The 285,212-nt window shown below is 44.2% G+C and overlaps 5 protein-coding genes across 10 annotated transcripts in view; 3 read left to right on the top strand and 2 right to left on the bottom strand.

The window, feature by feature from the left end:
• The window catches only part of CFAP77 (cilia and flagella associated protein 77), a 61,027-nt gene extending 13,385 nt beyond the window's left edge, over positions 1-47,642 (bottom strand). Inside the window, exons 1-3 of the mRNA XM_086475864.1 lie at positions 47,517-47,642; positions 11,266-11,365; positions 10,480-10,708 (exon numbers count right to left, since the gene is read on the bottom strand). Of these exons, the coding sequence (XP_086331990.1) occupies positions 10,480-10,708; positions 11,266-11,365; positions 47,517-47,642 (455 nt within the window). The remainder of the gene's footprint in view (positions 1-10,479; positions 10,709-11,265; positions 11,366-47,516) is intronic.
• Positions 47,643-48,771: 1,129 nt separating this feature from the next.
• Positions 48,772-57,645, top strand: TTF1 (transcription termination factor 1). 2 transcript variants are annotated; one of them, XM_086475753.1, is made up of 11 exons: positions 48,772-48,879; positions 49,018-50,267; positions 51,072-51,322; positions 51,682-51,867; positions 53,381-53,459; positions 53,736-53,866; positions 54,377-54,605; positions 54,918-55,007; positions 55,175-55,240; positions 55,945-56,030; positions 56,440-57,645. In XM_086475753.1, the coding sequence occupies exons 2-11, from the start codon at positions 49,030-49,032 to the stop codon at positions 56,598-56,600; spliced, it is 2,517 nt and encodes an 838-aa protein (XP_086331879.1). In that variant the 5' UTR covers positions 48,772-48,879; positions 49,018-49,029; the 3' UTR covers positions 56,601-57,645. The 2 variants fall into 2 exon arrangements, with proteins under 2 accessions (XP_086331879.1, XP_086331880.1); XM_086475754.1 differs by lacking the exons at positions 55,175-55,240; positions 55,945-56,030; positions 56,440-57,645 and having other exon boundaries at positions 54,837-54,960.
• Positions 57,646-61,675: 4,030 nt separating this feature from the next.
• Positions 61,676-89,859, top strand: SETX (senataxin). Of its 3 annotated transcripts, none has more exons than XM_086475561.1 (25): positions 61,676-61,855; positions 63,201-63,411; positions 63,611-63,720; positions 65,612-65,831; positions 66,139-66,258; positions 67,289-67,460; positions 68,962-69,052; positions 69,918-70,742; positions 71,523-74,489; positions 75,348-75,447; positions 75,962-76,138; positions 76,800-77,029; positions 77,530-77,697; positions 78,247-78,400; positions 79,221-79,322; positions 79,810-79,925; positions 80,625-80,696; positions 81,618-81,767; positions 82,303-82,410; positions 82,726-82,913; positions 83,287-83,379; positions 84,004-84,168; positions 84,643-84,741; positions 87,165-87,252; positions 88,306-89,859. In XM_086475561.1, exons 1-25 carry the CDS (start codon positions 61,676-61,678, stop codon positions 89,089-89,091), a joined length of 7,692 nt encoding a protein of 2,563 aa, XP_086331687.1. In that variant the 3' UTR covers positions 89,092-89,859. The 3 variants fall into 3 exon arrangements, with proteins under 3 accessions (XP_086331687.1, XP_086331686.1, XP_086331685.1); XM_086475560.1 differs by having other exon boundaries at positions 69,918-71,133; positions 71,440-74,489; positions 79,810-79,922; XM_086475559.1 differs by having other exon boundaries at positions 69,918-74,489; positions 79,810-79,922; positions 84,643-84,732.
• Positions 89,860-98,159: 8,300 nt separating this feature from the next.
• Positions 98,160-145,275, bottom strand: NTNG2 (netrin G2). Of its 2 annotated transcripts, XM_086475703.1 has the most exons (12): positions 145,063-145,275; positions 125,104-125,747; positions 112,967-113,139; positions 111,180-111,206; positions 109,090-109,218; positions 106,285-106,353; positions 103,003-103,053; positions 101,647-101,712; positions 101,058-101,132; positions 99,291-99,458; positions 98,725-98,859; positions 98,160-98,383 (listed from the first exon to the last, which is right to left on the bottom strand). In XM_086475703.1, exons 1-12 carry the CDS (start codon positions 145,273-145,275, stop codon positions 98,160-98,162), a joined length of 1,974 nt encoding a protein of 657 aa, XP_086331829.1. The 2 variants fall into 2 exon arrangements, with proteins under 2 accessions (XP_086331829.1, XP_009959632.1); XM_009961330.2 differs by lacking the exons at positions 101,058-101,132; positions 101,647-101,712; positions 103,003-103,053; positions 106,285-106,353; positions 109,090-109,218.
• Positions 145,276-178,472: 33,197 nt separating this feature from the next.
• On the top strand, positions 178,473-271,135 carry MED27 (mediator complex subunit 27). 2 transcript variants are annotated; one of them, XM_009961765.2, is made up of 8 exons: positions 178,473-178,678; positions 181,419-181,563; positions 215,175-215,305; positions 243,556-243,649; positions 253,931-254,038; positions 260,165-260,206; positions 268,448-268,525; positions 270,624-271,135. In XM_009961765.2, exons 1-8 carry the CDS (start codon positions 178,473-178,475, stop codon positions 270,756-270,758), a joined length of 939 nt encoding a protein of 312 aa, XP_009960067.1. In that variant the 3' UTR covers positions 270,759-271,135. The 2 variants fall into 2 exon arrangements, with proteins under 2 accessions (XP_009960067.1, XP_009960068.1); XM_009961766.2 differs by lacking the exon at positions 253,931-254,038.
• The last annotated feature ends 14,077 nt before the right edge of the window (positions 271,136-285,212 follow it).

The raw sequence follows: 285,212 nt of genomic DNA, 5'->3' as shown, positions 1-285,212 counted from the left end.
GAATAGCAGGAAGGGACACAGGAAAACATCGAGATTTTGTGTGTAGTGTTTGATTATTGATTTTTGTGGTAGCTGAATGTGTTTTCACATCTCTATGGAGGTGACTTTTACCATCTCCAGTGGACCAGCCAGTTGGTGACTGATTAGTCCACAGCTGGCTTGTAAGTAAATGCTTGAAAGGACACATTTGGGTTGATGCTCTTCAGAGATCCTTCCCCGCCGTGTGATTAATCGCACCTAAGTCCTGATCCAGCAAAGTATAGAATCATGCCTGGAATGGTACACGCATGAACTGCCTCTTTGAAATCGGTGGGAATGACTCGTGTGCTTAGTTATACACATACGCTCTGGCGGGGCTGTAGACATGAGGCTTTGTCTGGCTTTTCCTGCCTCCTTTGAGAGAAATACTGAGAAAGTAAGGAAGAGCAGGGGATGTCAGGTAACGCACTTTGACTAAGGTTACTGGAGACATTTCAGCGAGGTGGCTTTTTCTTTGTAGGTCAACCGCTGATCTCATCGGAGTGGATGGGGAATTTTGGCCCCGATATCGGTGCTGCTTGGCAGTGTGACAGTAGTTCTCCTTTGCAGCTGGCCTTTGGGAAAATGTCCTCTTGCCTTAGTGTTACTTAAGGATAGGAATGAATGGCTTGTGTGTTCTTTTTCCTTTTGTCACCCTGCCCAGATGTCACTCCTCTAAACTGGGAGGATTTTTGCTGTTACTGCCTGCAAATGCTGTGAGGAGAATGGGGGAAGCATCTGCTGAAAATGCTTATTGTGGATTAAAATCCATCTCGTTCAGAGTAACTCAGATCTCCTTGTTTTGGCACAAGCACCCTGCCACAGACAAGAAAGGGAAAGAAGTTCTGATAGGGTGTACCAAATTATTTATAATTGTGGAAAAAAATAATCAGCTGCTTCCTTTTATAGTCAAATAGTTGGAGTCACTTCTAATGTTGACATTTCCTAAATATTTTAAAATTTATCTGTGCACATTTTCAAAACTATTATCCCTGAAACAGTTCCTGTCTCTTTAATAGACTCTCTCTCTAATTTACTTTCAAGAGTCAGGGTACAGACCTATTTTCAACTGAAATGACAAGCGCCTGCTAACTTGGTTATACCATGTGGTATGCTAGTCTGCCAGAAATCTTCTGGAAAAGATGCTGCAGCCTCCTAATAGGCTATTTTACTGTGAAAACAATGTTAAAAAGTATAATAAAGTATTAACAATATTAAAATAAAACAGTGTAGGCCTTAAATGAGCTACAAACTAGTTAAATCTATTCTATTCAATATGAGCCTTCAGTGCTTTGCAGCTGATACCTCAGAGCTGGGATTTATCTAAAATGAAGGCACCAGGGACATGCAAGAGAAATGGTAATTATAATTTGCAAACATTAGGCTGACACTTTTTTGTGTTTGTGTGTATAAATTCTGACAGCTGTGATTTGTGCCATGCCAAAAAGTGCTCCACCGAGCTGGGAAGGGCTCCCTTTCTGGCAGGCCATCCTCAGAGCAGCAGCTCATTAAAACTTTGGAGAAGGAGAAGTTGCCGAAAACAGGAAGGCATCAGAACCATCTGAGGGACTTTTGGTACACGCTTGTTGAAAGGTGTTTGAGAAGGGAGCCTTGGGTCTGACAAACTGGAATTTTAGTACGCCTCTCCGTTCACAGTGGGGCAAAATAATTGGTCATCAGTGACTACTAATTTGGTTTAGTAGCCAGAGGCAGTTTTTTTCTTCCCAGAAAATCAATGACAGTGCCGAGGTCTGTTCAATCTGATTCAGCTCAAGACGGGTCCTCATTTAGCGCTTGATGCTTCTTCCACCGGAGACAGCTATTTTGTTAAAATGAAATTAAAATCTACCTATAATACTCGGCTCAGGGAGCGGCACCCGTCAATGCCATGCTGCTCTCGAGGTTTCAAGGTTGTCAGTCTCCCCTCAAACTTATTTTCAAAGGTTTGTATATCAACTGGAAAAAAAGGTACTTGGCAAAAGTGGATATAAAGGACTTTGCTCAGGAAGGGGGTTTATACCAGCTTAAAAGGTGCAATCAATTTGATTGCTAAGTTGTGCTGTAAAAGGGTAAAAACTTGTGATGATCTTTTTCTCATGATTGCCTTTTTTTTTTTTTTAATTTTCTGGGTAGCTCTCCAGCCAGCGCAGACGGCTCCTGCAGCACTCCTCCCGCTGCTGGTCAGGATGGGCTCCAGGGGGGAGCTGGGTGAGGGAGCAGAGGACACTTGCACAGGCACCGGCTCCCCAGCGGTTGTGCAGCTGTTTGGGCTGCGCCGCAAACACGGCTCTAATTTCAAAGGCAGCAGGATCTGGCCCTGCACGGGTGCTTATGCAACAGATAAATCATATAATTGATTTTTTTTTACAGTTGTGATATTAAAACTGTGTTGCAACACCACTGCCTGTCCTGAAACTTTAACCCTTTCTTGAAAGGTTGATGAGGTTTCAGGGGGGTTTAGTCCTTGCTGGTGTTCCTCCATCTAAGATGATGTGCTTTTGCTGCACAGCCAGGATCTGTCTTTGGGGTCTTCAATCCACAGGGGGCACCACCTTAGTACTCCTTTCTTATGTACTTCACGATGGGAAGGATTTGCCCTGTGGTAGTAGTGTCCGTATAGATATCTTCCCCTAGCTCGTGGCTGGGTCAGCTGAACTGGCTCCCACCAGCTCAGGTTGGTTTCTTCTTGGGAACCCATTTGATGTCCAGCATCTCTGGAGCACAGGGCTCCTCGGTGCAGCCAGTACGGACTATCTTCAGCAAATAATACACGAGCTGGGGTCTGTGATTCTGCTCAGGACCTTGGGGTACCCACGGGTGCAGGCAGCAGTAAGGCACTAATGCTCAGGTCCCTCTGCCCTGAAAGGGGGCTGATAACACAGGAAAATTCTGATTACACTTCCCTTGTACTGCTATATTGTCTCCCTTCCTCCCTCGTTACTGATGGGCTGCAGCTAGCAATCTATCTACCATTAATTTGTCTCTGTGTAGCCCAGCAGGAATCTGGGGTATGATTACAGCTCTGGCCCTTGTGTGAGAGCCGGCATGGCCCCGGCATCCCCCTGCAAACTGCCTGGCTCTGCCTTGCCTTAATTGTTCCCCTTTGGCCAGTGGACCTGTCTCTTCTAACAAGGGCAGTGAGGAGGGCCGAGGTAATTGAAGCACTTAGCCACACTCCCAAGCATTGCCTCCTGCAGCTAATTAGGAAAGAGGGCCGCTGGGCTCTTCGTTATTTCTTTTAATTGTTTGTGGGTTTTGCATAACAGTGAATGGCAGAAGAGGGATGTGCAGTTAGTGGTGAATTCTTGACTTTGAAATTCGTATAAAAGGTCACTTACAATTTGTTAACGCTTTCACAAGAGTGAATTCAATTAGTGGCTCTGGCAGTCCCTGCACACACGTGTGCGGGTGTGTTTGTAAGGAGGGTGAGGGACAGCAAAACAAGCAGGGCGTGAATGTAAAGGCTCTTCATTTTCCTAAGAAGCTTGTGCACTATACAGTAAAGTTATAGGCCCCTTACAGCTTTATGGTCCTCTAAATAGGTCCTCGCAATAAACCCATGGAGAGGCCTGAAAGATCATTTTTAAATGATCTCCACTTGTCCTCACTTTCCATTAACCACTGAAGAAAATAACAAGAGAAAAATTGGTAGAAAACACTCAGGGACCAATTTTTTTTTGCAGTCTTTGGGCTGGCGAAACTCTCAGTTGAAATAGCGGGTCTTCCACCCATGCAGCAGCTGCAGGATCTGTGCTGTCAAGGCACTGATTACTCTGAATTTCTGAAGCTTTCTTTACAATCCTTGTAATTTGGATGAGGAAATAACAATATAAATTATTTCACTGTGAGGAGCCAATGAGACAGTGGCTGCTTCTAAGTGCAAGAGGATCTGTTATTTTGCTCAGAGGTCTCGTATGTATAGAACAGTAAAAAGAATAAAATCCATTGTAAACACGCACTTTAAAAGATTTATCAGATGCTCATAGCTGTACTTAGGAGTACACATGGTTACAAGAGCACCAATTTGCTTTACTATTCCCTCCCAGGCCAAGAGTGAGATCTATACTTGTAACGGTCCTAAAGGCACACCTGGAAACTTGTGTCTTGCAATGAAGATACCAAGCCAGCTTTTACCATTAACTAACTGTCTTCACAAGCTGGAGTTTGTGCATTAGAATTCTTTTAGGGGTTGGAGATACCCTTTGACTGACTTAATTGAAGATTATTTAAATTTGTCTTCAATACATTTGTCTACTGACTGGTAACTTGCGGTTACCCTCTGAGAAACTCAGGTGGGATGTGATTATGGGACAGGGCTATTCTGCCCGGAGGCCTTGGTCCATGGCTGAGTGAACAGTGCTCAGCCTGCAGCCATCAACAAATGCAAAACATCCTGATGAGTAAAAAAAAAAAAAAAAAAGAAAAAAAAAACCCACAATGCTGAAAAAAATACATCAAAGAGCAAGGTCTTCCCCTTGACCTCCATCCCATGCTTGAATCTCTCTGGCTGGCTGGGAATGCTGCTTCGTTTGAAAAGAAAAGATGTCAATGGGGGCTGAAAAGCTTTGCTTCCATGAAAAGGATTCTGTGGTTATTTCCCCCTGACCCAGGATTTCATTGCTCAGACTGCAAAAGCAGAAGTTTGCAAGGGGAAAAGTCCACTTGTGGCAAGAAGTAGTTTTAGCTGGTAAAAGTTTTGAAAGAAATTTTTCAGCCAGTTGTAATCAATGGAGACAAACCCACAGACGACAGGCAGTCTGTGCGAGAGTGTAAATTACTTTCCTATTCAGTGTAATGCAATTGGTAATAAGGGATCTGTTCTTTAGATCTTTTTTTCCCAGCTCTGTGACTGGCGTGCAGGACCTGAACCTGATGCCAAACTGTGACTTGGCTGTTTATTTTCTCTTAACTGGGAGCCTGTAGTTGTCAGAAACTGTTACAACAGCAGTAAATAACTACACCGAAGGAGACCAGTATCTTCATGGTGAACTCAGGATTTTTTTTTGAAGGGGGTAACAGGTCTTTGCCCAACCAGATGCTGCAGCCACCCGGGCACAAAGCAGCACGACCCAGGCGGATGCAGCTGGGAGCTCTGCGGTAGCAAACGTACACACAGCGATGCAAGCACGTACCCAGCCTGGAACACCTCCAGTAGAAGAAAATTATTCTTGAAATAGAAAATCTTATCTTAGCAATGTGAGAATGGTGGCAGAGACACAAACTGCCTTTTGCTGTGGAACGGCACAGGATATGCAATTATCTGAACTGATGGGAGTCCTATATTTTTTTGAACTTGGTTGCATTTTTCTGGCGCTTTCAGCCTGACAGCGATTCTAGTCACTATGTTACTTTTTTACAATTTTTCTGTCAGTGCTCAGATTTTTTTCTAAAACTTCTGTTTGTGCCAATCTTTTGGATTTTTGTGGCTTTACACACTCTTTTTATGTGTTCGACTTCCAGTGATTGTGGACTGGAAGCGGGTTTGCTGTAATATCCATCTTTCTCGCCTGTCCAGCTTTTCCTGGTGTGTTCCTTCCCTCTGCTCTTCAGTACTGTTTCTTTGACATATCGTTGCACCTGGTCCATAGCTAGATTAGCTTTTTGTTCTCAGGGCCATGTATTAATGACCTGAAATGTTCTTTAAGTGTCTCAAAAATAAACCTACCAGTGCACTCTGTGTGCCAGAGAGATGCTGGAAATATCTCAGCAGCTTTTGGGCAGCTTTCTAGACTTTGTTCTGGCTGCCTGCAAACATCACGGACACTTTGGGTGGAAAGGCCACTTGCAAAGCAGGAGCACTGAAACCTCCCTTCCTGGGGAAGGTGAAGGATGAGGACAGAGCAGTTGGTGAAGCCAGGAAACTGCAGGGATAGCCAAGGTAACAGCTGAGCTGCTAAAGGCCAGTGAGACAATTGTCAACAGCGCATTAGGACAATCGCAAATGATACAAAGAAAAGAGGAGGTACTGGGTAACTGATGCCCTTGGCCAACTGTAACAATTTGAAAAAGAGATCGCAGTGACCAAATGCTTGGAAGAGGTGAGTTTGCTGCAGGAACATGGTGAAAGCAGCTGCCGAAGGATTAAGACCGGTTTTAGAGAATGGGAGGTGGAATGGTAGGAGGAGATGAAGTCAGAAGGAAAATGGGATGTAAAATTCAGGGAAGGGATGGTTGAAGTGAAGGCAGACGGTAGGGGGGACCCGGCAGGAGACATGGGGATGACAGAGTGCCAGGGAAATCCTGCCAGCACACCCAAGGTCAGCCCAACCTACAGGCCAACTGCCAAGAGGATGGCAGCACATCGGAGGCAGGGTTATGGCCGTGCAGGGTTTGAAGGAGGTACAGGTGTAGAATGGCAGAGAACGGCACGTCTGTGCAGTCCCTGTGTCCAGGAATACGTTCTGGGATGTAGTATGCCAAATTAGGAAACTTGCACTACTAAGAGGCAAATGAAAGCTTTTCTCTAAAAGGAGCTCTGGAAATGCTGGACAGTGTGGTGATGCTGAGGATGCACTCTGCGCTGCTAGCTCCTGGGGAGAAAACTTGTGCTTTGAGTACCAACTGTGTGCTGGTGTGTTTTGGCTTCAAACTCCTTGTGTGACCTTGTGCAAATCAATATAATCAAAAATCTAGCTGTAGACAGAATCCATATCTTTGTGCTTCCTTATCGTTCCAAAAATGACCATTTAATGTCTGCTAATTTCAGCGCACAGTTAACTCCAACCAGAAAAGGTGGTTAGGAGGATAGATGTGGGTCTGGATATCTATTGGGATTTCCAAATCCACCTTGAATAACAAGCTATATTGACACCAGTGAAGATTCTGGAGGTCTTCACAGACCTTCTGTGTCTTTAGATCTCCAGTATCATCAAAACCCAGCCCACGTAGTGCCCTGCATCCTCTCTCTTCTAAAACAAGGTCATTATGCAAACAGCATGGGGGTTGAATGCACCTGCCAGTAGCACTCTGTGGTGGGGTTATTTTAAACGAAAGGACCTATGACTTGGGTCCAACGAGGACAGCAACCCTAATCTGCATATGTCTTACAGCTAGGTAATGTGTCATGCACAAAGCATGTGGATGGGGATGGTTTTAGCTTCTGGAGGGGAGGTATTGCAAATGATGGGCATTTTCCTTGAAAGAAAACTCGTAGACCTGTTTGGGGTGGGGATGAGGGCTGGGGCAGGTGAAGCTGAGCCTGCACACATGGTAACATGGTCATTACCCCAGCGCCCGCACTCAGTGGACACATGGTTTCTTGCAAATTGTGGCTTGCACAAGGCAGCTCTTGTAGAAATCAGAAGCTGGAGCATGAATTGGGGGAGCCTGACTGGAGGATGCCCCATGGGGGAGGCTGGGACCCTACCACAGCCTCGTTACCGCTGACCTTGGCACAAGCACTGCCTGCTGATGGATCGGCTACGGAGCTGGACAAGACCCTGGGGAACCACTGTATTATCTGTTATTGTCCCATCAGTGCCTCCCCTGACCCCTCCCAGCTCGAATGCCACAGGCATCAGGGAGGGAATAAATCTCTGTCTGATACTGAGAGAGAAAAGGGAGAGAGAGCAGGAAAAAGGAGAGATGAAAAATGTCCTTTTTATGACTCTCACAACAAAGCTGGCCACATGATTCGTAGCAAACACTTCTGTGGGAAAGGGGAGGGAGAATCGGGGGGAATCAGCAAAAAAGCAAGGCTGCTTCTCTTCCCTGGAAGATGCCCACAGGGAATTAATAGAGGTGTTTGAGTGACCTTTGAAGGTAAATATCCCAGGAAAGGAAGGAGACCTCAAAGCTTCAGAAAGCTCACTCCAGTGTCTGACACTGCCTTGTGAAATGCTCCATGCAACACACGTCCACCACAAATGGAAAGCAGAGGCATAAGCGATCTGCCATGCTAGAGGGAGCAGCAGGGCCAGGGTGTGATTAATAAGGCACTAATAACAACCACAGCATTCGTGTTTGCTTCTATTTGGGACGATCCAGGAGAGCTTGTAGTTGTGAGCCTGGGAGGACTCCTGACCTTGGTGTCTTGAGGAGACAGAAGCCTTTAGCAGTGCAGCCCAGGGCCTGAGAAGGGGTTGGAGAGATGTGGCCAGGGCTTGAGAAGGCCCCTGCATGTTACCCACTGACAGCTGCAAGACCACAAACACATTCCTGTGACGGCTGCTGAGTTGTTTGGGCCTTATAACCCGCCCTGTGCTGCTGTTCCCAGGGAGGCAGCCCAGCCCTGAGGCTGCATGCTGGCCCTAGCTGCAATTCCAGCTGTGCAGAAGAGCTGCAACAGGGCTGTGGGTGCAGACTGAGAGGGTTTGCGTTGGTGTTTGGGGGATTGTCCCAGAGCGTTGCCATCATCAGGCAGGGTGGTTGCAGCCACTTCCAGTGTGATGAGGAGGCATCTTTGCTCTCTGGCCTCCTCAGCCGTACTGTCTGTGCTGTGCCTTGGGCTAGGGAATGAGATGCAGGCACTGTTCTTGTTAAAAAACTTCACTGCACCTGAGATGTTCATCAAAGTGGACATTTCTAAAGGCAAGCAAGTGCTTGGAGTCATGGAAAAAGACTGTATGCCACAGTTTTCTTCTGCCCCCAGACGAGCACTATCTTAGTTGTGAGTGCATTCCCAATTAGCAGCACTAAGAACACAGTCATACAGGGCTTAGAGTCCAAAAGCAGAAGCAACTTAAAGCCATTGACAATCAAGTCATTTTGCCCCCAACAGGGCAGGTCTTGCTGAATTTGGTCAGCTCTGACTAGGGACAGGCTTGGGCTGGGGAGTGCTCACCAGAGCTGGTATCTTTAACTTGCCAGTCATGGAAAAGTGTGTTAAATTCCCACTGTTACCAAAATGGCTGTAACAACTTCTTGCTAATCCCAGTAATTTGATTTTGTCTATAACATGCTTTTAAAGTAAAGGGATAAATACAATCAGTCTGCATAAAAGGTAGCTATTAAGGAGCAGGCAAGTTGTACAATAATAACTTTAAATTAAAAGCCCTTTCCCACTACTTCTGGTGATGTGGGGTCTGCAGATTTTCTTTAAAACTTTTGAAACGTGCCTAGACTTCTTACAGGCAGCCATTTAACCTCCGTTTATGAAGAAATAAAGCAAAATTGATGTTGATTTTGGTCTACATTGGGGGATACTTTTGCAACATAAAAGCCCTTTTGCCTGCAATTTGCAGAGCAGCCCTGTCACATCGGTGAGGGCTGATACTGATAAAGATAAAGCTTTATAGCTGGGGCATTTGCAGCTAACAGCAAGCTAATGCTACATTTTCATTTTGATGCAATTAATGTTAATGTCTGCTACGAAAATTGTCATTAAATACCATTTTAAAATCCATTCAATTTGCATATGCAAAGCCCATTTACTATCATGTAAAATACACGGTGCCGTTCATCATGTCTTTTCTCCAGAATTTGTAGCTGTTATTTTTCTGGTAGTGATTGTTATCCAGCTCTTAAAATGAAACCTAATGTCTGGTCCAGACCTGCACAGAGCAAGGAAACTCTAGGTGCTCCAGCAGCAGCAGAGCTGCTTTAGAGCCTTTTCAGAGGCTTTGAGCACTTTTTATTTCTGTGCTGGGCTCACTCTGGCTCTTCCAGACTGCTACGCTCTGCAGCCTCCCTTATGCTTTTGTGGAGGACAGGCAGTGGAAGGACCTAGAAGCCAGTCTAAGGTGCTGATGTTCTCCCCTGCAGACTCCCTGTTGCACAATTCCCCGTGAGAAAGCAGCACACAGAGCAGTTGGAACCTCAGGCAGGGCTCACATATGCTGGATGCGTTGTAAAAATCTTTTGGAAGACACTGCGATGCAAAAGACCTAACTCAGTGTGAAGCCTTAAACTTCCTGCTGCGTTGCAAGGGATGGACAGGTAGGTGTACGCCCTTCTAGAGGCATTGTTGGGGGAGCAGCATGTACCAGCTCCCCTCCAGCCCTTGGGAGGGGCTGGCCCAAGAAAACAGAAGAGAGCAGTGAAAAGCTTGCCTCCATCCTGCTGTACTTACTAGTTTCTGCTCCATGCAGTGGGAGAGAGCGGGATAAAGAACTTGAACCAATCCTTAACTGCACCAGAGTATTTCAGCCATTGCAAACAGGTAGAAAGGCTGTTGCTCTGATTTTCTGACCCTGGGAAGCCATTGTTCTGGCTTGCAACTCTTCATGTTCCTTTAAGTTGAAGGATTTGCATTGAAGATGTTTTTAAGAGGTTCCAAGCCCTTAGTGCCACAGGTGAAATGGGGATGTGTTGTGGCATGTAGATTTAGATTTAGGTAGTTGATTATCTGACACACGGGTGCAATCAGACATGGAAGTGATGATGTGACTCAGTTGCAGCATGTCCAGGTTCAGGACACTTCTGGTTTGGGGACTGTGTTAGCTGAGGTGTGGGGGAGATGTAGATGTGAGGATAGGAAGGAATAATCTCATTCTAAGAAGGGCCCCAAGCCTTCCCCCTTACCGTGCTGTGATGCCATAAGTCAAGTCTGCAGGCGCTTTAGAAGGACATCTCTTGAAGTAACTGTAATCTCCATCTTTGCGCCGAATATCCTTGGCCTTGTAATACAAATTAAATTCACGGGCTGTGGTATAACCGGCCTTGAGAGCACCACGGTTCATGGTGATGAAGTCTCGGGGCATCTCCTGAACTAAAGCAGGCCTGGGCTTTATTGTGTTCCAGTGGCCTATTGCTGGAGATAGAAGGAAACATGAAAGGCAAAGAGAAAAAGATCAGGCATCTCAGGTAACTCCTATTTGGGAAGGCAGGCTGATGTTTGGGCACGATGCACAAGGGTCTTGCATGACTTGCATGTGCTTTGCCATGGCTTCACTGTGGAGTGAGCTTCATATCCTATCCCACTGCATTTCATGCGGGAACATCTCCCATCTGAACTGGATGTCTTCTCAGCCTCCACCCAGGCTTGCTCAGTAAGTCTGATTTCACAGGGGAGTTGTCCCAGAGAGCACAAAGTAGGAGCTCTAACAAAGGTATGAAAATGACCACTTGTATCACCCTTTGCAGGTGCCATACCCCTCTCTGCCTGATCTCCGCACGATCCTATAAAAGTTTCCAATACGATAAACTTTACTAATCACCAAGCAATTTGGGTGATACTAATGAAAGCAGGTGAATGTTGGAGTTCTTCACCTCCAGCTTGATGAGAAGTGTTGAAGATCACTGGGAAAGAGATGAAAGTCCCTACTAGCATTAGGACTTCCTTGCAGGTCTATAGTGGTGTTGTCATACCTTCAGGGACGCCTCCATCTGTCCTGTGGATGTACAGCCCGTATGAAAAATCAAAGCCTGGCAGGGTGTAGCAGTTTCTCTGGGGCTTCCCCACTTCTGCCTGCAGAAGAGTGAAGTTAAAGAAGTGTAAAGGCCTTTCCTGATAAGTTAAAGCCCCTCAAAAATAAAAATTTGTAACAGAAAGCAGCCATTAGTATCAGGAGTGGCTCTGGCTCCACTTGGCACGGGTTGAATCCCACCATCTGGACACAAGCAAGTGTGACAGTGCAAAAGGAGAGCTCACAGCCGTGAAGTTTCACCAGAGCTGAAGCCTAAGGGATGTTGAATTTCACACATGTTTTTACCTGAGTTATAAAGCGACCTAGCCTTGCTGGAAATATGGATCCTATATATATGGACTTGAAGTCTCCTTGTTCCCTTAACCTCTCCTTTGGCTGGGATGCCCAGCTGTGGTGTCTGCTGGGGGGACTGCGGCTAGTCTTAACTTTCCTTTGAGTTACTTCATTTCCAAGCTGTGCATCTTCCTAGAAAACTGGCATTAAATTCCCCAAGCACAGTCACATTGCCACTCCTGCCTGGGAATAATCAAGACGCAAGGCATGTTGCAGGGGGAGGATCAGGGGGAGCAGAGCCTTGGGTTTATAGCACAGAAAAGAGAACTTGAGCTCAATAACCTCATTTCTATTTAGTTTTAAAATGAACTCTTCGCCGGCCCATGTATGTCCCAGCCTGGTGGTGTCTGTGGGATTAACTGACCTCCCCTCACCCCTTTGTCTCTACCCTCCCATCTCCATGGTGAAGTCACTGCAGGACGTGTGTGTGTCTTGAAACCTTATTGCTGCTTGAAAGGGAGGCGATGGAGGAGGGAAGCGATGCGAGCGTGGCAGCCTGGGTCTGTTCATTCCTGCTAGGGGAAGGCAGAGCCGGGTCAGGCAACAAGTCCCCCGGAGTCCTGAGGCATGGTGCCGGTGCTTTGGGACAGGTTGTTTTTCATGGGAAGAGTGGTGAAGGAGCTGGGGGGTTGTAGGTGCTGGTAGAATAAAAGTGCTGAGGTTCTACTCTAGTGCTTCTCACAGGTGAATCATTGAACATTAACATTGAGGTGACCGTTATTACACTCTAGAGTGAACGCTTTCTGGATCAGGAGATGTTGAATCAAATGCAGCCCTTTCTGCAGGGACAGAGTGAAAAGAGTGAGACTGAAAATAAACCACCTCCAACTTGCCACTGTGGCAGGTTGAAGCTGCACAGCAGTCGATAAGGGACATAGCTTACCAGAGCTGCTTGTGTAGGAATAACATCCAACCCCAAATTTACATTCTGCTCCCAGCCAGCACCGTGCAAACCCTGGCCAGGGCCTCGGAGCAGCCATGGCTCTCCTGTACGCTGCCAGCCTGGTGGCCCCTTTCCAACACGCTGTTAAAGGGTACTCACCAAGTGTGCGCGATGCTGCCGAGCAGCTTGAGCTGTTCTGCATCACCCTCAGCTCGAGCAAAACTCTTGCTGAGCCAGTTGTGCCTGGAGAATGAGGTTTAATAACCCCTGCCCAAAACAGGCCCCTTTCCAGAGGTCTGTGTTGAAGTCTGTAGAATTTGCTTGTAATTCCTCAAACTTTTTTGCCTGGAGCCAACTTTTTGTGCGTTCAGTTTGGAGTTTCTCAGCTCCTGTCTCTATACGCAGCTACACAAAAACTTAAAAGCACACAGTGGCTGCGGCACCGGGCTCCTCACCAGCGTGTCCAGGGGTGAGATTGTGCCTACTTGCTTGAGCAACTTATCTGACTTGTGACAACAGGTTTGCTCCTTTGCAGATCCTGGCAAACCGGCTGTCAGCTTTGCCAGTTTGTGATCAATGGGATCATTGGGTCTGTAAGCCCAACGTACAGTGATGCTTTCAGGTCAATCCAGGGTCTTGCTTCCCAGATTTGGGAGGGAGGTTCTTCCTCTTGGTCCTGTTAAATCCGCGCACTGGTGATGCTATAAAGCAGGCGTCGTATTCCCACGACTCTCAGGAGCACAATTTCACCAGAAAATGAATTTTTCTGGACTTGCCAAGATCCTTTGATAGACTTGAAAACCCCATCAGGCTCCTTGCCCTGGGCGAAGCTACAGATCCTTTGTTGCAAGCAGACCTTTTTGAAGGCAATTGATTCAGCTACCTGATACACCCTGCGCATAACATGGCTGCATTCCCCCAGCTGCCTCCTGTGAACCTCTAAGAGAGGAAGACACTGTCCCTTGCAGATGTGTCCGGCACCGAGCACGATGGGAATGAGAGAGGGCTTTTAGTGCTACCGCACCTGAAATATCACGCGGCAGTGCTAAACCATATGTGCGTGCTGTGTGTGAGCTAGGGAGCTCGCGCGAAGCGTATAAACTGGTGCCAGGGATGATAAAGTAGCTTTCATTGCTGATCTATTTCTCTTGTATTTACAGGCATTTGTACGCTAGCTATTTTTAGATTAGTTGTCACTGATATACAAGGGAAATGGTGTAGCAGTCCTCAGACGCATGAGAAAAGGCTGTTTCCAGGGATCATGTTCTGATACGATCAGCTAAGTGAGGTCAGAAATCTGCTATGACAGCAGAGGTGTGGCAGATGGGAGAAAGTTGCTGAGAAACTGCAGTGGGAGGCGAGAGGTTTGTAACCTGTGGCTGAGCTGCCTCCAGATGTTTGAGCACAGAACTCTGTAGAGTGGAAGAAGAAGAAACTTAGATTCCCTTTTGCAGAGCACCTGAAGTTAACACAGTTGGGCATCTACTCCATCACAAAACGAGTGCACGCTGTTTCCTTTTATGATTTGGGTGGCATTTTACAGTCACTTTGCACTGAATAAATAAAGCTGAAGGTGCTGGATAATTAATTAAAACAAAAAAAAATCTGGTCCAATATGTTGAACATGGAGAGAACCTGTGCCTGAAGAAAATGAACAGACTCGGAGGACTCCGGTTGCCTGCCAAAATCTTTTACCCACAAAAGCAAAGAAGGAGGAGGCAGCAGGAATGAAGCTCAGTGTAATCCAAGATTACAGCCTTTCTCATTCATAAACTAGCAAAATGCTGTTGCAACTTCACGGGCCGGTTTGTCCTGGGGCGTTGTAGGTGTGCTGTGTCACAAAGCGGTGGGGAGAGCGAGCCAAAGTTGATGCAGAAGGTCCTTTTTTCTTCCCCAGCTCCAGCACAGTTTCCTGTGTTCAGGTTTAGCCTGTCACAAAGCTGCTTGGCTGGAATACAGATCTGTCTGACAGCTGTGCCCATCAGCAGACAACTTCATTAAACCTCATTAAGATGTCATTTCTCTGCCTTATTTCCCACCTCTTGGCTCTAATTAAAACCGTCTCTCTCTTCATCCCAGGCGGTCCTAATTTTCTCTGGGTACCTTCTGCAAGTTTTCTCCCTTTACGACCTCCGTGAGGAAAATCCAGCATCTTAAATACTGTTTATCCAGCCCATTTGGAAAAGACAACTCTAGACTTTTTCCTGAAGCGTTCTCAGAGCATCCTGCAGAAATCATCGCCTCCTCCCAGGGCTGCGAGAGATGTGTGCTGAGGCTTTGTTTGTGCTCTCAAACTGTCTTTAAGGACTCAGCTAATGCATCCTTCCCTCTTGGACATGATATTTTTTGTGGTTTAACCAGGTGTGTCTGAACTGTGGTTGGAGGGTGCCACGGTCAGCGTGGCTGCAGCACAGCAGTGGGGCTGTTTGAGCAGTGGGGATACCCTGGTTGGCTGAAGAGTGAGTGGTGTTGGGTGTATCGAGCTCTCTGGCCTTTCCCAGGAAGTATCTGATCTTTGCAACCCTGGGTTTGAGCCCTGGATTTGTATTGGAGTGTCCAATGGTGTTGGAAAATGTTCACTGCAAAGAAAGGGGAAGACTCAGAAATGGGTCTGTTTCTAAGAGGTGGGAGCGTTGCAAAGGTGTAAGGAAGTACAAAACCTTTAAGGATTCCAGGTTTTGTTGCAAGACTTAGTTGTGTTTCATCCCCTGGTATTTATGGCCCATCGATGCACGTTGCATCAATTTTCTAAAGATGTCTGAGACTGTGCGGGGTAGGAGATGTGTCTGTGCGGAGAGGTACAGCGAGAGATGGAGGCATGGATTTTTAATCCCTGCATCTGAGGCAGCGCTTCGCTGGGAAGGGATGCTGGGCAAATCCATGAATCCTCTCTGCTCCGACTCAGCCAGGGCTGCCCTGTCCCCTCCTCGATGGCTCTGCCCTGCGGACACCTGCAAACCCCGTGCCGGTGCGTTTTCAGCCCACCAGGCCCTGCTTCCTTCCCCACCTTCTGTTCCCCTTTTCATTACACCCCCTTGTACAGTAAAGCCTCCCGTCACGCTGCCATTACTATTATTATTGCAGATTTACTGCACTTGCAGAGTGAAGTGATTGCGGTGACAAGGCCCAGCATTTTTCCCTCCTTCCCCCCGCGACAGCTTGAAATCAAGCCCTTCATTTGCATTTACATGATCTTGCTGTGCAGCTTATGAGATCGGGAGATTTATTTGCTACTTAGCTTGATGTTTGATTACACTCTAAGAAGGCAGTGAGCTACAAAGTGCAGGGATACATCAGAACTGAGCTACTGAAAGCCTCTGGGGGACAGTAACTCAACATCAGGTTTAGGTAGATGAGAAAGGGAATGTTCAGTGTTTTGAGAAAGGCAAATTTCACGAGAATTTTTTTTTTTAAAGGTGGAGGGAAAAACTTACCTTCCCTCTCTTACAAAAAATGGTTGGGAAAACAAGAATGTTTTTATAAAAAGCACACCTGAAAATCTGGATTTGTTAGCGCAGAAGAAATCCTAGCAGGGGCTGGTGGCTGCTGGGCTGCCTGCTGCTAACTGCTTGTAACTTCTGCTCCCAAGAAGATTATTAATAAGAAGTTGGCAGTTCTCATCGAAGATTTTCATAAACATTAAAGGTCGTAGTTAAAGTTTTGCTTGATGAAAGACCACAAAACATGTCCCTGATTTATTAAGCTTCAAACCATGCTACTGAGCGTTAATCCTGCTGTAATAGTGGGGAAACTGAGGCAGGGAGACAGTATGCCCATGCAGGACAGCAAAGGGAATGGAGTTTGGATTGGGGAGAGAAGCAGACCGCTCCCAGTACTCTACAGTGTTCAGACTGGGAGACCAAATTATTATAGTGTCCCACAGCAGCGTGAGAGTCTTCTAGAGAAAAGGGTGATGGCTGGGCAAACTGCTGCCCTCCAAGTTAGGAATGGTAAAGCTTGAGGATCTCGCTGTGAGTTCACCTCCTTTCATTACAAACACTCCAGATACGGTGGAGACTCTGCTAACCCAGAGTGTGTCCACACCTGCAGTCTGCACCAACCTGCGCTCCTAACTGACCTGCACTGGGAGCTGTAGCCTTATTAGATGGAAACCTTTGAGTGTCAGGTCTAAATTTGAAATATTTTCCCCTCTAGAAGCTATATTTTGCATGATGCAGGCAGCAGAGGACTGCTAGGAAGGGTGAGATGCAGTTAGCCGCCTCACTGGGTTAGATATGGCAGCTATACAAGGCAGACGGCACTTCCAGCCCAGGGTTCTACCTACCCAACCCCAGGCACCAGCCTGCCCCTTCCCATCTTCTCCGCTCACAGCAGGGCCATAACACTGACAACTGAGGGCCATGCATGTGGGTCCCCAACACAGAAACCCATCTCTAAGGAAAGACACCTGCTATCTGGTACAGTAGCTTCACGTGCAAACTGTCTGTACTTGGCTTTTAGTCTTGAAAATTGCCACAAGATATGCTATTACAATTAATCATTAAAGACTTAAGAAAGAGTACACCCCATTACATAAAAGACTCCAGCGATGATCTTTATCCAACTTGTAAAATGGGCCGACTTGATGCGACTGAATAATTTTGCTCTCATCTGCACAAAATCATGAATGCAAGTCATACTTTGAGCCTGAAGTGAACACTGCGAGACCAGCCTATAATTACCCAAACAGAAAAAAAGAACAGCGTTTTCTAATGAATGACAAGCCACTAGGTGGAAATCTAATTTGGTCTAATTAAGCAGCCTTTGTGAGGATTTGTCTTTAGATGAAAAGAGGGAGCCAAAGAGATCTAAATGCAAATGAACTCTATCATTTTGGTTTTAAAGGGCCAGAGAGATATGAAAGTATTTGCGTTCACAATACTTTCATTTGTCTTCATGGGTGTATTCACCTTCTAGTTTTCCATTGAAAAATCCTCTTTGCCCCAAAATTCCGGGACTCTGAATGCTAGTCACTCTTTATTGAGTTAGAAAACATGCTGTTAGAGGGACAATTTTAACAGTAGGGTATCGCAACTGTTAAAATTGCCTTTCTCCGTAACAGGGCTGCTTCTTTCTGCTGTTGGAAAATGATTTTGGAAAAAAAAAAAAAAAAAAAAAAAGGATGCTTATTGCTAGGGAGTCAGATTCCAAGTCTGCTGCTGTCGGTGTGTGGCACCATATAACTCTTGGGTCTTTGGGGGCACCTGCTGGACCCTGAGCTCCTCCTCAGTGCCTCTGTGTCAGTATGAATTACTTCAGCATTGATAAATCACCAACACCTTGCCCAGTTGTGCTATTTCTGCTGATTCTGCCGACAGTCTCTACGCTGGGAGCAGGCTGCCCAGGTACAGCCCCAAAGGCTGAGATTCACTGAGGTGTTTGACTATAATTGAGATGGAAATATTGAAAACGGTCTTCTCCTGCTCTATTAAATCTGCTGCTGACTTTAAGATAAATTTGTGTCTGTGTAAGGTTTCGTGCCAGCGTTGAAGGTCAAAGAAGCATATGTGTTTCTGTAGTGGGTGTCACAGCTTGTGAAGTTCACATCAGCCTCCGCTTGCCTGCAAGCCCTGGAGAAGCAGCGTGGTCTGTAGTCATAAGACAAAGCTGCTGGCAGGAAGGATGGGTTATTCGGGCTAAACGGAGACGGCTGCAGCCTATAGCTATGGCTAGACTGAGGTCTTACCTGTACCTGATCTTTCTTGAGCTACAAGCGCTATTTGCCTCTAAGAGGCAGAAGGAGCCTGGGAGAGATTTGAGGACACATAGGGACAATGGCAGAGAGGTTTGGTCCAGCATGGGGTGGCCCTGGAGGAGCTGAATGGAGAGAAACATCTCCGAGGCCTTGCTCTCTCTATAGGCAACATCAGGGGATAAATGGAGGTGTGTATGGACAGACCAGGCTGGGAAAATCAGTGGAATAATCCCATCTTTGACATGGCAGCAGTTCTGGGAGGTTTGAGAAGAATGTGGCAGAATAGTGCGTAGCACCTTGGCAAAAAAAGCTATTTTACCATCTTTGCATTTGACTCCTCAGAGAGATGTGGGGCCTTCAGAGAGTAGCTGGAAAGGGTGTTGTGGGGTTGTCATTTCCCAGAAAACCACAGCCTTGGAGATACCTGCTGTCTTGCAAACCTTGAAGTCAAATTCTGCCAGGGAATGCTTTTGCTCAGTGTCTGTTGGCTTCAGTGGGAGCATCGAGGTTTAGTTTAGAGCAGGATGGGGGTTATTTAGGGATGACAGAGAACATTCTCTAAATGTTAAAGAGATGGGACAATGTTTTTTTTTTGAAAAAAGTTTGTCCCCTTCCAGCAGTTATGACCTTTTCTCTATGTTTCATCATTAGTAATATCTGCTCTATAAACCTCCCCATCTGCTGCTTCAAGAAAAATCCCCTTACGTTCTCAAGGCCAGATGTTGTCCCAGATTATGTCCAGCACAACTCAACTTAGTGAAACTGCTGTTTATACTGTGTAACTTGCTGCTGGCTCCTTCGATTCCATGCAAGTAGTTTGAATTTCCTCCTTCTGAATTTCTTTGGGAGCTATAGAACATATTAGGCTAAATGCTGTCAGCATAGCATCCATATAAACCGCAGTGACATTAAAGGAGTTGAATGCAAGTGAGAATTTGACTGTGGACTTTTTCAAGTAGACTGAATATGGCCACGTTTCCCGTATAGCAAAACAGATCCCCAGTGGCACAGACCTCTGATTCTTAGGGCCAAATTCAATCCCTGGCTGCAAATGAGATATTTGCTGCCTTGAGAGCTACCTGTTATTTCACAGTAGGATTTGCCTGAAGTCAATACACTTGTGGTACCTGCTAGAACAAACTATTCAAATGTTGCAGACTAACAGACAACTTGTTAAATTTGGGCAAACCTCTGGTTCAGGAATCTCTTGGCTTTCACTGAAGGAGAGACTCTAATCTCTGATCACAGATGCAGGAATTTACCAACTTCAGTCACCTCATGTACAGAATAATCTCCATTTTCATTAGAGAATAAAGTTTTTGCTGTTAAAAGAGGATGCTGTTTCTTTAATGTAATAAAACCTCAGCAGGACAGAACGTCTTTACTAGACTATCCCCCACTATTCCCACAAGAAATCAAATATAATCCTATTTAAGAAGCTTTAAATAATTTTGAGCTTTCATATTGACTTATTAAAATGCAGCTTAAAAAACGCCTTCTTTGCAATCCCTTTACAAGGGTCAGGGATATAAAATTTGAAGAAATATGATTAGTAGATCAGTTGGAAAGATATATGCAGCAGCTTCCAATTTTATTATTTAAAATGCCCTTTTAGAAGAAAAGGTGATTCTGTAAAGAGTGGCACCATCTCCCTGAAGGAATCTAGTCCCAGGGTTTCCAGTCCTGTCTCCTGTATTCAGCACCCAACACATTTGCCAGGTTTTTCTTAAACCTAAAGAGTCCTTGCAGCTGGGACAGAAGAGTTGGTTTCTGTGTCCTCATACTCCAGCCAAATAAAGGCTTATCAGCTCTAAGCGCAGAAGAAGCCAGCAGCATTTGTGGCTGTTTGTTGCTCAGTGCAGAAGACAAAGTGACGGTAATAGAGATGCGAATATGCCACAGAGGACAGAGCCATTGCAGAGCTGTGTATGGTTTGGCCCACAGAGACTTTAATTTACTGCCTGGAAACTTAGAGGGATGAAGAGCTCCTGTAACCTTTCAGATGTTGGTCGGAGTGGGATGAGTCCTTTTTTCCCTTCCTAAATGCTACGTGTTTGAATAGAAAATTATAGGACGAAATGGGGATCCTGCTGTGCTGGCTTGAACTCTCTGCAGGGTGGTGACCTGTATCTTAGCCAAGCAATGGCTACAGACTCCACCAGTGTGTCCTGAGGGGTCCAGGCAAAAACCTCCTTCCAACTGATTTCAGTCCACTTGCCCATGTTCAGTCCTATCAACTTGGAAGGAACTGGGATTGTGACCAAGAGCATTTTGGGGCACATTGCTAGAAAAATTAAGTGGAAGGTGCTAAGCAGAGAAAATTGAGTCAGTTACAGGTTGTCCTGAGCTTCCACTCTGCAGTTCTCCTGGGATTATCAGGGTCGTACGGATGTAAATGATGAGACAATTTGATGCCCGCTTTTGAAGTATATTAAATACAATGAAGACCCAAATTGTGCTGTCAGTTACAGAACTGCCATTAAGCACAGAAGGTCTTATGCTGTTGCAAGAATCTGCCCGAATCATTTGCTCTGTCCTACAGCAAAATGTATTCAACACGCTGAAATTTAACTGCAAAACCTAGTGAGCAAAATCACACCCTGCCCATTACACTTACAGCCAGTTACTGTGAAATCCTAATGTGTCAGACTTTCTCTGGGAAATAAGGTAGCTAATAACTTTACTCCTGCCTAAGGCTGGACTTTGGTCAAGGCTGTCAAGGCTTCTATGATTTTCATGTGTTTTTGAAAGAATATCCATGATTTTGACACGTTGGGACTTCTGTGTGTGAGCAAGCAGGGAGCTATAATAGCTGAACTTCCCTGAGAGCCTCCGTGCTCAACCTTGGGCGCTCTGCAAGACAAACACCAAAGGGTCCTGAGCCCACTAGTGCCTCTGTGTGTTCAGCTCCCAAAGAAGTTGGTGGCAGTCAAGTGTGATTGACTGCTGGCAGGATCTTGCCCAGAGTTTTCTCCTGTGGCAGAGAAAGAAGTAGTGACACCAGAAGCAAGACCAGCAAGCACTGGCGAGAGCTTTAGTCCCCCAAGGAGTTGTCGTGAGGTTTTCCCCTGCCCTGACTTCCTGATTTTCTACTTTTATGACAATAATTGTGAAACTGGGCTGAAATAGCATTGGGAAGTTGCTGCTAACGGTTAGAAACTGTCATTGCCTATGGGTTGATCTTACTAATGGCGCTAAAACATGGCAAAAGTTATCTGGCTTACAGATTAATGCTCGTTATCTTTGGAAGATAGATATATTTCTAAAATTCCCCATAATCCTACATCTGACTCCCTCGTTGCTTTCCCTGCCAAATTTTCTCGATACAATTTCAGCTCTGCTTTGTTCTATTGTTTTTCTCTCCAGTCCTATATTTTTTTGAAAGGGTAGAACATGAGGGGTCAGACACTGCTCAGGTGACGCACACAAGTAGCCCAATTGCTTTCAAAGGGGCTACCTTGTGAGGCAACCAAGAGTTGGTTCGAAAAAGTCACTTCATAATTGCATCATATTTGCTAAATCAGATGTTTTACGTGCTTAAGAATTCTCTATGTTCCCTTCGTGCTCAGCCATTACAAAAGGCTCCTGCTCTGCTGGAGTTCTGACCCATATTTTCCCTGCTGCAGTCCAAATTTGGTTGCTAAAAGGTAAAGGGAAAAAAAAAAAATCTCTGTCTCATCACATCTCTCCCAACTCCTGTTCAGCTGCTGTGGTATTTTCCTTCATTATGCTGCTGCCTCAGACTGTAAACCTCTCTAATTTCCTACATCGCAGCTATTTATTTAAATGCTAACTCGCATTATGAAGTGATAATCCACAAGCGCAGGAGATAATTTATGAAGCATTTAAATTAAGAGGAGCAGCTAATTGGGAGCATGTGTCTTATAAGCCTTGCTAACACCAGAAAACTACAAATTAGGGAGAAAATGGAAGATATTTTTATCCTGTTTTTTTCTTTTGTAATGCACTAAGGAAAAATATTACCATACATCACACAAACACTGCTGTTCACAGAAGTCTTCTTTTCTGTTGTTCGCTTCGTAGTTAGTCTAACACACAACGCTCTCGTTATTACAAATTCCTCATTATAACACACAAAATAATCTTTGCTCTCAGAGAAGGTGGAATGAGGTGGGGTTTTCTGTCTCCAAAGAAAGTGGAATAAATTTTCCAGGAAAGGTCCCCTTCTCAGCTACACATTAATTTAAAAGAGCAAAGACTCCCTTGTTATATAGGGATGTTAAAGTGCATTTAATTTAGGACTGCATTGTGCTGTAAGAGTTTTATAGGTTTTTGTTGAAATGAGAATGAGCATAAATGGCTGTGAATCAGGGAAAAGCAAATGTGCTGTGGCTACAGGGCTGGAGGGAATCTATTTCGGATGGTCTGTTCAGATTTTGGCACCAAAGTCACAAACTTTGATTTCACCGCACCTTTGTGGTGGTTTATTCATAAAAACTAATATTGACCTGAACCTGAATAGCAATGAGCCCCCAGGATGTGCAATTCCTGGGATACAGCTGTATGACAGAGATGTCTCGCTAAATGCTGCTGGGATGGGCCGATGGGGGAAAGGAAGTTTTTGACACCCAGGCCAAGACAACAGCACCAGGAAAAATGATAACCATACCCAGTTGTGCACCAGATTCCCTGGGTTTGCTCTTGGAGGCTGTTGCCTCAACAGGGAAGGTGCAACGTTGGGTGTTCTAGGCAGGCAGCTGCTTTTGCCTGTAAGTGTAATGCCCCTTTGGTTGCTTTTTTTGGATGTTGGTGCTTTGATCAGAGGAAACAGCTGCAGTGTTCTCCCGAAGGAGCAGGAAGGTTTCTCTCTGCTCCCCAAAGAGCATCCTGGGTACCCAGAGGACTGCATTAACACAGTTCAGAGGGAACTCATGGGATATTGAGAGTGAAGCTGACAGTAAGGACCTCTGAAATCTACAGCCCTCAGCAACCACTTTAGAGTAGTTTTCAGCACAGTTGTGTGAGATCTTTAGTTAGGATCCTCCTTTACTAGGCAAGCAATTCTTGTGGGTCCCTTGTGCGGTTACTCAAGACAGATTTGCTGTTAAGAGTAAAATACTGTGCGCACACCCTGCCTTGTAGGGTGCTTGGGAGCTGCAGTGAGGTCCTTGCACGGAGGACGCTCTGGAAGCGTGCGCGTGAATTCAACCCCTGCATATGTGTGCACTGCGTGTCTAGAAAACACTTTGCTTTAATCTTTGCATTCCTGTTTCTGCTCTTACAAATCTCCCTTTACATATACCCTGTCAAAAGCAGTCAGCAAACAGGCTCTGGCATTATTGGAGTTGCTCCTTGATTTGAAGGAAACCGTAAATCTGAAACTTCAATCATATCTTTATGATCATTCAGCAAACAGAGATGGAGGATTTATTCAACATGGGATAGCAAAGGGGAAACTGCGGGGGGTTATTGCAGGAGATATTGGTTTAGCTAAGGCAGAACTGCTCCCTCGGGCCTCTCTACGGCCGAGCCAATGAACAATGGCACCAATGACAATAACAAGGCAATTATGGGGAAGAGGGTGAGGAGGGGGTAATGCTTTGTTAAAGATAGAGGTAAGATTCCAGCATGGTGTCTCTTTTGTGTGCTTTCGAAACTAAAGGATGGCGTGTCTGCCTGGGGTGGTCTTATTAGGAGCTGGTGAGCCTAAAAACACAGCAAGTGCTTCAAAGAGCCTGTAGCTTGTACGTGATTGTGCTGCTCTTAGGAGGGTATGAAGATTTCCTCCCTAATTAAATAGGGCCAGCAATAGGTTCTCCTAATCCATGCTGCACTCCAGGGCAGGAGATAAGTGCCTAAAGCTCTGCTGACAGAGGTTTCACTCTCTGGCCATATGATGATATTGGTTTTTCTACATTTAGGACTGACCCTTGTTCCCAGGAGGGGACTCAGGAGACCTCTCCTTGCTGGGGGGACGCTCAGACCCTCACCCCAGGCTGGCCACAATGTTGTTCCACAAGCGCTACAGCAGCCCTTCCACCAACTTGACCTGGAAAGTCTGTTTTGAGATTGCTCAGTGACCTGGTGCTCATACTTGCACTGTTCCCAGCTTCATATTTTAGATTATTTTTTTTTAATAGCTGTTGCCAACTTTCAAAAGCCTGACTAGAAAAAAGAAGCCAAATCCTTAGGTTTCAAATACAAAAAGATTTTTGAACACCATAAGCAGGTGTGTCTGCCTCTGCTCTCATGGGGGTCAAAGTGAGGCAGCGCCAGAGGGGACGACTCCTGCGATACACCCCGGCTTCAACGTGCAGCAACACTGGGGTCAGCCTTGACCACAGGTCTCCAGCAACAAAGTTTCCCAAGCGCAAAACGGGGACATACGAGCTTTGGCCCAAAGGTGTGGAAATGTTCGTGGGTGAGCAGGATCCTGCCACTGCTGCCAATAGATGAGACTTGCATGAAATTTGCATCTTTTCAGGGTGCGTTAGAGACAAACGTCTCTTTTTAAAAAGATGCAATCGTGCAAAAGCAGGAACTAAGCGATCCATCGCCACCTGTCCTGCCTACCCTTCCCTTCTTCTAGCAATTTTTCCTCCCCCCTTTCCCTCGCGAGCCCCTGAGCAGTTTGTTTTTGCCTGCAGAAGGAAGCTTGAAATATTGCAAAGGGGGTACAGGCAGCGCTCCCTGTGGCCTTGCCCCTGATGGCACGAATGCAGACATAAAATAACCCAGCGCCATCAGTAACCTGTCGCCAAAGCCCCACTACGAGGTGAGAGTTTTCCTCCCTGCCGTGGCTGTTAGCTGCAATGTATTTCTCCCTGCACTAAGCACCGTCTTTCCCAGGGCTGCATTACAATGATTTATAAACCCCATTTCTGGGGAAAACTAATAGATCAAAGCGAGGAGAAGGAAAAGGAGACATGAGCAGCTGGAAGAAGATATTGAAGCATGAAACAAAAACAGAAATGAAAAAGTAGTTCGTGGCACTAGTGAGTTGTTCTGTGCTGCACTTCTATTATTGAAAAATAATAGGGAGAATCTGTATTTTAATCCATTTTTTAAAGAGACATTCAAGTAATCTGAAAAGCTCTTCCTAGAGCCTGCTTGCTTTTGGGTGTTTGTACGTCTCTTACAGAACCAAACACTTATTTTACTGTTTAGCCCTTCCCTGTCCGTTCTCATGTCATTTTTAGACTTCCCATGCTTGAAGCAGCACCTAGATTTTCTAACAAGGTAACAGAAAGCACCGCATAGAGGACTGATGCTCAGCTGGACCCAAGCCTAGGATGTGCTTGTTCCCGAGCTAAGACTCAGTCAGGCTTTACAAAGGGACATCATGGGCTGAGATCAGGGTGGCCAGTGAGCTGTTCTGCCTTTGTTTCTGTTTCCCCCCTGCACAGTGAGGATGAATGGCCGAGATTCATCATGTAATTCTCGGCTTCGGTCAAGTTACATCCCGACTGAACTGAGCCGGAATTACAGAAAAATGCTCACCTCTTAGTTTTTACAATGATTAATGCATTAGTGTTTGTAAGAGCGTTGGCGATAAGAAGCTAATCGGGCTTTTGTTTGTGTTCTGCTTGTCTGGTTCAGCCACCAGACATCCCTGACTTCAAACATAGGCAGTGGTGGAGAATTATTATCAAAATAACCGTAATCCTTGTGCAGCATTTCGTATATTCAGAGGGATGCACAAACCTTCCATCCACAATTTCCCCATGTAGCGTGTATGTAAGTGCAAACATTACATACAACAGATGAAATGCATCGAATAGGACAAACAGCAGATTTGACGGAAAACAGAAGTGTGTGGCAAGACTGTAGGGGCTTTTCTAAGAGATTGTACAGAGCCATGAGATGGAAGCCGATGAATTATCCCTAGGCGTGTCCCAAACTTGTCTGAGGTTTGCAGGCTTCTATTCAAAGTACTTTCTCTACATTCCTGTTGTCTTGTTTAGATTTTCACTATCCCTGGCAATTTTCTGTTGCCGGTTACTGTTGCAGTGTTGTGTTAACTTTAAGCTGGCTGGTTTACTTCAGTTCCTGATGTCTGTTGCATCCTTTTGTGTTGGTAAAAGTGTTCCTAGGGGAATGCAGGTGCAGAGATATGTTTATGGACACGTATAATTGGTACTTCCCACAGGTAAGACAGGAAGCAAGCACGTGTTGAACATACTTGTGTGCCTGCTCTGCACAAGGCATGTCTGTGCTTGTTCACACAGAGGAGCAGCATGGGCAACGAAGCAGTGTATTTTCCTTTTGGTGACTTTTAAAAACATGGCCTGGAGAAGACACATCTAGGATGGCATTCAGGAGCAAACATCCATGATGTGATTTGCTTTCAGCTACATTTCATGGCTACCAACAAAAGAGCTAAACATTGCCATTTGCAAGACCAACACCTGCCCATTCCATCAGTCTGAGATGACCACGATCCTTATACTCCTTATGGGTCTCCTCCACCTCAAGATATTCTGTGATCCTCACAGCCAAGCCTGACTTTTAGCTTGGGGCTTTGATCAGTTAGAGGTGAGTGAATTAAAATGAAAATACCTCAAATACCTCTCCTTTTTTTTTTGCTCATGCCTTCTGCGACACAGTCTAACACGCTACTCAAAACCACTTCAAACCAGAGAGGTCATCTTGCTAGAATATTCGTCCCCTTCCTCCTTTTGGCTATGCAGCCCCAAGCAAACACTGCTCCGCTGAGCCACGGGTCTGGCACTGGTGTCGTAGCTGGTACCTGGCACAGCGGCACCCCAGGCAGCTGCAGAGGCCCTGTTATTTTCACTCCATGTGCCCTGCTCACTGCTGACCAGAGCCTAACACAGCTGCCTCTTCCATGGACCTTGCACTGGTGGCTGCTGACTGCATCTCCTATGACAACAGGCAGAAAAACTGTCCGTGCTCTAATAGCTATTGTAACCCTCCTAAAACTATGACAACATCTTTCTTCTGGCTCCCTATGGCCCAGCTAGTCTTTACTCTTCTTCTGTTCCCCATCTGCAGAGAGAGCTTGCAGGATGAAAGACAGCTAGGAAGGCAGGGAGAGTGGATGTGGACTAAGAGCTGCAGAAGAATATGAGAGGAGAATTTTGCCCTATAAGCTTTAATAAGGTGGTGGGTTAAGAGAAATGCAGCTAGAGAGAAAAATGGGGAATGTTCTCTCTCCAAATGGGCACTGCTTCAGTTTGTAAAAGCACCAGGGATTCCCCATGTGGCTTAATTTATTATTTTCCCACTCGTTAAATGCCAAAACAATAAAGCAAAATCTATTGTTAGCTTTAAAATGCAGGTGATTTGCATATGGCTGTGATAGTCCTACTGCTGCCTTCATTTAAACTCAGTAAGCCGAGGTACCTTTAAAAATTATGACTTGTTTTACATTTAATATACTGAACTATGTTAACATAATATTAAGGGGCTGACTTCACAGCTTAATTGCTGATCACGTAGAAGGCTGCTTTAGCAGAAGCATTAGTCTGGCAGCGCTGTACGGCCTGATACAAGAGCAGCTGGAATAGCAGCCTGCACAAAGGGGCTGCGAGCTGCTCCTTCCCTGCCGTGATGCTCCCCTTAAGAGCACCCTGGGAACCCAGAGTCATTTTTACTCCTCTCTTGGTTTACTCCCTTGTGCTAGAAGGTATTCGGTGCCCTACTGCAGAGCAGGGCCTGCGCAATATGAGCAGGACATAATTGTACCTGTACAAACCGGTACTAGAAAATCAGGTGGGTTTTTTTTTTCCCCATTCAGTAAGATTTTGCAGGGGGGAAGGAATGCACCATTTCCTGGCAGAACTGAACACGTTCTGTGCTTCCCAGCCCTGGGTCTCCAAGGTTGCCGTAGAGAGATTGTGCAACTGTAGCGTTGTTGTTGTATCTTCTCATTTTCTTCCTTCTTTGACCCTTGCTCATGCCAGGCTGAAAGCAAAGAGGGCAGGTTTTGGGAATGGGAGCCAGGACCACAAAGACTCTTAACCTCACAAATTCAGAGACTTTGTGACAGTATTTTCGTCGATATGGCTGGCAGAGACTGCAAGCTGCTGCTTGGGAAGGGTGAATTGCTGCAGTTTCCTTTACACCTTCTATATTTTCAACACACTGAACCACCGGGCCAGCACTCAACGGCAGGGCATCACCTTCAAGGAGGGAGCTTCTGCAAATGGCTGACTCGTCCTTGATCCCCAAACGTCCAGCAGCAAAAGGGCACATGGTGCTACCCTTGCTGTCCACTGTGTCAAAAATATAATTAAGGTCCAAATACTGCCCCAAGATGTGTCCAAAATAAGAGGCACTCAAAGGCTTTTCAGGAGCTGAAGAGGTATCCAAGCATTACCAGCTACTTGCTTCCATGTGTCTCTGATTTCCACACATGGCTCCAATTTGGGAGTTCTGGCTCCTTAAAAAAATTTGCTTTTTTCTCTCATTTAAAAAAGCATATAGATTGACAGAGATGTACACCAAGTTCTAGCCCTCTATGATTTAAAAGAGCAAAGTTATAGGCCCCTGAAAATTGAGGTTTATAATAGAAGCACTGGCAAACCCTTAACTACAGAGAAGCTACCAGGCGTTGCAACAATAATTGGGAACGGAGGAGAAAGAAAATCACACTGTTTTTCAGTGCTTAGCTAAGAAATACAACAAGAGAGTTTATTGCTTGCAAAACACAGCTGCACTGCCTCAAATTGGATGGAAAAACGAACCCTGATAATTTATTACACCCCTAAAGTCACAAGAATGTACCCATAAATTACTTTTTTGGAGGGGGAGGGAAGTGGTACCACTGTAGTCCATTCTGCACAACCTACTTATTAGTATCATAATTTATTATTATTATGCCCTGCTGCAAATAGAGAGGCAGATAAAACTCAAATCTATTAAAACAACCGCTCCACTTTCTCTGAGCCACTGAGGGACACCATTCCAAAGGAAATGAGATAAATTACAAAGACGAATGTATGAGTCTTGCATTACAGCACGAAGCTTGTATATATGCAAGAGCAGGAGGATAATTCAAGCAAAAAAGAGTCGTGTTAAGCTTTACCATTCAGGATTCAACACAGAGGGACTGGAATAATATCAAGTGGTCAATTAAATATTTCTAATGTACAGATTTTCTTTTTTTCCCAAAGATTCTGTGTGTTAACTCAGAATGCATGTGCAACGCTGAAGTAACTGCCTTGCTTCTATCGCATATGTACTTGGATCAGCATGTATTTAAAAATACCCTTTATCCAGCTATTCTAAGGAAGCAGACACTATACTGGTAAGTCTGAAATATATATATCCAAGTGGTGCTGATTAATTGCAAAGCTGATTTGAATTTAAGGTTGGTGAAAGGCATTGCTTTGCAGTCCCAGAAGGGCAAAGTGGCAGAGCCCAAGGTGCAGTTATCAAGTTCACCACATGCCTCTGCTGATAGGGTTCAGGCAAGTCAACAGGAATTTTGTAACATTTTCCCTTCTCTTTTCCTTCTGGAGTAGTCAGCTGGATCAACAGTTTTTAATGCTCTCCTCCCTGTCCCTGCCACATGGATGGATCAGCAGAAATGATAATTGTATTGGGAGGTTATTGCTCTTCAGGACATAGGTCAAATGCCTTATTTCCAAGTCAGGGTGAGTTTGGTGCTCTTTGCCATAGTCACTGGGGTATAATGGAGCCCTGATTCTGGAGGCTGCTGGTCCAGAATGGGTTTGGGCACAATAACTGTCATGTCTAAGGATAAACATAGCACCAATGCTCTTTTGACATGGCCAATTTGCGGGTTTGGGTTTTATTTTTTTAAAAAAGAAAAACAATGCCTATGTGATAAAAGTTCATGCTGGACTTTTCTAAGTAAGAGTTGTGCAGGTTTAGCTGGCTTCACTTTTATGAATGCTGGGGATTCTCAAAGCAGAGTACATGAGACACAAAGCCAGTGAAACCTCAATGGTCCACAATGTAAACAAACTTAATGAGAAGAAAAGAGTCAGCAATCATTTCATCTTCCCCACAAAGCCTGCTGCTCTGATCGGGAAAACAACATCCAGGCCACGCAGTAAGAGACTGAGACTTTGTGCTCTTGCTACAGAGGGTGGAGGAACAGGAGGGATTGATGAAGGAAGGAAATGAGGCCACCTACTCGCTGTGATACTGCAGATTTTTGTGTTTACAGACTGCTGACGGCCTGCATCAATCTGTACATCAGATTATTACTTCTACACTCTTGCATACTTGTAGCAACTGTGTGTGTCTATCCCTCTTGAACAATTCAGCACATCCTCTCGTATTCCATTCGTTGGCCTTTATTTTGGGGGGGATTACTTTTCATGTTTGATAGTTGTAGTACTTGGAGTGAAAAACAGAAAGTAAATAAAATTACTTTCTGAGCTAAAAGGTATATGAAATACATTCATAAAGATATATACAATATTGCTTCAGGTTTGGGTTTGGACATTTGCTTCTGCAACTTATCTCTGAAATTGTTGCTGTAAGAACATGAGGGAAGAGAGGGCAGAAACTCGTTCTACCCTGATTGGAATGTCAGTTGTCAAAGTCAACAATTTTAGCTTTTTCTTTCTGGGCCTTTGCTCAGATTTGAAATATTAAAGTTCCCAGGGAAAGCTCAATTTACACTCTCCAAATGACAAGCTGTGCTTTGTAAGGGTATTTCCTTCAGATACGGCATTTGCCTCTCTAGCAAGGTGTAGGGCTACTACTTCGGCTCTTTTGGCAGCTTTTCCTCCCGCTTTTGCCTTTCTCCCAGGGAAATGCTCTGTCTAGATGGCCTGGCAGTTTCTAGTATTTAGTTTGGTAGCTGGTTACCTTCCTCCTGAGGTTCTGGCATTGCCTGTTTACAAGCAGGAAGGCAAAGTGGGGCCAGGAGAGGACACCTCTTTCCAAGTTCAGACACGTGCCTAATATGCAGTGGTTTGTTTCTACTGTATATTGATATTCAGCCTTTTTATAAAAGAAACCTGTGGTTTCCCTGTATTGGAAGCTGTGGGTAAATCCCTACTATTTTACTACATCATAGAGAAGCCCCAGGGCTGGCTGTGCCTCTGTTACATTTTTAAAGCAGCAGTAAACATCACGCTTTTCTCTGAGCAACAGCTGCCTTTCTAATGGTGGACTGTGAAAGACTGCTGCAGAACCGGGGCTCTGGGATTCACTAGCTATTGCTGGACTACAAGTATTGCCTGAAAGCCATGGGATGATGTCATCTCTAATGAAATACAGCATCATTATCAAACAAAAAATAAGAACCATAGTATTTCCAGGAGGGGGTTTGCATCAGTTAGATGGACAACAGAAACATATCCATGTGTGACTGGATGGGTGCTGTTCACCTGCCTTTTCCACGTGTTGTAGGAACCTCTCTGTATAAATGAATTGTGGCTGGGTTTTCCCAGATGACTGGGTTTGGAAGAGCTGGTGGCATAGCAAGGTGGATACTTCATACTGTATAAAATAGTCTGTTGCTGCTGGCCACAGCAATTACATTCTCACTTCCTAGCTTGCTGCTTTCTGTGCTACAGGTGATGCTGGGCAGCTCTTGTTCAAGCTTGGCTAGGATTTTTGAGAGCTAAAAGAACTGCTGCATGTACTGAGAGGCAGGACTAGACAACCTGGCATCTGCAAATGGCAAATGCCTGAAGAGGTCAGCTAGAAACATGGAAACCTTGATCTCAGCGAGCCATTTTGTGTTGCTCTAGGATACATGTTACTGTTGGAGCCAAGTTTCCAAGCCAGTATTTCCTCTTCAAAAGGGAAGAGGATGATAGGAGCCTAAGCGGAGCAAGGATAGTGAAATTTTAAAGTATTATGAGACACATACATTTAATATTACATCACATGTAAGGGAACAAGCACATATGATCGCAATATTACAAGATGAATATAGGTCCTACGACATTAAATTTAGTGCCTTGTGACTGATGATCCTTTGTTTGCAGGTTTTCCTTTATGTATATATTATTTCTGTAGGATAAGCATCTTACCAGCTGGAAGAAACATACAACTTTTTTATTTTCTAGCATGTAATTTCTGTTTGATTCACAGCTAATAAATAGGTCATCTTGTACTTTCGAAATGCCAACATGCAGTAATTCAGTGAAATAGAGACTCTACATTAAAAAGCTGTCAACCTCAGTGCAATTTTCCTGCACTCTACGCTCTGGAAAGATACCTTGTCACTCATGGTTCAGCTCTGTTTTCCTGAAATATCTCTTCCTCTGCATAAATAATGAATATAGTTGCATGAAAATATCTGGCACAATGTCTGTTCTTCCTCCCACTCTAAGGAGCTGCGGTACAGACTCTGTATTTATTGGTTGATCTTCCCAACAAATCTTACTGAAATCACAGGTGTGGTAATAGCGTGGCCCCCTCCCAGCTGCAGGCAGGTGTTCTCTGCTGTGCTAACCCCATCCTACCCGCCTGGCTGAAGTCAGGAAAATGCTGCCTTAAAAAAAAGCCTTTGCTATTTAGTACTTCTGAAAATGTAAAGGCTACACAATACAGAATAATTTAAAACACTTATTTGCTTTCAGTTTCTTTCTGTTTCTAATGTATTATGCAGGTCTCGCACAGAAAAGGCATTGGGCTGAAGCCAATCCCAATTAGGAGTTTTAAAAATTAATTCTATTCTTTAAAAAAGCTAGATATAAAACCCATCAGATTACTCAGCCTGTCTTCTATTTCATATGATCTGAAACGCACAATTTACTGTGTTTTTTACGGCTTTCTCCTAGCAGCCCACTAGAGGTGACACAAGGACGGCAAAACCCGGTTCTGCACCTCTGATTTCCCTGCTGGTAGTGGCAGGGGAAAGCAGCAGCCCTGCTTACTCATAGACTTAAGGCCAGGAGGAGTCCTGTAATTTTCTAGTCTGATCTGAAAAATCATGATGCATTCAGGGATCTCACTTTGAGACAATTTTCAGATGCAATGCAGGGAAATTTCTGCAGTGCTGATTTCAAAATCCCTGAGTATTTATAACCCACCATCACAGTACACAGTCAAAATTTGAAGCCAAAGACTTAATCCTGCAGTGGCTACTCATATGAATGGTTTCCCCTGACCCTAAGTTTGATAATGCACTGTGAGTGCGGCAGGGGCAACGCTGTTTCAACGAACAACTGGACCAGCTCAAGCCATGAGAAATTTGGTGGTGCCTTTTGTGGTTTTGAGTTGATAGAGAGTTGAAACTTGCAAGACATCAACCCCATAAAAACGGGAAAAGCAGGGTGTGCTAACGCCCTGTGAACCAGGTTTTACAAGGGATAAAGCTCCTGAATCCTCACAGTGAGGTCCAGAAGTAATTTAAATCTCTTCCCCTTTCCCCTTGCTCCCAATTTCCCCATCCCAGTTGTTAGATGCATCAGCTGAGAGGGAAAGTTAGAGAGTGACACTAATAAGGAGGGCTCAGGCGCACTAAGAGTATTAAAAGGTTAGGTCATGGTGTGTTCTATTAAATAGAATATTAATTGAATTCTTGACATCTGAGGTGAACTGTGACATGCTCATGGGATAAATATTGCATTTAACAGAGAATCATGACCTAAAGCTCTAAATACTATTGAGCATCAGTGCCAGTCCTTCACAATAGATCATAGCCTCAGTCCTTGGGGTACGAATGCTCCCTTGGAGTTTTGGAAGTTTGAGCCCAAATCCAGGTTTTACATTTCTTGTTTCTGTTCTCAGTTAAGTCCAAAATTGCTTCTTCCATCTCAAGGCTACACTCAGTATCAGACTTTCGGTTACAGGCTGTTAATATATAGCTAGAAATGCACATTTCAAGTGCCGTGCATTACAACTTATTGGGCACTGTACAAGAAAGGTTGAAAGAAAATTTCTCCATTGCCACCCCCACACGGTAAAGAAGATTAAAACATTAAAAAGACCAATTAAAACCAGGGAATCTCATGGCAACATTTTCATTAACCCTCCCCGGTTCTTCTTTCTGTCTCATTAGTCAACACAGGGAGAGGAAGGATCATTTTAATTAGCAGCATTGTAAAGCTTTATTTAAGGCAACTGCCCCTCCTGCTGCTCTCTGGATTACCGTGCCGGCTTATAAATACAATACCAAATCATTAACAGCCAAAACCAACACTGCTGAAGGGTTTGGAAGAAAGAAGATCCACTATGGTCAATGTTTAGGGCTCTTTAACAATGTCCTTTCTCCTTATTCAGGCATAATTCAAGCGTAATATTGGGCTTTATAAGACAACTCAATATCCTCTTACAGCAAAGCCCTTTCTAGTTGAGGATACCATGTGTTCAACTTTCTTCCCCTTTGTTTTCGAGGCAGTGAAAGCACAGAACCACATCTGATCACATAGACATGGTAGATAGGATCACAGGTTTTCCAACATCCCAATTTAGAATTACTTGTTAAATTCCCAAATTAAAGGGACTGCTGCATGCTAACAGCCTTGCAGGAGGGAGGTTAGCAATGAGACCCCAGCCAGGGGAGGCTGGTGGTGCATTTTAGAAAGAGGCTCTTGTGAGTTTAGGAAGAAAACAAAGCCAGCGCCCACATTTCATGAAAAGGAAATTGCTTTTTCCCATTGTCACTTGCTGAACTTCACGCTTTTGCAGAAATGAGCCCAATGGGTCTGTTCTGTTAAGAAACCCTCAGCCAGCGTTTCCAGCCAGCAGTTTCTGTAACTGGGGGTGCAGTCCAGAGTGCATGTCCGTGCAGAAGGGCAAATTTGCTCTCCCTCACACCTATGCGACATGTGAATGATGCACTGCAGTGCATAGGCTTATTTTGAAACTAGTCTGAGTCACTACGATTCCATTAGGAATTAGATGCAAACCACGATCTCTCACTCTCTTGCAGGGTCCTGAGCCAGAGACACATTAATGGAAACAAACAGGACAGCATGATCCCAGATCCTAAATACCCCAACACTTGGAAAGATCTGAGCATTGCTATCCAGCCCCTGGCTATTTCATAGTCATGCAAACGAACAGAATGTTTTTGTTCTGGACCATACTGTAGCAGCTCCCTCTCTTGTGTCCAGCAGAATAGCAATAAAAACATCACATTTCTTAAGACAGAAGCTGTACAAAACGTCCTCCTTACCAAGAAACAACAACTCAGCCTATTAGGATTCACCATTTAGATCTGTGGCCTACTTCCCCTGACCTGAATATGTAACTATGGACTTTTCAGTACACCTGGGTGCTAATTGTTCATCACTGCCCAGCCAAGGCAACCTAGTCTTTCCCTTGGAGCAACCGATTAGCTACACGCAGGAGTTTAAGCACTGTGAGTACTCTACCGTGGAGTCTTCCCGTTGGGATCACAGTCGGGATTTCATTTTTTCAAAGTTACAACATCACACAGCTGAATTTAGCTGAAAGTTTGAGATACCTTCTTTGCTGCTGGGTGCCAAGTTGCATTAGCCACCTAATTCTTCCACTTTATTGTTTGACATGACAAAAAGAAAATCAAACCAGAGGACAAGAACTCTTAACGTTGAAGTCTGAAAACACAAAGTGCAGTTCATCTCCCTCTGAAAGCAAGCTCGCTCTGACTTCAGTTGGAGCACTAAGCAGAACGTGGAGATAATACTGGCTTCATCAAAAAACATGCATATTCCTCGAGAAAGGTTTAAAAATTACTAGGTATACTTGACTTTAGCTACATGAACTACCGTTCAAGTAATAACAAAATGGAAGACAGTAATGATGTATCATTGAATGATTAATGTATTGCTAGATAGAGTTCATTTCCTATTAAGTCAAGATCTGTATGTGTGGAGGTTTGCAGGGAGAGGTGGTATCTTTTATGGAAGTAACTGCTATGTGTCAGACTGTTGCAAACGTAAGTGAATTAGAGATAAGTAAAATATTTCCACTTAAAAAAAAAAAAAAGTAGGGCGGGAAGGGGAAAAACACCGAAGTTCTAGTTTGGGATTGAGGGGTCCCTCTGCCCCCATCTCAGCTCATCTCTGCTCAGACAGGCTGAGCAGGTCACAGATCTCAGCTACTGTCGCTAAATGCCCACATCAAGACTGGGGGAGGCTTGCAGAGGCCAGCACACTGCCAGGGCCTGAGCAGAACTGCAGCTTCAAGGATATCAGTCTCCAGAGATCACGGATGCTAAACTCACTTAAAAACAGACAGTGACAAATAGTCTGAGTAACAGTCATTGTAAAAGTTTATATAGGAGTTGCTTTGTTTTCTATTTATAGCTGCACTGTATTTTTCTTGTAATACATTTTTAATGATTTATAAGGCCTAGTTATTTATTCTCCTGAAGCCAAATACTTTCTCACCCCGATAATGCGAGCGAATGAGCTTTGCACAGAAGAGCTACATGGGAGACGGCTGGATCTGCTCCCTGCACTGGCAGCAGACTGGGGGGATCCGCATGGCTCTTGGGAGCCCCACGGCCCCCAAGGCACTGATGCAGCAGGCACCCCAAGCACGCAGCTCCCAGCTGCCTCTGCAGAGGGACTGCCTGTGGAGGACCCTCCCTGGGCCAGAATATTTCCAAATTACTAATTATTCCATCTGCATGCAAGGGAGTTTCTTTTTATGGTTAGTTTGCTCTACATTTCCTAATCCGAAATTAACCGTAGTTAAGAAACAATTCCCAATCCTGCAGTGCCACGTAGGCAGTGGGCCCTTCCATCTATGTGTTGAAAAGTTAAGTAGCATGAACAACAGACCAAACAACTGCAGAAGATGGGACACTTTGAAATGACAGATATTTGCATGAAATATAATTAATCTGCTATACTAGCATCCATCCCTAAGCACAAATTGCCTCATGATGAGTCTAACCAGAATGGTATTAACTCTACCGTTTTTTCTAAATTGTTATATACCCAATATTTTCTTTTGACTCTTCTTCATATTTAGATTAATAACTATGTAATCACTTCATTAGTTTATTTAGATTATGTTATTTTAGGAAATTATTGTTTAGATCAGCCTTGTCCTTCCCATCTATCTGTGCCTTCCCAGAATTAAGTAATATCTGAGGAAACCAATTAATTGCAACGCGACCGCTGTAATGGGGTCTGCTCTACAATGTGGCAATGTCTAATGGAGTTTTAATTTCCCCATGGTGAGTCAACATTTGCTTAAAGAGAGAAAACTGTTAGAGCAAACCACTGGCTGAGACATGAACAGCTTCTTCCAAGTCTGTGGGGTTGAATAGGCATCTTGGGGCTGCTGCTGCTTTTGTTGGGGGTAAAACTCACAGAGGGTCATAGCTGGGGCATCAAAGAGCATCCCAATTCCCACCACAGGCTGAGGCTTCCCGTGGACTTGCAGAACATGGAGGACATAGAGCCCTACATGGCTTTCAGGCCGCACCTCCTAACCTGGCACGGGTCCTGGATGCTAAAATGAACTTGTCACTCAGGGAAGGTTTGACAGCCCTTTTGCAATGCATGGTCTTCCTTAGAAAATACTTATTTAACTGTCCTGGGTCCTCGCTGTGCAGTTGTACCAGCAAATCTTTGTCATGGACCAGAAGCCTATTGTGGTGGGGGTCTGTCAAAAACAAAAGTCTCATTCCCAAGGAAGCTGCTGTACCTGTGAAACTCCTGACACACATGGGACAGCAGAATTTATAATGAGATTTTTTTTTTTTCCATTATTTGGATTGTTCAGAGTATTTAGTACTGCCAGAAGCTACATTTGGGATTCTGGAGGGAGGCAAAGCACCCAGAGCCCTTTGAAATGCCCCGGGTCCCTCCCTCGCCCAGGTCATGGGCATCTTTGCAAACCTCAGCCTACGCACTGTTGACTAACGACTGTTTTGCTTGGTGAATGCTGACGAACTTCTGAAGTCAGTCTGCCTTTCCCAGTCTTCTGGCAGCTTAAAAAGATTTGAAACAAAGCTACATTATGATGCAACCAATTTCAGCAGCATCTGATTAACAAAAAGGAGGCCACAGCTACCTGACAGCAGCCGGTGGTTATTTTTTATTTCTAAAACAAACTGATGGCCTCAAACATTCATACATGTATTTATTGTTTTGTTTAAATGTCTCATTTCCTGGGTTTTTTTTTTTTTTGGATCGTGCAGGGAAATAAAGTTTTGCAATTCTTCTTCTCATAATAAGTCTGTCCAAAAATGATGTTGCTTGTTGTGTTGAAAGATGGTTTCATTTTCTACTCAAAATTGGTATGAAAAATTTGCCTTGCCAAATGAACATTGTATACTGAACTTGTCAAATCCTCTCTCCTGACACAAATAAAAGATAACATTGGGTGGCAGCATGTAAAACAGCACTGACAAGACAGCTAGGATGGAAGCAAAGAAATGCATATTTTTCTCTTTCTCTCTTCCTCAGAAGGGTAGGGGAAAGATCCAGGTGAGTGAATGCTGGCGTGTTACAACCAAAAATACATCATCTAAAGACTTAACAAGCCATTTCAATGCAGGTTTTAAGATGAATGAACATAAGCGATTCCATTTCTGATTAGCAAAATCGTGACAAAAGTCTCGACTTTTTCCAGGCAACCAAGAAAGCTGCTAAGTAGAAAGAGTGGCTGGATGAAAAGGGTATTCAGTTAAAAGTTCACAACTCTGCTGTACAGGCTGGAAGGACTACTCAGCACTGCTGAAAATTATTCCAAGTATATTTAAAAATAAATAAGGCAATGATAGCACTTTCATTAGATCTGCAGTCACACCATGTAAGTGAGGGGTTTTTTCCTATTAAAATTGTTGATTGAAGGCTGTTAGCTATTTATCAGCCCAAAATTACATTTCTTCTCTCCTAGGGGTTGCCTCTTAAAAATCACAACAACTGCATAGTTAGTAACAAGAAAAGACTCCTAAAACTGCAGTTTTGGATTTGGGGGGGGGGAGGAACAGAAGCATGAAACACAGATTGCACCTTCAAATCCCCGATGGCATCACGCTTCTTTGTTCTGCTAAGAAAAATTAACCTCAATCTCGGCTCAAGGTCCCCCGATTGATTATCATAGTCATTTAAATACTGTAATCTCATTTTCAGCATCAGGGAAAGGGAGCGAAAAGAAGAAAAAGAGAAAGAGGTGGGGAAGCAAGGGGGAGAGAAAGAGAAAACAGAATAAATTATCTGACAAAAGGAAAAAGGGCCTTTCTGCTTACGGAGCCTATTTCAGATCCTTCCACTTGATTGGAAAAGTTGATGAAGTTTAAATGAAGCAGAATTAGAGGCTCAGGCCACTGAGTATTGACAGGGGCCCATGGAAGAATGTGCAATTCAATAGGCCTGATTTTTGTGGAAAACAGGGGAAAGGCCTAAATGGTATAATCTTCAATCAAATCTAACATCGACACTGACAAGGCAGGGTAATGAGATAGGCCAGATCAGGCATGTTGGTTAAAGAAATTAATCCCTCTCGCTGCACCAAGAGTTCAGCTTTGATGCCTATTGTACGGACCCCCGTCCCAGCCTATCTAAATGCTAACTAACTGCGAGTGTGATCTGGGACTGTGCTTTTCATTGCTGGGGCTAATCTGGTAACAATTTTACCTCCCTGATTACGGTGGCAGAGGTGGCACGGCAGCCCCTCGCCATGGCACCGCGGAGAGGAGGAGAGGGGCACAGCACGGCAATGGATGCAGCCACGCCGGTGCGGGGAAACTTGTGTTTCGGCGTGTATTAGGGCTTGAACACACGGTAATACAGGGTAATTAGTGTAGCTACAGTCGCCTCCTGACCAGCTGACTGGTATCTCCTGGGAACCACCGAAGGGGACGGGCAGCGAGCAGGAGGGTGATGGAGAGAGCAAATGTAAAGGGACATTGGGAAGTTGAAAAGCGTGCTGCAAACAAAGGGGCTTTTCTACCTGAGTGAGCAGCCCGAAGCTCGTGATTAAAACCATCTTTATTTTTCAGGCTAGTTTGCTCTTCACTAAGCAATACAAGGTTTGCTGTGTTTGCTTTTATGATTTGTTTCCCCCCCCCCCAGCCTGGGAATTACACTATTATTTTTAATCAGGTTTTGCTTGTAAGATTTTTAGGCACAAAACTCACATTGGTTTGCTTAAAAAAATCAGACTAGAGATATTTCCCCTGATATTGAAGTTTTCTTAGAGGCTGTCATTAGAAATCCAGTAATATGATCCCACTTTCATTTATCCATGCTACTTCAAATAAATGAGAGTAGAAAAGTCAATGTAATTTATTTTATAAAGTACAAATGGTTAAAAAAGAAAATATCCTCAGAAATGCAGGTTCTGTCTAATCTGTACAATGTGAGCAGCCAAGCAAGAACAAAACAATCCCTGCAAGATGACAAAGGCTTCTCAAATTCAATAATTAAGCATAGGAGCATCTCTAAGAATTTGCATGGAAAGCAACCTGCCCTTGGGGAAAGTGTGGCTAAAAACTTGCAGAAATGCAGAACGGAAAACACTGGTCCCTGTGATCGCCATGAACGTGCTTCGTTTGCTCTGTATTCTGCTAGGCAGCACTCAAAAAGAGGGGAATGATTGCGGCAAAGGTTTAAAAATGAAAAGCTTTTCGCCTTTTCTTTGGGCAGCTGCCCACCGGTTGCCTGCCCAATGCCCTCCTGCCCAGGATGGTCCTTACTGAGCGTCCGACAGCTTCTCCTCTATGCTCAGGACATTTTCTTATACCTTTTCCAGAGAAGGAGGAAGATTTATTGTTGGTGGAGTGGGAAGCTGAGGATGGAGAGGAAATAGGGCAGAGTTATTCCTGTGCTCTCACAAGTTTTAGCTGGGTCTCTGGTGCTGCTCTCGGGCTGCTGGGTTCAGTGTCCCTGCAGAAGGGTTTGTGGGTAAGGGCAAGTTACTGGGATTTGGAATACCCCTGACTTTTTGCATAGTATCTTCAATTTGACTTGGTCTGAAAATCATCTCTTGGCTTACCATGGTTTGGGGCCAACGCCATAAACTGGTGTTGGCTCACCCCCAAAGTTTCTTAAATCTTTCAGACAATAAAGCCTGAGTTTTAGGTTCTTCATAAAAATTTATAGCCTGCTGCAGCTCTGGATACACTGTGAGTGCATGGACCCATTTGTAACCTTTTTTCATGCTATTTTTTTTCCTATTCTGCCTCCATTCTCTTGGCCTTTGGCTTAATTTCTGCTTTTACATCACCAACAACTCAGCCAAGAGGCTGTACAGATGTTTTCTGCTATGACAACGCTGCTATTAGGGTCATAATGCAACAATTCAGTCTAATGGTTATTATTGTGCCGGCTGATTTCAATAAGGCACTTTTAAATCAAAGGGCCTTTGAAGCTTTATTTCCATTGTATTAGACAAATAAACATAGAAGATTTTCATGAACATAAAAGGCATTCACCTTGTAATGTTTCTGGGCTTATTAGTCTCACCAATTTGCATTGTTTTGTTCACATCAAGGATCAAAATGCCCTTTTGCTTGCTCTTACATGCTGCGTGCCGATCTTGGGGGTGAGCAGCTACGAATGCCCGGTGCTGCTGGTGCCATCCCTCTGCCTGCTGAATCACAGCTGGCAGTTTGTAGCCTAAGTCTTGTCTGCAAATAACTGGAAGAAAACCCCACTACTTTCATGCATGCAGAACGTTTACTTGCCTCTTGGAAATGCCTTATTTATTTCAGAGGTGCCTGTGCAAAATATGGGAGGGCACTAAAGCTCCTAAGGAGTTTAATTTTTAGTGTACCAAATAATTCATTTAAAATCTTAAATGAGTTCATGCTGAGATGAAAACCCTTAGAAGTTGCAGCATTGGAAAGACAAAGCTCAGAACCAAACCTAATGATTATTTGACTAACCAGCCCTTCATTAGTTTATTTCTCTAATGAATTATTGAGCTGTACTGTGTAGACATTTCAGAATACACTTTTAAAAGCACAACACTGGCCTTAGATTGCAAAAATATAACAGTAGCAGTGATAGAACAATAATAGTAATAAGCGTGCAAAATGCTGCATAAACACTAATTAATCCTCAGCGTCCCCAGGCAGCAAGCAGAGAAGGCAGGGTGCTCAGCACATGCAGTTATTTGAGGTAAATAGTATAATTAACACCAAATAAAAGACGACCTTATTCCAAATACAGCTCACAGTACTTGGGGCTACTCTGCTCTGTGTTACAGGGGTTATTCACCTGAGACAGACAAACTAAAATCTGGTCCCCCACCGAATTTTCAACAGATGCACTGATTCCAAACAGCTGACAGCAGGCATTAGGCGAGGGAAGGAGTTACTTAAATCAACAAAGCTGGCACCTGAGGGAAGTTACCCAAATGCTCTGGAGGCTGCATCGCAGGGCTAGGATGCCATCGGCAGATTTTGGGGGCTCTTGGTCAACACAGAAGCAGCTGTGAGATCTTGGCTGCAGCTGAACCCTCGGGTCACTCGAGGAGAGCAGAGGTGTGCTGCAGAGACGACGGAGACCGCAGGGACCTGCGCTGTCTCCGCGTGCCCAGAGCGTAGGTGTTCTGTGGAGAGGGAATGATTTTGCTCTCTGTCAGTCCCAGCCATCACACAGACACTGCACCTTCACAGTTCCTGATAGCTCGTACAGCTGCTCTCTGAGCACCCAGCGATGGGTATATTTTTAAGGAAGCCTTATTTTATCACCTTCCCTTCCCGTGCAGGTTAGCAGTCCTTGCACAAAGGTGGATGAAGATTACAAAGGTGAGGGGTGCCTCCTGGCTCTACCCTGAGAAAGGGCTTGGCGAGATAGGGGCATCGTTCCAGGTTCACCTTGGCTCCTCGCTATGCTGGCGCAGGGAGAGCTAAAGATGAGAGGATTTGGAGAGAAGGTTTTTAAATAAAAAAAAAAAAAGTGAGGGTTAAAGGCTCAAAGCTTGAGCACAACGTTCAGATGTAAAAGCCCTGTTAGAGCCACAATGCAGGTCTGTTAATAAAAGCTTCAACTCCAGAGTGATGGAAAACCTCCCCTTTCAGTAATTACTGTCGCAAGAGATGTTTGTGATGCACAGTCTACAACTCGAAGTTATAATACTCTGTTTCACACCATGCATTCGTCCATGTTTGTCTCTTCCACAATTAGAGCTCTTTTTTTTGCATGATATGACACAATTTTGGTTTGATAAAATGCCCCTACTTGCGTTTCTTAGCTGTCCTTCCTATGGATCATTCCAGAAACCAAAATGCAACAACTCTCAGCAGTGCCTTGCTCTGTGACAGGTCAGGCAGCTCAGAAATACTTCATGATAAAGTTCAATAAGCATGAAAGGAAAAAACAAAATGTGGTGAGAGATTTCTGCCTTTCCTTCGTACACATGCAGTCAGCAGAGTCCTACGGGCACCCAGCCGGTGCCCTGCTGTCACCCACACCGAGCTGCTCTCTCTGCTCTTCCTCCTGTGTGTCCCCTTCCTCCACTAAAAAGGGCAGTTCAGCCTCCCTCGCCTAGCTAATCCTTCCTCTGCTGGGATTGCCAAAAACCAAGGCTATCAAGTGTGTAAATTCCTGCGGTTTTGTGAGCTTTTTGATCATATATTCTTCTTCTGGAGACTGTAGCTGCTGAAATTTTATTGCCCGAGTCCTGTAGCTTTTGTTCGATCTTATTTGGAAAAAAAAAGAAAAATTTCCAGCCTCCAGGGCTTCAGAGAAAAGCTTAGGAAAATGAATCCTAAATGGCCTGGCACTCAGACCGATAAAAGAGCCTGGCAGCAGTCATCATGTAAATAACAAGCTTTTAAAACAAATACTCTGCATTCCAGCAGCTCCAAAAACTTCTGTTTGTTAAATCTGGTTCTCCTGCAGCCTGGATGACTGGGATAGAGACCTGGCACCAGCCTTTCCCAGCCATCAAAGCACCATCTCCATCCTCATCCTCTTCCCCCTCAGAACTGCTGGTTCTGAAACAACTTTTTAATGTTGAGAGCCACAGCTGGGGCTCTGAAGGCAAGTTGGTGCCTCTCAGCTCCGAGGATGTTTCATGTAGAGCAGCTCCATGGCCCCTGGCTGCACTCTAAAAGGTAAGAGGATGCTTTGGCAAGTGGGTCTGGCAGCTGGGATTCCCCATTTACCTTCGCTCACCAGGGATATGTCCAACTCCAGGCTGGTGACACAATGACTTTGGCAGCAATATGTTGAACTTAATTATGGCATATTATCCAAAAGATGCTAATATAAACGTAACCAAAGTGGTGTGGGTCACTTTTTCTGGAGCGTGTGTCAGGCATGCTGAGGGTTAAGTGTGGTGAAGTCTTGTTTCCTGCCCAGAGCTGGCTTATTTTTGTAACACAGTAGTTTTCAGTTAAGTTTGTACTGAGGAAAGTGCTTGGCTAAGGCTTTTACTGGTAAAAACAAACCGACTAAAAATGCTTTGCTCAGATTTTTACCGGCATCAGTAGATGAAATACATTCCTCAGTTTTATGCTGCAAGCAAATATATATTGATAGACTCAATTAACTCCTTGATTAATCAAAACACGTCATACATTCTACCAGAGAAAAATAGAGCATTTACCCCTAGAAATCTTCGTGTGAAAAGATGATGTTTTTAATCTGTGCTAGCCACTGTGTGTGGACACATCCTGGTGAGAGGATGGGGCTGAGTAGAGCTGAGGCAGGAGGGTCAGCCAGAAATGCAGGCAGTCACCTGGGCAGTGGCCTCTGCTTGGATACGTGATGCCTGATCTAGAAGATAGTGAGAGAACTGGGAGAGAAAGTAGAGGATCCTGTGCAGCAGTGGTCTCAAAACCTTTTTGTCCCTTTCTTCTAAATCATCTTTTTGTCCTTGGCTTTCAGGTGGCACTGCACAGCACGAGGGTTGGGACCTGCTGGCCATCCCCTTTAGAATCTCTCTCCAAAATGCCTGGTCCCCAGGACTCTCCTAGAGGAAAGGATCCCAGGCTGCAGTTGGAAGCACGAAGAAGAGATGTGGCAGGGGGCTGATGCTGTGAGTATGCCACTACCAGCGCATGCACCAGAGAGCGGGACCAGCCAAGTGCCAGTGCGTATCCAGTAAGCTGCCATCCCATCACTGTCACCTCCTGGCAGCGGAGGACAGATGGGTAAATTCAGCATTCAGAGGGTCAGCAGTTTGCTGCACAAACTTGACAACCTAACTTACCATGAGGTGAAATTACCGCTGGTTCCAAGAGTAAAAGCTGTTAATAGTCCAGTTACTTCATGCCAAAGGTGGATGCAGATGTCTTTACCTCCCTCCCGGCTGGCTTACAGTGAAGGAAACCCTCCTGCAAGGAAGCCCTGAGGGGACAGGAGTCGTCCAGAATGCTAAAATGTAACATTATTCTTTCTCAAAACTTGCCTGAATTTTCTATCTGGCCAGATAGCAGAAATCCAGATTGGATCTTATTAAAACATCCCATGGTTTATAACTGCTCAGAATTCCCACTGCCAGGATGCTCTGCAATGGTTATGCTGAGAAAAAACTCAAGCCCTAAAGCTGGGGCTGAGCAAACTGCTGGACCCGAGGGAAGGAGCCATCAGCTGAGCTCTAGGGACAGACAGCACTTGGCCAAATGCTCCCATCCAGACAAGCAAAACTCCCACATAAATCAACATAATCTCTACAACCGCATATAATCTACCTGCAACATAGATGCTACAGGAGAGGAGCTGCCCTTCGTAGGATTACCCCAGTGTTATATTCATAGACCTGGGATTTACAGTGCTGAAAGGTGGTTTATACCTGTTTCACTTTAAGGGATGTAAATGCATTGTGAAAATAAGTAGGATCAACCCAACCCCTGCAATTATGCCTTAGCACACCTTAAATGCCACATAATTACATATTCTTCTGATTCATATTCTTGCATCACCTAAAAATGTATTTACTAGCACACTTTTCTAAGAAAGGCAGAAACAGTTTGGAGGGATGGGGAAGATGAGGAGCTGCCTCCTCTCCCTCCCAGCAGCGCAGCCGCCTCCATCCCAAGGAGGTTCACCCTGCCTACGTCTTCCCACACCAGCTCTTTCTGGGGGGGCAGCTAAGTAAGGAAATCTCACCCCAATTCCACTTCTTAGCAAAGATACTGCCACTTCCCACCAAACTGCCAGGATCCAGAGAAAAGAAAGAAAGTTCAAGTTTTCTATTTGAAAAACCGAAGCTGCTTTTCAGTTATGACAGAAAATCTACTTTTTTTCCCCTTTGCCTTCCTAATATGATTTCCAAATCGATTTTTAGTTTCATGGCGGGGGGGGGGGGTGGGTGGGAATATGTTCAGTGTTGCAACACTCAGATTTTTCTTGTGATATTCCACGTTCCAAAACGTTACGGCCAGCTTCCAAGCCTGCCGCTGCCCGGGTACGATTACCGAGGGAACGCCAGAGCTTCACTACCGCAGCAGAGGCTCAACAGCCGCGGTTTAAATGCCACCGCTGTCTGCTGTGGAAAAACCCACGCTTTTGAGCAGAACTGGCTGCCCTCCCCAGGAGAAGAGGGAAAGTGCAGCTGCCCAAACCGCTGGCTGCCCGCTGCGGGGGCTGCAGCCGCCGTCTTCCCCCCCCCTCCCCCCCCGCACCCTCAGAGCAACGACCCCGGCCCCCGAGCACTGGGAGGGGGGCTCGGTACCGGGCCGGGGGGTGTCCCTAATGGGGACTGGGATGGGAAAGCGCTGGTCAGGGCACGAAGCTATTCTGCGAGTGCCATCCAGGGGATGAGAGCTGTACTTCAGCTGCCTGCTCGGGGGCGGGGGGGGGGAGGATTTAAAGCGTAATTTTCTGTGGTTATGGATGTTGATTAGGAGGAGGCAACCGAAGGGAGATGCCTGAAGCTTTCTAAGGCCCGCCCAGAGCTCAGCCTATCCACAGGGCGGGGATACATGCGGAATTGGTAAAATGAGAAGTGTCAGGAGTTTGTGAAGTAACCGTAACCTCCACAGCCAGTCTAAAAATCCTAATTCAGTGGTTAGAGCTTGTGTCGTCCCCCCCGGACCCCTCCGCTGCGGGGAGGGGGGGGGGGGGGGGGGTGGCACAGAGCATCCCCAGTGACATCTCAGTCCCTGTCCCCGAGTGCTCGTCAAACTGTGGGGCTATTGCTTGAAAAAGCACCCGAGCCTCAGAGGGAAAACCCATCCCACGCCGCTGCCCGTCACCATCCCGGGGCGAACGGGTGTTTAACGGCCACAAAACACGACGGAGCAGCGAGAAAACGCATTGTCCCTCCTTACCATATGAATTATTGGGGGGGGACACCCATGTTTTCAACTGTTGCCACCCTCCCGGTGCTTTAACGGGAAACTTTTCGTCTGCGGTGGCCTGGGGCTGCCCGTGGGGACCGTGACACCCCCCTTAGTCTTGTTCGCTGCCACCGGTGCTGGGATGGGATGGGGGGGGGGGGGGGGGGGGGGGGCGGAGTGGTCGTGCCCGGGTAAGGAGCGGGGATGGAGGGACCGGGGGCCGCTGGGGCTCACCTTGAGGATGAGCGGGTTGCGCAACATGCTGTTCCGGGCCACCCCCAGCCGCTCGTTCTCGCTGCCCGGCTTCACCTCGGCCAGGGTCAGCGGCCGCCGCGGGGGCGCCGCTCTGCCGCCCGCCATGTCACGGCCCGGACCGCGTCGCGCCGCCGTGGGGTGGGGGGAGCCGGGGCCGAGGCGGGCGGCGTTGCCGTGCCCGTGGGTCGGGAGGATCCCGCCGCGGAGCTGCAGCTCCCACCCGTGAGCGTGGGGTTGGCGGCGCCCCGTCTCTTAGCAACCGCCTTCCCGCGCCGTCGGTCCGTCGCTTGGATGGGTCCGTCTGGGGCCGCTTCCGCTGCGGGGAGGGGGGAACGGAGAGCGCGGTAGCAGGGTGCGGGGGGGGGGGCAGTGTTGCGGACGGACGCCCGGGGAGCGCGTGTGGCGCGGAGGTACGGCGGGAGGCCCCGGGCGGGACCGTTATCCCCGCGGGGGTGGCGGGACACGCTGTCCCGGGGCGTCAGGGTCCCCGAGGGGCCTGCGGTTTTCCCGCCTGGGCCTACCCTGAGTTGCTCTCGGTGCCGCCCTCGGTAGTCCCGGAGGGAGGCGGAGGGTAACGGCGGGCCGGCCGGTGCGTGGGGTGGGCCTCCGCGCAGGGGGTGCCGCGGGGCCCTGTCCCACAGCCCGCCCCCGGGCGGGCCCGCGGCCTCGGCCTGCGGCCTTGCTTGCTTAGGGCGGTGCTGGGGCGAGCTGGGCGGTACTGGGTGATTTGGTGTCTGTCCCCGGAGCTGTGCGGTGCTGGGTGGTTTGGCGTCTGTCCTGAGGTTTCAGGGCAGCGGCTTACCGGCGGTGGTGAGGAGGTAAAGTCTGGTACCGGTCAGCGCTGGAAACTCTGTTGGAGATGTGAAATTCAAGGTCTTCTTTTCCAGAGATGACGGGGTGTTGCTTTGTGAGTGTTTTTTCGTGTGCTGGCTGTAGAAAATGTGCTTAAAAAAATGCTTGCTGCCTGCTCTGTGTAACTGTGGTTTTCAGGACTGGATTTGTTCTGGTTGCAGGGTCCGCTGGAGCTGGCAGGTCTTGGCCAGGCTGGGGCCTGTTTGAACATGGGCAAAGCCACTCAGAAGCTTCTAATTAGAGAATTTGGTTTTAGTGCTGGTTGGTTTAACGTTTATTACTTTTAGCTTGTTGCTGTTTCAGTGCTGAGTTGAATACAGCAGTCTGTTGTTGCTTAGTTATTTAAAGTCAAAGCTGATAGTTATTAAAGTGTATCTTTGTTGTTATAGGAAGGCAATTTAAAGGCTGAATACAGCTGTGATGCGCATCTGTTTAATGAAGAAGGCATTGCTTTTTCGTAGTCAATTTGCAAAATTAGCTGCATTGAAAAGTAAGTATCTTTGTTGTGTGTTTCTAAGAAAATATTGAGTAGTTCCATAGAATTTTAATGTTGGGGTGGGGGGGTTTTCTTCTGTGTAATGGTACGTAAATTATAGCATTTGAGTAAAATTCATGTCTTTTATTTAAGATAAGAAAAAATATGACAGAAGTCAGAGAAAAGCAAGTGCAAGTGATTTTCAAGAAGTCAGAAAAAACAAGTGCAGATGATTTTGAAGTTCAGGATTTTCTCAAGAAGAAGAAGAAAAAAAGAAAGCACAAAGAATACAGTGAGAAACATGAAAATGATGAAAGTATACAAAATGTAGAGCTTGACCGTGCTTCTCCACTGCTGTTTGAGGATCGAGTAGTACAAAGTGGTGAAGGCTGTAAAAAGAAGAAAAAACCAAAAAACAAGAGGGAGAAGCAAGAGTCTTTGTTAGATAATTCTTGTGTAGGACTGGAACTTGAAACTAGTACTGAAACTGGAGTGGATGCTTCCGAAAAGAAAAAGAAAAAGAAAAAAAAAAAGCGGAAATATAATGATAGTACAGATGAGCAAAATGATGTCGCAGTAAGTCTGCATAGCACCGATAATTGTCAGGAGATTGATGCTGATTACGTTTCTTTAAAACAATCTGTTAAGAAGAAAAGAAAAGAAAAATTGCCTGAAGAGGATGAGGTACCTGAGCTGCCTACCTCAGAAACGCACGATACAAACGACAATAAAAGATCAAAGAAGAAGAAGAAGAAAAGAAGCAGCAGTACCCAGGGTGTGCAGGGAGACACAGATGTAACTGTTGACCAGTCACTGTTGTCATCTCCAGAGCGAGAGAGGCCAGGAGAGGACACAGTCTTGCCATTACCAACAGAAGAGGGTGGCAAGAAGAAAAAGAAGAAGAAAAAGAAAAGAGGCAGCAGTACCCAGGGTGAGCAGGAAGACATCGATGTCACTGTTGACCAGTCACTGTTGTCATCTCCAGAGCGAGACAGGCCGGGGGAAGACGCAGTCTTGCCATTACCGACAGACGAGGGTGGCAAGAAGAAAAAGAAGAAGAAAAAGAAAAGAGGCAGCAGTACCCAGGGTATGCAGGAAGACATCGATGTCACTGTTGACCAGTCACTAGTGTCGTCTCCAGAGCGAAACCAGCCAGGGGAAGACACAGTCTTGTCATTACCAACAGAAGAGGGTGGTGCAGCAACACCCCAGCAATGGCTTGAAGATGGTGAGGGTGTTCCTGCTCCTGCCACGAGTGAAGATTCTACGGATGTACCTGCTAATTTTTCTAAGCCAACTAAAGCAGCTGATCGATTGCCTCAAAAAACGCCGGTGCGTGCTAGAAAGGCGAAAAAAAGCAAGGCTTTTGTCACGGAAGAAAGCTCTTCAGAATCTGATGTAATGTAAGTTTAGGTTTGTGTGTGGGTTTGGTTTTTTCTTTTTTTTCTTCCCCCCACCCCTCAAATATGTTTCTATCACGTTATTTGGGTCCCAGATTTTTCTTCAGTCTGTTTTGTATATATTTTTAAGAACAACTTCAATGTATGTTGAGATGTCGGAGACCTACTTTAAAAGCTTAGTTATCTTGCAAAGATAAACTGAGAATCTGTAAGAATACACTACCATTGCCTTCAACGTAGCATATATTTTCTCCTGTTTAAAAACTGTAGGTATAGAAATAATTTATATGCAGGTAATTCATATTTAGTTTAAAAAAAAAAAAAGTGAGGGGGAGAAAGGGTTTTACTTTCTTAAATTTGGTATTTTTAGTGAACATACGCATTTTTACCAAGCAACTAGTAAGGTCAACTGAAGAATTTAATGTTCTGTGCAAACAAAAAGCACAAGTAGCTCTTGGTGCTTTTACAATGTCTATAACCCACAGTAAGAGCACTGGTGAGAGATAGGTAGAAAAGTTCTGTGCTGCCAGTGATAGCAAGACACTATTTCTTCTGTATGTCTGTGTGTTGGAGTTTTGTGGGAAAGGTGTGGATTTGCATGGCTGGATTTGTGTGGATTCAGCAAGCTCTTTGAATAAGTATAGAAATCTGGTAATAAATTGTGTCTGTGTTAAAAGGCTGGAAATACAAGGGGGTGGATGTGTGAAGTATTCCTTGTTCTTTAATTAATGAACATATTCATTCTTTTGATAGTAGAGATACTAACAGAATCTCTGTTTTGGAGCTCAATCTTTTTTTCAATGTCAGGACACCAGAACCTTCTGCATCAAATAGAAATAAGGACCAGGATAGTTCTGTTGCTGAAACTGCAGCCTCTGATGAGCTTAGTCTGGATGATGAAGAGTACCTGGACTATACCGTGTGTCCAGTTGTGGATTTGGATACTGCAAGACAAGAATTGGAAGAGTTTATTCCTCATGTGAGGAGTATATCGGACAGTTCAATCAGGAAAATGGCTGGAAGAGACCTAACGAGGTTTAAACAGTTTAAAAAAAAGGGTGAGTTCTCCAAAATATTGTTGCAGTGGGAAAGGACAGTGAGGCTGTGCTAATGTTTAGACAGAGGGGAAAATAGTTGTTGTGTCGTGTCTGTCACATCCATGGAGCCTGGCTGACTTCATTCGAATGGACATATTTTCTGTTTCTTTGCTTTGTAGCATTTACGTCCTCATTGTCAAATTGCAGTCCAAAGCGTACGTGTGAATTACCTGCTCCCAGCTCTTGCTTTGTCTCTTTCAGTTTTCTTTTTTCATCTTTTGAGTTTGTGGATCTTTGTGAAAATCTGAAATGTAATGTACAAGAGATGGTACTTGAGATTTGCAATTATTTTTTTTAAGTAAAGCTTTCTGTAATTTTAGGTATTGCTGTCAAGTTTGGCAGATTTTCCCAGAAGGAAAATGATCAGATCCGGAAAAATATTGAAGAGTTCTTATCTATAACTGGAATAGACAGTCCTGAAAAACTCCTGTTTACCTCGAGGTATCCGGAAGATAAAGAAAGTATCAGTCGCCTAAAAGCAGAACATCTTTTTTGTGAAAAACTTTGTAAGTATTTAAGTTCTTCTCAGATAGCTGAATGTTACGTTCCATGACCTGGTGATATCACGATGCATTTTCTAAAATAATTTTTTACTGAAAAGCACTAATGTTGCTAAATTTGGCAAAAAAAGCAGCACGCTGATGAGATTATGTAGCTGATAATCTGTACAGTATACTGTTCTTATTCTCTTTTCTTGGGTGTGAAGAGTTTAAAATGTCATGATGATCAGCAGCACTGACAGACTTTCAAACTTGCATTTGGGCTGTGTGGCTTAAGGTGCGTTATTTGCTAGGCTATAATTAAGCATAGTGACTTATTAATGGGAGGTGTGATTAAGTCCTGTCTGAAATTGTCAGCTGTTCTTAGAGAACATAAATAGGTGACAGGTTTAGGATTGAGTGATGGCAGAAACTGAAAGACATTAGGTTGTTAGCCAAAAGTAGTTAGTTTTCCAAGACTTGAGGAAAATAAAATTCTTATGGCTAAGATTCTCTTTGCAGGAGGAGCATCTCTTCTCTTCTTTATTCGTTTGTTGGGCTTTTCTTGGCTAGAAAACATTCACACTTCATGTGGCAAACGTGCTCATTTTGAAACGTCTCTGGGTCTCCTCTGCACTTTGTCTCCGTCTTTCCATTCTATGTTTGTTCTGTATTCTTAGCGTAGGCAAGACAGTAAACGACAACCTGTAATGGATTTGGATACTGGCATTTATTTAAGGATCAATGAGGCTACAGAGTTGTTCCTCCTTGATTATTTCACACGCCCAATCTTTCCCCCTGCGTTGACACATTTGCCTGACGTTGACTCCTTCCAAGCCGGGAGATTGGGCGGGAAGGCAGGTCAGTGTTACGTCAGGGGCTTCCAGTCGCCTCTCCTGGGCCTTGCTGACCAGCACTGCTGACCAGCACATAACCATTGTCATGTGTTCCCAGGTATTGGTCTCTGTGGATCTTCCCCCTCTTCAAGGATCTTCCCTTCAGCCAAGATCTTCACTTTGGTTTTGCTGGATGCCCGCAGTCCCTGCTTTTCCCGGTTGAAATGGCCGTTTGCAGAAACACATTAGCTCATCAGCCTCCTGGCTGGTGGCTGTTTCGTGTCTGTATTAGTGGAACCATTCAGTATGTCAGTTAAATTTTAATTACATCTGGATCGAGTGTACAGCCAGTCTGTGCCATTTGTAGCTAGTGAGTAGCAGGTTTGTGCTTGAGAGGTCAAAATTTCAGTTTTCGATACTCCCCCAGGGCTGTGCGGGCAGGTACACAATTATTTACCAGCATTCACAATCTTCCCACAGTCATAACAATTCCATCTTTGAAAATCCTCTGGAGATTCTGTTCAGACTATTTCCTGTGCAGTTACTGAAGTGTTGTAGAGCACATTCTCTTGAATGGAGAGAGTCTGTTGTTCACAGCACGGTCCTGAAAATGCTGGGGTTTGGTTTTGTGGGTTTTTTTGTTTTTTAAAGTGGCCTTGCCAGTGTGAGAAATGTTTCTTAAAAATAAATCATTTACCTTCTAGCTGAGGGCATACCGCGACCCTGGAGGCTGATATATTACCGAGCAAGGAAGATGTTTGACCCAAATAATTATAAAGGGAGGTAAGCGAGTCATTTGAGTTTCTGGTTGCTAAGTATCAGTCTCTGATACTCTTTACATTAAAAATGGATATAAATGAAGATCGTCTCTCCCATTTGTGCCAGTTACTGTGACTGAAATGACAAATCATTTTTCTGACTAGTTCTTATCAATTCCTCTGTTCTAAAGTGAGATGGTAGTGATGAGTGACACTGAAACATCTGTAAAGATCACAGCTCGTTTAAGGTATTGGAATGGTTTGAATATACAGCTGAAGCTGTTCCCATTTCCTCAACTAGGTATACTAAGGAAGAAAAAGAAAAATTAAAGAAGTACCATGCTATGCATGGCAATGATTGGAAGAAGATTTCTGAGATGATGTCCCGTTCTAACCTCTCAGTTGCTATGAAATACTCTGAAATCAAGTCAGGTATGTAATTTTAGGAAAAACTATTCATTCTGCATATTGCAATTTGAGAAATTATTTTAACTGTATGTGCCCTAAACTTTAGGAAAAAAATACTTAAGAGTGGATTGTTTATTTTAATTAATTTGTGGTGGGAGTTCTTTTTCCCAGACCACTGATTGCATTTTCATAGGGAAGGGGTAAGAACAGTCTCTGATAGAAAAGGGAAAAAAGTGGAGCAAATGCAGCTCTCTGTTAAGTGGAACTGACATCTAAATAGATGCTTTCAGGGGGAGGGTGGGAGGAATTTGGCAACGGGGTTTTAAAAGATAGAAACTAGGGATCAGTGCTATTCTTTAGTGGTTAGGCTGAACTCCTCTCTCAAATCTGATATGCAGAAGAGTTTTTAGGAAGTGTGTTAAGAAGCTGGTCCTGTAAATAAGAATAATGCCAAGTGAAGCATTTGCTCTTCTGCCTTTTTTCCCCAAATAATTGATGGTAAATTATGCCTTAACCTTATTTTTTCAATTTTAGCTATTAATTATGGTCCTTGGTCAAAGGAAGAGACCCAGAAGTTAATGCATGCTATGGAAGAGGTGATTAGGAAAAGAGCGGAAGCGGAAGATGCAAATTCTCTTTCATCATCAGAAAAGTCAAACAGAGATCTCTTGATCGACCGAGAGAAACTGTACCAGAAATTACCATGGACTGAGATTGAAGCTAAAGTGGGAACTCGATATTGGAGACAGTGTAAACAGAAATGGTAAGGTTTTATACTAAATAGAGATGGTAAAAATGTATTCTGGGGAGTGTTTAACTCTTCTTCAGAGTTGTTTGTACCATGATGATTGTTTGATAAGATGGATAATAGATAAGTTGTAGCCTACAGAAGTGCCTTGCAAATGTCTGAGACAAATAACTAACTCTTTGCTAGCTGTGGTAAGTTTTCTTCTTGCTGTGATAGTGAAGTTTGATTTCTGCTTCTCTGTGGCAGCAGTAGCGTCTTGAAGACACTTCCTTTTGATCCTTGGAATTTCTTGAAATGAAAGAAACCTTTTTTTGTGTGTTTTCAAAGGACTACAATTCTAACAAACAAGATGACCAAAGGGCAGCAGTTATATAGGGGGACCAAAGGATTACAGGCTAAGATCAATCTTATTAAAAGGTATGGTTCAGAGGTACTGGGATGTTTTTGTATCTCTTACTGTTCGGAGTTGTGTTTTATGAAAGCTTGCAGGATGTCCTGTGACTTCTGACTGGGGAAGCTGTGAGCATTACGGAACTATTTCTTGAATTCTGCCTACAAATTCTGCTTCTGTATTGTATTCACAGGCTGTATGAAATGAAAGTGGAGGATGCTAATGAAGTAAACTGGGAAGAGCTCAGTAATACTATTGGGTAAACCTTTTTTTCCCTCTTTTTATGGTTACGAAGGATAGTTGAAGAGACATTCTTAAAAATTCCGCAAAGGAATCAAAGTTCTTAGACCTCTGCAACTGCAGAAAGTGTCATTTAGTTTGGTAACATACAGTTGTATATCCTTGCATAGTCTTGAGCAATAAACCGTGCCTGTAAGCTCTGAAATTTAACTTTTAACCACTTCAGCCAACCCTTAGTGTATTCCCAGTACGTTCTGTGTACTAGAGCTGTGTTACGTAGTCTGCACTAAAGTCTTTTATCAAAGACTTTTCCCAGTGTTAATCAACACATAGGAAAAAGGGATAATTATAGGAATGTGTAATGCAATATAGTAGTCTTCTTCCAAACAAAGTAAGTGTTGAATATGGAATTACCAACATGGTGAATGCTAGACTTTCTCTACAGTGCTTTTTTTTTTCTTCTTCCACATACTTTCAGTTTCATTTACTGTTTCTTTTCACTAAACATGTAATACATACATATGACGGCATGGTTTATGTTCTTACCTTCAAGGGGATTTGCTGTCTTGAAAAACTGTTTTAATTAGGATTTGAAATCCATCCTTTCTACCTAAAGCTGAGATATTGTTTGACTGGCATCACTCATGAATGAGTAACTCAGTAACATCTAAACTTTGTAGTAGTTCCTTGCACCACTAATTCTTTGAACTCTTCTCTTTTCAGAGATGTCCCTAAAGCCTATGTTCAAGCAAAATTTTATAAGCTAAAAGTCTCCTGTGTTCCTTTTTGGCAAAAAAAGACTTTCTCTGGTCAGTATCCCAGCTGTTTCTGTATACTCCTTAAGGTTTTTGCTTGAATCAAAGAGGATACATATTCTAGTTCAATCCTTTCTTATACTTATGTTACTAAATGCTTTTTCTGTAAAAGAACCATTTACTTTCAATGTCATCTTCATGCAGTGCTTATGAACCTCTCCTTTTTAATACCTTGTCTTTAAAAGTATTTGTGACTCTGCTTTTGTAGCTTAGCTGTGCGTGTATCTGTCTGACCTACCCTGCAGCCACTGCAATTACTACAGAATAGTGAGATTTTTTTGCATTTAACACTGATGAAATAATTTCTACGTATGAGATCCTGTTTCCCCATGGCATCCAGTTTCTCTACAGATCCAATTAAGACTTTTTTCCTCTTTTTTTTTTTTTTTTTTTTTCCCCAAAGAAATTATCGATTATCTTTTTGAAAAGAAACTTCCAGAACTTGAAGAAAAGTTAGAAAAAAGCAAGGGGAAACAGCTGAGTTCTGACAATTCAACAGCTGTGGAACAGAAGAAGGCTTTCAGACTTAGTGACATCTTTGACTCCAGTGAAGAGAGTGATTGATTGCCTGCCCTAAAAGCAATTCCTAGTCTGCACATTTAACTGCAAAACGGGTTTGTCTGAAAGTGGGTGCAGATCGGCAACTGCAGGTACACAGGCTATCTAATAGTGGAAAAAGTAAAGATATGCATGTCTGGTTTTCTTGTTTCATATTGAAGACTGAAGTAAATACAGCTTTTGTGCCACCTTCTATTACCTTAATTTAGCTCTGGTTTTAGAAGTCTTCACTTAAGCATCCATGCTTTCTGAATGTCTCAAAAATGGTATTTTTTCCACTGCTTTGCTTTCTGTTGAGTTGAAAACTGCTGTTTACCCTTTGTGCGTGAACTTGGTTTTCAGAACTGTAATGACTTTAAAAAAAATTGAAAAACAAAAGTCAGGGAATTGGGAAAAGGCTTTCAATTTGCTTTTAAATCTCTGTAATAAATCTGAAGACATCTGCATTGATGGAAGCAGCACAACTTTGAGTAGCTTTGTTCTTAAAAGCAACTGATTTTTATTTTTGATGTAGACTTACACTTTTATCAGCCCTTCTAGAGAAAACGGGGTGTTGTCCATTACTGTTCATGAATTGTAATGTCTCTTTATGCTAACTGGAACAGTGCATTTAAAATGTTAATATTTGCAATTCAGAGACAATACAGTGTGTGTGTATATATATGTATATATACATACATATATATATTTTTATTGTGCCAAGGAGAATTTCTATGTTTTAATAAGAAAATTGAGGGATAAGATGGAGGTTGTACTTAGGTCTTTGTATGATATTTTTAACTATCTGCCTAGAGCAATTATTTGTAAATTGACCGAGTGAATGTAAAAAAAATAATAATCTTACTGTGCATGTAAAGTATTTTTATGGCTTGTTGATATTTCTTATATGCTGTATTAGAAAGTAATGCAAGAAGACTTGGTCTCTGACATACTCCTTTTTGATGGTCATTTTGCCAAGTGAGAATTTCCTTCTTTAGTTTTAATAACTGTCATTGAAAATGCAGAACTTTATACGGCGTGAAATAAAGGCCTCGTTGGAGGTTCTTCTGGACTGTGCCTTACAGCAAAGGCTGTTAAATGAGAACTTCCCGTATTTAACCGTGTCTGGCTTTAGTCTCTCTGAAGACAGAAAGCAATGGTGTTTTTGTGAGGCAGGCAGGACACGCCATGAGATCAGCCGCTGGCGTAAGGGTAAGTTTTCCAGCCGAGAGATGGAAGGCGGTGGTGGGGGAGGGAAGCATGTACCAGCTCCCTTGCACTGAAGTCTTTGGCTTGGTGCCGTTGCCTTATGGGTTTGAAGGTGAAAAGCGGAAGAACTTGAATTTTTCAATCTATGCAATTTGTGGTTTTCGTGTTTGTTTATTTTTTTTTTTTACTGGAAGATGGAGATCCTCTGAATTTTCTGCAGGCTAGAGCACAAATGATTGTGTGGTTGTAGAGTTTGTAGAGTAGATCTCACAGAAATAAACTTTTATTTTATTTATTTGATCCTTTGCTTTAAAGGGAAACTGTCACGCAGGGGTGGAATGCACAAAAGAGAGAAGCAGCAATATGTTTTGTTGAGATAAAATAATTTGACGGAGTTTGGTAGATTCAATGGAATTTAACAGAGTTTGACAGTGGTTTACCAAGGTTCAGTAAGTTTGATGGCAAGGTTCACCTTATTAATTACTGCATGGCAGAAACCTACAAAGGAAAATTGGGTTCGAATAGAGTTAGTGATTCACAAAGAGACCAGGGATACAAAGGGTAAGGAAGACTCTCCTGTTGAGTCCCAAGGTTCAGAGCAGACCCTCTGGCTTTCTGAACTCCTGGGGGAGCTTAGGTGCAGCCGGGTCCCATCTTAATCGCGGACTTGGACAATAGTTTGTGTCTAAAAAAAGACATAAGGAGAGTAAGGAAGACCCTCTCCTTGAATCGCAAGGTTTGGGAAAACACAGACCTGACCTCTGCCACCCAGGAAAGAAGGGAAAGTGTCCCTCCTACCCACAGCCCTGGGAACAGAATAAGGAAATTGCTCCTTACCCGCATCTCTCCCGTTGGGTAACGTGGTGTTTGTAATCTGTTTGCACAAGGGCAAGTGATTGTTGGGAGGAGGAGAGTATTTGTTGATTATTTTCCATTTGCTGAATAATGGCACTTGAGAGGGTATGAGAAAGCAGCTTTTCCCTTTGCCATCATGGTACAAAAGCCCAGGGGAGGGCAGGCGGGGCAGGCACTTGTTTCATGTGGGTATTTGAATATTATTGAAAACAGCAACCTCTGCAGAGGTTTAAAACAAAACAGCCTCCACAGAATGATGAGGGAAATAACATTGACAAAGCTTTGTGTATCAGGCTGCTTTATAAATAAGAGCATGACAGATCCTTCAAGTCTAAAAAGCACCGCAAGCCCCCTAAAAACTTTGGTGATTCAAGCAGATATGTCGCTTCAAGCATTTTCCTGGCGTGTTAATGGCCCGAAGGGTGTTATAGAACAAAATTCTTGGCTGTGTGGCATTATCAAAGACAGAGACAGCCGGGTTACAAGAGTTGTGTTTGCAGCGGAGAAGCACTTCAAAGTTGAGGAGTGTTATGGTGGCAGCAGCTGAAGATCAAACGGGGACTTGCCTTTTTCACCCCCCTCTCCTGTGAAGTCTTAAACAAGGAGTTGAAGAAAGGCAAATCATCTCTGTTCGATGCCTCAGAACCCGCCAGGCTGGGGGACAGCATTGTCCCCGTGACCCGGAGGGTCGGGAGGTGAGGAGACAGGGACAAGTGGCAGTGACACCTCGAGCCAAGTGGCTTCACCTCTGAGACCCGCCCAGGACCCAGCAGTGCCACAACCTCCCGCTGCCTGTTTTGGGGTGTGCGGGAGGAGGCGCCGGGGCTGCTGAGCTGCATCTGGGAGGGGTTTCCATTGCGTGGGAGGCCGTGAGGAAGCTTCCCCCGGGGGTTGTTACTTCAGAGGGCGGGGGAGCGCCCTGCGCTGGGCTCGGTCCTGGATGGGGGGTGGGCTTTTGTTTTAGTTCTTAATTCATCCTTGAGGCAGCGCCCTGGTCCGAGCCCCAGGGAGCACAGCTGCCACTTAGGTTTATGTTACGGAGCAGCTCCCCTTCCCAGCCCGGCGTGTCGCGGTCGCCCTCTCCTCTCCCCTCGTTACTGGCCCTTTAAGGCGCCGCGCCCCTCCCCGGAGGGGCGGGGCTTGGCCGCACGAGGAGGGCGGCCCCGCCCGCAGGGAACAGCCCACTTCCGCCAGCGGACCGGAAGCGCGGGGGAGCCGCGGCCTGAGGGGGCCCCGGCGGCGTCGCCGGGACAGGCGGCCGGTGGCGGAGAGCCGCGGCGGGGCGAGGTGAGAGGGGAGGGCCGGGACCCCCCCCCCCTCCGTGACCGCGCTGGTGCTTCCCGCCGCCGCCGCGGAGGAGGCCGGGTTTCTCTCGGGTTCCCCTTTGTCTCGGTCCCGCTCCCTCGCGCCGCCTCAGGGGAGGCGCAGCCCCTCTGGGCCGGGCCGGGCCTGCTTGGCGGGAAGGGAGCGGCGCGTTCCCCGGCTGGGGCGGTTTCCGCGGGCGGTGGGACCGGGGGGAGGCTGCTGGGAAGGCGGCGTTTTGTGCAGCGGCGTGGGGTGCGCCTGCGGCACTCGCTGTTGGTAAGTGCCGGGGGGGTCTCCGGGGGCGAGTGGCTGGGTGCAGCACCGGCGGCTTAGACCGGGAAGCAGAAATTGTGTTCGCTTTTCGTCTCGGCTTGGGCCTTTCTGTGAGCAGGTGCTGATGCTCATCAGCGAGCAGCTGTTAGAGCGTGTCGGTGGCAGAGTGTTGCGGGTAAAGGGCTCTGTTCGCAGCTGAGATTTGTGTGTCTGTGACGCTTAAACTCAGTGTCGTTGCTTAACGTGTGTAGGTACATTTTTACACTTCCTGCTGGAAGAAGGTGGGATAGATATTGTATTGTCAGCATTTGAACTACAAAAGGGATTCAGCTGCAAATTATGCTTCGGTAACTGTGTCTTTAACGTAAAATGTCTTAATCTGTAGACCAAAGCAATTCTTAATCTATAACGTGTGAACTGAACCGGTTACTGTTTTGCTCTAGAGCTCTGAAAACCATCAAGACTCGGTTACAAGGGGATGGACTGTTGAAGACACTGCTTAGCTGTGCTGGACTCGAGGGCATGTCTCTTAGCTGTGCAAACTCGAAGGTGACGGCCCCCCTCCCTCCCTGCAGGGCAGTGCTCGTTTCCTTCTCACCATGTGACCTGGCACACCTGCACAGCGAATAGTTTCCTTTTCAAAAGGTAAATCCCACAATTGTTTTTCTCCCTGTATGTAACGTATGGGGAATGTATGATTTTACTTTATCTAGATTTCCCTCTTGCATTCCTTTCTATGCTGAATAACAGAAGCAATTGCCGTCTTTCCTTTTATGTGGTTGGTTTAAGTGTTCATGCTTTTCTAGAATTCTATTGAGTTTTTCAGGTTAGCAGGATCTGAGATAACTGCTTAGTGAAGAGATTTTGTTTTTAGAAGCAGTAATCTGTGGTGAGAATTTTATGGTGCTTTCTAGCTATAGTAATAATGAAGACAAAGTTCGGCATAACTATCCTTTGCTTTTGACAACAGGGATTTGTTGACCTATAAATTTTAGTGTGAGATTAAGTAAAAAAACTAATTAAATTTTGTACTTATTAGACCTAGATTCTACAGATAGCAGTAAAACCGTGTAATGAACTTCAGCGTTGTAGTTCTCGACAGCGTGCATTCTGTGTGGATGAGGAGGTTTTGTTTGTATGTAGAGTGAATTTTCACATGTTGATCATAGTTTGCAAATTATGTAATTTGGCTTCTTTTTGATACTTTTAATGATTGCTATTCAGCAGGCATTTTTCTCTAATGTTCATTTAATGCTTTAATCTCTATTTCTTTGTTTAATTGTATGTGCCCATACGATATAAGAACGTCCAAGAGTGTATACGTGTATGCGGCTAATGAGTTAGATAAACCCTGATGCTCCTCACACTTGAACGTTAGATGCTGTTGTGGCTGGAAGGAAGTATTTTTCTGCTTTCTGTCTTTGCACTTGTATTAATTCCTCCTTCTTTCCACCCAAAGAATGAGCACATGTCGATGGTGTACACCTAGTGGTTCTGACACCACTGAGTTCCTGAAGAGCTATGCTTCGAAACAGTTGTCGCCGGATGATGTTGAAGGATCCAATGATGATCTCTGTTACTGCCTGGAGTGTGTGGTTGAATACCACAAAGCAAGGGAAAAATTGCCAAGGCTGCATGAGGTAATGAAGAGATTTGGCTCCTGCCCATTACTGAGCGGGAGGACCGGAACGGAAGGGAAACTTCAGAGGAGGCTTCTGTGGCCCGTCCTCCATGTAGGGGGCAGTTTGTGCAGGGGTTGTGTCTTACTCGTTTCTGGGAATAGGGTGTTTTGCTTTTTAACTGTCTGTGAGTTTTGTATTGAGTTGCAAAGAGCTGATTGTAAGACAAGACCCTCTTGTTTTGCATATATTCAAATTAGTGAGAACTAAAACAGTAGTGGGAACTTGCTGACTAGACATTATAGCTTGAACTTTATTCATGCTGTGACGGTTTGACGTCTGAAGAAAACCCAAACGCCTGCCAAACAAAGTAACGTCTCTATTTCTTTAATGTATTTTCTTCCTTCCTTTGGCTTCTGTTTAGTTTTCGGTTTGTTCCTCTTTTTGTTTGCTTTCTTTTCTCATTCGTAGTTTTCTACTATGCCTGAATTTCAGAGGTCTGATCGTGCAAGTGTGTGAGACTGATTAAAAGCAATCAAAGAAATTTAAAAACTTTCTTATAAGCCTTTTATAATTCTCCCTAGTATCCAATTTTGTATTTGGGGAAGCTTGTTTTCCCTTATCTGTATGTGTATGCAAAACGAATATGTATAGCTAATTGATCGTAATACAGATGTCTAAAAGGTTGCTCTTTAAATTAGTCAGCTGGATTTCTCTGGAGGGCAGTCCCATCTGAGTACAGCCTAGAAATAAGCGGAATGAGAGGACTGCTGAAAATTCCTTTCTGTTCCTACTAACTGTAGGAAACAACCTTGGTTTCTAGTTGGGGTTTGGAGCAGTTACTTTAGATGAATCATGTTAAGTGAACCGAATCCTCTCCAGATACTGAGCAAGTCAGTCAGTCTGTTTGCATTATTTACATTTGCTTCCTTCCATTCGTATGTTGCAAATAGGCGAGAAGGCGTGATTTTAACGTTGGTTTTCCCGTCTTCCTGAATACGATCATTTTCTGTATCATGCACTTCTTTACACTGGCCAGTAGAACAAAATTTTGTGACTAACCTATGGCCTGAAATAATTATTGAAATAGTTTGAATGTTTAAGAGAATTATAAAGATGCTTCTGCTTTCAGTACCACGCTTTTAAAAATTACGTTATCATCTTAACTCTGGAGTGGGAGTTTTGTGATTTACACAATCTGAATTCCTTGTCAAAACCTTGTTTCACACCATGCTTGGAAAGAAACTTCAAAATGAAGCTTTTAAGTTTTGAAAGTCTAGTCAATGTTTCTGCATGTGGTAATAAATGTCCTTAATTGCTTTCTGCACAAGTGGACTTTGATTAGTTGTTTTTCCCCACCGAATAGGTCCTGTGGGAGCTGGAAACCTCCCGTCTTGTTGCCCACATTGAGAAATCCATGCGAGAAGAAGCTGGAGAAGATGATGAGTTGTTTATAGTGAATGAGGATGGAGAGACACAGCTATCTGGCTATGTGGGCCCAGATTTTGAGAATAACCTGCGTGTTCCCCTTCTAGAAATACTGAAATACCCGTATCTGCTGCTGCACGAGAAAGTCAGTACGTATCTTATCGTATACAGTCGGGAGGGCATGGTATTGTTTCTACTGAAGGAGGAGAAAACAAATAGTAGTTAAACCAAAGTACTTATCTGTGTGTGTGTGTATATATATACACATCATATTTATTTTGATGTTAAATAGGGTTTTTTTGTGAGCATATAAATTAGTCCTTACTACAACTGTGTTTGTCCTTTTAGGTGAGCTGTGTGTAGAAGTGCTCTGTAGAATGGAACAAAGTCACAACTCCTTTCAGGTTTTTGAGAAATACCCAGGAATTTATCTCTTTTTGGTTCACCCGAATGAAGTAGTAAGTTACTTTTTCTGTTCCGTTAAAACTTAGTTTTAAACAGCATCAGAACAGATTCTTATTTTTACTGACAAGAATATGAGAATAGTAGCATTCAGAATTTGAAGTGCTTGATTTTCTTTATTTTTCTTTAACTGTGTATATATGAGATTTCAGTAGGAATATAGTTACTGTTGCTGAAGGAGAGAATTCTTTTGCAGTAACTTCTAGAATCACCTTACTGTTTGCGTCAGTCAAGAAGTCGGAAGTTAGAGATCTTGAACCAAACTGTAAATTTATGCTCTGTAGTCCCAAATGGAATTCTTCTTGAGTGGGCCACGGTTTGCAATTTGCTGTATTAATCCCCTTCCTCCTCCCTGTTTGTTCTCCATCCCTAGAAGCTTTCACATTTTAGTAATATTCAGAACCTTAAAAACTGTAAAAGTGAGAACAGCGTATGTACTCGCAAGAAGAGATGGTCAGCAGTGTACTTCCTCCGAAATGCCCTTCAATTGTCACTGAACTTCATCATTACAAGGAGGCAGCATTGTGTTTTAATGGATTTGTGTATTCTGTGGGTGCAACTCAAAAATATGCAGTGGTTTTTTTTTTTCTTGCTCTGTGTCTGAATCCATGCAGGATATTATAATATTGAACAGTCAGATCGAAAGTTTATGTGAAAGTGTAAACAGGAGAGTTCCATTCTTTATGATACTTAGAAGTATCACCTGATCCTTAGTATCCCTCATACTAGTGTACATAGAGACTGCTCTCTTTTTGAATCCAGTCTCTTAACAAAGTAGCAAAAAGAGAAATTTTGGAATGTTGGGACAGTCTAGGTTGAGAGGCTTTGCAATTGCAGTTGTTACCAACACTTCTATTTTTTTGCTGGGTAAAAGGATTTGGGAGATTACAGAAAAGACCTGAGGTTCTCAAACAGTGCCTGCTTTTGTCAGAGTGCCTGCTTTTCTACATTGTTTTGAGGATGATCTATTATCCAGGAAGAAGGGTGTTCCTTCAAACTACTTGTACACATCCTAGAAGTGAAACTGGTATCAGCGACAGGGAAGAGTACTGAAAAATAGTGTTAATACAGAGAACGTGGGAACGTACACCCTGCTGCAGTTGGGAGGGCGTGTTGGAACAGTGAATCCTGGTTTCGTGCACTATGTTAACACTGAAGGGAAATTTGAGGGCTTTCTTTGCGTGATCTTAAAAGTCTGTGTGTGGAAGCGTAACTCCCAAAGGAGTATTGAATTGTAACTCAAGTGAGCTGTTTGTTTGTATCAGGAGAGTGTGAGTTCATACTCTCATTTTCCCACCTGGTGCAGCAGGTTACGTTTGCAGTGGGTAATGGGCAGGTTGTGGCTGTACCATTTCCCAGACTGGCTTACTTAGACTCCAGTGTGGAGTACAAAATTTCAAGCTGTCCTAAGAAACAACGGAAGATTTGATAGTATTGTACTTTACACTTGCTCAAACTCTGATTAGGTCAGAGGATGATTCTACCAAGGCAAGAAATGACCTATCCTCTGTTGACAGCACGGCTTAACATGTTGTTACAGTGTACAGCTGTCTTCTAATTAGAAAACTTTGGTCAGTAGCTTTTAAACTATATAAAGCAAGTATGAACGCAAATGTTCCTCCTTTGTCAAGTGAATCCCAAGGAGATTTATTTGTATATATTACCCTGAACTTTAACTGCTTTGTTACCAACATTTTTTGGTAGGTACAGTAAGCCTGTTTCTAAGGTTATTTTGGAAAAAGACTTAACTCTTACTTGCGGTTATGAGACTGTACTTCAGTAAAAATATAATTTTGTCCCATTTGTAGTAATGATTCCTAATCTCACAACATTGTGGGTTTATTTCTTCTTTTTCTTAATATGTGATTTATTTTGTTTCCATCACAGATTCGTCGATGGGCTGTCCTAACAGCAAGGAATTTAGGGAAGGTTGACAGGGATGATTATTACGACTTACAGGAAGTGCTGACTTGCTTGTTCAAAGTTGTTGAGTTGGGGCTTTTTGAGAGTCCAGATATTTACAGCTCTTCCATGATTGAAAAGGGTAAACTCATCCTTCTGCCATCTCATTTATATGATGCTGCCAACTACAAGAACTATTGGCTAGGTGAGTATTTATGATCAGAAATGAATTTGTACGTGTAGTCTTTGTCATCTCTTAAGTGCTTCTTTCAAGTCAGAGCTCTATTATTTCATAGGTGCTCTTTATTTTGGGGCATCAAATGGGGAAATTGAACAGTGCACAACTGTAGTAAGGTGATGTTTCACTAGTTTCTTGTTGCTGCTGATGTCTTTGTCTTTGGTCAAGTGTTACACTGGTAAAGGCATTTGGAAAGCGATCCTTGATCTGGTGAAAATGATAACAAATTTTTGCAAATATATGGACAGGCTACCTTTTTTTTTTTTTTTGACAGGGATTTGTATGTTGCTAACCGTGCTGGAAGAACAAGCTATGGACTCCTTGTTACTGGGCCCAGACAAACAAAATGATTTCATGCAGTCTATACTTCACACCATGGAGAAAGAAGCAGCTGGTAGCTAATTTTGTTCCTGAGATTAAGACAGTTCATAGTCTGTTTTTCAGATTTATCGAACTTCCTTGTTTAATTGAGTAAATTCTTAGTAGTGTAATGCTGAGGTGATTTTAACTGAGGTTTATTTATCTTCTGGAAGATACTCAGTATTGCACAATATTTAGGCAATACTGACAAACCTTGAAAAATGACATTCAGACAAACTCTTAACTGGAGAAGGGGTGGCAGTGCTTTGCATAAGGCTGTCTTTTGAGAGGGCAAATCTATAATTTCTACCATATTATTTTCATTTAACGTACAGGTCGTATGGGAATGTGCATTTCACTGTGGCATGGAGTTCGGATTTTGAGTCCTAAAATAAAGAAACACCACCTGAATTGCCCCAACTTGCTTAAATTTGACTTCTCCGTCCGTCTGTTTGAGGGAACCCTTTTTGCAGCTGGGAATTTAGACTTTAGAATTTGGACTAGTAACTCTTGGGCCATTCTTGCAGCCCACGTGCCATGGCATAGCTCAGGAATGGCACATGAGCTCAAGACCAGGGCTGCCTCTTAAATAACTAGTTCTTTATAAGCTCAGTGTGTTTATTGAGGATATGATATTATCTTATATGAAGAAGGAAGAATGCACTTGAAGGAAAACCAATTTCTTCTAGCTTAAATTTTAAGTATAAATTGTCATAGCTGTGTAAATTGTACCACTTCTTAGCACAGCACTGCAAAAATCAGTGTGGAAGAATCAGTTTCGTAGAGTTGGGAAATGTTGGTAGTAGTTATCCAGGTTCCTGTTGATTTAGAACTGCATAAAGAGCAGTGTCTGTCTGTACAGATAAGTGAGGTTGAGGGGTTTTTTTTCATCCTTTTTCTTTTTCTGGATTAAAAAGTAGAGTTGCAACTTACTAGAATACATGTCTTTATATCAGTATTTAAGAAAAATCAATGAAAACCAAGTACTTAGAACTTCAGCTTAGTCTAAGAATGTACAGGACTCTTACATTTCAACTCTCCCCAATGTTACTGTTATGTTTCAGATGATTCTACTGACCCCTTCTGGCCAGCGCTGCATTGTTTCATGGTTATTTTGGATCAGCTCGGATCTAAAGTATGGGGTCAGCTTATTGATCCTGTCCAAGCCTTTCAAACCATTATCAACAGTGCGAGCTACAACAATGAAATAAAAAATATACGCAGTAGCTTTAAGAGGTCAGTTTTATTAAGAGACTAGAACAGTTTTATGATTTTAATACCAGGTAGTGTAGTAGCTTCATCTTGGCTTTCTCATCAGTGCTGCCTTGATTTAAGTTGGGGGAGGGAGATGGCAAGGAGAAGGATCAGATGTTACCAACATCAAGCAATGAAAAGATGAAGTAGGTCCCCTGAAATTGTGAGGTTCTTCCAAAAAGATATACTCGCTTCTTTTGACTAATGTGAAGTCTGTTATACTTTTCAGGAGTTTTTTCTTGAGTCAGGAAGGCTGCTAACTGTTTAGTGCTCGTTTAGTGCTATAACCAACTCGCCTTTAAGTTTAATGAAGATTGCCATGTCTGAGACTCTTGGTAAAACTATGGGAATTCCAGAATTTTCCAGTGGATGACATAGTTTTGTTTTTTATTGTAGTTCCAGATGACAACTGATTTGGGTTTACTTTCATCTCGTGTTAAGTTTTAAATGTAAAAGATCAGGCTTCTAATCTAAAGATTAGATTTACTTAATGGTACTATATGTGAGAATGATGGAACTGTCTTTTTAATAGCTTGGATAACAGAATGAAAAGGGATGCTTTAAAACACGTAGCAGGCATCAGATACTCTTTTGAAAGGTTTTGTCTCGATGTACTTACGTTCTAAGATAAAATGGATTTTTTTGAATCACTTCTGAGTGACGGTATTGTCAGTATTGAACAGCAAGTTGATTAGGTAAGGTGTTTGTTCAGTGGGGAAGTGGTTGGTTAGTACACTGCTAGGAAGTCTAGAAATAGCTTCTGTGCAAGCAGAGTTTTGTTACATCAACTTGAACTCCATCTTCTGGCATGCGGTCCCTTTTAAGGGTTTTTATAAGAATCCAGGTCCCAAGACTTTAGGAACTCCTCCTATTTTGGAAAACTGAAATTCTGCCTAATTTTAAAAAGTAGGTGGAAAATAGCACCTGGATAACCATAGCAGTTGTTTAGTGTTTTTCTGTGATATATTTTTGAATTGGCTTTGAGTGACCGTGTCTTAAACATCCAGTATTGTTATACACATGCAGTCTGTGTTATAGATCAGTTCAGATATGTATATATGGAATGTTATAGATAGCTGAGGAAGGCATGTTAAAGGAGATTTTCTTCAGTTAAACAAGCTATTTGAGTGTTCTGTTCAGATAGTTGCTTGTGAGTATGTAGCCATGATTGAACTGCATTTATGCATAGAAAATTCAAAGAAAACAGGATTCTTCTGGGTGGGTATTCTAGGTAATCAAATCCACAGCTTAATAGAAAGCTCTTTTTCCTGAGGCAGTCGCTTGCCCTGGCTCTTAGGAGAGGGGTTGAACAAGCTCTGCAATTTTAAATATGATATCTTTTTGTAGGTATGTTTTATCACTGACAAGTTCTAATAGTCACATGGTCAGTATCTGAAAAGTGAAATCTGTGTCTTGGCCAGTTGGCTTTCTTATCATTTCAGTTACCTGTGTGGAGTCTATAACGATTTGTATTTCTTTTTAGGACCAAATCTGAACCGGAGTCAGATCACAGTGATGACATAGTTACTTGCAGTCAGATTGTGTATAACTATAACACAGAAAAGCCTCAAAAGGTATTAAAAAATGTTTTATTTCCCTGTTCTTTGAACTCTCATCACTGAATGACGCTGTCAGTTTTAACCATATGTAAAATATGGAGGGGAAGATACTCTCTTTCTACTAGTAATGTTGTAAAGAAAAAGTATTAAATAACATATGTCACTGTTGCCTTAAATAACAGCCAGTCTGGTCCCTTGTTAGCTGGTATTTTCAGGCTGGAAGAGGAAAGAACGTGTTTGTGCATTAGGCAGAGATGATATTAAAGCCCGAAAGTTCGTATCAAGGTTGAAACAAACATTGGTACCTCAATGAAAACGCCGAATTAAGTTTTAAAAAAAAGTTGCTGATTTTGTTCTTTTACTTTTTGTTTCTCAGTATTCTAAACTACTATGTTGAGTATGGAGTAATGAGGTGTACCTTGATATACTTCCACGTGATAGACCGTGCTCCAAAATGGCACCATTTTTTTTCTTGTTATGAAGTAAATACTTGTGAGTGTGGTGATCTCATGATGTTTGCGTGTTGTGTTTATGAAATGTTTTTTAAAAGCTTTAAATGTATATTTTATTATCTGAGGTTAAATTATGTACAGCACAACCTCATCTTTGGAGAGTTTCACAATGATTTAGGAAATACTACTTTACACTTATTTCATAGGTTACGGTTTAGGAAACTAGTTCCTCGTGTGTGTGTTAGTTTGATCTTTGTTTTTTGCATTGTTTTAGTTTAGACCTTGACTTACATTAGGATATAAAAGATGTTACTGTTTAATGAACATATATTTGAAAGAAAGTAACCTTTATGGCTAGAAAAAACCCTGCAGATTAAACAGTGCATGTGTGCATAATGAGGATGATGTGTGGTGAATTTGTTTTTCAGGATACTGGGTGGAAGACTGCCATTTGTCCAGACTACTGCCCCAACATGTATGAAGAAATGCAAACGCTGGCTAACGTGCTTCAGTCGGATATCGGCAGAGATATCCGCGTCCATGACAGCACGTTTCTGTGGTTCATCCCTTTTGTTCAGTCTCTTATGGATCTCAAGGACTTGGGTGTAGCATATATAGTAGAAGTCATTCACTACCTCTGCTCGGAAATCAAAGAGATTCTCAATGAAAGAATCCAGCAGTGTGACAAAATCTCTGAATTTTTTCTCCTGATCTTGGTGTCGATTATTGAACTACACAGAAATAAAAAGTGTCTGCATCTGCTGTGGATTAGCTCCCAAGAATGGGTGGAAGCAGTGGTGAGATGTACTAAGCTTCCAGCTATAGCATTTACACGGTGCACTGAAAAAGCATCTGGACACTGCGTGAGAGGTTCATCAGCAGTATCTTTACAAGCTTCTAACTCTGTGCAGCACGCCTGTGTGCAGCTGATACGCAGCCTTCTTAGAGAAGGCTATCAAATTGGGCAGCACGCTCTTTGCAAGCAATACCTAGACAAACTCAATCTTCTTCTGCGAGGAAATCTGTCTTTAGGCTGGCAGCTGAACATCCAGGAAACCCAGGAATTACAAATGTGTTTAAAGCAAGTTATAAGAAGTATAAAGGATAGAGCATTAAATACCTCTGTGTCTGTAGGAAACAATGCAAACTCTACAGCTTTGCCTACCGTTTCTGTAAAGCAAGAGAAGAGTGCACATGGAGATGGATGTAAGATGAGTGGATGTGGCAGAGATGACCTTTGTTCACCATTTGCTGTTGTACCGAAGGAAGATGGAGATGAAGATTGTCAAGAGAAACCTTTCACTAGAAGAAAGAATGCCTGGGAAGAGGAATGTAGAGATGCATCTAAAAGTTCAAGATCCTGGACACCTACAGAAGGCTTCTTGGTGAATATTAAGAAGGAACGTAGTGACTCTACAACTCAGGAATATGTCTGCCCACAGAACTCTTTGGCAGCAAAAGTATGTGGGAAAGTTCAGGAAAATAGGAACAAGGAACTCGCAGGAGGGGAATGCGATATGGGTAATCAGTGCTTTAATCCAAATGCCCAGCGTTCAGATTTCAGAAGAGGCGCAGAGCTGGAAACCAAATGTGAAGCAGGACCCTTAACACCAATGCGTGTGGCTGCTCAAAGTCGTATTGGTTCTCCAGAACGTGTTTACAGCTCAGATGTAAAGGAAAGCAATAAGTCTCCCAGTTCTTCTTCAAAGTTCAGAGTAGATGCACACAGGCTCATGAATTTGAAAAAAGAGATACAGAAAATTGAATGGCCCTCGAAAATATCGCAGCCAGCGAAGGCACACGACTTGAAAAACTGCAGTGTAGCAGCAAGTGCTTCAAAAGCAGAGGTAGAGCAAGCTAAGTCTTGTACTGACTATCTGTGTGCAAGCAAAGATGGTCTTAAACGTCGGGGAGTGAATACTGTGTGTGAAAATGAAATCTCTGTTGATACTCCATCTTCAAGGAGTTGTGAACATACAGAGGAGAAAAGTGTCAACAGTGCTTTGCAATCCAGACTGGTCCTCACTAAACAGGTATCGAAAGAAACACCACTGGATTGCTCTAGCTCCTCTAAAAATGAACTTGTTATGCAGAAAAATGAAGATGACAGTATTTTGCTTTCAGGGATTAGTGACACCTCAGTGAAAAAAGTATCCACTGAAGAAAAATCAAGTTCATTGTTGCAGTCAGCACTTAAGAAAGACACCGATATGCAAACTTCAGACCGGGAACAGCCTGATTTAAATGACTTGGTTAAATATGACCGTAAAGGTCAAATTTCAAAGACATTTTTTATGAATAAAACTTTAGCAAATGGTTGTGTTTCATCTAGCCCTGAAAACAAGAAGGATGTATCCAACGCTGCTTCTCAGATCAGGCCACTGTCAGTGAAGTGTGAATCAAGTGACAGGTTGTTCAAATTTTCAGAGTATTTCAAGAGAGAAAACAATTCAGTGAGGAAGAAAGAGGAGGATTTTGCGAAGGTGGCTTCTGAAGATAATACTTTAACAGATTCACAAGTTGATAGAGAGCTCAGTAGATTATCTCTAGCTGCATATGCCAAAAGTGTCAATTTTCCCTTTGATTCCAGCCAAGAAAGCTCAGTACATCATAATGTATGTGATATTAAAAGGAAAGTGAAAGGTGCTGTAAGATCTTCCAATGATGGCCAGAGTACCAGGTCTCCCTGTGACGCAGATTGCCTTGGCAATCAAGTCATTATAATTTCAGACTCTTCTGATGAAGAAGGAAGTGTGGCTGACAAGGAGGAAACAAAAAAAATGAATGAAAATGCGTGTCCTGAAAAGCAGCCTTCAGCTTCCAGCTGCATTTCTGAACCAACGGCTCCAAGCTCTCCCTTGGCACAGGAAGACTGTGGCTCTCAGTACTTTGAATTTGAAACAGAAGGTGATGTCTTTTCAGTTTGGGAAGATACTCAAGCATACATAATGGAAGCCACTCAGGAGTATAAACAAGATCGTGTTTCGGCGTCGGCGTACGGTAGTAGTTCAGATGACTTACTGGAAAATCACATAAATGAGTGGGGTTATGATGTGGATTACCTAAGTGATGGTAACATGGACGAAGAAGTAAACTTGGTGGAAAATCAGATAGAAGACATTTCTCATCAGAAAGAAGGTGATAATACAAAAGAAGTGACTAACTCAACGCTGCAAGAATCTGTTAGTAAAGGAAATGCAAAAGATCAACTGGAGAATTTTGCAGACAAAGGTACTGTTGCTAAAGACTTCACCCTGGACTCAAAATTGACTGAACCCAAACCATCTACATCTAACATGTCATTAGCTTCAAAGTTGGCCCTTAAGAAAAATAGTGCGAGCCCACGGAAGAATATAGCAAAATCTAAGGTAGCAAGAACTGTTCAAAGAAGTCCGAAAAAATCTCCAGTGCTTAAACCGGCACAAAATAAAAAACTACTTCAAAGTACGTCAAAAAATTCTCAACCTGGCAGGTCAATGCCAGCTGTGGTTCCTCCAAGGAAAGTTCGGCAGTGTCCTGCACCAACATCAATTGTAGAAAAACTTGGGCTGAAGAAGGCACCCCGCAAAGCATTTGAGTTATCCCAGCGCTCTTCAGAGAGCCTAGCTCAATTGCGCAGCCATGGTAAAGCTGCAGGGAGAGTTGGAGTTCCACTGAAACGGAAGACTAAAGAAATTGCTCCTCAGAGTTTGTTTATAAAGCATAATAAAAAATTTCTAGCCTGCCAAGACCGTCAGTATTTAAGGCAGAGCAGGCCCAAAAAAAGTGTCAGAACAAAAAATCCTGCAGGAAGTTCTGAGAGTAGAAACAAAAGAGTTAGCAAAGTGGATGCAGCATCTATGAAACAAAAGCCTGAAAGTTTTGAACTGGCGAATGTTGAAGGTTCTGTAGAAAACCAAAGAGAGACAAAAAGGGAGGAGACTGTTTGTCCCTCAACCAGTGAGAGAAAATTCGAAAGCGTCTCTATGGAGGAGGAGACACGTGTCTCTAAAAAGCCTAGTTCTTCAGACTTGAACAGGAAATCAGAGGATAACAATATGGTGGTTCCTCCTGTCCCTATGGATTCAAGTCTCTCTGCTTCCGCTGCAGTTGTTGGAGACGGGAAAGATGAACCTTCAGGAAAAGGTTGCATTGTCCAGCCTGAGTGTGAAAAGGCAACTTCAAAAGAAAATGGGTCTAAACCAAATGAAAACAGTGAAGATGATGATGATGATGATTTATTTTTAACTCAGTTAGATCCTGTGGATATGGAATTATGTTCCCAGGAGGAGAGTGTTCAAGATACTACTATAGCTAGTAAAAAACCAGAGGATATGGATACTGCTGAAAACCTTCAGCAGAATGAATCCTTCCCTATTGATAAATGTAAGTACAAAGACTGTACAGAAAAAGTGGAAAAAGCAGGAGAGTGCTGCAGTAAGCATTCAGCCACCAGCTCAGAAGCAGATCACTTGTTTGCCAAACCTCTCCTGCCACCTTCTAAAACAAGAAAGCCTTCCACTACCAAAATTTTCAGCTCCACAAGTTCTTCACGGAATGCAGCCTTCAGCAAGGATCTCGAAGATGTTAAAAAGCCACCACCGGCTTCAAAAAGCAAAGTGAATGCGGCGAAACTGGTGGTCAGGCCACCAAGCGCAAAGGCTATGCCAACGGGAAATCAAACATGCAAGTCTCCGAGTTTCAGTAATGTGCTTCAGCCCTGTACTTCTAATAACGTTCTCTGGTCACAAAGTAGACAGTACGAGAATGCTTCAAATATTTCCAGAAGGCCTGCCCGAGAAGCATATCATTCTACCTTTCTTGGTGCCCAGCAGCGTGATCATAGTATTTTTGTTAATGAAGTCCTAAAATGGACTTACGAAATGTTTGCAAGCAGCCAGTTTGGACCTCCAAGTAATCTCCTGCAGTCCGTAGTAGCCTCTGTTCCTGTCCAATTTCAGGGATACAATGACTATTTTAATACATTTTTCCCCTTGATGATGCTAAATGCCTTTGAAACAGTAAGTAGCTGTCTCCCTCTTGGTTTGTTTTCGTCAACTCTAGTAAATTTTACAAAGAGATTAAAAACTGTTTTACGTTCTCTGTTTACCGACTGGAAATGTTCTGATACAGATCAGAATAGAGGAATGATTTGGGGGAAATAAGACAGTTATGTTGAAGATTGGGGACTGTCAGTGTTACCTCATGGAAGCTTATTTTTGGGGTGCCCATCCACAATAGCTTACAAAAGGAGGGGAAAAGGTGGTTCCTCTTTCTTTATAGTATATGAAGCTTAAAACAGAAATCTTTAAGAAACTGAGGTCTTTCAATGACAGTATCTGTAAAAAGAGGGTAAGAACCTAATGTTTTATGTTGAGAACTTATGTGAGAGGGTAGGTTAATCTGAGAAGTAGTTTTTTCCAAACAGCTTAACTTTATCATTTAATAATGAGAAAACGCAGTGTTCCTTCAGTTAAAGTCTATATGCCTCAAGTTCAGTTATTGCATCACTTCTGTGGAAATAAGGTAGAAAATGAAGTCAACAGTAGGATAATGCTGGTACTTTAAGGTGAAAATGCAGTCGAAGGGAACCTACATTTGTTTTGCAGAGCTTTGTAAGAAAATACGTTAAATGGGGGGTGGGTGGGGAGGAAGTGCTCTCATGTGCCCGGGGTGTGTGTGTGTAATGCGTATACATATATTAAAAAAAAAAAAAAGAAAAAAAGGTTAAGTCTCTTTGATACCCTGTACTTGACAGTCTGTTAGCTTTCTTTTATTTCTGCTTAGCATGTTTGCCCTTTGAGTCATGATAAGCTACCCTTCTAATACACTAAACCCTTCAAAGTATTTTTATTTAGCTTTTACTTTCCAACACTTAGCTGGCACAAGACTGGATAGAACACCAGAGAGTAAAAGAGAAGAGTTACTACTTCTACTTACAGAACTTCTGTGCTGACTTGAATACAGCAGATTTTACAGGTAAGAGGTTGGTTGGTTGGTTTGGTTTTTTAGAAAACCCTCATCTAATTTTCAAGTAGGCAGTGCCTTATAATGAGCTAGCACTTACAGGTAGAATTTTTTTTATTTGCTTTAGATACAGAAAGGATTTTGAATTGGCTATTTTAGAGAATGCACATAAGAGGAATATGTATTTTGCAGGAAATTTGTGCCTTCAGTGTTTGGTACAAAAAGTTATTGATTGCTCTAGGAATAGTTTCCGTTTCACTCATTTGGGATTTTGTTTCAGCTTCTGGTAAATAAAGTAGTGCTTCACTTGCTCTGTTTTTACACAGTGCTGTGTTCAGGCTTAAGGATGCAGGATGGAGTTAAAAGTCTTCGTAGTCTTTTGCTATAGCTTTTAATAGTTTTAAAAGTTAACAGATGGGTATTACTGAAGTATATGCAATATGTTAATCGTAGTACTTCTATAGTCAGAAAGCGATTGTAACCATTTTGCTTTTAATGTTCTAATTGTAAAATGTATTTTGAGCAGCTCATTTTCAAGAAAGTGATTTGGCAAGGCAACTTCATCCAAAGGAGGATGACTTAATCTTTTTGGTGGTCCAAAAGAAAAAAGACACGTTTAGGGAAGAAAGTGAGATGGAGAACCACATGGTGAATCACGTTGGTCTTGTGACACGATTTTCTTCTGCGTCTGGCTGTTTAACTAGTAAGTAAATGGGGTTGAAATAAAAGTGGGGTTCTTCTTGGTACCATAGAATACTTCTTCATGGCTGGCTGTTGATAATTGTAAGATACCACTTACCTTGGAAGAAATGGGATTGTTTTTCCACTGAGGCATGTATGTTCCATGCCAGAAGCTTTGTAAAAAAGCCAGGAACTGAAGCTGCAGACCTGCATTCCGTGCATTTTTCTAGGGACTTCCTTCAAGATGTAGATGCTAATTCTTTGTGTAAGAACTGAAACTAATGATGAGTAAGTTCTCCGCATACATCTGAGATACAAAGTGCCTTGAACTTCAGTGGTCTTGCTGACTGAAATTTTCAGTCTTCGGCAACTGAAGTTGTGAATTGCCAGGATTACCAAGTATCAACATTAATGCTGCCTGATTGAAATAGTGATCTGAGGTGTTTTGCAGAGCGCTGGGGTTTGGTTGGTTGGTTTTGGGGATTGTTTTTTTTGGGAGGGGGATAGTGTTTGGGATTTTTGCAAGAATTCATTGTTGGCTCCCTAACAGAAGGCAGCACCTAGCTCTGGTGAATTCTTTGAACGACCTGTTTGAATATCTTTCAGATAATTTGGATATTCTTTGAATGAACAACTTCTGGTCTTTCTTTTTTTTCTCTCCATCCTCCCTTCCCCTTTAATAGGACAAAAGGAGCAGCATACTGTCTGTCATCTTTCTGTGCAAACTCGAGGCAATTTGTCATTCTTCATAAATAAGCAAGTGAAGTGTGTGGTGGTTGGCTCCCTGGTGACCGTACACCGAACGTTCAAAGGTCTGCTGCTATTGAGCAGGAGTCCCCTGGCTAAACCCATCATAAATCCAAGCTACAATGACTTCTGTCCCAGAGATTTGCCCATGGCTTCAGAAAGATGTGCTGTAAGTCCTGCATCTAGAAGGGCTAATTAGGGGTGACAGAGCGGGCATTTGGATCTCGATGAGGTTTGCATAAACGGGTTTGCATGCTGTGTTTTGAGATGACCAAGGACAACCAGACAAGTTTCAAAAGCACTGAGGCGCCGTGCTTCTCGGAGCTGGTTGATTGGGTGGCTAGGGAGGAGTCTGAATTTGCTCAGGTGTTTGCTGTATTGACAGAGATACTAGTAGTGCACTTCAAGCAGCTGTCAGGTTTTTTTTCCTTACTGGACAGGTGTCTGTTCAGCAAATAAGGCATAGCATGGAAAAGGTAATACAAAGTGAGCTGTGTAGAGTAAATGAAACCTTCATTACAGCTTTTGCGACTTTTTTTTTAAAGCTTCCATGCCCTTCTAGTTTGAGTTGTAGCTAGAGGGGTGGGGGACATTCTGAAAGCATAAAAAATGAACATGGAAGGTTTGATCATTAAGTAATTGATTATTTTTCAACTGTTCCTTCAGGCATCGTATATGAACGAATATAATGAAGATCAAAAGAGAGCCATTGAGACAGCTTATGCCATGGTAAAGCAACATCCTGGGCTTCCCAAGATCTGCCTCATCCACGGACCTCCTGGAACAGGGAAATCAAAAACTATTGTTGGACTTTTGTGTCGTGTTTTGAGAGAAGTAAGTGAACGCGATGTGATTGCTATGTGCTGGTGTTTGGCTTCCCCATGGAAGTCAATGATAGCTTAAACTAAATGGAAGTGTAGTGTTCATAGTTACTGGGGGTGTAATTCATTAAGCTGACTTAATTAAATCTGTTCTGTATGGGTTGTAAAGGTGGAAATAATACCTTTTGGGCATCTTAGAAAACTTACTTTACACAACTTAAGAAGTTAAATCAAGAAAGCTTGCACAATCAGTAGTATAAACGCTTGTTACATAAAAAAACCTCAATATTTTGATGTATAAAGGATGTTGTTTGGCCTGTCCCATTTAATGGTTTTCATACTGGCATCCAGTAGATTCATCAAGGACATCATTATTAAAGGGAATTTATGCAGATAGCATTAATACAGTTGACTTCTCAGTGTAAGATATACCTTAAGAGATACTGAAGTGCAATAGTCCCCATACTCTGCATGCTGATTAAGGTGAGCATTTTTCAGCTTTTAAATCACAAATGCAAACATCTAGAGAGCCTGTTTTGGTTTATTGTTAATCAATCTGCAGAACACTAGGAATGAGAAAACGCGAAGACCAAATTCCAAGATCAAGCCAAACCGTTTTCTAGTTTGTGCACCCTCAAACGCTGCTGTTGATGAACTCATGAAAAAGATCATCGTTGCGTTTAAGGAAAAATGCCAAAACAGACAGGAGCCTTTGGGTATGGTTTATTTTAAAATTCTGTTTATATGTTAAATAGACAAAACCTGAAGGAGAAACTGGAACAGTTGATTACATGTAGTAATGCTACGTATGTTACTCTAAGCAGCTTTTTGCTCTTGCAGAACATGACTGCGACATCCTCATACTGTTATTAATTTTAATGTGCTTTTCAAAAAGGAGTATTATGTGGGGGTTTTTAATAAATTGCACTTTGTTTTTATATAGCCGTTAACCCTTTCCTCATACTGTTAGTTTCAGTTCACCAGTTTTTAAGTACTCCTTCAAGATTTGAACACAAGACTATTACTTTGCTTTTGAATAAAGCTGAGCTTCGTTGGTCATGCTGAACAGACTGATGGAAATTTTGACATGTCGGAGCCTCTCACTTTTTTTATCCTCCTGGTTTGTGGCTAATACAAAGTAGATGAATTCTGAACAAGACATCTAGGGAAAAAACCCACGCATTGTAACCAAATGTTAATTCAGTATTGACTTAGCAGCAGTGTTACTGATGGTACTCAGTAATTTTCTAACTTAGGCTTATCTAAAACTTACAGAATTCCTGAGAATAAGAGGTGGTTCTGTCATTTCAAAATAACGTTCTTAACTCTTGGCCACCACTAAAACGTAGGCAACTTTTTCTTTTGTATCTGCGTTTAGATAAGTACAAGTAAATTATTGCAAACCCTTGAAAAGCAGAAAAGGAAAAGCCTTGTTTGATGTCCATGATGTTTAAATTTCTTTTTTTTTCTTTCATGCCGAAGTGCAGTGATGATTGGAACAATCTGAAAGTATCTTGACTCTAATTTTCTAAACAGGAAATTGTGGTGATATCAAATTAGTGCGACTTGGTGCTGAAAAAGCAATCAACAGCGAAGTCCGGGGATTTAGCCTGGATAAGCAGGTTGAACATAGGATGAGTAAGTAACATGCAAATCAGACTTTTCTTCAGTTGTCTGTAAGTTTGATGATGTTTTACACCTGGGACTGTGTGTCCTTTAAAAAGAAAGATCTGGTAAAAGATTTTTCTGTAACAGTGCTTCGTTGTTTTTCTCAGTCTTAGTGGGAAAGTGTCAGCTTACATATAGCCTAAAATCTAAGCAAAAGCAAAGGAAACAAGATGACTTCTTGTTTGGTTGGGTTTTTTTTAAAAGACTTACAATAAATGCATGTTAAAGCTGTAATTTTTAAGCAGTGCGGCTCTGCAGGATTTGAGAGCTACAGTTGGAACAAAGTCTCATTATCTTCATTTTACAAGATAAGGCCTCAATAGAAAAAGGGAAAATGCAACCAAAAAAGAGTTTGTCCGTTTGTTCTTAATAACCTAAGATGTGTGGCTGAGAGCAAGTGTTATTGTAACATAGTTTTTTCTGTTCCTCCTGAATGTTTTACTTTGTTTTATTACAGAACGAAAGCCAGCTGACTGTGACCAGGATATTCAGAAGAGAAAAGCAGCTCTGGATCAAAAGCTAGACATGCTGTCTCGTGAGCGTGCCAGGCACAGATGTGGGAAGAGGGAGGTAGTAAGAGAACAGTGGTTTTAATCCTGTTTGTGTATTTTGTGTTCATAACTGAATCCAAAGAGTAAAGAGCTCTACCTTTTAATGCCACCTCTGAGCAGTAACTGTCTCTTCATCTGCTTTTTCAACTAATGGAAATGTTGGTTAGCGCCGTAAAAGGGAATGAAGAACTTTGCATCTGGAGTTTTTTGTTTATTTATACTAGTGTTTCAACTGGTCAGGCATGCCACTTCAGTAGTCTTCAGTTGGTTCTGTCGCCAGTTCGTTTTTAGTGTAACCATGCTTATGAATCCTAATGATTTCATTTGATTGTATACTTCAAACCTCTGTTTTTGTTTAACTGGAAATATTAAGATACCTCGTGATCTGAGATTTTGGGCATCTGTGTTGCACTTGAAGTTTTCTAGTTTTTTGTCTAAAAATCGGGCATTTTTGCTCAAATCACAGATTTTTGATGGTAAACAGTTTTCCCAGTTGGACAGAAATGTAAGGCATGGTGTTGTGTGTTGCAACTCTAAATACGTTGACAACTTTGTAAGAAACTGATCGGCTTCTTCAGACACGTTTGATATTAAAAGACAGTCTGAGCAAGTCAATGTTTAGAAATGAGTTAGGGTATGGGAGGAGAAAATGTATATGGGAGATGTGTGGTGTTAATTATTCCCAATATGTGATTTCTCTTTATTTTTTTCCCCCATCTAGAGTCAAATGTTAGATGATGAAATTGGCAAGCTTTCAAAGGAGAGACAACAGCTTGCTTCTCGAGTAAAGGAGGTAGGAATTTATCTTTAAGGCAGCTCTTTAATAAACCTCAGCTAGTGCATTTATAGATTTAGTATCATTCAGTTGTGGTGGAGATTCGCTTTTCGTGCGGCTGGGAGTAAAGTCGTAGGCAAAGAATTAAAGGTCATGAGCTGACTAAGTTATGGACAGCCTGGTGTGAAATCCAGGTGTACTCTGGCTGCTTGTTGCAAAAAAGAAACCCAATGACAGCCCCAAAAAACTCAACCAACTGAACAAAAAAACTCGGCAAAAAAATCAGATGGGAATATTTACTCTTACAGTTCAGGGTGAGTTTTAAAGTAAATGTGGATGTTTGGCAAAGAAAGTAATGGAAACGTGCATGTCCTCATGTTGTAGGATGTATCATCATCACCACTTTCATGCCCCTTACAGTCCTACGGGAATTGAGATACTTTTAAATGTTTCTTCCAGCTGTTGCTTTACTGAGAATTTGTGCGTGTGTGGAGATAGATAGCTCTGAAAGTGGAAATAAGCATCGATAGCAAAACCAGTAGTTAAGGCTGAGTAGCACAAACCATGAGATGAACGAAGGTTCGTCTTTAACCAATATACGCTGACTCGTGGTGGTCATGGAGGCTTGGAGTTTCAAATGTGACGGCAAACTGAACTTTGTTTGCAGTTAGTGTGTCTAGATTGCATAGCTGTAGGGATAAAGGAATACTTCTTTCCTGTTTGCCACCTCAGTGGCATTGATCTGTAATTTAAAGTGAAAGCAACACTTTGGTTAAGTCAACTTGTGACTTTCATTTGTAATAACAGAGGTAGTTTCACTGGGATGATGCATTATGCACGATCTGTTTGGCAGTTAGAATTGTCCAGGCAGTTAGAAATTGCTCTAACGTGGTTCGAGAAAGCTAAGAGAGGAGACATGATGTCCTGTTGTACTTGAAGGTTCGGGGGCACTCTCAGAAAGTACAGGCAGATATCATCTTGGAGTCCGACATCATCTGCTGCACACTGAGCACAAGTGGAGGAGGTCTGCTGGAATCTACCTTTCTGCGGCAAGGACTTGATCCTTTCAGCTGTGTCATTGTGGATGAGGTCAGTAAAGCTGTTTAGAGCTACAGCATGTTCCGCCTCTGGGGTCTGCCGTGTTCTCTGCTTAGTCTACTTGTGATTGTTTGGCTTCTGGAGTAATGTATTGTGGGTTGGCTGCCCCATCCCCACCTTTTAACTGATAACCAGCCTGTCCTGCCATTAGGTAGAGCCATGAGAAGGAAGAATAGCTGTGAATTGCTTCTTTTTTGTCTTGTTTGGTGCTTTAATGGCAGACAGCTCTTACTTAAAAATCTTGACTAAAGTGTGGTTCTTGCTGTAGAGATTTCCAGGTGGTTGGGTTATATTTGAATCTGTTTGGAGACCTCTGCATATTTGAAAATAAAAGTCTCTGCATAAAAGAAAATTCTGTTTATAGTTTTTTATTAGGGAAAAATCCTTCTTTTTCTCTCGCTTTTAAATTGTTTTTTAGAAGGCTTAGAAAACTTTTGAGTTGTTCTGGCTCTGTTACAGGAGATTTGACATAGTTCACTCCTTTGCTTACAACTACTACTTTTTGTCCTGTTTACTTATGCAAAAGGCAGGGCAGTCCTGTGAAGTGGAAACGCTGATTCCACTGATCCATCGCTGTAACAAACTCGTCCTTGTTGGAGATCCCAGACAGCTTCCTCCTACAGTAAAATCAGTGGTAAGTGTTCAAACTGTATTTTTTCCCACGCTATATAGTGGATGTAGTATAAGAACAGTATTTATAGAAAATATGTAAAAGGAAAAACAGACACTTCAATGTCCGATCAGGATATGTATCAGATAATAGTAACTTTTGCCCTGCAAGTTTAGTCTCTGTTGTGTGGAGACTGTATCAATGCTTCCTTCAAACGCGTGGATAAAGCTACTACAGATGTGCGAGCGCAACCTCTATAGGCTTCCCTGGTGTAGCTTGAAACTGATCTTGCTGGGACCTAATTCCCCCGAAGTCAATCTGAAGTTTTCCCTCTGTCAGAAAGCTCAGGAATACGGCTACGATCAGTCCTTGATGGCCCGCCTGCACAGGCACCTGGAGGAGCAAGTGCAGAAGAACGTTTTGCGAAGCCTGCCCGTTGTGCAGCTGACTGTGCAGTACAGGATGCACCCCGACATCTGCCACTTCCCCTCCAACTATATTTATGGCAGGACTCTGAAGACTGACAGGTGAGTAGGGCTCTGTTCTCCTTGCTGAGCAGGGGGTGTTTCAGAGAACCTTTTCATGTCAGGATATTCTTTTGAGTCTAAAAAGTCTTGAGGTTGTGTGTGGGAGAAGATGCTTAATGGGAGGAAACTTGCATTCTGCCTCTTGTTAGTGCTGGCTGTGATATGTAAGTTAAGTGGGTCACTTAAAATTGAGCATACTGCTTAGAGTTCATTTTCACACCTCAGTATATGCAGGTAGCAGTGGAAATTAAGGACTTGGGGGTGGGAGGGAAGCTGAAAGCTGCTTGTGTTTGATAACTGTGGTGTAAATAAATGAAATATCAGTTCTTAGAATTTCTGTGTGGCTACCTAGTGATAAAAATGTTACTTACAGAGCAACAGAAGAGAGCAGATGTTCTTCAGAATGGCCATTCCAGCCCTACCTTATTTTTGATGTAGCAGACGGTTGTGAGGAGCGAGACAATGAGTAAGTCCTGCATTCAACTCGCCCCAATTTTAAATTTGCTGAGAATAAATTACCTGCAGAAGAGTTGTCTTCTTTTCTGTAGTGTTCCTAATACACGTGAAGTAGCCAGAACTGTGTTTTCAGCTTGATTTTACAAAAAAAGCAGATGTTAAATGGTTTGGGGTTTTTTTTATTTTTTATTTTTAAAAGCTGAAACTCGTTTTAATCCTGGTTTGACTGTCTTAGATGCCAGTGAATGCTTACAGTCTCTGCTATCTCTAGTAACAAGTTTCTGAGTTCCTGATTTATTTTTTTGATTGGTGACTTGCCTTTCACAGCTGCAGGCTGAGGTAACGCCAGAAGGTGGCAGGCTCAGTCCTCCCCTTGGCCTGGTCTGTAAGGAAGGCAAAGCTGTGTAGTTCTAAGGGAATGTGAAGTGCAGCCTTTCAGGCCCAGCAGTTCTCGTTGTTGTTAGCCCCTCATCAGGGCCTGCTTGCAGAGTTCTTTGGGGCTCTGTGTGAAGGAGGCTGCAAAAGTTCAAGACGGGGGCCTTTGACTCGCAGCCCCCCTACAAATTGGGTTGAAGTGTTGAATTTGAAAGGGGTGTCAAATGTTTCTGTAACATTTCCATTCTGTCTTGTTCAGCTCTTTTAGTAATCCTCAGGAAGTAAAGCTGGTGATGGAAGTAATTAGAACAATTAAAGAAAAAAAGAAGGATCTGGGTTTTCGTCGCCTCGGAATAATTACCCCTTACAGCGCACAGAAAAAGAAAATTCAAGAACAAATGGACAGAGTGTTTAGGAATAACAGGTAAAGAAACTGAGTTTTCAAATGGGACTTGGCTCTTGCATGTTGGTCCTTTGTTTATCCTCTTAAAATAATGGCACAAACTCTCAAACTTTTTCTGTTCTACTAAAATCTGTGCTTAGTTGTGCCTTCAAAGGGGACGTGCAAGTCTTTTGCTTAAAACGGGCACGTGGGCTCTCTGTACCGTTTCTCAGTTATTACCTGTATACAAGCTTTGATTATATTGCTGATTTAAAAGAAAACCTAAAATCCTGAGCTACATGGACCTGACCAGCTTTTCAATAATGATGCTGGCCTCAGAAAAATGAATTTAGCTTTAGGTTCATATACTGAATCTTTTCATACGCTGAAGCAGAAATTTACCCTTGGTTATTTTGACATGATCATTAAGGATAGCGTTTAGGCTACTTGCATCAGTGAGTCGCTTAAAACTTCAGCTAACATAATTTAACAGCTTGCTAATTTTGTCTTCAACAGCCCAGGAGAAGTGGACACAGTGGATGCATTCCAGGGACGTGAGAAAGACTGCATCATAGTGACGTGTGTCCGGGCAAACAACACTAAAGGGTCAATTGGGTATGCTCCTCCTCAGTGATCTGCAAGTCCCATTTCCAGTGACACCCTAGTCATGATGTTTTTAATATGACCAATAAGAAAGTTACAGAGAACAAGTCCCTACAGCCAGCAAACTAGGGTATCTTAATGCGTGAATTAATGTTACTGGTTTGAGATCTCTGAACAAAAGGGGCGTGGAAGTGCTAGGTACGGTGTTCTGCGTTGCATGCTGATGAATTTGCGTGGCTGCCTTAGCCTGTCACTGCTCCCTTTTGGCAGGACTGGTCTTGGGAACTTGGCTCTCTGCATTAGTACTGCGGCAGTTATTTTTCTTGTAGCATTTGATGTATATTGGAACTTTCTGACTGCTGCTCTCTTAAAATGAAATCCATTTTCTGTGACTTGCTATCCTATTAATATAGGATTCTGTCTGTAAAAGTGTTGTTAACTAGTTATATATATGTTGGTAGCAATGCAATGCAGATGAGCTGGATCTTTGATTTCTGGATGAATGTGCTTGTATTTTGAGTTGGGAGGAGATTTGGAGGAAGCCTTGAGCCGAGATTCCAGATTTGGTAATTTTATGTGGATTTTTCTGGTCTGAAACAAGAGGAACTAGATACTGGGCATGCTGTTTACCCCCAGACTGCTACAGCAGTTGTTGACTTGTTTCTGTGACTTGTGGATCGTTTTAGTTTAAAAAATGGTAGTTGGAATATGCTGCCTTACAGTTCAGTAGTTTTTAAGTTAAACTCTGGGAAGTCTGTTCGCATAAACAAAAACCTTTGTTTCTACATATCAGGTTTCACTAAGTGACTTGTGTTTCTCTGATACTAATTTTTCTAAAGGGCTTTTAATTGCGCTGATCCATGGTACTTTGGGAAGAGAAAGAACCCGAATCCTATAGCAAACAACAATGATGATTTTGGAGATTTCTTAATCTGGTTGATTGAGTTTGGAAACTGAAGGCAGCTGGAACCTGCCAGTTCTTTTGGCTGACACAGGACTTAACCTCTGTCTGTTCTTTTGGAAGAAATCTCTCCAGCTTACTGTGGTGAAGGTTTACATAGTAAAGCTTTGGCAGCGCAATGCCGTAGGAGCTCTACGTACCAGTGATGTGGACAGCTCTGTTTCAGGGTCAGGTGTTGTTGGCAAGGTGTGATGCGAAAGTTTGCATCACCCTCACCTATGATCTTACAGTTGAGCAAAGTGTTCTGGCCTCCAAGGTTGCTAGTCCAGCATTAAATCAACTCTGAAAGTAACTTGCACAGGGAGGAGGAAACTCCCAAGAAATGACACCAGATTATTTTTTGTTCCTTTCCTAAGAAAATAATCTTGTTGTCTTTCTGTTTTAAAAGCTGTTAGGGATAGTTAGTAATCTTTCAAGATTCACCACCACCATTTTTTCTCCCCTGAAGACCTAGAGAACTGTGATACCTTTGCTGCTCCACTCCCCCAGTCTGCCTTCTGCCTTTTTTTTTTGTTTTGGTTTGTTTCCCCCTGCACTGCCCAAATTTTCCGGCATGTCTCTGGGGCTTTTGCAGTCTTTACTGCGGGGGTTGTGAATTTGCTGAAGAGCAGGTCTTGGTGTCATGACCACAGTATTGGGCATTGATGTTGGACCTGCTCAAACTAAACTGTACAAGGACTTGACTTTGTATTGCAGATCCTTTACTCTCTACTAAACAGAGTAAGCTGTGCATTTCGGGAGCTGTTTCATTACAGAAGAAATAGTCAATACTAGTTTCACAAACCTTTTTTGAGTTTTGATAAATAAGCCTGAACAGAAATCAACCTTTAAGAATACACTAGGGGTTTGTTTGGTTAGGTTCCAGTACTTTGGTTTGTGATCCCACAGACTAATTTTCATAGAGCAAATACAGACTTTCTTCTGCGGGAATATACTTTTCACTCTTGAAGCATGACAAAGCAAAAATCTTCCTTCATGTGCTTCCAGTGCAGGTCACCTTTAAAATAAAATATTAATTTCCAGCGTTCAGTATTTCAGTAGAAAATTTTCCCATTAATCACACCAAATATTGTTAATCTGTTTCAGTTCAAGTCAAAAAGAAGCTTAAAGTCTTGATAGGTGAAGTGAGGTTGATGTCCTCTGTACTTGGAGGAGCATTTAAGGAAGCAGTGGTTGGCATTAAGAGGGGATTTGCTCTAAGAAAGGAAACTTCAACGGCAAGAGCTGGAAAGAACTGGAATTCCCCACAAGGAGTCAGCGTGGTGAAAGAAGGAAAACACAATTCATGCAAAGCCCTTCATGTGAGGCAGGGCTGCTGCGGGGGGATCTGGGAGTGGGTCGTGAACAGCTGCCGCCTTTGTAACTGCTTCTGTTACCTTCCTTTCACCGAAACCGAGTATTATCTGTCTTTCTCCTAACACGTAAACCTCATGGAAGTAGTAGTTTAGGAGCTTAGTTTTGTCCTGTCACCTAGGTTTCTGGCGAGTCTTCAGCGTCTGAACGTTACAATTACCCGAGCCAGATTCAGCCTCTTCATCCTTGGAAGACTGGAAACGCTTATGGTGGGTACAGTGTTAATCAAATGATCTTCTGTGATCCACCCTTTTGGGTCAAGTCAGGGTTGGGGAAGTGAAAACCGTCCTCAGACTGTTCCGGTCTGTGAAAGGGGGGGACTCCTGCCTAGTGTGCTAGTGCAGTCCAGGCCTCTGAAGGGTTCTCTGTGAAAGCTTTGGCTGTAACTGTCATAAAAGCTTAAAAAAAAAAGTTTGTTTTCCTTGCTTCCAGGAAATAAATTTAGAAATTACTCTGACAGTATTTTTAGTAACTAAATTGTAACATGGTCCTTCACAATTCAAGTGTGGGGGCTGCGAAAAGTCTCTCTACTGGTAAGGCAGGATAACGGCAGAGATGCTTTCCTGCTTGATCCTTACTGTTCCTCCAGCTATTGCAGTTGTTGCTGGGTACTTGAGCAAGGAAAATGATTTGAAAAGACCAAACCACCCCAAAACATTCCCCTGATCGTCAGATCATCATTGCTTTTGACGCTTTGTGTGATCATGTGGTTTCTGAGGATCCTCTTTGCTTGTTCTCTTTGAAACGGGTGTTTCTGAAACAGAGCTACAGATATGGGGGACTGTAAAGGCCCCCTGCATGTGTAGGGAGTGCTCTTGGATGGGCTTAATGCCTTAGAGTACTGGGTTTTGTTCTTTTTCCAAGGGTGGGGGGTGTTAGCTGCGCCACTAGAGGGCATTAAAGCCACGCTCCTGTTTCACTCTCTGTATGAGAGAACACTTCTTGCCTTCATAGGTATAGAAATTGTCATTTTTAAGTAGTAAGCTCACTGATGGCTGAAAGTACCTTCCCTGTGTTACAGCAGCCAGAGTGCCTATTGCTGTTTTGCAAGTGAAACGTAAGATTCTTCCATTCCAGAAGGAACATAACAGTGGTTTCCATGACAGTTGTGTCAGGTACCTTGATTAAAGGGGTTGTGCATCCTCTGACACCTCTGTCCATTTGTGTTGATTTCTTTCTGATAACGCTTTTCTTCTTTGGGGGGGTGGCTTTTTTCTTTTCTTTTTCTTTTCTTTTTCTTTTCTTTTTTTTTTTTCTCAAAGGAAAATGGGGACTGGAATGAGTTGATTCAGGATGCTCATAAAAGAGGTGCCATTATCAAGACATCAGAAGAAAACTACAAGAGAGACGCTGTTAAGATTTTGAAGCTCAGGCCAACAGTGTGGCCCCCAACCAAAGCAGGGGCAAAGAAATCTCCTCTGGTGCAGTCTTGTTCTGCCAGTAGCACGAGGGGTGACCTTGCAAATCCAAGGGAGGCCAGTAGCCCCCGGGAACTCGCTGCTGGCCCTGGCCGTGCAGCGCCACAAGGAAGCAGAGGGCCGCAGCAGCCGCAGGGGGCTCAGGCTGCAGACGCCAGGAGAGGCAGCGCCTCTGCACCCGGGGAGGCTGCGGCGCTTCCTGCTGATCAAGAGAGACCCCGGGACCCACGGCTGGCCAGAATGGCTGGTAGGACTGAAACGAAGGGGAAGGAGCAGGCCCCGAAGGATGGCTGTTGGTCAGCTCAGGGTAATCCAGGATCAACGTCACAGCGAGGCCTCGGTGTGTCCCCAGCTGCCAGGGACCAGCTTTCCAGAACAGAAACTTCCAAGAAGCCCCAGCAGATGATGGGACAATGCGACATGCCTTCCACGTCGTCGTACGCAGCTCGGCACGAGGGTGACCAGAGAGCTTCCGTCTCGAGAAGCAGCTCAAAAGCCCCCAGTGAAGGAGGTCAAAGAGACAGCAGTAAGTGGAACAAAGAACATCATGTTTTAACAAGGAGAACGCCAGAGGAATCGCCGCAGAACAGAGACTCAAACAGTGCCAAGCGAAGAAAGACCTCTCGCTGACTTGAGTATTGGCTCTTCACTGAAAATCTGCTCCCAGATTTCTGTCTAGCAAGGACTGTATTTTAAATTATTTGGTACACCTGGAACTCCCTTATGTTGATACCCCTACTATGAGTAGATCCATCTTTTCTTCCTGTCCCTAATTGTGAAGGGAACTTTATAGCTGACAGTTGATGGCTTTGAGCTTTTGTAAAGAAAAGCTGAGTAGCTGCATTGCTTGGAAGAGCAGTGAGTTTTGTCATCTAGGATGTTGGGTTGTAAATGTTTAACGATGTATATTTGTACAGTATACAAAATTATTTTAAGATTTAATTTGGAAAATACATAGCTTCCTGTTTCCTTGTGCAAATGCTGATTTCTTAGTGCTGCTGTAATTTTTTATGAAGAACCAGAGCAAAGCAAAAGGAAAAAAAACCCAACCCAAACCCCAAAATCCAAAAAACAGCCAGAATTCTTTTTCCCTTTGCACTAGTAAATCTAATTTATTTGATAGGAAAGAGTGAATGTTGAAAATGTGGTAGCAGTGATTCTTCCTCCTGCTCCACTAGTGCCTCAGGAAAGATTGAAGGCAGATGTACATTGGTTGAATAGAGAGAATTGTACTTATTTTGTGTATTTTATTGCCTGTTTTTATAGGAACAGAAGAGCTTTCGTTTATACAAATGTGCCTTGAGTTTTGCTCTTGCTGCTGCCTCATCAGTTGGAATCCTTTTCTTGTTGCAGTGGCAACACAAACTGCAGATTAAAGCCTACGAGGTCTGTTTGGTCCCAGTGAGTTCATGTGATGAATAACCAACAGCGCTGTGGAGTCTCAGTCAAAGGTCTAGTTAACCCTTACTGGTAATGACACCTGAGTTTCTCTGTACGGAGCTTTTGGAGGTCTATAGAGAGAAGAAGGGGGAGCAGTTCATTCTCGCTGTTAGTACTGGGTTCTTTCCACTGTGTTGGTGAAGGATATATACCCGGTAAAATGGGGGGAAAAACCAAAGTATTTTTAAGAAAGCCTTCCTCTCATCAAAACATTCCACAATAAAAATTTCTACTACGGTGGCCTTTGGGTCACTGTGAAGTGTCACTTTTCCCGTGTCTGTCCCAAGGAGGCGAAGAGCCGCAGTTCACGTGCGCAGAGTTGGGCGTGGAGACAGCCCAGCCCCTTCTGCCGGGGCAGGCGGCGCCTGGCTGGGTGCGGAGGGCTGGCTGTGGCGTGAGCGGCCCACGTGTTAACGCAGCCTGCTCTCCCTCACTAGCTCTGTGCTCAACCTGTGTGAGGGCAGTGGCTTTCCCTGAGCCAAGGAGCTGCCAGGCTTCCCTGGCCAGAATCTGGCTGTGATCTTCAGTTACCTTTCTGTCCCGACACCTCCCGGGCGGTGGTTAGCGCTAGCTTGGTCATCTTAACCCCTGCCAAAGAGGTCCGTGCGACCCAGGTCAGTGACACGCAGGTGCCTTACCCTGCAGAGCCTCAGGTAGGGGTTCAAACTGCAGTGGCCAGTGAAACTTGTGTCCTTAATGCCTCCAAACCCAGAACAAACGTGCTTTACTGGTACCAGCTGCGTTGTAGGTGTGGTGGGAGGCTTTTACTTGCTGTCCGACTGTCCAGCTCATGGTGCTGCGTAGTACAGAGCATTTTAAGATAATAGGGGAGAATATTTGAGATGCCTGTGAAGGGAAATTGGTATGTGTGCGGTTTAGCTTTGGTTATTGGTTATGTCCTAAGTGCTCCAGTGAACCCTGACCACCCCTTGTCAGCAGTGTCCACCCTTCTGAAGCTGCTGGGCCTGTCCCTTGGTGTTGAGTACCTCGGGTGAGAAGGAAGGCTGCTGGAATGAATCTGGCTGTCACAGACTGGATGTTTCGGTCACTCCCACATCCCAGACTCCATGTCCTGTGTGTTAGGTCGTCTCCCTGTATGTTAATGGGAATATTTAAAAATACTGTCATCTTTCAAACCTCTTGGCTCTTCGGGGCAGGGCCGTGCTCCCCTGCCTGCTGGTTCTACTTGGCACGTCAAAAAAGCTGCTGTTCTGCAAAGGGCTGTAGGCTCCTATAGCTGTGGAAGCCATTTGGACTGTGTTTATGTAAATAAAGTGAACCTGGCAACAGTGTGAGTGGCAAAATGCTTTTCTCACCACTAAATACAATTTTGTCAAAAGGGTGTTTCTCAAACTTGTCTTTGAGTTTTCTTTCTCCTGAATCTGTGTTGCAGAACGTTCCGAGAGCTATCCTTGCTGCCTGCTGGAAGGAATTTTGTTTTAACATTTCATTTTCGTTCGTTTTGTACACAGCACGTAGGTCATGTACTCTGTAAGGCCTGTATGTTTCCATAAATCGTCTTTGAGGCATGGTCAGTGGCTCAGACTCTTTTGCTTATTTAATGCTAGATTTATATGACTTCTAAGTTCTCAGCCTTTCAGCAGTAGCTTATTGCTGCTCTATCAGTCTGTACTGTTAATGGTGTATTCTTTAATAAAAAAATGTTTGGGTTGCTGCACTCACAACACTTTTCCCTCTTCCCGTATTACTCAAAGTAGGTTTGGGTTTTTAGTTAACTTTTTTCCCCCTCTCCTTTATATCCATAACAGGGAAAACTAAGCAAACTCCAAGCCAAAGCACACTTCCCACTGATTCAAATAAAATCTGGTTGGGGAACAAACAGATGGGGTACGATTTTCAGAACTTCTCTGCTGATTCCATTGTGTGTTACAGAGCCCTGAGTAGTGATGGACAGCGAGTGTGGGTAAGCTGTGAGTGCAGGCTTCGGTCGTTTCATATCATCTGGGAACCAGTGACAGTTGGAGGAGGTTGTTCAGTGATTGTTCTCTTCTGCTGAGTGTTAAAGTCAGAAAAATCAGTAACATATTCAACACAACTTAATGTGAAACCGTTTAATTGGGCTTTGTGCCAAAAAACTTTGGAAAAAGCAGTATTCTGGTTTTTATGCAGAGGCTTCCGTCTGTCTTCTGAGCTTGGCAGCTTCACTCTCAATGCAAAACTAGTTCCCTCTGTGGTACTGTTGGTCTTTGATACCAGTAAGGAGGGGAAGTTGTAGGTGTTGGACTGTATTTTGTCAAAGTTTGGTGGGTCTGCCAGTACAGGCGGTGTACAACTGGTTATGCCTCTTTCCTTTAAGGTTTACTGTCGCCGTTTTCCGTGTCATTGCTCCCCATTACTGCAACGTGAGACCAAACCAGATGTGTGTGACGGTGGTACCCGAACAGGTACCGGCCTAATAACTTGTTCTTCTTACCTGTGTTCCGTTGTACACGCGCTGTGCCGCAGAGTGCCGGCTTACCGAATGGGGCCTTCACCGGTGGTACCTGGGGGTGCCTGCTGCCCGCCAGGGGAAAACCAGCCCTTAGCAGGAGCGTTAACCCCCTCCGGGAAGCGTGGCAGGGCGGGGGTTCGCTCCTTGGTGGTGCGGTGGTGGTAGCATGTGGGGCTGGGGCCGCCTCTGGGTTGTGGACGGTAGCTGGGGCCACGCTGCTGCGGGGCGTGGAAACAGCCTCTCCTCCCAGTCGGATCTGCCTTTGCCCTTCCAGTGCTGGTTGTACTGGTGGGGCAATGCGTTTTTTACAGAACTGTCTCCTAGATAAGCCGAGTGCAGTGACTGATGAGCAGTCGGGCCCACAGGATGGGGGCACAGGCGCCGGGAGAGGGAGCTGCGTGAGGTGTGCAGCCTGGCAAGGCTCTTTGCCTCTTCCTCATGCTGGCCTGTAACATGGAAGTAGCCCCCAGCCCTGCTGCGCTGTGCCAGGGAAGCTCTGAGCAGCACGTGCTGCCAGAGCAAGAAAGAGCTCGTGGTGACCAAACGTACGGATTGAGGGTGAACAACATTCCCGCTCCCAGGTGAGGCCTGAAAAATAGCATGGAACCACAGTAATTTGAGTTGAGCCTTGGCTTTTTGTGGTTGCTGAAGTGTGGAGAGACGCTGGGCTTTTGGGCATGGAAGGGAGAGACCGGAGTAGCCAACAGCTGGAGCGGGGCTGTTCAGCCACAGCCCAGCAGCTGTAGCAATACCAAGGATAAGCAGAACCACGGTCCTGAAAATGCAAGGCGTTCCCTCTAGTCTGCATGAATAAGCGATGGATGACGTGACCGCTGTACTGTAAATGGAATTTACGATGTTAATGACACAGCACAGTCTCTTGCCACAACGGGTCCATTCCCATGTCGTATATAAGGTCTCCTCTCTTGTCTTTTTGAGATGCTTGGAAAGGAACCCAACGCTTTATTCTTTTGTGCGAATAAACGTCAGCTAAGCAGCCGTGTACGTCAAATATCGCTGACACGAGACCTTCTAGCCGTAGGTACCTGCCTGCTAAGGCCTCGACTAATTTGCCACCAGCTCCCAGCAAATAGTGATAGAAATGAAAATGAAGGTGGTTGGAGTGCAATTACATTTGGTACTGTGATACTGGAACCTTTATAGCCTGCCAGGCTACGCTGGTGTGGCTGTCCAATTTTGTCACTGATTTCAGTGTTGCATTAAGCAGGAGCTCCCTTCACTACAAAGAAATCCCATCTGTTTCCCCTCTCTTTATTTTAAGCCCTGAAACAGCCCACAGCAGGGTCGGGACAGAGCTTTTGGAGCCCAGGAGTGTTGCTGGCCAGGAGAGAAGGTAGTTATGTGGTAAAAATGGGTGGGTTTAGGCTTTCCTCACACGTTTCACCCTGCAGTGAAACTTATTACAAGAGCTAGAGAATCAAAATGACAAAGGAGCCTTTAGGACAGTCTGAAGCTCTTCTCTGCATCTCAAATCAGCGTGTGATCAGTTTGTGCGTGACAGTGGCCAAGCTCTCCAGCGCCCTGCCAGAAGGGCTGGGAAGATGGTGGTACAAATCTCTTCAAAACCCAGCTCTGCTCTTCTTTCTGAGCAAGAACGCTCAGCTCCTCCTTCATACTTTGTTTTATTTACATTTGGGACTTTTCATGGAAGCAAATTGCGGAACAGAATTGGTTGGTGAAGCTGTTAATTTTATTACCACTAAAGTGTTGGTTCTCTCGCTACTCCAGCCTCCTCAAGGCTCCTTACGAATCGCTCTTGTAGATGAGATGTCTGCTTCCTCATCTTTAAAAACCCAAACAACATACCTGGGAAGTGCCAGTGGAGTTTTCCCCCCCTCCTTCTGTCTCCAGCTCCCAGGGACTGCAGGCTTAACATTTTATCTGGCGAGTGAGCAAATATGCATAAAGCCAGACTGCTGTTGACTCCTCGGCAGCTGGGGCTGTGGACTCGGCCTCGCCGCAGCGGTCTGTCGCATCAGGCAGATTTTTGTTGCTTTGGGGCTTTTGGTTATTTAGATTTGTCGGTACTTTAAATAGTTAAAATCAGAGCAGGATTGGAGGTAAACAAGAAAAATCCAAAGCTCTACTTGTACTGTTTGAAGAGGTCACTCTTTTGCAGACAGAAGTGTAATTTAAAAACTTTTTCAAATGAATCAAATGCCGGCTGCATGCCGGCAACAGGATACACACGAAAACCTCTTGAAAGAGCTCAAGTGGCTTTTCTCGGAAAGAGAAGTACCTTTTGGTTAACCTTTCCACAAGTAAAGTACCAAGCTCATTGGACAACTTCTCCCATTTGGAAGCACTAACTGCTGTACAAATGTTTCTATCTTAAAGAAAATGAACTTTCAGATCTACGGGTACTTGCTGTGATGGTTTCTGTCCGTATTATTTCAATAATGCTCTGTTCTCTTAGTGCAGACACGTATGTGCTGACAGATGTCTGCAGTTAATGGGTCTTCAGTGCTGAAGCTTTCAGAAGCTTTAAATTATTTTCTTAAATACCAAGTTTAAGTTTGTGTGAGAGGTTCTTTTCTGTCTTGCAGTGGTTTGTGTTATGTGGTTAAAAGTTCCTCAGTGGTGAGTACCTTACCGTTGGGCAGGTAAAGTGCCATCCTGATCCCCAACACGCAGGGCTTTGTGTCGAAGCCTGCGGGTGAGCTGCGCTGCCCCGTCTGCAGGCACAGCCACGGGAGGGAAGTCTGAAACTCCCTCTTTTGGCTCTGCTCTTGCTCACAGCCGAAAGGCTGTTTGATTTCTTCCACGAGATGAAGCATGTCCTGTTTGTCCTTCACAGTTACTGTTTCACAGAGGGCTTTGCTTCTGCACAACTAGGAAGAGCCCAGGAATGGTATATGTAGTGTGGAGGGCGGACTTGTGTTTCATTCCCCAACATTTTTCAGGTGTCCTTTGGCTTAGCTGAAGGACTTTCTGCTTCTGGTTGAAGTTCAGAACTATTCACTGGCCTTTGGTTAAAGAAGGTCCAGGACTGAACATTACTGGTGCTCTGGGTTCATAAGGAGGTGGTACCATCTCTGGAGCTAAGAAACCAGTGATGTTTTATCTTAAAAACAGACGAACAAAACCCCCGAACCAAGAAACCAACACCCAGCCAACCAAGAGAAAATCCCCCAAACCTAAAAGGTGGTCTAAGTGCAGTGGTCTATCACCTTCAGCAGTCTTCATTCCTGGGCTGTTCTGAGCTTTGTTGTGCCCTTCTGAGGTTATTTTCTATGGCAGTTCAGTGCTGCTGCCTGGCATGTTTCTGCTTGCATCGCAATAGAAGTGTGTATTTGCAGGGAATCTGCTGGGTGCAGAGTTTGTCTGGGATTCAGCTTTATGAAGTAGTAAATTTTCTGTTGCTTAATCTAATATTCTAGAGAAAAACACTAGTGCAGGGAAAGGAAAATGTCGCTTCACCTTCCAGAAGTGCCATTAGAGATCTTGATCTTGTTACAGTCTCTTCTACACTATTACTTGTAAGAACAGTAACGTATGAGGATTTTAAATCTATTGCAGTCTGAAAAAGAAAGAGCGAGTGTCAATACCAACAGACAGCAACCGACTGCGTTAAAGAAAGTGAGGCAATGCTTGTGCCAGCTCGCTCCCTCAAAGATCAAATCTCAGCAGGCTGAGTTTAACCCTCATTTATTTTATGGTGGATTAACTGAGCCCTGTGACCTGCCTCTGTGATGTTAAATGCGGCTCAAAATGAGCACCAGATTTGTGTTGCTCTTTGATGCGACAATACCCGTCCTGCGCCTTCGCTCCTGTTCTCTTCTCCTTTTTCAAAGAACGAGTTCACTGCCCCCCTCTCCGTGGAGGTGGCTGCATTTCGGGGGCTCTGGCTGTGTACATGGTATCTGCAGTGTTTAGGTTGGAAGATGCTGCAGGCTCTTGCACTTTTGAAATGTGGGCTGCTCCCAGCCCTGAGCGGGATGGGCTGTAGGGACAGGACCGTGGAGACACAGTATTCAAATGGAACAGGTGTTGATAGAGAAGTTCTCGGTGTGGAGCTCCATCCACTCTGACAAAGACACCAGACCTGGAAATGCCAGTGGGGGCTCAAGGTTGGCTTGCGTGGGGCTCCTGGGCTGGCTCAGGGAGCGAGCAGGCTGGGAAGAGCTGGGGCAGTGACTGAGGGCTGCTCCCTTGTCAAGAAGACTAGCCCAGAACTGAAAGAGCTGGAGGTGGGGGTGTCTCCTAATCCTCCACTCAGTCAGCTGCTGGCTTGGTACATCTTTGGACATGACAAAATTAAAGCTCTTGTGTTCATGACATTCCCATTGTTCTGACTGAGTTATGCAATTTCTTGTCTCTAGTTTCTCCTGCCTTCGTTTATGTGCTTGACTGTAAACGCTTCCTCAGACAGGGGCGTGTTTATGAGTCTTAAATGAGTTGATCTAGTCCCTATAAGCTCTAGCTATACTGAAGCTTCGGGCTTTGGCTGCTTAAAACCACTGAAAATAAAGAGCTTGCTCTGTAAAGGTGCATCATGACACCAGCTCGGGCAGGGGGGGGGCTGCAAGGGGGCTGGACAGCTGAGGTCCCCCTGGAGAAGCATCCCTGGAGTACCCAGCCTTCTCCTGCTGCAGGCTCATTTGGAAATGGCCTTTCCATACAGGACCAGTGATTAATATATCACTCAGGCTTTGTTCATTGTCTACAGTTAGTAGTCTAACCTAGGTTCAGCAAAGTAATTATGAGAAATAATTAATAGCTCTCAGTGATGAGGTAGCCTCTCTCTCCCTCCCCTCTCCCTCACCATGTGGTGCACCTTGGTAGTGAATCAGAAAACACAAGAGGACATTATGAATCAAAAAATAAGTCTTTACCTGTAATTAACTGGGCACACAAAAAGGAAAACGTGGTGATCAAGCAGCCATTAATAGTTGCTTTACTGGAGGAGGATACACCAGAATCAAATGCTCATGGCAAAATGTCCCTTTAAGTTGTGGTTCTTCCGTAACATTTAATCCAAACAAAAATAAGTCCCTACCAAAAAAAGTATTTGAACCGCACACTCTATGGACATGTGTGGATAAGACACTGCACTGCTCACGTACCATATGCCTGATGGCCCCTGTGTTCTCTGTCAGTGCAAGAAAACAAAACCCAGCAATGAAAATACAAAATCAATGCAGCAACTAGAGTTGTAGGCAACGTTATGTGCGTGGCCAGGCCAGGCCGACGGTGGGACGTGGGTCTATGCAGCAAGGATGGACCAGAGTCCCCCCCTCCCCTTCCCCTGCCCGTTGTGTTATGGGGCTCTGGAGCTGTCATGACAGGCTCTTTCAAAACAGGACACTAAGAAGATGAAAAATAAAAAGAACACCCCAGCCTATACCCAAGTAAATAAAGTAATAATAAAAAAAATATCCCTTGGATCGCGGCACTATTTCACCTGGACCCCGATGGCCCCGGCCCCGGCTCGCCCTGTGCGGAGCGGGGAAGGACAGTGGCTGCGCGGAGGGAAGGACGGGCCCCGTGTCCCCGCTGGGCTGCGGGACCATGGCCCCGGCACAGGCTGGTGCAGTCCCCACGCCGCTGCTCGGTAGCCGGCTCTGCGCTGCGGCCACCCCGGCTGCTGCCAGGATGGGTTCGTGGGCAGGAGTCAGCCCCCGGTTGTCTGCATACCTCTCTGCTTGGAAAGTGGCCCAAAAGACGTTGTGCAAGTCCTAGCGTGAAGGAGGGCGGAGGAGACGGTGGGGAGAGCCACCCGTTACCTTAGTCTCCCCAGGTCCCTCGGGTGATGTGCCTGGGCTGGGCTTCCTCCGCTCTGGTTTCAGAGGTCCACCCAGCCACGCAGCAGGAGGGCGAGCACCCCGAGGAGGATGGTGCCGAGGCTGCCGCGCGCGCTGGAGGCACCGTCGCAGTCCTTTTTGTCGGCTTCGCACCTGGATTGCTGGCACAGGACCCCCTTGAAGCCCACGGGGCAGATGCAGCGCTGGTTCTGGTAGCAGGTGCCGCCGTTCTGGCAGAGCAGAAGCTCGTCGTCGCAGACATTGGCTACGAGGTGGGAGGGGGGGAAGGATGTGGGTGTTAATCTGGGGTATGTTAAACCTCTTGACTGCAGCAGAAATGAGAAGCTTTTAGCTTTCTTCTGTAGCTCCTAAGGGTTAAATTATCCAACCCTCATAGCGCTAGAGCAGTCCCAAGGCCAGAGGAACATAGTGTGGGCTGCAAACTCCTGAGGCGAAGCTATCAAGTCATTTTGGATTTGGGAGGAATGGTTGGTGTCTGCTCACCCTACACCCTGAGCATCACGGGGCACCTGAGCAGGTGATGCTGAAGATCCCCCTCTGGATGCAAACCCCCATCTCACACCTCCCTCCGGCTCAGGTACTTACGGAAGCAGCCCTGTCTCCAGTAGTAGTTGGGCAGGCAGTCGTCACACTTGGGCCCTGTGGCACCTTCTTTGCATTCACAGTAGCCGGTCTCGTTGCAGCGATCGTGCATGGAGCCGATCTGGTTGCAGTTACATTCTGGCCAAAGACAGGGCTGTTAGTGCCTGTCCTGCCTGGGGGCTTTGCGCCTTCTGATGCCCTGCGGGAGGTGTAGGTGACTTTGGAAAAATCTGGCTACGTGCTACGGGAGGGACCTTAGAGACCGAGGGGCTGGGAGGGCACAGAGGCTCCAACAGCGCACAGCCACGGGTGCAAGACCTCCCCCCTTTGGAGCTGAGCTCCTGGTAGAGCAGCGCACCCGAATCAAGTTGGAAAGATGTTATTTGGGCTTTGTTTTCAGGGAAGAGATGCCTTGGCAGGCTGCAGAGACCGTAACGGCTGCTGTCTAGGGAGCATGCAGGTGGACACGCCACCCTCGGAACTGAACTGAAGCCCACCCCAGAGACTGAGGTCCCGCACGAGCCGTCCCACGTCCTGGCGCCGCTGCCCGAGGCCGCCGGAGCGCTCACCTATGCATACATTCTCGTCATCCAGCTCCGCCGAGCTGTTGCGGTAGAAGCCCAGGCGGCAGTGCTGGCAGTGCTGGCCCCTCGTGTTGTGCTTGCAGCTCACGCAGGTCACCACGTTCAGGAAGTCGATGTAGCTGCAGCGGTTGGAGTGGCCGTAGCACTCGCAGTCTGTGGAGAGGAGGAGAGAGCTGGGGAGCTGGGCTGGGAGCATCCTCCCTCATGCTGGGCAGAGGCGAGGAGCCACGAGGCTTTGGAGGAGGCTCTTCACTGCCACGGGGGGGTTCAGGCTGGAAGCCATTGCTCAGAGAGCACCGTGGGGTCAGGGGGCTCTGTCCCCTTGGCGTGAGGACAGGCAGGAGCCAGCCCCTGACTGTCTCAGGGCATGATCTCTTTAAGGAAATGCATAATCATGGGAGCAGGCAGTGGAAGGGAGTCAGGTGTTAATTAAAGAGCTGCCTTGTTAATGAGCAGAGCCCAGCTTGGTGCCTGGGTTTGGCTCCGGTGGGGCTGCAGGACCTGCAAGGGAGCTGCGCTGGGGTGCGGAGCCCCAGCAAAGGCTGCGCTCTGCCTCGCTGCAGCGAGGAGGGGACTGACCCACGGGGTGGGACTGGCAGAGGGTGCAGCAGCGCTCGCTGCCTCCGGCGATGGGAAGGCCCTGGACTAGGCTGAAGTGGAGCTGAAGCTGCTGTGTGCCCAGGTAAAGCCTCGCTGCCTCTCTGGCTCTTTCCTCTCCGTGTCCTTTCTCACCATCCCCCTTGCTGTTGCACCTCCCAAATTGATGCTGGTTGTGAAGTGGGGTGACTCTCAGGTTAAAATGAGTGTATGCAAGGAAGCGTGGCTTGCATGGGGTCCTTCAAAGGATGGTGGGCAAGTGCGTGAAGGTTTGGACCAGGGCTGCCTGGCACAGCACAGGGATGCCTGCGAAGGCTGCTGGTGGGGTGGGAGATGTCGCCATCAGTTGGCCAAGCGCTGCTCCTATCCGCAGGGCTGACCTCTCTCAGCTGTGGGCGCGTGTTACAAAACAACGAGCTGGGTTTAATTTGCAGCCAGAGGAATTCAATTACTTGCTTCTTGTGTTTGCTATTTATTATCATGAATTGGGATGGTGACTACCTCGCAGTGTTAGATTCAGGGCACTGGATCTTTCTGGGAGTGTAAAAGTATGAACACAGGAGGAGAGGGGGTAGCCTAGTTGCCTTGTGGCCCAGTTGTCCCGGTCAGGGGGTGTCCCAGCCAGCACGGGCAGGGTTTAACGTGAGCAGAAACAGCGTCAGCCAGCTGTGAGCTTCCCCAGCCTTCAGAGAGGAGGCGGGAGGCTCGGAGCTGGGATTTTTTTCCAAGCTCTAGCATAAACATTCAAGGATGGCAGAAGGATGGGAGGGAAGGGTGTGGGTTGGCATGCACATGCGACTGGAGGAGGAGACTTGTCTCAATGAACTGATGATCAGGGAAGATGGAGCAGGGCAGAGGTTTCCCCATGGTTCACAGCTGCCTGAGGAGGAGCTGAAGAGTCCCTTGTAATCTTGACCCTCTGTGAAACAACTTCTGCCTGCTTGACTGATACCCAAAGAATTTCAGCTCAAACACTTCTGGCTGCTGCAATTCCCAAGCAGTGTTTCACCACAGGCAGGGCTGCACGCCTACATACAGCGAACCGTGACTCGGATCGGCAAACCCTCCCTGCCTTCTCCACGTCAGAGGCTGCTGGACCATATCACCTGGGCAAAGACTAGGAGCCCTGGACCACCTAGTGCTCCCTCCTCTTACCTTTATATGTTTCAATAGGAGCCACTGGGCCAGAGTCTTGTTTGAGCCGGATGAGTTTTGAGCTCTTTGAGGAAGCTTAAGAAAAATCAGAGACATGCTTTTTTCTCGCCGCTTAGCACCGCTCCGCGTCCTACCCTACCACAAGCAGCTCTGCTACGAGAACAATGCCGAGCCAAGAACACTGCTCTGGCAGCGCTGGCATCTATTTCTGCACCAGACAGCTGGTAGCTGCTAAATTTCTCTTCTCCCTTCCTCAAAGTTTGATGCAGGAAAAACTCAACGCACAGCGCTGTTGCAACGCACAGAGCCGGGAGGAGCTACTTGCACAACCCCCCGTTTATGCATGTTCGGTGGTGTGAATTGGGTTACCCAGGATAAGGATCTGCAAGCCAAATCAGCTTAAAAAAACCCAAAAAATCTACTGGCTATGGGCTCAGTTTGATGGAGGTCACATCAACTGGCACCCGAAAAGCTCCTAGGAGTGCAGCTAGGAGGACAAACGCGATGGAGGTGGTATCTGGCAGGGCTTGCTACAGGGTCCCGCAGAGCACGTGCTGCTCCAGCCCAGCTTGTCCCCACCAGCACGTACCTGGCTTCTTCCCGTGCCTCTTGCCTGCAGAGTGTGCTGTGCGCCCTGCTTTGCTCTTCGGAGCCGCTACGCCAGATGAGAAAACACATCTGAGTGTTGTGGTGGGGAGAGGGCTCCCAGGGCCAGCCCGGCCCAGTTGGGCTGGGATATTCCCCCAGGGTAGGGGGCTGTGCTGCCAGCCAGACCCCTGTCCCACACGGAATGACCGGGGTGCTGGGGGTAAAGGCCATCCTTTTCAAATCAAGCTGATGGGGTTTGGTGCTTGTGGTGGGGGGAGGGGAGGGGGTTGTGCTTTGGCACCCCGTCAGGGGTAAGGTTGAGCAGTGCTGAGATCCCACAGGGTGTTTAGGAATGGGTCCCACCAGTTTTTGTGGCGTGCCAGCCCTTGCAGAGTGCTGGGTGGGCATTGCCATCTGCGTCCCACTGGTGTCGGTCACCTCCCTGCAGTGATAGCAATGGCAGGAGGTGGCTGTGCTCCACACCCCTAGAGCTCAGCCATGGCCAGGGTGGGCCCACTCCTGCCTCTGTGAGGCTGCTGTGGCACTGAGGCCTCTTTGGGTCTCCATGACTTCCTCTGGTGCCATGGTGGGTTGGCATGGTGTCCAGACCCTCCACCAACACGGCCTCTCCAGCCCTTGTGGCCATCACAGGCCACCATGGCCTCCTCCATCCCCTGACGTGATGGCTGAGCACGGAACATGGTGGCCTCTGCTCGCAGGCACTCAGCAGTGGACCAGCACAATGCAGGAGGACTGGGGCATGTTGTTCCTGCCATGAGGGAAGTGGGGGAGCCCAGAGGGGAAGGAGTAGCTCAGTAGGTCCCTGGGGCTCTCCAAAGCCCCACGTTTCTTCAGTGGGTGCTGCAGGTGGCCCTGGCAGCCATATCCTTGTGTAGAAGCACCCATGGTTGTGCCTATCCCTCAGGAGCAGGGGGCCATGGCCATGAGGAGGCTCCATGGGGTGTTGGGAGCAAGGTGATCTGCTAATGAGGCTTGGCCCTGTTGGGCCAGATCAGCAGATCAGCCCAATTAATCTTGTCCAATTAACCTTGGCAAGGGAAGGTGCATGCCTCTCACCTCATGGCTAAAAAAACCCTTCCCAAAGCAGCTGGGTTGCCCATGGGCTCTCCTGGGGCCCAAGAACACTCCTGCAGCCATCCCAGCCCCAAACACATCTCCAAAAAGTTCTCCATGGGGCTGGATGAGCAGAACTGAGCTGAGGTGGACCGTCTGACTAAGAGAGCAGATTGTATGATGGAGGGTCATGCCGAGGATGGGTGGGTTGTCCTGGCTTACAGGCACTGGGGGAGAAACCTAACCTGTCCTGTCCTGCCCTTGGGGACAGGCATGGCCTTACCTCGAATGTTCTTGGGAGGGTCTGGTGGCTTTGGCTTGGGTCCAAGCGTTGCTGTGTTTGGTGGGCGCTGAACAGCTTACGGTGGCATCAGTTAGAAAGAACATCGGGTTTAATACAGATCGCCCTTGTTTGCTTAAAAAGGTGGCAAAGGGACCCTGGAAGCTCTAGGCAGGTACCTAGGGTGGGTTTGCAGAGCCATAGCTGGCTGAGGATGTGTTGAAGCAGCAATGAGAGACAAAGTCTCCTGGAAATTAGTCTTTAAATGTGAAGAGACAGAAAAAGTACTCCTAAGGGGAGGGAGCTGCCAGATGGATGAGTGTTGGCATGTGGTCATCACACTGCCCATGCATGGAGAGAAGCTGAGTCTGCGGACCACTGTCAAGACTCAGAAGTCCCCTTTGTTTGGCACAGACTGTCAGCATCACCTGGTGTTGATGCCCACGGTGTAGGCCTTTTCCTTGTTACTGTGTCGAATGGTTTTGCCTCTCTGTGAAGCCAGCGACAGGCCCAAAAGCACAACGATTCCAAAGATCCTCAATTTCAGCATTTTGTCCCCCAGCTGAGTATTTCCAAACACTGGGTTGTGTCCTGGGCCCAGCTGCAGCAGTTATGTTCTGCACTGGAAGGGATGCTAATGTCTACGGCTGGAGCGAGCTACAGGGATCTCAGCTGGGAACAGGACTTGAGCGCCAAGGGGCAACTGCCGAAGTGCGTGTGCTAGTGAGAACCCTGAGGAGCAGAAACTTCAGCCTCAACAGCGAGTGTGAAGCCTCCCAAGGTTCCCACCAGAAGCAGGTCACCTTAGGCAGTCAAGCAGGAGACCGAAGCAAGGAAATACATAAGAAGGCATCTATGCTACAGACGACACGGGCCTATCTATTTACAAAGTTATTCTGCTCTACAAACAGACTCCGGTCTCGGGAGATGACAGGATTTCCATGATCCTCTCGGTTCACCCCAGCAGCAAGCTGTGAACAATCTCTTCTACCACTTACCATCCTCATCTTTCATGTATACGACTAAACCCCGAGGCTCAAACCAGCCCCACCAGATTCCCAGCTGCGTGTCAGGCACAGACAAACCCTGAGCTTTTTCCCAGGCGGGAGGAAGAGAGAGCTGCATGGAAAGCGGAGATGCAGAACTAGAAACTAAAGCGCTCGCCGGGCGTCGGGAGCTGGTGCTCGCTGGCCAGGACCCAGCCCAGCCCCGCGTCTCCTACCTTCTGCTCCTGGGCCAGCCCTGCCCACTTGCAGCGGGGCAGCCTCCGACAAGCCGGTGTAGTCTTGCAGCGATCAAAGGGGAAATCTGTGTTACTGGGTGTGCTGGGGGGAACTGGTAACCAGCGGGGAGCTCTGCAGCACTCTGATGGAGGGCCAGAGCTTCGGAGGGCAAAACCAACCCTGCGCCACGGCTGCTTGACGCAAGTGCCGCCGGCGGCGTTGGGCGGCTGGTGCGTCCTGGGGCGCTGGAGGGGCTGGGCAGCCCTTGCGATGCAGAGGGCAGGACAGCAGCGGGGTGCTGAGCTGCCCGCTCTCAGCCCAGACGAACACACGGTGTTTCGCTCGTGGGTTTGCAATAAGGACCTCAGTGACTGCGCTGCACCTCTCTGCTTTGGAAGAATGGGACTGAGAAGCAGCGCAGGTGTCGTGTAAGGGAGGCACCAAGTCCTGGATTCTAATCCAAACTTCTAGGCCTTCCTTCAGGCTCTGCTCTTCCTTCAGAAATACTCAGTTTAAAGAATTTGCAAGCCACTGCTGAGAAATTAAACGAGCAAGAAATTGATAGATCACTTGTTTGATTTCCTTGCAAACCCTCATCCCCACCGGCTCCATACCCCTCCCCGTCTCCTCAATATTGGTGACAATCTTCAGGTTTGCTAGAAAACAAACCAAGGAATAAAATTTTAAAAGCCATATTATTAATTTCAAGCTCCAGTTGGGTAACATAAGGAGGAGGAGGGAAAAAAAAAAAAAATCTCTTAATCCTTGCCAAGTTTCAAAGGACAAACCCAAGTAGGAGAGAAATGTGATTTCCCAGCCTCGTCAAGGGGATGATAAACAATGTAGAATAAAAAAGAAAAAAAAAAATATTTTTAATGACAAGCTTTAAGAGAAGGTGATAGACATTGTCCTTTTCAGCTGGAAAGTGGGAACCAATTGATATTAATATGGTGTAAAAGAGAATATGAAAAAAGCCCTGTGCAAATTGGCAAGGGTTTAATTAGAGTCACAATAAAAAACAGCCCTGGAGGCATTTTGCTTTTTAGTCATTCACATACACCTCCACTCAAGCGCATTTACAGAGCCAGGAAAATTATTAATGCTCATTATCCTGAGAACCTTTCCCTTGTAGCTCTGGGACATTAATGGACAGTTTTATGTTTCAGGAGACACACATTTCACCCCCGGACCCAGTTCATACAGATGGCAAACACTGGGCAGCTCCTGTCTCAGGGCACTTGTATCAGCCCTGATGAAAATTGCTGGTCTTGGTGGATTTCTGGGGAAGTAGAATAGATTGAACCAAGAAGTCACGCTTCATAGCAAGACCATGGGGGCAAACAGCACTGGAGGAGTGGGGAAGGACCCTGAAAAAGTCCTTCTCAAAACATAAATGCAGGGTCCCCTTTCTGCAGGACCTACGCAAAGCCAGGCTTTCAGGGCTTTCAGTGCTCTCTCTCCTGGAACTTTTAACCATCAACCAGGGAGTGGGTTGGTTTTTGTTTTTCCCAGAGGTGAACTGGCACTGCTGAAACTGCTACAAACCAGAGGGGAGGAAAAATGAAAGCAGGGAAAAAGAGCTGCTTTTTTTTTTTTTTTTTTTTTTCTTATTTTGAATGTGGGGAAAAATTGTAACAAATGGCAAGGAAGAATTTGACAAGCTTCAGGGAAGGTTTTGAAATAACAGAGAATAGCACTTAATTCATCTTCCTTAGGGTAACTCTGCAATTTCCCTTCCCTCTACCTGTTTTGGCAGCCTTGACTGCCTTCAGACCACAGACCGTGCCCGTAAACTCATTCTTCTCCCCCCTCTCACCACACGACAGGCGACCGGGCACAGAAACATCCTACAAACATGACCACAGCTCCACCTTGACCACGGAAAACACCACGAGCAGCCAAAGGAAGCAGATGTCTAGCAGATCCATGCAACCCAGAGACAACCCAAATCTAATCTACTCCTCTAGCCTACGTGCTACGTTGCTTTCTGCCTTGCTGCTACCCACTAGTGTGCGGAGGCATGAAGGAGAAGGGAAAAACACATCGGTCTGGCTTTAAATACCTGGTTTTTTCTGTGTTTCTCTCACAGGCACAGAGGCAGTGAACTCAGAGGCTGGTCTGACGATGCTTGCTTATGGTGGGAAGCAGAAATCCAGAGGGCAGAAGACAGTGTGTAAATTAGAGGGTGAAACAGCATAGGGATAAGGCAGGGCTCGAACAGGACTTTTTTTGTTCAAAGGTCTGGCTGAGGTGGCTTTAAAGCAAGGTGGGATTCATTTAATGCTTAAAATTCATTTAATGCTTAAAATTCAGAAGGGAGCTAACGACAGAGTCTCTCACTTTGGGACACTGACCCAGCTTGGGGTTATTGCGTCTCCTGCAAATGGACATCTTACCAGGAGCTCCGAGGGTCATCTCTTTAACAAGATGTTTCCCTTGAGGTCCAGGCAAATTAGATTCACAGTCCCTTGGGAATGTCATGGTATTTAAAGAAGTACTTTACATTTTGCAGGACCAGAGGGGGAAGAATGACTCTGGTCAAAAGTAGGTCAGAATTAGGCTGTGCCTTGGTTCCCCCTTCCTGGTTAAGGGCACGCAATGGATCTTTGGCATCCATCCGAGCATGCTGCCCAGGTAACAGAGCAGGTCCCTGAGCTGCTGGGTGGCCTTGACTACCTTCTGATTTGGAGGACTGTCTCCATCCCCAGGCACAGCGTTCTGGGGTGGGGATGGAGAAACACGGACGGGGGTCTGGATGGGGGCAAGGAGCTCCAAGCTCAGGCCTGACTGTACCAAGCCAGAGATCTGGCAGCTGGACTACAATTTATTTATTTATTGTGTTCCTTGCCATCAGTTAATGAAAGCGCATATTCTCTGCCCAGGAATCAGGTTTTGGAGAAGGAATAAACCCCGAGGTGCATGACATCTCCCAGGTCCCCTGGAGCAGTTTGGCAAGAGACACTGTCCCTCCGCTCCCACCAACCCCGCGCAGATGCTGTCCTGCCCGCCCCAGATGTATGACGCAAGCGAGGCAGAGCACTGCAAATCCCACACGAGACAGACACTAAACACACCACCCACACGTACACAGCACTTGAAAAAAAAAAAAAAAAAAGGCCTAAAAATGTTCTATGGGCAAGCATGGATAAAAATCAATGACCCCAAGAGCATGGTGCAGATGTCGATGTGATGCCCTGCCACTGCTGGGGCCATGGCGATGGTGTGAGCTCGGGGCAGGGGCGGTGGAGGAACATCTTCCTCCATGTGTACAGCAGGGGCCTGGGTGAGGAGCACTTCTGAACGGACATGAGACTTGCACTTCTTTGCCCAGGGTTGCTCCAACTCCATCGAAGTTGGAGCTAAACCCTTAGCTTCCTGATTAACTACTCAAGCAGGGTACTTCCATGAATATATATCTATATTTGCATAAACATGCAATCAAGTTTCCTCATCCCTTTGACTGGCTTCTGGCAGCTCCCCCAGACAGACTGTTACTAACATACTGTGGGTGTAAAACGTCCTCCTGGGAAATATCAGGCCCAGAAAGCATGGCAAGGGGAGGAATGCGTGTCTAATTCCCCCATGAGAAGCTTAAAAAAAAATGTCCTGCTGTTAAGTTTTATCTGCTCATTTCCAACAGAAAAGTGAAAACACTGTCTCCTTGTTCACGCGGGGAGGGAAGGAGGAACCCCTGGCAAAAGGACAAAAGTTTTCCTCCACGAGGTGATTTTAGAAACGAGGAAAGGGTGTTGCTGGCATGTGCACGAGCTCCAGCCCTGCACGCTCCCTCACTGCTTGTACAGCGGCTGCCTGGGGAATGCGAGAGTGCGGCTCTGCCCTAGGAAAACTGCCCTTGAAGACGCAGCCGGCCTGCACTACATCCCTGAGTCCGGCCGCTGGGACGTGGTGCAGGATTGAAAGAGCCAGCAAGGACAGAGCCAGCTTCTCCCTCGACCCGGCGGTCCGTCCCTGGCACGGCTTAGCAAAGCCTCGGGGCTGCTCTGAGCCTGGCGGCGGGTGGCAGGAGGTGGTCACCCGCGTGCCGAGGCAGCAGCTCTCCATGGGGAAGGTTCCCCGTCCGAGCGAGCAGCCGGCGGGGCAGAGCAGCACCCAGCCTTCCCCACTGTGTTCTGGGAGCAGCACCCAGTGAGTACAGTGGGGGCAACCCTCCTGCCGGCTCTGGTACCGCACGTGGACGTCAGGAATAGAGCAGGATGGGGTACGATTCCCCTCTCCTTCCAGCTGGGCAAGACTGGGTATGTGGTTTAATTTTACAGTGGGACAGTAAAGCCTTCATTGCTTTCCTGCCCTGCCTTGTGGTGGGAGCTGTAAGAGAGCAGGACAACGTTGCCAAGTGGCTCTAGGAGGGATGGATGATGAAAACTTTATATTTAAAAAGAAAAATAAAAAAAACCTGAGAGGAAAAAGGGAAAAGCGTTGCTTCCCCCGCATCCAGTCCTGGCTCCACTTCTGGCTGCCCTGATGATAACATGGCGAGGTCAGCCAGTCAGTGGGGCTGTCAACCCGTGGCATGGTTGCCTCTTGGCTTTGAGGTGGGACCCGCTCCCTGCTCACAGGGACTACAACAGTTGCTCCTAGCTTGTTACACACATCAAAGTGCCCTTGGACTGAATAGAGAGAACAGCAAACCATGACTGCCCAGAGGCTGGGGGATATGAACTGAGTCAGGGTGATTTTTATCCATGTCCTTTTATCATCCTACAGAGCAGATAACCGGGGCCACCGACACAGCAGCCCCATGCGTTCCCCACCGCCACCGGAGGAGCTGGAACGGGAAGCAGCCAAAGAGAGGAGCCCAGCGGCAGAGTCCTGGCCCTCCAAGCACAGCGGGGAGTGTGGCACCCACCTGGCTGGGTGGTGGTGGCAGGTAGGGGGGTGCTGGTGGTGGTGGAGGTGGTGGTGGTTGAGGTTGTTGTGGTGGTGGTGGTTGTGGTGGTGCTTTTTGTGGTGGTAACCCGCTGCGGTCGCTCATAGACTAGCAAGCAAAGAGAAGAGGTGGGAGGCACTTACTGCGGGGGGAACAGAGGGTCTCCTTGCCAGCCCGCACACCCGTAAGGCTGCCGCTGCTGGGGCTGAACTGGTGACCGATTTCCCAGCACGGCTACAACTGGGGCACTGAGAGGATTAAGGCGATGGCGGCTCGATGACGCTGGATGCAGCGAGCACGTGTGTGCACGCAGGGGCCGGAGGCTGTGGCCGTATCAGCTTACTCTGTCCGTGCAGATATTGGCTTAAATACTTACAGCTCTAACATAAACTAATTGCCAATTAAGCTGAAAGGGGGAAACAAAAGCCCGTGTGGGCAGGGATGGGGTGAAGAGCGGGCGGGAGGTGCACAGGAGCCCCCAGCCCACCCTGCCAGGAGGTGGGCTTCCACTGCCTGACGTCTGCGGGCCATCTGGCAGAGCCTTGCCTACCCCGGCTCCGTAAACAGCACCAGGCTCTTCTGTCACCCCCCAGGCAGCAAAATACCCGGTGCCATCAAAACCAACCTGTACCAGTGGCATTATGAATTTCCACTGGCACCCTTCGTTCAGCAGGGCGAATTAATTGGTGGCTTCACGTCAGTGAGCCCCCGCGGAGCTGTGTGGGAGCGATCCCGGGTACGGTGCTCATCCCACGGCGCTCGCCACAACAGCCCAAACCGAAATAACACTCGGAACACAAATTCCTACTTGACTTACACCTGCTGCCCTCCTGTCCTTGTTTGTCCCACTGCTTCATGCAGATTATCATGCTTAATTTCATAATAGCCCTGAGCTAGTTTAAATACTTAATTTAGGTCACTCCTAGTCTCCTATGCAGGCTAAATAATCTCTCCTTAACTGGCCTTGGACACAAATCCCTCCTGTCCATCCCCTGCGCATTGCTTCCAGCATCCCCCCCAGCTTCTCTCTAGCAGAAAATTTTGACGGGAAACATTTTCCAGTGAAACAAAGGTAGCACTGAGGATACTAAGCTCTGTTAAGAAGGGAAAAAAGAGTTATCAAAATGGTTTTGACCAGAAAGCAAAGAATATTTTGGGCTGTTGAAACATTCAGTTCTTTTTTTTTAATCCTAAATTACTTAGGGGAGACTTTTAATTTTTATTGGAAATTATTAACCATTTAAATTTAACTGCTTTAAATCTAAATATGGCTCATTTACCCAGAAAAACTGTCCTCCACTTTTCAATTAGATGCATTTTTCTTAATTACATTTGCATTCCTCTGAAACTACTTCTCCTCTGATTCTTTCCACTTGCCTGCGAACCAAAGAATTCATTATTCATTCAGCTCTTGGATTCATTTCTTCTGGAGGGTAATTCCGAGCCACAAAACTCAAACCCAGGCTTCTGCTTACCCAAAACTCAAGGCTCTTTGATATCAAGCTACCTCCAGCTTTGTTAAATAAGGAGTCCTATCATACCATCAATCTTTCAATAGAAATCCCCGCTGAGCACTACTGTCTTTGCAGCCGACGCTTCATAGGCATATGTTTACCTACACACACACACGTACATACAGATGTACACACACCCTATACATGTTTTTTTTATCTATAGCCAAAGGTGACCCAGACTAGATGCTGTGCCAAATAATGCTGTGCTCCTTCTCAGAGCAGAAGTCTGCGATACTGGGGGGCGGGGGGAAAGTTCACAGCGAGCACTGGTGGTTTTGAAGAGTCTTTTTTTATTTCCTTTCCGGCTGCCATACTAACGAACCTCATGGGGGGAAACCATGCCAAAGGAAGAGGCAAAATGAAGCTACTGATGTCAAAGGAAGAAAATATAAGACTCTTTGACAGAACAGAAAATGAGGCACAATTAGGGAAGACTTATTGCCTGGAAAATGATAATGGACAGAAAATAACCATATATTTTTTTTCCTAGTGATATCCACAAGGGCCATGCACCGGGGTGTTAAATGCCAGCATTTCAGTTATGTTTTTACTTACTGCCAAAGGCTGAGCCTGCAGCTGCACCTGGAAAAAAATAAGAAGAAGCCTGGTCACTGGAAGCAGGACACCACAGGCTCTGATAGCAGCAGCAGATCAAACAGATACACAATGTGGGACCAAACAGAAATTAATTAGCGGGGGTCTTGCTCACAGGAATGTGTTTGCTGCACCATCTTAAAAGCTGCTTTTGTCAAACCAGGCAGGGCTGTCTGGGGTCTGGGCATCTCAAGCCTTTCACCTGGGGAAGAAAAACCAGCGTGGTCCTTGCCGATGGGTTTTTCTGGTAACTGATTCCTTGACCTGCCGGTAAAGCCCAGCAAAGGACAAGCAGCATCTGCTGAGGTTCCCTGAGCTAAGTACAAGCTGCAGGGTCTGAATCGGCTTGTTGTACCTTGGGCAGTTCTCTGCGAGTGGGAAGGGCTGAACACCCTTCTCACTGCAGTGCTTTGCTCAACAGGGCGCTGCAAAGCCACTGGTCTCAAACCCACCAGTCAAAGACCATCCAAGGACCAGCTTCTGGCTTTTGGTACCCAGGAGACTGATGGCCACGCTCCTCTCTGTGGATGAATCCTGGAGAGTCTCGGCTTTGCATGAACATAAAAGCACAGGACCACCAAGAGGAGAGGACTTCAGAGAACTGTTGCAGAGGAAGAGGATGTTGATGGGGGAAGGAGGAAGCAACAGAGAGAGAGTCGGGGTCGGGGGTGGGGAGGAAGAAGACTGAGTGACAGATGGGAAGAGAGATGAATGGGAGAAGAAAGAGCAGAGGAGAAAGAAATGGGAAGAGACACAAGGAACAGAGGGGAGGGAAAGAGAGAGAACAGCATGTCTGTGCCTGTCAACACCAGAAACTCTCCCAAGCTCCTTTGAAGCAATGCAGCCGCTTGGTGAGAGCTGACAAGCTCGTTCCCTTTCAAAGAACCTGCTCGTCTACCAGCCCTGGCACACACAAAACATTCCCATCACGGCCTTCGGAGCCTGAATTTCAGCTTTGATCATCTTAAAGCACATAAATCTTTCAAAAAATTTGGGGGGAGGGAGGGAAAAGATTCTCTTTGGTAATGCTCAAAGCTGCTGCTTGAAAGGCTGGAGTGGCTAGTGTGGCTCCGTGACATTTAAACAAGTCTGCTAATGTGGACTGGACAGAAACCCAGGAGAAACTGGCCCATCTGTGATGTTTCCTGCCCCAATTCCCCTGCTCGAACGATGGTGGGTATGCATCCTTCATCTCGTCTGCGCGCCTTTGCTTCTGTCAGTGCCTTGCTCCAGCAGGCAATTGGATGAGACTGGAGCTGCGCAGATGGACTGCAGCTCGCGGTGCTCGCCTGAAATGCTGACATACACAGAACGGGATCCAGAAAGCAATCCAGAAAGCAACCTGCACTCCCGCAGCGGAGCAGTGCCAACGCTGAGCCCGTGGACTACTTGACAGCCAGTGCTCTGCTGTGGCTAAATAATGTCTTCCTCAAAGGACAATAATTCGCATTGCCACAAAGCCATGGACCTACATCTTGGCCCAAGGTCATCCTTCCTGTTCTTGACCATCCTTTGGGCTCATCACTCATCTACCAGTAGCCAATAAATCACCTCTGCATCCACCCAGAACCTCTCTCATTTCTCTGTGTACCAAGACATGAGTAAATACCCGCTTCCCTTCCGAAAGCTGAGCATCCTGCACTGACTCAAGATGGAGAAGGACAAGATGAGAATCCGCTCCCATCTGTGGGTGTCATGCAGCCCAAGGTGGGAGCGCGGCCAGGGCTGGCTCGCTGCAGGTTACTTACATGCGTTGGGGGACCCGTTGGGGAGAGGCAGGTAGGATCCTGCTCGCCAAGACCTGGAGCGAAAGTTCTTCTTGCACTTGCCGCAGTCCTGCCCCGTGGTGTTGTGCTCACACTCGCACTGAAGGCTGCCCTCTTTGAAGGTGCACAGGTTAGCGTGGAGGTTGCATTTACACCTGGAAGAGGAAGACAGGAGAAGAGCTGTCAGGTATTACTGCTATTCCTCCTTGCCCCTGGCGTAGTGCTGTCCCTGTGCGTGAAAATGTAGCGGTGAAGCTGGGCTGGTTACCCCTTTCCTGTTCCTTCTGCAGGACTTTTTCACTGAACTCAGCTGCTTGCCTTGGGTAGCTGGAGCAGTGGTTACGATGTCCACGTCCTCGCCCAAGGTGGATCTGCAGTCTGTATTCCAAGATGAGAGATACTTTACTCCCACCATCCGACTGCAGTAGCACAGATCGTTTAATGGTAAGTCAACATCTCCAGCTGAGACTCCAGGAAGGAGTCACACGTGTTTTTTTCAGAAATCTGCGTGAGCAGCTCAGATGTAGGCATGTATTTGGAGGCAGAGAGGACAGTCTCAAGCTTTAGATGGAGAAGCATAGCTAACACTGGTGGGACTCAGCCCCTTAACCCCCACGCAGCATGCTGAAGGCAAGAGCATTTTCTCCTGTGAAGTTGCACAACGCAAACCCTTTTCCCTACGTGCAAAGCAGCTCCAGCCTGCTGTGACCAAAATAACACAGAGAACAAGTCACCATCAGAATCTGCCTTTTAGTCCCTGCCTCATCAGAGAAGACAACAACGAAAACCACTATTCAGCAATTTGCAAACATTAGCAAACTTTTAATGAGCTGTAGTGCAGTATGCAGGGAATAATTATCTCCATGCACAATAATTCCTGTTGCTCAGACTCCGGAGATGACTTGCGCAGAGCACAGAGGCTGAGCCCATAACTCACACGTGGCTCTGGTGACTCCTGGGCCTGAGCTCAGGCCATCAGACAGAGAGTTCAGGGACCAAACCCCCTCAATTCATTCCAGACCGTGGATTCCTAAGCACAGCCCACTGTTTTTTCACTGCTTTGTGCAATAATTTACACTCTCAGAAGCAGAACTACTAGGAAACAATAACACTGTGCCTTATGCGAACAGGTAGAGGAGTCTGACTGGGCAGCACTTCGTTTTACAGGGCTAATTGCACGAGAGATGCAGAGCTGAGGGGAACAACCCGCTTGCAGAGAAGACAGAGGAAAGGTGGCCTGCTTCTTCTTGTGCTCTGTCTGCACTGGGATAAACAAACTGGATCAGGCTGAGAGCCGTCAGCCGGGTTCCTCCCAGCTGCCAGCACCATGTGTGGCCACCAGCCCCTGGTGCCTCTCCCCCTCTCCCTTGGAGCCGCCAAAGATGCTCCCCAGCCGCCTGCCTGACCCGCTGAGGCTGCCTTTGCTGTGCTCCTGCTCACGCGTGGCTGGATAAGCTGACCTCGCGTATGATTTTTTTTTTTTCCCTCTCCCTCCCCTCCCTGTCCTTAATTCTAGCAAACCCCGCTCAGAGGCTAAGCATAAGCTGGATGAACAGTCTCCCTCCCCATCTTACAACCCTGCCCTGTCTCTGACCAAGCAGGGGAAGGAATATTGCAGTCTCTAAAAGGGAGGAAGGAAGAAAATGTTGTCCACGGAGCAGAGGCAGGCACACTCAGCATGCTCCACTTGAAGACGTGTGTTAGCGAGAGCTGGAGATGCCATGTCACGGCTGAAAGCACTAACAGCCTCCGAGCACCAGTGCTCTGGGAGCAAGCCGCGAATCCGAGTGTCCGGGGGAAGGAAGTGGCTTTGGCTGGTACCTGCACAGGAGGGATGCTGTATTTCAGCTGCTCCGTGTCCCCTCTGCCTCTGATGGGGAAGGATTTCAGCTGAGTTGTCCCAGCCCTTTGGCAGAGGCAATGCCCAGCCCCGGGGTGCTGCGGAGCCTGACTCTGAATTATTCAGTGTCCACACAGCACAGCCTCCTTCTCTCACTTCAAAACGAGCAGACGAGAGGAAAGATAGCGGGTTAAAGCAGGTCAAAGCCTCACCGCTGCCGCTCCGTGCCCAGCCTGAATCGGAGCAACAGCTTCTGGGAGCTGCAGCTCTCCTTTCTCCTACTGCTGGTGGAAGCGAGGGGATGGGAGCCAGCTCCAGGGCACAGCCTTAAAATCCAGCTGAGGGGGCATTTAAGATCCCCAGGGGAGTGGGTACAAGGAAGAAATGGCCTGGCATCCCCCTTGTTTTCTCTGAAGTCTGGGATGACACGGAGGGTATCACCTGGCTCCTGTCCTTGACCCTGCTAGGCTTGCAGCGCAGACAGCAGCCCTGGGTGACCACCACCTGGTCCCCCGTGGTGGCCTGGGGCAGCCTCAGTCACCCCTCTCTGCCCATAGCTCCTGACATCCCCCTCTGAGGGCCAAGCAGCCGTTTCGGGATGCTTCTGCCAGCTCTAAGCTGCTGCCACGCAGGAGGATGAAACCTGCTCGTCATTAATTTGGCTCCAGCTACAAAATTTCTGCCAAGCAGTGGGACCCAGCCTTCTTGCTACCCGGAGAGCGAGGCACGGATGTGTGCGGGAGGCAGTCAGACATGTCTGCTTGTACGCACACGCCGCTCGCTTGCTGCTGAGGAGGGCTGGGAGCCGAGCGCCAGCTCCTGGGACAGCCCCCCAGCTGCCTCCTGCCCCTGCAAAGGCACCCACACGCTTCCCTGCCACTGGGATGGGGACGGTGGGTGCTCCTGGACAGCCCCCAGCCGCTGCGTGTAGGGGTGATGGGGCACAGCTCTTCCCAGAGAAGGCCCTCGGTGTAAACAAGGAAAATTAAACAAAGAGAAAGCAGAGGCAGCTGGTCACCCTGCCTGCCTGCGCCCGGGTCACTTGCATTTCTTGCTGCTCACTTTCACCACTGTGCAAAAGTTTTGTTATCCAAAGGATCAATTTTACCAGGGAATTGCTTTCTGAATTCGACCTTTGAGGATCATCAATCTAAGGAGAGAACTGTAACCCCAGCGAGCTGACCCCGCAACACAGCACTTTTCAGCCCAATCAATCAGGCTGCATTATTTAATAGCCAACAGCCAAGTGCCTTCAGCCAGCCCCGATGCCAACCCTGGTTTGTGTGAAGCTTTCTGCACCCGGGCCTCCCTGGTTCTCCAGCTTGCTGGCTCGGCTTTAACCCCTTCTTCAGGCTTCTCTGCCTCCTCCTCTGGGCCTGCAGCCCAAGGACATGCGCTTGCTGATGGTCTGTGCACGACGCCTTTCCCCAGCCAAGATCCAGCTGGTGGAGACTGGAGTAAATAACATTAGCTCAGTCCCCTGGGTGTGAGCTGCTAGCCCTGCTTGCCTCCACTCATCTTCCTCAGGCGGCCAGCCATCTCAGGAAAGAGAGGATGAAGGGAAAGGTTAGGAGCTACTTAGCAGGGAGGCTTAAACAGCAGCAGTGGGGCAGACACCTGCGCTGTGTCCTGCAGAAGGCAGCGATGGCCCTGCTCCAGTCCCAGGGCTGCTCCAGCAAAGTGCTGATTGCAATATGGTCTCTTTGGCTCCGGAGGAGATCTGAAGAGCGGGGAGTGTTTCTCCTCTCTAGCTTGTGGGTCAAGGCTAGCGGTGACAGTGCTGTTTCTCGGTGAGCGTTCAGAGCCCACGCAGGTTGCAGCCGTGGCGGGGCACAGCCCAGAGGAGAGCAGTCCCAGCACACCACCCAGCAGGAGGTACAGCATCCATAGGCACGCTCCATGGCCCGGGGACACCCAAGTCCCACACCGGGCTGGTGGGAGGTGCACACAACTGCGTTTTGCATTGAACAGAAACTGGCTCACACCGTTGCGGCACAAGAGGCCAGAGCAATGTGTGGCCCAAGACGTTACACTTTGCACGACGGGGTATTTATGAGTTTATTTTAGTGCAGGTCGTTCAGCTGCTGCCTTCCCTCAGAGTGGTGCAGTGTGGTCTGACGCTGCCAATGCCTCCACCAGGGAACATCACAGAGGAAAGTTTACAGGAAAGTGTCCTTTTTTGTTTCTTTCTTTCTTTTCTTTTTTTTTTTTTTTACAGCCATAAAGAACAGTTTGTCGTCCCTGCATTTCTCCAAGTCAGCATCCTGGAGGTCACAGCAGCCACCGGTTGGAGAGGCGTCTGGTGCCAAGCCCGTGTGCGAGGGAAGGAGATGCCCGTGCACAGGCTTAGGAAGGGGGTGCAGTCGGGGGGGTGAGTGCTGTAAACCTGCAGGAACCTCACTGGGAGTGAGAAAGCAGCCCCTGTCCCTGAGCTTTCATTAACAATTACTTTTGAAATAATTTTTAAAAGCCACTCCAGCCCTTTGCTTTCCTTCCAAGGATTCTTGTGTGTTTTACAACCTCTTTTCTGTCTGTAACCCCGCTCGCAAAGCAAGGAAGTAAGGAAGAGAAAGGCAAAGAGCATCTCTTCATCCCTCTCCCTCCACATGGGGGGTTGAGCCAGCCTTGGAGTGCTGGCACCCACCCACTCAGGCCTGATGCCATGACCCTGCTGCTGTGCTGGGTAGGGCTGGAGGAACCACTCGCTGGGTGGAGACCCAGAGAGCTGCTCCGTCCCCGGGCATCTCTCGCCCAATTCCCACCATGGGCCACTCCTGCCTTGCCCCAAGCTCCTTAAAAAATCCTGGGCGAGGACATGGGGCAACAGAAGTCCACTACAGTGGGCCACCACCTCCCTTCCAAATCACCTTCCAGCCCAGCCTGTGCTCTCATCTTCACCCTGTGCTCACCGTGAGGACACTACTGCACAGCCAGGGATGACCCCAGGGATGCTGTGGAGACCTTGTGCCCTCCTGCTGGCTCCTGGGCCACCGGGTTCCTGCTGTCCCCACCCCCATCAGCTTGGCAATGGTGCCCCCCCTGCTCCCTTTCTGCTCGCCCGAGCTGGCATTGGGGAGAGGCAGCGCACAGCAGAGAGCTGCTAATGACTGTCATCCAAAGGAAGGCTTATGATAGCTTTCCCTTCAATTGTTTGCTCTCACTGTAATTGATGAGTCTTTAATGAGTCTCATGGGATGATGTGTTTGAAGGGAGCTCTTTCCTCTCCATCCCCGAGGAAAATGATGTTTCAACTGATCTTGGCTCTCGGGGAAACATGAATAACTCTTCTCCATCTCTCTATTGTTATCCCCAGCCATTGCTCGCAGCACACTCCAGCAGCTGCCTGGCCATGACTTACTCACTTTTTACCTGCTCCTTTGCAACTGTTTTGGCAGCTCAGCAAAAGCAGGGAGCAAATCTTTTGGGCAAAGCATAACGGGTGCTGAGCTTGGATTGTTTCTGGCCCATCTGTGCATGTGGAAGCAGGTAAAAATAGCTTCTAATGGCTGGGCCGTGGAAGAAGCACCGTTCCTTTGTGGAGAGCAGTTATATTAGGATTCGCCTTGCTGGGAGATTGCTCTGGTAGAGGTTTGCTATTGCCAGTGACCAGAGCAGGGCTGAAAGGGCTGAAGAAGGCTCATTCATCCCAGGAGCAGGGCTGGGAGTGTAACTCAGCCTGCGGTCTGGGGGCTGAAGGGGGAGGAAAAGCCATTTTAACTCATCATTTCTTTCCGCTCAAACCAGGGAGAGAGGCTTCTAGATTTTGCTGCTTTCTGCAGAGCCAAAAACCTGAAAAAAACCAACTCTGGGTTAGGTCAGAGGGACATGTTGTGAATGTTTTTTTTTCCTTGCGGGTTTTCACTTTTGGTTGTGTGGTAGGGATGGATGAGTCCTCCCAGCAGGGAGGAACCCTCCTCACTGCCCTTCGAAATGATTTGAGGTTTGGGTTACAAAGAGGAGACAATTTAAAAGATGCCAAAGTGGAGAGCACGCTAGCTGGCTGTTCCCATTCGAGAGGCTATTTATTTTAAATAAGTTGACACTCACCAGCTGTCAAGATCCTGCTGACTGGTGGAACATTATTTACATTCAAAGCTGTCTTAAAAAGCAAACACGAAACCAAACTTCCCCATTAGGGGGTCTGGCAACAGAAGGGAGGAAGGGTGAAGAGGACATCACACGGATACGTGAACATAAATATTTGCAGAGTAATGTGTATAAATGCTCTTGGTCTTTCTCCTGGAATGCAATAATGCCTGCAATTGAGTTCATTGGCCAAATTGAATTTGGGCTCCTGTAGAAGTCTCTTTATATTAAGTGCTTTAACATACATCACCTTCTCAGTCTATCGATGAAATTCTATTATCCGCTCAGGGCCGGACGCAACTCGGCAGCAAAATCGGAGGGGAAATAAAAACCTTCACAAACCGAAGCCAGGAGCAGGTAATAGGACCTTGGGCATCTGTCTCTGGCTATTGACAAAGTGTCACAAGTGTCTGGGGGAAGGAGGAGCTCTCTGGGTTTCTCGCTAACTCCCTCCCTCCTGCTCAGCCAGTTTCCCCTCCATCTTGCTGCAGTGGGAGTAAGAACCCTTACGAGACTCAAGGAAAGCCAAGCAAACAGTTGCTGCGCATTAACTTAATTTAACTATATGACCAAGAGCAAGATTTTGCTTGAACTCAAACTAATTCCAGCCTGGAGGAATGCCAGGGAAATTCAGCCATCCAGCTCTTGGGGGCTGCCCAGCACAGAGGAGAGGACAGGCTGAGGAATGTGGTGCACCGCTGGCACAGACTTGGCCGTCCTTGACTCGAGGATGGTGTTACCTCCTGGGACTTGAAGTCTGGCTGCCAGGAGCTGCGGGGGAAGGAGCGGGGACAGGCACAGGCAGTGCTCGCCCTGGTTTTCGTGGTCTTCCCAAAGCGGCTGAGCATGGGTGGAAGCTGGCTGTGGGCTGCAGGGGTGTTGGGCTAGTTCTTGGGGGATGTTTGGGTGAGCCTGTGGCTATTTTGAGGGTGATGCTCCGGTACTGGGGCTGGGCAAGCTCAGCTGGGGAAGCCCACACTCTCACAGATCTTTTACCACACGTCCCTGCCTGTCCCCGTTCTGCAAAGCAGCAGTGGTGCAGCCGGCAGATCCCACCCTGCTCCTCACGGAAAGACGCTCAATGAGGGCACCAGTCATTACACAAAAGCTAAGACCTTCAACAAGAGGCTGTTCCACTGAGCAAAGCTGCTTCTTTCCTCCCTTCTAAAGACAGCTTTGTCGGAGAAGTCAAGATTGCAAACCTCTACGGCTGGAGGATCTCCAACAGCTTCATCAACAGAGTCAGGAGGAGGAATGTCCAAGCAGGGCAAAGCAGCCTGGGGGCAGCCAGGATGCACTTGGCACTGGCACCCCCGGCTCGAGCTGAGCTACAGCCGCAGGGGAAGCACACCGGGCTGCCGTCACTGTGCTCGCCTGGAGGACGGCAGCAGGAGGCAGCCACCAGACTGAGCAGGAACTGCAAGACAGCATCGAGCATCCCCGCATCTTGAGAGTCACCAAGAAGGCAGAAAAACTTATCCCGTGCTTATGGGTACCACTGGCAATTAACCAGCTTGATTTATTGGAGGAGGTGCTGCGGGGGATGGCTTTGATCCTTCAGGTCTGACGTGGTGAATTCGCTGGGTGAATTCGTTCTGCTCCACTAGCACAAACTCTCCAAGTCATGTGGAGAGCAAAGCCTCCTGGTGAGCATCCACGCACCGCACCACGAACCACACAAGGGGAAGGCAGGGATCAAAGCAAGGATGGAGAGAGGACCCTTCCCTTCAGTTCTTTCATGTAAGCTAAAGAAAAGCCAAGGAAACCCTCAGAAAAGCAACTGCTGAAGAGAGGAAAGGAAATGCCATTACAAAACATCGTTTTCTTGGTGCCTCTTTGGCCTGAGCAAAGCCCGAGCTGAGGCGCTGTTACCTGGAGCTGCTCGGTGACGAGTAACGCTCCCTCCTCTTGCCTTCCTCCGGGGACTGCTCATTACCGGCAAGACAGACAGACAGAGCATGCACTGGGGCAGGGGAGGATGAAGGACAGAAATCTTAATAATCAGCCTAAAATTGATTCACTTCTGCTCAATCTGATTTCTCCTAACTGGATCCACATGTCCTGGCCACGGCACATTAACTTCAATTATGGCTTATTAACGTCTCCGTGATGGAGCGTGCCCTGCTGAGCGCTGTGGTGACTGACGGTATGAAGGGGAAAAAATTACTCCAAAGAGACACAGTGTGTGATGGAAAGAGAACCAGCGGCTTTCATTGCGCCGGCCGGCAGTCCCAGCAGCCAGGAAAAGCTCATTCACCTGTTCCTGAGAAGATGACTGAGCTCATTGCTGCACCGAGGAGAAAACTAAGCAGTGAATAGAGATCTGCGGGGAAAAGTCTTTCCGCTTCCCTTCCCCACCCTGGCTGGCACACGCACAAGCACACAGGCCAAGGGCTTGCTCGTGTCTATTCCTGTCTTGACTCCTCTGCATCTCCAGTTACTCTGCAGATCAATAGGGACAGGATGAAAGAAGAAAAAAAAAAAGAAAGAAAAGAAAAAGATACCAAGAAGAAAGAGAGTAAAAATAAACTGTCAGCCATGAACAGAGAAATGGACCTGGCTGAGGTTGTGGGAGAATGAGATGCAGACGGAGCGGGCAGAGGAGGCCCTGATGCACCAGCCCATTGCACCAACACCCGGGAAGGGCTCAGTGACCCTCAGGATTCACCAGACCCTCTGGAGATCCTGGCAAACTCTTGACTGCCTCTGTTCATCTGTCCTATAGGAGAAGAAAAGGCAGCAAACCCCTTCCCCTACTCCCCATGTCCTTTGCTCTTTCTCTTTCTGCTTTTTTCCAAAAGCTCTGGGAGATCGTGGTGAGCGGGTTTGCCTTGGTGGGAAGCAGAGGGGTGAAGGACAGGGTACGCCTGGACAGGAGCCCAGGAGCACATGGGCAGAGGGGATCTGAGAAACCTCTCTGAACCCACCAGCTAAGGCTGTGGCATGAGAAACTGCCCACGTTTGTGGTCTGCTCTGAGGGCAAAGTGTTTTCCTCTCTCCTTGACCATGAACATCAACTGGAAATCAGCTGCCAAATGTCTCATCACCTTGCGGGCACTGTCAGCTGCCTGCCAAAATCCTGGTGCCGTACCGGGGCACAGGCCATGCCATGCACGGCTCCTCCAACGCCACACACCACGGCTGCGCACCACTCCTCCAGCCTCCTGGGGCTGCTCCCATCTCTGCTCTCCAGGTGGAATTTTCTGGCTGCTTTTTGCCTTTGAGCCTTCATTTCTCCATAATCATCTTCCCTCTCGTTTCCATGACCCCCGTAGTTGACTCCTAACACCACCCCCCATTTTGTCTAAGCACTTTCTTCCTGTTCCTCAAACACGGTCATTCCCAGGTCCTGGAAAAGGCAGCGTGCATCCATCCCCAGCCCTGCTTCCCCCCTTCCCCATGCAGTGCTCCTGTCAGGCTCACATTGATTTCTCCTCTCTTCCCTTCAATAACCCACCGCTTGTTGAGCCATACATGAGATTTAATTTGGTTTCAGTCCTTGCACTCTAACTGGCTCTGCTTACAGCTAGAATTAGATTGCTTCCCAGCCAAATACCTGTTTGCTGGGACTGGAATAATCACAGGAGCAGTGTTAATTCACATGAAGCTTCTCCACCTTATACACCACTTATCCACAGCTCCTCAGCCGGTCATCCTTCCCTGCCCTGTGCCTATTGGAGCTGGAAGAGTCAGCGCAGGACAGGCATCGACATCTTACCCATCCAGGATGAGTGTCCTTCTCTCCTGGGGACTAGCCCAGCAAGCAGGGACGGCCAGGGAGAGCTGGAGCAGTGCAAAGTGGGGTCTTGCTGTAGCTCAGGGCTTGGAGTTTGGGTTGGCAAAAGCAGAATTGTAAGTTTTCTTTGTTCCCGGCCAAGTAAAAGCCCTCTCCTCCCAGAGGCCCTGCTGCATCGGAGGAGCTGCTGTCAGGCAGCTCGGCGGTGAGCGGAGGCGAGCAGGAGCCGCTGCTCTGCAGCAGCCGTGGGCAGCCGTCCATGCGGGCAGCACGCCAGCGCCGGGGGGGAGGCCGCCAGGAATTAGCCAACGCGCCCCAACTCATCTCATTCTGGCCCCAGAAAAAAAGCAGGCTTGCAGCTTCCACCGGGCATTCGCAGCCTGACCTCCTTCGCCAGCGCCGTCCTCAGGGTGCAGGCGGCTGTGGGATCTTGGATGTCTAACAGAGGTTGTGCCCTCTGCCCCGGGGTGTTTTCCTCCACTGCCTCCTTTCACAAAGTTTATAGGGATTTTATCTCTTGAAACAAGCTCTGCTGCTATTAAATGGTATTAAATTTGGCCAGGGAGTCCAAAAGCTGGTGGGGGACTTGATGTGGGGGCAGAAAGACAGCCGGCAGCCAGCTCGGTGCTGGTTTGTGGAGAATCCCACCAGCATAGCCTGAAATCAAAAGTACTAAAGCAACATATCCTGCCCAAGGCAGGCAGAAAAGGTAAAGGGCTCTCAGGAGGAAGGCATTCACAGGACGTTGGGAGTATTTTAACATGTACCTTAAAGCATCAAGTACCCCGAAGCTGCTGTAGGTGCAGTAACAAGTCCTTGGTTATCTACGCAGTTGTCTCCATGCTTGGAAGCCAAAGGTCATTGCACAAGCATTGCACAAGCACTGACATCAAACATTTAATCCTAATTTACCACTTTCTGAGCTGAAAACTCTGCATCCCTGTTACAGAGTCTAACCAGCCCAGATAAATTGACAAACCAGCCCCAACCCTTCCTGCCAGCCGCCCCGGTCAGCACGGGCTTTGGCTGGGAATTGAACGCTGTGGCTTTGCCACCGCTGTCAGTAGCACCAAGTGTCCCTGCAGGCAGCTCGGCCGCCTGGGGGGGAGCGGGGCTGCGGCAGACAGGGCAGGGGGCAGGACTGGCTGTGGTCGGGGTGGAGGGGAAGGCAACGCGCTGGGCATTCCTCTTGCCTTTGCCCGCTTTCCTTTCACCCTCTTCCCTTTGCTTTTTTGCCCCATCCCGAGCTGCCGGAGGACCGTGGATATTTAGCACGCCTGGCGATACCTCTCGCGGGCAGGTGTGCAACATCTCTCTGCGCATATTTATGCAGAAGCACGTTGCACTGACACCTGGGCGCTTGCAGACGCGTGCGGAGGTGCTCTCCCACACCTCTGCCCGTGGGCCTGAGCCCCCCAGGGCTCCTCCCTGAGCAATCCCCACGGCGAGCATCCCAACATGCTGCCAGTCCAGCCAAGAGCCACGGCTGCTCATCCCAGACAGGCGCCCGCACCGTGAGAGAGCCCTAGCCCCTCTGCCTGCTGCCGCCTTCACCACTGCCTCCTGCCCGCCCCCACGGGAGGAAAGAGCTCTCCCATCCCTCACTGCAGCTTCCTTCCCTTTGGAGCCCATTCAAAGCCAGCCTCGGTGGCACCTGCAAAACATTTTTGCTTGCAAGTCTCAGAGCAAACAGTTTGGAACTGATACAAATGGCTCCTCTGTCGCTGTGGTGACTCTTATTACCACGGGGTGGGTGATGGGGAGATTTTTCCCCTCTCGCCTGTAAGTTTCACACAAGCTGAATCCACAAGCTGGATGGGAAATTAGCCATCTCGGCATTTTTCCACCTTACTTTGCTTTTTCAGTGGATGTCATAACGTAACATATGGCATCGTACAGAGAAATAAAAAACAAAAACCTGGAGAAACAAACCCTGTCCTGCCTTCCCCTGCCCCAGATCTGTCAATGGGCTTACCCTTACCCCGAACTTTGTCTGCCAGAGCCAGGGCTGCTCTGGGGGTGCAGGACTGACTCAGGATAACCCATCCTGCTTGTACCGGCAATAAGCTGGAGTTTAGCGGGGCCAGCCTCATTCCTCACCCCCACCAGCTCCACTAGTATCACCCCTGAGATTTTTGAGCAGAGACTGGGGACAGGGTATCTGAGAGGGATCTCAGACCCTGACCATCCATCCAAGCCATGTCCTAAATCCCCCGGCGCTGGCTGCTGGACGACACAGCCCTTCTCTCAGACACAGCCTGGGAGGTGCCCTAGCCGTTCCCTGCAAGGACACATCTGTTTTGTGACTGCTGCCCTGCCTGGGGAGAAAGGGTATTAGAGGGAGAAACACTGATAATCTTATCGGTCGGCAGAAATGCTGATGGCTTAGTTTTCTAGCAGTCACCCTCTTCTCATGTGCCTGAGAAAAGACACCCAAAGAAACACCGCAGCCGTTACCTGCCGGTGACTTCAATGTTGGAGACGGCATAGAAGTACTTGTACAAGTTCTCCCTCTGCACGTAGGTGCCCCCCAGGGCCGGTCGCAGCAGTCTCATCCGCAGGTCGGTCACGGTGAAGAAGTCCTTCAGCCCTTTGGCGCTCTCCAGCCGGGTGTACAAGTTGTCCATGTTCTTGAGGTCAGGGCCAGCGAAGATGGCAAAGCGGTCCCTTACCTCGAACCGGACAGTCTTCTCTTTTTTGGAGCCCGCCCAGCGGGAATACTCCTCCGTGCAGAGGACCCTGTTGGCACTGGTGGTGGAGAGGTCCCGGACCCTCCGTGCTGGCATGCTGAAGGCCTCCATGCAGTCATCTGCATAATACTGGTATGGGTGCCAAGTCCTTCCGTTGTCCAGCGACTTCTCCAGCATCATGATGGTGGGTCGGCCGTACTCGAAGGTTATCACGATGTCATCTGTCAGCTCGATGCTCTTGTTCCAGGACAGCGTGATGTTGGCCAGCAGCGGCTCCGGGTACCGCCGCCACGTCACGCTCTGCCAGTACGTGGCCAGCCCTTCGTCCTCGCTGTCGAACATGAGTTTCGGCGGGTGGGCCAGGTCCGGGTTGGAGGCGTCACACTCATCGCTGCACAGGTACGGGTTCTCCTGGAACAACAACAACGGTCACGGGAGAAGAAGGCAATGCCTGGGCATCGCATGGGAATCATGGGGGCACACGGCTGAGCTCGCACCATTAGGGGGCCTGGTTTTAGCTGCCTGTGTCAAACTTTAACTGCTGGGCTGAACTGGAGTACGCTGGGGGTCTGGCTGTGGATGATGCTGTTTCTCAGCATGAGTTTAAGACAAGGAGACATGGCTTTGCCTTCGCTATAAGAACGGCTGAGCTGTTTCCTTTGAAAGGCCCTTCGGGAAAGGGCCTTTTGATTTGGCACAGGGGCAATTTTCATAGAAAGCGCTTTCCCTGAGATAGTGTCTGAGAAATTTTGCTTAAGCTTGGCTGAGTTACAAGCCTACGGAAAGCTGAGCTCACCCCTGCTCCATTGCAAGAACCGAACGGCTGAAATCCGCAAAGCACATCCATGCCTCCCATAGCTCCTGATGCCGAACAGGCTGGGGACACACTGTCCCCCCCAGTGCCTCTGAGCACAGCTAGAGGAGGGAAACCAAATTTCCCCAGCTCCGAGCTTGGACAAGACTAGGCAATAGCAGAGAGAGCAGAGATCTGTGCTCCTGGTGTCTCTGCTGTCCCCAGGACAGCACCCTAGCCCTGGGGACATGCAGAGTGGGGGTCGCCCTCTCAGCCCGATGTGTTGACCATTGCTGGTGGCTTCTCTGTTCAACCTAGGCAGAATAACCAGAGGCTGAGCTGACAGGGGATCAGGAAGGGAACAGGGGAGGCAGCTCTATGCCCACCCACCAGCACCAGAGGGGACCCAGGACTCCCACAGTTTGAACACTGTCCCCAGCCACTTGCTGCTTGTCCGGGTGCCCTTAGCCTGTGGCAAACAGAAGAGAACGTCAGTCAATGTCTGTCTTTGCAGGGACCAAGTTATGTAGCTGTGCCTGGCAGCCCTGCTGCCTGCAGTGGCAGGTGCTTCCCAAGCCACGCTGCCTTCCCCAGCTGCAGGTAGGAGGTGCAATGGTCCTCGCTCACCCACAGGGACCACAGTGGGGAGGATGGCTCATCCCATCCAGGCGACAATGTCTGCTGCTACGTTACTTGCTGCCTGCAGGCCTGGGCAACGGGAGAAAGGGCCCAGCCATCCCATTTTGCCCACAAGTGACAACGCGTGGCCACGCTTGCATGCTTTGCAGGGACACATGCGTGCATCTGCGTGTGCTGAACCGCATTAAGGACGTGTAGTCAAGTTCACGCGGCAAACGCTGAAGTTTTGGAGGCAAGCATCAGGGTTAGCTGTGCCAATGGGTTTATTGCTCATCCATAGGTGTGTTAAAGCCTGTCACTACTTGCCCTGCAGCCCTTGCCTCCAGGAGTGCATGGGTCAGACCTGCCTTAAGGATAACGTGGGGTTGTGTGACAGTGGGTACCGTCCACAGAAAAACTCTGCAACTCACTGCAAGTCTCTTTTGCATATGAAGTATCTCTCTGCTGTCATTCTACTTCCTTCTCAGACTCAAAATCCAGAGGATCGGGGAGGGAGAGGGATGGTACGACAGCGGGCTCTGCTGTGGTGGGACCCTTGTCAGGGAGGCAGAGCCACCTGGCAGAGAAGGAGGTGATAAAGCAGCTGGAGCCCCTCAGAGCTGATAGCTGGAGGCAAGGAGCCTGCTGGGGTGCAAGGTCTGGCCCTCCCGAGCACAGTACACTTGCAAGGTAAGACCGAGCCGGGATTTGTGGTTTGGTGCGTGGTTGGGAGCCTGTGGGAAGGTGCTGCATGCGGGGAGCAGCATGCCTGGCCCTGGGGACCTCCTGCTGTGCTGGGGTGCAGGGGGCTGCTGGGACCTGGGGGCTCACAAACAAACGAGGTGCAGGGCTGGGGTCTGTGCAGGCTGGTTGCGTCCCAGGGCTGGGAGAGCCTCGCTGCAAGGACGGGGAAGTGTGGGAAGAGGCTGCTCCTGTGCCCGTGGCGTTGGGGACTGATCCTGCCCCGTGGGCTTGCTTTGATCTGGCAAACGGTTAGAGTCTACGTGCTTGTGACCTGCTTTTAGGGTGTCCCATGTGTACCCTGGGCAGAGCAGAGGAGGGGATCTGGCTTGTACAAATGGGTGCTCTCGGGTGCAAAACAGGGCTGTGCTTTGAACATGGAAACTGCTGTGTAACATGAGGTGCTTTGGAAAATCTGGGCTTTGCCACCTCCAGCTGGGCAACCAAAAGTCTTGGGAACTACGTAGAGCTTCTCCACTCCATGTCTGTAAAATGGGCCTTCGGTGCCTCCCCACAGCTCAGAGACAGGCACTGAATGTGCGCAACTGTTTGCACAGTGAGTGGAGGCCACAGCACCGAGGAGCCTAGAAAAGCTCAGGAGGACATAAATAATTCTGTCTTCTGAGCAGCGTGTGAGTAGCTGTAAATAAGGCAGAAGGCTGCTCCGCCGGCAGCGGGGATAAAACAAAACAGCGAGCAGCTGATCTGTACGTGAGCACCAGGCTCCTTTGCAGGGGATGCAGCGGCAGCCTTGGGGAGAAAAGGGGACTCCTGTCAATAAAGCATGCGTTGTCGTGTGCGTGTGCACGAGGCTGCCAGGGAAAGCAGCAGAAGCCAGTTGACAAAACAGGGCAAAACTCATACTATTCTCAACGTTGTCTTGCCCTCAGAGACGCACCTGCCTGATGGCAAAGCCACAAGCGCTGTGCTGGGATTTGCTCCTCCTGTTACAGCCTTAACTCGAGCGACGTGTGGCTTTTGCCATGTCCGTGTGCGCCGGGAGGAAGGGTGGAAGCTGCTGAGCTCCAGTGCGGTGCCCATCCCCGGAGCAGGGAGGCTACTAAACAGATCCTTCGGTTGAGGTTTTAAAAGAAAATGGCTGGAGAGGTTTTTATTATTTTTTACTTGCTTGCAGCTGCGCCAACTGAGCAAGGGAAATCAATGGAGTTAAGCACTCCTCAACCCAGCTTGCTCGGGTGGGTGAAGGCACCTGCTCAGGTGCACCCCACTCCCCTCCCAAAGAGGGGGAGATGCCCTGACCAAGGGGAGATGCCAGCTGGGGCATAGTGGGGCTCTGAGCTGCACTGGGGGTTCCCCTCCCGCTGTGACACACTGTTCTGGAGGAGGGATTAAAAAACCTGGAGATATTGACATATTTAATACGCTCTCCTGACTTGTCACGTTCAGAGGAACTGTTTACCTCTGCTAATGAGGCACAGCTTCCTGCTGGGGGCTGTAGCTGCCTCTTAGCACAGCTTTACAGCGGTGGCTCATGGAAAAGGAAGAAAAATCCCCCTCAGCTGAAGCGCTGGGGGCTCTGGGTACGTTTCCTGTGCTGAGGCAACATATTGTGTTGCAGTATGGTCCTACTGCCAATGTGGTCATACAGATGGCTTAATGAGATGGTCCTGAAAAGACCATCCTGGAGGTCTGTTTTCGCCTCTTGTCTGAAGGGGGGTAGTACAGCAGTGCAGCGTCTCGGTGGGCTCAGGTGGGGAATCGGCTCAAGGTGGTAGCACAAAACTCCTCGAGAAAACCCGCCTCGCTGCTCAGACCAGCTCTGTGTGAGCAGGAGGCTGCATGCATGCAGCCGTCCTTGCAAAAGCGTGCTTGCGTGTGGCAGCCATCGGGGCTGCCAAAGCCCTTCAGCTGGTGTAAGATGAATCTCCACTGAGTATTCGCTGCTTGAGCTGTCCCCAGTGTGGCCACAGGGGCCACCTTCACCATCAGGGCTATGGATTGTGCTTCTATCAAGGTTTTCTTTGGAGGCTTCCTTAAGCAGTGGCCAAATTACACAAGGGAAGGACTCTGTGACCAAACCACAATAAGCAAACATTACCCAGACCGGTAAAGGGTGGCCAGGGTGGGAGGTGGGGCAGGTTTCCCAGGAGCAGTGAAGGAAGCAACCGAGTCTGACAAGCGTGATCCCCTCCCAGTGTCCCGTCTGGAGGGAAAGGGCTGGCCAGGCATGTCCCTGGCAGGGGACCTGGCGGGTCAATAGCAGGGAGAAGTGGAGCCAAAACTCTGCCTGTCTCCCATATGCTTGTCCCAGAGATCAGGGAACGGTGGTGCACAATCCCTGATGGCTCCTGTACATCCCAACACGTGAACGTGCTCAGCGTAGCAGCCAGCAAGCCCAAAGATGTCTTTAACCACCCTGATGCTCTGCAGCAGCACACGGCTAGAGGGCTGCATGGCTGTAACAGGGCAAATGCAAAAATAACCTCTAAGTGACAGTGCTGAGAGGTGGGGGAGAGCCTCAAAAGCCACCAAGTGAGTCACGTCACTATGGCTTCCTCTGCTAAAATGAAGTGTTCCTTTTTGGTTTTAGGTTTATTGAACTGTCCTTCCTCTACGGGATGCACAACGCATTTGCTGCTGGTGGGGTGGTTGGAAGTCAGCCGGGAGGGCAGGGGGGAGCGGAAACAGATGGCCATACTTTGGCTGCTCCGTTAGTCCTGGTAAGATCAGTTATAGCACTGTTGAAACAATTCCAGGTATTATTTTTGAATCTGGTTTCCTCCTCCAAGCCGTGTGTCCTCCAAAGAATCTGTCCAAAGTCTCAAGATATTTACGTCTTCAATCTAAAAGTCAGAATGCATTAGCCAGGCAAACTTGGTCTCAGCGAGCTTAAAATAAACCAGTTCACTTTGAGTCTCACGCTATTAAATCAGTCATGAGTGTCCTCACGGCAACTAGATGTTGCAGGTTCCGGCTCTTCAGCATGCTCTTCTGGTTGCTTGTTTCTTGAGGGTGCACCAAAGAGCACCAACCTTGCTTAGCCCCAGCTCAGCCCAAAGGGGCAAATCCCAAGAGCCTCGTTGAGGACAAGTTGTCCTATTTGTCGTGAGGCAAATCGTAGAATGGTTTGGGTTGGAAGGGACATTTAAAGGCCATCTAGTCCAGCCCCCCTGCAATCAACAGGGACATCTTTAGCTAGATCAGGTTGCTCAGAGCCCCGTCCAACCTGACCTGAACCCTTTCCAGGGATGTGGCACCTACAACATCTCCAGGCAACCTGTTCCAGTGTTTCACCACACTCATCGTAAAGAATTTCTTCCTTATTTCTAGGCTGAATCTACTCTGTTTTAGTTTAAAACCATTACTTCTTGTCCTATCGCAACAGGCTCTACTAAACAGTCCCTCCCCATCTTTCCTGTAGGCCTCCTTTAAGTACTGAAAGGCTGCAATGAGGTCTCCTTGGAGCCTTTTCTTCTCCAGGCTGAATAATCCCAACCCTCTCAGCCTGTCCTCACAGGAGAAGTGCTACATTCCTCTGATCATCTTTGTGGCCTCTTCTGGACCTGCTCCAACAGGTCCATGTCTTTCCTGTGCTGAGGGCTCCAGAGCTGGATGCAGCACTGCAGGTGGGATCTCACCAGAGCGGAGTAGAGGGGTAGAATCATCTCTCTTGATCTGCTGGGCACGCTGCTTTTGACGCAGCCCAGGACACGGTTGGCCACCTGGGCTGTGAGCCCACATTGCCAGCTCATGTCCAGCTTTTCATCCACCAGCATCCCCAAGTCATTCTCAGCAGGGCTGTTCTCTATCCCTTCATCCCCCAGCTGGCACTGATACCAGGGGTTGCTCTGACCCAGGTGCAGGACCCTGCACTTGTCCTTGTTGAACCTCGTGACGTTCCCCTGGGCCCACTTCTCAAGCTGGAAATGTGTCCCAGTCCCGGCAACTGCACACCCAGCCCTTGGGTTTTGCCTCCTCTCAGTGGCCGGAGCCAGTCCTGGGCAGAAGTGCTGCAAAAGGAGCTTTCTGAAGGTGACAGCAGGTACTTACTCCTTGAGGAGGATTTCTTAAGAAACAAGATATTCATCTGACAAGACATGATGACAGGAATCCAGGATGTTGCAGCGAAGCTGTTCCCCACCTTGCTGGGGAGGGAGGGAGGGAATGGGGGAAAACAGCCACAATAAAAGACCCTGGGTTTACAAAGCCCAGCTGGTTTCTAGGGCTCTTAATGAGCGCACAAAGTTGTTTTGCTTTTTTTTTTTCCTGGCAGATAATGCCATTTTTAAGCCTCACAGCATAAAATTATATATTTTTGTAGGTGAAATTACTTGATTAATCATTAAGCTGTTGAATATTTTAAACAAACTAGACATCTGTTGTGAATGGTGAAAGCTGCACAGAAACAAAACTGCAGCTTTTAGGAGATCTCCATGCCAAAGGGAAGCTGGAAAGCAATTGCAACCACTAGCTGCACAATTAAGAAAAATAATAAAAATAGTAATAATATTAAAGGGAAAAAACCTCCCAAGATTTGAGCAAGGAAAAATAAGTGGATGATGTGAAAGTTTGTACTGCTTAGCCCAGGATGCTCATCACAGCTCTCATAACCTGGTGTGATTTGTTTAATGGTGTCTTGGCCCAGGGAAACCCCTGGAGTTGCTTTGCATTCAGGTGTCTCTTCTGCTTGATGGAATTGGGTTGTTTAAGCCAAGGCTTTGGCTAAAACCTAGGTCACTCTGGGACCAACTTGTTTCTAATTACAATCAGTCTCCTAATAAAAGTAATGACAAGGTCTCATCAACTTGGACTAGTTTCAGAAATCCAAGCTTTGTGTTTTTTTAGGGGGTGGGGGAAATCCTTGTCTTTTTATAGGAAGATTTTTATCAAAGGGGAAAATGTTAAACACATTTCTTTGGCACAAAAATCCACGCTGTTGCATGGGTTTCTCTTGAGTACTTTCTTCTGTAGTGGTTTTTTTTTTTCACCCCAAGAACTGGCTCAAACCCAACCAGAGAGCCCTCAGACCTTGAGTGTCTCCAGGCTCTCCTGCAAGCGCTGACAATGGTTGGGACTGGGGGCTATTTGATTGCCCCATCTGTAGCCTGAAGAACCTGAAGAGCTGGGTCTGGCTCCCTTGACACAAGGAGGAGCTTCCTGCAGACTCTGAAATGAGAGATCTGCTTAATGACCAGGCTCCTCCAGCAGTCAGGAGAAGGGCAGGTGCCCACCGAAGGCTGGCCCTCCTGGGGGCTGTTAGCAGCAGCCATCACGGCGGGAGGTGGAGGGGCTATGGGTGAGGAGGGTTTGCATGGCGCTGCCCCTCTTATCTGTAGGTTTTCACCCAGTTTTGTTGAGTAATTCAAGGGAAAAACATCCCTGCACGGAAGCAGCATTTTGCTGGCCTGCGAGTCGGGCGATTACTGCAGTGATTTCAGCGGGGCAGGCAACGGCACAGAAACCTCCTTCCCTCCTTCTCAGGAGCGCTCGTGGCCCAGGAAACCTGAACCCCTACCTCTACCCAGAAGGGTACAATTCCCTCCTTAGCACTCACCCCCATACAGCCACGATGTTTAAGGATCTCTCGGGTGCATCCCAAGGCCCTGCTCGCAGGGCACCTATGACCCTGACTTTGATTTTCTGCTTAAAGGCGAGCTGATGAGGTTCATCAATTCCCCATGTTGCCTCGCACAGCCACAAAGTCCTTACGTTGCTATCAAATTTCCCTCAGATCTTGCAAAACAACCGCATTGGCAAAATCCTCATGTGCACCTGATCCCTCCTGCCCAGCTAACGGCCCCGTGGTGGACTGGTGCCACCGTGGGGTCCTGCAGCCTCCCCTTCCCTGAACAACAATCATCTCGGCGCGTTTGCTTTCCTGCCCCTTTACGCTCAGCCGAGTTCCCTTGATTAGCACCAGGATTGAGCTGCGTGGCTTCGCTTCGCCTCCATCCCCTGCTCTGGCTTCCCTGGCTCTGCCGGGACTTTGCAGGGGATCTCCATCCCTGTCCCTGTCCTGGCCAGGCTGCGGGTTCCCTCCAGTGCCTGTCGGCACCACGATTCGGCACCGGGAAACAACCTGTGGCGCGGGGAAGACGCCGTCCCCAACCCAGCCCCGGTGACAACAACCTTTATCCTCCCCACTGAAACAGAGTTAAATCTCATTTCTGCAAGACACATTTTTGATAAGGGCCAGACCGAGCGATGTGCATTTTGGGAAACTTCCTTGGGTTTTCTTCCAGTAACCGCTCCAGCATGCGATGCCCTTTCCCAAACAGAATTGCTTTTACCCGGGAGAAAACACGGGCTTGTCCTAACATCATTGTGGGGTATTTTCACTCTTGCTGCTTCTGACCTGAGGGTTCAACTGCTCTATCTGGGTTTATGAAAAGACAAGGTGATTTTATGATCAAAAATAACATTTGTGGGTAATTAAATCTCATGCTTCAGGGCATAAACCATAACCTGCCAGTGGCCAGGATGGGACTCCCAGAGAACTGGAAATACTCTCCGACAATTAATTTTCACTCTGTTCATGGGCTGAGAGGGATCAGAGGGGTGAAACAACCATAATTAATTTACAGCGATTATTTCCAACAGCTGGCAAGTGGCATAACTCTCAGGCAGAGATGGCTGGGAGCACGGAGATAATTGAGGAGAAATACGAGGCCTCTCTCGAGCCAAACAGCCCCGCGCCAGCCCTTCCCCGTCATCTCGGGTGAAGGTCTGTGCCCTTCTTGCCTGATGCTCCTGGAGATGTGGGGGGATGCTGGGGGCTGTGGGGAGGCCACACGGAGCTGCCTGGCTGGGGTCCGCTCCTCTTGCACTAAGTACCTCGTCCCCCGGTGCCCAAGCGGGCTTTCACCGCAGCACGGCTGTGACTTGAACCCGGCAAACATCTCGGGAACAGCTCTCCCTGTGCCGTTTTGGGACGGCTGTTGGCATGCAGGGAGGGGTCCTGGGTGGGACCACGCGCTGCAGGGTCGGACTGTGGAGACGGGGGTGCTCTGAATGCAAAATGTGCCTTTTCGAAAGGAAATCTTAACGGCTTTCTTCAAGATGCTACGTTTCTTCTTTTTATTTTTTAAAAAATACCACTTTGGTCAAGCTCTATATATTTTAGATAATCCAGAAGCTATCTCATATAGTAGAAGAGAGAGTTTTCCCAGGGGCAGTCGGTGCGGCTGCTGCCCCAGAGCCACTCGGGGATGCTCCAGCAAACCCCTCGTCCGCACACCCGGCAGGCATCGCTCTCCTCCAAAGAGATGTTTTTACATGGCCCGTGCGCGTAGGCAGGTTCTGGCAAGGCATCCCTGGTTTGGGGAGGGATTATTTCACAGCTTCAGCTCTGGCTGGGAGGCAGCAGGCTCTGGGGCAGGGAGCCTTGTGGGGGTGAGGTGGGAAGCTCAGGGTGGGCTGGTGAGGTGGTTTGCTCTCTTGTGTGCCCTTCCCTCGCCGTCTCCCTCCCCCCAGCCATCTGCAAGGGGCTCTTCTTAGGGCAGAGACAGCAAAGGGGCAGAAAACCATCCTCGCTAACAAGCTGTTTGCTGTTTATGAGCAGGTAAAGGCAGAGCTGGAATGAATTATTAATAGAGTGGAAATGGGGTCCCTCCACAGATCTGCTGCTAATTCTGGCTCAGCTGAATGTCACTCCCTCCGTCTCCCCCCTGGCCGTGGTTTGGGGGATTGATTGCTCCTCTGCTTCCTTCCCCTTCCTCCCGGATGGGAGGTGGTCCGAGCGCAAGGTCACCCCTCAGCACAGGGGTTAGGACACACTTTGCCTGTGTGCGGGATTCGGGAGAGCGTGAGTCAGCAGAAACGGGCACCACTGGCTTTGTGGCACAGCTCTTAGCGAGCACACACCGGGACGCGCTCAGCGAGACATTTTGCTTTGCTTTTTGCCTCTTCCCTTTGGCCTGAAGCAGACACTCACTCACCGAACAGCGCGCCGCTTGTTCAAGACTCTCAGGCTCCCTTGGGCCTGTCTCTCTGCCAGAGAAGAGATTCAACCCCTACTCGTGGCTGCTCTTCCCCTTCCCCCCTCCAGCCTGTTTCTGAATTCGAGAAGCATCTCGTTTGTATTTCATCCTAGCTCAGAGCTGTGCCCTTCTTTCCACCAGCCGCAGGGAATCATCACAGTGCCAGACAGGGTCGTGTGGTGGCAGTGCGATGTCCTGTCTCCAAGTGGGGAAACTGAGGCACGGAGGGATTTCAGGAGTAGGTCCGGGCATCACCAGGAGCATTGCAGGCTCCACCTTTCTGAAGATCAAGCTCCCCCAGGGAGTTGGGCAGCTGGGCGAAGCAGTGGCTCCTTCAGCCAAGCTTGACGTGAGGGTCAAGGCAAACCATGAGGGTCGAGGAAATCTCCGCTCTCACCCCGTGCTGCCTCTGAGACTCTCCCCGTGGTCTGCTCAGTATCCCCACGAGAAGGGTCTGAACTGATCTTTGCACTGTAGGTGATAGAACTTCTGCGGGAGGCTGATATCCCGGCGGGGAGCGTCCTCTCCGCAAAGGGAGGATCCGGAGGGGGATACTGCTTGTCACGCACAAGGACCAAGCCAAGTCACCTGTCCGTCCTCGCAGCGCAGCTAGCACCGCTCGTGCATAGACACAAATCCCTTCCCGCCCACTCTGGATAAGCCAGAAACAGTCAGAAAATCTGGTGACACGATGCATTTGAACCTCCAGACTGAAACCAGCCCCGTCCACAGGTGACCTCTCCAAGAAGGGCTGTTTGCGGAGTGACCTCAGGGCAGCACTTCCACTTCCAAAGCCCTGGGACAGCCCGGCAGCAGCTCGGCTCCTGCTGCTGGATCCACTGCCCAGCACCTCGTCCTGAAAGAACGCACGTGCAGCCGATTTGTGGGCGACGCAAGGGTTAACGCTGCCCGGAAAATTCCGCTCCTAAGCAGATAATCTCATCTGCGCTGGGCACACACACGCCTCGCCCGCAGCCCGGCCTCCCATGGAATAATTTTTGAGCAGCTCTTTCTTCGCGAACTGCTAATCCCCCGGTGAGCTGCTCTAACCCTGTCCCTCCTGCGCCCTGGGCTCACCTCCGCACCCACCTCCCTGCCAGGGCTGCACCCCTGCAACGGCTCCTTTTGCAAGTTCGTGGATTACGGGGTGACCTAGAGCCCGAGATCAGGAGCTGATGAACCAGACACCCCTCAGCCAGCGACCGTGGGCACACGTTCAAAGACGCAGGCATTTAATCCCATTGACTGCTTTTTAGCTTGTCTCCAAACCCGGACTTTCTGTACCCAAGAGTTGCAAGCTTTGCTCTTCCCAGGGCATTTCCCTGAAGCCTGTCTACAAATTAAGCTGCTTGGATCCTGCCCCATCCCTTCTCTGGCAGATTATTAAACCCTTGCATCTTGCTACAGAGATGTATCTGTGTCTGCAGCCCCTACCAGCAGGGGCACAACAGCAGCAACCCGTGTGCTGGGCTCCGAGTGCATTATCGATTCAGGACTAAGAAAATGCTTAGGAAGTAGGAAAAGTGTCCTGCTCTCTAAAAGCTTGTGCGCCTTGTAAGCTCAATACATGCAGCCTTTGCAGAGAGGCTCACTACGCCGCTATTAATATTTTATTCTGTAAGAAAGGCCCTGATAGTTTGAATGGGGGAGGGCAGGACACAGAGGCAGGGAGGGAGCAGAGGCTCTGCTGTGGTCCTCCAATGGAGATGCAGATCTTCCCCAAAGCCTTTGTGGGACAGGGGAGAGCATGGTTGGATGGTTGATACCCCTGCACCCACCTCTGGCCTCCGATCAGGGCTTCTGTGTCTGCTGAGTCAAGCACCCTGCTTTTGCCGTTGCACGATAAGTATTTGTCTGCTTTATGCTCCATTTTAGGGGAACAATTCAGCAGGTGCCTGTTGGTGGTTGGGACTGCACTGTGGTCAGTCCAAAACGTGCCCTGGCTGTCCCGAGGGCAGGACTGTGATCCTCTCCTTTTAGAGGGCTCCCCCAAACCCCCTTAGCGGCAACACCACGGAGCTGAAGCAGCTGCCTTGGCCAGGGGATGGGGGATCGCAAACCCTTTGGCTGGGAGTAAAAACCAGTTGAATCTGTGCTGGTTCTCCCTTCGGGATATTCACTGCAAAAGAAACATGAAGGTCCCGAGGGCAGGACTGGACACGGTGGTGGCAGCATCCACGCAGAGCTCCGCGCCGGGGGAGCAGAGACCCATCGCCCACGCTGGAGCGTGGAACAAAACGGGTGCTGGTCTTGGGCTGTGGGCACGGAGCCACCCAGCACCGCTCACGGGTGTGTGACCCTGCTGCCTGCTCTCATCGCACACCGGCGCTCGCCGCCCGTGTGACTTGTTGGAGGTGACGGCTGCACGTGTGCAGCTGCTGCGGGGAGGGCGGGCTGCTGCGTTAGGGGCTTCTGCCCAGATGTGAGCAAGCGGGAGAGGTGGGAGCTGGCTGGGATGAGACCCAACTTGGTGGCTCTGCGTCACTGCCTGCCTGCACCCACGTTGCTCCGGGAGGAGCAGCCCCGGCCAGTCCCCTCTTGCAGCTGAAGCCTGCTCGAGGACAGCTGACAACTGCAGAAACCCCCACGGAGCCAAAAGCCACAGGTTCCCCTAAGCCTGCCTGCTCCTAGCACAGAGCAGATGCACGGAGGCACCAGGGCCAAACGCTGGAGCAAGCGCACGTCGGGGCAGTGGAGCAGGGCGAGAGCGGCACCAAGGGGCACACTCTGTGGGTCCCGGTGTCCCTGCCTGGGGGACGTTGGGGGGAACTCAGGAGGCACATCCGAGGCTGCAGGCAGGGTTAGGGTCCTGCATGGGAGAGCATGGGGTGAAGGCTGGAAGTCCAAACTGCTGTTTGCCAGTGGGTCTTAGCCAGGGCTTTGCAGGCATTGGCTTCTGCCCACAGACATCTCCTGGCTGGGCACCAAGCAGGGCTTCGCAGGCCACAGAGGGAAAAGCCCCTTTGGTGTTTTCCAGCACAGGAACGAGCGTACCGCATCGAACTGCCCAGGTAACGCCCAGGGCGTATTCAGCACTGCAGGCTGGGTGCCTGGGGAGATGGATGCCTTTGAGAGGGCAGCAGCAGCAGCAGCAGTGCTCACGCCACCTTGGTGGCGAGCTCCCGCTAAGGAGGTCAGCAACAGCCCACGTGCATAACAACTCCGGCAAGTCCGAAATTCGGGCTCTGCTAGCCAAGCATTGCCGAGCTGCGGCTGCTCACGCTTGATGGTTCACCATCTAGGTCAGAGGAGGAATTCATTAACCTCAGGGACCCCCCAGCCATCGCTGTGTTGCCTTAAGCTCTGTACCCTGACGAGCCGTTTGTGTCATGGTCAGGGGTTTTGGTGCTGCTTGGGTGTGTTTCCATTTTGGTTTCTCCAAAACCACGGCGTGAACCTGGTGCAGAGCTTGGACGGCCCCTGTTGAGGACATGAGGATTGCTTGCTCATCACTGCGCTGCCCCAGAGCCTAACTGCGGGGGCAGAGGGGCCCATCCAGCGCCGTAGGTGATTTTGCAACCCCACTTCTGCAGTTTGCTGCCCGTCGCTGCTGCAGACGACCCAGCTGCTGTCGCATGCAGTGCTGCAGCCAAGCGCTCAGCCCTGCAGCTGCTGCAGGAGTGGAAAGCAAAGTGTTTTGGGTTGCTTTGCAGAGGTGATTTTCAGACGGATCAGGGAACTGCTACGACCGACCGTGGCTCTGCAGCTTCTAGTGCTGCCACAGGGGGAACAGCGGGGAGGCGGCTGTCACTCCTGTGGGACACAGGGCAGGGTTGTGGGGCTGGGACAGCCTGAGACCCACCCCTCAAAATCGTGATGGTAAAAAGGTTGTTTGGGGTCTGAAATGGTAATTGGGCTCAACTAAGGTTAAAACTGGACTTTCACTTAGGGAAATCAGAGCGTGGTAGGAGAGCACTCCTTCCCACTCAGGCAGTCTCTTCTGTAGGGAGAATTCCTTTTAAAGTTTAATGGGAAATCGTATCTATGCTATAGAATACAATACAGATTTTAAATAAATAGGAGGGACTTTCCTGAATCCCTTCAGCTTCAAAAGTCGCTTATGGAAAACTGTGATACCTGGAGCTGGTGTGTGAGTGAGTGTAAGAGCTGCTCTCCCTGCTCCGGCCACACTCCCCAGCAAGTCTTTGGAGTCAGTTCTCTCCAGCTTTTCCCATCTGGACGCTGTTCCCTTTGAAAAGCAAAGCTTTTCTTAAAAGCAGTTTATTCTTCCCCATCTTGTTGAAGGTGGGGGTAAACTTTCTGCTCACTGTACCAATTAAATCTGCTTGACAGCTTGATTTTTATCACTGTGTCTTTTCCATCAGCAAGTGGAAATGATCCTTGTTAGGGGAGCAACATCCCACTTTACAACAAGATGAATCCCGAACTGGGCATTTAAGGAAATTGCTACAGACTGTGAGGGGAAATCCCGTTTGCTCAGCACTCTCTAATTTGAAGCTGAACTCTATTCTCTCATTTTCTGTAAAGCCTCTGCTTTTATAACACTGAGATCCTGCCACGCTCCGGAGTAGCCTCTGTGGCAGGAGAGCAGCGGTGTGTAATTTGCTGAGCAGCTAATAACATGCAATCTGAGGGTCTGGCCCCAGGGACAAGGAGCCGTTGATCTTGACTTCAAATAGTGTTCTCTGTAGCAACCCTGACGCTGAGGAGTGATTAAGAGCGGGAACAAAACCAAAAGGCCCCAGCCCTTTCTCCCACGCTCGAGAGCAGTGCCACGACGGGTGCAAGGGGTGGATTAGGGAAACCTTCATCCCGATGGAAATGGCAGCAGTTGCCTCTTCCAGGCTCTCCTCAAAGGAAAGGCGAGTATTTTCCAGGTGTTAGTTTAATGTACCGGAGGGTTCGAGGAGGAAGGGGGGCCGTTGGCACGTTACAGATGTGAAAAGAAAGATGTGGCTTTCTGTCCCCACAACCCTGACTGAGATGTCATGGGCAATTCGACAGCGGAGAGGGGATTTCTTGTGCTGCTGAATTTTGGCATAAAGGCAAAATAATTGTCCCCAATGCCATAGGTCCCATAAGGAAAGGCAAAGAGGAGCGCTGTCTGCCAGCCCTCTGCTAAGGCCAAGGCTGGGTTTGCAACCAACAGTGGGTAGCGCTGATTTATTCAAGGAGGAGGGTGAACATGCACTTTTCTTGGAAAGGATTTTCCATTTGGCTTGTACACAGGCTCTGCGCTGCCCAAAGGCTGCCCTTGAACCCTGGGGCAGGCGCAAGGCTGAGGACCCCTCGTGCTTTGACCCCCCGGGTCTCCTGCCTGAAACAAGGTGCGCAGGGGCAGCATGGGCACCTCCTGCGGGCTGGGGAAGGGCTGCGGGTTTTGTCCCTGCCTGGGGTACCAGAAGGGATGGATCCGTCCTTTAACCACCAGATCATGCTGCATCTTTACAAACGCTTTTGGAAGAGCATTTCTGAAGCAATTCCATTTTCCTTCTTACTTTTTAAAAACTTTGACTGTAGTTTTAATCATCCCCGAATCCTTTGTTTGCACCTAAACAGGGCTGTGAAGATATGGTTGGGCAGAGTTATATGAAATGGGCTAAGAATGTAGGGAAAAGGGTTTCTGTGCCCAAAATTTTGTCTGCTTTTTCCAATTTTAGCATTCAGTCTACTAAGAGAAATAGTTCTTTAGTTCAAGCCTTATAACCACATGTCATTCAGAAAAGTTTAGCTAAGAATTAAACTAAACATCAGATTTGGCTGAATGTGTAATGAATAAATAAAGCCTTTTCCTTTCATGTACCCGTGCCAAACTCAACAAGCCTTATTAGCTGATGAAACAATGCTGACGCCAAATAAAAATACCCCTGACCCATCAATATAGGCTAAGAGCTCGGCCCTGCATCAAAGAGCATTGTCTGAATGAGAAATACTGTCTTGATACCTCGGGGGAAATGAAAAAGGGCTCCCATCCTGGCGGCGAGCTGGGCTCCCTGTGCCGCTGGCCGGGTGCAGGGAGCAGCAAAGCCAGTCCGTGACGGCCGCTGGCTCACAGGCAGTCCGCTCCGGCCACCTCTCCTTGCTTTTGCTGGAACGGTTTGGAAACCCCTTGAGCTGCAAACCTGTCGGAGCAGGTACCAGGGTTTTGGTGTTGGTTTGCTCCCCGCTGCCTGCCCTGTGTGTGAATTGCCCACAAAACCTGCATATTTTTTTATCTTGTGTGCAAAACACTGATGCTTGAAAGTGAAATTCTCGAAGGTCCCTGCTGGGTATCAAAGTGCTTCAGCATCTCAGAATAGCTCAATACCTGGGAGCACCCTGCCAGCTTCGTCCTCCTCCCCGGCAGGGTGGGATGGCGAAGTAACGCCCCATCTCCCCTCTGCCCCGGGCAGCTTTGCGGTTCCCCAGCCGTGCCAGCCCTGCAAACCCCCCTCATTTGAAATCTGCATTTAGCTGCTCCGTGCCATGCCCTGGGTACGATCTTTGAAGTCTCACTCTTCCCTCGACATCCTTGGTTAAAAGATCTGTTCCCTATTAGTCTTCAGTCACACTTTCAGATTCATTCAGGCTTTTATTTACTTATCCATCTGTCTTCCTGCTCCCATCACTCCCCCTGCCCTGCCAGGAGGGAAAGTACAATTCATTTTTCAGGTGACCCTGCCAGAAAGGCATTGACATGAATAAGAGAAGGTTCAGAAACCGTGGAAAAAGCAAAACCTCCAACTTTAATAAGCAGCAAAACACTTCTGAACCAGAAGGGAGCAGCCAGATGTGACTAGAATTGCTGTAGAACAGAAAAGACAATCCTCCAAATAATTCCTGCAATCCCCCAGACGCCTCTTTTGCAGAACTCTCTGCGAGCGCTGCTCGAAGTTGTTACAACCGTAGTGCGCGATCCTGCGGGCAGTGAAATGCCCCTCCGGTACCGGTACAGCCTCGTAGGAACCGCTCTCTGTCTCTCAGGGTCCTGACTTTCACCAGGACTCTCCTCCTCTGCCCTGCAGCGACGCCCCGCACAGGGACATGGTCCTGCTCCCTCTTGTCTGGCTGCCTTAAGCATGGAGGGATGTTTGTGTGTCTTTAATTTTGATTTCAGTGGTCTGAGCAGTGCAGGCGTCCTGCTGGGCTGTGCTTAATTCTGAGTAACGATAGTTTAACTGCACGGACAGTACCCTGCTGTTTTGAAAGACACCTAAGAAAGCAATATAGTTACTGTAAGAACTTCTCTGCTGGAAAGCCAGCCTCCTATGAGAACCCACCTGTTACGTAAAAATAATTAAAAGAGAAGAGAAAGGATAACAGGACACCGAAAGGCACCTGAGCCGGCTGGCAGGCAAGGAGCAGCGCAGGGTTCGTGCGAGCCGCTCACCCTCCCCTCTCGCAGCAAGGGCCAGGGCTCGGAGGTTGTAACGATCGGTGGGCAGCGCCATTGATTTTTGTCCAGCGCTTCCTTTGCGCAGGGGCAGCAAAACTCCGCTCGCCTCTCTCTGCACGTCAATAGGTGTCAAGTCACCACCCAGGACCAGCGATGGAAAGGCTATTTCTTGCTGATTCCACTTTCTACTGACCATAAGGGGATGCTCAGCAGTAAATGGTCACGTGTCCTTCTCTGTGACAAAGGCCATGAAAATTTACCTTGATGGTCTCCCAGCACCTACCGCTCAGGTCCTTAGGCTGGACTAGAGCCTGGGTCTCTCCTGCAGCCACCTCCTACTCTGTGCACCAAGTGCTGGGTGGGCTCTTTGCTCACCTCAGCAGGGCTGCTCTTCATCTGCTTCGTTTTTAAAACTCTCTAATCCTCTGGAGAGGACAGTGCTGGTGTAAGATGGGGGAGAAAGGGCCATAAATACAGTGGGATGTCATAAACCTATCTCAAAAATCTAAAAAAATGACTTGCAATAAATTACTCCTTTTCTTAGCTTGATTCTTCATCAGGGAATTGCCTGGGGATGTTGCCGTGAGTGCTGGTTTCTGTTTTGGGAGACGAGAGCTGGGCCAGGCACACACCCCAGGGTGAGGCAGGGACAGGAAGGCAAATCCGTGTTTTGCATTTGTGTAACTCCCATTCACGGCTGTACACGGTGTTTGCAAGTGTTACAGCACATGGCAGGCGTACGCTACAAGGAAATACTGCTGGTGCCCAGAATAGAAGGATTTTAGCTCAGTATTGACTGAGTCAAGAGATGTAGAGAGCTGATTGCAGTTTGCGTCTTTTGCTTCCTTGGAGGTCAGTGGAGCTGAAGTCTAGAGCATCCTTAGCCAGAAAGGGTTTGCAAATAGCTGCAGTGAACGTAGTGGTAAGCAATCTGATGTTCACCTTTTAATCCTTTTGCAGCCAGTCAGATAAATGGAAATACAGACTGACCCATCAATAGTTCACTGTTTTATTTGCAACCTTTGACTTAATCTTTCTTCTCAAATGAACTTTTAAAAGGAAAAGCTGCTACTTATCTTGATTTAGTGACAACATCTTCCCTGGTACTAATGAGACCCCCTAGGCTGGAGGGAACTGGGTAACTACTGGCAGCATGTTCTGATGGTCATAAACGTTTGGCATCCCTTGGTATCAAAGCAGCATTTTTCTCTTGGATTTTCAGCAGCTGCCCTGAGCTGGTTTGGCCCAGGGTACTTTCTAGGAGTTTGTGCATTTTCTAGGTGGGGAACTGAGGCATGGGGTATACAAGCCTGGATAGCGCTGGCAATAGAAAATGGAACTCCCTCCACTGATTTAGAGGGAGAACTCCCCTTCCCGTTATAGGTAACAGAAGAATAATACACTTTTTTAGAAGACACTCCTTGTGCGGTGCTCACCCCTGTCAGCCTGGGCTGGCTTGGTCCCTGTGCCGTAAATGTGTGCTTGGACCACTCCCGGAGGACGTCTGGGAGCGGGCGTTACAGCCACACTGTTTTTCTCTTTGCTTTGACCCCTGAACTCTTTTTAACAATGTAAAGCCTTGTGAATTATAAATCAAATGCTCCTGCTGAGCTTTGTGGTGCACGGAATGAAATGCAATGATTAATATTTAAGAGAAAATAAGTTAAAGATTTTAACTACAAGCGCAAGTGTCTGTCCACAGAGTCTTTTCATGTGGAGGCTAAAAGAGAGGGAGAACCACATTTTCAGCGACTCCGGTGAAATTTGTGGCGGTCAGACCAACTGCCTGAGCTGCCGGTGTGCGGGGGCCACGCTGGCCTCCACCGCCCTGCCCCCTGCTCTTACTCACGCTGAGACCACGTACCCTCTGATAAAACGCCAGTGCCGGCGCAGCCTTTTGGGATGGGACTGGCACACACACGCACCCCACACACTTCAGCAAGCAGAGGGACGTGCTCAGAGCAGCTCAGGTGGTGCGCTCACTCGGGGCAAAGCTTTTCCAACACCCAGACCTTACCACCCCACACTAGGACTTGCTCAGCCCTCCCTGGCTCCTCCTCGCCCTCCCCTCAGCATGCCAGCACCATCCCTGCTCTGGGGCTGACCTCCCATCAGCACAGCACCGGTCGGGTTAGCGTTAGGGTCTCCCCATTTTGCAGACTGAGAGCTCAAGGCAGCAGCCACCGTTGCCACCCTGAACCGAAATGTCCTTTTAATGGCATCTCGGCAGGACATTACCCCTGGCCACCTGCAAGCAGAGTCTGTTATAATACGTCAAATAAGGAGGGAAACACTTACGTGGGTGCAGAACCTCTCCGGTGGGTCCCCACAAGTGATTCCTGCCGGATCCACCCGTACTGTCACATAATCCTTCATCCGCATGGCCTTGGGTTGACAAGCATAAAACTCCCATGACGGGCCATCGTCCGTGGTCACCCAGGACTTGCAAATGTCATACTGTCCCATGGCCAAGGGGAGACAGTGCAAAAGGAGAGCAACCAGGTAGAGCATGGCAGCTGTGGCCAAGTGCGGGACCTCTGGGCGAGGGCAGTGCCGAGAGTCCCGAGGAAGGCAGCTACTGGGCTAGGGGTTGCTCTCGGGATCAGCATGGAAACTCCTCATCTAAAAATGATCCAGTCGAAGGAGATCCAGATGATAACAGGAATGATCTCACTCTGTGCGCTGTATTTGGATGTGGAAAGTTTCTCTCGGTACAGAAGCCAACTTTGCAAATCACTTGATTGGGAAAGTTTTGGCCAGAGTTGCTGATCAGTGGTCAAAAGTCTTCCTTAACCTCATTTTTTTCCGCTTTATCGTATGAAAGGGCTTCCAAATCAGCATGAAAATATCTAGAGGTGACTCCAGTCAATCAATAGAAAGATCAAGTTCTGAGTCGCTGATGAAATTTGATAGGAGTAAATTGGAGAGGCTGTGAGATGGTGCTGGATCAGGTTTTCCTCAACCTTCTTGTCCGCCGCAAATGCGTTGCTGTGGAAAGCGCCTTAAACTGTGGTCTGCCTTAAATAATTATTGGGGCTTTTGAACATTAATACGTCAAATAAATATAGCATCTGGCCATCAGTACAACTCTGACAACAGAGAGACTCTTTGGAGCTAAAATTCCTTTCTCCCAAAGGATGGTTGCGTCACCATAAACACGTTGGGTGGCAAGATCCGCAGGGGCCCCAGCAGGATGCTGGGTGGTCAGTGGGTTGACAGGAGCAGCGCTGGCCTCACTGCTTCTCTCTCTGTATCTCGCAGCAGTGGCGAGGATTTCTGTCTGACTCTGCCTTTTGGCAACTGAGCCTCAAGTTCCCAAAGCCTTCAGCTGCAAGCCATGCTGCTACCTCAGGTCTCCTCTCTCCTTCATGGTCAGGGCAAAGGGAGAGCTCATTAGCAGGCTGCACCTGCAACAAATTGAAAGACAAATTAGCTGGGAGCAAGGGGGGGCAGTTGGAGCAACAAGACTTGTAAGAACAGAGGTCCCCCGGGAGACACAGCCCTCAGCTGGGCTTCCCAAGCCAAAAGCCAGGTTTTTGTACTAGGGAGATATACAACTTTAATAAAAAGAAATCCATAGCAGATGCTTATGGCTCTTCTGCTGTTTGGGAGATGGGAAGGAGTGCTGCCCCATTTAAGGTATCTGGTTCGTAACAGCAGCTGGACAAGAGCTCTAATGGGTCTCCAAATAATATCAAGAAGCAGCTATAGGTCATTAGAAGACAGAATATGCAGACACAGAGCAGAGACAGACAGACAAATTGATAGTTTTAAAAAGATAAGCAAATAAATAAGACAGCTGGGGAGACAGATACATAGTCCAGCATCTCCACATATGATTTATCTGAACAATAACATTTAATAAAAAACAATTTAAAGTCCTAATAACATCTAAGGTTCACCTAATACAAGGAGCAGTGACCTTCCCAGTATTCATTTCAGGTTAGAGCAACATTTCTGCAATTTTGTCATCTTTCCAGTAGAGCTATAAAAATCTTAAGTAATTACAAAACAAAATGACAAAGAACTGGGAAAAAAAAAAAAAAGAAAGAGAAGTCAAACCGTCTCTCAGCATGAGATCCAGGAGGGAGCTCTCATATGAGAAGGTGGGAGGCATGTATCTAAAACAGAAATTTAGCTCTGGGTAATTCCCTTTCTATTTGATTCCCCAACTTTTCTTCCACAATTTACGGATGTCTGCTTCAACAGCATGTTTTTGCTTTCTCCTAAAGCTCGGAAACTCCAGGTTAACGGATGCATTGATCCATGTTAGGGGGCTTCACATCGCTGTGCTACCATCTCCCTTTCCCCCCCTTTTTGGCTGAAAGACTGCCGATTGAGATGAATGAGTTCAGAAAAGAGAAGCTATCTCTCATGCTTCATCGCCAGCACTCAAAGAAGTGCCTATTATAGCTGTGTTGGACCCGAATAAACTCCCAAAGAAAGAATAGACTGGCTGCTATTTTTACATTATGAGTAAACGTAGTAAAAATAATAAACCGGTGTGACACAGTGTTTATAAGCCCCGCTGACATCAGAGCTGTCTTTTCAGTTATAACAAGTCAGTTCCTAATTATTACATCAAACTGGTCACGGCCAAGTGCTTAATAACAGCGGAGATCGTGAGACTCCAGCTTTGTACAGAAAACAAGCCGGGTAGTTTTTAATGAGGACTCCAGTGCTGTTAAGTTTATGGATCTATTTTCACAGCTTTAACAATTATATTTTGCACTTGAATGGCTGTTGGGGAAAAACCCAGTGAGAAAGGATCTATAATATCTATTAGTGTCTTGTTATGCTGGCTAAATGCCATAGATTCCCAGGGAAATAAAAAATTGCCAGAAAATGTATTTACTGTCAGTCAATCAGCCAGGCGTGCGGGTTCCCTGTGAAGTCTGCGGTGCAACACTTACCCGGTACAGTCCCTTGGCAGGAAGAGTTGCACAGTGTTGCTCTGAAATCAGGCAGTATACTGCAAACGGGGGAGAGAGACTCTCCGAATTAAAGGTTTTGCCCTGCTTGATTCTTAGAAAATAAATCTTCACCTGATATTATTAAGAAACTGCAGTTCGGGGGAACAAATAGAATCAATGCTCTCTGTTTGCTTGGAAGAGTACTCGGCAATCACTGGGGACTGATAGCCACAGCATTAAAAACACAAAATTAGATTGTATCTTGACTTAGCTGGTTCCTTGGGTTTTGTTTTTTTTTTATCATTATTGGATTAACACCCTATTGAAATACAGCGACAGCACTGAGCGACAACTGAGCTGCTCTGGAATTAAGAACAAAAAGTAAACTCAACGAAGGAGTTTTCAATTTTCTTTCAGAAGTGTCGCCTTCAAAATAAACCCCAACCCCTCTTCTCCCCCCCCCCCCCCCCCGCCCGTTCTACCACTCAAGCGTGAGTTTTTCCTGTTGTCCACGCTGATCATCCCTTTCTCTCCACCCTTAAAAGCAAAGTTAGGAAACACCCGCGCTGCCAGGAGCCTGAACCCTCCGAGTAACGTCGCAAAGCTGAAAGCAGCGCCGGGCTCCCGACAGCAAAACCGGGGAATCTCACTCCCGTTCCGCCGAAATCCTCCGGGCACGGGCGGTCCCAGGCAAACCGACGTCGTTCCCCCTTCCTCCCCGGTTTCTTTTGCATGGAAGCACTTTCAGAGAGTGCAAGGGCGGTGCGAAAAGTGGGCAGAGCGGGTGGGAGCAGCCCCGGCCCCGCTCCCCCAGCCCTCCTCTGCGAACTCCGGAAAAAATAAAATCCAAGCCGGGGATGCCTTCGGGGGAGGGGGGGGAAGGAACACACCCCGGGGGAGCGCCTCGGAGCAACTTCGGAGGGGGGCACACACACGCTGGTATTTGGGCGCCCTGCGCTGCCCCCCTCCCCGCCCGCCCCCCCCCAACCCCCCAAACCCCCCCGCGCTGGCCGGTGCTCGGCGCTGCAGGTCCTTACCGGGAGGGAGCTCTGCGGTGCGGGGCTCCCGGCGGAGCAGCGAAGTTCGGGGCTGGGGGGAACCCCACTAACACTTTGCACACACGCACCCCCTCACCCCCACCCACCCCACCCCACCCCCCCAGCCCGGCTGGCAGCCGCTGCGCCGCCGGCCCCCCCCCCCCCCCAGGGCAGATGGCCGGGGAAGCTTTGTGCAATCCCCGGCTCCCCTCGCAAGTTAATGCCGAGGCTGAAATCCCTTTTGCTCTCACTTTCAATCACAATCGGAGCTTTTATCTCCGTGCCTGATCCCGGCTGCGTAACTTCCTCTGTGCAGCTTTAGCACACACCATCCCACCGGCGAGCAATGTGCTTCTTAAAGGTGCAGGGAGGAAATGCGAGCTGGGGGGGGGGGGGGGGGGGGAAGGAGGGAGGGAGGGATGGAGGGAGGAGAACCACCCGAGGAAGAGGAGGCTGCCAGCGGGGAGCCTTCAGCCCCGGCGGCTCCGGAGGTACCGCGGCTGCAGCATCTCCGCCGTCCCGGCTGCCTCTGGTTAGATAACGGCAGGCCGGGAGTGCCACTCCTTGGCGTGGGTTTTTTTTTTTTTCCCTTTTTTTTTTTTTTTACCTTTAAGAGCTGAAAAAAAAAAATAATAAAAAATCATGAGATCATGTTTGCTCCAGGAGGAGGGGAAAAAAAAAAAAAAAAGCTCTAGTCACGAGGGTTTCCCTGCACGTGTAAGTTCTCGCTTGGTGTGCCCTGAATATTTTGGGGAGGCTTCTGCTGGCGAAGATGCTGTAAATGAGGCTGCGTGCGTGTGTGTTGGGGGAAGAGGGGGTGGTTGGAATTAATAGGATAAACAAAGCAGGAACTCGGAGATGGGGAAATCAGATGGCTGGGAAATGCTTTGGTAATGGTGGGAATGTGCTTTGGGATTTAATCAAACAGGTTCTTCTTTGGTGAGGCAGGGGATTAACACGCAGGGCTGTAAGGAGTGATAACATCTTCCAGCACGGGGATGCAGAAGCTATAGGTATTGCTTAGGTCAGCTCAGCTGCGCCCACGCTGAGGGGCAGAGGGGGCTCCAGCTATAGGCAGGGTGGATAAAACTGTGGCAGGCAAAGGTCCAAGTTTTCCCTGTGCCAGGCAGATGCTGGAGACGGGATCATTCCTAAGCAGCAACAGGTTTCTTACATGCCCATCGATAAATGAACGTTCATTTACAGGAAGGAAATCCAAAGAATCCCCACTGCCCCCTATGTACACGATCACCAAAACCTGATTGTTCCTTTCTAACCAAGAACTCAATAATTTCTAAGACAGAAGGTGGATTGTCCAGCTCACAGGTGGTTTGCAATCTCATCGACTTTGTTATATGATTTCCTTTGGCCCATTCCTCTGAGGTCTTGATGTGCCTTCTCCCATCTAAGAGTCCCTGGAAAACACACGATCCATCCTGTGACTGGGCAGCAGTGATTTAGAGCTCTTCTGGGAAACGTTTCCTGTATACTGGAGCATAAGTGAGATTTATGAAACGCCAAAGTGTATCTTGACTGTGGCCCAGCCTAAATATGACGCTAATGCACAGGATGGTCTTTACCTGCAAGGCCGTCTTTGATTCTGCCTTAGTCTCCACTCCTCTGGTCAGGGTACAGGCTGATACTTCCCACATGGTAATTTTTTCTGTAAACACTTATTTTACAGCAGCAGTATTACTTAAGTGAGAGGCACTGGCTGGGAATTCAGGGCTGGCTAATATTCCTGGATTTCACTTTGTGCCTTTAGGTCTTCTCTGTAGTAATGACTCCCCTGGAAATTCCCCACGTCTCACTTATTACTCCTTTATTAGTTATTATGGTACAGTAACAGGATAAAAAGGAGTTGGTATTTCATTTTCATTCCCTCTAATAGCCACGGCAAGGACCAAGTGGTGTGCTGATTATTGACATCAGAGTTAAGTGATATGCACGCATCATTAGGTTTCAATTGGAAAGAATAACAGCACAGTACGAGTCGTCACACTTCTAAACTACATGGCATTTAAAGAAAAACCAAAGTCGTTTTTCTCAGCCCTGCAAGCTCAAAAGATCAGAAGCCAGCAATAATACTTGTATAGACACAGGTAAAAGGCGCTAGCTCCAGGCAAATCACCAGAATTAACTAATCAGCGAAATACCCCGGAGAGGCTGGCAGCGGCTGTGTGGCTCCTCCAAGGTTACACAGCGATTCCGGAGAGCCAGGAACAGGCTCGGAGGGTGGGAAAATGCACTGCTCCGAGGGTAAACAGACAGGTCTGACTCCGAGGGTCCTTCTGCTGAGAAGGAGAGAGATTGTCGGTGGCACTCATAGACGCGGGAGCCCAAAGGAAGCGACTGCAAAGCAGCCGGCAGTGCTGCTGTCACAGGCAGGAAGGACTGGGGAAGAGTTGCAGCGAATCTTTCATTTTAGACCATTTGCATTCTTTTACCCAAGCACATTTTGCAAATATTTAACGCTGGGTACCATTTCCTTCTGAGTGAAATTTCTGCGAGGAGTAAAATGGATGTGGTTTTCCTTGAGGGGCCAAGCTCTGCCCCCTCCCTCGCGCTGAGCACCACCTTCTCACGCAAAGAGAGTGCAGTTGAAAATCAATGGGTCTGCACTGAGATTTAATTACTACAGCGTAGGCAGGGGTGGAGAATAAGGCCCTTAATATTTAATAGAGCCTCTGCTCCCAAAGGGATGCCTGGGGCTCAAGGGCCAAATGTAAACCCATTACAATCAGGTGTAATTCTATTGACATATGCGGGCTCGCACCTGTTTATACTATGGCTATATTTGGCTCCCTAAATCTAAATGGCAAATGGTGCTTTTGACATGCGCGGGAGAAGAGGGAAGTGTTTTCCCAACTTGGGATGACAGAGGATATACTGAAACAACAGAAGGTAAACGTGACACCTCGCAGTCCCCATTCGCGGTGGCGATGCGCTTGCTAACACTTGAGCCGAGTTGAGTCCGTGGAGAGAGATCCAAGATTACTGCCAGAATAATAACCAGGCTTATAAAGGATCTTTCATTTGAGGATACATATTGCTGTATCACCTATAATAGCAATACGTTCTTTTTATAGTCCTTATCTAGCAATGTGCGGCGAAGGATGTCAAAGTGCCGACTGCAAGTGAGTAAGCATTTTATTAGGTGGAAACACAAGGCTCATAATTGTGCTCTGAGGGCGGGAGCAGGCGAGAGACCCCTTTGCCAGGGAGGGTCTTGGCTAATACTCACCGAGCGCAGCTCAGCCTGACCCCTTGTTCCAGCTGCGGCTTTCTCCAGCCTGCTGGGACCTCCGGGGAGAAGTTTGTAGAGAAAAAGCGGAGGAAATGACTAAAGGTGCTTTTGTTTTAGGGATGATGGAGGGGAAGGCTGCTTGAACCTCGTGCTTATCGGGGGGGTGGGGGGGTGGGGGATTTGTCTCGTCTCACCAACCTTTGTACTTGTCCCTTTGTCCTTAGCAAGCTGAACGTGAAGAAAGCTTCCACCTTGATCAGAATGGGAAGGTTTGTGCTTCCCAGTTCCCTGTGCTTGGTCCAAAGATAAAATCACCAAGTTTTAAAAGGAAGAGAGACATAGTATTTCGTAGTTAGGAGAAATGCTAGAAAACCCACACAAAGCCTGAGAAACTAAGCAACAGCCAGCTTTGGTGCACACAGTCCAGGAGGGTGGGTGGGGGATACTTATTTTCTTGCCCTCCCCGCACACCGCTGCTCTGCTCTGGCTTCGGGGCCAGACTAGCAGGCGCTGCTGGTCCCCTGCTGTCAGGCACATACATACCCCAGTGAGCAGGAGAGGGAAGAGCCAAACGCCTCAGTCCCTGGAGTACTCTACATTTTTTTTTCCTTTGTGAAAGCTACTGGGGAGATGGCAGAGAGCATCTGCTCTGGGAGGGGAGGCTTCCCCCAGCTCCCTGCCTCAGACCCTCCCGCACAAGACCTGGGATGCATTTTCTGCAGCTCAGAGGGTTTTACAGGGCCCTCGGTGAATTTTGCCCTCCCTGATTAGATAACCAAAGGAGCAGTGACTGTACTCTCTGGAGAGAAGACGCTGTCTCTTTCCTGCCAGAAGGACAGCTGGAGGGAGGGTGGGATTTTCAGCATGCAAGCACTTAGCCAGATCAAGGAAATGGGATGCAAAGCATTTTAGGCTAAGAAAGGTTGTTGTGCAGGGAAACATGAGGCTGCTGTTCTGTTAGGGAGATAACGCTTCGCAAAATGCTCCTGCGTGCCAAACTGCAAACCTTAACTACGGGAGGTCAGTGCCTCTTTAAGGAAAACAAGCATGATAAGTCAGAAAAAAACCCATCACTGTCTTCGCTGAAAAACTTTGATCGTTTAAATATTATTGATGCACATTAACCCCAGCAGAGATGGGCTGGGTGATGGGAAGTACTTCACCTTGACACAGGGAAAATATGTTGCTTTCTGTTGCTTGTCTTTTGCCTTGTCTTTTGTTTCATATATCAAATCAGAGCTTAGCCAAGTGAATCAGCTCAGGAAGCATTTAAGATTTATTTGATTTTGGGGAAGGTAGAGCTTTCCTTCTCTTTATCAGCTGTGGGGGAGTAAGTATGGATAAAAACTGGAGGAGCATTTAAAGGAGTGATCTATAATTAACAGCCCCTCAGAAGGGGAACTTTCCTTTTAACTTACTATTAAAATGGAAGTGTTTGAGAATATACAGTTTTGGCTCTGGGGATCTCCTCCGTATCCTTGACAGAGCCCTGTGAATTCCTCTAATCCCTGCCTCAAAGCACATCTGTGCTTTAAAAACGAACTCCTGCCACCCCACGGAGGGCTCACCTCAACCCATGGACTGATGCCCACGGGAAGCCCCAGCATTGCCCCCCTGGCCTCGCTCAGGGCGGGGGCGATGGGGAGAGGAGCTCCCTTCCCAGCACGGGGCTATGTTTCCCTGGCAGCCCTGAGCCTCGTGCTGGGAGGAGACGCCTTCCACAAACGCTTTTTAACCTGAGGAAGGAACGTGTCGCTTCTAATGGAGTTGACAGCAGCAGGGAGGGTTTTTAGGTTAGTGGTTGAAGAACACACTTGTAATGAGTGAAGTAATTGAATAAATGCTGACAATTTGATGTGGAAAATGCATAATCAGCTAGCTGTGGAAGGTTGACTTGTTCTTTATTCTGTCTTTCCTTAGCACTGGGATAAATACATTTACTCTCTTCCAAGCAGGTGATGTGTTCAGCAGCAGAAAACCAGCAGTCACATGCACATGCTTCCCTCCCAGGCACACATGTGCTGATTGCCAAATAATTGACCCAGTTATGCTAATACACTATTTGCATCACTGGAATTTAATAAATACGTACATAATCAATCTCAACACTTCACTTTTTCTTGAGTCATGCGCTGGTTGAACACTCACTTCAGTAGTTTCACTCCCAGTAGCTGTGCCTATGCTAGGGAGAAAGGTGGCGGTCCCTGGGCAGACACAAATGAGGCCACACCAAGTAGAGCTAAGAGCTGATCGTGCAGGAATATCTGAGAGTCTAACCGGCTTTTCAGATCCCAAACACAGCTAATAAATTGTGGATATAGACAGTGGAGCTGACATACTTCAGTGCAGTGACTTTCTCTATCCAACCACCATCTCAGCTTTATGCAGATGGAAACTCAATGAATTTCTTGTCATCAAGCCCCCAGTTTTAGTCTGACAATGGGAACAGCATCATCTGTGTCACGTATGTTGGAAGGAGTGAATAGAGAGCTGAGCTCACTAATCTATTTGCATACTGAAGATATGGAAAAAACCCTCTCTTCTTGCTTACTGTGCTGCCTACTCAGATATCTGTGAAACACGGAGGAGAATATGGGCCCTCTTTGTACTTCAGATCTCGGTGGCCTTGAATAAAAGAGCGATTGCTCAATCCAGCCTTCTGGGATGAGTGTGAGGCTCAGAACTAGCTACGGTAACAAAAGCTCTCCATAGCTGCAGGCTGGTGGACAAAAGGCAGTTCCTGGATTAAGAACGCTCATCAAGATGGATGCTTTGACTTTATGTCTTCAGGACACCTTCTCCACTCCACCTCTGAATCAGCACTTGCATACCTAGGGCATGGAGATTTGACCTGCCAACTGTTAAATAAATTACGGCATACTCCCCCCAAACTATTAGCATGGAACGGCACACATCCACGGGAGAGACAAGCTAAGGACACAGCAGTTCACAAGAACAATGAGCCACAGAAGCTTTTCCTTTTGGACAGAGTTGAAAGAGTTGTTTATTACAGAAAAAGTGAAATGGCAGCACACAGCAGTTCATCCGTAACCTGTGGAGGCACTGGGCTATGACTCCATAGTCAAGGCTGAGCTGAAGTTTGGACTTGACTCTCCGTTCCACAGCTCTGGATTATCTTCTTTTTAACTTGAACAGGTCTCTTCCCTCTAGGTTAGAGCTGTCTTAAGCGGTAGAAGTGAGATCCAGATCAGGCTTTAAGGGTTGGAATTTACATGCTTTTTCTTGTGCTTCTGGTATTAATTTCATATGCAGTGGAAAAGTAATATCCTGTCTGTCACTAGAGAGGAAGAGATGTGCGTGCGTGTATACGCACAGTCATTGCTAACTGTTGAGCTTTTTCACTCAAATTTCGTTTTTGTGAAAATTTCTAAATTAAAATGAAAATCGGCTGCAGAAACGATGAATGTGAAATGCCAATAAGGCAAAAGCATGAGATGTTTTCTCTTGTTTTCGTAACTCGTGGTCTTTGTGTGTAAGAGTGTATTGCATGGCAACTGCATTCACACTTCTCTTTAATAAAAGATCCTAGCAGATGGACCCACTATTAGCGTGTATCCCCCAGATTTGCATATTTCATATTCATGCCAAGATGGCACTAAACACACATGGGATGAACAAGGCTGATATAAACACAATTGCACCAGATTAATGCAATGATCAAAGGGTATTGTCCTAGCATCCCCGTTAGGAATCCAGTTTAATATTAGTTATTAATATTGTTAAACTCCTCCTGGAGTCAAATTAAGGTCTTCCAAATACAGTCGGACAGGGCTCTTAGGTACTACAAGTTGATGAATATGTTATGAATCCCTGAGAGACGGGGCTGAGAAACAGCATTTGCATCTGAGCTGTGAAGAATCCAACGCTGGAAAACCTCAAGGTTTGGTCCAGCATGCTGTGTAATTAGGACTCACTTGAAATTCAGATCTTATCCAAGAACTGTGTCTGAATTTCTCAGAATTCTAGTCAGAAGACAAGCCTATCTGTAATATCTTATCAAATATTAGGCATTACAAAGTGGTATTCTGGAGCCCGAAATATATTTGATCCATTGTTCTAGGCCATTAATCAAACACTGTGCTGCACATACTAATAGGATCAAACATTCGGAAATATTTATGAATGAGCATTGTTGTGACTGCAAAAATTAAACACAGCAGGTTTTAAATACACAAGATCTCAAAAAGGAAAACTTGATTATCTCCTAGATATCTGGCGCCAAATTCAGAGTGAATTTTAAGTGAATCTTAGGTAGCCTGTGCTTGAGTAATTTACACCTTCTTCCAGCTCCCTTCAGTGTGTAAATAGTACCTGCTTCCACCTATATTGAATCCAACCCATTGCGCCAAGGATACTAATGAAGTGATGTCGCACCAGATAATGCAGTTGCAGAGAGGCAGGGGACAGCGTGCGCACAACGTGATGGTGCTCGGGGTGTACAAACCTCAAACCCATGTATGATATCTCTGTACCACGTTCTGCATCAGTGGGAATAAACCACTGCTTGCCCACATGAGCACTAAAGCAATGGTATTTCCACTGCTCCTGCATGTTGGGTGGAATCTGGACATGGTAAAATCCTTCTTGGATGCTGGGAGTTTTGTCCCTTACTTCAAATGGGGACAGAATTTTGCTCGCTAGATCCAAAGGCAAGGCATGGCATTGGCATAAGGTATCCAGTAGCCCTACAAGCTGTGCTTTTGTCAAGAATAAATCATGTCAAACCAATCTAATTTTCCTGTGACAGGGCAGCAGGTCTCAGAGAGGGGAGAAGCTGGAGATGTGATACATCTTGACTGCAGTAAGGCTTTTGACACTGTTTCATATGGCGTTCCCAGGAGCAAGGTAGGGGAATATGGTCGAGGAACAAGGCTGTAAGGTACCAAACTAGCTGGGAAAGCATACTGAAAAGCTATCAGCTGTTGTCGAAGTGGAATGATGGCTTGAGTACAGCGCTGCAGGGGTCTGTGCAGGGTCTGGTATTACTCAATATTTTCATTAGTGACTTGGGTAATGGAATATGGAGTAGTCTCATTGCATCTGCTGACAATGCCGAACTGAGAGAGGCTGCAAGTGCTCTCAGAGAACAGGAGAAAGATTCAAAAATCCTAACAAACTGAAGAAACAGGCTGGAAAGAATAGATAGGCATTTGAGAAGGACAGGAGCAAAGCAGAATGTATGAGAACTGTCAAAACTCGTGTCAGGAAACAGCTGCACAGGCAGCAGGTCTAAGGAAAGGGGTAATACTGTGGGCAAGAAATGAACTCTGAGCCAACTGTGGTACCCTGGCGTGAGAAAAGCAAGCTGACACTGTGGTAAAGAGAATGTGGTGTGGTACACTGCTCCCACCTGTGTTGAGTGTTGGGGCGGAGGGGTTTTGGTCATCAGACTTCCAGAAAAATACAGAAAATGAAGAGAACGGTCAGAGTTCTAGAAAACAAACCTACTGAGAAGGAAAGAAGGAAAGAACTGTGGTCGATTACTTAAGGCTGAGGAAAATACAGTAATAATCTCCCAAAACGTAAAGGATGCTATGAAAGTCAGAAGCTGTTGCCCACATCCACCAGGGTAGGACAGAAATAGTGGGATTAAACTGCAAGCAAATGCAATTTGGGTTAAAATTTGGGGAAAATGTTCCATCTATAAGAATAGCTGACACCCAGAATAGGCCATCTGGGGACCTTGTGGAATCTCCTTAAAAACCTCCAGGGATGAACATGTTAGAGAAACTCCTGTCAAGGCTGATTTAGGCAGGGTTGATCCTACCCTGGGGGAAGGAGATGGACTAGGTGACCTCTCAAGATCCCTTTTCCTCTTATTCCCTGTGGTTCAATGTGTATTTTCTGTGGCTGTGATACTGTGAGAGCAGGGAGCTTGATTCTGCATATTGGGTAAATATTTTACATTTAAATTGGGAAGACTTGTTTACTTGTCAGTCTGTTGTTGTTTCAGTTTAAATCCTACTAATTTAAGTTGAACACTGAATTATAAATTACAGTGATGGTTGTATGAGGAATATCTGAGGAGACAGATACTGAAACCTATTAATCTATCGATCACATTGATCGGAGTGTTTAATTTAGAACAGCATAGTCCTATTATAAAATATGTTTTAAAAGACTCTTTTAAAAACAACTTTGTTTTCCTGCAGTGCAGGAATTCTCCTGCTCTCTGCTAGGTGTGTATCCTTAAGCAGGCACACAGGAAAAATTAACGTTGGCATATACAAAAGACACAGGACGAAACCTTGCGCTACCCCAGTAAAAGGAAACCATCGGGTTTTTTAAATGAAGTCAGGCAGCAGTCTGGCTGCCAATTAACGAACACATTATTGTTAAGTGATAGCTTCAAAAAAAAAATGGTTCTTGCTCCCCTTTCCTCCAAGCATTGTACCGACTGCTCGTTTACTGTCAGTGGAGCCCCTCCAGCAGCGGGATACAGTAGCACAGGGACTGGCAATGAATAAGGATCCTGCACTGTAAGTGTAAGGTGGGGGGGATCTACAACAGCAGAATGTAATTCCACAAATTAATTTGTTCAGGACCCAGGGGTTAGCACTAATTTTGCACTGAGTACCAAGAGAGCTTTAATGACCGCAAATAGCAAACACTTCAATTTTTACCTCGTCCCCCTCGGAAGCCAAAACTGCCAGGTTTACAGTGCCCTCTAGTATCGCAGTGGAGCATTAGCTTTCATGTGCCACCTACTGAACTGCCACATCGCAGAAGTATTGCTCACTACAGCAGATTTTTCCTTCCGTACTTGTGCAGCGTGAGAGTAGGAACCTGGCCTGGCTGGAGCTGTTCTGGGAGCATCGCCTGCCTCTGCTGCCAGGCAGGCACGGTTCCGGACTCTTGTCCTTCTGCATCACTGTTTTAGGATAAAAATGCATGTGAAAATAAAAATGCATGCTCTGCTTAGAGGGTTGCAGTGAGCAGGCTGCTTGGAAGAATGATGTTCAGTAGTTTGTGGCAATTTGGCAAGGTGATATTAATAATAATTTGCCTTAAAATGGTACTTTGCAGCTGTTGCTGCATAACCACTAACTAGCAAAAAGCACGCTGGTGAAGGAGAGGGAAGGACAAAGGAGAAAAACCTGAGTCATATGAAACCCATTTAGACATTACCCGGGACCACATCCTAGCCAGCTGAGGTCACTTAATGCAAGGACTTCTCAGAGCTGTGACCTTCAGCCCCGCAAGGATTTATCTGTGGAGCAGATGCAGGAGAAATCCTTGGTGGAAGAGGACGTGGCACCTGGCATAAGAGCGGGCATATTTATAAAGCACCTCTGAAGATTTCCAGCTGCTGAAGCAGTCTTTGGAGGCTGCCTGGGTAAGACTGAGCCGATGTTGTGTAGTGTTATTGCTGCTCTGCACAGCGCTGTGGGAAAGGCGCTGTTCCCACGGAGCTGTGGAGGCAGAAGGAAATCTTAAACTCCTGCCTGCCTCCAAAACAGAGCGGTGCTGTACCCGGGAGTGCTTCCGCTGAGAAAACCCTTTTCACAGAAGTTGAACTTATACTGATTTGTAAAAAAAGCTGCCTCGATCGTTGTTGTTCTAGGAAAGCTTGCTGGTTCCTGGCGGTGAATGAGTTGGTTCGGATGACGCCTGTGTTACCTGGAGATTTTTCTTGTGGAGAGAGCTATGTAACTAGTAAACTCTAGCAGCACAATCAAGCTGTTGGTACGTGGAAATTAAGTTACATTAACTAAGCAAATTTAGAAAATGAATTCTTAACATCTATTTTCAGGTTTTTTTGCATCGTTTTATATGGCTGCTGATGAGATTGTCATGGACAGAAACTGGCATAAAGATGGAGCTCTTCTAGTACCCAGATGACTTTGAAATACATAATCATAGGAGAAAGCTTCCTGTCAACTTAGGCATCAACTTCTAGTTACTTCAGCTCCTGGGTTATGAGCTACTGAAGACATTGAGCCACCCTTTCTTGACTGCACAGCAGAGACCAAAATCTGGTTAACAGCAGCCCTTGTTATTTTTTGAGAAGATAAACAATTCTTCCTGCTTTTAAAAGATGTGTGATGGCATCACACATATTAAAAATGAGAATATATATAAAATAGTAATTAGTGTGTCTAAAGGACAGGGAGAAGTTAGGAAGTGTTAGTAAAATGATAGTAGAAGTAAGAGGTGTAAAAGGTAAAGAGGAATTATAAGATGAAACCACTGGTATGTATCTAAGGGCTGAATTGTGTCTCATTATTCTCACTGACTTTCAGAAATCAGCTGTTTGAGATACTTTTCTCTCTTTTGTATTGTAAGTCTGTATGGTATATAAAATATATTTATTTTCCTTAGTGTCACTGCTGAACAGCAGGACTAAAACCAAAGGATGTATGGGGATAACATGCATCCCAAACAAGCATGGTCCCTTCACCCCACCCCCAAACTCGTAGCACACTAACAATTTCTGAAGCACAGGTTGGAAACATTATTGTATCTAGGCAGGTTCTTTTTAATCAAAATATTTTCATGCCCTCTCATGTACTATGCATTCAATGTAAATGCTGAACTTTCATTACTGCCAATGTGATTTCCGTACATGGAGCCACAAGAGTCTGAAATAAGAGGTCTCGAGCCCTTCTGCTTTAAATTCTAGCTCCTGCAACTAGTGTGCTGGAAATGAAGAGCTATCTCATTGTATATGCAATATGTAAGTAGTTTGACAAGGATGTCTCTTTACAGCTTAAGTGTCAGCTCTGAATAGATGGATTGGGGGTCTTGAAAGACACGCTACACATCTCTGCATCATTGTTCGTAAAAACTTTAGTAAGTATCTTAAATTCCTTGCACAGCAATACAAGCAACTGCCTCAGCTTCTCAAGGGCACTATACCTTTGATAACGAATATATTTAAACAAAAGGCGGAAAAAAAACCTTTGCTGAATATAATAGAATGCAGATTTCTACTTTCATATTTCATGGGACATGAAGGTTCATCATTTATTGAAAATAAGATGTGGACCATCAGTAACATCCTGTCTAGATTTCATTTTCAGAGTAAAATGCCTTTCCAGTAAAATTACAAGAAACCGCTTTTCTCAGACGAAACCCTTGTGTTCAAGCCCTGTTGCAGTATTCTCTAGACTTTTTTTTCTCCCTTTTGCTGTGCTCTCTGTTATAGCTTGTTTCGCCAGCTGAGAAACTTCCTTCGCAAATCTGGTTTCTCCTTTATATTTAAAAATTATAGGCTTCATGAGGGGAAATCTGCATAAGTCTTGAGAACTTCAGATTTACTGTTGTTCCTCACAGGCCAACAGACAAAGTAATTTGATTAGAGCTCAACCATCGAGAGAATTTTGAGGGAAGCAGAGTCTGACCAAGGAATACCTGGGGTCAGCTAACGAGCGAACACCCCCTCGGTGCTCTATTCCCCCTGCCTCATGAGCTGAACTCACTCTATTGAGCAACCTCCCCAGCTGCAGGGGTCACAGAACGTCTTCACTGCGGTGGGAGGACCAAGACGCGTGCTGCTCGTAGCCTGCCGTAATGGGCGCTGCTGAACAAACCCCGCAGCGAGTATCCGTGAGCGGATGTGAATGAGGCAGCTGAATGTCAAACCCCAGGCACAAGCACCCAAGGAGAAGGGCTAACAGTGGCACCCGATCCCCATCCCATGGCAACCAGCTGATGCTAAACAGTGCTGAGGACTGGGGACTTTGAATGGAGTAGAAATGGCAAATAGCGTCTTCCAGCAGTAGAAAACCCAAAACTATCATCCGTTTCTGAGGCAGTCCTCTTGCCCGCAGTACTTCCCTGCCATCCAAGCTAAATTGCGCGATGAGTGCATTCCCAGGGGACGAGGATGAGACCGTCAAATCAATGGGCTGCACCCGCATCACCTCGCAATGTGCCATTTGCTGCTCTCAGGAAATAACGGGACTGCTGGGTCCGTGGCTCGAGGACAGATCTCAATGGAAACCTTCGGTGCTGTGAAACATTGTTTGGGTGGCTCAGAAGCTCTGTTTCCTTAGAATCAATATTGGATTAATGCAGTGGCATTAGATTGGAGGTACCATGCTCTGGGAGATGCTAGCTGTAAGATGAGATGTGGAACTGAAGTGTACTTGTGATACCTACTTGTAATATTTTAACAATTCAGCAACAACTTTGTAAGGCAGGTTATTAGCCAGACTGCGTGAAGCAGTTCTAGCCAGAGTAACTGAGTTCTCTCACTATGAACCTTGCCCCTGCATTTTTATTTCTGTATAATTTTCCTGACTTGAGTTCTTGCATGCTGTTGCTATGCATTATTTAACTCCCACTATTTTCCACTCCAGAAATGGCTGCATTTAGATTTAGGTGAACTTACGGTGGAGAGGTTAATCTGCAACAATGCTATATAAGTGCAAACTATTAATTACTACTTTTGTATTTTTAAACTGCAGGAATAAGCTTGGTGCATTGGCTCACAAAGTTACTACATACTCATACTCTCCCTGGGGAAAAGCAACTTTGTCTCCCTCTTTTCTCCTTTTCTTTTTCTTTTAATTTTTTTTCCCCAGAAAAATGCAATGAGCAGATTATTTGTGTTTTTTCCTCATTGTGAATGGTCTCCTAAACACTGGAAGATGGCTTGGGGGGTTTGTTCAGAAGATTAGCATGTCTTCTCAGAGCTCGTGCCCAACTGTATTCACATTTATGAATCCATATAAAGAACCCTGAAGAGTAATACATAACCTGATGATGCAACAAGCCAGGAGACAAAAAACCAGCCCATTAAGAGGACAAAGCTAATCAATACTAATAGCAAAGACTAAGATTTTAAAAGCCTCTCAATGAAGTCAGGCACAATCTTACCAGTCAGTCAATGAAAAATGAAGTGTGCCTGCGGGCAGGCTGGGGGGCAAGTCAGAGAGAGAGAGGAGATCCTTTTTCAGGAGAGCCTCGGGTGGGTTAGTTCCCCTGGATGGTACAGCATGTCCTGGCTGAGGTGGAAGGAACAGCAGCGCTTGAAGGGGTAAAATGTTGACAGCACATGGGAGAGATCAATTTGTTTAGTTCCTCCTGCTTCTCCTTTTCCTTAAATCTCCCAGGTGCAGTTAGGATCTGAGCAGCAGGATTACACACCCTGTGTCAATGCATCTGTGCTCAGCCTTCCTCTCCTGTTCCCAGATCTGCTCACTTTTCAAGACAGAAGGTATTGTGGTTTCATTCCCTACCTGGCAATAACTAACTCACCCAGGAGACTGGCAGACTAAAGTGGTTCCTTCTCATTGCTCATCTCCACAAGGACAGTCACGGATTCAGTATTTCCCGGTCACGGAAAAGACACTTCAAATGGTCTCCTGTTATTTTGATGACATTTTTGTGTTTTGGCTTCCAAAATTCATCGACAACTTTCCTAGCACCTTCTTGCTCTAGATTAGGCTCCTTGTTACATTTCCTGTACAAGTTCCCTTTCACGTCATTGAAAGTTCTTCTGGCGTTCCCGAAACACAAAGACTGCAGACTTCCCTTCATCAAAGTCACGCCAGTCCTTCACTCGGGCCTGTGACAGTGCCCCGTCCACCCTGCATCTCCCACCCTGTCCCCACCTCCAGTTTAGATTGTAAGGACTTTTTTCATCTCTAAAATGCAGCCGCTGATGTCCATCCACATAGAAAAAATTCAGGCCTAGACTTAATCTTGTGGTTTGTATGCCTGCATGTCGGGAACACCAACATCTTTTCTCTTGGCCATGACTGACACAGGCCTTGTCTTCCCGTGCTCTTACAGAAGCTGCTGGTAGAATTGTTTTCCTGCCTTTCTTTGCACCCTTTCTCTGACTTCCCAGTATATCCCCATGGGGGAATTCCTCCATGAGTGCTTAAGAAACCACCTCGTGCTCTTTCAAATCCCTCCTACTCACTCATTTTCTATCCTGCTCCTGCCCACCATGCCTTGTATCATCTCCGCTGTGTACTGCACTCCCTCTCATACTCCAGCTCGAGGTAATCTCCCACCCAGCACCATCCTCTGTCTCTCACCCCAGCCCTGTCAGACAAGTGTTGGCCCTGTGGCCCAGAACATCCTTCCCTTACCCCTCGCGGTCCAGGCAAGCTGGTGGACAGCAGGGAGAGCAGTGTCCTCCTGCGGGGATGGGCATCCAAACACAGCCAGCCCAACCACATCCAGAGGAGAAAGTGCAAGCAAGTCCTCATGTCTCAGAGATAAACTCAGAGAGGACTGAGCATCTCTTTGCCCTGTGTTTGTGAGGTGCACGGCAGAGCAGAGCCCAGGTCTAAAGGCACAGGCACTACAGAATTCGTATCGATAAGGTAAAATGGCAGCCAAAGCTTCCCACCCTGTATGTCAGCACTGGTGCCTGGCTGTGAGGTGCCTGTGAAGAAGAGGAAGGTTGCTCAGCCGCTGTAGTTCTGCCAATCCTTGGCCCCTCTAATGAAATGGCTACAAAGGCAGAAAATCACTTCAGCTAGGACTAAAGGAAGCAGCAGTGCTACGGAGCTGCACTGGGATCGTTAGGGTTGTTAATATTCAGCGAGCATATCGCTAAAAAGACAGTGCATGCTAAGGAAAAAAAGCAACAAACCCCAACACAGCACATAGGTCTTTCTGGCAGAGATATTAGCAGTGACAATGTTGTTTGTACAACAGACAGCTAGTATCCCACAAGACCAGAACTGCTGCCATGCCACATCTCGCTGAGGTCACTGTGGAGCAGTTGTGAAAGCAGTTCTGAATAACATGGGCCATATGTAAGCCCATGAACTAGAGATTAAATGGTTTTTACTACTTTACTGGTCCTCCAAAGGTGACTTGTCTACTTTGGCACAAAATATTCCAGTCAAGCTGGTGTTGTGGCTTTGGTCAGGGGTCCAAAACAAATGGCAGTAAACAGTACCTGAGCCTGCACGTACACATACAGATCTATTTTGCAAGAAAGCTCGTTTAATTCATTAAAAAGAAATCAGAACTCAAGAAACTCTTTGAAAAGGCCCTCAACTGGAGATAAAGGCTGTCTGTCATCATAAATGCAATGTAGCTGTAAAAGGAATTTTCAATGTATATAGAGACTCTCTAGTCCAAAATGGGTTATCAGGCAGAAAATCCAAATCCCTGTAAAGGGCCACCTCTTGCTATAATGCAGGTCTTTTCTATAATAGAGACAGCTTTGATATAGGACTATTGCTGCACTGCAAGCTGTAATAAATATTAATGTGTCAAACTGTACGCCACCTCTATTTCAGGATGGAGGCAAAAGACAGCCTTACAGAGGATGAGTTGCAGCCCTGCTAGGGAGCTGGTGCATTCCCAGGGCTTTTGGTAAGAAATTTTTATCTTTGCAGAGATTGCATCCTGCATTTCTCTAAAGAATCGCCAAAACCTTCATTTTACTCTATAAGAAAGGCATGAAATCTGGCTGTGCTTGAGGCTACGCCTTGGGGGAGTGATATTTGCGCTTCTACTGTGTTCATTGAAAACTTGCCCTGACGTCGGTCCAGCATTTTGTAATGCAACCGCCCAAGGTCATTCCTTACCAACTGACAAGCTGTGTGCTAAATCCCAACATCTACCACCTTGCAAAGAGATTCTGGCATTTATATTGCATTTGTTTCTCGTAGTGCAATTACTCTACAAAGAAAACTAAGCATGTATATAGTTGAGTGTCTGTCTGTGTCTGTGTCATATAAACTAATGCTTCTGTTTTCTTGCCTGCTTCATGACACTGTATCAGATATCTTACCTAAGCACGTCTATAAGTAGTATTACAAGACCAAACATTTAAATGTATACTTGTCTTATATGTAATATTATTCTAAACAAAGATATATGTGTAAATAAATATTACAGTAAATATTTATGTTCCCTGTCCCATGCAACAATAGTTTATCAAATATTTACTAGCCTACTTACCTGTGCTTTTGTGGGCATAGCTGCATAACTACTTCTGCTAGTGAGTGTTTTTGTGGTTGATTAAAATGCATTTGTGTGTATATCTGCGATGTTTGGTAGGCCTAGTTAAGCAGCCACTTACAGAAGCAAGCAGCGAATGTTGCCACTTCAAAACAAATGAAGCTTGTTGTTATAGATTCTGCAACATCCTTTATATGAAGCTCTTATTAGCATCAGGCTAGGTACCAGTGGAGCAGCAGGTTATTTTCAAAGTGTTGGGATGCCACACACAGTGTTACTCTGGAGAAAAAAAAAAAAAAAAAAAAGGAAAAGCAGCCTCTGTTTGTAATGAGCCCCGATCATTAGTTTCAGCTCACAACATATTGATGAAAAAGAACTGTATTCCTTTCACAGAAATGTGTGTTTCTGTCCAGGAATAATCCTGTTAGGTTAGGAGGCAGGAAAGAATCAGAAGAGAATCCTAAGGTTTTCTTCAGCAGAAAATGGAGTAACGTTGAGAACGGGATGATGATCCCACTCTCCCATACGACAGACAGATGAGGAAAGGGGATTACACACTTCCACTGCAGGAGGATTCAGGCAGCGTTTAGTGTTTATTCCGTCCTTGTCACACTTACTGCTCCACAGGCAAACACTGTCGCTACTGTTCACTCAACACACGCTCCAGCAGAAGCAATTTGCTTGCAATTAGCCAGCAATGAAACTCAGTTCTTGGGCAATCTCAGGTGGCAGCAACCACCATTCCTACTTCCCCGTTCTCTCTCTCTGCAAAGTTTCATATTCTCATGATGCAAAAAAAGACTGCATTTGCCAACAGGAGATGACCAGCCTTACTTTTTGAAAAGTCATTGTGTAAGACTCCCAACAGAAATTACTGCTTTGGTTCAAATTTAATAGTAAAAAGGTACTGCAAAACCTTGTTCATGAAGGTCATTGATAGCAAGGTTATTCACAGATAAACAACAGGAATGAGGAAGAAGCACAAGACTTCGCTTTTTATCGTAGATTCTGAGTAAATAACCTTAAAGGCAATAGACTGATGTGGTTGCAATTTCATTAATTTCAAAGAAATTAGCCTTTCTAGTCAAATAACCTGATGATAGGTTGTTACACTGGAGAAAATCTGGCCAACCACTCCACAACCACATACTATCAGACAGCAGGGCTGAGGGAGGTGAACTTTGTAAGGAAGAAGAGAATGCAACGAGCATGAAAAAAAAAAAAGACCTCAAAAGAAAGCCATTAAGTGCTTTTTCATCCTAACTAAGTTCATTGTGAAGGGTGGTTGGGAAAAGGGGTAATGTGAGACTTTCTTATTGAAAAAAATATTGATTGTTAGGAATCGATAGCATTAAAAAGCTGTGTCTTAAGCACCAAGCTTTGAAGGACTCCACAAGCTTTTCCATTCCCTGTCTATTCTCCTGCCAGAACTTTGATAGCTTTAGCCTGCAAACCAGCAAATGCAGTGATTTGATGGTGGCCAATATATATTAAAAAAATTAAGGTGTCAAGCATGAATTTTATTATATCCGCAATCAGATGTACTTCCTTCAGTCAGCTCATTTGCAATTAAGTCCAGCTGTTCTCAGTGGAAAGGACTCTTCCAAGGAAATTGCTGTAAAATTTAATGCGAGGATTTTCCTTAGTGCTTTGTTGTAAATATTGTTTTCCTAATAAGCTTGTAAAGGGCTTTGCTTTTTTATTCAATGGGCAAGAGAAGAACTGTCATTTTTCAGGTGTTAGAAAATGAATAGGTCAGTGATAGAGCTCAAAACTTATAAAAATGTTCTCATTGTATAGCAACAGAAGGAGCTTTAACGCCTTGAAGGAGAGGAAGTTTTTGAAGATATTTTTGGTCTGCATAGTTTTCTGTTTACATATGAAGGGCTATTTTTTAACTGACACATCAGGCAGAGTTTGATCAATACACTTTATCGGGTTTCTTCTGTCTAGAATCAGGTATGACAGCCAGAGAGGGGCACCAGATTGCAGACTTCAGAGTATGATCCTTCATTTCAACACTGCAGTATAACATCCCACAAGGGCCAAAATATTACACCATGAGCTCACGATACTGCAGAGCTTTAGTTTACTACCACAGGATCCTGTTGGAGCTTTAGGTAAATGATGAACATTAGAAATTTTTTTATCTCCTTGCTATTGTGCCCAAAGAAAGAGCATCTCTTTCCTTTTTACCACTTAGGCAAAGCTTAGATTTGTTTTTCCTATCTTCCAGCAATCTTTTCAGCCACATTTTCAATCTGTGTGCTTCTGTCACTCTGGGAGAACAGCGCCTAAAATAAAACAGTGAGATTTGTAATTATTGACATTATTTTAAGAGGTAACACTGAAGCATTAAATATAACAAAATGAAACTATTTTGAGGGGGAATGTTGAGACATGAATGATAGGAAGTACTGTTATTGTGGATTTATTTTCACCCAAGCAAAAATCAGACACTTTCTCTAATGGTGAAATATGACCTGGCTCTTGCAGAGTGAGTCATTTGCTAATTTGTTTAACGTTGTTATCTGTGCAGGAAAGCCTTGCAAGAGAAAGAATCCAGAATGGATCAAAAGTGCAGGTTGTTTTGGGGGACAGAATTAAGCCACTTCTTATTCTTTAAGACAGTGATCGCATTCCTTTTTTTGGCAGCTGTGAATACTGAGAAGAAAAAAACTCGTCCTGGTCAAAAGCTGTGTTATCGCCTCTATATTGGTTTGCGATGCAAGAGGTGAAGCTAATTTCCTGTCAACAAAAACCTTCTGCTGAGGCAGTGGAAGTCCTACTAGTACAGTTTATTTGAAGAACAGGAATGAGGTACACAGTAGGAGAAATATCCTTTTGCTAGTATACTCATATAGCTACCTTGGCAAATCCTCACGGTTTAGAATCCCATCTCCCATGTCTGCAAATAGCAAGAGTTAGCTGGCACAGCTTGGAACACTTCTCCAAAATAGTGTAGGAGAGAAAGTTATAGAGGAAATATCTGCTGAACATGTATGTTCCTGTGTATGGGCTTCAGAACAGATTGATGAACCTGTTAAGAGATGATTAATCAAAAGGGTTTGGATCAGGAGATGACAAGGCAGTCAGAGCTAGCTGCAGAGGAGTGTAAAAAGATTAGATCTCTGTAGGAGAAGAATGTCTTTCATAGAAGTGATTAGAAAATGAACCTCAAAAGCCCATGATTAATAAGGAAGGAGAGAAGGGCTGGAACACTGTAAAGTTCATACTTGGAGTGAACCTACACATATGTGTTTTATTTGTATAGCTTGCTTGGTTTTGGTTAAGTCACTGCCTCTAGGATAAAGCATGTGATTTTCATCTCGAGGAAATTCCTGCAGTTAAAATGTTCGGGGATTTTTGCTGTTGTATGAATTAAGCTGCTAGGTCTCCCCAGCAGGAATGGAAGAAAAAAGCAGAGGGCACAAGGAATACAACAGGTCTCCTTGTCCAGGCAATAGCCAGAGCTTGCCTTTCCCTTTTCTAATCCATGTGGGCAATATCCAAAAAGGGAGTGACCCAAAGTCACAGTGGGGGCTGTGGATAAATGGCATCACTTGGCTGAGAAAGCTGCGAATAGCACTGAGGCACCATGGTCTGTTCATTCGTTGAAGTTCTTTGGATGCCTCTTTCCCAGCTTGTATTTAAAGCTCACACCTGATATATAGAAACTTTAGAGGTGTCTGGGGTGCATTTTGACTAGTACCTGGTAAAAGAAACAAGCACAAATGCACCTTTTGGCTCCATAGCAGAGCAACTGCTGTAGGAAGCTGCAGATCTGGTCCTGACTGCTCCCCACATTAAATGCGTTTATGGTTTGTGAGCTGTGATCCATCAGGGAGGTGCATGACAGCTTCTAGAGAAAGCTTTCTTGGTCTCTCAAGGATTCCCGCAAGCATTATTCAGCCATCAAATTCACAGCCTCTGTATCAGCACTTACCAAACTATTTGGCTTAAGTGGAGAAGAGCACATATAGAAGCCTGGCTCTGTTTAAAATACTAGATGTGTTTGAGACAAGAGTCTGGGATCCAATATTGCATTGCTTGAGAACAAACAGGTTCTACCCTGCATCTAAATGTTTTGCGTTTTTTTTTCCCTTCAGCTTCACTCTAAACTGAGAAGGTGACCAGAATTAATCCCTATGTCTTAAGTATAAAAATCGTTCACTGAGCTTTGGAGGCTGGAGTGCTCCAGACCCTCAGGATAACACTTTCCATTCTCTGTGGGCTTCAGAAAGCAGAAGGAATCTTTCCATGATGTGATGGAAATCCTCATGAGACTACAGGAGAGCATCTTCACCACAGGAGGTCATGGGAGGTTTGCTTTAGGGACCTGACTGGCAGCCCCTACTTTTCACAAAGCAACCGGTCCTCCGATACCTGAAGATTTCATTTGCACCTACTGTCTTGAACCCAGTTCTCTGTGACACCTTGTAGACCGAGCTACATAGGGCAGAGGTGTTTGTATGCTGTTCCTTTGTCTGACAGGTAATGCTGTGTGTCTGTAAACAAATTCTCTTCTAGCAGCTTATCTCACCACTTATAGGGAAACAATTAAACAGCTTTAGAATGAAAACAGGACTGCTCGACACCGCTCTTGTCCGCTCCTTTTGCATTTCTTGCTGCAGTTCAGAAGAGATACAGCCAGGTACCTGCAAGCAGCTTAGCCCCACACACGGTCAATAACAGAAAAGATAAATCTGCTGCAATTGACTACAGGCTGTACTGTCACTAAGTGACGATGAAAAATGATCGCTACTTGAATACACTGCATTTTTATCTTTAAATCTTTCAATAGAAACAGTGTCAATAACAGAGTACTAAATAATCTTTACATAGAAGGAAAATCTTTCCTCTTTCTTGTCTTTTTTTAGAGGGAAAATGGGTGTCACTTTATTTTTGGAGACTTTAAATGTTGAAGTATGGAATTAGACCTGCAAATTCCAGGAAATGACTGTCTGTTTAGACAATCTCTGTCTCATGTCAGGAAAGATTGGCTGGATTCTGCTTGAAAACATAGCTCAATTCTGTATCATGAATGCACCAGGGTAACTGTAAGTGGAATATGCAGAAATAAAATAAATAAGGATTTTTTTTTTTCTCATGTTCCTTTGGGGATAATATATCTCTCTGAATTGGATACAGCTGGCAGAGATGGCCTTTCTTTACTTTAAAATATCGCTGACCTTTCCCTGAGCTAACTGGATGCAGTTTACCATATTGGCCCAAGTATAAAGCAAAGTCCTTTTCAGGTAATAGCCTTTGGAAAAAAATCCAATCTGTTCTGTATCCGCTGACCATGCCACACAGGGCTCTGGTTCCTCCCTGTGCCGTGGGCCCTGTTAGCTGACAGGCCAGCGTGGCAGCAGGCCAGCACCTACAACATGCTCTCCTTCATGTTGCTTTTGGGTCTGCTGGTCTTGGTGGCGCAACACCCGAATGGGGCAGAGAGTCGCTGGGGATGCTGGTAGCAATGCGGCCCCACTGTGTGTGCGTATGCTCGTGTTTCTGTCCTGACAAAATTAATGTAGACTTTTATTTGAAGCCAATTTATTTCCACATCATATAGAACCTTCACTCTCTCCAAGTATTGATGTCCCTTTTATCCCGCATTATGAGACAGCAAGAAACACACTAGAATGCCTTTGACAACACCAAATTGATTAACCCTTTTTTTTGCTCATGCAGGACATTTTCCATAGCCATGTCTCTGGGAGTAGAATTTTCTGGGTAAATCCAGGCTGGTGGCCATTTGAGCCATTTGAGTCGCGTCCTCCTAACGTGTGGAGTGCTGAAGTGACTCTAGGATATGCTCCGCAGTTTTCAGATATGGGCCTTCCACGTGGAGCCTGCTCTTTTGGTTGAGGACTCTGAACTGAGTTTGGTTTAGCTGTCCTACAGTTTCCAGAAAGGGTCTTTAAGCTGGCAGCAGGGGTGTAGAAAGGCTTGTGGATTTAAAAGTCCCTTTGTACATGCTCCAAGTTTGGTTCAGATGCTTCCTTGAATAAAGGTTGAGATGAAGTACTGAATTTCTGAAATGCTGAGGTTCTGAATATCCCAGAACTTTGATTTATTCTTCCTGTTTCGTCTGGATTTCTGTTAAGAAGCGTGGTTGTCTGTCCTCCTTAATGGACTGATGAACAATACTGAGTGTGAAGCAGCTTGAAAGAAAATGCTGGTCTATGCAGTTGCTCGAACTGCTTGACTTGTCTGGAAAACTGCAGGTTTCCATGCCCTCTCTCAGTTCTAAGCATATTTGACTATATTTATTTTTGTTGTTGGCCTCTCTTTTACAGCTGGAAAAGAAATAGAAGGCGGCATGCAAGGATAGCTAAAGAGTAAAGAGCAAGACCTTGTTGTTTCAGGATGGTTGGTGCTTTAAGGGGAGATCAGCTCCGTTTCATCTTCTAAAAACCCTGCTGAGATTGATTGGTTTATGGAGAGGTGATTATAAAAGCCAGCAAGTAGCTTAATTAGGACGGAGAGTTATGAGAAGTAGCTTGGCTTTTGTAAGAAGTACTGGAGTAAATTACTCTTGGCAAGTGGCTGGTGGAATGGGGAAAGCTAAGCTCAGGAGCTAGGCAGGGTGGTTGCTTGGCATGCTGTATTCGTATTTAGAAGGAATAAAGCTGAAGATTGCCAAAATCGTGCCTGAATCTGATTCATGTCAGGCTTATTGTCCTGAGATTACACTTTTCTCAACTAACATTTACTAATCAGGAACTCCAGAACTCTTTCAACTTGTCTCAGTGATTGTTACTGTGTCAGGGGTTTAAAGATCCCGGGGAGAAGCAACCTCTGCTTTTCCAAGCTGCAGGTTAGAGTTTGCTCCTGGCAAGAAGTACCACCTATTGTACCGTGAACTCGATCATATTTACTGTCATAACAGTGGATACACCACCATCTGAAACTTTCATGTGCCTGTTCAATGAAGAGCAATAGCTAGTGGATGTGCTCAGGCATGTATTGAATAACCATCATGTTTCAAGCTTCCCCTCGCCTGCTGCAAAATCCTACCTCCGCAAGAAACTGGTAAGGAGTAGAATTCAAGCATTATATATTCAACAAATTCTGCTGACTGCTGCTAGGCAGTGATGCTGGAATGATTGTGCCAAATCCTGGTCTTTCATGATAATGGAAGTGGAATTTTCCCCAGAGCAAACCGGTGTCAGAGAGAAAACCCAGGGGACAAGAGAGAACATTTGAAAATACAGCCCAGGCATTAAAAAAAGGCAAATAGGCTTTAACTAGTTAAATTACAGAACACATGAATAGCCCAGAATTATGTAAAAGCCTGATCCTGCAGTCTTCAGATAGGGAAAACAATGAGTTTAACTGACTCTAATACTGCAGATTCATCAATGTAGTCAAGAAGAAGCAACTGGGTCATTCTGTCTCAGGCACTTGCATATTGCAGTACTACTTGTCTGTTCTTGCTACTATTTCATCCCTGATAATGTCTTATTTAACCTGCTCAGGATAGCTGTCATTTTGAAAATGTGCAAAATATATTAAATTTTAACTACATCATTTAAAAATACATGTATTTGTGCAGATTTTTCAAAGCGACTGGGATCTGAATGTATAGGGCAACAGAACACGACTCAAAGCCCAATTTGAAGAAAGTATGTTTTGAGCAGGCATCAACAGACAGACTGAAAAGCAAGGCAAAAGCATAGGGTTTTTTTTAGATGTTGAGTGGACTAAATGCAATGTGAATTTATCTGCAAACCATCTGTGATTTCTGGTATTTTTTGATGCCTTCACAGCTCTAATTTTAAGCAGTTATGTAGCCTTTAAATAATGATACTTTCTTCCCATTCGGTTTCACATCAGATTCCCTCACTCGATCACAGAATGTTTAAAGAAAAGAAGTGGCTGAGTACACTTCTCTGCAGATTGCACACATACAGAATAAAACAGCAGCCTTTTATTTTTGCAAGTAAAATTTGACATATTTTGGGACAGAATTCCGCATGCATAAAATAACACCATGAGTTTTGCTGGGTATGGTTTACTTTTTGTATTTTGCTTTACACTTCTCATGGAAATTCAGTGCTGGGATAAGGTGTTAAGTTGACATCCCCAGGGACTGAAACTCCAGAAGCAGCACAGCATAACAGCAGATCTCTTTGAATTATCTTAAAACTGATATCAAGGGTGCCAGTTTCATCAGACAAGAGGGAATCGAAGAGCCATAATCCATCCAGTCCTTAGTGGTTCTGCAGACAAATCTGTTACGTGCTGGGTTTTCTGTGTGTGATGTGGACACTTTATAACCGCAAATTGAAAGAAAACACTCCGGATGAGGAAGTGAATAGCCACCTGAAAATAGTAGTTCCTACAGTTACAGTGGCCCCCTAAGGGGACTGGGAGGCCTCCAGGTCTGGTTTCCATCTACCATGATGTGGGGAAAGATCCTTCCGAATGTGAGGCTGGTCGCCTGAAACAATACTAAACTAACTCTATTCATCCCCCAGGAAATCTGATGATAACTGCATCATTGTCACCTCAGTTCATTATTTCACTGTTTCTTCTGGCAGGACTGCTCAGATAAGGTTTTCGCTCACTATGGTTGGATATAGTGGGAGATTCTGATTCAGGGAACAATAGGGAAGAAATAGCACTGAAAATCAAGGCTCCCCCACATCTGAAAATGTCTTGCCATTCCAACCGTGTCTAAAAGGAGGCAAGATGCATTCCCTTTTCTTGGCAGAAGCCTCCAACATGAGTCGATAACCCCCCAGCTTCTCCTCTGTTTCAATAATGCATCGTGTAGTAAACACTGTGGCCAACTGAAGACTGAAAACCTGAAATAGATTAATAGGAATGTAAAAATAGCAAGAATATCTTACCAATTGCACTATTGAGCACCACAATTATTTGAACAACAACAAAAAAACCCCAGTTTATTATATTTATCTGAAATGCTGTCAAGAATGTAGCAGTGAAGTATGAAGAAATGAAGAGGCCCTGGCGATGAATATCAGTCCAGCTTGCCACAGAATAAATATCAGCATTTATCTATCTCAGAGGAAGATAAAGATCATTTCTTATGATGTCAGTTATTGCAAATGTTGAGTCCTGTCCAGACATTTTGTGAGAGATTATCTGCACTTGGTATGAAACCCCACAGTCGCCATTAGTTGTCTCTCCTGACAACAAAATTAATTTCTCTTAAATGAGAATGCATTTCTAATTGGGCACTTTCTTCCCTAACAAATTGTTTACAGTACCTCTGCAAGGATTCTGAAATCATCCCTTTCTTTGATGTTGCTGATTAATTACAGCCCACTTGATTCTTAGTAGCTGCAATTTGAGTAATATATATGCCATAACATACTTTGCTGTGAAAGGTTCATCTTAATTACATGGTCCCCAGTCAAGCTTCTGCTTCGGAAGAGAACTGTACTTCACTTGTCAAGCTGCATGTGATGCCAGGTTGGATTGTTACTTTTTTTTCCCCCTTTCTCTCCAAGTGAGTTCAGAGCTTATGTACGTTACAAGACTGACAGCACCCAAAAATGAAATTCTCTCTTTAGCCACAGAACAGATCCAAACCTGGCAGTTCACTGCAGTCTTCTCTATTCCATCTCTTAGTCTATCTACACACCACAGCGCAGCAGTGTGCGGGGAGAGCTGGGCTAGCTGTGGTATCACCAGGCTAGCACAGGGGTCTGCCGGAGCTAATTAGTGATGCTGAGTCTGGGTTTGTTAGTCTGGTCAGAGCTGAACTGACAGAGCAGGCTGCTTCCCGGTCTGCGGTTGCCGTTTGCATCTCTCTACACGACACCGCGTTGTGCAATGTGGATCTAACCCATATGCATTAAATGTTTTGCAATGTGGATCTAACCCATATGCACTAAATGTCTTTTTTTTTTTTTTTTCTTTTTTTTTGGGGGGGAGATCACTAGGTCCTTGAACTTCCAGCAGAGAGGATAAAAGACGTCAGTTCTGATGCTTGCTCAGCTGTGCATACGCGCCCGTATTGGGCCACCCAAATAATTTTGCAGGAGCCCACTCAACAGCTGTCAGATAGTAAGATTTTCGAGTGTTTTGAACATCAGCTGGATTCTTGCTTGTATGTTTTACTAGCAACTTTGAGGCAAAAAGATTTTTATTGGTACCTTGTAGATATGCCGGTTTCACATAGTTTAGATCCATCATGCCCGCTTACAATAGACCTATAATGAAGACGAAATCAGCATCCTGCCTTGGTTTGGGCAAGCTGCCACTTAAGGAATATTGCTTAAAAGAAAGCAGTGAGCAACTTGGGCAAGGCAATGCCCTGCAAATGAGCACCCCACATTATGCAGTGTTTTCCTTCCAGGTGGGACAAAACAGGAGGAGGAGTAATGAGGGGAAGAGGAACTCCCGCTCCCTTCTTTAGCCATTTTCTTTAGGTGTTGAAGCAGAGTCTGCCTTAACTCCCCACAGAGCCAGTGGAGTTCTTAGTGCTCTGAATTGCTCGTTGTCTGTTCAGGAGGACTTGGCTCCTCATTTATGCAAGGAAAAGCAGATCCCTGGCACAAAAAAATGTGAATGCCCTCCTTTGAGTTTCCAAGCCAAAGCTATGCTGTGCTCTTTGTGCTTTAGGGGCGAGTTCCAACTGGTTCCTTATACATTTATTTTCAGGCCACTGTTTTGTCATTACAGTTTAGAAATAGTAAAATCAGAAATCCTTGCATGTGGGCACCACAATGACGGGGATCTTGGAGACAGCTAAAATAAATGTGATATTAACAGCTGAAAATATATGTTTAAAAATAATGAATCTTACATTAGAGGGGAAGAAATGAAAAAGAATCATCCATTTCCAAGGGATAACATATAAAACAAATTACAGACATCTGCAATGTGCACCCAGAGTCTGAACTCCGCAGTGAGAGGAAAAAAGAGTAATTACTTGCAGGAATGACCTTTCAGCCTAGAGGCATTCCCTTACAATAACATGGTACCTTCTTGACCAGTCTATTACAGTCCGAAGAGAGTTATTTTGTGTCTAACATAACTGATATAATAACTAATATGATAGATCCATAAACAGTTTAAGTTGCCAGTCTGGCTGAGATGGTCCTGTCCTTTCTGCCACTGGCTACTATTCTTTGATTCAGTGCCTTTTTTACATAAAGAACGTTCCCTGGCTTGTTCCTATTTGCCTTACTACCTGTGCTCAGTCCATTGCTGGTTCTTTGAAGCACACCACTATCTATTTCACTGTTCACGTAGGCCGAACTACGTTGCTTCAGACTGCATTGCTTCCAGGTTCGCTTTACCTCTGTGCTCAGACACAACAGCATTACTAAGCTCAAGAGAAGTAGAACTGCAGCCTTTTCATTTTCTCATGCTTCATGCTAAGTGATAGGGTTTCACTTATCAATACTCCTCGCGTGTTGTCTGAGAACGTTTAATTGGTCAGATGGAATTTTCAGAATCCGTCGCATGACAGACAGGAAAGTGTCACTGAGCGGAGGGCAAAGTCTCGCTTCACTCGGCCACTGACACATCTGCTGCTCCTTGTCATATTCATTTCCATTTTACATATTAAATAATAAAAAAAAAAGCAACCCTGACTAAAGGATCTGACTGTGCGGATTGTGCTTACTGAATTTAATTAATACCTGTATGGAAGAGGTTGTTATTTACTTTAGAAGTTGAGAAAACAAAAAACCTAGCCCTGTGCTGCAATTTGTTCTGTGTGGAGTGACTACTGGCCTCTGCAGTGCCTCATTTATTTTAGCTCTATTTATTTTAGCTGCACTCTAGGGGTGAAAAGTGCTGGCGGTGGCATGAGAAACATAAGCAGCTCCTACAAAACCAAACTAGTGCTACTTAGTGCTATGATAGCGCTCTGGAACTTTGCCGTGCTTCGCAGACATTCGATAATGAAGGTCGGGTCCTCGCCCGGTTGATTTCAGACCGAGCCATGATCTGTAACACAGGGCCCAACCTTCCAATCTTCAGTCCGTCTGTGTGCGTAAGGCTTATAGAAGGATTCTTGACTGCTCCAAGCTAAGCACAGTTGTTGCAGCAGGATGGGAGCCCTTGCTTCCTACTGCAAATGGTTTTATTTTTGTCTCTGTGCCTGTAAAATTCATTACAGATCCACAGAACGTCCTGAGGGAATACACCCTGTATTTCGAGCAGAGAATGATGCGTAGCATAGGAAAATAGAAGAAAAGAGGACATTTGACAGGTAAAAATGATTCTGAGGGAGGAGAGAGGTATTTTAGAGAGGCACAGGCCAGTGGTCTTTTCTTTTGCCCCTGGATCCCGCCCCGGGCCGGGCAGACATCTCAGCAGCTCCTGTCAGCAGCGGCGGGCACAGGGCGCTCGGGACAGACCCGCCTTTGCTGAAGAAATCTCTGAAGTTAAAAAAAAAAAAAGAGGATAAAAGCCTTAAAAGTGAACCCTTGTGCCGGTCAACCGGCGCTCCCGGCCGGGGCGGCACCTGAGGGAAGTGCCGCTTTCCCGCCCAGCCCCGCCGCGCGCCCCCGCCCCTCTCAGCGCCCGGACTACATTTCCCAGCCTGCCCCGCGCCGCCGCGGCCTCCGCCGCGCTCTTCACGGCCCGCCGGGGAGAGGCCGGGCCCGGCCGGCCAAGATGGCGGAGGGGGTGCTGAGCCCCGGGGTGAACCTGGAGGCCTTCTCTCAGGCCATCGCCGCTATCCAGGCGCTGCGCTCCAGCGTGACGCGGGTCTTCGACTGCCTGAAGGATGGGATGCGGAACAAGGAGACCCTGGAAGGCCGCGAGAAGGGCTTCGTGGCCGCCTTCCAGGAGAGCCTGCACTCCGTCAGCCGCGACCTGGGGTGAGCAGCCGACCCTGAGGGGCTTCACCACGCCGCACCCCGCGGCGGTGCGCAGCCGGGCCCCCGGCCACGGCCATGCGGTGGTGGCGCGGGAGGGAGAGGGGTCTCGGGGTCCCCCCGGCCGGGCCCCGCCGCCCCTAGGGCCTCCGCCCTCGGAGGCGCCCGGCGATGCCGTTCGCACTCTCGAAGAAAGTTTTAGGCAAATAAATGCGAAAATCCTCTATTTTGTTTCTTCCAGTCTCGTGCGTATTGCCTCTTTGTGGTGTTTCTTTCCAGAGTCTCCAGAGGGATGAACGCTGCTGATCGTATTTGCCTGTTTTTGGTTCTTGTTTTGCTTTAAAAAAGGAGCTGTCGGTGGGATTGCATTGGCAAGGGGAATGCTTTTGGTTGCAGGGAGATTTTTCTCTGCTTTTGGAAGTTTCATGTTTAAAAATTAAACACTTTCTAGGCTCTGATTATTCAGTAGCATCCAAGTAGTTCAAGAATGGCCATTTTATTACCAACGCTTGTAAGACTGGAAAGTTAGTACATGTAAGTGTAGTTGTTTAGCGCCAGCAGGTGTGTTTCACGTAAATAAAGACGAACTGTCGAGGCTGATGATCCATGCGGATATTGCCAGAGGCCTCCTGGGTTCGGCTGTACCCTTCTGGGAGCCAGCAGCACAGTCCAGGGAGGTGTCCGAGGGCAGGGCAGGGCAAGTGCATAGCCACCCTTTCCCAGCACATCTTCCAGCTTCCAGAGTTTTAGTGCTCAGGGTCTTGTGTACAAGAATTTGTTTCTTGCTGGCTAATGGGCCTTGCTGATTTTCAGTTCTGTTTGTGGTAATAGAATTTGTTACCTACTTTTTCCCTTCTGTTGGGAAAGATGGTAGATAATCATTCTTAGGAATGATAATTGTACACAGCTGCTCTTGCATCCCTTTGGTTTTTATTATTTTCAACTTGAGGAAGCTTCATGGTTCCCTGCATGGAAGCTGTGCCATTCCTTTGGTTACCCTTCTTGTCTTGCTTGGTAGCTTTTTAAAGAATTATCTAGTATAACCCCGAAATCTTGTTCCCAAACAATAATAGGTAGCAGTTGGCTCTGACCTATCTTGAGTGTAGTATCTTGCACTCCTCTTTTGCAGTTTATCATCCAGTATTTCAGTGCTGTGAAGTTCCTGGGTGATTCTTTGCAGTCAGGTCCAGTCCTTACTACCGTACAAGCTTACTTATGACCACGCTGAGACTAGCTTCATTACCAAACTTCACCAGCTCCTTTTTCATCATCCCTTCCACAGCATTAGCAGAAATGCTTGTCAGTGCTTTGATGACCATTTGTTTCCTGATTCTGTGCAAGATAACTTTTAAAAAATATTTTTAAGTACATTTAATTTGTCTTTTTTAAATATAACTGCCCCAAAATATTGTAATTTATGTAGCATTTAAGTGTTATGTATTATGTTCCATGTTTGGGAAGGACAGATTTCGAGTAGCAAGGGAATACTCCATGATGTATTGAAGTTAATGTTATTAGTGGCCTTTGGCTCGTGTCATGAAAGTATTGACTGGGATCCCTGTTCAACAAATCCTTAGATATTATGTCTGTTCACATTTATTTTATCATATTCTTTTGTCAAGAAATATTAAGCACATTCATGACTGTTTGCAGCACCAGAGGCTTAGAAAGAATGTAGGCCGTGGAAACCTGAATAAATGACGATTAATAAAGGAGAATTTTTGTGGTAGTGAAGTGTGGAAGTCCTAGCTATCAGTTCCCTGATTGTTGCTCTTTATTTTCCTAACCGTCATTAAATGCAAATTGAGATAATTGGGATTTTTCTTCACAGAGGTTTTCAGAAGTCACCCTTTGAAGGGTGTGAATCCTGGTTTAAATTTAGTGGAAGTTCTGAAGTTCAGAGTACGATATCCCGTTTGGGAGTGAGAAGGAAAGGCACCTGATTAGTCATGTCACTTGAAAAACTGCATGTTGTAGCTGTGCAAAGTAGCCAGTCTTTCTTCTACAGTTGATTAATGTAAATCTAAAAAATTGCTTAACTTTTGTTATTATTAAATGTAGTGTTTGACAAATGAGAGATGAAGCAATAATAGATCATTTCACAGTGAGGCTTTTTTGTCATGGGGAAAATGGTGCTGCTTATGCTTTAGTTGAGCATTTTGTGCACATCATGGAAATCAGAAGATCCTTCTTTGCCCTGAGCATTTGGGATGTGTACGCTTGCTTAGACCAATCATAAACTTTGCAGGACTGTCTCCAGGCTTAGGACTAATGCCAGTTCTTCTGTATATTTATATGGGGACAATGTTAATTTCTGGTTCTTTAGTGAAATGATGAGGCATCTGCCTGCTTGATTGTTAAAAAAAATACTTCTAGTATTGCAGACAACGGTAAAGTCAGAATTTTGTGGTTTCTGAGGGTATGCATTGCTCAGAAGCTGCCCTGCGTTCTGGAAGTGCTTGTGAACAGGACTTGCCACAGTTTGACTCTTTCCAGGTTGTCTTGCAAAGACTCTTGACTTGTCCTTTCTCTCCTAAGAAGCACTGAGCTTAATGACTTACAGACCACTTTGAGTTGTTTGGATAATGAGAGTGATTATATTTAATTGAATTGGGGAGGTATTTGAAACTTGCTCATATATTAAAATCCTGCATGATTGCTGTCCCTGCAGGAGAACTGTACATCTCGGATGTCTGTGTCTGCAGATCTGACTTTAAAAAAATGCCATTCTGTTGTCTTTCAGTGAACTGGAGCGTCTGAGCAACCTAGTTGGTAAACCATCTGAGAACCACCCCCTGCACAACAGTGGACTGTTGAGTCTAGATCCTGTTCAGGACAAAACGCCTCTTTACAGCCAACTTCTTCAAGCCTACAAATGGTCAAATAAGGTAACAGAATACATCAGTGTAGTTCACTTGTGTGTTCCTACAGAATGTTTGATTTGTGATACAGTAGACTTCTGAGTGTTTGAGACTGTCGAAATTGCTGAGTTTTTTACAAAGTTGAGGAGCGTAATATGTGCCTAAATGTGCTTTCAAGGGTAAAGATGGTGTTTTAATCGAGAGGAGACTTTTCTGTGATACTGAGGTGTGTCCTTGTTTTTCAAAAGGGCGTTAACTCCCAAGCAGAACAATACTTTCCGCCGTAGCTACTTAGCATCTTATGTAGATATAAAATAAAAGTATATTGTGTCCTTGTGTCTGGCGGTAAACACTGTAGCAGAGGGCAGTGGGATGTTGGAGCAAAGAATCAAGAGCTTATGTCACCTCCAAACCTATTTGTAGGAAAGAAACATAGAAGGAAATTGTCATCATTGAAATGTTGATGCCTTTCTGTACCATTTTCTGCTGCTAAAAAATAATTGCACCTGGTCTCAGAAGCAGCTTTGTATTCAACAGCTTTGGCATACCTAGTGTTTGCGGGTTGTACATATTGCGTTGGATTTTAAGTAGTGGGGAAAAAAAAAGGGCAGATAATCAGGTTTTAAAAAATGCGTTGGTTTTGTTGAAAGAAACGTCTTTCTCGAGCATAATTCGGTTTCATAAACCTGTGCGCTGAATATGTCTAGAGACAGGAATTGGATAGGTACGTTTCCTTCTCTGCCCTGAACGTAGTCTACCTGTGGGTCAACAATACTCCTTTCCTCACATCGGATTTTGTTAAATAAGTGAACATTGCATTATTGCAAGTATTACTGATCTCTGTTTGAGCACCATTATTTCAGGTTGCCTTTTCCCATCTGAATTTTTTGAGCATGCTCGTTACTTTTTATAGAAATACTTAAATGAGTAAGTGTTTGTAAACTGTCTTAGAATTATGTTTGAAATACTAGTGAGCTGTGACACAATGTAAAAGATGGATCCATTTCTGTTATGATAATTATTACTAATGAGAAGTTCCAGAGTTGTAGCTTTTAGCAACCTTACACAAGACAGCACGAGTAAGCAGGAATTATAAATCTGAAAATATTTAGGGCATTAAAAGAAAGAATTCCACTTTGAATTATTTATTATGATACATGAGCAAGGCTTTCAGACTACGTGAATGCTTCGTAGGCAAATTCTTGTTATACATTGAGCCAATCAATCTAATATTAATCACATTTAAAATGGAGTACTACAAGAATGTTTGTATGAATACCACAATAATGTTTGTACAGACACTTTTCAGAATACAGATGTGTTAACGTCTTCTAAAAATCAGTAGAATTCAGCTTTGATAGAAATTTGGTATGGTTGGAAAATGGGGCACAGGAAGGACTTTTAAGTAGAGATTTATTAATTGAGAAAGTGTTTCATCTTTGCTTGTGTTTCTTGCTCTTAGCAGCAGATTATTGGCACTGAAGAAAAAATAATTCGTTTGCTACTTTCAGAAAAAAATAAAACCATTAATATTTGTACATGAAAACTTCTGAACTTGTAGTGCAGTTAAGTCTTCAGTGATTTAATTACTTCTTTAGGTCATTACCAGAGTGAACTCAGTTGATAATGAGGGAGCTTTGACAGAGTTGTTCTAATGGAGTTTTTTATTAACTTAGAGTGTTATGGAGCTTTGAGGAGTAGTTTTTTGTAATACTGGATTCTGATTTCAGAAGGCAAAAAGTTTTAATATCCTTTGCAGTCATATACACAGTTAAATGTTCCCGGAGAAAACCAGTGTTTTTCTTCTTTTATCTCTGATGTCTTTGACTTCTGTTTTACAGCTAAAATGAAAGATACTTTTAAAGTTGTATTTAAATGGCTACTTTCTGTCTAATGGTTGTTCTGGGCTTTGCTAGCATCCTTTTCAGGGTTGGCAGTAACCACCAGGCATGGGTGGGTTGCCCCTGTTTCTAACAGCAGATGTGTTGCCTGTGTGAGGGTGCTGGATTTACCATTAGCAGCAAAGACCCTGTTGCTGCTCGTCTACGTTGCTGCTTAATTCTTCATTGCTAAATACACTTCTTGAGTAAGTGTTATTTCATTACATCTTCTGGCTGCCTTCTGTTCTTATTATGTGTCCAGTGTTTTCTGTTGCTTCGAAGGGAAGATTTAGATGTGGTGATGTGTCAATACCCTTTATGTCTGTCTGCATTTAATTTTTAATTTGTGACCCTTTTGTGCCTTGCTTGCTTGTATTTTTGATGAGCTGAGATAAGGGCATTTTCCTCTCTGATTGTTCATGCATTTCTGATGGCTTGAATAGCCACATGGCTGCCAGGGGAGGATAGATGGAGTAGACTTTCGGGGCTGTGGTGCAATTACAAAAGGACATTCGTGAAATGTAGGGAAAATGAATACAGGGACTTTGTGTTGCGTGTTTCAGTGCATTCTGTTTATTTTTAAAACTTGGGGAGGCTGGTAGTGGTAGCTTGTAGGACAGTAATAAGTAAGGTCAGCGATAACAACTGGGCTATCTTATGAGAAGCAAATTATTGTTCAGTATATCAAAGCACTATACAAAGTACTGTATATTAAAAAAGTGCTGCATTACTTTTTATCTAAAATTGAAAGAACAACTAGAGGTCTGAAGTGGTAATTCTTAAAAAAACCCTCAAACCACCAGAAACACAAAGCAAAAAAAAAAAAAAATCTCAGTATTTCAAAACTTATCCTATATAATAGTCTGTTTGTTTTAAAAGCTGAGATTTTTAGCTGGTCCACTTGTATCAGTATTTTTGCTTTGGAAATTATAGTCTCAGCCAGTTTTTGGAGAATATAATGACAGTAACCTTCCAAATAGCACAAACCACATGAAGCTCTTTAAAGCATGGTGCTACCAAATTGGTTCTCTTTTTTTCAGTGTACCTAAAACTACAGCAGTTCTGAAAATCTGAAGGTGGATGTATCTACCTATATGACTCTAATTTTTCCAGCAAAATTGGTTGCACAAGTAATAGCTTGTTTAGTTTTGTTTTCTTAAACTTCAGCTGAGGCTGTATTAATCATCGTTCCACGTGTTTCATAAAATACTGGATGTTAGAACAGTAATTTCTTTATATTTGCAGCTTTGTTTTGATGCTGGGTCAAGCTGATGCCTGACTTTGGTCTGGTCTTTGATGCATGGACGAGCTTTTTGGGTTAAGTAGCAGTGCTGGGTGGGAAGCATAGTGAAGGTCATATTTGCAGACATAAATAGAAAATTCTGTGTTTAAGATGTGAATGTTAACATAGGAGATTAGACTTACTTGATGCTTTTCAACTTGTTTTATTTACCACAATTAATACTTGTAGCCGTGGCTGCTTATCCGTTGTGAGGAGACCCACTTTTAGATGCAAATTTACTGACTTTTTGGCTTAGTGCAGTAGAGATGGGTTGCATTTAATTGTGACTTCACAAGTATTTGCCCAGAACCTTATTTTACTGCTCCTGTAAGTACAGCACCAGTTCCTCTGTTTCTGAGTATCTCAAGTTTGGCTGCCCCAGGGATACAGAAAAGTATAGTGGGAAAAATGAAAACTTTCCTTACAGAAGTGTGTTATCTTGGCAGTGCTTGTTATTTATTAGCACCTGCTATCCTGATATTTACTTACTGTAGTTTACCCAATAGTTTTGCAGATGGTAAAGTTGTCTGTATAATGGAAACAGCTGTTTGGGAACACAACAGCTTGTCAAATGCATTAATTACATACACATGCAGCTGTAAAGGAATGTTTACTTTTCCAGGTGTTTAACAGATCTCACAAGCAATGTCTGAAAAACTCAGGAAGTTTAAGTTGATCTTACTGCGAGCGAGAACTAAATGGTTTTTCTTCTTTGCTTTAGCTTCTTTTATGCATCAGTAGAAATCATACAAGTAAATTACTGTGCTGACTGTGGGGTGCATGGAGTCATGCAGTAGCCATGGAACAATATTTAGGTCCAGTTGATAAATCTTTTTTTCCCTGCTCTTCAATTTTATTTAATAAAATAGGTTTTCTTCATTACAATTGAAGCGCTGTTTCCCAGAAGGATCCATATGTGCCCTGTAATGTAATACTGAAGATACAATATTAGATAAGATAAAAATGAGCTATCATTCTGTATGGGTAATGCAGATAAAGTATTGTTGGGAAGTTTGTAGAAATCAGTAGGGTTTTTTTATATGTGGACTGTCTCTGTTTAGTAATTGTAGTTGAATTCCTGTTTTAGTAGTTATGTATGTCTTAGCTGGTGAATTTTTTTGTAATATGATTGTTGTGTCCAAGCAGCTGAAATCTAAGATGACGTATGTAGCAGTTGGAAAGGTTTCTGTTTTGTATGTGTGTGGCCTCGTGCTGCTTGGAACAGTCAGGACTGGGTCTGCAGGGTGCTGCTGCCTTGTGTCTCCTTACCAGTGGTTGCTTTTTGCATTGTTTGGAATTCAGGGGGAACTACCACAGGGGAGAGTGCATCAGCTGTAAGTTTAGAGGAAAGGAGTTTTTAAAAGTCACTTGCTAAACTGAAATACTGGTTAGGTTTTGATTTTTAAAAAAAGCGATGTGACCTGATAGTGGTGACAGAGCACTGGAAGAACTTGCTTCTGTTGCTCTTCAGGACACTTCTGTAACAAGTGCCCTTCCATTGGCCTTCCTCATTCCTGGGTGCTGCTTCTTGTCTGCAGTAGATGAGGCCATGCTCTTGTGAATAAGAGCCTCATTTACTAAGCAACTGCATGTTTCTTGATACTTGTTCTCAGTACTGGGTGACAGAGTGATTTTGTGGGGGAAGAAATACTTGTTGATGATGTGATTAAACTGATATTATATACTTATCCATATATAAAATGTTTAATAAAGCTTGTGATGATGATGTCGCCTAATCAGCTGCAGTAATGCTGGTAGTCAGATTAGATGCAGGTTTTTGGAATCCAGGAGTTGGAACTCATTCTTTCAGTAGTATAAACTTTTGCTTTCCATCTGCTGCTTTAGTGAGGTTATTTATTTCTGTGGTGTGTATTTGTTCTTCCTCTTTGCCCTTGGCAAAGCGTTTGTATGCCCTCGCCCTGTGCATGCCTGAGGCAGTGTATGTTAAGGTGTTTCCATTGACTCCAGTGGAACAGAAAATAGGCAGCGTGTTGTATGTCTGCTGAGCAAGGCAAATGCTTTCAGAGGGCAAGTTTCCTCTCTCCTAGTGGGGTGCTGTCACGTAGTTCATGCCCGACGTTTGAACTTTAATCATTGGTAGAGATTTCTTGCTTATTAAATGGATCAACTACCAAACCAACACTATAGAATTACTCTTTCTATCAGGCTTTGTTCTCCAGTTTCTTGGAGAGCAGCAAAGTAAGCCTTCCCCGAGCTGCTGAGTGATAGCTGTATTAGCAGAGGTTACCTGCCTGAGTGAAAATACGATTTTCTATGTCATCTTGCCTGAGTGAAAATACTATTTTCTATGTATTCATCTTTCCTTTTTTCCTTTTTTTTTTTCCATTGCAGTAAAGAGTTTGTTTTCAGACTTTCAAATAATATTATTAACGGCAGCAGAAGTGTGGGAAGTTTAGAACAATTGTAGTCTGGAAAAGGTGATGTTGCTTTAAATTTTTTCTTTGATTCTAACTTCACTGAAGTGCAGTGTTTTATGGTCATGGTTTTCAGAGTTGCATTTGTCTGTTTGCTTTAGTCCAATTCCACCATTTCTGTAGTTTGAACCTGTGTGTGTAGGTGAGTGGTGGTGGTATTTTATCATCGTGAGTTGGTACTTAAAAAAACCGTAACTGTGTTTGGAAAGGCTGTTATGTACTGCTTCAAGCAGAAAGCAAAAAACTCAACTTTTCTGACACTGTGACTCGCTGCGTGGTTGGGATTTAGATCAAATTGTTTAATTTACTCATCTATGAAAAGAAGATTGTGGCAACTTGCATAAACTTTAGAGTATTGGTGTACTGTAAATATTCCAAATGAACAAAGCTGGACAGGAGTTGTCATAAACTTATTTAAAAGTAATACGCTGGCAAATACAAAATGAAAAAAATTTACTGTTGCTCTGTATGCTGAAATACAGATACTAAAAAAATCTGGATTTAAATTTGTTAGTTCATAAGTTCCTCTTGTTTTTACATAAATCTAAAATGGAACTGTTGAGATTACCATTAATGAGTTAAAATGATTTTCTGTCACATGACAGAAGAGAAAAGGAATATATAGGTTTTGTTTATTAAATTATTTTGATGTCTTCCCTGATAAATTATTTGTATAAATTGTGTTTGTTGTAGGTCTCAAAAAAAAGAAATCAATAGAGCCTGTAGAAAAAGTCCAGACTTGTTACGACTGCCCTTGGTAGCTTAGTATTGATTAGACACAAATATCGAGTTTAATGACAATAAATGACATTAAATGTTAACCATAATAGTAGAGGAACACTGAAGTATTTTTTTTCTGGTTTTGTTCATCTCGATTGTAAAATGAAGTGTTCATTCCAGGGAACATTAATTTTAAATTTTGGATGCGCTCAAACATTTTGGATTTAATGTAGTTTTACAGTAGCATGGACAACGTAACTGAATTACTATGTTGGCAGTTCTGTGGAAGTTCAGGCAGATGGCCAAGATTTTGTCCTTTCCCGACTTTTTTTCCTACAAAAATGCGGTGTTATAATATTGTGACATACTGTTGCATGGGGATCATGCTTATTCTGCTGAGATTTCATCCACCCAAATTGGAAAACATTTTCTTTTCTGATGTACTATAATATCAGTGACAGACGTGTGGCATTGAGCAAACCTGTCATTGTAACTGGATCATCTGCTTGCCCAGTGCTTCTGGAGGTTGCTTTTGAAGATCACCTGTGCTTGCTGGGGTAAGAGTGGGAAGGTTAGCGGAGCAGTTTGAGATACTGGTATTCGCAGTGAGCAGGAGCTCCAAAGAAGTTACTTGAAGAAAAGGTTTGAAGTGACCAAAATCCCTTGGTTTGCTCACAGAAGGAAAAATAAAATAAGATTTGAATTGGAGCAAAGTGACAAGTCCCTGCATGGATATCTTTGTTGCACTCTGAAGAGCACGTTTTAATCAGCTTTCTAAGAGCAGAATCAGGGCTTCATAGAGGGATCTGGAGTGGAAGGGCTTTTGGGGATTACTGGCTGTGGACTCCTTTCCTGTGCAGATAAGTCATGGGAGTTTATGCTCCTGTCACTGGAGACATGAAGGATACAGGAACTGGTGTTTTCTTGTACTCGGGGCACAAAATAGGAGCTGAACCACTCGGAATCTGTTCTTGCTTTTCTTTAGGTTTTTTGTAACCTTGAAGAGGGTGCACGTTTTTTTCTGTGCCTCACTTTTCTTAGGGATAAAACAGGATAATAATGCTTAACCTACTTCTTGGGAGAGTTTCTAGTCTAAATGTGTCTCAAGTGCATTGGGTTCTTTGGACAGAAATACTTTGTAGGTGCCAAGTATTACACAGCTAGTGACTAACGTTGTTTGCCTGGCAGTCTGGAAAAATGCCCTTTATGGGCTTTTAATTTTGTGCGATTTTAGGCAAATGTTGTAGTGAAATGCCCTTGCTGTTCAGAATTACATTAGTGTTCTATTTTTTTTCTTGTGTTTTTTTTTATTTTAATATGACTAGGAAACAGGTGACCTCTTTGCTTCCAACTGCCATAGTTATTAATTATTGCTCAGTTGTCTGCCTGGAGAATATTGATTTTATTTTTGCAGGGTTGATTTTAGTGACCAGCAGTGGCAGGGGTGGCAAATTCAGGTAGTGTTCAAGTTATCCTTGATATTACAGTGATGGTGGAGAAGCACTGGAAAAGCTACGATGAGGAAAAAATAATGCTTGTACCAATATGTAAAGTGGGAGCAGGAGTTGCAATAGTCTAAGTGTACTTCACTGGAGAAGGAAAAAGGTGGGACATGAAATTTTTCTGAGGGTCTCTGAGCTATGCAATTATAGGTGGTTTTAAAAAAGTGAATAGTGAAAATAAGGAGGCTTATGATAATAGCAACAGTAAAAGTAGAGGCAGAATTATCATGGATTTTATTCTCTCTAGAGTTCCTGCCTAAAACAGCATCTGGAAGCATTGGGGATGGATAAGATTTTGGTTTTTTTTTTTTTTGGAGGTTGTATCTTCCCTCCTCAGCTGGGAGTCCCTGGAATCTTCAGCTCCTGGACTCTTGTGTTTCTTTGCCTTTGGTTCCTATGCTGGTTTTGAACAAAAGCCCAACCCTGGGCTATCTTCTTTGCTATTTTATTGTTACCTTGTGTAACTATAAAAGGTTTTTTGACACGTAATAATTGGAACAAAAGGAAATGAAAATTACGAATTCCTTTTTTCTTTGCACTACTGGAAGGATGCTATGGCAGGTGAGAATTTGCCATGTGGCCCGCATGGTGCCAGTGCGCAGGTTAGTTGAATTTCTTTGACATTTTAGTAGACTGAGGTTACTTTGTTACTTCAGGAGGAGAAGAGTAATGATGAGTAACTTGTTGAAAAGTAATTAGCCTTTGATTCTGGCTTATTTGTTGGCTAATTTGAATGTTTTGTATCTGTGATCTCCCCAGAGTTACAATAGTAATAATTCACACTAGGGTGATGTTGTGACATAAGGTTATGTGTGTCCAAACAGAACCTGCCTTTCGTACTGGGTTTTGTTAGAATACTGTGTTTCAAATCTGAAGCAGCCTGAGAGCATGATACGGTGTTGTTCTATTGTTGTGCCTGATGTTTGTTGTTATTCAACAGTATTTTTCAAGGCTCTGGTCAAAATAATGCTGTGAGCAGTACCAGCCTCACTTTTACTAATTATGGGAAGTGATATATCAATACCCACTACTATAAATCACAGCTCCCTTGTCAGCTGGTGGGAATTATTTAATGCTTTGCAACACCTTTATTTGCTAATGAGTGTGGGGGGGGGTTGTCCCTGTTTCTTTGATAAGCGTTAATGTTCTAGCTGTTAGCCTGTTTCAGGGTGGAAGTGATTGATGCTGCCCTATTTTAACCAAAACACTTCTGCCCACTCCCAGGTCTTCCTCCCCTAACTCCTTTTTTTTTTTTTTTTTTTTCTCTGCCAGAGCTTTTCATACAGTTCATGTTGGATGGCTGAATTATCTAATTTGTAAGTTGGTGATCCCTCCCTTTCTAAGCTGTATGATGTGGTCATCAAACCAAATTGGTTAATTGCATTGATTTGTATTAGTAACAGACTTTGAATCGAGCTAAGCCATGCACAGACACAGAAATGCAGCATGTGAATGAATAAGTCATTCATTAGATCGGAAGACAAGGCTTTACTTTTAGAAGCTGAGAAGTACAACAAGGTATAACTGGAAATCCATGTTATCTAGGGATGTAGGACTGCAGAACAAGAGCAGCACTGTAAGAAACCCTCAGGCTCAGCATTCCTTGGAATTTCATGTTCACCTCCTGTCTCAGCTTTTGGTTGTTCAGGCTGACTTGCTACTGGTGATGAAAGCCTGACTTATGTAGTGGATGGTGGCCACCAGGAAAGCCTAGAGGATGTTTTCAGAGACCCAAAAGTTGAGTCTCACTTTCATTGAGGTGAATTAAAGATGTTTGTAAAGAATTTGGGGACCTTCATATGAAGGGCATTCAAGGAATATGAACACTAATATAAAATAACTGATAGAGGTGATAAGCATCCCATTGATACTCTTTATATGGAAAAGGTTTTTTTAAGCTTCTAGAGGAAATAAAATGAAATGGAAAATTTAATGATGCCACCCTGTTGCTCTTTGCTATTGTTGTCAGGTCTTTTTGTGTGACTGTTATTTGTTTTCTTAATGCAGAAGTGCGCTCGTATCTTTAATGCCTTTTGGAGTTACTAAGGTTGCCCCCCTCAGACAGTTCACAGAGTGATTTAATTGTTGAATTGCATATAAGCAATACTAAATTCTTCTTCATTATATCTTAATCAGATAGTGTTGATAACTGGGCTACAAAACATGGAAATTGCCTAAAAGCTAATAAAATTGAAAATAGCCTATGTCAGGAGCTGTATGGAATCAGAAATGCAGTTCAGACCATTGGTTTGGCTGCTGCTTCATGGAAGTGTACGTTTGGCAAAAATGTGGGAGTGTTTTTATATTCAGCAGTAGTTAATGCTGAGCTTCTGATGTTGAAGGCATGTAACCCAGAAGGTCTCTGGTGATTCTCAAAATCTCTTGCCTCTTTGGATCAATGTATACTGATTTTTATTTTCCTGGGAGTAGCAAATAATCCTGCCCTGCAGGACTGTTGTTCTTTTGTGCTTCTGATGCTGTGACAATTGAAGAATACGAATAAGAAATTACAGACCATGACTTCAGTACCGTTACTGTTCAGATCTGTGCCTGGTGTTTGGTTTTAACCTAGATAGAGGTGCATTGAAAAAGATGTGCAGTTGATCTCAGATGACTTTTCAGAGTGAATTTGCTCTTTCAAAAATATTCCTGTTAACAAAATAAAATTTTGCTTGATAATTTGAAGCAAGTGGTCCATTCTCCCGAAAGTTGTAAGATTTCACTGATAACATTAAGCAAGCCATTAAGGAAGTCCACACGTTGCAGTAGATGTGGCCATCTTACGTTCTTCTGAAAATGTTTTTGCAGGTGAACGTCATTTCGGATCTGGCTGAATTATCTGAGGGAGCTTTTAGGAATGCCTGAATTTGGTGTTCTGCTTTCTGCAGGAGCTGTGATGAACAACTCTTCTTCTATAGAAAACCAAGACTTTGCTCCTGTTGTAAAATGCTGCCTTTTGAGAAATGGGCTTGGGTTTTTTTTGTTTGTTTTTTTTTCTTCCTTCCTGCCCACTGTAATGATATTCTTCTGTCTTGGGTCAGCTGGGAGTAGAAGTGAGGAACAACAATAATCTGTGATTCAATTCTTAGTACTATGTTTAAAGTTAGATTGATAGAATCCAGGTTGGATGGGACCTCAAGGACCATCTGGTCCAGCCTTTCTTGGGAAAAGCACCTTGGGAATTGTAGCCTCTGTAACCTTATGGCTGACTGCCAGGCTTGTTCAGCAGTTGCAGAAACATACCTTGGCTCTCCTAGAAGTTTGAGTAGTGCCACAGTCGGGCAGTTTGGAGGTCGATAGGAGAGTAGAGACGAGAATATGAACGTTGCACTCAGAGCTACTTCACTCCAAACTCCATTTGTGTTTGTATATCATCTTGGTATGAGCTAGCATTTAAATCTATTAGAGTCGTAAAACCCTGACGTTCTGGAGATAAAGATGACTTATCAGTACATGTTATCACTTTGCTTGCCAGTACAAGATTAGCCCAAGCATGTATAGCAATTCGTTTTATCTAATTTTAAATGCCTGAATGTAAGGCTTCCACTTGCACCAGAAACAAAAAAAAAAGGAGAAAATCTTTTATCTGTGACATTTGTTCAGTTACAGTATACTTAGAAAAAGATGTCCTATGAATTAATAAAAGAAGATTTAATGAAAGCTGATTGATTCTACCAGGTGGTAGTCTTTCACATTTTTGATCTTTTTCACAGGAAGATCAAAAGTTTATGTATCCTGAGCAGCAGTTCTCTTGTTGTGCTCTTTTGTAAGGTTCTTGGCTTAGTGTGACGCATTCAATCATGCTATGGCTCTCCACTGAGTTTGCTGAGAACTTAAGTACTTAAGTACTCTAAGCTAGTGGGTAATCTGAAAGGTGAACTGGCACGTGACTGCAGTTGCACACTTGCCTGGTGTCTTAGTTAAAAATGCATTTCTTGGAGTGTGCATTTTTTTATATGCTCATGAATTGGCTTGTTCCCAGACACCTCTTCTTCAAAAGCACATATACTGACAAGCTGACAGTAATAACTAATATACTTATTGGGTAGAATTAGTGTATATCATTATTATGAAAAGTAATGACCATGTTGAAATGCTAAGAATACTTTCAAGATTACTTTAGATCTGATTGGAAAGCAGAGTATAATGGCTACAGCTTGTAATAAAATCACAGGGTCTTTGATGTTCAGAGTTGTGCTTTGGAACAAATAGTTCCATGCAAAACCAGCACCAGTCTTGAGTAATTTGGTGGTTGTATCTGGATTCTTTAAGCTTCTGTAACTGTCAGTGGCATAGTAGAAGAGATGCTCTGTGTACTGCATGGGCCATTAGACACAAAGGAATTGTGTCTAGATGTGGCATTTTACAGCATATTCTAAAATAGATGTATTTACTTCTCATTATATGAAACTGCATTTCCTGTGGAAATCAATACTGAAGATACCCTCTAAAAGCCTCCTAGGATCTGCAGGCATGCACAAAAGGGAGCTGCATGCGTGTACGGTTACTCACAAGTGGTGGGTTAAAGTGAATTATTTTAATCGTATTGTGTCAGCAGCAATTGAGTGTATTTTCCTTATTGCAACATCCTGTTACTGCTACAGAAGATGCAGAGAATGTGGACTAGAGCAGAAAGAGTCCTTGGATGTCTTTAAACTGTTTTAAGCTGCCCATGGTTTGAAAATATTCAAGAATCTGTGATATGAGCTGTTTGACATTTTTCCTATTCCAAATGCTCAAAGGAATAAATCTACATGAAGAGTGTTAAAAATGAGAGAGTCTTTGCAACAATGTCTGGAATCTCAGAATGTTACTTTATTTCTCTCTTTTGGCTGACCACCATGATAAAACAGCTGAATCAAATACGTTCTTTTATGTATAAAATATATTTTTTGGGTCTTGACAGCTTGTTTCCAGTTTTAGTCTAATTCAGTTTGAAACAGCTGTTCCTAATCTCTGCAAAACAGTTTTTTGATGGAAATCATGACATTCTCAACTACTGCAGTGTTGCTGGGCTCTGTCTCATTTCAGAAGTTGGCTTTTCTTTATTTTAAAAGAATTCTTCATTCAGAGGAAATGTCACTTCTGTATTCAGTAAGCTGCAGTTCAGAGGATAATAGCTTCCTCCTCCCCCCCAAGGTTATCTCTCAATGATGTTGGATATATGTTTCTCTTCCTACATGACTTTTAAGAAAAAACATCACTGTGTGTTTTACCATTAGTTAGATTTTTATTCTAATGTTCCCTGCCCTACCCATATGCTTTCAGTTGGGTTCTATTTAGAGTATTCTCTGCAGTTGTCTCTGCACTCAGACTTAACAAGTTCTCTGGCTTGCCTTATGGTTCAGTTTTACTCTGGAGTCAAATCTTGTATTTTCAGAATTTTCAATGTAGCATTTTCAGTTTGCTCAGTGCCATCTTTTTTTTTTTTTTTGGGGGGGGGGGTGGTGTTGGCTGTGCTGCTTGGTGCCTCTTCCAAAGCTGTTTGTGGAAATTTCATAGGTCCCAGAGCCTATCAAGTCTGTAAGCTCTCCTGTGCCTGATAAAGCAAAAGCTAACCTTTCATTTCTGATTTTCTGGTTCTGTTGGACACCGTAGCACATAATATAAAGTGAAGTTAATGACTTTCTGCATAGAAGAACTTGTTATCTAGTTGACTGTGTGAATGCAAGTGTACAATGAAACCCTGTGTGAACGTTTTGAAACATTTCTAATGGGGAAGTTGATGATTTTGGGAGTGAGTGTTGTCAAATTTATAATGGGAGTGGAGGGACTCTGGAGTTGTACGTCCTCTTATTTCCTCTGTCCATAGCTTGCTGGATGAGTTTTCACAAGTCACTTTGTGATGTGTGTCATTGTTTTCCTGTCTATAAAGTGAGGATTGTGCTACAGAATGAGTACTCTGAGAAATCTGAGAGACACGCTGCGTACGAGTAGGATCACTAGTGGTTGGTGATCTCATTTCTGAGCCCACTATGGACAAATAGTCCTGAAGCTTCTTTTGGGTTATTCCGTTCAAGCTGTTTATCAGCTGAAATAAAACTAACATCTAACATGACATGAAAGCTTTACTACTTAAAGAGCTGTTAAATATGTTTTCAGTTCCAAATTCAACATTTTGCATGGCAAATACTTTGGAGTGTTTATCGTTTTCTTTGTGTTTTTTTTTTTTCCCACAGTCTAAAGAACCTGACTTGAGATTGCATTAGGATTAAGTGAGATTACTAGCATCTTCTTTCCATCCCTCTTGTGTACCTTGTCTGAATACATCCTAATAACTATTGATATTGCATTCATCCTGCAAGAAGCTAAGACCTTTAGTGTCTGCTGATGCTGCAGTTTTCATGTTGTGTTTTTCTTGCAAGTAAAATCAATCGAGACAAATCTTGGTAACTTTTACAGCAAAATAAAATGACTATGCCAGGCAGCCACTGCAAGTTTTTAAAGTATGGGTATACTCTTAGATCAAATATACAGGTTGTTCCAGCAGAATTGGTTGGCTGATCTGCTAAATTTAAAGGTTAACTGTAATCACATTTCTGGAAGATTGAAGAAGATATAAAATTGCTGCTATGCTTTTCTGGGTTGTATACCTGCTTCTGGTGCTCTTTGCTTTTCCCCTGTACATCTTAATTTACTCAGCTAGGGCATCAGTACATAAAGGGCACAAGTCAATGTGCTTACTTTCTCCTGTCGATGAGGGAGCTAGTTAGTTGTATTACCTCCAAGACAATCCCTTCCCTCTGGAAGACCTGAAGGAGAGAGGAGTCCACTACACTCCACAGAAATGGAAGAAACAAATCTCTTTTTCAGGGCAAGGCTGTGAGGAAACCTGCAGTCTAGCTGTCTTGTGAGATGATCCATTCAGTTGCTAGAGTTGATGCATCCAAAGGATGGTGTTGTCCGTTCAAAGTGCAGCACAGGTGGAGGAGAGTCAGCATAACCCTCTTGGTGGATGGAGACCTTTGATTGTGGGGAATCAAAAGAACAATTCATTAGTAGTGTTTGTGCAGCAGCTTGGTATTACACCAATGACCATAGAGACCAAGCAGCCTTGGAATATTATGTTTTGTAAAGATGGGGTTTCAAAGTCGTATTTCCATGTAATAGGCAACCATAGCTGCATACGGAGGTGAATAAATTTCTTGTTAATTTTTTTGTAAGAACCCGAATGAGGCAACTGCTTTGCCATAGCAGGTTGCAGGAACTAAAAGCAGCAGAGACACAGAACATTCACCTGCTCAGATAAATTAATTTTCTTGGTAACAAAGCAAAAGGAATCCTGAAATGAAAAAGGGGTTGATGGGGGGCGGGGGAAGAAGTTTTAATTTAAGTTGATAAACCAAAACACGTTATTCTTCAAGATTTTTCCCTCATGAACCGTCATATTGCTGTATTAATCTGAAAGGACTTTGTTCATTGTTGAGTTTAGCTCTTTTCCTGTGCTGATAAACTTGCTGTCCTTCTGTATGAGTCTTTATAGAGCAACAGAGGAGAAAAAGTGTTTAAAATGGAATAGACTTTAATGGCATGGTAACTGTTCCTGGGTTGGAGAATACCACATTGCAAATGCTTTTAGCTAGTCTTCAAACAAATTTCAAACTAACTTTATGATTTTGTGTGGCTAGTAACTGCATATTTGATGATGGTCATGCCATAGCAGGGATTTTATTGTGTTAACAGTACATAAAGATAAGTCTCTAAGAGTCACTTTCCCCTCAAAAAAAAAAAAACCCTGTTGTAGGGAATGTTAACTGTTTTTTGTGAAGGTTATTTGTGGTAGAACTCCCGGAGTCTAAATTAACTCAGAGTGCTGTCCATAGTGCATTTTCATATGTGCTAACTTGCAAAATGTAGTAATTCCCAGATGTATAGAAATCAAGGGTCTGTGGCTTTTCTGTGAGCATCCATGACCTGCTTTTAAAATAGACACTGACATACAGCAGTGGCTGAAGCCTCTGCTTGAGTGGTCTGAGGAGATGTTTATTGTGCTTTTATTTAAGGTGTCCTTTTTCAGAGATTCTTGCTCTGATGGCCTTCTAAATTCAGTATGCATTTCGCTTAGTCAGCCATAATGTGAAGTCTGGAAAACTAATGTCTCGTGTTTGCTACACTTACGGTAAATATGGAAAGAATATTTTTTTTTAAATAAATAATGGACCAGGCAAAGTTTTCAGAGGCTTGCATGATCCAATCGGAGTAGCAGCAAATCCTCTGTGATTTTCCCAGTGGCTGGTGAAGTCAAACAGTACCTTGACTGAATGATTTGGGTTTTGTTTCCGTGCAAGTTGCTTAAATTTATTTTTTTTTTAAATGCTTGGTGGTGACTGTCTTCATTAAAAGTGCACAAGTAGTGCGTGTAGGGTAGTGATTGCTCTCTTCATGTATGCAGTTGCATGTCATCTTGATCAGTAGGTTATAAAGACGTTTTTGCAGGGACTTCAAAAAGGTTAAAACCAAGAATACACTATACATTCTTGAAGTTTCCAGGCTACAGGGAATTGTCAGGTTGTAAAAGAATGCTTCTGTGTGGAAGGAAGTTTGCAAGGTAAAACATGTCAGTAAGATTATTAGTGTGATGTGAACTTTATGCCTTTTTCTCTTTGTGTTTTCCTTTCAAATCACACAGCTCTAGCATCCATCCTTTCCTCTGTTCGAAAATTGTAGCAACAGATTGCTGTTTTGAATGAAAAGAGTTTAATATAGGATCCATCAGTTGCCAACAGAAAATAGCTGTTAGAAAAGGGTAAGAAAAATCCCTTTATTATCAAGTGTATTGAAGCAAAGTAGGTATTCAATCAATCTTATTGGTTTGCTTTCTTGAGAAGAGCAATACCAGGAGCAGCAGTCATGTCAGGCAAAATGCTGTGAATATCCATGCAGGTTCTGTTCCGGTTCTTGTGGTGCAATGTACTCCTCGGGCATAAGTCCAGAAGAAGAAATGTATTTTGAAAGCATTTTACTTAAAAAGAACTTGCTTAATTTCTTACTTGATTATTACTTTAAAGAACAAAATATTTGGTTGCTCATTGAGAGTGATAATAAACTTGTGCTTTTGTCTTTTTTGTACAAACGAAACACAAATGTAGTCAGTTGTGTTTTAATGCTGACTACTTTCCTAACACCTTTGAGCTTTGGAAATGTTTCAGACCAATTTATTCTGCCTTTTTTTTTTTTTTTTGAACTCCAGTTGCCTCTAGTTGTAATCTGTAACGACATGTATATGTTGGTGTATTTACTCACAACAAATTGCACTTTTCTCATCTTCAACAGATTTTGTGCTGGAATTTGCATTCCAGAAGTTGTTGCAGCCTTATAGGGAAACTTTTGGATTTCAGGAAACACTGATAGGTAATGTTACTGAGTAAACAGTGCCTGGAGATTGCTTTAATCAACTTTGTGAACTATGGAAAGTTTGGATGTGGAAAATATTTCACAGAGGTGTGGGGGGGCTGATGATTTGGCAAAAGTTCCGTGGCTTTAAACCGTGATGTAAAGCCGTGTGCTGAGGCCTTTGTTTTCCACTGCGTTGTACCAGCATCAGCAGTTGTCAGTGAGTTTTAATTTAAGAAAAATAATAGATATGTTCTATAGTAAAACACTTGTTTCGTTGGACTTTTTTTTAAAAAATTAAAAGTAGTCTTGTTTCTAAAACAGACAATATGTCAGTGTAATCCATAGCTGAATAGCATCATCTGTCATGGTGTGCAGGGCAAGATGATTCTTCCTCCATTAACTCCAGCAACTGACCTTGCCCTTTAAACAACCTGATTTATGGTAGGAAAGTGGCAGAGGAAGAAGAATCTTATGCTTGGCTTTAAACTTAGGTTTTCATCCGTGCTCTGATTCTCTAGAGAGTATATATATATGTATTTAAGAGGTTCCTGTGGTCAAAGAGTTCGTAATGATTTGCCCTTTCTGAAAAGTTGCAGGTTAGACGTTTATATTATTAAAAGTCCTTGCATAACTGATATATTGCTTAGTCATGATGGCCTTGATATGTAATACTTAAAACAAATCAGTTTGAGCTCCTTACACGTTTCTCCAGAAGTCCTTCACCTGTTCTTCGTGTGTTCATGTGTGCGCGTGCGCTGCAAACCCGCTGCCTCTGAGTATGTCCTCAAGGTCTGGAACAGGACTTCCATTTTAAACCGGGCAGCTGCTTGTCCGCTCCCGCCCGTAGTTGGAAACTTCCCTTGGCAAATTTTGACTTTGTTCCACAAATTAAATAAGTCTGCCAGAAAGAAAACACAAAAAATAACCCCCCCCCCTGACTTGGTAATATGGCCCAGTTGCAGTCTGTGCCATCTCCATGGTTTTGAGCCTTCATTATGCAGCTTGCTCTCAGCACACTTTTATTTAAAGCGGAGCTAAAAGTAGAACTAAATAGCTGACGTTCGTAGCCGTTTGGTATGATGCAGAATTACTGGGAGGGGGACGGGACAGGAAGAGGAACACTGCTAGTGCTGGGTGGATTAGGCTCATTTATTTGCACAGAACTATGCAGGACTCTCCAAAAAACCTCTAAACTAGACCAAGCTTTATCCAGGAATATAAGCTAAGCGCAATAGGAAGTTCTGTTTTGTTTTACTCTGATTTACTTTTGTTTTATACCCTGGAATGATGCAATTCAGTCGTTGTGGCTGTTGCAACAACCAGGCAAACTATTGCTCCTACATTACCACCGCATCCCTGTGCTGATTGCTTTTCATGGAGCCATCTCCATATTGCAGAGCCATCTGTTTTCCTTACTGTCCAAGCATTAGGCTCAGTCATATGAATTACTAACTGATCCATGGCTTTCAATTGTTCCTGTTTGTTTAGTGTGCCAGCAGCAAGTCTTCAGCTCTTTCAGCAGCACCATTTATAACTTTTCCTTGCCCTTTTTAATGCCTTAGGTAAAAGCTATAGTTGAGTGAATTGTTGGTCATTCATGTTGCTGAATTATTGGCTTGATAAAATAAACTTTGGGAGGTAGGTAGGTAGTGTCCTCATTTACAAACTGTTTTGTAGCTAGAGAAGCAATAGAAACAAATGAAAAAAATCACGGTTTGCAAAAAGCAATATTTTGCTCCCCCACCGCCCCAGTTTCCTTAAATGCTCACAGGTTTGTCATATTGCTGGTGGTGTGATCTCATACGGAAAGATCCTTTTTTGGCTGTGTAAGTATGTGCACTGCTGAAGAGTTAAGGATACTTTTGGAAAACTTAATGTTGAATTTATCGGCTTGTGACTGATTCGAAACCTAATTGCAATGTAGTTCTTTAAATGTAATTTCCTTGTCTGTCTTTAAGACCAAAAAGATGCAGGGTCGTTTTTTTTCCTTATATGTACAATATGTTTTTACATTCTCAATTCACTGTTCAGGCTAAACTAGTCACTTCTAGTAGTTCTCTGATGTTCTGCACCCCCCATAGCTGCAGGGATGGGCACCATGGTGTGCCTAGGTCCATAAGGTGTTTGCTTCTGGGCAGTTCAAAACTGTTGGAGGAGCAGGGGTTGTTTTGGGTTTTGAGGTGATAAAGGTAAGAATAAGTAAGAATATAGGGTACAGCACTTTGTGGCTATTCAGGAGTGGCAAGTTTTAGAGGGTGGCTGACCACGTATATTGGATGCATCGTGATTTTATGGGAAGCAGTTGATAAGATGAGGTGGATACCAGTTTTTAATAGAGGTACTGAAATTTTGGTACAGTGGAAACTGTGTAGGGAAGTCGGTGCTGTTCCACTAAGTCAGCTGGACTTTGGAGGTTATAGGAGAAGTTTTTATAATGTACCTTAAAATGAGTTGAACAGCAAGGAGAACACTTCTTCCCTCTCTGTATTTCAGATGCGATGTCAGGCAGCTCGAGTCTAGCTGAAGGCTTTGAGTCCCTGTAGCATCTGAAGCCTGGTAAGCTGCTGCTGCTATTTCAGTCGGGCTGTGAGGTACGGCAGCGAGCAGCGTTGTGTGAGGCAGCATCTGCCGTGCCGTGGGGTAGTTCTGCTGTTCACGGTGGGCTCCCTTCTGGAGAGCTGTGAGCTTGGTGATAGAGGTGCGGGGAAGGAGAACCTCCTCAGAGCCTCCCCGGCTTTTTTTCAAGGGACTAGGTAATATTGAGATGCCCCCCCTTTTTTTTTTTTCTTCCCTCTTTTTCTTGGTAATGAGGAACATTCAGAAAAAGCTAAAAAGGCCAGTGGTGTCCATTTCTTCTGACCAATATATCCTTGGGGCTTGTAGGCAGCGTGGCCTTCAGTAGGGAAGCATGAAGCAGTTGAAACAATCACAGAAGTTTGTCTTATGATTTGAGGGAGGAAACACAGCTTTTGGTCAGAATTTTCTCTTCCAATCCAATGTTATTACCCCACTTGTAGCACTGTAGTCATTAGTGCTCTTAATTTACCTTCCAGTAAATAAGCCAGATGAGCCACTGTGATCAGCCACATTAACTTTCTGTTTATTTTTCTTATGATGGCCACATGAAGTGATAGATTGATGTCGTCTGCAGTTTTTTGCTCATTATTAACAAAGTCCACAAAGCAGTGAGAGAAATGTCTGTTTACTTGGTGCCTTAAACTGGGGTACTGATGAACAACTGTGTTTTGATCCACTAAGATTTTCTTAGTGATTGCCAAAATACAGAAATAAGGTACGTCCAGATTTAAATCACAGAATCGCAGAATGTCAGGCGTTGGAAGGGACCTCGAAAGATCATCTAGTCCAACCCCCTGCCAGAGCAGGACCACCTAGAGTGGGTCACGCAACTGAAATGTCTGTGGGTTAGGTGGTAGATGTTTAAGTGGTGATAGAGCTATTGAGGAGTGCCTGCAAAACAGCTGATGCGTGGCAAGTCAAATGTATGTTAGTCTCCTTTGAAATCCATAAAAATTAATCATTTAGGTTTTCCTATGGCTTTAGCTGTGTCCCACAGCAACTTAACAGTGGCTCAGTCTCAAAGTCTTAAAATTCTTCTGATAACATCAGTGCAAATTCCTAGCTAAATAAAGAATCTGTAGTGTTTATCATTTCCAAAAAGAATTTTTCAAATTCCGTTGTGGCATTTAGTGATAGGAATACTGTGGGGCTTGTGTGGGAGGGGACGTTTTATGCTGACTACAGTGACAGCTGCAAGTCTAGTCTTCAGAAACCTGTGTTTGGCCCTGAGTAGCATTCTCTTTCCCCTCTATTCCTATTTTGAGTCCAGTAAAGAGAAGCATATGTTTTCTTGCATCAGCTACATTGGTGTTACCTTGTGAAGCATGACAAGGTCATGTGTTTGTGTGGCAAAAGAGGAGATCTCAAATTGTGTTTGAGCTTAGACCTGCTTTTTTTTCTGTGATGTATTAAAGATTTCCTTGATATACACAGTTAAATTTCTGTTCATGTAGGTATGCGTGTGTTGATACTACATTGCTGCTCCTGAAATTGGTACTGTTATATTATTAATATTGCAGATCATGCCAAGAAGGTGTCTTGCATTTAATATAGAACATAAGAAGGTTTTCCTACCCTGTATGAAAATCTCAAAGTGGAACTGAAGATGCTATAAAAATTTAAAAGGGACAAGGTCAACCTGAAAATCGCATATTTTAAAAAGCAGAAAATCATCTATTTTTAACAACAAATTTCCTTACCTGTTAGTACCTATACTAATAACATTTTTAGTTATTAACACTTGAAAATGGTTTTAAGCCTTACATTAATTGTAAAACTACTTAGTTACCATTTGTCTAGGTGCCTGTTGATTTGGGGTTTTCTAGTTGAAAGACACGAGAACTGATCACAAGCATCTGGGTTCCTATGCTCCTTCTGTATGATCAAACAAGTTCCATTTATTTCACTCAAAAGATAACGGATGACTCGCTTTGTACCAACATCTTTATTGAGGGGGAAAAAGTGGATAAGAGGGTTCTTCTTTATCGCAAACAAAGACCAAAAAAAAAAATCAGTAATTGAAAATAGAAGCTTAACAAATTCAGGCTACAGCTGAGGTGCATGGGTTAAGCACTTGTGGTAATTAAGCACTGGAAGAATTGGAGAGGAATAGTGCAGGACTTGTCTTCCTTGAAAGACTTGTTTCTGTTGTTTCTAACTACATTTGCTAAATTGTAAACACAGAAGTAACTTGAATTAGGTAAGAGGCAAGACTAAATGTTCACAAAGGTTCTTTTAGGTTCACTTAATATTTCCTGGGAAGCTTGTGGAAAGGACCAATTCCAACCACCCAGGCTCTTAACCATAATGTAACTCTTCACCCCTGCCCCGTTCTGTGCTCACTAGCTCTATGCCTTCTAACTTTAGGACTCGTAATGTGACTGGTCTGTATCCCTGAGAACATGCAGTCCTCCAGAGCGAAGAATTTAATTTGAAAGTTCAGAATCTGTTTTTAACTTATTTTCAGAGAATAGCAGGCAAGATGTGCTTAATTTTCAACTAATGGCTGATCAAGACAGAAAGTAATGGTGAACTGCTCAACCCAATAATTCTTTCTTTCATAAGACACAGTTCGGGGTAGAGATTCCAACCTTGCCATGACCTGGCTTCAAGCCTTTTCTGGCTGCTTCAAAGACTTTCTGAGCACTTGTCGGCAGTTGTTATCTATAGGAAGTCTGCTGCAAATATTGTAAGTAGTAAAAACGCTTAGTGTTCTTAAAAAAAAAAAAAAATAAAAAAATCTGAGTTTCCTCAGATCCACATCCAACATAAATGGAATAAGAATTGTGAAGGTAAATTTAACAGTATTTGTAAAGAAGCAAGATAAAGCAGGAAAATATCATAGAAGATATCTGAGAAGGTAAGTGTGGGCATTGTGTGAAATACTGTAAATAACATTCTGTGCCTGAATGAGTGCAGAATAACTGCCTCTTCATCCTTGCAATCCTGCAGACTGGGAATTTGAGGTCCTTTGGAAAGAAGTGTGTAATCAAAGCCTGAATCCTTAGCACAAGCAGACTGATTTAGATTGCATAGGCAATATGAATTCAAGCATTTCCTAGTTAGTGATTTCTTAATTTGTAACCTTAACAATTTTAATGTAACTCTTTCAGCATGTATAACAGCACATGAAAAAATAGTACTTTTCTCCTGAAATATGAAATGTTTCTTGGGTCAGCATAAAAACTCCAATTTCCTTGTAAATGGTGTGTTAATAAATCCCTGGATAAAGACAATAAAAACTTTTGGAGAGCATTTCTTCCTTTTGGTTCCAGTTAGAGAGGGGTAAATAAAATAATTGATGTGCCCTTTTAGCTGTCGACCAAGTTTCATGTGGCATGTCTTTCCTTTGGCATGCATATAGCAGCAGCGCATTTTAGCACCTCGCCTACAGCCTCCACCTCCTGACAGCAAAACTTGTCAATAGAAAAGCCTTCAGCACTTCATTATTTCTACAACCTGAGTGCATTTGCAAATTAATTGATGTGTGGGAGGAAAGGCATCTGCTATTGTAGAGGCCCTTAACTAGTGCAGCAAAACTAGAAATAAACTGGTTAGCTGTAGTGAGCTGATATGCTGTTGCAGGTGTTGAAGCCTCTGAAGTGGTGTCTTGTCCATTTTTCTTGTTGTCTTTGGTACATTTTTTTTTTTTTTTTTTAGAAAACAAACCAAACAGCTCACTGAATTGTGACCATGGAAACAAACAGCACGATAAAGATAATACCATATATACATATATATGGTTAGCAAGTAGTTTCATGTTTCTTGCTGGCTCAGCACCAAAAGAGAATTTTAATTAGGCCTGTAATGGATGACTGGGAGCATTTTAAAGGCTATTAATCTTGTGGTGTAATTGTGCTAATTATAATATCATTATAAGCTCCCATGAAAATAATATGAAGCGTATTCCATTTGTTTTACTCCTAAAGATATTTCTGAGGTCCCTCAGCTTTGTCTGAAATACCCCTACTGGAAATCTTCAGCACTGACAGGGAAAACTGTAAAACTGCTTTATGTGCCGTTCCGCCAGACCCTGTTTGGCCCATCGTCCTCTTCCCGGTCTCGGGCTCTCTGAGCGCTGCTTTACCTGTAAACTGCAGGTAACTTCTTGCAATGGAGAGTGTCTTTTTTAACTTTCATGGCAGTGTAGTATTTCCTTGTTTTTCTGGTTTCTGATCGGTTAGCTTACACGAGCGTGGCAGATGAGAGTAAGAATGTGATCTATTTTGAGGAATAAAGATTACAGCAGCTTTCGAACTGTTACTCTTTGTGCTGTGGTAAAAAAATGAGTAGCAAAAGAGGTGTTTTTGCAAAGCATATGGCTTTTACACTCGTTCAGACTACAGTAAGTTTTGAATATGGTTGTAAAACATCTCAGTGCTTTTTGCACTCTCTAGTCAGAGTATGACATCTTCAACAGATGGACAGATAAACTTTCCATAATCCATGTCTTTCCTTTTGGAAAAGGAGATGAGATTCTCATTTGCAAAAGTTGTTGAGGAAAACCTCATCTGTATAAGTCTGTTGTATGCTTCGATGTTGGGGTGTGAAGATTTGATGGATACGTAGCTAAGCACTGGTGATACTCATATTTTTGGGTTGTCTTTTTGCAGATGCAGGGTCAGCCCTGCTTTCGTACGTACTTCAAGCATTATTAGAGCATTTGTTTTATTTTCAGAACAGTGTGCTTAATCGTGGAACAAGCGTGTTGCTCAAAGCCACCTTCTCTCTGTTTTGGCTGATACAGTGTCTTGTTTCCTTTTGTAACCCTGCATTATCAGGGTTGTTTTGGTTTAGTATTCTTAAATTCTTCAGTCGAGTTGTTTCCAACCTTAATTAACCCTGCTGGGATGGTAGAACTGCCTTTTTTTTTTCTTTCAGTGACTTTGCTGGTCACACTTCCATATTTTCCATCTTCTTGACTATTACAGATTTTGTAAATAGTTTGGAAATGCCAGCTTGTGATCTATGGGCCTCTTTAACATTTCTTTGATTTATGTGCACTGTGCTGAAAAAAGGCAGAGGAAGCATATTATTGTGGAAAAAATGTTGCCAGTCTTCAGTTTTTTCAGTCTTAGTTAAAAGCTACACTTTTATCAATCAAACCTGATAGATTCTTTTTTCATTCCTAAAAACATTCATAACTTAACTCTTTGAAGTCTAAAGAAATAATTGGTCTAAGACTCTTATAGATGTCTACCTATTTTTTGAATGTCTTAACTTGAAATAACTTTTAAAATGATTTTTCAGAAGTTGGCTTTTTTGTGCATTACAGCTTGGTCATATGCAAGTAGAGACATTCAAAAATCACTAAGGGTAGGGGGTGTACTTTTTTAAAATAAAGTTTGGCCGTATGTTCCTGTAATCAATAGTGCATTGCACAAACTGATGTAGTAAAACATGTTTTGGTCTCTAGTAGTATGGAGTAAGATGGTTTCTCTACCTTGTATACAAATAGCAAGGATTATAGATTTATGGTTATCCAACTTCTCAGGTAAATGTCCTAATTAAATGCAGATGGCTGATTTTTCTTAAGTCTGGTGTTCTGCTTCAGATAAAATTCCTGAAATTTTCGCTTGTAAACCATAAATGGCTATTCTTAAGGGTTAAAAAAAAAATTAAGAGTTTTAATTTAGAGTTCTTAGTGCATAATACTGTTTTAGCTGGAGAAAATTTTCAGTGAAACTTCTCGGGGAAGGAGGAGATCACACTTCTGCTAGTGATCAGCAGGATTGCTCTGTCTCCCAAAAATCAATGTGAGGTTGAAGACAGGATTCAGATATATATCATTAATTTTTGAACACCGAAAACTTGAGTAAGGGCAGAAAAGCTGCTCTTTAATTGCCTTGTGGCAGGGGATGGTGGTGGGGGGTGAGGGTGTGTGTAATGTTTCAGGTTTTGTTGACCATTGTGTTACAGCATTCTGCCTGCAAGTACAGTGGTTCTGGTCTTTTCCAGCAAGTGTTCTAGGGACGTCCATTCAGTGTTGAACGTGGTATGTTTTAAATGGAGAAAACAATGTTTCTTTTTGACACTCATCCTCCAGAACGCAGTTGATCTCTAGCTTCCAGCCGCCTATGGTGATATTAGGGCTTGTCTGTGCAAAAATCTGTGTTACGAGGGAGGGCGAGCATTTAAACCTCCTTATCTAACCACTCGTAAGTGTGACCTGTATCAGTTGCCATTATTCGTGTATGAATACTTTCTGTAGGGTCACTTTATACGGTCTTGGAAGGAGTATAAATTAATCCAATCATGAATATTCTGAAGCTATAGTAGGAATGTTCGTATAGGGCAACAGGCCACATACCTTCTGTTCCAGATCTAACTGTCCTGCTTCAAGCTTTAATTGGTTGCTCTTGCTAGCAGGCTGGGAAGTAGCATTCCCAGCAGTGTTGCTTCAGGATGCCTGCTGGATGTAAAGAAAGAGGGTATTAGCAAAAGTAACCATTTATGGAAGCATTATTTGTCAAGTTTAGCTCGGTTTAAACCATATTCGTGCAACTGCTTCTGCTGGCACGGGGGTGTGATCACCTCGCGTAGAAGAGCGGTGATGTCAGGTATAGCTTGGCAGAGCGTATCCGTGGCATGCCTGCGTCGGGATGGACTGGGTGCTGGAGGGCTGATCTCTGGGTACAGCTTCTCTGTCAGGAGGGCCATGGGAGACCGAGGAAAGCCAGGTTTATGTATGCTGGCACAAAGACCCACGCTAGGCTAATAGCTGTTGTCTGACACTCAGTATGGGTATTTGCTAGTCTAAATATACTGTGCATTTTAATTATTATGCAAGTGACTAAAGCTAAGGAAAGGCATTTAGCAGAAGCTAAAATAATTAAATTTAATGAGTTGGTGGGGAAAAATCTTAGCAGCACAAGTACCAGCTGGGGTCATTACTGCTGCATTGCTTATGCGCTAACAGATTTCCCGGTTTATCTATTTGACTATCTTTCTCCCCTTCGTCTGATGGTGCACCTGGATTAGTTGGATTTATGTAAGCTGCACCTTGTAGACATTGTATTGAAGAAGAGTATTCATTGTTTTGTTTGTCTGAAAAGTAGTTCCTTTGCTATAGTGATAAAGCCCAAGCACAGTACTGCAAACCGTGGAATGCTGATAGACAATTTGGAGAGTGTTTCTGTAGCGGATTGCAGTCCTTTATTCTACCACTCAGTTTTAAAGTGTCTTCACATTTCTTATATAAGCACCTGAGCATCCCCTGTCACAGAGGCAGCAGACCGTTCTTTATACTGACATAGCTGCCACCTGAGCCCCTGACACACTAGAAAATATTAGTTTTAGCGTGAGAGCAGTGTCTTCAGTTCAAAGTTCTGGGGACTGTTTAAGGGAGCACAGCAGCACTGGAGGAAGATACTAATTGTGTCCTTATTCAGTCTTGAGTTTTAATGATGACTTTTCCCTGCTTTTGATTATTTGTCCTATGCAAAGATAATACTTTTGTTAGAAAGGAATTCAGATTTTCTGTCAAATATTGATCAAGTGCAGTGCTTGGGTCTTTACACTTTAATGAAATCCATTGAGTGAACACAAAAGTGTGACTATATCACATAGAGCAACACTAAGACCATTTGCCTTTTAGTGGACAACCTCCATACCAGCTACTACCCTTGAGCTCAGGGTTACTTGAAAATACTACTGTTTATTACTGCACACGGCTTCATTTTGTCATTTAGATGCCCAACACAATGCAATAATGATATTCTGCTTTTTGTGATTGTTGTGTGTCTGGGTTGTAGTTGCATATCCAATGAAACACCAGTTCATTCAGTATCTTTCAGGAAATATATGTGTTCAAACCCTTCAGAGCACCCAGAGGTATTTATAAACATTGTGAGCATTAAATACAGTTATTTTTCTGAAGAGGCAAATAAAATAGTGTGTAGCCCCAGATTACGATTACTCTGCTTCTTTATCCATTTCAAATACTAGATCTCTTTAAACCTCAGAGCCTGTTGGCTGTGTAGTGTCCCTTTGTGTTGACATTATCCAAAAAGCAAGACTTATGTCACTGATGAAACTATAAAATGGATTCCAGAATACTTTTAAAAAAAACCTGGAGGAGGAGTAGTGGCTCTTGCAGAACAGTGCAGATAATTTTATTGGCATCAAGGATGCAGATGCTGAAGTTTTGACCAATTCCTTGAAGAAAGTGCTGCTAGATTTGCTATCTCTGCATGGTAAAAAGCCAAAGACTTGCAAGCAGTATTGGAGTGAGGGAACATTGATGCAGTCATTCATCAACAGAACTTCAATGTTTTAGAAACAAAAGTACGGGGAGAATACAGTGTAAGGCTGAAGTCTGACACTAATTAAAACAGCACTTTCAGCAAAAAATAGGAATTGAAAGACAAAGGAATAAAAAATGTAGTGACGACAAGATGTTAAATGAAACAGGGATAAGTATCAACGCATTTCCTACTATTGTATCTTCATATATATAAAAAGATGCCTAAAGTTGTTTTTAATAAAATATGTCTGAACTCCCAAGTGGCCTTGGGAGGGAGGAGGAGGGACCTAAGGGAAAAGCAGGATTGCCTGTGCAGGGGCATCCTCAGAGTGCTCCCTATCTCCTGGGTTATTGCCCAGGGTGAGGCGATGGCATTGTGCATCTCAATGCAATGCAAATAAGAGCCACGGTGTGAGAGAGGCTTTTAACAGAACTGTGAGCTCAGTAGTTTCGCAATTTAGTCGGATCAGGGTGTTTAGGAAGATGCAGTAACTTTTGTACAGTGATTTTAAAAAAAGAATGGAACGGAGTAGCCTTTGTTCCCTTCATGGATAGGTATTTGTTGCTTAAATATTCTTGTAAACCGGAACGTGTTTGGGGGGCATAAATGCTTTAAAAATTAGAACAAAGTGTCCTAGTTAAATTGTAAACTAGAGCAAAGACACAATGTCTGGCATTCCTATTAATTGAAAAGCCCGCAGCCCAGTTCCACAAGAGGAAAACCAATGAGTAAAGACTTTGGAGACTGCTCTTTTGGTTTATTGATGCTGTTTTGGCCAAGTCAAGAATTCAGATATCCTAAAATGATCAAACATTATTTGGAGAAAAAAGGTTTTTCCAAACCAGCCTCATTATCGGAAAGAAGCTTAAAAATGTCAATTAAAGTAGTGTAATTTCTCTCTTGCCTGCTTTAGTCTGCAGAGATGAAACTGTGGGAGTGTCTTGCTTGCTTGCTCATTGCTCTTTTCAAAAGAATGACTAGAGTTTTATCATAATAGACAAATCCCTTGTTAGCTGGAAAAGAGAAATAGTTTAATGATGAGGGGCAAAGTACTGTGCATCTTAAAAGGAGGCAAATATGCATGCATTCCCCAGTATTACAGTGAACTCAGAAAATTCCATGGTGGGTAAGTATCTGTCAGCCACTTCTGTAAAACTCCATTTCTTGAAGGAATGGAAATAGATATTTTTTTGTTACCTGTATCTGAGAAAATGTTTTTCTGTTTATGTCTGTCGTTGGTAAGTATTGACATGAGAATGGAAAAAATATCACAACCGGATAATGTGATTACAAAAAAAGTCATTCTTCTGATTTCACCTTTTAAAGAAAACCTATTGGTGCTTAAAAAGCTTTAAGTAATGGTAATATGTAAATTTAACATGCAGCTGTGAGTTGACATGATCAATTGTGAATACTCCAAGCAATTGATTTTTCCTTTTTTATTTTTTTTTCCCCCGTTAGTTTTCCCTGGTTCTTATCTTCTTCCTACCCAGCCAATTTTTGCAACGTTAAATGGCCTTGTCAGTAAGTGGAGTGTAATGACTTGTTTGGTCAGCAGTCAGCACATGCAGGATCTCCAGCCCATGAATTATGTAAACTGAAGACCTTTAGACCCAGCGTGATTCTAATGATGAAGCTTTAATTTTAAAAGTTTTAAATTAGGACTGTGTACATGTTTGTAGTTTCAGAACATACACTGTAGAGTAATCTTATAGGCCAAAATATAATCTGTCACGATACAGTCAGTACCTTTCTGGTGCTCGAAGGGGCCTTACTGCATTGTTCTTGTTTGAGCCCTTGGGCTGTAGCAGAAGTTCTCTGTCTGCTCCAAACCGTCAAGATCATCTGCAGAAGACAGGGTGGATCTTTTGAGGGGATGGAGGAGTTCTTTTTTTGTTTGTTTTAGGGGGTACATTGCCTTGTTTCTGGTAAGAAGAGAGTCGCCGGGGTGGAATAAATAGAAGATATTATGTGATTAACTCTTAAAAAAATATTAATGCTTTCGGAACTAAATCCACTCTGTGTTTCTGTAATATACCTTCTCTCTTTAAATAGTTCGTGTGAAAGCCAAAGACAGCTTATGTGAACGAAGAAGTTGCCCTCCTTACAGTTACAGCTGTGAGAAAAGTGACTCCCGAGTGCTCTCTCTGTTATAATGTGTTTCACTTTGTGAGGAAGATAGAGAGCCGTTTGTATGTGAACGTGGTTTTCATATACACAGGAACACTGTGAACGTCTGACTTGTGGCACCTGTAAAACATTAGTGATAATATTCTAGAAAATATAGGCCATGTTGCCATTACCATTGAAAAATAATGAATCTCAGAAATAATGAAGTTTAAAACTAATCCAAGTTCTGTTTTTATTTACCTTCAGGTAAAGCTTTCATATGTATCGAAGTGTTATTTTCAGTACTTTTCCTACATCCTTGAGAGCTAGAGTCTCTTTTGATTTTAAAATGTGGAATTCACACGTTACTTGGAACCACAGTTTTAAGAAAAACATCAGTTATCATGAGACTCATCATGAAACTGTACAGGTTGGCACTGGTGTATATACTAGCTGCTAAGTGTTATAAATTGGTTTTTTTGTTGTTGTTTTCTATTTCTTAGTTTTCTGAAATAGTTTTATGTTTCATCTGCATGTATTGGGGAAAAAAGATCAATCTAGTTGAAATTTTACAGAGGAATATTTCATTAGAAAGTAAGGAGCTTAGCTTTGCATAAAGCAGTTGGAATTTCCCAAAGCTGAAAGACATGGATGCGTGCTGTAATAAAGCCTCTGAACGATGGGGAATTCCGTAGCGGCGGATAAAGAAATGAGTTGCAGTACTACCTAGTGCTGCCCCAGTACTCAAGTTCAGTGAGTATTTGGCATATTTTATGGATAAAGCTATTGCTGTTTACCATTCTGCTCGTTTAAATGAGCACAGTTGTCAAAAGCAGATGGAAAGTTGTTGGAAATACACGTACAGAAGGCAGTCGTGACCAGCCACAAGTGCCCAGCTTTTGGCTGCGCTGGGTCACAGGGTCTCAGACCCGTGTGGGTCACCCCTCTGTAGACACGAACTGAAACACACAGCAGCTCTGCCGGCTCCCACCAAAGGCTGGTGTCACCCTCACCCCGTAGCTCATCTCCAGCGGTAGCTATCAGCACATGCCTGTGTACGGTGTTCTCCCCGGTGTTCTTCCAGCCATCAGCAGTCTCTGGCTTACAAACTTCTTGAGCTAAACGTGTGTTTATTAACCCTCAAAGGGTTTGTGTCCATGAGCTCATCTCAGCTTCCCAGCACAAGCCTTTTAGCACCCATGATAGTCTCTGACAGGGCATTTCATGGGTGTTCCCTAAGGTGAAGAGGGTATGTTTGGAAATAGTGTTCTTTTGTTTGCAAGCAAAAATTTTGAGGGGATTAGTGTGTTTGTAGCTGAGACTTGCTGTCATGGCTGATGCTGGCAGATAAAGGTGTTTATTTTGCAAGAGGAAAAAGGAACTGAATGGCACGTTTAGTATCCATCAGGACTGTTGGCTCTCCCGGCTGTAGTTTTGATGCTAGTTGTACTGCTTTGGCACTATTTTCAGTCTATTTTCTGCTCCTCGGAACAAACGATTAAGAAACAGTTTCCCAATCTCTTCTGTTAACACCCCTCTGCCCCCAAAGAGGAAAGCATTCTGTGCTATATAGTATGTGATACTTGAATAATGTATAAATCAAGTTGGACAGAAGCTGCCTGTCAGTTTTATTAACTTTGACCTTTTCTCCCATTGTAAGGATGGTTTGGTAAATATTTAATGGCCCTTATAGATTTTGACAGTTGGATCTGCATTCCTAGGGGCAAAAGTAGATTATGAAGAAATACTTAAAATTAATAAAAATAACTTAATCACTGGAAGTCAGTCTTCAAGGACAGAATTTTTTTTTTAGAATATATTTATTTTTAATTCCTTTTATTTAAGCCTGACCACTGAATGTCAGATTAGCCGGGAGGTTATGAAATGTTTTTAAAAGGTTGCATTTAAAATTCATCTATGATTAGCACCTGTGATTACCTCCATCTCTGAGCAAGTGTCCAAATGGTGCTATTTACTTGAAATACCTGTCATTCTGCGCAGTGAGCATACGGGAATGGTGTCAACAGCACAAAATGGCTGAGAGAGGACTACTCTTAATAAGATGCAAGAGCAGGGAAAAGCGTGTTCCTGGAGTCAGGGGGCTCTTCTGCCAGAAGAAGCTTTCCCTTTAATTCCCTGCATATTGCACTCACTGTAAATTCTGGTAGCGAAGATTGAAAACTAAGCCCCTGACACTATGAAACATTGCCTTTCAAACATGGACTGTCCATTGCTCTCATTGATTTTATTTTTTTTTTTCCCCATTGCAGAAATCTGTCAAAGAAAAACAAATTTGAGCAAATTTGTTGGTCTAAGCGGAGCTGTTGGGGCAATACAACCCCCCTTCCCTGGCGGAGCGGGGTTCTCTTCCCGTCAGGAATGCCCTGCGTCTCCACGTTGTGCCATGGCCGAGATCACGTGGCAAAGCAGCCAAGGAAATCAGGAGCCTGTTAAAAACCCTTATGGATGCTCTGAGCATTGACGTTTGAGTCAAATTGGCTCATGGGATAGCTTCGCTCTTTGTAATAGCCATTTTCAAGTAAATCACTCTACCAGGCTTTGATTCTCTCATTTTCAGTCAGTACCCTGCAGAATAGCTTTGCCTAAGACCACTTTATTTTCCAATGTTTGTGAGTTGTATTTTCCTAACTGAAACTTTTTTGTGTTTTTTTTTAGATGCAGACCATGAGGTTAGAGTTGCTAAAGTGTTAAACAGTTCACCTTTTTCAGAACAAATCTTTAGACAATTTAATGAACACATTGATGTAAAGACTAGAATGATGAAGGAAATTGTATTTGTTTGACACTGAATCTTCCCCCCCCCCCTTAAAAAATGGGATGTAAATTGTTTAGAGGTGAGCTTGTAACTTGTTGCACTTGAAGCTGCTTTCAGGACAGTCACAGCACTGTAGCTGTTCTTAAATCTGTGAGCAGTGGGAATGCATTCAAAATCTTGCAGATTCATGTTCTGTCCTTCATAAATTTGTCTTTCATTGGCGAATAAAATAAAAGGTTAGAGGAGAAAGCTACTGAATGTGAATCTTTCTGCAGTGCTATGGAGATGTGCTAGCAGGTATTTTAAAGGCTGGATTTTTCTTTACAGTGATAGAAACTTCTTTGCAAATGTTTTGTGGTTTTATGTTTAAGCAAAAAAGATGTTATTTCTAAAAAGCTGGTTTATGTAGTGAAAGGGTTGCATCTTTCTTCCTCTGATCTTCTTCCAAAAAGTAAGAATGCTTGATCCCTTGAGAGGAGAAACAGTCTAAACATCTAAAAACAAGCCTAAGTTTCAGGAGAGTAAGGACTTTAGAGGAAGTTTTTAATTCATCGTCTTACTTGCCCTATAGCATGATTTTCTTGTAATATCTATTTCACAGCAGGCTTTTTTTGTCTGCTTTTTTCATATCCTCTTCCATCCAAGCAATATATATGAAATACCGTACATAACTTACCAACTGGCTGTAATTTGAATCAGGTGGTACAGATAGTAGAGATGTGACAGAGGACTGCAGTGATGTGTATTGTAATATATGTTTTTTTTTATTATCCAGTTGCAGTACCATGCCGGGCTGGCATCTGGCCTTTTGAATCAGCAGTCTTTGAAACGTTCAGCCAACCAGATGGGAGTCTCTGCAAAACGCAGACCAAAGGCCCAGCCAACAACTCTTGTCTTGCCTCCTCAGTAAGTAATGGAATATTTTGAAGAGCTTGCATGGGAGGGTTGTGTTTTGGTTTTAACTTTTTGTTGTAATTATTCTTTTAAATAATCATAATAGCAGCTTTGTGCTTGAATTATTCTTGGTGGATGGGTGGGATACCCTATGGAAACAGTATTTTGTTTCTTCTGTTTCTGGAGGCACTGTGACAACAGAAGAGGTGCAAGGATTCTTCTTTGTAGTGGGTCATAAAAGTTCTTGCAACATGAGATTGTCATTGAGGAATAATGTTCCCTTGATTAGTATGACTTGGAGCTTCAAGTAGGACTTTTCTGAAGGTCCTAAAAGGCTGAAGCCAAAAAGTCTTTGCTGTGAGTACTTTCTTGACAAACGTCTGTTCTGAGTCCATCTGTTCACCATATGTTAATTTTGCATTGGATCTAAACCTCTTTTACAGGTGACAAGCAATTATGAGGACACTTAAAAACTGTTTGAGGACACAGAGTATCAACACTTTAGGCAGTCTGTGTACTGATGCCAACCTGCAGAGATGTCCACCACGAAGCTTATAAATTAATAAAGGTCTTAAAATATTTAGTTACATATAAGAAAATGATTATTATGTAGAAAATGGAAGTGCTAAGCAATTATTCATTGTACTGAGCATCCTTGTAGTTTGGGGAAAGTGCCTGCTTTTTTCCCCAGAACAAGTCACTGATGTATAAACACTATGCTGCTAAAAAACTTTGTAGTTGTCATAATAAAAGTCCCTGTTGTCACCAGAGTCCACAGGCCTAAGTTGGTGAAGGAATCAAAGGAAGTTGGGAGATTTTTTTCCTTGTATGAAATGAGAAAAAAAAATCAGAGTCAACAGAGCTTTCCCCTTGTGTATTAACTTTAAAGGGCTGCTAATTCAAGAAGCCGTAAGCTGATCTATTGTTATACCGATATGTCAGGCAAAGAGTGGTTAGAAGGGCAGTTCTAGCAGAACTACAGGTGTGAAACCCAGATGTTTCTCTTGCATCTGTGAAAGAACCAGGGGTATATTGTGACAAACTGGCTAATTAGTTTTCTTCCTTTGTTGAAGTGTCAGGTTTATCCAAAGCTTAAAACGAACTTCTCCAAGTCCATAAACTAGAATACTGTGATACCAGTTGTCTCAGCTCTTATTCAGACGTCTTAAAATATTTTGGTGTGTTGGGGGTTTTTTGGGGTTTTCTTAGTCGTGGCTTCTCCAGTTACTAGAAATACATACAGTGAGAGAGAAGGAGCTAGCTTCTATTTTTGCATAGAAAAAGTTGCAGCTGTATAAATCTTAATATGAGGTACGTAATACACACATTTAAAAGTATTGTATGTCTTTTTATCTGCAGGTGATTCTTCCTTCAGTGGTGCTTTTACCTAGAATTTGCAGATAGAGTGACATTTTAGTGGGGTAACTAAACTTTAGCTAGTAGTTGAATTATGTTTCAGTATCTTATTACCACTTCCATCATTATTCACAGGGAAAATATGTTCATGATGAGCTGGCCCTTTATCTGTCACTGGTTGCCTCTTCTCTGGCTTCTCTTTGACCTTTCCATATTTGTCCTCATTTGCTATCTTGGTGTGTCTTCAGAAGAGAATAATAGTTGTATTAAGTCAAATCAAATACCTGTTGAGCTCAATATCATGTCTCCAACACAGGGCAGAAGCGGATTATGAAAAGACTTAGGAAAATAAGCCTATGAGAAGAATTTAAAAAAGAAAAGTATGGAAAATATATTTTAATGTCTTGATTTTGCTGTAGTTTCATGCAAATAGTGATGAATCATGCTGTGATTTTTTTTTTTTCTGTCTCTTCCTTCTCTCTAAAATGCAAAAGAGGAGAACATCCAGGTGCAAAACTACGTATCTCCTTGAAAGGGCATGCTGCATACTAATTTTCCCATGGCACTTCAGGGATTTTTTTTTTTCTTAGCTTTATTGATTAGTCAAGAAAGGGGTAACTATTTCTTTATTTTTTTTGCTTTGATGTATGCTATTAAAATTAGGTTCAGTGACAAGTCTTTGGGCTGAGTAACAGTGTGCTATGAGTCAAGTATATATTAAATGTTGTTCAGAGCAACTATATTATCTAGAGCTTTTCTTAAACATAATTAGTTAAAACAGACTATGTGCCAAAATGGCTTTTTAGGAGAGCAGGTTGGAGCAAACAGCAACGCTGCAGCAATCCTTTTGGGCCAGCAAAGGAATGCAGAAACGCTGTTGCTCAGGAGGTAACGTAGGTGATGATTTGGACAAAGAATTTTCTAAAACTTGTTTTATGCAAATTCTGCATATGGATAGTTTAATATTAAATGTGTCTTAATTTGAGTTAAAGGTAGCATTAGTGAGCATGTTACTGATCTATTTATTTGTGTTCCTATTCTTTGAGGAAACTGCATGGATAACTTTTGTTATTGTTCATTACATTCTTGATGGCAATGATGCAAGTTGAGCAATTATCTCGCTAATCCATACCTTTGATCTTTACTGCTATGGTGAGACTTGAGTTTTAATCCACAGACTGAACATATCCAAACGGTGTCCCTTCTCATAAGGGTGGTGATACAAAACTTGATTCTTGTGCTGTGTCAACTCATTGTTGACTTGAGCCCTTTGTCCCCCTCCCTGCTCTGCTTTTTCTTCTCCTTTCCTCTCCACAATGGCTTTTTCTTTTTTTTTTTTTTAAAGATGACACACACACACCCCCACTCCCCCAAACCTTCTCAGCATATCTTGGAGGCTGAGCCATCTCTTCCTATCTTTTGCTCACAGAAGGAGCCAGAGAAAGGGTTTCAGTAGTGCCAAAACAGACTCTTGGTGGGCCCTCTCATTTGTCCCTTGCCAGCCTTAGGCCGTCTTTTGATGTGCTGTGGTTTGGAATTGAGAAGCTCTAGTTTTTCGCTAGTAGATACCTGAAACAGCAGCAGCAATTTTGAATCAAAAAGGTATTTTTAAAAATGGAAGGTCTTTGTCCTGCAGCCACTAACCAGGAAAACTTTCATTTTCTCACTGTTTTCATTATCTGAGGGCTTCTAAGGGTGCTGAACAGTTTTGAGGAGGACCTTTTGGTGTGCAGTTTTGCTTTTCAGTATTGGTTTTCACTGGCACTGAAAGTACAGAAAGGAATACTAGATTGATATGCATCTTATTTCTCGCCAAATGTATCTGTATGAGAATATGACTAACTGCTGGCTGCTTTCTCTCCCTGCTTTGTCCCTCCTTCTGTCTTCTATTAACAAGACATTTCCCTGCACTTGCTAATAGATGCATTCGCTCACATGCTTCTCATCTGGCTGCTGGTTCCTTCCTTCTGTTAAAGAATCTCAAAGCAGTCTTTGCTGAAGTGCTGAAAGCTGTCAGCTCCTTCCAAGTCACTAGGAAAGCATATACATGCAGCCCTCTGAACACCAGGATGGCTGCTTCTGGTTTGAAATACATAAGTAAATACGATAAGAAATTATGGCTCTTAGTTTTTTTTTCCTCTTGAAATGTAGTAGTTGGTGCAGTTTAATTAATCTTCTATTTTTTTGCTTGGCACCACATCTCAAAAGCAAATTCCCAGTGATGAAGTTTTCTCTATGACGTGGCGGGAGCAGAACACTGCACTCCAGAGTCTGAGGTGGCTGAGAGCGGTGAGCCCACACAGGTAGTCCCTGCCAGTGGACCACCCTGCTGAGAGCCCAACAGACTGGTATGTCACTGCTTAGCTGGAGAATGACAGCAGTGAGTCACTGTGACATGAGGAGGAAGAAAGAAAAGAGGAACCACAGGAGGTTGAATAGATTCTTGCAGTTGTGCTCATTGGCACACACAAGAGGGTCAGTTAGTTTTAATGGGAATTTTTAGGGGTCTCAGCTGAAAACCTTGTGAGTTTGATAGCTCTGTTGTGTGGGGATTTCTCAGTGCTCCCAGATTAATCACCTGTCTTCTCCATCTGGAAGGAAATTGCCAGAACAAGAATTTGCTCACCACAAAAGGTACTTGCCCTTTATGGTACCTTTTAGGGTCGTTCGTTGTGACACTTGTGGGTTTGGGGAAATAAGCACACTATAAACAATAAACAAGTGAAAGTCTGGTTCTTGTTTGACAACTTCAGGCTCAATGGACAGAGAGCCTTGAGTAAAAGAGTCTAATTTTTTGTTTAAGGGCTCTTCAACTTGTCTTGTAAACTCTTGTGCTCTGATGTATGCCCTGACCTGACAGTGAAAACACTGTAATAGATTGAGTAAAAAATCTCTGAACTTGTACTCTATTGCTAAGAACAGACCAGCAAAATTGCTTTTTCTTTATTAAATAATAAAGAAAAGACAACAGTGCTGCCCATGGTACTGTTCTAGATAAATGAGTAACAAAAAGCTGTGATGATAATTTTTCTTTTAGGCGATAAGGAGGACATGAGGATAGAGTGTGCTGGGCAGAGACTCAGGAGGGCCAGGTTGGTTTTGCTGCTTATTCTAGGTGAGGTGGAGGAGATCTCTATTCTGCTCTCTACACCTCTGAACCCATCTGCATTCTTCCGATGGATATATTTGAAAGAAGGCCATACTCCCTCCATCCTTTGGAGCTACGTTAGCAAAAGGTGCTCTGTTGTGAGTGGTCTCCTTTAAAAGCTTGTTTTACCAGCTCAGTGAGTGTCTGTTCATCTGGATTTGGAAAAGTTACAGGTATCCCAAACTCTGTGTTTGCTGTAGCTTGATTCAATACCAACATAGTCAAAGTGTTATTCTTTCATACCATTAATGCCCTGTCAGTTTTAATGATTCTGTCATGTAAGTAGTACTGTAAGGTTCTATTTTATTTCTTTGAGAGCTTTTATCAGGACACACAAGTTGAGTCTTGAGGAAGGAATTTAGTTTAAAATAGTCAGTGATGTAGTATTCAAGAAACAGGTGCTATTTTTAACAGCTAACTGAAAGGTATGTGTATATATAAATAAACTATACACCCAGTCATCACATGTGCCAGAATAAATTATTTGGAACTTCTGTAATTTATCATTTCTACATTATGAATGAGCCCTTTGCCAAGAGTTTTTGGAGGAAAGGCTTTTTTTCAGCATTTTGTTTTATAAATATCATCTAATTGCTTCCTAGGTTCAGGGATTTCATTATGAAAAAGCAGATTATTCTAAAGATAACGGCAAAGCATGCTTAAGCCAATAAACGTTCATATGTTTTGTATTTTTTAAGACCGTATGTTTAAATTATGCTTATCTAGTCTGACCTAGCTGTGTTACAGAGGTCTGGAATCCCAGCCGGGGATTCATACTTGGAAACCAAGAATCAGATGTAGCAGTTAAGTGTGACACCTGGTACATAGGCTGTGGGGAACACGGTTATTTAACTTGCAAATGTTGTCACTGCAATAATCCTATTCAGTGTTACGAGCTGCACTTCAGCATTTGGGCCTCCTCTTAGAAGTATTCAAGAGTAGAAGAGCGAAGTGTGTGGCTATATTTTCCGTTTTGAGAAAAGTCATCCAAAGTTCTTCGTGCAGTTCTAAATTCTTCTTTCCCCCTACTGGCAAAGCTGCATTAAGTATCAATATTCATTAAATACCATAGAGATGATAATGTAATAAAGTAATAATCCTCAGGCCCACGTCTGTACTTCGCTCCAGAAGAGCTGAGGTTGAGAATATAATTAAAGATTAAAACTCTGTTTGCATTCTGGAACATGGTGGTATCTTTTTGTACATGATAGGGAATTGTATTAATAAGGAAGAGATCATTTTGCAATAACTTTCAATACGAGGAGCTAATTTATTATCCCTGTTCATGTTTAAGTTTCTCACGGTATTCCTTTAGCTTGACTTTAGCAAGACAGTGCAACAGGACCTGGGAAAGAACATGTTGCTGAAACACGTGACCCTTTTACTCCACAAATTAATCCCTTTTTATATGAAGAAAATAAGATTAAAATTAGTTCTTTATATTGTAAAACAGTAATATTTACATGAATGTTTAATTACTTTGCAGCTGTGTACCGTGTAGATCGAATGTTAATTTTAGTATTTGGTATCTCGTGCGCAGTTTGGATCACACTGTTGTACTGTTTTCTTTCTGGTTTTAGTAGAATGATGGACACCTGTGCTGCAGATGTTTTGTGAAGCAGTTTTAGTGCAAGTTGCAGTGCATTGCCGTACGGTGAGATTGCATTTATCCCTGAAGGTCATACTGATTTTAGTGTGCTCAGGGTTTTTCTGGTACTCAAGTCTCTAATATTTCACCTGGTTCAACTAAACAGAAATTCACTTTAAAACTTTCTATATTGTATTTCATCACCTTGTTAAATAAATTACTTTCCCTTAAAGAATCTTAGCTAAGCTTTGGTTCTATTTTTCTTTTTCTGTGCCCATGTGTTTGGTGATGTTGGATGTGGTCAGTCTTCGTTAAATACTTCTTTGTCTTGCTTTTTCGTAAGCTCCATAACTTTACACAGAAGGTCCAAAATACTGGCTTTCCCCCCTCACATACTGGAGTTTTAACTACCAAAGCTAATCTAGCAAGGTAGAGTAGAAGTTCCCTGGTCAAAAGGAGTGTGCTCATTAAACAGGTGGTTTGGGGAGCATTTGTCCATTCCCTAGAGGAAAATCGGTTTCAATTGTAAAATCCGTGCTGTGCGTTTCAGGGGTTAGTGTTCCGTTCTTTTCTAAATACAGCGGTGGTGGAGGGGTTTGGTGTCGCGATGCGGTCGGACAATACGCATTCCTCTAGAATTTTTCAAAGACTACAAGTAGTGTACGCGTAGTATTTAGTTTCTTTAAAGGAAAACTACAGAATAAGGTGAACCTGTTCGCACTGCCGCCTACAACACTGCTTCAGAGAATAGCAACGTCCTCAAGTGAATTTTGCAAACCATGTAAAATATAATAGAGAATAACGAGCAAACAGGAAACCACTATTTTGACAGCTTTGTTACAGGAAGATAAGGGCTGAGAAATTCAGATCATAATGAATTTCAGCAGCTATTGAAAACACGATAGTTTCAAGTTATATTAAGGTACAGCTATGTTTTGGTTTGTTTTGGGTTTTTCTTCAGATTTACCTTCTGCCTACCAAGCGGAGATGACAACAGTTGCTTTTAGGGAAGTTGGATTGTAGAGATGAGACTGGACCCTGTTAGAGAAAAAGTACATCTTCCACTTTAGTTTGAGACACCCTTGGGTTTCTTTAAATACAGGAAGTATTAAAGCTGTATCCTAGGGCACGGGAGGGAAAGTTGTAATTACATAGTCTTATCTTCTTTGTTTTCTTCTCAACAGTGTTTCCTCACCACTGAAAACTAAGAAGTCTGGTTATCTGGATCACTACAAAGTATGTTGCCACCACAGTATTAGAAATTCTGATTTAAGTTACCCTTAAACTCAATGGCAACATTTAATAGATGGCTCAGAGGTGATCTGGTTCTTTTCAGATTCCGTGGCAGGGACACTCAGATCCCAAAGCTGGAGAAGCATCTGCCACCATTGCACTCATGTTCTAAATTATGAGGGAAAATCCTAGGTGATATCACTTCATTAAACTTTCTTGAACTGAGTTTTACCAAGAGGACAGCTGTGCATGTGGTGGGTGTCACGTTGTTCTTTCTGGTTTTCAAATGTAACACGAGTGAGTTAACCCGTCCTTGTTATTTGGATGGAAGATGATTCTAAGCTTTGAGAGAGATTTTTTTATTTTTTTTTTTTCCTAATGGCCCATGTCAACAGCAGTGACAAGTGGTTTGCAGAGCTCAGGGGCCGTCTGTCCTCAGGTCTGCTGTTGCTTTATCCTGTTTCTATTTGTGTGTTTTGTTTAAATACTGAGGGGAAAAAGCAGTCTGCTATTAAATGTAATAGCAATCTGTCTCTTTTAGTTATGTGGTATTTACTGTTTACACTCAATATAATTTAACTGGAAAGAAAAAAATCCACAGTGCCATTTTGATTCATGAGGGGCTTTATTAGACAACTCCAATGAGATAAAATCCAATAACTTACCCAGGATATAACGTTGATTACTCATCTTACTATTTGTAGCCAAAGATAACTTTACCAAGCTTTGCTTCAAAAAAGAGAGAAGGGAGTAAGCCAGTTGAACTTCTGATTTCAGTGCAAGAGGTAAATTTTAAAATAAGGTGCTGTTAATTTGTTTTGTGTCTCTGCTTTGTTTTCACTGCTGTTCACTGGGGCTATTGATCATGTTAACTTTGGAACCACACATGTTTTGTAACCTGTTTAGATAGGGGTGGTTTTTGTTTGGGTGGTTTTTTTTTTTCCCTCCTTTTTTTTCCCTGTTTGGTCTGTGGGGCTCTGGAGGTCAGCTGACTGTCCTTTTGTGTGCTTTATTAAGCATCTACATGGTTTCTTTAGTTAGGGTCAGTTTTGAAGAGTGGACCAAAACGGATTTAATGAGAATCTGAAATCTGAGGAAAAAATGCAGTCTGCTTTTAAAGTTTGTAGGTGATAAAAATGTACTGTAGCACTCAGTCCTACAACAGAAAGCTGCTGGGACCCATAGCCCGCTTCTGCATCTCTGACTTCTGATTTTTTTGTAAGGCATATTGTAATACAATATAAATCCAGTTGTCTTTTACAATGTAAACTTGATCACTCCAACAGTGTTAAACCAGCATTTGGACAATAGGAGAAACCCTCTTACAGTGTTAAAATGTTTTGGATTTTTCACTTGTGTTTATCTTCGATCAGTAGAAGTGTTGGAGCCCCAGACAGAGATGTATGACTTGGGGAGTTGAGTAGGATCTGAACTAGACCCTTACACTGGTAAGAGGGAGCAGATCCATAATAAACTGTTGGGGTTTTTAGCAGATTTGGTCACAGAACGTGTGACATGAGGAGTGGTGGGGTGAGGAGGCACGTCCCTGCTTTGTGCTCTGTGCCCTCTTGCAGTAGTCAGTAGGTGGGTCGTAGAGTGACTTCTATGGAAGCTCACTAAGTGTTGCCAAAGGTCTCGTAGTCATCTGGGTAGACTGCACGTTGCCACTGCTTGGCTCCAATGTGAGTTTGTGTGGAAGTTTTTTGGGGTTTTGGTTTGGTTTGGGTGTGTTTTGGTTTGGTGTTTTTTTTTTTTTGTAACAGCTGAGTCCAGCGATGCTTGGTAACTCAGTACTGAGCCAACACCTTGGCTGTTCTGTGCATCTTTAGAAATAGGGTTCTCTTAGAAATTTCAATCTTGAACTAATCTCCTAATAAGTTGATATATCTGACAGCAGGGGTTTCTGTAATAATCTTTGTTTTGTTATGCCAGATCAATGCTTTTTTTTTGTGGCTATAGTTATGTGCTGAATTTCTTTTAATTCCGTTAAGTACTATACAGCTGCGTATATTCTTGCAAAGTAATTACAAAAAACCAGCAGGCGTTGATCAACACAGATTGGCCAACGGATAGATTTTGACTGAAATAAAATGTTCCTTGTGATACTCATTAACAGGATAATAATTTCTATCCATACAAGTACAAGAGACAAGGATCTTGGATGTGCATTAGTTTCACAAAAACTTTACAGTGTATTTTAATATGGAGGAAAAAAATCTGTTTTATTTATTCATTCACTTTTCAACAAATATCTTTCCAACCACTGTGGAAAGACAGTGCATGTAATTAAGATTTCATCGTTTCTTTACAGTGTATAGAGCTTCACTTACTAGTGTGTCGTGAGCTGTTACGGACTGATAGCCTTAGCTCCGACGTCCTTGTAGCGAACAGCTCTGTGAACGTGTCTGGCTTGAAGACGTTAGCCAAAACAGGCCCGGGGCTGGTTGCTGTTGATGTTTTGGTGTCATATTCCCCAAACTAATCCCATAAATGGGATTGCTCCGAGTGTGATGTGCAGCCCTGTGTGACTGAGCACAGTGATTTGAAATAATTCCCATCTATTTTGCTGAAGATTAGCTGGAACTCTCCATAGCTGGGAAATGAAAAAGCTGTATCTTTTTGGAAACTTTGGGCTGTGTACTGCCCTTGATCTGCATGTTCATGTTCTGAAATATGCACAGATGTGGAGCAGCGTGTAGCCATTGGTGGATGTTAGTGTTACTAGGGATTGCAGCTCTGTTATAAAAGAGCAAATTTCTGACTCTTTGATGTATATTTGCCTTAAAGGTAATGTTTGCATGAGAACTGTGCCATTAAAAGGTGGCAATTAATTGAAACTTGTTCCACAGACCCAACCATTAGAAGATGCCCTTGCAGCGTTTAGAGCAGAACACTAATATTGCACTGTAGGGAATCCTTGTACATTCAGAAAAAAAAAGTTAAGGATGAGGATTTTAATGTGTAATTAAAGACTGCAAATACTAGTTTAACTGCTTGTTTCTGTGTCAAAAAAAAAAAAAAAGGAAAAAAGGAACACAAACTACCAGTGGTAGGACTAATTAGACAGTGAAGAACAAGCTAGATAAGAGAGGAAATTTGTATGAGCCTAATAATGATATCAAAGCTTTTTCTGAAGCTGTGACTTTTATCATATGATTGCTTTAACCCCCCCTTTTTTTCTAGCTTTACTGTTTGGGGGAGGGTGATTAGAGGCTGTTTTACTGCATCAGACAATCAATCTGAAAAGAATAAATTAAAACTGCCGCTTGCCAAATTCAGAAACGCATTACAGCAAGTGTTTCCATCTGCATTGGTTGTATATTCCCTTGTCAAAGATGACGAGCAGAAAGAGCAGAGCTGTAATAAGGTGGAGGGAGAAGGTCTTTATATTTTGACTTAGCAAGAACAGCATTATTGCATAATCATATTGCATAATCATATTGTGTAACGTGATGTGATATGAGCGCATTGAAAATGTATTAATGACTTTATTTCTGTACATCTACGTGATTCCAAGTAACCCTCAGCTAGTTGAGAGGAAAACTAAACAGCTATACTGTGAGGGGAGATGAAAGTATTTTCAAATATGAAACCTGTTAAGGAGAAGGAAACTCTAGGTGTATCACAGTATAAACACTTTGAAATGTAAGTCATACCTGAAAAGGAAGGCGATTAAAGTCCCCTGTAGTTTTGACAGTAACTCTACAGAAAGGGAAGGTTTTCCCAGGTCGTGAACTGCAGGTGGGGGTTTAGCAGGGGACTGAAGGGGCTGTTCCCTTCCCTGAGGACCACAGTGGATGGGGGGCTGGCCGTGCTGCAGCGCTGCCTCCGGCAGCTGTATTCAGCACCCACCCGCCGACCGGACTTTGGAGTTTAAGACAGCTAAATGCCTTTTCTAACTAGAAAGGATACAGAGTAGAACTGCTTTGCTCTGCTTTCTCTACTTGATGTTAAAAATAACTTATTACTTTTTAATTTCACTTTAGGGCATTCTCTGGGTATTCATGTGTTTACGAGGAACCCTATGGATGGGTTAAATGAAAAAAGCTTGGGTAGCAAATTCCAGCTGATGACTTCATAGAGTTTTCCGCTAAACATGATCTTCATTTTTAATGATTTGGAGTATTTTGGTACAATTATTTTACTAGTCCCATTTTCCCAACTGCCAGTGGAAAAAATAAATAAAGTGCAACCATAAGAAGTTTCACTGGGTGAAGCAACTTGGTTTGCATCCCTTTGTAGATGCTGCTCCACTGTTATTTTCATTCCTGGTGGTTTAATTTTGCAACATATTTCCTCTTTGCTGTGTAGGTTTTACCTAAGAGTAACACTGTCTCTGTCTCTGGAATTTGTTGTGTTACTCAGTACCATGTGTATGTCATTTTGAAAAGAAGCGTATTGATAGTGTAATGCAGATTTCTAATTCGACATAGGTACGTTTGCCTCATTATTAATCTATTTTCCTGATTCTTACTTTTGCATGAGTAACATAGGCAGTAAGACACTGTGGACGGGGAAGACCTTGTTAACACCGGCAGGCTGAGTTTTGACTCTCTTCTGTGGCTGCATGCGGTCTCTGGATTGTCTGTGAGTCATGGCCAGGGGGATCCTGTAGTAAGTCCTCTAATTTTAGCAACCAGAAATCTCCGTGTAGGAATTTTTACATTGAAATTGAATGTTTCTTTTGTGGTGCTGAGGATTGTTCTTACAAATTCGATTTCGGGAGAAGAAGAAAGAGGCTTGCACAGAGATTGTGGTAAAGTAGTTAATCACCTATTTAACCTTTGCTGAGTTTACCTGGACGCCTTGAATGGAATGAAATAAATATTACATTCTGTGTATGATCATCGTGCTCCGTTGTTGCCTGTAACACTTTGTTTCCATCTGTCACAAAACATGATTGTGGAATAGTGTTTGGCCTTTTCACTCTGTATCGTGTACATTTGAAAGCGCTTAGAGAGATTCCTGAAGTAAGTTGTAGAGCAAATTAGGTTTTGTTGAGTCGCTCTATGCCTCGGTTTCCCCATGTGAACTGTGTGAATTGTATCAGCTGGGAACTGTGCAGGAGTGCTGAGAGTGGCTCAAGTAATATTTGTACAAAGCTGGGATAAGAGAAAGCATTAACTGTAAGGCAGATGCATTCATCCAGGGGAAGAATCTGGATTTTTGTCTTTTATTGTCAGTTGCTCAGGACCAGTTAATTTTTTACACAATTCAAAGTCCAGTGGTGACGTGTTGTGAAGAATGAATGACCATATAATCCCTCCTTGCAACACCTAATAGGAAGCTCTAACTATCCACTGTCAGCATTCATTCTGATAAATGAATGGTGATGTATTATTCTGTATCCTTTGTGTTCTTGCCTTTAGGTGTTCGTTTCAGTGATGGAAGACAGAGTGCAGACACATGAAATAATTACACAGCAAGCTTGGTTGGAGCCTGTCAGTCTGTGTCAAGCTCCCTAGACTTCTTGAAATTCTAAATTGTTGAGCTCTTTTGCTGATTGTTGCATTCAGCGTTTGGTGTTAAAATGAAATGCGCTCTAGAAGTGGCAAAAAATACCCTACTGTTTTGCTGTATTTTAAGTCAGAGTTTAATATCTGTGTCCAAAATAGCACTATAAAACTGAGATCCCCTCAAGCCAAAAAACAGGCTTTTCTACTTTCCTATTTTACATGCAGAACCTTCTTTCATTTTGGCTTTTGCATTTGACAGTTGCTCAGCAAGGATGATGCTTTTGCTCATGACAAAGTTGTATGCGCCTTGTAGACAGGTCTTATAAAAGAGCCTTTTGTGAAGGACTGAATGACAAATCAAACTTGGATCTAAATTTGGGGCTAATCAGCTGCATGGCAAACTCATAGTTTGAAGAATCATAGTCGTATGTAACAGTACTTCACCTTTATTATAAATGATGCCAAAGTTTAAACATTTATTGCTTTCTAATGGTTCAATTTTAAACTTAAGTTAAGAAAAGAGGGTCTGAGGCTGATTAGCTGAATGTGGCTGAGGTGTGTTGTTAGCCAGTAACCCATAAATTTGAAAGCTTACGAATTAATTCCTGATCGATAATCATTGGTTTGGTGTTGCAGTTACTGAAGTGGTTACTGAAGATCTGTCCACTGAGCACACTGAATAAACTCCGTAGCTGTAACTCCTCCAACTGTTCTCCTGTGTGTTTATTCTTCAGGTACTGCCTCTGCTAACCCTCTGCCTGCTGCAGCTTTTTGTATTTTCTAGGCAAGTACGCATTAATGGAGAAGTCTGCTGTGGCAGTGGGTGCTCCAGAGCCTCAATTCTGAATCCTCTTTGATTTCTAGTTGGAGATTGAGTTGGAAGGGACCTCGGGAGGTTATCTGGTCCAGCCTCCCATTGAAATATGGTCTCTTGTCACAAATAGATCAGATTAGCCATGATGTTGCTTAGCTGAATCCTGAAAACCTCCAGAGATAGAAGGCTATACCTGCAGCTATCATCAAAGCAGTTCACCTGCTTTAGAGGTCCATTTAGTTCTTGTTTAAACAGGGCAGCTGAAAACCCCCATCTTGAAAATTGCCCTGTTTGAAGGAAGGTTTGAGGGAGGTGGCTGATGGAGGGGAAAAAGCAGGTATTTTTGGAGAAACTCTCTTTAGTAATGTAGATTATAGTAGCCTGGTTTTTTTTTTTTAAAAAAAACAAAAACAGCACAACAACACAGTGAGAAGCAGCTGAGTTAACTAAAAGGAGTGCTACATGGAGGAGTGCTTGGTATTTAAAGTAATATTTATATTTTTTTTAATCTAAAATTTGGCTTAAGAGTGGTTTATATATTGATGCTTCTGTGATTCTTTCTGGTTTGAAAGTTGCTCTTCATTTAGACAAAAGATTACTTCTTCAACAACGTGAATTTACAGCATAATAGATGATAAGCAAATCTAATGCTATCTAATCTTAGGTATTTCTAAGGAAGTGAAATTAATTTCTTGACATGACAGAGCAATGGCGACTCTTGTATGCCACTTGTAAAATGAGCTTGTTGACAGAAAATGCCAGGTAGAACTATTTTAACATGTGATTATCCTTTTAAAATGAAAATTTATTTTCAGTGCAAAGATAGCAACTTTAACACCACAGACAGAAAATCAATTATAATTTTTGCTAGTACAGCTAAAATATTATCTGCTGCTCCTAATTTCTTTTTGTTGTTCCACAATTGCTGTCTTCCCTCTGGTTTTTATTAAGTTGTCGATGGGGATAGAAATTCTGATATTGAAGCCTGAGTGGTGTAATATCCTTCTTTCTCTCCTGCTGTTTACTTTTGCATCTGTCTGCAGTACTGTGATTGAATCATCCGTTTCTATGCTTGTATGTATTTAAGCCACTTAATTTTTATTGTGTTTTAGGCATCATCCTCCACCAGCAAGCTCTTACCAAGTGAACCACTGTTTGCTTTTGCTATTGATTGCTCTGATAAAGTGTCAGTATATACTGGATCTTAAAGATCTGCATTTTGCAAAACTCTCAGGTGCCTTCTGCTGAGGTGCCTGTCCGTACATCTTAAAATGCTGGTGTAAACAAGCTACACAGAGAACCTGGTTGTTGGATGGTCCTTAGTTTTCAGATTGTTCCAAATATTTCCTTATTTAACTTGTTTCTGGTTGGTTGTTTCAAAGAATTTCAAGAAAGATGTTTTCTCTCTTACATAAGGTCTGTCCATATAGTTGACTGCCTTTGCTTTCAGATCCTAAATAAGTAGTTCATTTCCATCTCCTGAGTGTGAAGGAGAGGATATATTGAGAAAAGTTCAGCTCTGATTTGAGCGTAGAGCCTCTTGGGATGCGTCAGGTAGCACTGATGCAGTGTGGCACGCGAGGATGGAAGGTGCTCCTTGACTGCCCTGTGATACTGGGAAATGTGCGTACACACACGCATTTAAGCTGATGTTTTAGGGTTTGGGGTTTGGGGTTTTTTTAAGCCCTTGAAAAGAGTGAAATGAGCCCTTTGTTTTGTTTGCCCATATTTTCTGTCTTTTGCTGTTACTGACTTCTCACTGGTTGCAGCTTACAAAGACGTCTGTTTTCATTTCAAAGGGATGGGTTGCAGAAAGAGTCAAAGCAGGGAACCTCTCGGCAGTGCAGCTGAGGATGTAACTGTAACTACATTTGATTTTGTTTTCAGTCAAGCTTTCTTTTTCTGCTTTCCCATCCTCATGCTTCCTGTTCAGGGATGTTGTGCAACATTTGTCTCATTGTGTCTTTTGCCAAATAGTTATACAATACATTCAGTGGCCAATATTTTTGTCGTCTTTTTTAAAAAATACCTATGAAGTGCTATTAAGAACGTGTCTGACATTAAATCAATGCAAGTGTATTTTGTGTTTGTGTTTTGAACCTGCAGAAAACTTGATGATTGCAATTATGCAAAAAATGAAGAAAAAGTAAATGGTTAAACAAAATTTAAGTACAGAAGTGCACATCAATGCAGTGAGTAGTGAATGCAAAGTGTGTGTGAATGAAGAGCTCCCTTGAAACATCTGCAGATTCACTGATGTTTGGAAATATAACTGCAGGACAATCTTTTGAGGTGATAGATACCATTTGGTAATATTTTATCTGTTTCTGTAGGGCATCAGCTTCAACTGGTTGACTCTCAGTAGCTACATGTTAGCTAATTAATCATATAATTTGCTGTCATGTTACTGGGTGAACCTGTATCCTGGTAGCAGCATGAATTTGAGATAATGGTTTCCTAATGATCGAAATAGCTGTAATAGACCTGGCCCTCATGATTGACTTCAACTTTCCTCTGGTTGCTTTTAGAAAATAATCTTTGATATAAGGTTACTCTTAATGAAAGTTCTGTCTGCTGATACAGATAGTTTGCAGCTATATGTCTTAGTTTAGCCAAGTCCCATTCTCTTCTTTGTACAGTATGTTTTTAATTGAAACACCATACTACAGTAATACATTGGTATGTATTGTACACGTGTTTGTTATCAAACTATGCCATGGCTTTTGTTCTGTGATGAAGCAGAGATTTTGTTTGTTTGCTTGTTTTTTTAATTGGGTATGGTTTTTTGGTTTATGCTATCATCAGACCTTTTCCTAGGAAAATACAGAGCTCTCTGTTGGGTGAAATACTTAAGAAGATTTGCCTACAGAGTTTTTAATTAAAAAATTATTGAACTCTTTTTCACAAAAACCTTTAAGCTTGAACAGTGTATCTGTGTAATGTAAAGAGCCATCTCAAGAAAAGGAATAATATGAACAGTAACTTTAAAATAAAACAAGAAAAAAACCCACCAAAAGTAACCTTGTCTTAAAAGACGCTATTATTCATATTTAAAATTTTGTCTCTGTGCAGGGAATGTCTTTAGTCAGTTTAGAAATCTGATTAAATCTTCTCATGGTAGTGATTCATAGCTGACCCTCTCTTTATTGAAGCATCTTATTAGAATAATAAACCACCCCCTGCTGACAGACCCTGTCATTGACAGACAGGCGAGACACTTTGGCTGATTAGAAAACGTTGATCAGGCTGGTATTGCCTTTAGAGTCTGCAAGAAATCCTTTATTGTCCCTTCTGTAGCAGAACTTTGGAGATGCTATTCGGCATAGTCCGACTTCTCGTGTGCGACCATGTACAGCCCCATCCGGTGGTGGATTATTTCCTGCCTCTCATTCACATTAGAGGGCAGTCTTATTTTTTTCTTTTTTTTTTTTAAATTAGGTACTGTGACTATTAGAATTTATCTGACAATTTGGAACTTCTTTACTTTGGGTAACCAACTTGACATTCTTTAAAGAACTGGCTTTTTACAAGTTTTAAGCTCAATATTCATGAAGTGGATGCTCAGAATTAGGGAAACGTATCTAGGACAAAGCCAGGCAGTGTTAATAATCATGTTTGTATTTACCTAAGGAGATCTTCATTCCTTGTTTTTCACTTAGGCAGTTTTCTCTGTTAGTATACTTAAATAAACAGAATTGTATTATTTTTTAATAGGCTGAGCTTTTCTCCCTGATAGCACCAGACACAGGAGTTCTAAAGGGGTTGGTCTGCTATAGATGTATTTGGCATAGGAGCTGGTTTATTTTTTAGGGAAGCTCTGCATGTAACAAAGTGGTGCAGGTACAAGAATATACTTATGAACAGAACGATACTTGTTCAGAGTGGTACTTCTTTGGCTTTAGTCCAGGTTTCAGCCCTGTGAAGTACTTTAAACTCTGCTCTGCCTGTTTGCACAGTGGAGGAACACAGGCAAAGCAGAGACTCCAGTGTTTAAAAAGCCACAGTGAACATAAAGCCTGTCTGATCTCCACTGTGTTGCACGCTGATCCTTGTGTGCTAGGGGAAGTAACAAATGAGATGGAACCTGATTACAAGAGTGGGAAAATGGCCAAAAAGGCATGGTGAATTTCTGCGGTCGCTTTGCTGAGGAGTCTGGACTGTGTTTGGCAAGCCCAAGAGTAACTGCCATGAGAAGCCCCTTCCTTTAACCAACTGTATTGTTTAAAGAGAGAATATTTTTCAGAGAGTTTGCTTGAAGGAATTAGCCATCCTTCCCCACCTTGACTTGCAGTGGAAGCCCTATAAAAAATCCCAACCTAAGGAACAGCTTGTCTTGTTGGAGGAAGAAGTGATGAAAGTGTATTTTTCAGAAAATAGTATTTTGAAGGGCTTATCTCTCCAAAATGTTTGTACTGGGTGAGTTTTGAATTTATAAGTGCTGCATTGTACTTGTTACATGCAGGTTTTGTACTGGAGTGTAAAGATGGCCTTGAAAGAGTCTTTTGATAAACCTCTGAGTTTTAAGGTAGATTTTTATCTCTGTAGTATCACGGGCAGATCGAAATACTTCATCAGAGCATAATCCTGAAGAGAAAAAAAACAGAACTAATAATGACATTCCCTCGAGTAAGTTTGAAGTAGGTAATCGCAAAAGTTGAAATGGGTATTTGGTGAAAGTTTGTGTAATAAATTGCACTGGGCTGTACAAGCCATCGTTTGTTACAGTATCTCATCTTTTCTGGGTTTTTTTTCCTTCACCTTTACTTCCCTCTTAATTACAGAAGAACAGATTGATCTTAAATGTCCTTAAAGGCTGTTATCAAGTATCTTAAGTACCCTTAGAACTAGTGCTGTTAAGACTTGTCTGTTTTTACCATCATTTGTAATTTTAATAAAGCATTAGATCTTGAAGTGGATGCTTTTTTTGAGTTGCTGCTTGAATTGTATTGGTGAGGCCTAAAAGTTGAGTCTTTACTTGCTAGTCCTGTGTATTCCAACATCTTGTTCTATAACAATAACATAATTTTAAAGGAAGAAATTAGAAATATAATGATACATCACTGTGAGGACTTGGATGAAATTACACAGGACATATTTTTAATGCCTTAATGTCTGTGATGGGGTTTTTTTTGGTTGTGCTCTTCCTCTTGCCTAATTTGCTCCTTCAGGCACTTCTGTTGTTATCTAAGTATACTCAGATGTTAGCATGGTTACAAGATTTAGAAATCTGCTTGCAAAATACAGTAAGATTTTGGTGGAGATTCTAAGGTAATAGAGCACTACATCTTAGCTTGGATCCGTCGCAATGAAACCATTTTGCATACAAGTTGGGTATCTTCATCCCAGTAGCTGCTAACAGATCATGAAACATTAGATATGATAGCGTCAATAACTGTACAACACAGCACACCCGACATGCATTAAATAATGAAGGCTGAAGTTCTGGCACGCATGCCAGTGCCTGCATTAGATGCTGACATGGCAGAGACAATAAGCTATTGTGGCTTTAGCTGAAGTTAAAAGAAACGTAAAGGATAAAAACCGGTGAGACAGGTTTTTAAAGTGCTGAGCCATTGTGAATTTAAAGAGTGTTTTAAAACCCCATGATGCTGCTTGCAAACCGTCAGAGTGTGATTTAAGTACGGGACACTTTATTAAAGCAGAAAATGTCAGGGCTTTGGTAACTTAACTGTTACAAACAAAACCTGTCTTATGAAATGCTCTGCTCTCCTGTTTTGATATTTTAGCTGTTCTCCAGAGGGTTATATCCTTAATCCTCCCTTCCTCCCCTCCTCTGGAATTTGTGTGGTCTTCACTAAGTTCTGGGACTTGATGTGCCTAACATAAATGATCACTAAGATCTCCTCCTTCCAGCAGTGCTTGTCGTATGGTCAGGCATAGTGTATAAAAAGGTCTAAGTGTGCACAACATCAAATGTTTCCTATTCATCAGTCTCTCTACCCAAAGGTGAAATCTCGCTGCTTTTGATAGGTGTAGAATACATAATAGGTATCATACATCATCTGTTGCTTTTCATAAAAGGAGGCAAGTACTGTAATTTCTGCGGTGTTGAGGGAGAAATAAAGCACAAAGGAAGAAAGTGAGAAGACTTTGCTATTGAAATAATTCTTCAATAGCAGAGCTGAAAGTAACATGTTATAAAACACGGAATTCTAGCTTTAGAAGGCTGACTTCAGGAGTGACAGTGTGGCGTGATGCGCAGTGTCAGGATCCTGTCAGGCGGTCAGTCCACCCAATGGGACCTTTCCCATCTGCAGGGAGCCCCGTTTACTTTGGGAATCTGGCTGGGCAGGTGGGCTGAAAACCAGCCCAGCCCGTCACCATTTCTAGAAGCAGGGCTGAACTTGATGTGTTACTTTGAGGCCTTTGTCAAAGCACCGTCTGGTGTTTACTGAACATCAGCGTGTCACAGTTTAATCCTCTCTCCCTCGCTGCATGATTGACTAGTGAGTGCAGCAGAGGTGGTTCCACCTGAGAGTGCGGGCCCAGGCAACCTCAGCTGAACTCTGCTGAGCACAGGTGGTGGGGCGGGTGGGGATTATCCATCTCTGAGACCCTGCGGGGGGAGAACGGTGTGCAGTTTGTGCAAATATTATTTTGGTTTTAATTTTTTTTTAAGGTCGGCTGGATCTCATGGCTTGAATTTCTCCTGAGGACTTTTGGCACAGCTTTACTGTATGCAAACATGTATGTGCGTGTGCAAATTTAGGCTAACAGGTGGGGCACAAATTGTTTGAGAAGTTAGGAATAATTCAAGAACCATCTTTGTAGATAAACACTGATGTAATAATTCTAATTCTCATCCAGGCCCCTGAAAATTCCTGTTGTTAGCATTTATTGTTGGGTTGTGGAGCAACATCTAGCTTCATGAAGAAGTGGAAATATAAACATTATGTATGTGCTGTGAAGTATTGCTTCTGAAATTCTATTACTACCGATGCTGCAGAGTTGGGGAGGGCTGTTTTTCCTCTCGAGGTATGTATAAAGGAGTTAATGTTTTCCATAAAGCACAGACTAGTAACAGGCTCAGACAAGATCCTGTTGATGACTGTAAAGTAGATGCGTGCTTGTTTTGTTACCAGCTTTCACACATTCTAATATCCATATTCCTCTCTTGATTACTGCTGTGAATTAAAGGCATTTTGAAGAGCGTTCCACATAGTACAAAAAAGCTATTTCAACAGTATCATATCTATGGAAATTTGACTGCAAGGTCTCTATTTGTAACTTGAAGTTTTCATTATTAAAGTTACACTTTTTAAGGCGGTGCACTGGAATTTGATATTGTGAACAGATGTCTTTTTGCTCTGCCTTAAAAAACAAGCTGTGCACTGATAACGTGTGTTTTCAGAGTGCGTTAGAGGGGTGTTCATATTTAACGTAAATGTGCAGATGTCTGGACACTGTTTGATTCAGGGGCAGGTTTGTGTTTCATAAGCAGTCAGCATGAGAGCCCGCGTGCATTCGTAGCATCGTGTCAGCTTGTACCTTTGAGAACATTCCTTGCAGGTTTATACCACGTCGCTTATCAGTGGATTCACAGTAGCACTGAAGAACTCAGAATTGTGTTTGTAGTATGAACATTACAGTATAAGTAACACATTTTACCAAAATCCAGTGTTTAATTGTTGTAGTAGAATGTCCCTGGTGTACAGTATTCCTGACCCACGATGCATGGTCCCATGCATGGTCCCAGCAGGAATTGTGCTGGCACACGGTGTGTGCAGCCACACAGGCAGCTGAATCATGAAACTGATTTAAGCTAATACATTTTTCTTCCTTTTTTTTTTTCTTAAAGCCAGATCAGTTGTGTGATCCAGCTTTTCCAGCACAGCACAGTTGAGGGGGCTGGATGCTGCAGCGTGCGGGAGGGGATGTGTCAGTGCCTTATGTCACTATTGGTGCTGAAGACTGAAAATTGTTGAATCACAGCCTCAAGTTTCTAAATGTCTTTGTAAATCCAACCCTTAAACACTCTGTTTTGCCTTCTAGAGAACTGTCCAAACGACTTCACATGCATCCTTAAGTGCTGTACCAGGTTTGGCCTTTTGTGAGTGAGAAGTGCAGATGGTTAAGTGTTTGATACAGCTATATGTGCATATGCTTTTGAAGCAGACCACCCTGTGTTTATATGTAAACACTTCTAGACTATTTAGGCACATAACTTATTCTTTTGCATCCGCTCAATAATAAAAAGTAATTCCTCTATGACCAAAATAACATCCACAGCAAAGTTGAAAACAAGCTGACTTGCAAGAATAAATGCCTTCTTTCAGGTTTGGAGTTGAATCTTTCAGATGTGTGTTGTCTCACTTCACCTCTGCAGGGTGGGGTGGGGTTGGGCATGAATCTTAGCAAATTTGTTCCTTAGGACCTTTGTGCAAGCTATCTTAGCAAACTCATTCCTTACAGTCCACGCTTCTGGCTTGCTGCTTCCCACAGCTGTGGATTCCTATTACCGAGACACTCCAGTGCTGAAACTCCCTTGTGTTGATCGTACGTTGTAGCCCCAAGATTGAAGAACTGTGTATAACACGAGAGACTGTGGGTTGCCCCTTCTGCTCCCAACTTAGCTCATGGTAGTTAGAAGTCTGTTAGGTATTTGAAAGCGGTGACGTTTTTCCTTTGTAACGAATAAAGATTGCACAGCAGGAACAGAGGCATCGAAGGAGTAGCAGAGACCGAGTTAGTGCGCAGATGAGAAGGAAACAAGACGAGCCACGAGGAGCCTGGCTGGAGTCTTCCACCAACAGAAACTTGGAAATTGAGAAGAGAGAGGAAACTGCTGAAGCAGTTTGTTCAGAAAGGACAAGAGGACAGTGCTAACAACTGTTAGAGAAGACAGCCTGGCAAGGAAGCTTCTAGCTGGAGGAGAAGTTGGTCAAAACAAGCAAGTGATTTTGCCACAGGAGCCAGGAAACAAGAGCATTTTTATAGAGGTTCTGCAGAAGAAAAGAGCAAGAGCCTGAATTAACAATAAAAAAACCTGCAACGAAACCTGTGGAATGTGGAGAAAGAGGCAGAGACTTCCAGGATTGATGTACAGATGTCACAGATTGTGCCAGCTGTCTAATTTAGTCTTGAGACTTGAAGTCGCTTTCTCAGCGTGAGAGTTGTTGAATTTCTTTTCACACTCTTCATTGCCTATCCAAGCAGGAAGTGTCATCTCACAAAAGCTGGCAGAGGTCACTGTTTTAATAACTGTTGTTAATTGATGCTTCTGAAAAGCCTTCTATCAACTTGAATTTGCTACCTGCAGAGACTGGCTCAGCAGGTAGCTGAATCAAATTAAAACTTTAATTCATTGATTAAAAATCACACTAGAACTGTGACTACCTTGTATGTTTTAAAATATAATATTTCCCTAATCAGGTTGGCTGAAAACTATTTAGTCTCTGTATAAAAAAATCTATAAATTTAGCACTATGCCAGTGCTAAAAGCTTTAAATAATACATGGAGTCTGGTTCTGCAGAAAATAGCTGTTCCACAGGTCTCGGTAGAGTGCAGACAAACTCTTTGCACCAATGCCTTCATTAGCGAACGCTACATATGGCAGCAAGAGTCTGCAGGGCCAGCCCATGCTTCTGAAATACCAGACATGAGAAGAGAAATTGTTAGCTGTGTTGAAAATAGTAACTGAAAGCCAAAAAAGAAAATTAATCTGGGAGCAAGTAAATACCGTGCTAGTAAGTGAGAGAATGTGTGGAGAGTTTCCCTTATTGTTGTCCAGAATATCATGAATCCAGATTCAACAGAATCATGGAGTTTCTCTTCATCTGTTATGTGGTGTTTTCCACTGGGCGTACAGGACAGATTATGCTCTTTTATATTGCAAATGTGAATTTCTCTGTCTCCCTAAGATCATCATTTAGCAAAACTTTCTTTTTTTCTGAAAGACCTCCTCAGAAAATTATTATTAATACCTACAATTCTAATCTTTAAATTGTTGTATTGAGTGGAAAAAATGAACAGCATGCAAGTTAAACACTGTGTGGGATAAGTGCTATTTAAATCTTGTCTAAGCTGTTAAACATCACACTAACGCTGGATTGCTGGATCTAATCCAGTAAAAATAAATAAAAAAAAAAAGAGGTCACTTTAGAGAACTGAGCCATCTGTCCAGTGTGGAATTGAAAGGCATTTATAATGAATTACTTTTCTATATTACTGTCTTTTGGGGGCCCTTTATGTGAATCAAAGAGATGTTACAAGGCCATTTATCTACAAAACTGGTTCCTGAATTATTTCTACCTTGTCAACCTGATGTTTTAGTATGAAACTTCTCATTTAGCATTTTGCATAGCTAATTAGTCCCCTGTAAAACAGTATTTTCTAACTGGCTTCAAAAGTGTCTTCTGTCTGTTCCAGGCATTGTTCCTCTAACACAGACTAAAGGATTTATGTGTATGCTTATTGGCAAAATGGCAGACAGAGATTTTCAAAGAATTATCTCTGTTGCTTTATTCTAGTGTTGATTTTTCTACATGTTCATAACAAGACTACATTTAGAGTGTAACATTTCAAATTAATTTTAGTCTTTGCTAATGTTCATGAAGTAGATTGTTGTGTTTTGACTTTTGCAGTATTAATATAGCATGTTTGTAGTAACAAAGTACTCCACATTAAAACGAAAATAACAATTTATGGTGTTGACAGCCCTGGAGAGCATCTGATGTCAGGTCTGATCTTACTGGCTGCTTCTGTTGCACATTCAGATGCGTACCCCTGAACGATACTATGACCATTTTTAAAATAAAGATTTTCTGTCAAAAATATAATTTTAAAACCTCCTTAAAAATGGTGAATCTGTATCATGAAGGACAGAAAGAGGAGAAAAAATGGGAGAGGGAAGTTGGTACAAACCTGCTATTAAAGCTTGTTTAAAAATCCGCCCTCTGACCAGTAAAATTACATTAGCAAAATTGCTTTAGTATTTGATAGGATGTAATGATCGGAAGTCCTGTTGGCAGAGTCTGTTGTTCCTTTGAATAGGATGCGTACGGATCTGGATTAGGACGCAGGTATTGATGAAGTTACTTGAAGCTTTTTGAATAGAGTGGGACTAACATAGGGTGTTGCAATTATAAGGTGTTAATGTATTGTCTTTTGAGACCTAGAAGAATAAGTACAGTGAAATTTTGTCTATAAAGAGTTTACATACTGTGCTGTAATTGAATATGGGGATTACTGGGTATGATTTTTGCAGTCATTTGCGGTCTGTCTTTAGACATATTTGAGCATCCTTCGCGTGATAGGGAAGCTAGCGGGAGGGAGTTTGTCTAGACACTCTATTCAGCCCTCGATAGGTGGAACAATGCCTGTTCTAGGACAAGAGGAGAAGCTCCTATCAAAAGATTGTGTCTTAAGACTAAGATATGCCAAATGTTTAAGCAAATCTATTTCCATTGCCTTTTCCCTGCTTTGCGTTATTTCTTCTGGGTTTGTAAATGCTCCTTCCAACCACCAGCACCTTTTGTAAGTAGGAGAAAACTGAGCCGTGGTAGGTACGTTAAAAGTTAAAGTGCTTATTGGCAAAGTAAAATTAGACTCTTCTCTATCCTTAAGTGCTACACTTTTCTGGGACTGTGTAAGAGGTTCTGTAACATAGGAACTATCGTATTTTTGAGCTAAAACTCATTGGGCAGAGATGTGTAAATTGTGACTCTTGCTTATTTTGACACTAAATTAGTGTATTTCAGTTCTGCAAAATAAGTTCCAGACGGCAGCTTTTTCTCTGACCCTCTTTCCAGACAGCCTCAGGAGTGCACTTTATCTTGTCTTTATCATATGTTCTTCAGTTTTCTCTGAAGTCATCACCAGTTACACTTTTACATTACTTTGCTGCATCTGATTTATCATATCCATCCCGTCGCAAGATGTTTTACCAGATGTCCTCTCTGAAGGGCATGTCTACAGAAGAATTTTGCCTTAGATTAGGTTGTTTGTCATTTTATATTTGAGGCCGCCATGTAGTCAGGCTAATTTAGTAATTATATATGCGTCTTTGAAGAATCCTTCTGTTCTGATGAGTCCTCAGGAAACCCTGATGTCTACTTGAAAAAAGGCAAAGGGGGCAAAACAGTGATAAGTACATCAGTGCTCTTTTATTGTATTGGTGTTGGATTTTCTCTGACATCCTCTTGACTGGGAAGGAAAAGCCTGCCTGTGTAGATAGAGTTGCTGAGCCTTGCCAGAGGAAAACACTGTATTTCCTTAAGTGTGGGGGTTTAATTTTCTTTTTTTTGTCAATTGACGTGTGAAGAGTGGTACAAAATTAACAGGGTTCTAAGCCTGAAGTATTTTAGTAACTCATCTTTAAGTTCTTTCAGCAGCTGGTTAATACAAATCAGAAGGTTTCTGTTTTGCTGATGTGTGACTTCATTTAAAGGGAAGATTCTTCACAAGCTCCTGGTGAATTCCCTGCTCTGCCTTACACTGCTCAGGTGGTACAAGGCGATGGTTGGGTTTGAGTCAGGTTTTAAGGCGTGTGGTCAAGACAAGTTTTACGTATAAAAAATAATCGTATCTAAGAAAAAGTTGAAGAATTGATTACCTCCAGCCAGCCTGGATCACATTTTCAAAGGATAAATGTACATGTCTGCTGGGATTTTTCAGGAGGGCCTAAGCAGATTAAATGCCCAAGTCCAACTGTTGTTTACATGATTTAAAATTACTTAAATTTTCCTTCCTTAATGCCTGTAGACTGCGTCAGTGTCTTGTTTTATGCAACTTCATATTTTGTTTGCTTTTAACTTTTTACTAGCCAAAGCTTGGAAAATTACGAAACTTAAGTTATGCAATAATTGTAGTGTGCAAGGCTGTAAGACGTGTTCCTAACCACACACTAATCAAGAAACACGGAGTCGCTCGGTGCCTGTTTATTCACACACCAGCAACAGCTGAATTTATTTGCGGTGTCTGGAGTACTTGCATTTATAAAACTGTGTAAACTCTTATGCTGTATAAAAAAAGTATGGGATTCAGTAATGTTTAAAATTAGTTAGGTGCATGCTGTCGATGTGTAGCTTACTCATCCTGAAGCACTGTCTTACGCGTGTCCTCTTTCACCGTGCTAAGGAAGTTCTTGGCTTATGGATGTTTTGACTTTGCTTATCAGCAAGCGAGCTGTTAATGAGTCATTCAAGTGAATGGGGAATCTTTTTTTTTCTGCACAGGAAGTGCAGATTAAGATTTTTATGCGAAATTGTCATAATTAATTCGATTTTTTTTGTTACTTTCAAAAAGAGGCTGACTTTACCAGCTGTGTAAGTGTAGCTTTCTTGATTTTATTTTAATTTTTTCTGGTGATTTTTAATCCCTTGCAAAATAGCAATTGGAGCATAGCACCTCATTGTGTTTTGGGGATTTTTTTTTAGCTAGCTAATATTAGAACTGAATAACTCGGAAGAATCAGAATTCAACATTTTTTGCCTCACTTAAGCAGGTTAAAGGGAAATAATTAGATTTTTCCGTATTACTGTTAATCTGACTGGGGCAACCAATTTTTCTAATATTTTTTTTGAAGCACATATGTGGGCTAGCATGGAAACAGTTTTATCAATAAATCCATTCATGGATCTGATCAACCTGTAGAGTTTGTAGCTGCATGTGCTAACAAGGCAGTAGTGCCCCTCCCTCCTTCTGCGTGCTTCAGGAGAACTGGAAGTAGCGCCGGAGGACAGATCAGTGCACAGACGACACAGGCTGCTGCGTAAACTCTGCTGCAGTCAATGCTGTGCATTTTAATGTGTCCAGAGGAGTGGCTGAAGGATGTGAGACATGCCCATGGGATGGGGCAATGTGTGCTGCAAAACTAGGTCTCTGAAAGGACGTTTACACTGTTAATGGGTGTTGGGTCTTAATATGATACCAGGGAACCAAGACTACTGGATGCTGGCTCGCTTTGGCCTGCGTACGCAGAGGGTTTGTACCCAGCAGCAAGGACATTGTTTTACCTCTGTGTTTGGTCACCCCAGAGAAACCCCTGGAATGTACCAGGCAATTTCAGAGTCACCAATGCATGAAGTAACTTTTAAGGTGTTTTTTAAGACACTGTTAAGATTCAACTGGACCAGATGCTGGGCCGTCTTGCTTAGGCCATGTTTTTGCCAAGAAAGGTTGTACTAGATGATCCTTGAAGTCCCGTCCAACCTGGTATGCTATGATTCTATGAAATTAGCATGATTCAGGAAAAAAAAAATTAGCCAAACCCCTAAGAATAGTCTGAAGATTTTTTTAAAACCTCTCTCTATTTAGTTTATCAAAGGGAGAGTAAGGAGGTCCTGTCCTGTGAACTCCTATGCTGGAAGAGAATCTGATAAAGTGTCCTTTGACCTGTTGAGGGGAAAGCATAGAAATACAGTGGCAGGAGTCTGAGGATGACAGATTTGGACTAAAAATTGAGTGAGAACATGTTTTTAAGGGCAGGGTAATTGATTTCCAAAGCAACTTACATGGGGCTTTGGTTTGTTTCCTCTTATCAATAACTTTTTGAATTACGCTTCAGTGCATTTTTGAAGAATATGCAGGTATCGAAGAGAAATTAATCCAAGAAAGTCCTGTGGACACTGTTAAAAAGGAGTAGCAATCGGAGTCTGTGACAAAAAGCATGTGTGTTAATTCTGTTGGTTTGGTCTGTTTGGTAGATACGTGGATGATGTGATCAATCGGATTGATAGGATGTTCCCTGAAATGTCTATCCAGCTGTCCCGGCCAAATGGAACCTCTGCAATGCTTCTGGTAAGTTGTATCATTTAATCCCTTGAGATGGGTTTCTTAATTACTGATCCTAAAATGCAGGTTATTAAAAATATCTCTTTTTTTCCAGAAACATACTGTTCTTCATTTATCACAGCAATGTCAGATCTTTCTTGCTTTTAGGCAAATGAGTGATAAAAAGAATTTCACCTTTAAACAAAAGTCTATTACTTTTTATTGTTAAATGTGATGGTAGAAATATGAGTGCAAACTCAAATATTCACTGTGTTTTTCGTCAGTCTTGGCAATGAGTGAGCCTTAATCATGATAATTAAGGAGGAGGAGAGTGGTAGGAGGCAGAAAAGGAGGAGGAAACCAGTATGATTTAAATTTGTTCAAATTGTTCTTGGGTCAGTGAATTTCTGTTATATGATGAAGTCAAGAATTTGCCTTTGAAATAAATGAGCAGTAAAGGCTGGGTTAGAGGTAAACAAGTCCAATGTATTCGACTTATTTCTGCCTGACCAAGCAAGATTTCATTCCAGAAGAACCTATTGTTCACATCGGTTTTCACGGGCAGCTGTTGTGTTATGGCAAGAGCAGTCTTTAAAGCTTTTACTCTAAGGCAGCAACATGGAAGTGGAGTCTGTGGCGTGGCAGCTGGATGCTGATTTTCCTGTAGTAGATTGAAAGGCAGAATTTTAAATGAAGCTAGAAAATATACTGTATACATGGGTGAAGAACTGAGACCCGATCAGTCTCTTCCATCTCAGATTTCTCATGGCATTTCCTCTTGTTTTTTGCTTTCTCGCATAGGCTGTTACAAAAGGCTTAGGTGGAGCATACGTGTGAGGATATTTCTTGTTTCCAAGCAAATGGTAAAATGAATCTGAAAATCAGATATTTTGTCAAAACAAAATTGTTGAGTCAGTGTAAGTCAACACTAGGATCGCTTCATAGATTTTAGATTAGTTTTAGACTCTTGACTTTAAAACACTATTATGGTTAGATTTTTGCCTGTATTTTTCAAAGGTTCTTTTAATTTCTCTATAGTAAGTATAGCTGTGATTATGTTTAGGTTTAATTAGTCAGCTGTCTAACATCCTATTATTAACTTTCTTTGAACAGCCCCAAATTTGCAAGAGATTAACTGAGTCAGAGGTTAAAATAAACAGCTGGCTTTAAAACATTTAATCTGCAATTGTTGGATTCACCAAGTGGAACAATATATTCCAGAAAAGAATTGAATTCATCAGTGCGGTCTTAAGAAGCTATAAGTCTTGGAAGCTTTTGCATTTCCTCCTAAGCTGACTTTATATTTAATTATTTTGCTATAGAAAAACTTCTGATTTTACTTCTTTACTTTGAAGCCCTTTCCATTCTCTTAGAGCTCCTCCTTGTGTATAGTAAGTACCTTCCATTTCTCATGGCTTTTTGAGGTCAGAAAATAGATGGTGTTTTTCAAGATTCAGGCACAGTTAGGAAATTAGGTAAATTATCTTGGATGTGACTGATAAGGGGTAAGGTAGGGTGGAAGGCTGATAACTGGAAAAGAAGCCCCTTTTACAAGGGGTAGTAATTTCATGAATTCCATGTTGCCGTTGCTCCCTACATCAAGGACATTATTGTTGCTACAAGATAGCAGGCCTGTATTGAACCAGTGGTATGCATATTTTCCTTGGATCAGAGATCAAAAAGATTGTTTTTCAAGTATTTTTGTATGTGATTGTGTGATGGGTTTATCATTTTTTCTTTTAGGCAGGTTTTCCCTTTTTCCCATCTGTCTCAGTTGATGTTGCCAATATGGCACTTTCCATCTGGCCCTGGCTGCTACAAAAGCTTTTGCTGTTTCCAGCCACAAATCATTCAGCGAAAGGTGCTGCAGGATGGGCAGTGTGAAGAGCACCTCCCCCAGAAGAAGGGAGGGTTCTTCAGCACTTGCGATTTCTCACTCTGAACTGATCCCAGGTTAGGTTTGGAGTTGCTCCCTTGCAGCAGCGTGGTTTACCACAGTAACAAAGGATTCCAATGAAGCTTTTTTTATTGAAAAACATTTTACAACCATACTGTTTGTCCAGAGTTAATTATCTATTTGTATAACCTCAACCATTTTCATTCTTGGACTGTACGTATCATACCTGCCGTTGCTTATGAAGGTCTTTTGATGCAGAGGCCTAGTTGTTATATTAAAACATCTTTAAACACAACCGTTCCATTTACAGAAAAAAAACATGTATTCCTCTTCAAAGGCACTGGGAAGCAGCACACATATTTTAAGAATGTGCAAACAATTGAAAGGAGATGGGGAAGAAGGGGAGAGGAGTGTCTGTGAGATTCTTTGAAACTTTAGAATAGCTGGAGACTTTGCCAAATAAACCCTCTTTAGGAAAAAAAGACCTAATACAGAAAGTTTCAGCCCCAGACTGTACAACTTCATGTGCACATGGAAATCAATTTATGTCCCCGGCTGTGGAGGTGCGACTTCCATGGTCTATGCTTCAGCTGGTGTTTCAGGAGGAATAATTATAAGCCGTGTGAACCTGCTGGTCTAACTCTTCTGGCAAGTAACCTTTGTGTTAGGCTGGGTTCTTCCTAACCAGGATGCAGCTTTCACATCAGCTGAGAACTTTAAGCAAAAAGAAAAATAAACTATTCCTGAGAGCATGAGCGCTGCGTCTGGAAAGGTTGCTACCTCCTAGTCCTTTGAGGTTACCGCTTCCTCCAGACAATGAGGTTTTATGCTTTAGATTTGTACACAGCAATTGTACCTCATTAGTCTGGATTTACGCTACACAGACCAAACACATAAATAATTGAAACCTTTCAGAGCTGTGCGAAATCCTCAACTGATTTTAAAAGCAGTTTATCATGGCATTTCAAGGTGCTGTTTAATCCCAATCTTCACTAGTGATTTTTCAATTAATCTTTTAATCGCACTATGCATAAAAAAAGACTAAACATAGAATTGTATCAGCTTTAATGACAGTGTTATGCAAAATTAATTACCAGCAGCAGCAGAGGGAACTGCGGACTCCTTAAGGTTTTTGTGAGATTTTGTTGGTCAAATGCCAGGAATTGTAAATACATAAAACTCATCTTGTATGTTAAGAAAACATGAACTGATTTTTATTTAATGAAAAATACCTAGATTTTTGGGGGTGTTTTTCTGAATGATTAGTTGTATTCCTAGATATATGTTATTTTTTCTAATAAAATAATTTGATAACGTGATATGATGGTTTCACACACATATGATTGTTTCCATTATCGATATTCAGAGTGTATTTTTTCAGTGTGAAACAATTCCTGTGTGTAATTCATTCATTCGTATCAGAAATAGTTTACAAAGCAGTAAACATTAGCCCCACTTTTCTGTTTGACAACTGACTTCCTTAGGGTCATGTACCTTGTCCTATGGTCAGGTGTAGAAACTTTTTCCTGGTGTTTAGTTTGTCTTTAAGATCATTTCTGTCCCCGGTGTTTGTAGAGCTACGTAAAAGCACTACTATAGAAGTACAAACACTGGGTAAATATTTTTACAGATAATTGAGTGGTCTTCTGTAATTTGAGCTGTTTCTAAAGCATAACAATATGTATAACTAACTTGAATTTGAAAAATTGACTTGTTTCTGCCAACCAAAGCTCATGGCAGAAATCATGATTTTTCATGTTATCTTACAAATTTTTGATGATAAATTAATTTTATAAACTTATACTGATGCCTAGATTTTTAATAGATCTCTCACATAGAAATATGAAATATGTTTTTATGCAATTTTATTCATTCTCCATAGAATCAGACACATTTGCATCTGAACTTTCAAGTCTTGTTCCAAGCATTTTAAACAGGCTGATTGTATGGAAGTGGGCTGTATTAATTGCAAATAGGCAGACATCTGTTCAGTGAAACGGAATAATTTCTTGTGTCTCATTTTTGTTTATCAGTGTTTTGCATAAAATTGTTATTATTTTCTGTTGGAAAAATGGATTCTGAAATTTATTCTTTGCCCGTTAAGAAAGGCCATGAAACTGTTCAGGAGACCCTGATGTCAAAGAACTGGGAGATGGGGGGGAAATTTGCTAAGTGATTTGAAATCGGTATTGCTGTCATACTTGATCGGAAACAATTTAATGCTGTTATTTTCAACGTGCTTAGCAGTGTAGGAGTTCCTCCTTACCAGTGTGGTGGTTCATTAGAAAACTTGTGTGCAGTAGGCACTGGATAAAGATAGGCGGGTTCATGGTAGGTATATAGATTTGATGATCACGTTTGGTGGCTTAGGCACCCAATTTTAGGCACGTAGGATGAATATTCATTTAGGGATTTACTCTCTCGGAGACACTAGCCAGGTTTTCGTGTTTGACGGAACTACTGGGATGTTTAATGATCTCTTGTGCGAGCTGGATCTTGAGGAATCACTTCTGAGCTCGTAGTGGGACTATTGTGACTGCAATGGCTTCACAGTTTGTCTCTTAAGATTGAGAACCAGCATTTAAAAAGCATTAAGCCAGAATTTGAGGTCGTGTATATGGAGGAAGAATGTCTTGAATCAATGAAGTATTGGAGCAAGGGATGGCAAGTAAATTGTAAATTATTTTCTGCTTGTCTACTGTAAGAATGAGGAAGACGAGGAAGAGTCTTTTGATGGGAAAGTGAACAAGAGTAGAAAAAGTAGAGAAAGACCTCTGAGAAATTTCCTCAGCTTTGCTCCCTCCACAGGGTTCCTGTGCCCCAGGGTTGCTGTCCAGTCCCAAAGGTTCACGAGCCTGGGTTGATATTCCCATAGGTTTATATTCTGCAAGATCAGATACGGTTTTCATCCCCATAAAATTCCTGGTGTGCTATAATTTAGAACGCAAAAAAGGAAACAGAATCCATTTCATCATCTGTGGTAACCCTGGACTAGCGTGACCCTTCCGTGAGTGTGACTGGCCACTGGCAAAATTTGTGTGTTAACCTTTGAACAATGTCCTGCACCAATTTGTTTGGCTTTTTAAGAGAATATCCATGTTACTGAGGGAGAGGATCACCAGCTCATCCTTAAATGGCAAAATCACTTAAAATCCTTCATTTACGTTGACTCTTTATCATGCACTATTGCAATTAGGTTAGACTAATGAAAGGTAAATTCCAGCCTTTCCATATGAAAAAAAAAATCCTTGTAAGGAACCTAATTAGTATGTTTGTTTGTTTAGACTCTAATGGCTTAATTGCATCTTATCTTGCTATTTACAAATAGGTATTATTAAAGAGTAATGAGCATGTGAGGGAAAGCGCAGCGTTCATACCAGCAGCAGATGAGACATAGGAAAAAAAAAATAACTAGCTGAAATTCTTGGTGATGTTGTTTGGTTTTTTAACTTTATTTTTAATATAAACCCTTATTTTTCAGAATATATAAATAAGTTTTCCAGGCGTTGTACTGATAGATACACAAGTGGGAGGACAAGCTTATGGCTGGCTATATGGCAAGGAGCAGGTGTCTGGCCTCTCGCTGGAAATAGGCACAGCTGGCTTACATCTCTGGTTTGATGTTGCCTTTTTGTTTTCTAAAGTGAATGAAAAATGTGTACAGGCTTCTGCTCCTTTTTGTACAAGCAGGGAGGTGCCCATGTTAACTGAAAATAATATTTTCTTTCTTTTAGCTCTGCATTGCAGAGCATCTGCAGCTCAAATCAGCAGCAAATTCCCTGGGAAGCTGAGAGGAAATCTGCAGCTTTGGGATTTTTTTGCAAAGTGTTGGAGCTTGGTGTTGTCAGCATACATTTTCCTAGTATCAAATTTTAAATAAATCTGAAGAAAGAATGTTTGTTAATGCATTTTTTAAAATTGTTTATAAAAGGGCTTTTCATGAGGTGTCAGTTTCAGTGAGGAGGCAAGTTAAAGGGGGGGGGATTTCAAGCTATTTTCTCCAGGCAGAATTCTGGCATGGTAAATTAATTTTGATCCTTTTCATTTAGTAGATTCATTTTGACCCTGATTCCGACTTATTTGGAGAGGTCCTTATTTCTTGTCCATTCATAAATGATGTTAAATGGGAACTTTTTAGCAATCTTACAAGAAATTATCTAAGCCATTCTCACTGATTATTCTGTTTTCCCCTCCCCCTTTCTTGGCATACAGTGTCTGTCATATGCTCTTTGAGAATTATCTTGGTGATAGACAAAATATTTTTAAAACTGGGATATTTCAGGAGGATTTTTATTTTATATATCTTTGTCAGAAAAGCTGCATAATACTGCAGATTTCAATCAGCTGCCTGTCCTGTCTTCTTCTGGAGCTTGCCATTTTAGGAAGCAAGGGATTTATGAATAACTTAACTGACTGAATTTAGTCTACTTTAGTTAAAAGGAAGTTAGAAGTACATTGTTATTACACAGACCAAAACAGAAGCTACAGAAGTATTTAACTTGCAACTGTTCCATTTTCAGCCTACAGAACTGTGGGGCATATTTTTTCATTCATATTAATTGAATTTTAAAGTGACCTTGTACATGTATTGATTTGAATTAAAATTTTCTACATCAAGGACGAGTTGGCATATATCCTTCAGGCAAAATATTAAAAAGCCAAGTGCTGTCTTAACAGGATATCGACAGAAGAAGTTGAAATTTAATAGGAAGAGTTGGCTTAGAAAGGAAATGGTTGCCTTTTTGTCACGATTGAAGGGTATCTTTTCTGTATAATGACAGAAGTTTCTTTCAGTTGATATCTGTGGAAATGCAGGGACATTTCAGTGCCCATTAAATAGGGACCGTCTGGGTGAGTCTTGACCTCAAGGAGAGACCTGCACTAGTGGAGCTCAGAGTAGAACTATCAAATTACTGATTTACCAGAGCCATTAGTTTTTTATTACCTTCTTTCAGGTGATCTGTAGGGACACAGTTGTATGACTATAGGTGTAAATTATATTCTGTACATAGATCTTTTCTGAACATAGATTCCAGTTCGCTAAGTCGAGCAGGCATTGAAAGAAAATGGTTTGCTGGAAAACATGATTTGTAAAATATGGTTGAGGTGAACAAAAACATTAAGTCCTGAAAACAGTTACGAGTCTTGATTATTAGAGGGGAAAAATAAAGGGTATCCCATTTATTGTGTACAATACGGAATGTGCTTTACCCTGAAAATAGCTGTGGAGCATACTTTTGGCTTCCAAATCTAGGCATCCTCCAGTCTAGTGACAGGCTGTTGTTCATTCTTTGTACTACTAGCCTCATTCTTTCAATGTTGTTAAAATGATGAACTGTAATTTCTCTGAGCTACGCGTAGTTTTACAAAACTTCTGCTTCTGTCAGATTTAATGATACAGTCCTACAAAAATCATCTGTGAGACCCGATCTCTCTTCGAGCCAGTATAAAACCTACAGGAATCCCACGTCAAAACAACAGTGGCACAAAATAGGAAAGGTTTCTATTTCCGTGCCAGGGCACTGCATGAGCTAATTCAGACAACCTAGCACTAACCCAGCCAAAGTTGCAATGTGTTCTATCATTTATTTGTATCACCACGATGCCCCTACTCCCAGAGAGGAGCCCCTTGCACAAACCATTGTCTGAGTTGAGATTGCAACAGTAGTGCCTTCCTCGGAGAGCTCGCAGTCTTAGGTACCTATCGAAGGATGGGTTTACACGGCTCTTTGCACGTGTGGAAGACTGTAACCTTCCTTGTTCAACATTCAAGGCTACTGTCCCGGACCAGTCTGCAGAATTTGACCGTTCAGTATTGTGTGATGGATGATAGCTGGGGTCTGGGTAGCTGTGGTAGATTCTGAAAGTGTGGAGTAAATCATTGGAAGGGTATGAAAACAGATGACCTGGGAAAAGGCAATGAGCTCATGCAGAAGTGTTTTGAAAGCATTTGTGCAGGTAAATCTTCTGGGGAGGTTTGAGGCCAGCAATAAGTATGTTGAAGCAAGGTGGAGTGCCAAACATGGGATTTTTCAGCTTGTTATCTTCACTGTTCACTCTGAGGATTTTCAGGAACATCCCACGCAGGCTTCAGATCAACTTAATCCAATTTTTTTTCTACCTGGCAGCAATGTGAGGTATCATGAATGCAGAACGTAAGGGAAGAGGAAAGAAGTGAGCATCTCCTAAAGTGTGTGAAGGCAGTGGAGAGAGAAAAATATTATACATGAAGCTGCTTCTGGGTGTTTGTAGGGCAGCCTTTTTGCTCTTCCATTAAGAAGATTTCTTTTCTTTTTATTTACAATTTCTTCTTTTCTTCCTTTTAATCTTACTGTGTATGGGTGATGCTTAGTGTGAAGTTATACGAGTCAGTTCCCTCCATAGACCTATATCCTAGCAAAGTGCCAGTGTTACTGAGGTAGAAAAATAAATAAAAACTGTTAACCCTAAATGTGCTGACAACTTTTTTCGAAGGGACTCCATTTCCTCATCTGGGCAGTTACAGCAAAACTGTTTTTCTGATTCCACTGGATGATCAGCATTATAGATCAAGGCACCTCTGGGTCATGATTTTGTATTTAGCTTAGTTGATACAGTGGTAGGTGCTGAATTAACTCTGCCAGTTTACTTTATTTGCAGACCAACCAGGTCTTATTACAGAGTATCCCAGCAAGATCCTACGTTTAGGCTCAAATTTGCAGTACCCAATATCATAATACGGTTGCCTGAGAACACTAGGCAGTTCCATACATGTTCAGAAAAATCCCAATCTGTTGTAAGGAGGTAGGAACCAGAAAAAGCTCTTCAGGGTGTGTGCGTCACTCAGGCCTTGATGCAAGTTACCCTACTTCAGCCTGTGACATTTTTCTTCAAAAATTTACCAGTTCTTCTGACCTGCTTTTTCTCTTCATATTCTTGCAAAGTCATGCCCAGTAGCCTGTCTTCTTGAAGTCTGTCATTGACTCTTCCCCCCCCCCTTCTCATTTCCCTGTCCTTTCTCTTGCTGTCAACTTGTTCTTACCTGTTGTTCAGACTCTTCTCTCCTAGAGTCGCTTTCTCCGTGTCCTGTGCCAAAGAATTGTCATCCGTTCTTTTCAGGGTTTGTAACCCTGTCCTGCTGTATGGTGATGTAATAAGCAGCATTTAGAGTAGTTTGGGTAACTGTTCTGCAAAGTCCTGTATCATCATCCCACTCCTACCACCATTTCCCCTCCTAACCCTCTTCCAGCAGCATGGTCCCTGCATCAAGCTTTGAGGTGGAGTCATTGTGCCAGATTTTCTGTCTTCCCCCTTGGGAGGTGGGGAAAGCATCTTGGCACTTCAGAGTTGATTTACCTGTTAGTCTCTTAGTCAGCATTAGGTTGGGGTTACTCCTGTTGAAACAAGGTGGTAAGCAGGAGTCGTTAGCAGGAGTTAAAAAGAAAATACATGTAGCAAATCAATAAAGATGCATATTGACTGATTTCTTTGGGTGTGGATTTATCTGCTGAGGTTAGCAGTAAAAATAATTGTTCTAGCATGTGTTAATCTATGCTGGACAGAATTTTGGAACACAAACAGTGGAACATGAGCCGCTGCTGTTGTGAAATATTAAAATGAACTAATTGTTTCTTTTTTATCTCAGTTTTATGCTTTTGTGGGTGAGGAAAAACTCTAATTTCTGTATAAGAACACACAAAGCATTATTGTTAGACACACATCTTAACAATATTGAAGTGCAAGTTCATCTTTGAAATGTACATTGATTTTTAGATTAAAATGCCTTCATTATTGCGTTTTTGTCAATAACACAATTTAGACTTGTTTCTGTTGTTATACTCTGATTGACCCTATATTTTTTCAATGATAGCAGTTTTATTCTTTACACTTTACTGCTTTCACAGAAGAGCATTAAACCCTTGAAAATGTAACATTTTTACTTTTTAGCTGTAGTTTCCTGTTTAATAATTGTACATTTTTTTGTTGGACCTAAAATGTTTTCCATTAAACTCATGGCATGCTTTTAAAAGCTAGCATTAAAAGAGTCTGATACTGCTTTCAAATTATTTTTCTCTAAGTGGACTTATATTGGCGAACATCACATAGGTTGAAAATAATCACATTTGCTCATTGTTTTTGACAAGTTATTGTGTGGTGGTGTTAATAAATTGAGAGAGTTGCTTGGCGGCGTCATGTCTACACAAGGGAATTCTGTGAATTCATACGTTTTCAGTTGTAATTGAATGTTCATTTGTTCTGCACTTTATCTCTTCCTCCTAACACACAGGGGTTTATATCTTTTATTTTGTTCTGTCTATAAAATATTGAAACTGAAATTGCATCCACTTAAGCTGTTCACTCGATGGTCTTGTGAATTCAGACACCATCGACTCTGCTTCATCTTGTTTTTGCCCTTCTCTTGTTCTTCACAGGTTACCTTAGGAAAAGTGTTAAAAGTGATAGTGGTGATGCGGAGCCTCTTCATTGACCGGACAATAGTAAAAGGGTACAATGAAAATGTCTACACTGAAGATGGCAAGGTAGGTTATTGTATATGCAGCAGCATTAAGTTTTATTTTCACCTGGTATTTAAATGACAGAGAACAGGAATCCTATCACGAGTGTGCTAGAAACATAAAACTGTCAAAAGACTCTGGGGATGTTTTGCAAAATGCTCAGGTTTAAATTTATCATGCTTTGCTTGGATTTTTTTGTACCCAAATGTCTGACTTCTTTCTAAGCACTGAAGCCCTTGCTTGAATTTCTAATTTATCACCTTAGACCCCAGTTGCCTCATTAATAGTGTCTATTGAGAAAACATTTTTTCAGTGTACCAGCACATCAATAGCCCAAGGTTCCAGTTTCTCTTTTCTGGGAGCCATTGGGAAATCTTGGGCTGGTTTTGTGCTCAGCCTGATAAACACAACCCTGCAAATCATTGGTAGGTAGTCCTCAATAATTTGCTTGTCAATAATAGCGCGTCTTGAATAGTAGCTATTAAAGCAAGTGTTACCTGTTTCCACAAGCGATTTGTTCTATGAACAATTCACCCTGCTCGAACCCTCAAATTTTGTCTGGCTGCACACACTCCATATGGCTCTCTTTAGCGCATCAGAAGATGTTAATGGGACCTGACGGCCTTCAGCTCAGCTCGTTTCTCTTTTCAGGGTGGAATGGTCTCTCTTACAGAGACATCCGCCAGGACTCTCCTTTGCCAGTAACAGTACTAAATACCTCCATGTTTCACGTTTTCTCTCTGGAGCTTTCTCTTCTGATTATGAAGCCTATTAAAAGAAAAAAGTTCATTATATCAAGATGAGTACTTGGCACCCATAGGCCATGTTATAATGAGGTGAGACTTTTTTCCTTTCAAAAGCGATAACTGTGTTTTAGCACACAGAAGCACGTTGTGTACTGACCCAGAGTTCAGCGGCTCTGAGTCTGAACCTCTGTTCCCTAGAAAAGGCCAGGGGCCGATCTGCTGAAGGAGGTCATTCAGCTGCATTTCCCAGATGAGTCTCACTCGAAGGGTGGGGGATTGGCCGAAGAAGTAGTAAAATAAAAATTGCCTGATTTTGGGTTGCTTTATTCAAATATGCAGGTTTAAATACTACTTTGCCACAGAAGCAGCTGTACCATACTCCCTGTATATTAGCATACAAATACAGACTTGCAGCACCAGCCCCTCTTCACCTCAAGTTCTGCTTGGAAGTAAAATGATAGTATGCCTAAAGAGCACCGACGGTGCTTGATGGATTCCTGTGTCACACTTCATTTGGGTGTGCTCATTTTCTCCGATGAATCCAGTTTCCTTTGAAGCTCCCTTGAAATATAATAATGCTATATATGCTGAAAAGCTAAGTAAAAGAGTTCCTTTCTGAAACTCAGCATCTGGTGCTGGGCTTCTGTTTAGCTCAAGGTTAACTCTCAAGAGAGCCATAAACCATTTCTGTCATCGTTTGCTGCGAGGGGAAGAGCAGGACTCACCAAGGCCAGCTTTGGGCAGGGGGTTCAGCTTCTCCAGAGCATCGGTGCTAACACCTGGCTTGTTTTCTTGCTTTAAGCCAGTCTGCAGGGGAGTCTGTTTTCTACTGATTTAGCTTTCTGTGTCCAAAGCTAGGTTGTGTGACTGCTCCCACGAACCCGTGACCATTAAGTGTCGGCTTGCTATTCCATTGGGCCATCCCAGGGCTTTCACAAACCTGAAGGTCTGCACTTTGGGTATAAATAGGTACATTTCATTTGACTTAAGTAGAATTGGAGTCACAGCCACTTAAATCATGGGTAAATTTGGCTTGGAAGATTGAATAAACGCATAACTTGCTAGTTTTGCCAACTGGAGCACATATTGACAAACAGTGAGCTCCCTCTTTTTCACTAATTAACTACTCTGATAATTGGAGAATAAGAATAAGATTGTGCTCTTGCAATGATTCGCTTTACTTATTGTGACTGCTGGGAATGAGTGATTACAGTCGATTGCAAACGTAGTCCATTCCAATTCCTTCCCTGTCACAACAGATGCTCTTGGGAAAGTTCTCCAGTGAGGTTTCACCATACTAGTGTAGCTTCTCAGTTTCTAGCCTGATGGAGGGAAAAATGCACTAGCATTCAGAAGAGTATGAGAAAGGAGATCAGCAAGTATCATCTCTGTTAAATAACAAAAATATGGAGAACCCTCAGGATCGCAGTAGGAGGTGATCGTTTTTCCAGTGAGCAGTTTACACAGTAATTGCTGGTTTAGGTGTTAGCTTATGTATTCCTAGGAAGCATTTACTGTTTGCAAACAGCAAGGACAAGATTAACTAGGTGGTGTCATACGATATGGCAATTTTGAAGCTCCTGTCTTCTCTGTAAGCTATGTTGAAGACTGGCTAAATCATTGTGTGAATGAGGGGCCATTGAGTCATCCTCCTAACTGCACAAGTCAGAAGGTCTTTTAATTAACAAAAGTGAAAATCAGTGGGGGGCTTTCTCCACGTAGAACAGGATTTGGGGCAACAAAATATATTCGACAGTGTTCAACAAAAGAAATGGCCATCATCGGGAGACTGAATGATCACACAGGTGAAAAATGGACTGTGCAGAGAAGAGGCCAATGATTTGCTTGCAGGTCAGGGGAGTCGTCATTTATCTCTGAAAATACAACTGTTTTAGCAAATTTCGCGTTACTGGGAAGAAAAAGGGAAGAGATGAGTGCAAACAGAAGAGGTGTTGATAGTCTTCTAGTCCATTAGTCAGGCAAGTCTAGAAAAAAACCCACAAATATGGGTGTTTCTCATCGCTGTGGAACTGTGCGTGGCATGCTAGCAGTTCCACAGGAAAGCTGACACTGCATTATCCCGGTTGCTTTAGCTTGCATGTTGTGCTGTGTAGGTTGACAGGTACTTGTGTGAAAGCTTCACACAGTTTCTGCTGTACTGAAGTCTAGTTAAATTGGGTACTTCCTCTTACAGATTTAAGTACTTTCAAAATTAATGTGAAAAAATAGAAGTCTTAAGCTTGCAGTGAGGAAAAATAAGACACTACATTCTGGGGTCTTAATTTTCAAGCTTTGCTTATACAGACAAAAAATCATTGCATTTCTTAAGTGCTTCATGTACTTCTCTCGTGAATTATTCACAAACCCTGCAGAATATGTCTTTGCCAGGTTGCTAGCCGCATAACTTAAACATTTTTGGTGACACTTTGCAAAAACAATAGGTGAGATCTGGCAGCCTCTGTCATGTCATGGGTTCTGGATACTGATAGCTCTGCAATCTCTCTTGCTTACCGTAGTAACCCGTTGTGTCCACCACATACTGATGCATTTTTAATTAGCCCCGTGATTTTAGTGATGGCATGGTGCCACCCTTCATTTCAAACTCTGACATACTCATTGTGCCCTGGAATTTAATCATGGATAGTAATTAATTACTAGTGTTGTCCTGATTCCTGAATAAATGAAGCTATGCAGCTCACCCTTCCAGGGCAGGCTTATTGTCAGCTGAGCCATTAGTAGCCCTAGTCTGCCAATATAAATAAAAATGTATTGGGATTTTTTGGCATAACACCGTGCTTTTCTTTGGATGCAGAGTCCAAGAACCACCTTGACAGGGTGTGTTTAGAGTGGGTACATAACATCGCTGCCTAGCCAAATTCCTGTTTTTGCACCCGTTAGACTTAACTAAAGGAACGTAAGTGTCTCTGTTGAATTATCACGTTAAGGAACTTGGGTTATGTTAATGCTACGGCTTCATTAATTACCCCATATCAATAAGAAAAGGCAGCTTTTAGCCTCCTAGCGTAAGAGAGGAGAAGAAATAGTAGTATCAAAGGAAAGCTTCAAAGACAGGCAGAGCTGTCTCTCGGGTAATTTCTGATCCCTGCATTCTTTCCACTTCAAAGCTGGATGTGTGTGTGTTTGGGTGAAGGGGGGGTTGAATCCGATTTCTCTAATAAGTGTTGGCACCGGACCTGTTTGATATTAGATGCAGGGAACATTCTGATTTGTTATCGCCTTTGAAATCGTTCAGACGACCTTCAGAAAATGGCCTCTTGTTACTTATGCTGGGGGTGGGTGGGGAGAGTGGGGCATTGGGAAAAAAAAGCCCCAGTTTAATTCACATGCAGAGGATGCCCTGAAATTGTGCTTTCAGCAGTTTTTAGTTACAAATGTGTGTCTTGATTGAAAGTGAAAAGTTGAAGAATAATAGACCTATAACGATGCATTCTTTAATCTGCCTCTGCCTTAATCCTCTGTTTCAGGGGGAAAGGTGGTCAGTCATTTAGGATGTATGCATGTGCTTTGGGGGGTTTGGTAGCTTTTTCTTTTTTCTTCTTTTTTTTTTTTTTTTTTTTAGCTTGGATAACACCATGTCTGTAAGACAGACATTTATTACTTTTTCAGCCTTTCAATCTTTATGGCAGCTAATGAACATTCAGAACCTGTTGGACTCATCTTAATGCAGCATCTGAAGTGGACTTTTTTTTTTTTAGATCTTGAGTCTAACTAGAGAGGATCACATACTTGGTTTGATCACTAGAGATTAGCAAAACCATATATACATTCCAGCTCTGCAGTCAAAGAAAGCCTTAAATTACATGAAAACAGCTTTTTAAAAGTACGCATTAATCTTTTATTTTCAAATGTAGACTTTTCTAATATGGAAATGTGATGCTTCCTTCCCGACAGGCACAGGGCTGTTACTACAGTGTAAATCAAGCTCAGGTCCAAGTCCGGGCTGAACCGCCGCGTGTGGACTCTAGCGTATGAGTGCTGTTGGTGTTCACACAGGTTCTTGATCCCAGCCGAAAAGCCAGTAAATGTAAAAAGATTTATAGGTACATGCCTCAGGGTACTTGTGTCTTTATCTAACCTGGAAGAGGCATTGAGACATCAGCTGCCTTTTGTCTTGCGGCAAGGTCAGCGGTACTAAGCCATAAAACATCTATTCTGAAGTGATTTTTAAATCTTTAACGTTGCCTCCTGTCCAGACTGAGGACTGGGGATTCAAGAGTCACTTCTGTACCGGTATTTAGAAGTGGACCGCTTACCAGTGTTACTCTTAAAAGAATGGGAACCTTGAGCATTCTGAACATTTTTAGCAATGTGAATTAATTACTTGGGTTCAGCATCCTTCCCCCTCTAGTGTGTTTTACTCACTGCATATGACTTCCTTAATTTCAGACCCTTTTTGTGCCTTTTAAAAGACTAGTAATTTCAGCTAGAACTTATGGACACATAAGAGAATTAAAAAAATCAGTTGTACCTGATAGTAAAGGAGATACTTTGTGGGAAAACGTGTGTCCAACCATGTTGTCAAGTGTTAGAGTAGCCAACAGTAGGGGAAAAAAAAAAGGTGATCTGCAAGTCTGGGGTTGATGGAAGTTCCTCTTGTTTTTCCCTCCTGCTTTTCCGTGACAGAGTACAAGCTATTCCACAGGGCTGGGCTGAAAGAGTGTCAGCGTGTTGGCTGAAATTGTTTAACGTGGGAGCCCTTTGGTTGTTTAACAAGGGCAGCCTTACCTTCTGGTTGCCGGGGCTGATGAAACTGATTTCAGTTTTGTTCTTTTAGTTCGTATATAGTTGAGCACACAGTTAAGTCATGGATGTGTGCAGTTATCTACAACCTTAAATCTCTTTTAGTGTGATTTTTGTCTGCAAATGTAAATGCACTTTCCTAAGGGATGTTTTATTTAGCCCCAGTAGACCAGTGCTTTGGCTTAATTCAGCTAAATGTTCTTTGTGTCGTTTGTAACTGAATCACTTACTCAGACACAAGACAAGCATAAACTTAGTAAAAATGCCCTCATTTTAGAAACAGACTGAAGCTGATGAATATTTGCATAGATCAGCCACAACCCCATACAAATGAAGATTTTGCTGGTTTTAAAGAGAATGCATTAATTTAACAGGTCTTGTATGTATACAATCTTTTTTTATTGAAACTGTGATGAAATATGTTCATTCTTCACTGCAATACAAAGGAAATCTTATATCGTTAATTCCCTTTCTTGGATTGCAACAGGTAAAGGTATTGGGTCAAAACAGTGAACTGAGAAATATATCTCCGTAGATCTGTTTGCCTGCTCTTTTAATTTGAACAGCTGCTTAGCTTCCTTTTCTGCATAAAGCTGCTTCTTTATGTGTGGTAATATGTAATTTTTTTTTCTTCCTGCTGTAGCTTGACATATGGTCTAAATCCAACTATCAAGTTTTTCAGAAGGTAAGTCTCACATAATTTCTCTCCACATAATGCTTATAGCAGACACATGTATTTTAAATATCTAGCCCTTATGTAAAAGAATTAAGAATTTATTCCTTTGTCATCACAATCTGCAAATAACAAGCAATAATGAAATAAAATGAAATAATAATAATGGAAAACTGTGAGTAGAAGAGGAGATAACTTCTGCTGTTATTTAATTTGGATTTATTTCCCGTCACAGTTCCAGTCCATAGTTGGAATAGGAAACTTGAGATTATACTACTCTAGCCTTAAAATTCCGTGAGGAATCTTCAAGCACTTTTTTTTTTTAAATCTTTTAGGGGAGGAAGGACTGTTTCAGGTTCATTTGGATTTTGTTTTGTTTTCATTGGTTTTGGTTGCCCCCCTCTCCTGAGGGCTTGAGTTTAATAAATCAGTAGAACTCACTTTCCAAAATGAGTTTGGCAGTTTTTTCCATGACGTTATTTTGCCTGCTTCTCTTCCCATGATGATGTAAGCAAAAGGAGTAATTACTGAAGTGAATGCCATTCCAGAAAGTAGAAAAGACCAATGAGAGAATGGGAGCAATAAGTATAAAACTGCTAAGAAGGTTCAAGTGTGTTATGGAAAGAGCTGTATCTCGCTGTTTTCCAGGCAGGGAAGAGATTTCTCTTTGAAGGCCTCTTGTCAAAATGCTGTAAGTTCAGATTGATCCAGGTTTAAATTCTGGTTTCCTTACCTTGAAGCCACAGTTCAAGGAGCTTGAGTCCCCAGCTAGCGCGGTAGCTTCCTTTCATCTACTTTTGTAGTTTGTGTAACAAATAGGGGTCAGGAACTCAAAAGGGCATAAAAGCAGGGGTCAAAAGTATGGCATATTGACTGTATTTGTGCATCTTCCTTCCAAGATTTCAGATGCAGTCAGAAGGGAAGACGTTTGACCTATGATATTAACCTGCTAGAGATCAAAGGACAGCTTTTGGGGAGGTTGGTCGCTCTCCCTCTCTGCCTAGCATTAAAGCAAAATTTTGCTGCGCTTGATTCTTTACCCCAGAGATTACTGGATTAAATATTCTTTCTTTTTTTTCCTCACTCCTCAAAAATATTTAGTGTCAAGAGGGTAATATAGCAGGAAGTAAACCAGCATAAATCTTAGTATCTTGTTTATTAGTATGCTTTTAAGTAACTTTTTCAATGGAATACATTTAAGGTTCATCATCTCCCTTTCCCCATATATGTGTTAGGTTGTAAGCTCATTTGGGCATAAGATTGTCTTCCCGGACATTTTGCTTTAGAATAACCTGGAAGGGTTAAGTCATATTGCCATCATTTGTGCTAAATGATAACAAATCTTGAGGGGTTGATTATATAATTGTAATTGCCTATATGCAAGGTAAGAGAGTAGGGTAAAAGTACAGGTTTGCTTAGGAGCCCGAGTTAAGGGCTCGGGGAGCATAAATATGTAGAGTAAATTTCTCTTCAGGTCCAGGTGATGGCCTTCAGACCAAAAGTGAAAGAGGTCGATGAGGAAACATGAAATGCCCCTCTTACTGCTGCCTGTGTGGCTGCATTATGGATAAATAAGAATCTTTATTCTTTTCCTAATTTTCTGAAATAATGTGATACAACCTGAATATTAATGTTCAGTTCTCTCTTGGTAAATAATAACAGATGTATTAATATAAAAAAAAGAAGAAAAAAAACCCCAAAACACCACAACCACAAAAAACCAAAACAACCCAAAAAGAAAAGAGGGCAGAAGAAAGAATTGCTTGTAACCAGTTGAACAGCTGTCTGCATTTTTTTTAATAGTAGTTTTATACATTTTGTTCCCAGCTCTGTCGCTGTGTTATCTTGAGCAACTTAACCTCTCTTTGGTTCAGTTTTCTGCATCCCTTAGGCTGGGGTGATACTTGCTGACTTCACAGGAGCTATTGCTGAATTGGTTGCATAGATCTGTGCATGAAAAGTTGATAAAACTGCAAGGTGATGGTACTTTCTAATCAATAGATTCTGTGCTATTGAGCTGATAGTTAAGGCTGGGACCTAAGTCAAGTTTTCAAACAGATGACAGAAAATGCTGTGGTTCAGCATAGTAAGTGTTCTTTGTGGTGCTGTGCTTGGTTTGATTTTGTCTTTATTCTCTGAAGCCGCACTTGTATTTACAATACCCAGGACTAGTGATTAGCAGCAGCAAAATGAAGGGAAGTAGGTAAAATAGTGTTAGAGAAAGTATTATGCTCTGTTAGTAGTGTAGGATCTGTACTGCAGGAACTCCGGAACAAATGTTTTCATGCCATTAAAAAATCATCAGTAAACGTGTCAGAGCACATGTGAATGTTCTTGGAATGTGTTTCTCGTGGCAGTCCCCAGTAAAGCAGTGTGGAAGTGCTGTGATGAGAAGGAAAAATATGGATGAGTTACTGCTCCCACCAAGGAGGCTGGGCAGCCCTTTCAGCTCTGCTGCCTTCAACACTGTAAAATCAATCATCCCTCTAAGGGCAGGGCCACTTCTCTTTAAAAGCTGGACCAAGTTCTCAAACTCTGCCTTCAGTGATAATATAACAACATCTGGAGCTCGCAAGATACCTGCCAGTGGTAGCTGCAGGCCTGTCAAATTCTCACAGGGTTGCAGCATGACTTTCTAGGTTAAGGACCAGAGACCTCTGATCTTCAATCCAACCCTGTCAAACGAAGCTAAATTTGTCCTGACTTTTTGTTTGCAAACGTTGGCTGTGTCAGCAAGCCTTTTCTCTCTCCTTCTTATTAGGCAGGATACCCGAGTGTGTATAATTTGATGGGGGACGGCTCCCGGAGGGCCCATTACTGTTAAAGTGTACAGTCATTTTCTGAGTTCCCTGGAGACTGCTTGAATCTGGTCCTGGGGTGAATAAGCTTTATCAGCATTGAATCCACCAGCAGGGTTAGATTCAGAGAATGGAGCTGAGAAATAAGAGAGGGAAAGCTGAAAGGGCAAAAGCACAAGGAGCAAAGAAAAGGTTTTTCAGACTTCTGACATTTAAACTCCACAGGAGTGGCAACTGTTTTGATCTTAAACCTCCTTATTTTAACACCTTGCATCTCTCGATCCACTAGTGCAAGAGGAGGAACAAAGTGGGATGTAAGGAAATATTTTGGGACTTAAATCTTGGTGGGAAGAAGAGTATATGTGAGGGCTGCATAATTCCAGGTCCTTGTCTTTTTGATTAAAAAAGTATGGTTTGTAGAGAATGGTGCAATATTTATAACTTTGCATTCAAAAAAAAGGCAAAAATAAAGAGTAATGGAACTGTTATGAGTGGGTCAAAATTGGAGATGGTGTCAAACATTAACTGTTTCATTTATAAAGCTGCTTCGTTAAGAGCGGAGTAGCTGGTTTTGCTGCGTAGTATGATCAGTTTGGCTGTTTAAGGCTTTAAACCCGTATATTTCATTCTGATCTCTGAGCCCCATTCTTATTTTCACCAGAATGGTCTATCGGTTTTAGCATGCCACAAGCTGCTTTTGTTTTGGCTTTGTATCCTTCTTCCCAGGGCACGTTTTAACCTAAACTTTGAGGAGCAGTTTGTGCCTATCCAGCTGTTTGTGAGCTGTGTGATCCCAAAGCGGTGGAACTCGGGAACACAATTTTCACCACTACAAGGGCACATAAGTATTGTAATGTATGAAGATGTATTCTTGTCAATAATCTCAGAATAAAATCACATGCGGGATGAATGCATGCATGAGACAAATATTGGGCTATTGATGATGTCTGTTCAAGGAGAGGAGATGGACTGTTCCAGGGTCACCTGCATGATTGCTCCTGTGCATGATCAGTACTTGGCTCTGTTCAAAGACCTCCTTAGGCAAAATAAAATCCCCGTGACCCAGTCCAAATAAGTAGAACAAGTGAAATAAAAACTTAAACACTCTGAGCTCTGAAAACAAGCGATAAATCCTTTGGAACTGTCTGGTGGTGCTTTACTGAATTGGGAGTGGGGAAGGATGTGTAAAGAATTCGTGCTGAGTTCATCAGTGCCTGTTTGTAGAGGCACCATCATTCATCCTTCTGGGTGCCTCTTGGGCACCAGATTCTGTGCACCAGGTTCCCTCCAGAGAGACTCAAATGTGGTCCTGGAGAGAAGACTGAGTAATGGGAATCCTTGGAAATGAACAAAGGCACTCGTGCAGTTTTCCGACTATAAAAGGTCTAAACACTAATAAAATAATTTCCTTTTTTTTTCCTTTTTCTTTTAGTGCTGTGATCATCTCCAAAACTGATTGCTACAGGCTGCTGTTAAGGCCACGAACTTAGCAGGGTTTAAAAAAAAATTAAAAGACTTTTGAGGGCTTTAGAGAATCCCTTGATATTAGATGGAATTGTCAGTGCTATGCTTGGGGGAATAAACCAACAAGTAAGTGGCAAGAAAAGTTATGACTCTTAAAGGAAGCTGTGCACCTACTTTTGAAAAGCATGTTTACTGTCAGTGAGGCAAAATACTAGGAGAGAGGCAGCTTCTATAATTTAGTTGTGTGATGTTTATATTTTTATGTTTTAGTTTTTATGGCCTCATACGTCTATAGAACATACTTAGTCTACACTGGAGCAAAGCTATGCCGTGGGTCTTTGCTTTTGTGCTTCTTACACCAGTCAGAGGAAGCACTTGTTCAGCTTCTTCAACCTGTGAATTGTAGAATGTTGTTTTGGTTTGTTTTAATGAATTTTCAGCTTTGGGAATGCTGTATGACTAGCAAGTGTTGTCAAGGCCCAGTAATGCTTTTTTTTGGACGTGTCACCTTTGGAAAGCACATTTCAGCAGAGCAGTACTGTCAAGTGGGTAAAGAAATGCTCTAGAAATGACGGGTGTTGGCTGGGTTGAGACAAGTAACAGGGATTTTGTCTTCTGCTCATTGCTGGGTGTTGGTCTCGTGAGCTGTCTATAACTTCACTGAGCAGTCGGCTGCGAGAAGGAGCCAGGAGTCCGTGTCTGCCCGCTCTGCCGCAGAGCAGCACAGCAGCAGGGGCTCGGCAGGGGGTTCCTCGCAGCGGGCTGGTACCCCGGCAGCCCTGCTCACTTGCTGGGGCCTGGTTGTTCACCAAGAGCGACAAAGTCGCAGCAAAGATTGGGGTTGATCCAGTATCACTCTGGTTTGTATTCCTGATGTATACAGTGCCCCAGACAAGGGAGCAGAGATGCATTTAGGAAGTTATGGTTATAGTCAGCTTGAATTTGTAAGCAAAAAGGAGGAAAAAAAAAAAAAATCTCAGGTGACTAAATTAACTATTAACAAGAAGGGAAGTTTTCTTCTTCAGATTGAGTGTCTTTGCCAGATATTTTTTTCCCATGTAGCTGAAGTCTCTTCTGCTCTGTCTCAAAGTGCGTAGTTAAACAATAGCTATTTTATTTAGCAAAATTGTGTTTCAGGAGATTGTCTTGTCTTGCCTTTTTTTCAGACAAGAATTCAAAGTGCTTTTCAATATATGAATTGTGAAATATTGAGCTTTTCTCCAAGATCTCTTGAAAAATCTATTTCAAGGTCCAGAGCAACAGCTATCCCAATCAATGTGTGCTCTTCTGAATATGTTCCCATATAAAAAGAGGTAGAGAAATTAGAAAGTGACCAATAACTTAGGTAGCAGTAGGTAAGGTAGAGCAATAAAAGTGAAGTTAATAAAATAAACCCCTGAAATGTACAAAATGTCATCGTATACTCAGAATAAATTAGTTTGTGATTCCAACTTGGCTGGAAGAAAAAGCGCGTCCCTTAAGTGAGGCGGCGCATAGGCAGTTTGTTTTGCTTTGCTTTGGTGGGAAATCATATTGCCATTAGTAAAACTGGGTATTGATCATTTCTTTTCTTTCTTTTTTTTTTTTTTTCCTTCACACACCACCCCCCCTCCTTTTTAATCTTGGCCAGTTTGTGCTTTCTCTCATCATCTCTGTTATCGGGGGGGGGGTGTGATTCTTCCTTCACTCCCATGCACTGCCCAGTTTATCATTTGCCTGGCTCTTTTCTGCTGGAGATCGTGTTCTTTGCTGGGTTGGGTGTGGGGTCATTCCCCTACTCCTCTTCCTCAGATTTAACACCCACTTTGATCTTTTTTTAAGATCAGCACTTGCCTATGGTAGAAATCGCCTCCTTTTTGTTCAGAAAACATTATTAGTGTTCTAGCAATGCTGGGACGGCTTTCATCTCCCTGTGGAATCTCATTAGCTTTACATTACAATAGGAACAGCATATGTGCAACTTTGCCAAAGTGCCCAGTCAATTTAAATTTGTTAATAGCAGTATTTTTTTAAGCAACTTGTTTTAGTGCCAAGAGAAAACAACTTTGTTGTTCAGGAAAAAAAAAAAATACAGTTTGTTAGAAGTAGAAATACGGCAGAAGGAGAGCGGCTGCTCATAAATATCTTTAGAACTTTCTATTCTTTGACATGTCTGGTACTATCCTACAGAAGCACCATCTTAAAAGAAAAAAATCCACATAGTTAGTAGGGCTTGGATTACAGTTATTTCTGAACGCTGCATGAGATGTGTTTAAAAGAAATGACTGATTTGAGGGACGCTGTGCTATTAATGCACTGTTAATCACGTTATTTTTAATATTAATTTTTTATAAGGTAGCATATAAATGGCTTAAGCAGACTGAGGGCCATTTTGTGGTATTTTTGCAAACTCCCCAGAATGTGCACGGTCCCAAAAGTTTTCCGTTCCAAATGTCAGAATCACATGTCCTTATTCACGCTCAAGGCAGCCGCTTTTGGAGTTAGTTGTGCACGAATGATGGGGAGCAGAATCTGTTTCTAAATTTGTAGTATAACTTTAAACTGGATTCAGTGTGGGATAGACTCATTTGATGTAGTGTTCTGCGGAGGAAGTTTGTGTGGTGTGAATTAGAGCCTGTCTATACATGGATTTATTCAGGAATGCGTCTTTTACAGATTCACCTCCCTGAATAGCTTCAAGTCTGAGTCTCTCCAGTGAAAGTCTTGAGTGCTTCAGCACCATTCACGTTGCTGAATTAGACTAAATACAAATTAGGAACAAGTGGAGTTAGCAGGAAATAGCAATTGTAACTTCCAGTTCACGCTTTAGCTTACTCAAAATTTGCTACAGAATGTAGACAAGCCCTGAGCACTACTTCTCCGTGTTAAAACTAGAAAATACAATTTAATCACTGACTATAGACAATCACATAGTCTGGTTGCTTAGAGATTACTGATGAGGACCAAGTTACAAGATGTGAAGGAGCTCTCGTGGTTGTGTTGTCCGAGTTCTTTAATAGTCCGGCCCAAAGAATTTTGCCAAGAGTTTCTCCACTAAGCCTAGAACTTCTGAGAGGCAGCAGGCTGTTGGCTCTGCTGGTAACTGAGGAAGCTGAGAGGCTGCGTACTGTTAGTGAATGGTACCATAGCTTCAGAAACTGCCCCCTCCTAGAATTATTTAAAATGGTAGGGATTTAAAAAAAAAGTCTATCAAAGGATTGGTTGGGTTTCCTGATTTTTTTTTTTCTTTAGTTATCCTTGTTGTTATGAATACACATTTTATATGTATTCTGTCCAGCTGTAATTCCCAGATGTAAGATACTGTTATGGCTCTGTCTGGGAAACTAAAAAGCTTTCTATCAGAAATCTTCTACTAACCAAGTATTTGTAAACCATAATCATATTAATTGATCCTGGTTTCAGAGGAAGTGAGACTTGAGAGCTCAGTTCCTGTTTGGGGTTAAATATTTTAAGTTTTCCCATTTGAAAAAATTGAAAGAGTCTACTCATTTTTCTGTAAAGGTGCAGTTTCAATTCAGGATATTTTATCCTATTGGGAGGGTGGCAGGGGGGGTGTTTTGTGTTTTGTTTTGGGTTTTTTTTTCAGTAAAACAGACCGAAAACAAAGCTTTGGGGGTTTTTGTTGTTTGTGGGGGTTTTTTTGAAGTCTTGACCTACATTCTAGAAGTCAGTCTTCCAGAACTGCTTAATTTAGCTACATTATTGACAATGTTTTTTCTTTTGTTGAGGAAATAGTCATAGATTAAGGGAATATATTATCTAACAAAAAAAAATCATAATTGCTTCAGCTGATTCTTGTATGAATTTGGCAGCTGGAATGGAAGCTAGCTGTCAAAAACTACCCAAAATTACTTTGAGAATGTCTTCGCAGTCATGTAATCCTTGTTTTGCTGCTTCCCCATGGAATTTATACTGTTTTCCTGCAGAATGACACTACTTGGACTGAAATACAGAATGAATAAGCGTTATGTTCTCCTTTTTTCTGATGCAGGTGACAGATCATGCGACCACTGCTCTGTTGCACTACCAGCTGCCTCAAATGCCAGATGTGGTAGTCAGATCTTTCATGGTAAGTGTGTTGGAAAATACATTTTTCCAGATAGACTTCAGCACGCTTACAGTGATTGGCATTAGGCAGTTCTGATGCGGTTGTAATTTCCCCTATTTAATAAACAAGCTAGACAGTCGAGAATGACTGTAATTCTTTGTGTGTGATACCTGGACCAGGATGAAGAGCTCGTTCTCATTACCCTGGGATAATTGGTGTTGGAAGACTGAGCTGTGTTCGGTTCTTCTGTCACAGGTCTCAGTATTGGCCTGATGATTCCTATTTGCAGAGCTGCTCTGGGTCATCTCTGAAGGCAGTAGGAAAAACTTTCAACCAAAATCTTTGCGATCATCCAGCCCCTTCACTCCATTCATACTGTGCAAGAAGTTGAGTTCTGGATGTAATTTCCTGCTTCACTGGAAATTCCCCAGTAAGAGGAAGAGTTTTCTCTGCTCCTCAAAATTTCTCCTTCACTTAACTTCCATTACGTTACCCCTTCACCTGGAGCAATGTGACTGAGACTTGTAAAACTGAAGCTCCAATTTTGCCACTTACAGTCTTAGGTCTGTACAGCAGCATTGGGGTTTTTGTCCCTTTCGTTTCTGCTGTGTAATTTCAGATCAGACTCCCATCCCTGCTGTGCTGGTTTGTTTATTTAATAAGACGGCCACTAAGATGAGAGATTTGTGAAGGTCTTTTCTCTTGGAGTGCATCTTAAAATAATAGGTGAAAGGTGAAAGCAGCTCCTACTGGTCAAATCCATGTTTCAACATGTTTCTGAAAATGAATGTTTAATAGAATGGATAGCAACGTTTGTTTAAGCTGTGGACCTGCCTTATTGATTTGATAAATCACCACTAAAACTTCTAACAAAGTAAAACCAGATGTACAGCAGAAGTGTCAATATGTTGGTCCTTTCACGTGTCAGTTGTGCAATCCACATGACAGGATGTAGTGAAGCCTAATTTTCTGATGGGAATGAAGAACACTTTTCTTTTTGTTCAACAGATGTCTCAAGTGCACAATTTAACTTAATTTACCTATTTTTGTATTATGGTTCAGAAAATTCGATTTCTCTGTGGTGCAAGCAAAGCCCATCCAGGCTGAAGTAAATAACAGCAATTTACTTGTGGTGTTCTGTTGCCCTTGTCCCGATATTTACTGCTAAACCCAGAGAAGATCCAGTCCTTTTGGAGGAGACTTATTGACGGCCAAAGGTTTCGTTGCTATAGAGAAGGCTCTGATGAAGATGGAAGGATTTGTTTCAATAAACTCATCTGACCTCTTCTTCAGAGAACAATTTTCTCTTATCGATGTAATTCAATAGGACTTGAAATGACAAGATTCATGTGCAGCCTTCACAGTATAAATCTGCTGGTCCAGGTGGTTTTTTAGTTGTGTATCTCCTTGAGCTGGGAACTGAGTTATGCAATGCTCATTGCTATGTGTGACGATGGGAACAGTCCACTTGAGAGGCAGGAACTTTACCTGGGAATACCTGAACTTACTCAGTGTTGTTCAGCACTAGCCTTTTATTTATATATTTATTTATTTATTTATTTATCAGTGTAATCAGATTTAAAATGGTACCATATTTTTATGACCAATGAGTATTGATCTTAAAATCGCATTAGAGAGGAAGTTAGTTAGCGTGCTGTGAAAGTCTTTATATCTTCAGCTATGAAGAGTCCCGACTGTTGCAGTATGATTGCAGCAGGGGTGTGATAGATGATCATCGGAAGAGACAAAGCAATATTCGGTTGAAGAAGGTACCCATCAAGAGCAATTATATTCCAGTAAAAATATGAGGAGCATTACAGTGCTTGCCTTCCATCGCGATTCTCTAGCTGCAAATACCGCCTGCTCAGTGTGCGTGAATTTCTATTAACAAATTTGCTTAAGTGACTAAAAAAGCAAAAGATGATTAATCAAAGTGGGAATTCAGCTATACAGTGACCTTGTAATCTTCTGCATGCTTCTGTTTATAAAATCACTGTATAACTCACTGGGGCCTCGCCAAAGTACATTCTCTGTCCTTGCTATCGCTGTTTGACAAGAATGATGACAAAGGGGAACATCCATATCCAGTTTTCTTAATTTCTCCCCCTTTTCTTTTTAGACCTGGTTAAGAAGTTACATAAAGCTGTTCCAGGCTCCGTGCCAGCGCTGCGGAAAGTTTCTGCAGGATGGCCTGCCACCCACGTGGAGGGATTTCCGAACGCTTGAAGCTTTCCATGACACTTGCAGGCAATAGTAGCCCAGCTGTTGGTAATGCGAGGAGCGAGCGCTGCATCGGGCTTGGAAGAGAGCTGATGGCTTAATAGGTGGTTCCATTGCTGACCCTTTTCGTCCTGTACTAAGTAGTGAGGTTGCACTAATACATTTGGCTCTTTAAAAGCCATCATTCTGCGGGGCGCACGTGAGACTGATGTGTTTCGAAGAAGATGGTAAGAAGCTGTGTGTGATCACTTGATGCTTCTGAGCTGGAATGGTGATGTCTGGGGAGATCTGACAGTAATAATCAGTATTTGAAAGCTTAATGAAAATATCTGTGTACAGTTTGTGTTTTGTGACAGAATTTGCAATATTGAAGACTTTTTATAAGCTTGAAATAAATTTTGTATTCCGGAATTTGTGCTATTTATTTCATTATTTGAGCAACAAAATCCTTGGGTTTGGTGCGGATTTTTCAATGCTGCTGTCTTCTTCTATGCGTGCTGATATGATGGGGGGGGTGGTTGTTGCAAGGCTGCTTATCTGGGTGCTGGAGTTTTTTTTGTGGAAGAGATTATGGTGTTGATTAAACATGGAATTTCAAAGCCATGTGGCAGCTTGGAAGATGCAATGTACTTTCTAAGGCGGGGGGAAACAGATGTTTCCCTTTACTAAAAGTGTAATAAAAAATGTTAGCAAAATCGGCGTGTATTAAGTGGTGAGAAAACGTGTGATGAGCAGTGACAGTGTGTATAATTTGTCATGGTTTAGAACTGAAAGTAGTAAAATAATTCAGCCCTGAAGCACAGCTTCTGCAGCACAGACACGTACAGCATGTTTCCTAAATGGTTTAAAATTTACATGCAACACGGCAGCGAAGAGTAAGATCCCTCCCAGTAATCGTTGCACTTGGAATGGCTGGCAGCGTTCAGCTCCTACGAGCCTCAGCCATTTGTCCTTCACCCAGAGACCAGGAAGGTCCCTGGTCCTGTCCCAGCTGAATGCTCGCTGGCCTGGGGCTGTAACGGGCTAAGTGTCTCCTCGGGTATTTCTTGAGGACTGTACGTTTCATCTGTCATCTCCTGATAGCCCGTTTGATTGATTCTGCTGTCGTTCCCACGAGCGCACCCTTGTTCCCTTTACAAGTCACAGAGGCTTCGGTAATAAGCTTGCTTTTGGGAGCTGGTGAGGGGAGGTCTGGAGAAGCTTTGTCACTCAGTTTTCAAATAAATGGACATTAAGGCATAGTGCTGCAGGCTAATTTTTGAGGTTCCTTCTGCCTGGGTAAAAAGCTGTTGCACAGAGAGAAAAGACATGCCTCTCGGAGGCTTTGGTGGTGGCCAAGTTTGGTTTGGTTTTCAGCAGGGAATGTTGAGTGAAGTTAATCACTTTTAGTAAAAAGAAGGGGATGGGGGGGACACAAAAATATGGCAGGAAGGGAAGGGACCGGGTTTTTTTTGCAGTCAATTGAAATAAGGTGTTCAGAGATTTTAAAACACTTGAATTTGATTTGAACCTACGGTGTTTGTGATACAGCCTGTTTTGTAGCTGTGGAAACTGAAAAGAAACCCGAGTGTCACCCTGTACTGGCGTGGTACTAAATTAACTGCGTTTGCTGGTTACCTGAAAGACTGAGCTCCCAAAGACGGCAGCTCCTTCCTGCGAGGACAGCACGGGATGTGGGAATTTCAGCTTTCCAGGTATAGAAGTCTGTGCAAGAAAGGCTTGTAGAAAGGAGGGAGGAACTTGAAAGAAAATACACATTTATGACTTTCTTTGGAGACACAACGTTGTCTATGAAGATTGAGTGTGTATTTGAGGATGTTGGTGAGATCTGATTCTTTTTTTTTTCCCCTCAACTTTTTTTTATTACTATTCCCAGTCACCAGACAGCAATACTGCTGTAGCGGGGGGATAATGGCCATTTCAAATCCAGCTGCAGTTGAATTACCTAATGAAAACTTTTTGTGCTGTTATCTGACCCAAGTAGCCTTCTTGGTACAAGGGTCACCCAAGACAGAACAGGGTGTGCATCTTAGATGAGAGCGAGCCTTGTAAGTAAGCGGCCCTGCTGTCCGTCCCGTTACTGTACTAATTAGAAGGCCTGGGTTTCTGATCGTGTAAGCATTTTTTTTTACTAATAAAAAGGTCATAATATGGAATCCAGCCCGCTTTAGGCACTGCTGTCTGTTCCATTCTGTTTATACTTAAATAATGTTGTAGAAAGCAAACGCTGTAGTTCTCAAAAGTGTGTGTGGAATCGTGTCTTGGCACTGGGAGATAATTAGTTGGAGAAAACAGCATCGGCCAGTCTGTGTGTTAATTGAGCCTGAAATTTTAAATCTGTAATTGGTGCGTCTGATGGCGAGTCATAAAACTCACTGTAGGTACCTCAGGATGAAAATAATTATCTTACAGAAGTGCCACGCAGACCTGTTTGTCACCTTCCTTCCCCCAGAAAACCGCAGGAGGAGGGAAGCTGCTCCCCTCGTAGAGAGAAACAGTGATTCTGTCCCTGTGAGCCTTTAAGTGTGACAGGTTGGAATGTTTTCATTTTAGGGAGTGGAATTCAACTGTGTAAACTCCTCTAAAGCTTATGAATTTCAGCAGTTTGGGTGCAATATATGCTTGTCTCTGCTTATTGTCCTGGAAGTTTGAATCCTGGGTGGGCAGCGCCTGATTGTCGCTGAGATGTGGGTTCCCAGGCCAAGCAGCAGCTCGCTCCGAGCTCTGAATGTGAGGAGCAGAACCTGGGAGATTGTAACTGAAAAGCCTTTCTCACAATACAGCGTTTTGGTGTTCTTCCTCTGCTCTGTAGCCTGGGTACTGGACGTTATTATTTTTCTTTTCCACCCTTACTTAAAAGGGATGGGTGACAAAAAGCAGTTTAATTGCAGGACGAGCAACGTTGCTTTTTTTTTATCATTGTTGCAGCTTTTAGAACAGCTCAGATCTTGAAGGCAAACAGCAAGGACCGTCATCCCTAAAGAGTGACTGGCTCTTGCCTCTTCTAGAGCATCTTCTAGAGCTGCATTTCTCCTGATGCTTGTTCCTGCCAGGGAAGTGCCACTGCACAATCAGGAGCAGCCGAATTTAACAGAGAGAGAGAGAAAAGGAAACGGATCTGCGTGCAGAAACAACAGCGGCTGGGGTTGTGTGTGTTACCGAGCTGCATCGCTCCAGCACTGTTGTTTACAGCACAGTGACAGACTGATCTCACCCAGTGTTGCAGGAGAAGCGCGTCGCCTCGCCCCGGCTGGCAGCGCCTTGCTGTCCCCCAACCAGAACAGGCGGTCGGGCTTCCATTGCATCCCTGATGGGAGCAAATCCCGTGTTACTTTCCCACGTGCAAACCCCACCTTTTTGTGCTGCTTGTGATGCTTGCAAGTGCTAAAGGTTACAAAATCCATCTTTTTGCTAAGAAAGCAACTTAATGAATGTGAAAGTTTCTCTCGTGAAGGGAACCCGCAGCAGATATGCAGTGCGTACTACAGCCGGCTCCCCTCTTCCCTCCCGGCGCCCCTCCCCAAACCACTTTAATTTCTCTGCCAATATTGGACAAATGTAACAGGCTGACTTTTTAATTTTCTACTCCCAGGTCTCCCTTGTCCCCTCATGCATTTTTCATCACAGCTCATGGCTCCTGCCCTGTGAACAATATTGATCGACTGATTAAGCCATCAAGCCATGGCAAACAACTTTAATTTTCTAACCAAAGCCTTTTAGTTCTCGTCCCTTTCTTGTATATTTGTTACCTTCTTATGAAGTTTTTAATGTCTGCTTGGAAACAAATACATTTTTTGAATTGGTCCCTAGGTTAATTGGGAGCTACGCACCACCGAGAGCAATCCACGTCAAAACATTAACCCATAAAATGTAAAAAGAGGGAACGGGTGCCCTGTTTCAAAGCCAGAGCCTTTCCTGCCCAAGCTTTTGGAGAAGGGCTTAAAGAAGACAGAAGACTTAGGGCGCTTGCCCTTTCTCTTTGGTCACTCCCAATAGCCTTAAATTTTGCTGAGAAGAGAGCAAGCCCGCGGCGGCAGCACAGCACCCCTGGCCGTACCCACAGCGCTTGGGCTCTGGGTGCCAGGCTGGGCTCGTCACCCTTCACACATGCCGCTGCCTGCATGCTCTGAAAACCGTAGGAGTTCTGCAAGTGTACGTGAGACCCGGGTTGTCTTGTAGAACGTTGTAAAGCGATGATGATGAAGGGAAGGGAGGTTCACTCGACCTGAATCCCAGGGCTGGCGGGTGGGCAAAAGCATCTTTCTTGCAAACCCCCTCCCTGCGGTTTCGGTGAGGCTTGTCGGAATCGCTCTGTCGGTTTGCAAATTGCTTTTCAAGGTACCAATGCAGCTTAAATCTCTGGAGATTCCTCTCTCGCTGGAAGCCCTGGAGCTCTGCACGGTGCAGTGACGGTGCAGGCCTGTCGTAGGTGCTGGTTCTTTCGGCAGCACTGAGCCGTGAGAGCACGAGTGGTGAACTGCAGCGTGTGTCGAGGACCCTCCTGAGCGTTGGCTCGACGGCCTGTTCTGTTGTCTCCAGGTCTGTGAGTTACAAAGACGAGCAAAGCTTTCCGAAGGAGCCGGGCTGCTGTCGATGGAGGGTTTGCCCAAAGGCAGAGCCAGGACCAGGCACTCCCTGTAACCGCCCCGTGACTGTTCTTTCTACTAGAACTTAGCTGCGAATCGATCGCTCCTTCCTCTGTGCCAACACACGCAGAGCTGAGCCCCCGGAGGTGGGAGAAGGAGCTCCACGTGCTCGCAGCGAGGCGGTGAAGCGGGAGGCTCGTTGTCCGACTCAGTAGCCGTTGCCCACTGCTGCGTGGAAACCTCGGGTGTCCCTGTTGCCGCCCGCCCCTCCGCCGGTGTGACCTCAGTGTGGGTTCACGCAGTGGGTTTAGTTCAAGTGCAATAGGGTGACAGACCAAGCCCACAGCTGCCTCTCCGTGCAGGTTTCATCCTTGAGTTTAGCACCTTAATCCGTGTCCCGGGCTCCCTCCCCCACTCCATGTGGGAACTGGCTGCTCCATCAGCTCTGAACCCCTCAGCCCGTGCCGAAGGCTCCAGCTCCCCCAGTTTATCACGAACACACCATTGCTGGGCAGGGCTTTAGTCCTCCTAAACTCACCCGGTGTCCTTCAGAAGAGGAGCTTTGCTGTGAGCTAACGGGGGAAGTGGTGGCTTCGGCCGGGTTTCTCTGCACCGGGGTCAGGCGCAGCCGGGGTACGGATGGAGTCGTGTTTTGTGAGCAACAGCCCCGGGGCACAGCTGGCCCGGAGTCCTGGGGTTTCTGTCACCTCTCTTGCTTTGAAGGACTCGATTTCAATATCAGATAATTAATTCCTACAAAGACATGTATGTCTCGTGGACTTGTTAAAATTTTTGAGGTTTTTTTTTACTTTCCTTTTAAAATCAAGTGATCAAAACAAGAGACATCTCCAGTTGTGCTCCTTGTTAACACGAGGAGAGCGGTGAACCCTCTGGAAGGTCAGGGATGGATGCCTTTGCAACAACCAGGGGGGTTTTATCTGGCATTTTACCCTCTGTAAAGCTCGACAGTGGCACTAATACCTGATTACCAGGTTTGTGTTGTAAAAATGAAAGGGGATTAAAAAACATAAAGTATGGCATAGGAATGGCCTTTTATTGTGTGTCGTGTGAGAACCCGGGGACAGCTGAGCATTTCTCATTTTACTTGCTTTTTTATGTTAATAAAGAGGCTAATTTAAAATGAGAGTCCTTGTAGTCGGTGATAGAGGGGTTTGTGCTGATCAAAAAGTTGCTCTGAAAACCAGAGGGCTGGGATCAAGGACGGGAATGTTTTGCTATTCAGGTGCTGAGAGTAGTCACTTTGGGTTTAAGGGTGCCTGTGTGCACCACGCTCGGGTCTGTCGTCGTTCGACATCTCCAACAAGTTCCTGCAGATCAGCTGGGGCATGTTTCCAGAAAATATGTGAAAAATATTAATGGTGAGAGAATTTAAAATTCATGAGAACGAATATTTGCATCGAGAACGTGATTATGAAAGTTACAGTCGTGAAACAGCAACGAGGCTGGGATTCAGGTACCCAAGTACAATTAACCTGTGGCACCAACATTTCAGCGACTGAGTTTTCACAAGCAGCTGCTCATCCAGCAGCCGCAGGTAAAGAGTTATTAGCAGAAAATTTCACCGTGGCCTTGGTATAAAAATAAAATTGATGGTGGGGAGAAGCAGCCTGTGCTTGTGCAGCGCTGCCATGCCCTTGTCTCTCACCATCTGCACTTCCTGCATGCATTTTGGTTTTATTAAGGTATTTTTAGCCCTTTTTCTTTCCTTATAACCTCGCTACTGTTGACAATCCCTCTTTGAAATGCTGCAAAGAAAGCAGGAGCCTTTTTTTTTTTTTTTTTTTAGAGGCACTGGTGCCCCACCAGCCAGGGCTCAGGGATGACAATGGGGCTGTGGCTTCCCCTTGGTTCAGAAGAATCTATAGAGCAGCTACAGGGAGAGGTGACCTGTGGACACCGCTCGTTTTCTGCTAGATGCAGAAGTCAGCCAGCCGTCGGTTCCTAGAGCTGAAGAGGCTGGAACCCGCCGGGGAACGTGGAGGAAAGCGAAATGTCAGATGAGAATGGCAACTCGGGGAACCTCTGCCGAGGGGCTGGTAGGTGGCTGCATCCCGCTGGAGGGAAGAAAGCTGGTCCTGGGGCGGATGAAAGAGCCTGTCCAGCCCCTGGGGTCAGGGTGAGGTCCCAAAATGCAGGATCTGAGCAGGAGTCGCTGAAACAGAACCTTAACAGGGCGCTTAATTACGTTTTATTTCCTTTCTTTGAGTTTTCTCTTGTACAAATCCTGCTCTCGGTGTAAATTCCTCCTGAGCCAAGAGGTGACTCTGCTCTGATGAAACACTCGCACACATCCAAACCCTTGTTCCTAAATTTCCTAAAACCCGCTTGTCTTGACTCAGGTGTGCTGCCAGCTAAGGGGAGGTAGCGAAGCCGTACCAGTCCTTCAGTAAGGGCCTGTTCTGCTCAGGCGCTGTGTGAATTCACCTCTGAGTTTTGGGTGACAATTCCCCCTCTCTAAGCGCGGAGGGAAGTGACTGATGCTGATGTATACAATGTGCTCATGGTCTTACCCTCCCGCTCAATTCAGTTCCCACCACGGCCCATGGTTTTGGGGCAGCAGCCGTGGAAGGTTACAGTCAAATTAGATTCTTTGTATTAAATATTTTTCTCCTGCTGAAAAACACGAGGAAATTAAACTGAGAGTATTTAACAAAACATGCCAAAAAGTAAAGCTGCTAAGCTCTTGGGATTTCCTTTTTGTTTTCACTGTGCACCTCGCTATGCTCACGTAATTTACTGACATCCGTGAAATTAAAACCCCAAATTGCTGATGTCGGAGAGCGGCGAAGCTGTGCTCCGAAACATTTAAAATTACTGCGATGTGACATTTTTCCGTCCTTCAAGGAGCAGCGGGTGACCGGTAAGGAGGAAAAGTCCTGCTCAAACTCCGCTGACAACTGTGTTAATTGTATTGGGAAATTAGAGGTGAGCTCTCAGGTATCATTGCGGCTGATACCGGTAGAGTTTGCACGTGTAAGGGGGATACTGCCCTCTGCAAGACAGGAATTCCCATGCTTACTCAAGAGCCTTTAAAACTGTATGTTTTCTTCACAAATTTAGCTCTGCTCCTTGGGGATAGTCCCACATTTGGCATCTCAGTTTCCAAACCAATTTGTTGGCTGCTGTTCATAATTCTTTTGGTTGTTTTACTGTTAACGGACTGTTGCAAAATTCAGCAGAAAGCTGAAATTAGTATTTACATATAAATTTAGATGAGAAATTAGTATTTATTTTTCATCTAAGAACATTTTCAAAGGGTTTTCTTGGGGATGAGGGAAGGGGAGTGGTTCACTGCTACTTAAAAAGCGGTCAAACACGGGCCTGCTCCTAGCAGGCTCCAAACTAGGAAAGAGCTGAGTTATCTCTTTTTTAATACAAGCCACCTTATAGCGCAAGTTAGAGAAATCGATATGCCCTCACCCAGGTTATCAGAGGAGACGAAAATATTTATCATTAAATAGTGGTGATATAAACAAAAAGTAACACCTTCAGCCCTGGAGATTAAAACTGGATTTACTTTATTTTTCCCAAGTGCGCACTACGCCGTAAGAGCTCCGCGCCAGCACTGTGTGAAAACGGCTTGGTAGAGACGCAGCGGGGAAAAAGTAAAGCTTTTAAAGGGCATTCAGACGGCAAAGTAATTACATTTCAAAAACCAAACCCAGAAACAAAAACCCGCCACCTCCGAGTCACTGATTTGTAAGCTGCTTTTTAAATTGGTGCTGCCAACCAAAACTTTCTCGTGGAAGACTGCTAGCACAGAGTGACATGCTCTTGGTCTGGTTTAATGCTGTTCTAATTCTGTTGGTTTACCAGCCTTAGATAAAGCTGTTCCTTCTTAGGCTCCTATTCCAAAGAAGTAAGTTACACATTCAGATACCTGGCATTTTGTCCTCTTCCTCGATTATTTCAAGGAAACTGAAAAAAATTAGGGTTTATTTGCTGTTCTTTCTTACTGCACTCAAAGACCATCAGTGCTAAAGAGTCTCCTGGCTCGTAGCACTCTTCCACGTGAGTTCGGAAGTGGGTTTTGGCACACGGGCTCCGTTCTGTCCTCCCCGTTTGCGCTTAGATTTCAGCAGCTTTCCTCCTGCGCTCAGCGCCCGTAGGACGAGAACAATTTCCTGATTTTCGTTACAGCAGGCAATGCTGGGCTGTTTTGGCCATGGAAAACCGCATTTCTTTAAAATGTAAATTTTGAAAATAGTTATATTTTTATCTTTCATCCCTGAGGTATCACAGGCTTGAAAAACCCTTTTTAATCTCAAATTGATTGATGTCAATGGGAGTTTTCCACAGGCTTCAACAGATCTTGGCCCGGTCCCAGGGTGCAGCAATGCACCGATCTCTGGGAGGGAATGCAGCGGCTGTTAAACCTCGAGAGGTGATGCTCTAGGGCAAGCGGAGATGCTTTCTCTGTCTAAGTGTGGGCTCAGCAGAAGGTGGGGGTGCCTGGGACCTCTGGGACAGGGCAGGGCACAGGGACACCCGAGGGGTGGTGTGCTCCGATGGGTATCCATGGGGTCTGGGGTTAGGGCTGCTGGATGGGAAGGGAAGAACTGTTTGATTCTCATCTCACAGTCGCATTGCGTGGGGAGAGGGAATGAAGCCTGATGTTGCTGGGGGAGAAAAAGAGAGAAGGGGGTCTGGATCTCAAGAAGAGGGATGAGGGCGTCACTCCATGGGGAAACCCGACGGCCCTGGCCTTGCCCCATGAGCAGCACTGGGGAAGGGGAGGCATCAGGTCCCCAGCACAGGCTAGAGGTGTACTGGACTGTCCTCTTTTCCCCATTTCTGTCTGTAGGAAGGTGTTTCTGCCACAGGATTTAATTGTACCCCATTAAATGTCTCCATGTTGTGTTCACACAGGTAGTTAAAGAAACACTGCTGTTGTGCATGGGGCACATACTTGTATTTGCACAGGGACCGGCTTAAAGAAATATCCTAATATGTGGTGTGATACAGACATAAATCACATCACTTTTTCATAATGTGCTTGATCAATCTGTGCTACAGATCCCCCCATTCATAATGATCTGTTCGTCTGCGGTGCAAGATTAATAGTAGCCAGTTGGAGAACATTAAGATGACATTATCTCAAAAGAGAGCAAACACCGTTTGAATTAAGGACTGTAATGGGATTGACGTTCCCAGCTTCTGTGGGAACCGGTGACTGACTGCTTGTGCCCGTGGAACAGCCCCTGATGCATCGATTGGCATTAAACCTGGCCCTCAGCAGAGCGTGGGCACTTGTGTTTTGCTCAGAGAGACGGTGGGTCAACCTTAGGGCCAGGATGGCCCTGGAGGGGCCAAATGGCAGCACCGCTCCGTGAAATGCTGAAGATCATCACGTGCGTCACCCAAGGGTTTCTGAACACCGAATTTCAGACACGTGGGACTACCAGGTCCCTTCCCACACGCAGCCCTGCGTGAAGAGCTGACAGATTTTCTTTGAAAGATCTAAAAGTCAAGGGGTGAGACCCCAAGAGATGCTTTAAAGCCACCATCCTCCTTTCACACTCTTTCAAGAAGCTCAGCGCGAGAAGCAGCCGAACTCACCGCAACCTTCTCTCCTCTCCTTATCTCCTGCTTCATTCCCCAGCTCTGCTTTGAGCACCTTTGCACAAAGGAAACTCCACGACACGCCGATGTCCTCTACTTGTCCTGCTCTGAACTACTCGGTTGCAGGTTTTTCTCCCAAGCTCGGTGCTAAAAATACTTTAAAGGTAAACCCTGGGGTGGCTCTTCCCACCGATTCATTCTCCTTCTGCCTCCTCCTTCCCAGGCAATTTTCCCCACAGCCGAGCTGGCTCTTTTTTCCCAGTGGAAACGTGGTATTGATCTCGCCACTTTACAGAGGGAGGGGAAACACGGCCCCTTTCATCTTCTCCTTGCACGGACTGATCCCCTTCCCCAGATTGCGTTTGATGATGGGAGGGTTTTAATCCAGAAGGATTGGAAATCTTTACCTGATCAAAGAATCCCCCTGCACGGCGAGGGCTTCAGACAGGGGCTGCAGCTGCAGCAAGCAGGTGGGAAAATAGGGAAGCCAAAGGGATGCCCGGCTCGGGAACAAGTCTCAGGTGTTTCTGGGGATGTAATTGCAAAACGAGCTCAACTGAGCATCGTGTGGCATAAACCCTCGCGTGGGATGGCTGCAGCCATCTCTTCAAATGAAATCCGAACTCTCGTGTGTTTTAATTCCTCCCCTCCCTTCTGCTTCTTCATTAACTCAGTTATTTTTGAGTGTGAACGCCCAAGCTGTAAATCTGAGGCCATTTAGCAGGTGAGGTGAACTGTGAAAAGCAGATTTGCACAATTTGCAGATTGCTTGTTGAGGTGAGAGCTAATGCTGCTGACTCACAAGCTGATCTGATGCTGTTGGCAATCCCTCCCCAGTCTCCAGCTATTTCCATCCAGCCCTTCACCCCGCTCAGGTTTTGGCAGCATCCAAAGTTTATTCCAAGAACAGAAGTTTTTTGAATCCAGCAAAGCCACCTGTTTTTCCCCAAACAGTGGAAATATACCATTGCCTCTTCCAGACCCTGGCCCCAAAGCTGCACTTAAGTGGTCTCAGCTTGGACTAGCAATTAGTATTCAGGCTGGAGAGGCGGCAGCCGGCGGGAGCGGGAGGAACTCCTCGGCTTGATCTTTATTCATAATCCGAAGGGCGTGTTTGCTCTCTGGGTTTGGGTTGCTGCAGTGCTGGAGCAGCCAGCTCCAGCCGAGCCGCAGAGGACCTCTCGGGCGCTCCGAGGCTCTGCTGGGTTTAGCATTTCAGGATCATTTCTGAGCTCAGGCTCTCACCCAACCTGGGGAGGGCAGAAAATCCCCAGCTCAGGGCTGGTGCTGGCAGTGCTCACCCGGGGCAAACCTCACCGGCTGGCTGAGCGGCAGCAGGCACCTCCCTTTATGTCCTTCTGCTCAGTTTTCTCTCCCCACCACAGCCACCCCTTGTCAGTCCTTATCTCCCCTGCATGCTGACATAAAACACCTCCAGGTATGAGCTTTGTGGTGGTTTCCACTGATCGCTTGGAATCTGTTTCAGTGGCAGCAGCAGGACAGGGGAGAAGGGTTTCCCTGCCCTGAGCATCGCTTCTGCCAACCCTTCAGTTCCGGGGCTTCCCAGACAGGGGAAAAACACTTGTTTGTCAGCCTGGGCTTTGTGCAGAAACAGGGATTATTTTTTTAATCCTGCTTCACACTGCAGTTGCCATCCTTCTCCCAGAGGATAACAAGCTCTGGAAGTTTAGCAGCGTCTCCCAGGGTGAAGCCTTTGCCCACAGTGTCCCTGGGCTGGGATTTGTTGGGAGAAGAGGGTGAGGGATGCGATGCTCTCGGGGAGCAGGTTTTGGCCGTGCCTCCCTGGCTGGAAGTGCCACCGTGTCCTGAGCAGCCACAAAACAGCTGCCGGAGACAAACGTCTCGTGAGCTCCGTCATCTCCCTGCCTGGGGAAAGGCAGTGATAGATTAACCTGAACAAAGATTAATCAATAATTTATGCTGGTGTTTTCACTCACCTGGGGCTTAGACAGACTTTGATATGATTTGATGGGGTCAGACCCACCTTGCTTTAATTAAACGTGATGCTGAAAATTAAAAGGAAAACCTATTGGCTACTGGAACTGAAATCAATCTGTGATCAGTAACGAGAGACTGATTAAAGAGGTGATGCCGAGGAACGAAAGGACAGATTCAGCAGACGCTTTCTGAAGGCCAGATTAGCGGGACATATTGAATGTAAATACACCTATTGGCGTTTTGTCATGGCGTGGCCTTTAGCGAGCGAGCTGTTTGCATGCGGTGATAAATGGCTTGGCACCAGGGAAGGAGCTGTGGGAATTCAGAGCTGCACTGGATGCTCTCCCGGAGCGTCTCGGGGCTGTTGGCTGGGGACAGCGTGGGGTGCGGGGGGGGAGCTGGGGCAGGATCTGGTAGAAGAGCTGAGCCTCGTGCACCCAGCGCCCCTTGGGCGTGGGGAACGGGCGGGTTAAGGCAGCGGGAACTGCAGGTTGTCTGGGGGTTTGGCAGGGAGCTGCTTACCGGCGGGGTTGTGCGGAGGCAAACTCGCGCGGGACCCCAGGCGCGGGAGGGGACAGGGTCTGGGGGGCAGCCGGCTCCCGCGCCTGCTCTCGCCTTGCTCTCCCACTGCCCAGCTGTGGTTGGGCTTTGCAGAAGCGGAGCTGCAGCGGCATCGCAAAACACGCGCCGGACGGCGAGCAGGAGGGCGGTTAACGACGGACCCAGCGCTTTGCTTTGACTCATTAAGCAGCGTTGCATCCGCCCGGGAAACGGGGATGCTCTAGGAGGAGAGGTGCTGCAGGGAGGGGGTTGAGGCAGGTGCTCTGACAGCACAAGGCTCGGGGTGGGGAAGATAGAAAGCCCAAAACCAGCACTTTCAGGATGGAAGGTCTTCAGCCTGGGAATGGGGCAGCGTTTCAGGGGGCCCCCAAGTGAATTAGGGCTGGTTTGGGGAGCTCATGGGAAAGGGAGCAGTTCTGGGAGCAGACAGCATGCTGGGCTCTTTGCTGCTGTCAGTAAAGTTGTAAAACGTCCTGAAATTTAGAAATAATGGCGGGGGGGATGCTTTCCTCTTACCTGTCTCCAAAGTACTCGGACAAGTCACGGAGTTAGCACGTTGGGGCGTTGCTGCGGCGCGCTGGGCTGCAGGTTCACAAGCGGCTCCGCCATCCTGCCCCCACTGCCCTGGCACCAGCATCGCCTTGTGCCCCCCCTCCTGCGGGAGCTGGTCTCACTGGTGTGAGGAGGGAAGAGCCTGGAAGCGCTCCACGTCACGATTCAAAGCCTGGAGCATCCCTGCATGCAGGGACGTTGCCGATCTCTTTTTGCAGGGCTGGATTTAACCTCTGAAAAGCAAAGAGGAAAATAAGCTGAAATGTTTCCTCTCTCTCCACACCATCCTGGCCCTGTTCTGTACCAGACAGGGGGGGACAAGCAGTGTTTTTCCCATCCCCAGGCCCCTATCCTCTGCTCTCCTCCGCATCTGCAACTCCACGAAAGGTGCCTGCAGAGCTCTGAAGAGACAGGGAATGGTGGGGACAGGGTTGGTTCCTTCCTCAGGTCCTGCAACTGCTCTTTTTGAACTTCCCTGTCACTTTGCAGGGGGTGAGAGCTGGCAGGGAGGCAGGTGCTGGTTGCAGCGAGAGGTACAGGGGTTTAAAAGTTTCAGGGGGCTGCAGGCAGGAGATGGAGGCACCGTGGGCAAGGCAGAGCCGGGAATAAAGCGCTTTCAAGTAGCGCCGTGCTGGTGGGAACAGGCTGGATTTGGGGGTGAGGGAGAGAAGCCTCCCTGGGAACAAGGTGACTTATGTGCCTTAAAATAAGCTTTTGCCACCATTTATTAAGACGCAGGGTCTCGGAAGGAGCTCAGAAATGGGGGGGGGGGGGGGGGGGTGTCCTACTGGCACAGGCACCGCAGCCGCACGAGGACCGGGACGGGGATGGGGCGGGAAGCAGGCGAGGTGTGGCACGCGAGCCGACGGACCCGCTGGCCGCTCGGGGGTTTGGAAGCCGCTTCCTCCCCTGCCTGCCTCGTTGGGGCTTTGATTCCTCACTGACAGCACGCTGAAGGATTGATCTGAGCTGGGATAAATAATTCATGAGCTTTTGGGTTTTTTTTTTTTGAGCAGCTGTGAATTTTGAGACGTGAGCTCTGCACAGCAGACGCTGTTGGGACTAAAAGAACAGTTTGAGGAGAAAGCTGTATATTTTTGTTGTTGTTGTTGTCTGTTGCCATTTATAATTTCTAATCTCCTTTTTCTTTTTCTTCTCCTTTATATTTTTTTTTTCCCCCCCGACACAGACCTGTTTTATTCCTCTGGCTCTCGGCAGAGGCAGCATCCCACCACGAGTGGATGGCT

This window comes from Leptosomus discolor, chromosome 19 (genome assembly GCF_034619465.1).
Source record: "Leptosomus discolor isolate bLepDis1 chromosome 19, bLepDis1.hap2, whole genome shotgun sequence".
NCBI classification, from domain to species: Eukaryota; Metazoa; Chordata; class Aves; order Leptosomiformes; family Leptosomidae; genus Leptosomus; species Leptosomus discolor.
The sequence above is the reverse complement of the archived record's forward strand: the minus strand, read 5'-3'. Positions and strand labels throughout refer to the sequence as shown.

What these genes read in the sequence shown, in the direction of transcription:
- NTNG2 (XM_086475703.1), bottom strand. Translation starts at nt 145,275, where the DNA reads ATGCTCTACCTGGTTGCTCTCCTTTTGCACTGTCTCCCCTTGGCCATG. An exon ending in TGCCACCACCACCCAGCCAG is followed by an intron (nt 106,354 to 109,089) that starts GTGGGTGCCACA and finishes TCCCACCATAAG; the next exon opens with CAAGCATCGTCAGACCAGCC. An exon ending in GAGGCACGGGAAGAAGCCAG is followed by an intron (nt 101,133 to 101,646) that starts GTACGTGCTGGT and finishes ATTTTTCTTAAG; the next exon opens with CTTCCTCAAAGAGCTCAAAA.
- MED27 (XM_009961765.2), top strand. Translation starts at nt 178,473, where the DNA reads ATGGCGGAGGGGGTGCTGAGCCCCGGGGTGAACCTGGAGGCCTTCTCT. An exon ending in ACTCTTGTCTTGCCTCCTCA is followed by an intron (nt 215,306 to 243,555) that starts GTAAGTAATGGA and finishes TCTGTTTGGTAG; the next exon opens with ATACGTGGATGATGTGATCA. An exon ending in GAACCTCTGCAATGCTTCTG is followed by an intron (nt 243,650 to 253,930) that starts GTAAGTTGTATC and finishes TGTTCTTCACAG; the next exon opens with GTTACCTTAGGAAAAGTGTT.
- SETX (XM_086475559.1), top strand. Translation starts at nt 61,676, where the DNA reads ATGAGCACATGTCGATGGTGTACACCTAGTGGTTCTGACACCACTGAG. An exon ending in TGCTAAATGCCTTTGAAACA is followed by an intron (nt 74,490 to 75,347) that starts GTAAGTAGCTGT and finishes TCCAACACTTAG; the next exon opens with CTGGCACAAGACTGGATAGA. An exon ending in CGGGCAAACAACACTAAAGG is followed by an intron (nt 84,733 to 87,164) that starts GTCAATTGGGTA and finishes CCTGTCACCTAG; the next exon opens with GTTTCTGGCGAGTCTTCAGC.
- TTF1 (XM_086475753.1), top strand. Translation starts at nt 49,030, where the DNA reads ATGACAGAAGTCAGAGAAAAGCAAGTGCAAGTGATTTTCAAGAAGTCA. An exon ending in ATACTCTGAAATCAAGTCAG is followed by an intron (nt 53,867 to 54,376) that starts GTATGTAATTTT and finishes TTTCAATTTTAG; the next exon opens with CTATTAATTATGGTCCTTGG. An exon ending in AGACAGTGTAAACAGAAATG is followed by an intron (nt 54,606 to 54,917) that starts GTAAGGTTTTAT and finishes GTGTTTTCAAAG; the next exon opens with GACTACAATTCTAACAAACA.